A 288,358-nucleotide genomic window follows, 5' to 3' on the forward strand; every position below is an offset into this window, starting at 1 on the left:
CCATCAGATTTCAACTAAAATATCTTCATTTGTGTTCCGAAGATGAACGGAGGTCTTACGGGTGTCGAACGACATGAGGGTAAGTAATTAATGACAGAATTTTCATTTTTGGGTGAACAAACCCTTTAAACTACTGAAATTATTCTCGAACTGGTATGATTTTTACGATCTGATCATGTCCCTCCTGAGACTTGCAGTATTTTTAGGGGTGGACCTTAAAGGGGTCATATAATGCCCTTTTCACAAGAGATAATATAACCACAGATAATTTATTATAGGATGTTTTGAAAGCACCTATTCGGGTGGCAGCAAAAATATGCTATTTTTGTGTGTTTCTTTAAATGCAAATGAGTTGCTGCTCCTCGCCCCCTTTTCAGAATAGGGCGGGGCCTTTACAGTTCACGCTAATTTGGATAAGCAACTGTTTTCCCAACAAATCATACATATTCATACAAAATTCATACCACAGTACTTACAAATTCTCCTGAGATTGGGTTGTGGGGAATGCAGTGCAACAGTCAGTTTCCAGAAATAAAAAGTCAGAGCTTGTGGATCACTGGTTTATGCTCGAATAATCTCAATTTATGTGTTTAGATCTGTAATTGAGTCGTTCTACACTCTATAAATACTTAAATAATTGTCTATGGTTCAACTCATACAAACAATTGACGAAATATCTTTACCTATTGCATGACTTCAGAAGGACTGTTTTGATTGGTGCTTTTATGCAGTTTGTTCATTGTAGTTGCATGAAAAAAAGCGACCAGAAGAATTTTTCACACTTTCTTCTTTTGTGTTTCATGAAAGAAAATAAATAAGTTTGCAGTGAAACATTTTCATTTTTGGATGAATTATTCCTTTATGACTTTATCACCAAAGTATGAACATCACTAATTGTCACACAGCTAACATCCAGAAATAATCCTTATTATTTATAATGTGTCAGAATGATATATATTTTTTAAAAGTTGAGATGCTGAAGACAATGGATCCCTAATTAGATGGTCTAATTAGAAGGACACACTGATGGATAAACAATAAAACTCATGCTAATTAAACGTGAACACACACCCGCACTGACACTCACGGCAGGTTGCTTACACAGCCACTTCTGAATGTGCCGTATAATGTGAGGAAGGTGCAACGGCCTTCACTCATTATCCACCCACGCGAGCGCTCATGCATGAGAGAGCCGAGCCGAGCCGAACCGCCCAGATGTTCTGCTGGAGATCCGTGTGTGTGTGTCTGGCTCTTTGACATGCAGCACAGCACCTTCGCTCAGTCTATCTCTCTTTAATCACACGCTCCATTGTCATTTGGGCCGCAGTACTGCGCTTCTGCACCCGGCCAGCCAGCGTGAATGACGAATGCTTTAAAAGCTGCATGCCACGACTCTGTGAAGATGGAGATCTGCACTTGCACTGGCTGCTCAGTGAGTCCGTTTAAGGGTACTTGAAAACACAGTAGATATGAATAAAGCAGGACTATGGAGGTTTTGCTATCAGCCATGGCAATTATGCAAAATGTAAAAGGGATAATGATGCGACCAAAGCTCTAACATTAAGCGCCCTATCATACACCCGCTGCAATGTGACGCCAGGCGCGGCTGAAGGGTTTTTTGCTCGTTTCAGCCCGACACAGTTCTCATTTTCACGTCCAGCGTCACATTGTTTAAATATCAAATGTACTGGCGCATCTGTTCACCCATGGGCTATTTTGCTATTTTGAGGAACTGAAAACGACTGCGCCATTGACCAACACAAACCTGCTCTGCGCTGTATTTTTGTGTTATTTAAAGGGTGTGTTAGTAATATGGGCCTATAGGCAGTGCACAACGCTCATACATTCTGATTATTACACACACACGGACGTGCAGCAGCATACACATGTTTAAATATTACAAATAAAAGGATTCCTCTCTGTAGAAGCGTTCAGTCTTTCCTCCATGTAAATAGTAAACCCACCATGGTGCAAGCGCAACTGGCTTTTAAAGGGAATGGGAGATGAGACTCTACTTGGTTTATTGCACGTTACGCCCAAAACACTAAACACATTAAGAGATGAGCCACAACCCTTTTGGACCATGCTCCTGGTGCGCCGACTGTTTTTCCCGTTGTTAAACTAGCAAAAGTGGATTCGGACACGCCCTAAGTGCACCTGCGCCATGAGCTTCAGACCATGAGCTCAGATCGGTAAAATAGGGCCCTTAAAGGGTTAGTTCACCCAAAAATGAAAATTCTGTCATTAATTACTCACCCTTATGTCGTTCGACACCCGTAAGACCTCCGTTCATCTTCGGAACACAAATGAAGATATTTTTGTTGAAAGCTGATGGCTGAGAAAGGCTTCATATAGGCCTCCATTGGCATTAAGTATATATACACTCCCAAGACCCATAAAAGGCACTTAAAACGTTGTTACAAAGTCCATCTCACCACAGTGGCTCTACAATAATTTTACGATGCGACGACAATAGTTTTTGTGCGAAAAAAAAAATCAAAATAACGACTTTATTCAACCTCTTCTTGTCTTCCGTGTGTGCCTCCACGGCGCATGCGCGAGAATATGACGTAGCGCCGGGGTTCGGGAATCCATGAAATGCACACTTTAACCCCATTTTGAGAACTACGCCGAGACCTAAAGCACGATCAATGTAGAATTCAACAGCTTAGATACATGCGTCTTCCTCTGCTTGTAATCAAATCGCTTCTGGGTCATGTGTCCGAACGCCGGATCTCTCGCATGCGTCGTGGAGGCACACACGGAAGACAAGAACAAGTTGGATAAAGGTGTTATTTTGATTTTTTTTTGTGCACAAAAACTATTTTCGTCGCATCGTAAAATTATTGTAGAGTCACTGTGGTGAGATGGACTTTGTAACGACGTTTTAAGTGCCTTTTATGGGTCTTGGGAGTGTAAATGTACTGAATGCCAATGGAGGCCTATCTGAAGCCTTTCTCAGCCATCAGCTTTCAACAAAAATATCTTCATTTGTGTTCCGAAGATGAACGGAGGTCTTAAGGTGCGTTCACACCGGACGCGATTTGCGCGAGTGATTTACATGTTAAGTCAATGCAGAGACGCGAAATGGCATTCTGCGGCGCGATTGAGGCGACGCAAATTGAGCGTTTTGAACGCGCGATTCGCGCAAATCGCTCAAGTTGAAAAATCTGAACTTTGGCGGATATTTCGCGCCGCGTTAACCAATCAGGAGCTTGCTCTAGTAGTGACAACAACGAGGAGAAAATCTGTATATTAATATCTGGTTCAGACAATATGATTATCACTGTGATAACATTAATGCATAAACATTAAAGTTTATGTATGATCAATAATACAAAAGTATAAGTAATGTAGAACAAGCTATACATTAAATAAAACAAACTATGCAGTCAAACATTCAAAGTCAGTGCTAGTAGGCTAACATTACAACTGCAACGTACAGTTATAGCCTAAAAATATAAAGTAATGAAACTTATCTTTGCCCTCAGCCTAAATGATTTGCCAGGGAACAAATTATAGATCCATGCGACCAAAGATCGGCCGTTACAAGACGAATTATAGCTCGAGACACACCACAGAGACATCAGAGCCAGCGGCAGACGGCAGAAGGACTAGCCGAGGAAAGGTTGCCCTCGTCGGCTTTGACGAGCGCTGACCGCTGCTGTCCGCTGGAGCTCACAACTCCGAAAACGGCAGATAAAATGTTCAAATAGGCACTCTTTATATAAATAAACCACAGATTTGAGCTTTAAACAACTACATTATCGACTGAAAAAGTCTTAAAACTACGTTTTGCCACACATTAACAGTAGATTTTAACAAAAAAAAAGACATGTAAACACAGCCCATGTCAGCCATTTCTCAACGAGACGAGCTGCTGGCGGAAGCCCCGCCCATGACGCGAATTCGCGTCTGTTGTGCAGTGAATGTCAATCGCGCAAATTTCACGCGCGATTCGTGCGAGTAAACTCAAAATGCACACGCGTCCACCTTCGCGCGAATCACGTCCGGTGTGAACGTCACATTACGGGTGTCGAACGACATGAGGGTGAGTAATTAATGACAGAATTTTCATTTTTGGGTGAACCCTTTTATTGAGTGTGTACTGCATTGAGTGTGTAACGATTCTTCAAATCATGTGTGTTGATATTGTTAAGAAGTGATCATCAGACGCACCACTTTCACCTGCCGGACCACAAAACCTAAAGATGCACTGAACTAATAACAGGCTTTCGTATAACAAGCTCGGCCGAACAGCAGATCATAGCTGAACACTTGGGCAGATTTGTATTTCTCATCTCGCAAGCTTGTGGAAAGGAGACAGCAGTGTGGCCGCGCTTTCCACATGTTTCACGCAAACGCCCCTAATATAGTCCCAATATAAACACTACTTATAGGTGTACCACAGTGATTCAGGATAAGACAAAAGGTAAGGGACCTGGATAATAGATAGGGGGCCCAAAAAAGGTTGACAACCACTGATTTAGACATTTACCTACTGGAAATTGTATTTTCTTATTTAGAGTATAATTTCATTAAAAAAATAATTACATATGTACAGATTAATAAAAACAAAACGAAGGTAGAAATCAATTCTTGATATCAACAACAGCATTTGAATGGCAGCCTATGGTGACCTTTAACTAGTGAAAATACAATTACAGAGATCAAGAATTCATATTTTCGTCATTGTTGATATCAAGAATGAACATTATTAGTAGAAATGTAATTCCTGATATCCAAAACTAGCATTTTAAAAAGTAAAAATGTAATTGTATAAAGAATTCATATCCTGTGAATGAATAATAGTCAAAACGGCTTCCCATATTCTTCAAATCATGTGTTCAGACGCACCACTTTCACCTGCTTTCACCATATTTCAAACAGCTTGAAATATTAACTTAAAATCTAGTTTGTGAAGTAGATCTAGTGGCATCATGTGAACTGAGGTGAACAGCTGTTATTACATCATTACTGGAACACTAGACTGACCTATCAGAGCGCAGGAACACTGGACTGACCAATCAGAGCGCAGGAACACTGCTTTAAACAGCTCCTTATAGACAGTCTCAGTTTACTCAGTCAAGCAAATGTCCTTGAAAAGAATTTCCCTTAAAGATGATCTGTTCTTGCTCAAAGAGGCAGTTTCATATTGCTAAATGCATGGATAGATCCAGATTTCAGACCAGGTAACACACATAAAGCAGCTTGACAGCGATGCACTGCAGTATCAGAAGTGATGTACAGTATATGCATCCAAACAAACATGTGATGATCAGATCCATGTTGTGCGGCTGTAAAGAGTCCCGGTCGAGCTGTGCCACGGCGCCGGGCTGGATGGTTGCTTAGCAACTGGATTTAGTTTTTTCATGCTCTGAACCTTTTCACCAGTGGAATGTGTCAAAGCCATGAATATAAGCTGGTGAAAATCCCTGTGAGGACATTAGCTGTACGTCTGTTAAATGCTACATTAGTGTATCTCATTGTCTTAAAGGAACACTCCTCTTTTTTGGGACTTTAGCTTATTCACTGTATCCCCTAGAGTTAGATAAGTCCATACATACCATTCTCATCTCCATTCTCGCACCCACCTCAGGTATTTTACTCAGGTATATGGCTCCAGCTAGCCTACTGCTCAATAAGTGACAAAATAACACCAAGATTTTCCTATTTACATGTTGTGATGTGTATAGTCACAGCGTGTTCAAATAACAAGGTTACATGAGACACAGCCATATTATAAACGTATACACACTGGGGACTATATTCTCAGAAGGCGCAGCACTGCTCTACTTCTGCGGAGGGCGGAGTGATTTGCTCGCAGGACCGGAGAAGCCCCGCTGTTACGTCTGTCAACAAAACCAACGTGACTAGGAAGATAGTAGCGAACGTGACTGTTGCATGGCTGACTTTGAGGAATTGTCAGAGGATTTTTACTTTGTATCAAACCAAAATCCAGAACCATATCGTTTTGAGCCAGAATGCACAGACAGGGAGTTACAAACTTTGGAAGCTGATAGACAAGACGCCGAATTACCTCTGGCACCGCTCATTTGTTACTGTGACAGTTAGAGCGCGTTCGTGACAACACAATACTAACATTACAGGGGATACATGGAGCACGGGAACAACTGCAATACAGTAGTGATCACCCTATTCATAGTGTCACTAACTTTACATAATGTGTAGCTAATGACACTGTTACAGTAGGCTAGTCATCTAAAAACATAAAGGAAGTACTTACCGCATATGTTTATAATATGGCTGTGTCTCATGTAACCTTGTTATTTGTACACACTGTGACTATACACATCACAACATGTAAATAGGAAAATGTTGGTGTTATTTTGTCACTTATTGAGCAGTAGGCTAGCTGGAGCCATATACCTCCAGTCTTTGTGCTAAGCTAGGCTAACGGTGGGTGTGTCAGACAGAGTTATGGAATGTACAGAGATGAGAATGGTATGTATGGACTTATCTAACTCTGGGGGATACAGTGAATAAGCTAAAGGCCCAAAAAAGTGGAGTGTTCCTTTAAAGAGGACCTATTATGCAAAGTCTTGATGTTGTTTTTGTCTCTACTAGAGCAGGTTTTCCTGCTTGAATGTTGATTATTTCCCCATTTTCTCCATTGTTGCAGCTCCTCTCTTCCCAGTCTGTCAGTAACACTCTAGTTCCTGTCTCTATGAAGCCCCTCCTTCTGAAAAGCACACTGTGCTCTGATTGGTCGGCTGGTCCATTTTATTCATGCATGCACTTGTTGTTGCAAACTGTGCAGATTGGGGATTGATCCATTTCATCCAGAGGAAACTCAACTCTTGTCAGCATCATTTATTTGTACTGGTGGAGGTCAAAAGTGCTGGTACTAAAATCTGCAGTGTCGTTAAAGGGGACATAACACGCACAGTTTCTGCCCGTCTCATGTTAATCTTGAGGATTGCATCCTTCATATCTCCCAAGAGTCTAGTTTTATCATATTTATAAAAGACACAGCACCGATTCTTTCTGAAAACAGCCGATCTCATGGAGGCGTACAGTGGGCGGAGCTACACACACACACACACACACACACACACACACACACACACACACACACACACACACACACACACACACACACACACACACACACACACACACACACACACACACATACACACACACACACACGCACAATACATCATGGCATTATCCCTGGATAACTCTCAATTCACTACACGTTGGTGTTGTTCACATGCACTTATGGGCCGAATGCTAACAAAACACACACATTTGCTGCAATTTCACTCACAGCCTGTGGTTTCCACTCATGACCGGGAACAAACACACACACTTGTAGAACTCCGTAAACACAAACTGCATCCACTGTTCCCTTAACGCTGGGTTATTTGGGAAACTGAAGTCCCGCGCTCCCTGCTCCTCCTCGTCATGACGAAAGCCAGCAACTTCTCCACTCCCTCTCGGACGGCAGCCACCCCAACTCGACCCAGGTGCACGGCAGCGAGCTCTCCGTCCCACCTGTCTTCACTCGCTCCAGCACCACCGCCTCGGGCAGCCACTCAGGGTCTTCTCTCTTCCGCACTGTCCGACCTCCTCAGCACCGCGATCCTTCCTCCTGGGTCTCGGCACTGATGTAATGAAGTTTGTAGATATGGGAAGAAGGAGGCGGGAACCGCCGAACGTTTAAAGACTTTAATCAAAAAAACAAACAAACTGAAAGTAAAAGCGGCAGCTCTTCACAGACAACTGCCACACACACATACCAAAACATAAACAAAACACAACGTGAACTCCAGGCCTGGTCCTCTCTTGTTCTTCACTGTCATCGCTCCTCGTTTTATGCTCCCGTCACCCCTCCGTGAGATCCGAGACCGGTGTGACGCGCAGCTGGCACTCATCATCATCAAATCACTCTCACGGCTCTCGCTCGCCACAGAGATGTTCAGTGTGATTTTTAACCCTTTCCCCGTCATTGATGGAAATGTCCAGCTTTCCGTGTTTTCACTGTTATACGATAGGGGACGCTTTAACACATCTTCGGAAAAAGTACAGAAACTCCTGATCAAAACACAGGCGAAGAAGAAGCAGAAACAACCTATATCATAATCATGTGCATACGTAAAATAACGCGATCATTAACATTAAACAGCATATAAATCAGAACTGCCTAATGTTACTGAATGAAATGTCGACCCAGGACGAGTTCTAGGACTGTGGAGCTTTAAGGTGTTGTTGGACTCCACCTGTGTTTGATCTGAATCCAGTCTTTGACGACAACACAAGTTTTTCAGTTTTGTGTTTTAATGAAACTTACCCACATTCAAGTGTTGATAAAAATTAACCCGTGAAGCCAGAATAAAATGTATTTTTTATGTTTAAAGGCAGAGGCTCTGTTCTTTCATTTGATATATTGCATGCTCAGATATTCATACAACAACATTTTCTGGGGGCCATAAAACGTTTGTGAAAATGATAAAAAATGCTGGAGGTGGCTGGAAACTGGCACAGGAAAGAGTTAAAAAGAGTTTAAACGTTTTCTGTGCAGTTTATGATGAGCTTGTAGAATCTGCTTGCGTAAAAAAGACTTAAAATTTACCAGGACATGCCAAACGATTTACAATTATATTTAGATTGGTGTTGAAAATATAGTGATGTTCCACTGGTATTGTTATGGATTTGTCTTGTGTTTATTTGATTGCTGATGATAACATATTAGCAGTGAAATGCTTTCTGGTTATTATCAGCACTGTGACTGATATAAAGTATTACAGTAATTTCAGAGGAGGTTCTTGAAATGAGTTAGCTGATTAAAACTCTCATACTGTCACTCGTCAGACTGATCAACCAGTTCCTTTAGTTTCTTACCTGCTATTGAACTTGAGTGTCATCTTGTGCCTCCTGCCTCTTACATGCACACGATACTGTCACGTGTCGTCTGTGTAGTTCTGTGTGTCATGTGCTGATTGGTTTCCATGGTGTCTAATTATTTAATTCCTCAGCCAGCTGTTCCCGTTTAGTTCCCTCATTTACCCTGTGTATATATTCTCCCTGTTTAGTTCTGTCGTAGTCGGTTATTGTTCGTGCATACTCGTTCCTGTGTCTACACGCTGTTACGTTCTGAGCACCTGCTTGTTGAATTAAAACTTGTACACAGTTTGGAATCGACTTTCGTCTGTCTCCTTCATCTCCGGGTTTGTGACAAATACACTGATAACTCACAAAAATTAGCGTATGGAATTAATCTGTTGTCTCAGTTTACATGTAAACCAATAACCCGGCAATGCAAGGAAACCACGTTTACGAGACTCTTTGGATAAATCGGGTTATTCCCTGGTAAAGAAGTCAAAACATAATCATTGGTGTCTGACTGCGAGAGTTGCATTTATGTCTGTTGTGATGTTAAATAAAGTATTAAAAATCCAGGAGTTTTCCAGCATCTCAGCGGTAAACTTACAGACTCATATTTTCTCCTCTCATGCTGTTACAGATGCAGATTTTGACTGAACCGCCTCTACTTCTTTATCATTTCTTGGGTCCAGAAATAGTCAGAGTTTCTGTCTTTCTTTTTTTATTTTTCTGGATTACGTTTTTTGTACGTTTTACTTTTTTGGGATTTTTTTGGGAAAAGCATAGTAATCAAAAATGTAACAACAATTTATTCAAAGTTTTACAAACAATACATGTTTAGGGCCTATGAAATGTTTTTTTTTTTTATCTTTTTTTCCCTTTTTTACCAAATTATGTCATTTTAATGGTTTAACTAAATGTTAATAATTAAAGATCATGTCTAAAAAACATAAAAAACATAAATTTTCTTTTTCAATTCTATTAAAGGTCCCGTTTTTCGTGTTTTTTTGAAGCTTTAATTGTGTTTACAGTGTGCAATATAACATGTGTTCATGTTTCGCGTGTAAAAAAACACAGTATTTTTCACACAATTTACTTATCTGTATACTGCTGTTTTCACTGTCCTCAAAACGGCTTGAAAGATTTCCCTGTTCTATGAAGTCCCTCCTTCAGAAACACGTAACGAGTTCTGATTGTCCCAGCGCTTCCCGTGTTGTGATTCGACAGAAGCATAGCGTACGCAGAGCGCACGTTACCGGAAAGGTCACGCCTCTCACCATAACGGGGATGCATGCGCTCAATGATCTCTAAGTACAGCGTCCCTGGGAAAGCCAAACAAAGGTGACTTGACTCCGGGATGAAAATAACAGCGTCTCGACGACATGGCAACAAACAAACTATACGAACGCAACCGAACGCAACACTTCCTATTCTCCACGCGGGAGCAACAAGACCACGCCCCCTTTTTCGTGTGTTCTTGTGGGCGGAGGTTAGTCGACATACTGCTCTACTGACGTAATTAAAGCAGGAAATACCAGGATGTAGTCCTAACCGGCCGTTCGCTGTAGGCTTTGAAAGGGAACTTCTGTTAAATAAAATATCTCGCTTGGCATTAAACTTTGAGCTTTATAATTTTACAGGTATTATAAATGCTCTAACAGCAACATTACACACTAACTAAAGTTTGAAAAATGGGATCACGAAGAACAGGACCTTTAAAAGATTTAATTATATAATTATTTTCAGAAATTATGTTTGTATTTACATTTTTTTGGCAATAAAACGAAGGCATAAAATGTAAATTTAATTTATCCATTAATCATATGAAATTAAACTTTAGTAAACAAAGCGCTGCACAACAGAGCTTTACTGTTGACAAATTTTAATTATTCCTTAAAGGGTAACTAAACCCCAGCTCAGAGCTTAACTCCACCCACTGGCAATTTTTTAAAAATGCTGAAAAAGTGGGCAGAGCCCAGCGGACAGAGGGGACGAACCGAGGGCGCGACTGAGCGGAGGGCGTGAGTGCCTGAGACCCGCAGTGACGGATTGATTGACAGGACCAATAAGTTCAGACCTAATAGCCTATTATAAACAGATTTCCTCAAATAAAAGACTTTATACGCCAGCACGTTACGGTATTGTTGTTCGTTACCGCGGCAACCACTTGCATGTCAGGGTTTGAAAGTGCGTCTCATGTATGAAACTTATCTGTACACATGACGGGCGGCAATAATATCGCAAGAAAATCCTGATGTGTACTGACAGCTGCATTATTTAACCACATTTTCTTCATTACAATGTTAAAGCATGTGTCAAGTAAGTTTCATTCATAATATTTCTACTTCATGTAACATGACAGTTCATACTGGAGTGAAGCCGTTCTCCTCATGTGATTGGGGGAAACATTTCTGAGGGCGTGGTGAGCTCGTGCCAGGGGCGCGGGTAGTGAGCCGTTGGAAGTACCATCTTACGATGGTCTCACGATGTACCACAACGTCCAATAGGAAAATTCAACTGTAGCCACCGTTCAACCTTAAGAGGGCAGCACTTTGGCAGTTTTACACCATATTTTATAGACTTTTATAGACCAACACTTTATACCCAAATGTCTAAACATTTACTCGAATCAATGAACAGCATTAATAAAGCCCCAGTATTACAGATCATTAAGTAAAAAAAGTTGGTTAGGGTTTAGTTACCCTTTAAAAAAGTTTAAAAAAATAAAAAATGATTCCTTAAAAATTATTATAATTATTAGTGTTAGTATCACTATTATATTGAGACATAGCTAATAAGTAGGTAGTAATATATTTGTCACAATTTATTCAAATTAAACTGAACTTTGGACGGATTTCTGTGTGTTTATGATAGGACAATAGTTTTTAATAAAATGCTCATGAAGTGACTCTCAGAGCACCATCCGTCCACACCGAGACACGCAGGATTCATATTTAAATAGTCTTTTCTGGTTTAATATTCACCGATGCTATCGTGATTTGATTTGTGCAATAACCTGCTTTTTATTTTACAATCATCAAATATTTTGGTAACACTTTACATTAAGTTTCCCTTTGTAAAAGGTTTATAAAGACTAATATGTCATTTACAAATGCATTATAAATCATTGATAAGAAGTTATAACTGCATGAATAAAAAGAGCGATTGAACGCAATACCTGCCAAATAGTGAGCCATCTTTAACTCCCATGTTATAAATGCTTAATAAATGTATTTATTCACACTTATTTAACTCAAAACCGGATTCCTGATTTATTTCTTGATGTAGCAAAAATTGACGATCATAGTGAGATTGAAGGGTATTGTATTTGGGGTTTTCATTAATATCTCATGACTTTTCTTACTATGTTGTAGGGCTGGGCGATATGGCTGAAAACTGTATCACGATATAAGTGTTTCATATCGCTTGATATTGATAATTATTGATAATTGAGATTATATTTTTTATGACCTATTTAAAATAAGGACCAGGAGAAAAATATAAAAATATATTGGCAGGTATTGCGTTCAAGTCGCCCTTTTTATTCATGCAGTTATAATTTATTATCAGTGATTTATAATGCATTTGTAAAGGGAACCTTAATGTAATGTGTTACCAAAATGGGACAACTTCTGTGCTAAATTGAGTTTCCCTTTCGAAAGGGAACTCTCGCTGCGTCTAGCTGACGCTATGGGGAACGCCCTCGGCGTGACTGGTGTCTGAAGCTACTATCGAATCACGGCAAAGTCTTTGACCGACGTCAGCCCATGACGTCATCAACGTGCGACCCGGAAGTATAAAAGGGCGCCGTGCCAACACATACACATCTTTCTCGTCTTCAGGGACTGTCTGTTTGAACTGCTATACGAGTTAAGGTAAAACAAATTCAATTATTAATACACACGAGTGTGTATTTACTGCCTGGGATCAAGAGCATGCACAGTCAAGTTCATTTGAAGTTGTTTGTGTGTGAGTGTGAGCGGTTTTCAATCTGAGATCGCTCCACTCTAGTCTGGCTTTTTTCCTGAGGGAAGAAAGTTTGGCATCTGGGACTGGATGATGCTGTCCCGTTCAAGCTGAGGCTGAGCGTTGGCATACATCATGGGTTCTCAGATGCAGCTCGCCGATCGTCGCGACGATCTGGCGGTTAACGAGACTAAACAGCAAGTGCTCTTAGGGATGGCTGGTGAGAGTGGTATGAATCCTCTCAGCCACCCTGACCGTGTATGCTGAGCTGATGAATGTTATGGAACGTACTGCAGGCAGGCTGCGGCTGCCATGTTGGCGCGTTAGAGGAGAGATCGCTCGTGGTAGATTGCACAATCGTTTTCTCCTTGGCCATAAACCATCAGCTCAGATGAGCCTTCCATTCCTTCTTGATCTTCTTACAGAGATCGAGAGGGCATGGAAGAATCCATATTCGACCCAATATTCATCAGCATCAGCGTTTAACTTCGCTGATGTCGAGGGGATAGGGGAATATGGATATGTGTTGAGGCTACCGACTGGCGAGGAAAGTTTGCAGACTTTTCTCGCATTTCGTGGGCATCAACACTGAGAGCTCAAACTGTGCTTTAATGGCAGGGGCATACACGGCAGCGGGTCAGGCTGGTGCTGCTTTTCACACCATGGCGGTGTTTCAGGCGTACCAGGCGGACCTGCTGGAGGATCTCGTCCAGGGGGCCGGGCTGTCCCCTGAGGCGGTTGCTGAGCTGCGCCGCACCACAGATCTTGCTCTCCGGGCCACCAAGCAGACTGCTGCTGCCATCGGCCGCTCTATGGCGGCTATGGTGGTCACGGAGAGGCATCTGTGGCTGAGCCTGGCTGATATCGGGGAGAAAGAGAAAGGCTTTCTCCTCGATTCGCCGGTTTCGCCGACTGAACTTTTCGGCACCTCCGTTGAGGCGGGGTTGGAAAGTTCAGGGAGGCGAAGGCGCGTTCAGCGGCATTTAAGACATGCATACCGCTGAGATCCGCGCCCCCACCCAGGCAGGCGGGACCTGGTCCTTCACGGTCTGAGGACCGTAGGCAGGACCAGAGAGCTAGCGTCTCCTCTCGTGCCCCCCCCCTCCGTGGAGGAGCAGGGCACAGAGGAGATGGGATTCCCGGGGGGAAAAAGGATCTGAGGGAGGTGATCCAGGACCAACGCTCTCGGCGTTGGTGATGGATCACTTCCCTTGAGGGCGGTTACATCCTAGCCCTCTCCTTTTTCCTTTTTAATGTCTTTTAATGATTTTTTTACCCAGGCACTTCTTACATCAGGCCTGAGGCGGGCCCATGATGAGTAGAACTATGTTCTGACGGCCCGCCCGGACCTGCTCAGTGAGAACGCCCCTTTCAGGCATTCAAGGGCGGTAGAACATGGTGGTGAGAACCGCACAATGAGTCTTCGCTCAGCATGCCGCAGGTGAGAGTGGTCATTTTTGTGTATTACACTAAAAATATGTATTTCTTACAGACCCCAGGTTTCCTGTATAGAGTTGGGTATTCATCAACGACTGAACGCTGAGGCGTCAGTTGGGATGTGGATGAAGGAGGCGCGTTGCTGAGGCACCGCCACCGTTGGTAATATGTACCACTTAGAACGGAGGCTCTAGTAAGGCAGGTGCCAATGCTGAGGCATCAAGGTACTGCTAGCCTAGCTGGCTATCAGGTTAAAGAGGGGCAAAAACGCTCTCCTGAAGGTCGGCTGTCAATTGTAGGCCTCAGTAGGCCTCTTGAACAAGGCGCGTTTTCAGTTGGAAGGCCTCAACCAGGCCTCACTGGAGGTATGTACCGATGTGCGCATCGGGACAGCTAGCCTGGCGGCTATCAGGTTGTAGGCCTCATCAGGCCTCCCTGAAGGCCCGCTGTTAGTTGTAAGACCTTACTAGGCCTTTCTGAGGGTGAGCTCCCAGATTGTGGTCACTCCCAGAGGCAGGTTGTAGGCCTCATCAGGCCTCCCTGAAGACCTGCTGTTAAATTCTAAGGTAGTAGGCCCCATCAGGCCTCCCTAAGGTGTTCCTGGGATCCACTCATCTAAAACAGTTAAGCACGAATTGCAAACAGGTAGCAGGCCTCTCCAGGCCTCCCTAAAGGCTGATTATCTGGTAGTAGGCCTCAATAGGCCTCCCTTGAGAGCGAGTTCCTTAATCAGGATGCTCGGATAGCCTGCGTAGCTTGACTGTCGACTAGTAGGCCTCAATAGGCCTCCCTGAGGGTGAGCTCCCAGGTTGTGGTCACTCGAACGAGGTAGTAGGCCCCATCAGGCCTCCCTAAGGCGTTCCTGGGATCCAGTCATTTGATACAGTTAGCACGCATTGCAAACAGGTAGCAGGCCTCTCCAGGCCTCCCTGAAGGCTGGTTATCAGGTAGTAGGCCTTAATAGGCCTCCCTTGAGGGCGAGTTCCTTAATCAGGATGCTCGAAAAGCCTGCGTAGCTTGACTGTCGGGTAGTAGGCCTCAATAGGCCTCCCGGAGGGTGAGCTCCCAGATTGTGGTCACTCGAACAAGGTAGTAGGCCCCATCAGGCCTCCCTAATGTGTTCCTGGGACCCAGTCATTTGAAACAGTTAGCACGTATTGCAAACAGGTAGTAGGCCTCTCCAGGCCTCCCTGAAGGCTGCTTATCAGGTAGTAGGCCTTAATAGGCCTCCCTTGAGGGCGAGTTCCTTAATCAGGATGCTCAAAAAGCCTGCGTAGCTTGACTGTCGAGTCCCAGATGGTGGTCACTCGAACGAGGTAGTAGGCCCCATCAGGCCTCCCTGAGGTGTTCCTGGGACCCAGTCATTTAGCACGTATTGCAATCAGGTAGTAGGCCTCTCCAGGCCTCCCTAAAGGCTGGTTATCAGGTAGTAGGCCTTAAATAGGCCTCCCTTGAGGACGGGTTCCTTAAACAGGATGCCCGACTAGCCTGCGTAGCTTGACTGTCAAGTAGTAGGCCTCCATAGGCCTCCTTGAGAAAACAAGGGTAACCTCAGCAGGCGGTATTGCTGTCAGGTAGTAGGCCTCACTAAGGCCTCCCTGAGGACGGAGTCCCGAGCCTGGATGCTTGGGTTTCCAGCATGGCTTGCGGTTAGGTAGTAGGCCTCTATAGGCCTCCCTGGAATACCCGCTATCAAGTAGTAGGCCCACAGGGCCTCCTTGAAGTTGAAGTTCCTGAGCTAGGCACTTTGATTACCAGTTCTCTGTGAGAAATTGTGGTAGTTGGGCTTACAGCTGGAGGTTACTCGCCAGGCAGGCTCAGCTGCTCCCCTCTATGAGGGTCGTCTATGAGTGCTCAGCCGCCTGAGCCTGGTCAGACGGTCGTAGGACTCTCATGAGGCCTCCCTGTTAGATCAGTCATTAAGGCCCTTTCGGCCTCCCTACTGCTTTGAAACACAAGCACCTGGTAGATCCTTGATTTGAGCAGGCAGACTCCCCTCGATAGCAAGGGTTGAAAAGCACTACGCTGAGTGTTGCTCTCTTGGATAACCCGTCTCTGAGTTCCGGGCTAAGTAAGACTGCCTGTGTTTCAGTCCCTTAGCTTGGACGCCCCTTGGGCACCATCCAGAGGCTCTGTTTGAACAGACAGGGTTGGCTAAACCGAAGTGTCCATAACACTTAGGGCACCAGGTCAGGCCTCCCTGGTGGCACTCGGGAGAACATTTCCCGAGTAGTGACTGGCTGGGGTTCCTTCGGGTCCCCTAGCCACATTCCCTTGAAGGGACCCCTTCTTTGGAAGTAGTGGTCCCGGGCCTTCAAGCTGTCTAGATGGAACTCCACGCAGTGCGTTAGGGTTCCGTTTAGTTGTATAGCTTGGGCTATGACCGTAGGGAGTGCTGTCACTGTCAGCCCAGGACCTGAGGGGGAATCGCTCAGGTTTTTCTATGAATTACTTGAGTTGACAGTTGTCACTGCCAATGGGCAGACACTCCCCTCAGCATGGCGGCGTTGGTATATCGTTCCCCATAGCGTCAGCTAGACGCAGCGAGAGTTCCCTTTCGAAAGGGAACGTCTAAGGTTACGTATGTAACCTCTGTTCCCTGAGAACAGGGAACGAGCGCTGCGTCGCGTTGCCATGCTTCAGGGCCTATCTGCCATACAGTCCCTTCAGACGAGAAGATGTGTATGTGTTGGCACGGCGCCCTTTTATACTTCCGGGTCGCACGTTGATGACGTCATGGGCTGACGTCGGTCAAAGACTTTGCCGTGATTCGATAGTAGCTTCAGACACCAGTCACGCCGAGGGCGTTCCCCATAGCGTCAGCTAGACGCAGCGCTCGTTCCCTGTTCTCAGGGAACAGAGGTTACATACGTAACCTTAGACGTTTTTTTAACTGGATTTTGCGATTCCGTATGCGTTTTCCACATTGTGGGAATCATAGGGCCCTAGAATTTGTGACACTCGCTCTGTATGGATGCGCTTCAATCCGCTGTAAAGTCGCTTTCCTGTCACTTATCACGCAATTGTGCACTTTAATAATCCACAGAACGCAGGTTAACGTCTTTACATGCCGGGAGAAATCTAGCTGTTGATCGGTTTACGTTGAAGCCGTTTATGACTTTACTCTGATAAAGGAAAACGCATTTACATTAACAAATGCATCATCAGCTTATTTAGCACAATCATGTTAAGAACGCGCTCATTGATTCTAGCAATGATGTGACTCTTTGAAAGCTTTTGCAATTGACACATGGCAGATTTAAATCCATAAGGATCGTGATGAATCGTGGATTGACCCTGCGACCTTTACAACCTTTACAACCTTTACTGCGACATGAATATATGGGTCCCATAGTTATCTATGGGTCAAAGTCTGTGAATAAATGCACTGAGTTTGAGCGGAATCATTTAGGACATTTTTAAGCTATTTCTTTTTTTTTTTTTTGACATAGTGGCAGCTGTGTGAGATTAGAGAGACTATAATAACAGAATAAAACAGAAAACAATTGTACATTCTAAGGAAATGCTGTAAAAATAGATCTTAATGTACATTTTAGATTTTTATTGTATTTTTTACACGTCTTTATTTTAAATTACGCATTGCATTGAGTTTTAGGGTTGAATCAGTTGTGCGTTAACTCATTTTTTTCCCAGGATATTATTCGTTTTTCTTTTGATTTTTTCTTAGAGTGTAGGAAACATTGAATCCAGCTGTCATTAGTAATGTCTCATTCCCATGGATCAATGCAGTCCCTAAATGTTTCTTAATCAACAGAAAGGATCAGTAGTTTTTGGTTGTGCCCTCTGTGTGGAGCACATGTTCCCGACAGTCAATCCCAGGAAAAACAGCTGCTGCTCGCAGAATTCATGGAGTGTGTGTGGCACAAACCAAACACTGTCCCTCGCCGGAGACGCTTTGAATGCCTCTTTGTGTACAGTGATTCATTTCATGTAGCAAAACACATTTTTGATTGTGTACACTGAAAAAAAAAGGGTGCAAAATTATTTTCACGAAATTTCTAATAAATTTTACAATGAATTGCAAACACATTTTGACGTACATTGCAAAAAAATATATTTTCTGATTCAATATTTTTGTCTCATTTTCCACCACAAATATCTAAACATTCTTAAATCAAGATACATTCACCGGAGAAGCAAAATTACTTAAGATATTAAGTTTTGTTTTCTGAAAAATCAAGTGATTCAGCCAGTGAGGTAAGAAAAAATTAATAGTTTTTCCCTTTGAATCAAGTTGATTTTTCGTAATAACATAAACTTAAGATATGAAATATGTTGTTTATTGTAAAGTATGTATATATATTTATATACACTACCGTTCAAAAGTTTGGGGTCAGTCATTTTTTTTCTTTATTTAAAAAAAATTATTAATACTTTTATTCATCAAGGATGTGTTAAATTGATAAAAAGCGATTTGTATTGTTATAAAAGATTTCTGTTTTGAACAAATGCTTTTCTTTTTAACTTTTTATTCATAATATAATCCTAAAAAAAATATCACAGTTCAAAAAAAGTTCAGGTTTCAACATGAATAAATCATCATATTAGAATTTCTGAAGGATCATGTGACACTGAAGACTGGAGAAATGATGCTGAAAATTCAGCTATGATCACAGGAATAAATTGCATTTTAAAGTATATCAAAATATAGAAAACCATTATTTTAAATTGCAATAATATTTCACAATATTACAGTTTTTTTTTCCACTGTATTTTTGTTAAAATAAATGCAGGATTGATAAGAAAAACATTAAAAATAGTAATGTTTCCAAACTTACTGTTTATACATATATTAGGGCTGTCAAATGATGAATCACGATTATTTGCATCCAAAATAAAAGTTTGCGTTTATAAAATATATATGTGTGTACTGTGTATAATTATTATGTATATTTGAATACACACACGTAAACACCTGGACCACAAAACCAATCATAAGGGTCATTTTCAATTTTTTATTTGAGATTTATACATAACATGAAAGCTGAATAAATAAGTGTTCAGATAGGATAGGATAGGACAATATTTGGCAGAGACAACTATTTGAAAATCTGGAATCTGAGGGTGCAAAAAAATCTAAATATTGAGAAAATCACCTTAAAAGTCCTTAGCAATGCATATTACCACTGATAATAAATTTTTTATATATTTACGGTAGGAAATTTACAAAATATCTTCATGGAACATGATCTCTACTTAATATCCTAATGATTTTTGACATAAAAAAAAATATATACTTTTGACCCATACAATGTTTTGTTGGCTATTGCCACAAATATACCCGCGAGACGCATGACTGGTTTTGTGCTCCAGGGTCAGATATGAACGAAAAATGTGCATGTATATAGTGTGTATATATAGCCTACATATACATTTACACACTTTTCAATAAACAAGACTTAATATCTTTAGCAAGACAGTCTTTTTTGTGTGTGCAGTGTATAAAGACTGAAATAGCATTTTCTTATTGTTCCTGTTTAAAACATTTGACTGATATTCCTGATTGAGCTTTGTTTAGCAAGCACCTGCTAATAAATTAAACTCAAAACTTTTCTAAATGTTACTTTTCCAAATAACCCACAGCTCTGTGTCAGTGCAGATACGCTCAGATGTCACGGCTGACAGACTCTCTATGTTTGTTTTTTTCTGACATACGGCCGTCAGTAAACACTTCCTGTCTGACATGCCAAGAGCTCGGATCTAGTGACGGGAGAATCCGCAGGCCAGCGCGGGTGGGCTGACAGCAGTGTCTCTCTCCAACATGGCATGCGGTAGTATTAAGCGCATTATTTTTAGCATATTGTTTACCATCTCGATTTAAATCCACCCAAAGTCTGCCTCGCACCGGACACCTCTATATTCCGCCGCTGTCCTCCACGTAAAGCGCTTGTCAGCGGGTAGGCGTGCGAACATGTTATAGTTTCACTGTGTGATTAAGTGCAGTTCCTGTGTGTTTCAGCGCGAGCGGGAGGCTGTTCTGGTCATTCGTCAGATACTGAATGTGACACAATTAGCGTCACAAATGCAGTAGAATGTAATGCCTGTACTTTGGCTGCCAAGATGTGCCCGGCCGTCTGCATTTTGATCATTACAAATAATAGGCTCTCCTCAGGGTGAAATTAGCCCACTGACAGGTTTGCAGAGAGGATCTTGGGAAATGAGGCGTACTAAAAGACTAATAGGTAGACGTCCATGGAGCTAAAACTCAATGTTCTTTGTCTCTTAAGCTGTAGTTTTGCTACTAAGAACATCTGTGCCGTGCTTTGTTACAGGTTTGGGGTAATGTCTTTTGTATTTAAAGGAGAGTTCAGAACTTATGAGTTGAGAGGGAAATCATTCAGTCATTGGGTGTGGAGAAGGACTTTGGGAATCTTGTCATGATCAAATGACCAGTGAGTACAGTCAAGGCTTAAAGTGCGAATATAGAGCATTTCTCAATACCAAGTAATCAAAGTTTGGACCTATGTTCTTGGTAGTTCGGACTTGCCAAGAATGCAAGTCCGGTGATTCTGCAAGTGGAACAGCAGCCAAAACGATTTGCAAGGAACAAATGATAGATCCATGAGACCAAAGATCATCCATTAGATCTACACAAGACAATCTCATGTTTAACCAGAGACATACAGAGACATCAGAGCCAGTTGAAGCGTGCTGGTTGGTTCTGGGATACCTATCTCTCTGGGATACCTGCCTATCTGAAGTCCACACAAGTCACCTCTCGATGCATCCTCGATAAAAGGGGCGGATCAAGAACTAGTGTTGTAGTCAAGACTGCACTGCAGTGGTGGTACAGAAGATGCATCTGAACTGCAAATGCATAAATAATGTTGAGATTAACGTTTTAAAAATAAATGATTGAATGTTTGTATAAAAGCAATATCATGTTTGCAGTCATGCTCAAATTTGTGAAAACAGCTTTCTTGCTCTTGTGATGTTGCTTGATTATAGCAAAATCCAGATCTCGTACAAGCACTTTTTTTGCAACAATATCTTGAATTTTGTGAGCATTTGTATACATTTTTGGTGACCTTTGACACAATCCCTCATTCATTTCTGAACCGGCACAATAAATCAAATTAGAAATAAGTTATTGATTGCATCTGAAGCAGTGAGTTTTACATCCAATCACAGTAATGATGTTAATAAATAAATCATACAATGCACATGCAATTTAGTAATATCCCAGCAGTTGTGGTCTTGAAACAAAATTCCGAGTCCTCTAAAGCCGGGTGCACACTGTGCGATTTCTTTATGTTTGTTGCTTGTCAGACTGTACGAACATGATCCCCGCTGTAAGCCATATCACACTGTAAGATCTAAGTAGTCATTAATGTCAGACTGTACGATAGTCAAGGCGCGCTAAAAACAGACGCATGCAAGAAAATCACGACCGGAGTGTTAAATCATCAATCAGTGACAGTGAGCTGCATTACACACGGGATTGAAGCGCTCATTTTGGTCATGGTTTGTCTTGAAAAACGATTGGTCGTCGTAGGAGAAGTCACACTGCAGGATTGTGCGCCAAATCTTCTGACACTGCCAGAATTTCGTCTGGGGTAAAATTTGATCGCAGCGGTCATTAATCGGCTGCCGGTGAACATGTCAAACTAACGGTCAAATACTTCAGATTTTAGCCTAGGATCAGAGGAATCTTTTAGGATTTGCAAAATTTGTCTCAGATGGCCAAATCGTGGCGAAAATCGCACAGTGTGTACCCGGCTTAAGTCTGAGATCGAGACAAGAGCGGTCTCAAGGACACATCCGGGGATCTGAACTGTAATTGGCTAGACGTGAACTTTGACACTGGAACAGGGCAGCGACTGATGACATTTCACAAGAACAGACAAGAACGCATTTTGAGAAATGGCTATACACTCACCAGCCACTTTATACAGCTGTTCAACTACCTGTTAACGCAAATATCTAACCAACCAATCACATGGCAGCAACTCAATGCATTTAGGGATGTAGACTGCAGACGAAATGCTGAAGTTCAAACTGAGCATCAGAATTTAAGCATTTAAGCAAGAATTTAATTCAGCTTTGATAGTGAAATGTTATTGGCTCTGGTGTGTCTCGTGACTGATTGCATCATTACGTTAGCTTTGATAGTGAAATGTCATTGGCTCTCGTATATCTCCTGACTGATTGTGTCAGCTTTGATAGTGAAATGTCATTGGCTCTCGTGTATCTCATGACCGATTGTGTCATTATGTCAGCTTTGATAGTGAAATGTCATTGGCTCTTGTGTGTCTTGTGACTGATTGTGTCATTGTGTCAGCTTTGATAGTGAAATGTCATTGGCTCTTGTGTGTCTTGTGACCGATTGTGTCATTATGTCAGCTTTGATAGTGAAATGTCATTGGCTCTTGTGTGTCTTGTGACTGATTGTGTCATTATGTCAGCTTTGATAGTGAAATGTCATTGGCTCTCGTGTGTCTCGTGACCGATCGCGTCATTACGTCAGCTTTGATAGTGAAATGTCATTGGCTCTCGTGTGTCTCGTGACCGATCGCGTCATTACGTCAGCTTTGATAGTGAAATGTTATTGGCTCTCGTGTGTCTCGTGACCGATCGCGTCATTACGTCAGCTTTGATAGTGAAATGTCATTGGCTCTCGTGTGTATCGTGATCGATTGCGTCATTACGTCAGCTTTGATAGTGAAATGTCTTTGGCTCTCATGTGTCTCCTGACCGATTGCATCATTACGTCAGCTTTGATAGTGAAATATCATTGGCTCTTGTGTGTCTTGTGACCAATTGTGTTATTGCGTCAGATTTGATAGTGAAATGTCATTGTGACCAATTGATTCATGCTAAAGAGTCGGGTGTATCCAAGGCCGGACTGGGACAAAATTTCAGTCCATCCCAAGCAGTACACCCACAACAAATTTTGGAACCATGGAGAACCATGTTTTTTGTATGGTCATCACATAAAAAAGGTTTAAATCCTTAGGCTCAGGCTGTGCAAAATAATTAAAGGTTCTCTCTTGAACTGCCCCTTCACTTCACTTCACTTCCCTTTTCATTTTCATTATCTAAATTTTCCCTGATATCTCTCTGTCTCGACTCTCTCCCTTGTGTGTGTTTACTTTTTTGCTACTTTGCTACCGATCACTTCTTCTTCAGCAGGTCTACCGTTAGGAACAAAACTGTCTCAACGTTGTTGTTGCAAAAAAACAAAAAAACAAAAACATTGTAATTTGTTTGCACAGAACCTAAATTTATATTATAAATTCAAAGTATCACATTAGGACAATGTGTTGTTGTTTTTTCTTAAAATGTCTTAAAGCAGCACTAGGTAGTTTTTGCTCTCTGGGTCCCCCTACAGTTGTGAAACAGTATTGTCCTCTACTACTGTCGTAAACTCATTCTACATCAGTGCATGCATTGCACGTGCATTTGTTGACATGACAGCTATGATAGCCCTGAACACAGCAGGAGTTCACATGCAGGTGTTCTGCTTGCGTCGCGTGTGAAATGTCTTCATCCCAGGTACAGTGGCATATGTTTCAGCATGTCATATGAATATAATTTCATGGGTTTTATTTTTTTCAAACGCCAAATGATCGCGATGCTCACGTTTACAAGCCAGCGTCATTATAGTAGCCTAGTCTATTGGTTCCCGTTTTACAGAATCTATATGATACTTCAATTCAATGTTTGAGTGGTAGGTAATAACCATACATCGTCAATATTATAATATCAAGCTACCATAGATGAATCTGCAAATTTGAAAAATCGATTTGCATTATAGCTTGAGGAAAGACAAATAAACAAATATCACAGACATGTTAGGTATCCTAAAACATGATTTTGTACATCTTACATATTTACTTGCAAGAATGTAGCCCCTCCTCCTTCAGCTCACGCCAACGAGCAAACGCTGGCCCAATGTTGATCTTCGTCCTGCCTTTAATCCGATCACTTTCTCGTTTCCTCTTTTTGCTTTCCTCCGACAAAGCCTTTGCTTTCTTATTTTTCTGTGCTGCTTCGGCCATGACTATAACATTCGGCAAACAAATTATAGTTTGGCTCGCACGTCCGAATTTAAGGAAGTGGTGGTGGTGGTGGAAGTGACGTATATGCCGTAAAGCAGTCGAATTTTGTAGTTCTTTCTTTTCTCGGGTTACTACCCGAAACCCGAAGTTTAAAAGTACGATTAAAAACGATACAGACCCCGTCAGGCTATGGCAGACGTGTCATTCAACCTATTGTAAGTCGATGTATCATCACAAGAGGTTTGAAAATATATTATAAAGGTTGAAAAGTTACCTAGTGCTGCTTTAAATATCCAATATTTAACAACTATTTCATGCAAATATATTAAAACACATTTTCTAAGTTGCTTAAATGTCAAAATGTGTATAATAATAAATACATCATGACAATATCTTTATAGAAAAATCATAATACGAAACAAGTTATTGCAGTATTACAATTTTTTTTGTGTGTTTTCTGCCCTAGCTCCCTCCAAACGTATAAACAGATGTGAATATCTGTCTGCTAAATTATTACTGTAATTTTACTGTAGATAATGATGTCATTTAGCATACAGTTTTTGAATGATAATAGTAATTGAGTGCTACTGCTAACATTTGGTTGCAGTTTAACTGTGGTAACAAACCAAGCACACGCAGTTCTATCGAACAGTATTTTTGTTATGTTTCCTGAGTTTGGTCTCTTAATAACACTGTCTTAGTACATTAAGCCACGTTAAGCGTTTTCTTATAGCCTAATGGTTTTCTATGGGAGAAAAACGCTAAACATGGAATTAAACGTGCTGCGTTCATATTCTGGGCTCATCTTTTTTTTTGTACATAGTATACATTATTAGTATTATGATTACTGAGTTTGGTCTCTTAATAACAGTGTCTTAGTACATTAAGCCACGTTAAGCGTTTTAGAACGACCCGGCTGAAGTTGTCCTTGTGTTAATGGTCGTGTAATAACTTCTGTATGCTGGCAATACACATTTTTGAAAGTGTTTCTGTAATGTGATATGCTAAACTGATTTTATTGCGGGTGCGGGTGTTGTTGTTTTTTTGTTTTGTTTTTTGTCCAGGTGGGGGGGGGGGTGTTTTGGGGCGCTCGTAGATATTCGAATACATTGCTTGATATTTGATATCCGTTCGAATTTGATTTTTCAAAAAAAAATGGCAGCCCTAAAAAAGACAAAACCACAGTAGCTATTTACAGGTGAAACTGACCTGCATTTGAAGCCCTGAGGTCCGTAATTTTGCTTTATTTCACTCCTTCTTCTTTGAGAGCTTTTCCTCAATGCTCCACCTGGCCGCTTCCTCGAGTTTGTCACACTGATTATTACTTGAAGCGGTTTGGAGGACGCGCGGAGCTCATGCGATCTGAATCATAGCGCTTCCAGTCAAGACTAACCCTTTCATGATTCATTGTCGAATGGCGAATTCAGGAATGGTCACTTTAGTGCTATTATATATAATTAAAAAGGCAGTAATATATAATTAAAATAATTTATTAAGAAAGAGGGCTGCTGGCCAAATCAGTTGCCATGCCATCGGGATCATTCCCCCAGTGCTCCCGATGGCCAGTCCAGGCCTGTGTGTATCTTTTGAACGAGATATGGCTGAGTGCTTGCGTTCACGGAGCTGCGGGATCATCATTTCAGCGATTAAACATTAAGATCAACTCTGTTCTTCACATAAAGATACCGTATGACTTCAAAAGACATGGAATGCAACAAGAGTTAATAATTGTATACTGTTTTTGGTCAGTTTTTGCAATAAATACCTGTGACTGTACTTTTATTTGCCTGCTACGTGTTTTAAATATTAATTTAGTTGCTCCAAAATATAAAAGTAGCCTATAATATATTTATAAAATCATAATTTTACAAATGCAAAGAATTAAATGCGTCTTGATCTGACAGATTAGGCAAACAACTGAAATCAATGGAGTACCCTGTGCATCGTAAAATTACGCTAAAGGGGTACCATGTGCATTAAAAAGTGACGCTGAGGGGTCCTGACCAAGCGTCAATATATGACAAGTTGGGAGTGAGAACGTGTTGTCAAAGCTTGAAGCAGATGAGCTATAGCAGAAGAAGACACAGATTTTTTGACATTGTCAGCGGAGAACAGAAACTGAGGCTGCAATTCACACGGGCTCACCAAAACTGGACAATAGAAGATTGGAAAAACTGATGAGTCTTTTTGCTGCAACATTCAGATGGTAGAGTCAGAATTTGGCATAAACAACATGAAAGCATGGATCGTCCTGTCGTGTATCAGCGGTTCAAGCTGCTGGTGGTGGTGTAATGGTGTTTTATTGGCATAATTTTGGGCATCTTAGTACCAACTTACCTATCGGTAAGCCCCACCCCCCATAGTTACTGTTGCTAACTCGGACGAACAAACAGTTGCAAACTGTTTTACAATGACAGCTATCGGTGTGAAAACCTTCTCCCAAGATGTTTTTAGACACAGAAGGACCACCTCTCGTCGAGGAGCATTCAATTGGGACTGAAATATGCCATGGAGGGATGTATAAAAGATTTTAAGATAAATATGGTGTGATGCTATCATGTCAATATGGACCAGGATCTCTGAGGAATGATTCCAGCAACTTGTTTTTACTGCATTTTTGACCAAGAAGAGACTTCTTTCAAAAATATTAAAAAGTCAGATGAACTACCAACTAATGTTTTATCATTGGAGAATTAAAATTATATAGATATCCTTCAGATATTTTTGGGGTCAGTGTAAGTGGGTTCTTGGACGGATCAAGCTATAATATGCACAGAATGTTTTTTGCCAGTAGCCAAAACTGTGACAGGACAGACTGTTTTGTACAGCAAGAATAATTCCCAGTGTTACACACAGATTACTAATGCAATAACCAGAGCAGAGCAAACAGAGCCACACTATGTGACGATAGAGGACGAATCAGCACAGACCCTCTGTTAAAGGCTCTGTTAATAATGATTTGGCTCTTCTGCAATTATTTCAGTTGAACACATCTTGCAAAGCATGTGTTGCTGCTCAATGCCTCATTTGGTCTGATGTGGAGCATGAGTTGAGCGCACCGGGTGGCCTCGCAGCGTCGAGAAAGGCACGGGTCATTATTGCCTCGCAAGCCAATCGTATGTTAAGCAATAACTATTAGCTTGATGCCGGCCTTAAAGCAAATATACTCTTCAGGATGGCAGTATTAAGAATAAATCAAGTGATTAACATATTTCCCTGTATTCCCAGTGTCCATAACTGGGACAATAAGCATGTCAGATGTTCCAGAGGGATAGTTAGGAATGTACAGAAAGAATATAATGAGTCTAGTAAGTCCTCAGTCCAGTCGAGGGAAAGTGTCTATATTCTTTGCTTCACTGTCACACACTCCAAAGTGCTGCGCTGGTCTTTAGTGAGTTTGGTGGCTTTTTCAGCAAAAACAGCTTGTTCAGTGATTTTGCACAATTCCATGTCCAGAAAGAGACTGTCAGAGATGAACGGCACATGTGTAAATGTCCAGATAGCATCCAGTCACAATATTTCAATCTGTTGATTTCTTCTGTCAAATGATTGGCTATTCCACATCTTACCCATCGACAAGTGCAACATTTAATCGCTCGTTAGCTGTTTTGGAAATGGTTGCGTTATAAAACTATGTATGCTTAGTTTGGCCCAGGATCTGTGTAACACAACAACTACCCAAACACTGGGTTGTTACATCTGACCCAGGAGCTGGGTAACACAAAAACTACCCCAAAACTGGTTTGTTAAATCTGACCCAGGAGCTGGGTTACACAAAAAGTACCCAAACACTGGGTTGTTACATCTGACCCAGGAGCCGGGTTACACAAAAACTACCCAAACACTGGGTTGTTACGTCTGACCCAGGAGCTGGGTAACACAAAAACTACCCAAACACTTGGTTGTTACATCTGACCCAGGAGCTGGGTAACACAAAAACTACCCCAAAACTGGGTTGTTACATCTGACCCAGGAGCTGGGTAACACAAAAACTACCCAAACACTGGGTTGTTACATCTGACCCAGGAGCTGGGTAACACAAAAACTACCCAAACACTGGGTTGTTACATCTCACCCAGGAGCTGGGTAACACAAAAACTACCCAAACACTGGGTTGTTACATCTGACCCAGGAACTGGGTTACACAAAAATTACCCAAACACTGGGTTGTTACATCTAACCCAGGATCTGGGTAACACAAAAATTACCCAAACACTGGGTTGTTACATCTGACCCAGGAGCTGGGTAACACAAAAACTACCCCAAAACTGGTTTGTTAAATCTGACCCAGGAGCTGGGCTACACAAAAAGTACCCAAACACTGGGTTGTTACATCTGACCCAGGAGCCGGGTTACACAAAAACTACCCAAACACTGGGTTGTTACGTCTGACCCAGGAGCTGGGTAACACAAAAACTACCCAAACACTTGGTTGTTACATCTGACCCAGGAGCAGGGTAACACAAAAACTACCCAAACACTGGGTTGTTACATCTGACCCAGGAGCAGGGTAACACAAAAACTACCTAAACACTGGGTTGTTACATCTGACCCAGGAACTGGGTTACACAAAAATTACCCAAACACTGGGTTGTTACATCTAACCCAGGATCTGGGTAACACAAAAATTACCCAAACACTGGATTGTTACATCTGACCCAGGAGCTGGGTAACACAAAAACTACCCAAACACTGGGTTGTTACATCTGACCCAGGAGCAGGTTAACACAAAAACTACCCACATTTTTGAAAAAATAACCCCCAAATAATGACCCCCAATATTTTTTAGAGTGTGTGGTTCAAAGAAGTCAGCAGTTCAGTGCCAGTAACTGTAATTATGGAGCTGATCAATATAAAGTTTAGACATCTTTATCTAGTTCACGGATGGGCAGCTTCGATCCTGGAGGGCTCCTGTTCTGCAGAGTATAGCTCCAGCCCTGATAAAACTCCCTTAGCTTTCTAGTCATCCTGAAGACATTGATTAGCTTGTTCAGGTGTGTGTGATTAGGTTTGGAGCTAAACTCTGCAGGACAGTGGCCCTCGAGGACAGAAGCTGCCCATCCCTGATCTAGTTCCTCTGAATAATAGTCCAGAGACATGCTGCAGTTCTTTAACAAGGTCCCACATGTCACTCAAAGACCCCGTCTCTGTCTTACTGTTTGAAAGGATGATCATTAGACTAGTGTGTGAAGTTCACAGATGTCTGTGTGGCTGTCGAGATGAGGTTTCTGTCGTTCTCCAGTGGAGATTTCTTTATCATTCGACTGACAGCTTCCCTTGAGACCACATATAAAGTGGGCAGTAGTGGTGGCACTCATTTCCTACAGTATCACCGTCTTCAGCTGCAAGGTCAGAGGAAGTGCTGCAGAGCGAGAGAGAGAGAGAGAGAGAGAGAGAGAGAGAGAGAGAGAGAGAGAGAGAGAGAGAGGTGGGAGGTGGTGGGTGGGGGTCATTATAGATTGATCACTGTGCTGTTTTGCATAAGCAATGCACCTGCACCAAAAACCTCCTGATTTTCCACACATGCTTCTTAATAATGCAGTACATGTACATGAACTTCAGAACAGACTGTTTATTTGCCACAAGAACAGGGCCGGGGGAAATTGTTTCCACGACTTACAGTTTCCGAACGCTGTACCGTAAACAACGTTACCATAGCACATCACCATCTTAAATTACCGGCACGGTCGTCCCTGTGGTGTAATCTGAGGTTAAGTGTCTTACTCAAGGGCATGACAGTGATAGCTGTCATAACATCTCCATTTCACTAGTCAATAACAATAGCTGTGAAAATGCTCACAGATTCACAAACTCAACTCTGGTTATTTAACGAGGACCTAGTATGCTTTTTTCCATGTTCATCTTTCTTTAGTGTGAAAATTCTGTCATTTTTTACTCAGTGTCATTTCGTTCCAAACCTTTAAGACTTTTGTTCATCTTCGAAACACAAATTAAGATTTTTTTAATGAAATCTGAGAGCTTTCTGTCCCTCCATTGACAGTCTGCGCAACTACCACTATGATGCTTCAAAATGTTCATAAAGAGATCATAAAACAAATCCAAATTAATCGAGCGCTTCAGTCCTAATTTTCTGAGGAGTGTTGATCGCTTTAAATGATGAACAGATTGAATTTAGGCTTTTATTTACATATTAACATTCATCAACACACACATCAGGTATGGTAAACAGAAGCTCAAGCATGAAAACCATTGAGGTTCATTCTCGTGTTACACAGCACATTGGAGCTTCAGCGAGAACCAATGAGGTTCATTCTAGTGTTATGCAGAACGTTTGAGCTTCAGCAGAACCAATGAGGTTCATTCTAGTGTTATGCATAACGTTTGAGCTTTAGCAAGAACCATTGAGGTCCATTCTCGTGTTACGCAGCACATTTGAGCTTCAGCAGAACCAATGAGGTTCATTCTAGCGTTATGCAGAACGTTTGAGCTTCAGCAGAACCAATGAGGTTCATTCTAGTGTTATGCAGTACATTTGAGCTTCAGCAAGAACCAATGAGGTTAATTCTCGTGTTACGCAGCACATTTGAGCTTCAGCAGAACCAATGAGGTTCATTCTCGTGTTACGCAGCACATTTGAGCTTCAGCAGAACCAATGAGGTTCATTCTAGTGTTATGCAGAACGTTTGAGCTTCAGCAGAACCAATGAGGTTCATTCTCGTGTTACGCAGCACATTTGAGCTTCAGCAGAACCAATGAGGTTCATTCTAGTGTTATGCAGAACGTTTGAGCTTCAGCAGAACCAATGAGGTTCATTCTCGTGTTACGCAGCAGGTTTGAGCTTCAGCAGAACCAATGAGGTTCATTCTCGTGTTACGCAGCACATTTGAGCTTCAGCAGAACCAATGAGGTTCATTCTCGTGTTACGCAGCACATTTGAGCTTCAGCAGAACCAATGAGGTTCATTCTCGTGTTATGCAGAACGTTTGAGCTTCAGCAAGAACCAATGAGGTTCATTCTCGTGTTACGCAGCAGGTTTGAGCTTCAGCAGAACCAATGAGGTTCATTCTCGTGTTACGCAGCAGGTTTGAGCTTCAGCAGAACCAATGAGGTTCATTCTCGTGTTACGCAGCAGGTTTGAGCTTCAGCAGAACCAATGAGGTTCATTCTCGTGTTACGCAGCAGGTTTGAGCTTCAGCAGAACCAATGAGGTTCATTCTCGTGTTACGCAGCAGGTTTGAGCTTCAGCAGAACCAATGAGGTTCATTCTCGTGTTACGCAGCACATTTGAGCTTCAGCAGAACCAATGAGGTTCATTCTCGTGTTATGCAGAACGTTTGAGCTTCAGCAGAACCAATGAGGTTCATTCTCGTGTTACGCAGCACATTTGAACTTCCTCAAGAACCAATGAGGTTCATTCTCGTGCATCAAACAGGTTCAGTTAAAGCTTCTGTTTATGTTCGTTGATCAATGTTTATATGTGAATAAAAGCCTAAATTCAGTTGGTTAATCATATAAGGCGATCAAGTCTCTTCAGACAATTTGGACTAAACCACTCGATTAGTTTTACGATCTCTTTTTGTGGTTTCAAAGTGGTAGTTGTGTGGACTGTCAATGGAGGAACAGAAATCTGTCAGATTTCATTAAAATATCTTAATTTGTTTTCTGAAGATGAATGAAAGTCTTACAGGTTTGTAACAGCATGAGGGTGTTTTTTTTTTTTTTTCATTTTTGGGTGAACTAACCCTTTAAGTTTGAAATGTTTGGTTCCTCCGAGCTGAAAAGCATGACGATTGGTGTTGATCAGTGTGTCATTTTAGCCCTGAGTTCTGATTTTAAAAGTGTTACTTGACCCGAAAGGTTTGAGAAGTGCTGCTCTGAATGACACTGAATGCAACTGAATCTATTCCGGTGTGTGTGTGTGTGTGTGTGTGTGTGTGTGTGTGTGTGTGTGTTTTCCTCTCACTATGCTAAAGGTTAAATCATACTCATAATCTCTCTGGACACCCGCCATGCTTTACCCAACACATTGTGTTACAGGAGCTGACGTAACTTCACTCTTCCGTTCTAAGATTTCTAAAGTTGACCTTGCTCATTGATTGAAATAAGATTTGGAATTAATAAGAGACTTTCTGATATTAGTTGTATTAAGTGTTTTTCAGTGCTCAATCAATTGAAAGCCCAATGAAATTGAAGTACAGCATGTCCACCTAGCTCTAATGCAGCGCACTAATCCAGAGCCCAGGGGGACGGAGAGATTAGCCCGGATTTACCGTTTTCATGAAGGCAAAAATTACATTATGAATAGAAACTCATTGGCTAGATCAGCATTGCAGAGGGAGGATGGTGCAACCGTGCTGTATGTCTATAGTGCTCGCTTTTAATATTGCGCACTTTGATGAACCTTGAGACAAGTTTTCAGCTGTTTGCTGAAGTGACGTCCATGAAACTAAAAGGTACACGCGGTCCTGTAAGCTCTTTAAAAATGCCGGAATTAGGAAAGGTATTAGAGAGAATTTGACAAAACAATGAAATGACATCTGCGCTGCACTTCGTTAGATGAAGACAACGATCGCACGTTCACTGAACACAGTATCGTCTGAAACGCAAGCATTTTTTACCAAAGGCTATAATTTGAGTGTTTAAATGGTGCTGGTTCATGCTTTGTTATGTAATTGCAGTGGCATTTATAACCTGTCCATCTGTAACAACTGGCCAGCTTTCAGGTGGACGCAGAACAAGCCCTACAGGGGATCTGGGGGTCAAAGCTTTGTTTAATAGAGGAAGTGCTGAGAGCCCGTGACCCTGTCACATGATGCCTATTACTTTAGACGAACTGTTAAGCAAAAGTGTTCAGTAAATCTGCCTTATGCCTTTTCCAGGAATCCCCAAAGGAGCAGACGCACTGAAAGTAGCTTTTTGTACCTGCTAGCAGTGTGATTAGAGGCATTTTTTCAGAGGTCCAGTGCAAAAATTCTTCAGTTATGTCATTGACGGGGTGGAATCTGTGACTAATACACACATACAGAAGCTCTTTAGCTCCTATTATATGAATAATCCTCTGAAGTTATGAGTTTGCACTTTCAAGCCATAGCAAAAACACGTGATTAAAGCAGCAATAGACTTCATAAAGTGCCATGCTTGCTAATACTTCACAATAAAATGTAGTTTATGTGTACTCTGCATACAAGGATTTTTTTGTTGGTTGATTACATAATTGCATTAATAACTAATAATTTCTTAACTGCATTTTATGTTTACTGTACATAGGATATATAAGTCATTAGGGATGTGACATGCATATCATATATTTAATTATTGATATATAAGAATATATAAGGATTGGATATGTATAGGATATATAGAATATTTAGTAAATATAAAAATAGGATATATAAGGATAGCGTATATAAGGATATATAAGAAATAGAAGGATAGGATATATGAGCCGAGGATATATACGGATAGGATATATAGGATATATAAGGATGGGATATATAGGATGTATAATGACATGTATAAGAATAGGATATGTAAGGATATATGAGGATATATAGGATATATAAGGAAAGCAGATATAATGACATATAAGGATATAAAAGGATTAAATATATATGGATAGGATTTATAAGGATATATATTAATATAATAAGGGTATATAAGGATAATGATATACAAGGATATATAAGGAAAGCATAAATAATGATATATAAGGATATAAAAGGATTGAATATATAAGGATAGGATTTACAAGGATATATAGGATATATGGTATATACAGATATGATATATACGGATATATAAGGATAAAATATATAAGGTTATAAGGATATGATATATAAGGATTTGATATATAAGGATATATAAGATATATAAGTATAGGATATATAATGAAATATAAGGATAAGATATATAAGGATTTATAGGATATACAAGGATAGAAGTCATTTTTGACTTGATGAACCAAGTTTGAATGTTCACAATCATAATTAAAGCTGCAAGCAGCATTTATCGGGGTTCAAGCAGTTAAGGCCTTTAAGCACACAAGCATCAAAAGACATTAAGTTTTATTTAGCAAGCATTTAACAACTGCCATCATAGATGAAAAAGTCAATTTACAGCCTATACAGGCAGTTTACCATAGGAAATATATGGTTTTAAAGCGTTTTTACAGTTATAGCACCTTTTGCCTGAGTCTTCTTATAGTCTTGCCTGATCTCCACCACTTTTATTAGTAGTACTCAAAGTGTGCCCATACTGTATATATGTGGAGGGAGTTTGATTGACAGGCGATCTGACTAATCATAATCCGCCATTTTGTCCAACAAAGCAGTCAGGAAAGTTAGTAGATTAACATAGGAGGAATTAAATTTGAAAAACAAAATGTACTGACGTCTTAGCACTTTAAAACAACATTCCTTTTATGTTCATTCATGTTTATTTTAATGATATAAATTAACTAGAAGGAAGAGATGATCGGTTCACAAGCAGCTTTAACTGAGCCTCGAGTCTACAGCAATCTATCAGACACATTAAAGAGTCACAAAATGGTATTTATTGTTTAAATGTCTCTAAAAATTGACTACATTTGAAAGGTGAGACTTTGTTTCATATCAAAAGTACTTGTCTGTCAGCACGCAGTCTTTTCTCTGATCCGCAATGTAATTTTCAATGCGTGAGAACTTGGTGTGGTGTGAGAGTGGCGTCGCTTGTCAGACATAGCAACAGTAACTAAAGTGGGCGGGTCTTTGCGAACGGTCATTGACAGTATGGACGGGGATTCGCCAGTCCCAATTCAGAACAAATTTCATCACAATCCATCATTGTTCGTTTCAAACATGTGAGAGCATCAAAATGATCTATGGGTGAAATTGATTGGATTTAATAATTTTTTTTGTCAGTTCCTATCATAATTTTAACATTTTGGCGTTATTGTTTAGCTATTTACCTATGTTTACAAATTTCCTTTGTTTTTTTGTTGTTGTCTCGATCAGACTAACAGCTTTGAAGATAACCACAATTTTTTAAAGCTCTAAATGACACTTACAAAAACCATAGGGCAAAACCTGGCATGTTTGGTATTGTTGGACTCGGCAAGGATTCTTAGGAGGTCACTCCTGTGAAAAAAAACACGGGCTTGAAACTTCTAAGGCTCCTTCAAGGCATTGTGCCAATGACGTATACTGAGTTTTTTGAGATACACCAATGTTCTCATAGACTATCATGGCACCCTGGACAAAGACACTGCATGCCAATTTTCAGTAGACTAACGGTTGGGTGCGCTTATAGCTATTTTCATGATTTCTTTCACTGTTATAGCGCCACCAAGTGGCCAATTGTCACGATTCTTTTCATGTCAACTCAGATTGAGCTTATGAACATGTGTCCCAAGTTTAGCAAAAATATCTCTTTCCGTTCACAAGTTATAAACATTTTATAGCGCCACCAAGTGTACAATTGTCATGATTTTTTTTCACATGACCTCAGAATGAGCTCATGAACATGTGTCCCAAGTTTTGTGAAAATATCCCTTTCCTTTCAAAAGTTATAACCGTTTTATAGTGCCACCTAGTGGCCAATCGTTGCAATTTTTTTCAAGTGATCTCAGAATGAGCTCACGAAGATGTATCCCAAGTTTAGCAAAAAAATCTCTTTCCGTTCACAATTTATAACCATTTTAGTAAAAATGGCCCTGGTGCAATCAAAGATTTTGGTTCCCCTTATCGACCGTTAATTGAAATTTTGAATTTTTTGGATGATTATTGATTGTCCGACTCCAGAGAATAGTCTTGCAGTGGTTTGGTTCCAATCGGGCCAAAAACCTAGGAGAAGTCAGCAAAAATATGTTTTTAAAAAAAATGCAATTTACTCGAAATTGGCAATTGAAGGGCGAGAAAATCGGAGATAGCCATTTTGTCCGACTTGAGCCACGAATTCCAACGATATAAGACACTTGATCCTGGGACAATCGGTCTAAGAGTTATGAGCAATTTTGAACTTTTGGTTGCTGTAGCGCCACCTATGGGCCATTCGGGGTCATACTCTGATAGGTTGTACCCAAGTTGAGGCCTACCATCTGGCCAGGTTTCAAGTCTCTAGGCCTTACGGTTTGGCCTGCACGATGCGTTTTACGAATCCTTACAATTACAATAGGGTTTCAGCATTTCATGCTTGAACCCGTAATAAGAAGGAAGGCTTTTTGCCAGTTATAGCGCCAACTATGGTCCGATCTCCATGAAACTCTGCATGCTTCCTCACCATGTTCTGACACATATGGTCATCAATTTTGGTGAAGTTCTGAGTTTTCATTTGGGATGTATAGGCTTTTTAGTGTATTTTGCCACGCCTCTTTTCTAAATGACCCTGTTACAGCCACCCAAATGCCAAAGTTCAACTTTTTTTTGATAATTATTGATCTAGACAGTCCAGAGAATTGTCCTAGACTGGTTCGGTTCCGATCGGGCGAAAAACCAGGGACTAGTTTGCAAAAGTAGGTTTTGGACAAAATTCGACATAGCAGAAAATTTTCCCTGCCTACATCAAAATCGGAGATAGCCATTTTGTCTGCCTTGAGCCAAGGATTCCAACGATATAAGACACTTGATCCTGAGACAAACAGTCTAAGAGTTATGAGCAATTTTGAACTTTTGGTTGCTGTAGCGCCACCAATGGGCCATTCAAAGTCATACTCTGATAGGTTGTCCCCAAACTGAGGCCTACCATCTGGCCAGGTTTCATGTCTCTAGGCCTTACGGTTTGGCCTGCACGATGCGTTTTACGAATCCTTACAATTACAATAGGGTTTCAGCATTTCATGCTTGAACCCCTAATAAGAAGGAAGGCTTTTTGCCAGTTATAGCGCCACCTATGGTCCGATCTCCATGAAACTCTGCATGATTCCTCACCATGTTCTGACACATATGGTCACAATTTTGGTGAAGTTCTGAGTTTTAATTTGGGATGTATAGGCTTTTTAGTGTATTTTGCCACGCCTCTTTTCTAAATGACCCTGTTACAGCCACCCAAATGCCAAAGTTCAACTTTTTTTTGATAATTATTGATCGAGAGAGTCCAGAGAATTCTCCTAGACTGGTTCGGTTCCGATCGGGCGAAAAACCAGGGACTAGTTCGCAAAAGTAGGTTTTGGACAAAATTCGACATAGCAGAAAATTTTCCCTGCCTACATCCAAATCGGAGATAGCCATTTTGTTTGCCCTGAGCCAAGGATTCCAACGATATAAGACACTTGATCCTGGGGCAAACAGTCTAAGAGTTATGAGCAATTTTGAACTTTTGGTTGCTGTAGCGCCACCTATGGGCCATTCGGGGTCATACACTGATAGGTTGTCCCCAAACTGAGGCCTACCATCTGGCCAGGTTTCATGTCTCTAGGCCTTACGGTTTGGCCTGCACGATGCGTTTTACGAATCCTTACAATTACAATAGGGTTTCAGCATTTCATGCTTGAACCCCTAATAAGAATGAAGGCTTTTTGCCATTTATAGCGCCACCTATGGTCCGATCTCCATGAAACTCTGCATGCTTCCTCGCCATGTTCTGACACATATGCTCATCAATTTTGGTGAAGTTCTGAGTTTTCATTTGGGATGTATAGGCTTTTTAGTGTATTTTGCCACGCCCCTTTTCTAAATGACCCTGTTACAGCCAGCCAAATGCCAAAGTTCAACTTTTTTTTGATAATTATTGATCGAGAGAGTCCAGAGAATTCTCCTAGACTGGTTCGGTTCCGATCGGGCGAAAAACCAGGGACTAGTTCGCAAAAGTAGGTTTTGGACAAAATTCGACATAGCAGAAAATTTTCCCTGCCTACATCCAAATCGGAGATAGCCATTTTGTTTGCCCTGAGCCAAGGATTCCAACGATATAAGACACTTGATCCTGGGGCAAACAGTCTAAGAGTTATGAGCAATTTTGAACTTTTGGTTGCTGTAGCGCCACCTATGGGCCATTCGGGGTCATACACTGATAGGTTGTCCCCAAACTGAGGCCTACCATCTGGCCAGGTTTCATGTCTCTAGGCCTTACGGTTTGGCCTGCACGATGCGTTTTACGAATCCTTACAATTACAATAGGGTTTCAGCATTTCATGCTTGAACCCCTAATAAGAATGAAGGCTTTTTGCCAGTTATAGCGCCACCTATGGTCCGATCTCCATGAAACTCTGCATGCTTCCTCGCCATGTTCTGACACATATGCTCATCAATTTTGGTGAAGTTCTGAGTTTTCATTTGGGATGTATAGGCTTTTTAGTGTATTTTGCCACGCCCCTTTTCTAAATGACCCTGTTACAGCCAGCCAAATGCCAAAGTTCAACTTTTTTTTGATAATTATTGATCGAGAGAGTCCAGAGAATTCTCCTAGACTGGTTCGGTTCCGATCGGGCGAAAAACCAGGGACTAGTTCGCAAAAGTAGGTTTTGGACAAAATTCGACATAGCAGAAAATTTTCCCTGCCTACATCCAAATCGGAGATAGCCATTTTGTTTGCCCTGAGCCAAGGATTCCAACGATATAAGACACTTGATCCTGGGGCAAACAGTCTAAGAGTTATGAGCAATTTTGAACTTTTGGTTGCTGTAGCGCCACCTATGGGCCATTCGGGGTCATACACTGATAGGTTGTCCCCAAACTGAGGCCTACCATCTGGCCAGGTTTCATGTCTCTAGGCCTTACGGTTTGGCCTGCACGATGCGTTTTACGAATCCTTACAATTACAATAGGGTTTCAGCATTTCATGCTTGAACCCCTAATAAGAATGAAGGCTTTTTGCCAGTTATAGCGCCACCTATGGTCCGATCTCCATGAAACTCTGCATGCTTCCTCGCCATGTTCTGACACATATGCTCATCAATTTTGGTGAAGTTCGGAGTTTTCATTTGGGATGTATAGGCTTTTTAGTGTATTTTGCCACGCCCCTTTTCTAAATGACCCTGTTACAGCCAGCCAAATGCCAAAGTTCAACTTTTTTTTGATAATTATTGATCGAGAGAGTCCAGAGAATTCTCCTAGACTGGTTCGGTTCCGATCGGGCGAAAAACCAGGGACTAGTTCGCAAAAGTAGGTTTTGGACAAAATTCGACATAGCAGAAAATTTTCCCTGCCTACATCCAAATCGGAGATAGCCATTTTGTTTGCCCTGAGCCAAGGATTCCAACGATATAAGACACTTGATCCTGGGGCAAACAGTCTAAGAGTTATGAGCAATTTTGAACTTTTGGTTGCTGTAGCGCCACCTATGGGCCATTCGGGGTCATACACTGATAGGTTGTCCCCAAACTGAGGCCTACCATCTGGCCAGGTTTCATGTCTCTAGGCCTTACGGTTTGGCCTGCACGATGCGTTTTACGAATCCTTACAATTACAATAGGGTTTCAGCATTTCATGCTTGAACCCCTAATAAGAATGAAGGCTTTTTGCCAGTTATAGCGCCACCTATGGTCCGATCTCCATGAAACTCTGCATGCTTCCTCGCCATGTTCTGACACATATGCTCATCAATTTTGGTGAAGTTCTGAGTTTTCATTTGGGATGTATAGGCTTTTTAGTGTATTTTGCCACGCCCCTTTTCTAAATGACCCTGTTACAGCCAGCCAAATGCCAAAGTTCAACTTTTTTTTGATAATTATTGATCGAGAGAGTCCAGAGAATTCTCCTAGACTGGTTCGGTTCCGATCGGGCGAAAAACCAGGGACTAGTTCGCAAAAGTAGGTTTTGGACAAAATTCGACATAGCAGAAAATTTTCCCTGCCTACATCCAAATCGGAGATAGCCATTTTGTTTGCCCTGAGCCAAGGATTCCAACGATATAAGACACTTGATCCTGGGGCAAACAGTCTAAGAGTTATGAGCAATTTTGAACTTTTGGTTGCTGTAGCGCCACCTATGGGCCATTCGGGGTCATACACTGATAGGTTGTCCCCAAACTGAGGCCTACCATCTGGCCAGGTTTCATGTCTCTAGGCCTTACGGTTTGGCCTGCACGATGCGTTTTACGAATCCTTACAATTACAATAGGGTTTCAGCATTTCATGCTTGAACCCCTAATAAGAATGAAGGCTTTTTGCCAGTTATAGCGCCACCTATGGTCCGATCTCCATGAAACTCTGCATGCTTCCTCGCCATGTTCTGACACATATGCTCATCAATTTTGGTGAAGTTCTGAGTTTTCATTTGGGATGTATAGGCTTTTTAGTGTATTTTGCCACGCCCCTTTTCTAAATGACCCTGTTACAGCCAGCCAAATGCCAAAGTTCAACTTTTTTTTGATAATTATTGATCGAGAGAGTCCAGAGAATTCTCCTAGACTGGTTCGGTTCCGATCGGGCGAAAAACCAGGGACTAGTTCGCAAAAGTAGGTTTTGGACAAAATTCGACATAGCAGAAAATTTTCCCTGCCTACATCCAAATCGGAGATAGCCATTTTGTTTGCCCTGAGCCAAGGATTCCAACGATATAAGACACTTGATCCTGGGGCAAACAGTCTAAGAGTTATGAGCAATTTTGAACTTTTGGTTGCTGTAGCGCCACCTATGGGCCATTCGGGGTCATACACTGATAGGTTGTCCCCAAACTGAGGCCTACCATCTGGCCAGGTTTCATGTCTCTAGGCCTTACGGTTTGGCCTGCACGATGCGTTTTACGAATCCTTACAATTACAATAGGGTTTCAGCATTTCATGCTTGAACCCCTAATTAGGATAATTAAGAGCTACAGCAGCGGGGCGATTTTCAGCATATGGCGATATTTTTTGTCATTTTTCATGCATTTAAATATATTTGTAGTGATATATTATCTTTAAATGTAATATCGAATAACTAACTATAGTTCAAATTACAGTGAAGTACTTCTTCTTCAATGTCACTACTTGGAAAAGAGTCATATGAATGTTTCTATCATCGTATCCTGTGGTTTTGGGCGAGGCTTTTATTGATTAATTATTCCTAACACATATTGAACCTTCAAGCGATCCGAGACACTCGTTAATTCACAAATGCTTTTACATACTACATAGATAATTATGCTTTTGAGAAATGGATAATAGAGAATTTAAAAGTACTAACATAAGCTCAGAAACCCAGCGATTGTGTGGAAATGTCTCCAGAAAGGGTCAAGGCAAGAATGTATGAAGTAACATTGCATTTTAAAACTGCCCTTGTGAGCGAAATGAACCCATCCATCTTTCTGTCCTGCCTCTGGAGTCCTTGAAGGAAGTATAGTGTCCCTTCAGTCAGAGTTACTCTGGTCAGAGGTCAAGTGCTACCAGAGTAAATGCTGTTGATTGTTTGAGGTATTTTTTGTGTTTACAACCCTGAGCCTCATCGATGCAATTCATCAGAGCAATAAAACTGTCTTCACAGCGCAGTAGCATGAATCTTAATGACTTTTTCACATCAGAGAGGGATAGAAAATCATACAGATGTTGATGTTTTGTCAACAGCAGATACATTGAAAGTGTTATTAATAAGGATTAAATTATTTAGACGTGTGTGCTAATGAATATGTGCCATATATTCATATATCCTCTTTTCAGGTACATTTGGAAAAATAACAGACTGGATAAAAAAGACATGGCTAATGCTCATGGCTAATGTGCGTCTAGCATGATTTATCATTTTGCTAACATGTTTTTTAACATGTTTCTAGCATGACTCAGCACAGTGCTAGTGTGACTTGTTTGTAGCATTATTTAGCACATTGCTAGCATGTTGCTTGCCAGTTTCTAACATGTAAAGCACGTTCCTTGCATTTTTTCTTGCATGATTTAACACGTTTTTACCATGTTTTAGCATTTTGGTAAAAATTTTTTACATGTTGTTAGAAAGTTTCTACCATGAATTAGCACATTGCTAGCATGTTTTATCATCTTTCAAGCATTATTTAACACATTGCTAGTAGGGATGCACCGATCCACATTTTTTCACTTCCGATCCGATCCCGATACCTGAATTTGGATATCGGCCAATACCGATACTATTCCGATACCAGAGCTGTGTTCGCTTTAATATTATTATTATCATTATTGTTGATTTTATATGATGCTGACATAAACTCCACTCAACAGGCAAGTATGATATGAACATAATAGTGACCCAAATTATCACGTTTATCAATTTATATTTGAAAATCAACAAACAAAAAATAAATCAAGCAGCTCTAAGCACTTTTTAAAGCTAGATTCTGTGGGATTTCCTTCCCTATAATGGCCGTCGTCAATGGCAACGCATAATGCATAAATCTCTAATATTATCTCTGTAAATATATTCTCAAGCAATATTCTCATCAGTGTTCTATCAGCTATGACACATTTAAATCTAGCATATTTTGTGTAAGAGCCCATACAGTATTCTAGTGAAATAAAGCATATATTTTCATATGATTTGACAGTTTATTTGATTAAATATCAAAAATCCAAAAGGTGTGCATCATACCTAACACCTAAATGAACACTTTACAGTCATTTTTATGACTAAGTCATTCTCTTCAAATGCCATTTAAGTTAGAAACGTGTATAGCCTACCAATGTTGTATGTAACTTTAGAGACGGTCCCTAGATTTGCGAACGTCAAGCCAACCTAATGCCAGTCATATAAGATGCGCTGTGGTTCTGCTGTGTTTTGTTTGAAACTATTTTCGGTGCTGAAATATAACAAAAACGGTCAATCACTGTATGATGAATTAATCTCCTGCGTGCATAGCAAGTTTATTTCCGCTTTGAGTGTAGATTTCAGCGAGAGTGAGAGCCGTGCGCGCTCTGAACAAAACTCCGCTAATCTGAACGCCTCTTATTATATTCATAAACTCAATATAAACACGTGTGATTGGTTATAATGCGCAACGCGATTACAACAGATGGCTTTTGAGAAGACTATAATAAGTTCAAAGTGGCTAGTGTGAGTGTTGCGCCACAGCCGAAATACACGCAGATGGCGATTGTTAATGTCAAGCCCTGATTATTATCTCTTAACTGTCACCCTAGTCTTGTCTGCTTTTTTAAATGTTTGATTGCGTTCGTTGTGTTGTACGACGCGAGGGAGCTTCCACCTCTCTGAATTATGGTTTTGGAAACATTGTCTTGCTCTGCGGTGTTTCCAGTGTGAAGTATTTCCACACAGCTGACATTGGCTAGCCACAATGCTGCTCAATGCTATCCTGCTGCAAACTGCGGAACGTATTTCCTAAGTGGGGCGTGTCTCATAACTCTGTGTCTCATTGAGTCGCGTCTCCGTTCAGGAAATCCATTCCATAGTTTGCAGCCAGCTAGCAGACAAGCCGGCGGGAATCACTTTTGGAGTCATTTCAGCAGACAACGTTAAAGCGCAGACCTGGCTCATGTGTATCGGATTTCTCCGCAGGTTGGATCGGGGAAATCCTATACGTGAATTAAGCTGGTATCGGTCCCGATACCGATACTGGATCGGATCGGCCCCATCCCTAATTGCTAGCATTATAGCTTGATTTAATACATTGTTGTGGACATAATATAACATTGTTTGCGTGTTTCTAGCATGAATTAGCAAATGGCTAACATGTTTTAACATGCTGTAGCATGGAGTTAGGGTTGCTAGCTTTTGTTAGCATAGGGTTGCTAGTTAGAGTTATCACATTGCTAGCATGTTTTATCATCTTTTATGCATTATTTGACACTAGCATTTTCTAGCTTGATTTAATACATTGTTGTGAACATAATATAACACATTGTTAACAGGTTTTAACATTTTGCTAATATGATTTAACGTTACTTGCATTTTTCTAACATGAATTAGGCATTGCTAGCATGTTTTAGCATTTTTCTTGTATGACTTGACAATGCTAACATGTTTTGCATGTTTATAGCATCAATTAGCACATTGCTAGCATGTTTTAACATGTGAACATAATATGGACTGTTTTTATGGTAACATGCGCTTCATGGCTATCCTACAACGGAGCGGGTTTTAATCTAGGTTAGAGATCACAAACCACAAACCAGAAATGTCGTGAACGCGCTGAAGTTTTTGTTCGAATATATGAATGCACATGTAAACGAAAATGTGAATCACATTGCAAAGTTCAGAATCTGAAAACGGATCAGATTCATTCATTTGTGCACGTATCCAGTGTAAACTGAAAATGTATTGAGACTCCATTACAATTGAAGTGAAGAAGAACAGGGACAGTGTAAACTGATTCACAACTGAAGTGAAGTAGAGCAGGGACAGTGTGAACTGAATCACAACTGAAGTGAAGCAGAGCAGGGACAGTGTGAACTGAATCACAACTGAAGTGAAGCAGAACAGGGACAGTGTGAAGTGAATCACAACTGAAGTAAAGCAGACCAGGGACAGTGTGAACTGAATCATAACTGAAGTGAAGCAGACCAGGGACAGAGTGAACTGAATCATAACTAAAGTGAAGCAGAACAGGGACAGTGTGAATTGAATCATAACTGAAGTGAAGCAGAACAAGGACAGAGTGAACTGAATCATAACTAAAGTGAAGCAGAACAGGGACAGTGTGAATTGAATCATAACTGAAGTGAAGCAGAACAAGGACAGAGTGAACTGAATCATAACTAAAGTGAAGCAGAACAGGGACAGTGTGAATTGAATCACAACTGAAGTGAAGCAGAACAAGGACAGAGTGAACTGAATCATAACTAAAGTGAAGCAGAACAGGGACAGTGTGAATTGAATCACAACTGAAGTGAAGCAGAACAAGGACAGAGTGAACTGAATCATAACTAAAGGGAAGCAGAACAGGGACAGTATGAATTGAATCACAACTGAAGTGAAGCAGAACAGGGACATCTTGAACTGAATCACAACTGAAGTAAAGCAGAACAGGTACAGTGTGAACTGAATCACAACTGAATTGAAACAGAACAGGGACAGAGTGAACTGAATCATAACTGAAGTGAATCAGACCAGGGACAGAGTGAACTGAATCATAACTGAAGTGAAGCAGAACAGGGACAGTGTGTATGCAAATGTAAGTAGAAAACCCTTGATTCGAATTAATCATGCACATCACACAGAATGTCTGGATCACTACGTTATATGATACTTTATATCAGAAGATGCCTCATTTAGTTAATGTATCTGTAAAAGCGTAATATCAAGCCCCGTCTCAATGGGTAGTCTTAAATGTGCCATGGTTAGCGTAACATGCATGTACAGTACAGGGTTCAGGGAGGGGTAACAGTCTTTAGGACTCTCTCCAATTAACACTAATGCACTCTGGAGAAGCTGTTGAGTTTGCTGTGTGTAAAAGGTTAATAGCTACTGGTCATGACCTCATGTAGTGACTCTCTGCAATGGTTAGCGTTGATGTCTCTGTGCATTAGTGTAAGTATGAGCTACTTCTGTGGAACTCACATGGAGTTTAGGAAACAGAATGTCAATGATCACTGATGATTCATATTTCACCTTCAATCTTATGAGCAATGCTTCTCAATGTTTCATTACATAGATTCTTACTAAAATATGCATTTTTAAAAACTTTTTTTTAGCACTGTGCATGCTTGAATATTGATGCTAAGGAACTGAAGTGCTTGTATGTTCTATGCTTTTTATGCTTGTATGATTATTATGAATAGCATTGAAGTCAAATGTGAGTCATCTTTCATGTTAAAATAAACAAGACTAAGAATAAATAATACAGTAAATGAAATAATTTTAACTGAAAAGATGAACCGTGTTCTCTGGAGAAACAATTTATTTACTTTTGTTTTTTATTCATTTATTTGTATATAAGTGACCAATACGTTTTTTTTATTATTATTAATTTATGTAATATTAATTACTGACTCCAACTTTTGAACAGAAATCCTTTTACATTTCTACTTTTCTTTGAATTGTTTAGGTATGTAACGTTAGCTGAAAAGCATATATATATATTTTTTTTTATTCATTATTAATGTCGTTTAATAGTGGATTCCATTGTGACAACTAACCCCATTGAGGTATAACTTGACAACATGCCCCACTATTGGTAAAGTCACAGAAGGTCAATGTGTGCTATAAAGTGTCTTATCTTTGAGCGTTGTCTCGATGGTGTTGTTAGAGTTTCACATATGCACAGATGCACAAACAGCACAGAGGATTCGATGTGCATCGACAGGGATCGTACTTGTGCACATCTGTCTTGTCTTGGATTGAGCGTTCCTTGCGTTCCCCACACAGCACACGTCTCTGATGCCTTCACATGTGGGTGTGTTGAACAGAAAGATGTGAAGCTGAGCTTCCCAATTTAGCCCAGCGCTGTATGATTCAGCTGAAATGCGTCGAGGTGCAGCTGAAATCAGGCTCACGATGAATAAAATACACTGCACTCTCTAATAATAGCCTGTGACAGGAGGAATATGTGCCATTGTTAAAGCCAGAGGCCATGGAAAAAATAATTTGGATTAGGGGGTTTATAATTATTTTCCTATTGTTCTGTGAGAGAGCTAAATGATTTAATGATAATGACAGTGCATTAATGTAAGATAATTACCTGACTGACCTCTGCTAGCGCGGCTGAGTCTGCCGGCGGGTGAGGAGGTCAAACAGGTGAGGATGTGATTCAGAGATTGTGGGATGGAGAGGACAGGGCGGGTGAAGTAACGGACTCGTGGGCTCCATGACGTCACTGTACTTATGACATACGTGTATATGTGTGTGTGTGTGTGTGTGTGTGTGTGTGTGTGTGTGTGTGTGAGTGAGTATGTCATTCCAAACTCGTGTTCATAAAATGGCAAGAACACAAACATTAAAGTCCCACTGAAGTGGCTTAAAACACGCAGCAATATTCAATTTGTTGACATAATTTCCACTGAAACAGGAAGACAGGGTGGGACATATCGAACAGCCCGTCCCTCTTTTTAAAATAGCCAATAGCGTTTAATTTATATCCCCTATATAGTGCACTGTCTGATTGTTCCCTATCCCCTATATAGTGCACTGTCTGATCGTTCCCTATCCCCTATATAGTGCACTGTCTGATTGTTCCCTATCCCCTATATAGTGCACTGTCTGATTGTTCTCTATCCCCTATATAGTGCACTGTCTGAATTGTTCTCTATCCCCTATATAGTCCACTGTCTGATCGTTCTCTATCCCCTATATAGTGCACTGTCTGATTGTTCCCTATCCCCTATATAGTGCACTGTCTGATCGTTCCCTATCCCCTATATAGTGCACTGTCTGATCGTTCCCTATCCCCTGTATAGTGCACTGTCTGATTGTTCTATATCCCCTATATAGTGCACTGTCTGAATTGTTCTCTATCCCCTATATAGTGCACTGTCTGATCGTTCCCTATCCCCTATATAGTGCACTGTCTGATTGTTTTCTATCCCCTATATAGTGCACTGTCTGAATTGTTCTCTATCCCCTATATAGTGCATTGTCTGAATCGCTCCCTGTCCCCTATATAGTGCTCTTTGTGAATTGTTCCCTATCCCCTATATAGTGCCGTGTCTGATCGTTCCCTATCCCCTATACAGTGCATTGTCTGAATCGTTCCCTATCCCCTATATAGTGCACTGTCTGATCGTTCCCTATCCCCTAAATAGTGCACTGTCTGATTGTTCTCTATCCCCTATATAGTTCACTGCCTGATTGTTCTCTATCCCCTATATAGTGCACTGTCTGAATTATTCCCTATCCCCGATATAGTGCATTGTCTCGATCGCTCCCTATCCCCTATATAGTGCTCTTTCTGAATTGTTCCCTATCCCCTATACAGTGCATTGTCTGATCATTCCCTATCCCCTATATAGTGCTCTTTCTGAATTGTTCCCTATCCCCTATACAGTGCATTGTCTGAATCGCTCCCTATCCCCTGTATAGTGCACTGTCTGAATCGTTGCCTATCCCTATATAGTGCACTGTCTGATCATTCCCTATCCCCTATATAGGGCACTGTCTGATCATTCCCAATCCCGTTCCCTATCCCCTATATAGTGGATTGTCTGAATCGCTCCCTATCCCCTATATAGTGCACTGTCTGAATCGTTTCCTATCCCCATAAAGTGCACTGTGTGATCATTCCCAATCCCCTCTATAGTGCACTGTCAGATAATTCCCTATCCCCTATATAGTGCACTGTCTGATCGTTCTCTATCCCCTGTATAGTGCACTGTCTGATAGTTCTCTATCCCCTTTATAGTGCACTGTCTGATCGTTCTCTATCCCCTATATAGTGCACTGTCTGAATCGTTCCCTATCCCCTATATAGTGCATTGTCTGATCGTTCCCTAACCCCTATATAGTGCACATAGATCATTCCCAATCCCCTATATAGTCCACTGTCTGATCGTTCCCTATCCCCTATATAGTGCACTGTCTGATTGTTCCCTATCCCCTATATAGTGGACTGTCAGATCATTCCCTATCCCCTATATAGTGCACTGTCTGATCATTCCCTATCCCCTTTATAGAGCACTGTCTGAATCGTTCCCTATCTTCTATATAGTGCACTGTCTGAATCGTTCCTTATCACCTATATAGTGAACTGTTTGAATTGTTCCTTTTCCCCATATATATAACTGTTAGCGTTATAACAAGATAATTTACTTTATAAAGTTTTAAATATGGATATTTTCCTTACACAAACACATCACTTTGCCTCAGAATAGGGCTGCACGATATAAGGATGTGCGATAACATTGTTTAATATGTGATGACGATTTAAATTGCGATAAATATTCAAATGTGAATGTTAGCTATACTGTTCCCATGTCTTAGTGCTTTATTAGGTCGTGTTCAGTGTTGGGCAGTAACGGAACACATGTACTGGCATTACGTATTCAGAATACACATCATGAGTAACTGTATTCCGTTACAGTTACAATTTGAATAGTTGATATCTAGAATACAGTTACATTGTTGAAATCAATGGATAACATTAACTTCTCTGTTTCATGAGTTTATTTACTCTCTAAATAAATTAAGGCAACTCAATGAATTTCTCAGAACGCACCAATATGAAAACGAAAAAATGCACGGTTTGCGTGATCAGTCACAATGGAGTCGGAAGAGGAGCAGCGGGAGCTAGAGGTAGAGATGGAACAGAGCCAGGGCAATAAAGCGTTTCTATCTTGGCAATTCAAACAGCATTTCATGTTAAAGAAAGAGAAGGGAGAACAAAATATATGGCAGTGCAACTGTGCAGTGGCGCGGTGGTTGGGGGTGGCAGTATATATTTTTTATATAGCCTATATTATATATATAAATTTGTTATATATTCATTAAATATATTATTCGTTTATATTTTTATTTTCAAAATGTAGGCTATTTAATTTAGATTGAGGTGTATATATATATATATATATATATATATACCTCAATTAAATAGCCTACATTTTGAAAATAAAAAATATAAACAAGGCTCAAACATGCGTGTTTAATTTAGTAGGCCTACTTCCGTCAGTGAAACAACATAGCCTACTACAGCCTGTAAAACATTTAAAATAAATATCTGTAAATAATCGAAATATAAATAATAAAAGTTAAATATTAGTTAAAGCTACACTGTGTGATATTTTTTCCCATCTAGCGGTTAAAAGGTATATGACCATCCAGTGAATATTAGTTTCTGTTCCTCTCAATTCCGATTTCATTTTATCTCCTACGGTGGGCGATTTAGTCCAAGATTAACATGGCTTCCAGTTCGACCTCGTCCACATTTGACACGGTGCCATCGAGTGTTAAAACGCGAAAGACGAAGCTTGAATTTACGGGTATGCCCCTCTTTGGCTAATGTACTTTCAAGATGGAGGGGCAACATGGCGACCCACATTCGAACCCCTTTCCCGTATGTATTTTCAATGGCATTTTATAAACTTAAGAGAATACTTTATTACTTGAAAGAAGTAAATATACATTAATGAGCACATATATTTTTGAGTGTAAGTGTTTTTAGCTAAGAATAAACTAAAAAAGTTACACAGTGTAGCTTTAAAGAAGAAATTTGTTTATATTTCCCCACAGACGTGCGTCTTATGCCTCTTTGCGCTGAAAGGGAAGACACGAGCAGGAAAGAAGCATCGTTTTCTAATATCTTAATGTTTTCTCCTGATGTTCCAAAACTGATAGGCTACTTATAGTAAAATGTGAAGAACGAAATTATCTTCCGCAGGGTCAAGAACTGAGGCTTTGTTTGATTATGTGCCGTGAGAGAAAGCGAAACTAAAAACCTCCGGCGTGTATGAAATACGCTACAAAAACTTGACCAAGTCTACTGTGTTAAATAAAGTAAAGTTTGAAGTAAAATGTATCTGTCCTACTCCGTTTTCTACTTTACCACAGTAAATGCGAATATAGCCTACTCCTAAATAAATCAAACAAGGAAGAAACGTTTATTCCCCTGTGAGAGACGTAAATGAGGATTTGGGAAAAATAAATAAGAGATTCCATGTCCATTAGAATAATATGGAGTAAGCCTTTCTTAAATTCGTGGAAAATCGTGTGACCAGATCACAAAATGCAAGCAAACTTAAATTTGGCTCACCACACACAGCTTCCTCTCTCGTTCGGCATGAATCCTTATGTTTCCATGGCTGTGATGTAACATTTAATTGCGAACCTATTATTTATTTTGTAAATAAAGCTTTGTGCTTCACTCGTGTCATAATATTCACGTAAAACTGCATTCACATACAAAAAAGAGTGTTTTGGCCGACCACCGCCGGTGCTCCCTGCTTAGTTGACCTGCAACTTTACATTCTCCTATGCGCTGATTTACTAGCCCAAGAGCTGTTGGCCTCGTTTGACGTTAGCTAAATATTTTATAATGTATGTTTAGTAGGCCAAGCGGGATTTGATGGCCGCATTCCTACACTTATAAAATGCAATTCAATGTGGAAGTAATCCAAGTATTCAGAATACGTTACTCAGATTGGCGCATGTAATAAACTGTTTTCCCTTATTCATCGTGTCAGGCTGTCTGTTGCGATGTGTTCATCGCGCGAGTTCATATCGCGATGACGATGAAAATTCGATGTATCGTTCAGCCCTACTTCAGAAGGCCTCTGTTAGCCCCCCCCAGAGCCGTGTGGAGCAGTTATGATGGATATGGATGCACTTTTATGGACTTATGAACAGAGAAACATTCACTGGCATTATAAAGCTGGGATGAGCCAGGACATTTTAATTTGATTGTGTTAGTCTGAAAGAAGAATGTCATATACACCCAGGATGACTTGAGGGTGAGTAAATCATGGGCTACTCTGGTACCATTTCCGCATGGATTTGGCCTACCATTTTACAGGAAACCCTTTGAAGTTACATAAACCACTTCTAAAAGTGATAAACATGTAAGTATATGTTGTCTGAGCTGTAATAACCCCCCCCCCCCCCCCCCCAAAAAAAAGAGACGCTTTTTTATTTTTTTGGTTATAAATTCATTTTTTAAAGTGTATAACTCAGGCCCTGTGTGCTCTAGCACACTGCAGACAGTTTTGGTTGTTTCCGCTAAATTCCAGAAAATACTGGAAAAAAAGATATTTGTCTGGAACATGTATGCAAGATTTATTCAAATGAATCTAAATTGAGGAATATGACCTTTTTTATGTGTAATATGTAATTTCCGCCTGCCCCCCAAATGTCCCCCAAAAAGGTCATATTCCAGAGAAGGGGGGGGGGGGGGGGTCAATTTGTGTACAAATCTTGCATTCAACATGATACAGACAAAATTCTTTTTTCCAGTATTTTCTGGAATCTAGTGGAAACAGCCCAAACTGTCTGCAGGGTGCTAGAGCACACAGGGCCTGATTTACATACTTTCAAAACTGAATTTATAACCAAAAAATCAAAAAGCGTTTCAATTTGGGTTGGCCAAATCCAGGCGGAAATCCCAAACATGGTCCCAGAGCTTAAAGGTCCCATGGCATGAAAATTTCACTTTATGAGGTATTTCAACATTAATATGAGTTCCCCTAGCCTGAATATTGTCCCCAAGTGGATAGAAATGTTGATCGGTGTAAAACCGAGTTCTGGCTGTCTTTCTCTGCCTTTGAGAAAATGACAGGCCCGACTAGCCAATCCTGAAGTCTCCTGGTTTGACGTCCAAGCAGGAACGGTTTCCTCCCTTTCCTCCGCCCAGAGAATCTGGCACGCCCATGCAAACGCTCGAGATCATTAACGTTACTTGTGAACGAGTGAACGCTGGCAGTTTCTCAGTGTTTGGATGTACAAATGAAAACAGAAGTCTTTCTTCAGTTCCTTCTGATCTGTGATCATTGATTTCTTATGTGAAGCTTATTATTTATTATTTGTGGACACGCTGCGGCTTCTCTCTCTCCCGACAGAACGGTGTTTTCGTGTTTTCTATCTTGTGAGTCAGTGTTTTTGTACGTCCTTGTCGCGTCTATCTGTTCTAAAATGTGCATACAGTCTTTTCTGTTTAACATCAGCAGTCACATCTTTAGAGTTAAACTTCACACACATGCCGAAGCTCGGCCTCCAACATCCCCGACCCCCAGTACTGCATCTGGCCTACAGCGGAGGCACCAAACGCGGCGTGAGATTAAGCAGAAGGAGGGTAAGCGTGAGCATATCTGGGCTAGGCTAGCCAGCTTTCCCCACAATAAACTGGATTACATTCGATTACAGCTGTTGTGTCTTTGTTTGCGCTGTGTAACGTTACTCAATGCGCGTCAATGACGCTATTCATATGATTGGAACATATCTAGAAATAATGCTATACTCAACACTTACTAACTCGTTCATCTCGCTGTAATGGTCCATTGCATGTTACAAAGTTGGTAGAATAATGATGAAGAGGACTCGGTGTGACTGGGACTCGTGTTTATTCAGAACTCTCAGATACAAACACAATAAACTCGCGCTGACTGACAGCGCTCTCATAACTCAGTAGTTACTATAAATAACTTTGTTAGCAATCGCTCCGTCTCCGTGATGTCCGGTTCGCGAACGAATCATTCTTTTGAATCGGTTCTTTTTAGTGAACCGAACCAGTTCACCAAATCGGACTGAATCGTTCTAAACGGTGCGCGTCTCGAGTCAGCGCTGATCCATAATTTACTAAAGTTACTAACTTTCTGACATGAGTGACAGCCCCTCCGACTAGAAATAAACTAATAACCTGAAGTATATGCTGTAACAGTTCACCCTGAACTGAGACATGCTGAGAGAACTGATGAGAAGTGAACACAGGTCCATCCGTCTCTGGCAGACTCGTGCCTGCTCGTGCCTCGTTAAACCACGCCCCCTCCGCTCATTTAAAATGCAAAGATGTCAGCCAATCACAACAGTGGGCGTTTTTACTGAAGTCTCACAGCAGACACGCCTCTTGTAACAGGGCCTTCAGCCACAGGGCAAACAGCAGTATAGAAAAAATGCCTTTTATTTCTAAATTATGACATTTTATGATGTAAAAATCATACTAATAATATAAGTACACCTCAAGAAACACTATAAAATAATAGAAAAATGCCATGCCATGGGACCTTTAAGAGGTTAAAATGCTCATTTTATGTTGGTGCAGGATGATGTTTTCTCAGACTCAGTGTTGCGATAGGAACGTCTCGCACAAATCTTATCACACTTTTGGAGCACGCTGGTGAACGCGCGCTGAGTTTACGGTGATTCGCGCGGCATGGATGCACAATTAAATAAACCAGGCTTCAGTCATGTTGCGCAGATAATTGGTCCGTTCCATTCGTACGGGAACTTATAAAAGGTCAGAACACACAATGTATATAATTAATTAATAACCTGATTCATGTTTCCTTTAACCAAATATTGTGGGTTTGTACTTGCTTGAAATTTGCTAAATTTGTCTGTGACTTCCCATTTTTGATACCATTGTTCACTGCAGCAACTGTAGCAAAAATGTGAGCGTATGAGTTTCTTGATGTGTGACTGTGGGATAGGATTTGTGCACCTGCACTGAAGAATGTGTGAAGGTGTAACTGTTGTGTTGTGTTTGTAGGTGAGAAAAAAAAGTTTACAACTCCTAAAAGATTTTTCTCTGTGACTTCAAATTTATTGATACACATGTGTGGAAAAGCTCTACAGCTACAAATTCCACTCTCAAACGTGTCCAGTTGTTTTGCACCAAAAATACCTTCATACGCCTGCCTTTACATGCACATGAACTTTAATGACATCCCATTCTTAATCCGTAGTGTTTAATATGGAGTTGGCCCACCCTTTGCTTCAACTCTTCTGGGAAGGCTTTCCACAAGGTTAAGGAGTGTGTTTATGGGAATTTTTGACCATTCTTGTATTTATGAGATCAGGCACTGATGCAGTCTCCGCTCTAATTTATCCCAAAGGTGTTCTATCGAATTGAGGTCAGGACTCTGATCAGGCCAGTCAAGTTCCTCCACACCAAACTCGCTCATCCATGTCTTTATGGACCTTGCTTTGTGCACTGGTGCACAGTCATGTTGGAACAGGAAGGGGCCATCCCCAAACTGTTCCCACAAAGTTGGGAGCATGAAATTGTCCAAAATGTCTCGGTATGCTGAAGCTTTAAGAGTTCCTTTCACTGGAACTAAGGGGCCAAGCCCCATCCCTGAAAAACAAACCCACACCATAATCCCCCCCTCCACCAAACTTTACACCTAGCACAATGTTGTCAGGCAAGTACCGTTCTCCTGGCAACCGCCAAAAACAGACTTGTCCATGGGATTGCCAGACAGAGAAGCGTGATTTGAGTCTGCATGCCTAGTGCTTGATTTTATACACTTGTGGCCATGGAAGTAATTGGAACACCTGAATTCAATGATTTGGAGGGGTTTCCCAATACTTTTGGCAATATAGTGTATGCGCTGAATTAAAGACGGCAAATGTGAATGGGTCCAATTCATTGGTCTTAAAAAGTCGGTGGGTCCGACGACCATGAACGAAAAACTGCCGTTGTTATGAACAAACAGTCTTTCCGTAACGTTAATAGAATGTCCATTCAAAGTTAACTGGGCTGCATTTCCCGAAACCTTCTTAACACTACGTCGTTCTTAAGTTATACCTTAAGGTGTACCTTAACGTTAATACGTGTTTCCCGAAACTATCTTAGTTAAGAATACCTTCTGTAAGTATTACTTTCGTAAGGTTGGTCTGGACCACTCTTAACTATACCTTATCACTATTGACAGTTCATTCCACTAGTGGCCACCACTGTGCAAAAAGCTTCTTTACATGTCAGTCTATACGAATATAATTCTGAAGTTGTAATATACACCTAATGTTCAATCAGGCTAATTTTTTTTAATGAAAGGATTACAATTGTCATTACACTAATGTTTGTTAGATTTTTAATTATATTATCCAAAGGTACATCAGCTGGCAAACCATTAGACAGGAAAAGCTTAGGAGCCTATTTAAAGGGAATGATTGTGGAGGGGAGTTTGGTCAAACTATGGCAGCGAGACAGCGAATAGTTGTGCTAAATCAAAGACGGCGCCGTCCGCGGAGCCATTTAGTGTATATGCACTATTTCATTCGTGAAAACTTTAGTCCCCTGGCTACCATGTCAGAAGCCGCTATTCAAAATAAATTTCGCCTGCCACGACAGCAAATTGAGCAGCTTTTAGATCTTGTTGGTCCAACTTTGTCGAGACAAACTGGACGGAGCTACCCTCTCAGCCCTGAAATCCAGCTGCTGGCGGCTCTCCGTTTTTATGCCGTGGGGAGTTTTCTGGAGGTGGTTGGGGATGGATATGGGCTGAGTAACACCTCGGGGTGGCGGTGCGTTCATTCAGTAACAGAAATTAGTTATTTACACAATAATGTAATGCAGCTGCTGGGCAATCATCCCTGATTGTGGAGTAAATTAACACACTATGGAAAATATATTGTAATAATATAAACGACTCTTTCAAATGCCAGTGAAGGCATACTGCCAGTTAGTGTAGCGGGTTGACGCATGATGCGGTTGAGCATGAAATTGCTGGTTCGCGTACTCATGTCAGAATTATATAAAATTTAGTTTGCAAGTTCAACTATTTCTGAAGTGCTTCTTTTATAAAAAAAAATAAAATATAAAAAATTCGCATAAAGCAGTGAAACAACCCCTGCATAGAGTAAATAATCGATTCTTGAGCTATCGATATAAGCCACTTCAGCACCGCCGCCACGGACAGCACCTGCTAACGTCGCACTTAAGAAGGTTTACCTTAAGTAACCTCCTAAGGTATAGTTCGAGGAACACACCTAGAAATGGTATACCTTTAGTTAAGTTATACCTTTAGAGTCTTCGTAGCGCGCTAAGAGACAACGTTATCGGGAAATGCAGCCCTGGTCTTTAATAACGTTCTCAAAACGTAGTGCAAAAACATTGCTTATACATCGTTCATGGGGCATTTTTTTCTGAAATGTTTTAGTTGAATGTTTGTCTAATCATTTTTTAAATCTTAGTACTTACTTTCAGATAACATTCAAAAGTAACGTTCTCATAATGTTTGATAAAATGGAATGTTCCCCTTAACGTTCGCATTACGTTTTTAAAACCTGGATGTTTTGAACGTTCAGAGAACATTCCAAGATAACGCTTTCATAACTTAATGAAAATGTTAGAAAACGTTACCTTTTTGCTACCTCTAAACCTCTGCTTGAGTCTTGGCCTAATTGAGCACTTCTTTTTAAGTATTGTTATGGCCTCTGAATAAAGACATTGGTCGATTTTGAGATCTGAGTATTGTGTGTGGGCTTTCATGCTCTTTAACTGTTTGAAATGTGGATGCGTAGCTTAGAGGTCAGTGTTTTGCGCAGCTGTTGACATTGCTTTTAACACATGCACGGACACGCTGAGCCGTGGTGCTGACGCCACACACACGGGTTTGAGTCTGTCCTCTCTGTATCGGTGAGCCGTGGGCTTTGCTGCACTGCAGCATTGATATGCGGGGGCGTCCCAATTCACAGGCACATACTCCATCTGTCCTGCAGCAGAGCTCACACTCATCCTGTATGTGGTGAGGGTCATGAGGACATGATCAGTGTGTTCTGATGCTCAGACAGAAGGCTCTCTGAATGTTTCAAGATAAACTATAGGACTGTCAGTTACACACAGAATGAATCAGTTACACAATTGCCAAAGAATTGTTCAGTTAATCACATACTGTATATTGGCATGTGCTGGAGCAGCATACAGGTCTGAGATCATTGTTAAATGGGTTATTTTTGCCAAAAATATAATTTACAACAGTTCTTCGACATCCAGCGCATATTCTGCATCCTCACGACTCTTACCGGCTGGTGAATCAGTGGTAAATTCGACAAATGTGACGTAAACACCTGTAAGTGGTTGTGTGGGATTGGCTCATGCAGGACTTGCGTCCCGTGAGGAAGTGTGTATCAAAACATCTGTGAGCGTGACTGAAGTGAAGCTCTGTTTGTGTTCCAGCTTTACCTCCCATCCATCCATCCATCCATCCACCCACCCGTCCGTCCGTCCGTCCGTCCGTCCGTCCGTCCGTCCGTCCGTCCGTCCGTCCGTCCGTCCGTCCGTCCGTCCATCCATCTATCTATCTATCTATCTATCTATCTATCTATCTATCTATCTATCTATCTATCTATCTATCTATCTATCTATCTATCTATCTATCTATCTATCTATTCATCTATCTATCTATCTATCTATTCATCCATTTATCCATCCCTCCATCCATATATCCATCCATCCATCCCTCCCTCTATCTATCTATCTATCTATCTATTTATCTGTCTGTCCGTCCGTCCGTCCGTCCGTCCGTCTGTCTGTCTATCTATCTATCTATCTATCTATCTATCTATCTATCTATCTATCTATCTATCTATCTATCTATCTATCTATCTATCTATCTATCTATCTATCTATCTATCTATCTATCTATCTATCTATCTATCTATCTATCTATCTGTCTATCTATCTGTCTGTCTGTCTGTCTGTCTGTCTGTCTATTCATCCATTTATCCATCCCTCCATCCATCTATCATGTGTCTGTCTATTTATCCATCCATCACTCTATCTATCTGTCTGTCTGTCTGTCTGTCTGTCTGTCTGTCTGTCTGTCTGTCTGTCTGTCTGTCTGTCTGTCCGTCCGTCCGTCCGTCCGTCCGTCCGTCCGTCCGTCCGTCCGTCCGTCCGTCCGTCCGTCCGTCCGTCCGTCCGTCCATTTATCCATCCATTTATCCATCCATTTATCCATCCCTCCGTCTATCTATCTGTCTGTCTGTCTGTCCGTCCGTCCGTCCGTCCGTCCATTTATCCATCCCTCCATCTATCTATCTATCTATCTGTCTGTCTGTCTGTCTGTCTGTCCGTCCGTCCGTCCGTCCCTCCATCCATCCCTCCATCCATCCATCCGTCCGTCCGTCCATCCGTCCATCATCCATCCATCCATCCATCCATCCATCCATCCATCCATCCATCCATCCATCCATCCATCCATCCATCCATCCATCCATCCATCCATCCATCTATCTATCTATCTATCTATCTATCTATCTATCTATCTATCTATCTATCTATCTATCTATCTATCTATCTATCTATCTATCTATCTATCTATCTATCTATCTATCTATCTATCTATCTATCTATCTATCTATGTCTTTATGCTTCTCTCTCTCTTTCTGTGTGTTCTGCAGGGTTCACCCCTCCCTTCACCTCTCTCTCTCTCTCTCTCTCTCTCTCTCTCTCTCTCTCTCTCTCTCTCTCTCTCTCTCTCTCTCTCTCTCTCTCTCTCTCCGACAGTGTGTTGTGTACTGTGTAGTATGGTTGAGGCTGTGTGCGTGTCTCTCAGTACAGATGCTGAAGGGTGATTACTCTTCTCTGTGACTCGTGGCATTGTGGATTTGACATGATCTTCTAGTTCAGTAAGTAAAACTCACCTATACTACTAGAGCCGCTTCATTTTATAGTTAATGCACGTTTGCGTTGGCAATCTTTGGTGTGGTGTGCAGGGACATGGAGCAGCTGTGCTGAAGCGCATGTGTCCTTCACATGCAGAAGGTTGGAACGCTGGCAGGTGGGGACGCATTAGGTTTCACGCGGTGTCTTAAATGAGCCCACAGAGCTCCTGACCGGTGTCACGGCTGTTTTTTCTCCATTGGAAGCTCCAGTTACAGTTGAATGGGATTATGTCAAAGCTCTCTTGCATGGGTGCCCTCACGGACAGATTTAGCTGCTGAGTGGCGGCGGGGACGGTTTCCGACACGGTGTCAGGCTGTTGAGTCCGACCGGAATGAGTCAGCCAGTGTAAAGTTTGTTGCGTGGATGTAGCTTTCTCAGATCGTCTTGTGGCGGTGACCTCCAGAGTAGTAGCTTCACTGCGACAAAAAGAGTGTTTTTGGATGCGTTAGGTAAGAACACGAGGGGGATCTCTAGTGACATTGACAGCAGATCCTCATTTATATGTCAGCGTTTCATAGCTGTACTATTACAGAGTATACTTGTTTTATATTTTATATTTTTTTATTTAGTAATCATTATATATTTGAAATCAAATCAGCTAACCCGATTTATGTATTTACAAAGGTTCTATAAGTTACGGACGGCTACATGCTCAACGTTTTAGGTGGCATGTGCACAGTGCCTCAGCTGGAACTGTGTGTCTGCTGTAATTACTGCAGAAGTTGACTGTTGCTGCTGTGGATCGTCCTTCATCATGCCGGCAGCGAGAGGCTCGCTCATTACCGCCGCGTGTGGGGGTGTATGATTGTATCTGTAGGGGATCGGGTCAGTGCATGTTGCATTCTGATGCGTCATCCCCGCGCACATGTGCCGGACGTTCACGAGCCCACAGCTGGGTTATGACAGACATAAGTGCAGCCCTGCGGTGTTGGATCGTCTGTCACACGGAGTGAGCGCGCCACGCATGAGGTCAAATGCTTTGCGTTGTCCTGGAGGGATCTTTTTCTCTTTTATTCACAGCTTGTCTTTGTGTGTGTGCATAGAGTACAGTATTAATCATTAGCTCCGGGACTGCAGGGTTTTGGGTGGAGGGGCGGGGGGGTTGTGAACTACTGCCTTTCAATGCTAATAAACCTGCTATTCACTAAGACGTGCTTCACTACTGCAGGCACAAGTTACTGTTGTAATGTTATTTTGTAAAATAAAATCTATAACACTTTACAATTAGGTTCCATTTGCTTGCAACTCTTTTCCTGCCAGCATTTTTGATCATTTTCACAATATTTTCAATTTGTTGTATGAATATCTGAACATGCAATATATCAAAAGAAAGATATATGCTTAAAAAAAAAAGAGTTTTATTTTAGCTTCATGCATTCTTTTTTTTATCAACACTTGAATGTGCGTAAGCAACATGTTGAGCAAAAAGCTGAGAAAATCATGTTTTTGCAAAAAGACTGGATTTAGAGCGATGATGAAAGACAGCAGATGGATAGGTGGAGTCCATCAACACCCCAAAGCTTCACAGTCCTATATCTCGTCCTGGTGCGACATTTTAAGCAGTTTTGATTTATATGCTGTTTAATGTTGATGATCGCGTTATTTTGCGTATGCATATGATAATGATATTGCTTGTTTCTACTTCTTCTTCGCCTGTGTTTTAATCTGGAGATTCTGTACTCTTTCAGAAGATGCGTAATAGCGCCCCTAACAGTATAACAGTGAAAACACGGAAAGCCAGACATTTCCGTCAATGGCGGGGAGAGAGTTAAAGATAAGAACGTTTGTTCATAACTTTGAGAGAACCTTGCCAGTAGTGTTTTTCTAACACTAGAATTTGGAATTTCTAACTTCGATACGGTACCTAGAAAAGTATTGATATTCGATACCATTTTCGATACCATGGGGAAAAAACGCTGCATATACTATCAAATAGATATTTTTTATATTATTTCTTTTTTTGTCTATCTACTGAAACTCTAGGCAATCAAACATTTCTTCTAAAGAGATCACTTTATATGATCAAGCTTTTAAGCTTTTTTCAGTGTTGATCAATTACAGCTCTTTTTGGCACTTGTATGTCAGAGGCAGCTTTATTACTGAATGTGTGTGCTCTTCAGATGTGAGCGCAAAATCTGCGGGAATGAGTAGAATTATGCGCAATCCCGCATGAAATTCAGACCCGTCACACCAACACTATTTAACCAGAGTGAATGAGAGGAGGCGGGTGCGGCCCCAATTTTTATATGGTGGCCTTAACTACTATGTACTTACATCAAAAAATAAGTACAATGTACTTACTGTGTTCATATTGTATTGAAAAACACTTTTGCTAATATTGAGGTGGGATACGGGTAGGGTTAGGGACAGGTGTGGTGGTATGGGTAAGTTTAAGGGTAGGGTTAGGTGTAAGGGAAGTGTCAACTGTGTAATTACAAATGTAACTACAGAAATTAATTACAGATGTAATTACATGCAGGTATTTTTTTAAATGTAAGTACAATGTAAAAACATGTATGTACACAATAAGTGCATTGTATCAAATTTTTAATTAAAATGTTAGTACATAGTAAAGGCCACCTAATATAAAGTGGGTCTAAAAGGAGTATATGTCAGATATTTCAGTATCGATACATATCGAAATATCAATATTTTTGACAACAGTACTTGCCAGAACGTTCTGAAGTTGTAAAGTTCTGAGAACGTTCCCTAGTGCTCATTTGTGTTAAAATTAAGTGTGTATTGTCATCTAGAAACATCACAGACATTCAGACTAGACTGGAAGAAACCTCACCTAAAAACCAGCCTAACAACTAAAAACCCCTCAGAACAACATAGAAACTGCATACAAAAGTTCTTTATTGACATTGATGTTTCCATGAAGGCTCCTTAACTCAATCTGCTTGCAATCTCATCATTCTCTATAGGGCACAGCTGATTGGTCCCTGCTTTATCAGTAGCCAATGAGCTCGCTACTCATCCTTCAAATACTTGGTCAGTGTTTTCTGTAGCAGCTTTCAGAAACCCTCCACCTTCCCCAGCTCCACCTGTATAGATCTGCTACGGGTCATTCATGTATGCTATATTGTGCAGCAGCAGCATATCTTACTCGCTCACAGCGTGTTGTGTGTCTATTGGCAGTAGAGTACGGATTGGGCCGCATTTTTCTGTCCGAGCCCAGCCAGCGTCTGACAGAGCAGTAACCGAACCCGTCCCGAGCCCGACAGGCATTAAGATATTTATGTCCGAGCCCGAATCTATTTTTTTTTCTCATACTAATGACACATGTATGTTTGTTCGTGTGGAAAGCCCGCTTTTATTAAGCAACTGTAGGAAGGCATTCTGAAATTATTAAAGATGAGTACATCAGCGCGCAGACGGGGAAACAAATAGGCTACACATGTTAACGGGGCCCAATCAAATAGCCAATCGAAATTAAATGAACAAAGGTCTACCAAAAATGGCCCAAGCTAACAGAATAAAACATTAACGTAACACAAATGCAGCTTATTGAAATGAAAATCACTCTTACCATTTTTCTCGAAAACTGTATGGCTACTAAACTGCAACATGGGATCTATTTACATAATCCATCCATCAAAGTTTAGGCTAATCCAGGTTTTTATGCAGAAAAAAGATTGCATCAACTGTGGATGGCTTCAAGGCTGTCCTCTTCTCGATGCTCCTGCCAGCAGCGCTGAAGTTGCGGCCACATGTAACCTAATATGCAATATGCATGCATGTGTTGCGCGCTGGTTGCGCATTGTCACAGCTACATAAACAAATTAATATTTTTAATTTATTTTAATCACAAAAACATACCTTTGCATCAAGTTAAACAGGCCCATTGGCTACCTACATAATAAGCTGTTTTAAATTTCAGATGTTCATTGCCTTATCGTGCTGACATGACCGAGCCTGACCTGAACCCGAACATTATTTCGAAATATCTGTCCGAACCCGGCCCGTCGGTTACCGACGGGTCCCATCGGGCTCGGGTCGGGTATCCATCCTCTAATTGGCAGTAGCAAGTCCTGTACTTGCAGCAGCAGTGTAGCAGATCTATTTCGCCAAGAACAAACATACCAACATTGTCATATCCATTACCATGCCAAACGCTCTGAGAGCATCCGAGGTCAAAACCACTTTAATTTTCTCATAATATCCACTGCAGCATCAGCTCTTTTCTCTGTGTCTGAGGCTCCGTCCACGCGAAGCCAGAGCTTTCCCTGTCCAATCTTTTTTTTTTCTCGTTTCAAGAAATATCTGCGTACACACGAGAGAAATGAAAACGACTCAAAACGATGTAGTATACATGCCAGACCAGGGTGTGGTGCTGTAATTATGTCACAGAAATGAACTAAAAACGGAGAAGAAGAGTTGTGGCTAGAAGGGGTACAGCAATGGTAGGAAGTGAGGCAAAATCTCACACTAATATAACAATAAATAAATACTTACCAGATGTGTTGTATTAATGCCTACAACCTAAACCTACCCTTGCAATAATGCAAATACAGTAATTAAATGACGCAATATTGATGTGCGCATGCCCAGTGCACATAGTTGTATCCCTTCTAGTCTTTCCCGCGCGGGACGTGGTGTGATGACATCACCATTTCACAAAATATACGGATTAGCTTCACACACGAAAACGCAAAGATGTCGTTTTCAGATTTATCCACTCTGGAATTTTATGCTCCCAAAACGCTGGATCGGTGTGGAAAAACGCTGATACGGTACAAATTTTTTACGTATACAGCTAAACGCGTCTCCGTGTGGATGGAGCCTGAAACGCTTCTATCAAGGATTCAGTCTCTCTAAACCCTACCTCTCTGAGAGCTGCTCTGCTCTGATTGGTCAGAAAGCAAATGCTCATTATTAGCATATCTGAATCTCAGCTCGTGACAAAAAGTGATACGAACAGTTATGGCATGGGTTTTAACTAGTGCTGGGCAAATTTACGCGTTAACGTGGGCGATAATTTTTTTCAGTTTAACAAATTAAATTATTTAAAGCAGCGACCGTTTTTATATCCATTTTTGCCCAGGGTTACATTATATGATCACGCTCTTATTCATATAAATGCTTTTAAACCATCTGAGTGCGACAAGACACAAGAGAATGCGCTGTATGTCAATGTCCTGTCTGTGTGGGTGCGTCTCTATCAGATCCCTAGTTCAGTAGTCAGGGCGCTGATCAGGTGTCGGCCAGATTCATGTACACGATATACTGATTTACCACCTAGGGAGCTAATCGAGGGACATAACCCTCTTTACCCTGACACACACACAGCGCGGGCGCCAGTCTCGTGCACACATCGCTCTTGAACAAACAATAACAAAAACACAGAGAATGTTGCCAAAATGCCAGTTTTGTCGAGTATTCTCATAATAGGATTCTTAATTTAGTTAAATAACGTTAAATAACGAGAAAATTAGATGCGCGGGACAGCACGTGAGATCCGCGTCATGTTCGGCAGCGGCTAATCTTAAAGTGTCAGCAGCACTGATGATGCCTGTCATTAATGTTCATCAAAGAATAACGGGAACAGAGAAAATTGTAGCTTTAAAGATGATTAATCTAGATTTCATTTATAATTTATGCAGTTAAAAAAGGTGTTTGATAACTTTATTCAATTTCTGTGTAGACTATGTCTAACAGGGAAGACTATGGGTAAATATAACATTTATTATAATGGGTTTATGTAAAGATTGTTTAAAGTTCAATTAAATTAAAAGTTGTTATTTTTTAAAGCCTAATAAATGTTGACATTGGTAGCTTTCAGTTATACTGTAATGTAACGCCATTAATGTTTCGAGACATCAGTGATACTGGCCTCCTTCATAAAAAGATGCCATTACAACAAATATTTAAAATTTGCTGTCTTTAAATTGTTTCTACATTAATTTCGAAAATAACTGAAATTATTATCAAAATATAATCATAGATTATTTAATATATGAATTGCTTTTAATTAAATGTGTCATTGTGTTTTAATTCCCTAATAACATGTTAAATTAACTAATAATGTAAATTCATATATTAATTACCAAAATGGTCAAAGCTATGTACTTCAACTTCCAGTTGTCTGCTTTAATTAATCATTAGCTAATGATTTGCAAAGGCATCATTATGTTATGACTTTACTTGTTGAGGCACATGACTATTAACAATTCATATATTAATTAATCTATTAATCATATAGAATCTTCACTAGTTGATGATGCAGTAATCATGAATAAATGGTTTAGTTCTTCATGAGTCATACATTAACACATAATTATCTTTACATTAGTTAAGCATGAATTAATGCATGTTAGTGCACCCGTTTTGTAAAGAGTTACCACTCCGTTTATCTGCACTTTGATCTGCGAAACTTTGACATTCGCAAACAGCTCTATTACACACTACATGAAAGGGAATAATAGGGGCACTTTAAAATGTTCATCACATTAAGAAAAAAATTATTCTTTTAGGTACTGATCTCTGAAAGGTCTGCATTGTTACGAAAACCCCATTGAAACTTTATTTTTAAGAGTACAGTAATATCCTAGCATTGTGGTGGTGAGATCTGCTTTTTCAGGTGTGCTATTCTTCACTTATCATCAACCTCACATTCATCTGCAAACCTTTCATACACGTTTTCTCTGGTGATTCAGTTCAGAAGTCAGAACATTTGCGTTCAGCTCTAGTTTGGCACATTAAAGTCATGTAGATGTTTGGACATCATGTTTGGTTGTGTGTGTGTAGTTTAGCTGTTTTTAGTGTTTACAGTAACAGGCTACTTTTTATAATGGTGAAACATGACAAAACTCCACATTGTTGTTTTTGTCACATTGAGTTCTTCCCGCAGCTTTTCAGCCAAACAACCCGAGGCAATAAAAAACAAGCTCTCTTTTACTGTCCTCTCTCACTCGTTGGGAAAGTCTCATTCAGTTTGTACAGACCATTCATTTTAGCAAACAATACAAAATATTTAAAAACAAATGCACTTCTAAGTAAACCACTCATGACTGCCCTAGTGGGAAAAAATTATACCAAAATGTATTTAAAATAGGTTTATTTCATACAAAGTATACTAAAAATCCATTAATATGTTTACTGACATATCGCTTGAGATTTACTGAAAATGTAACTTTATTTGGAATACTTCATTATTGCACAATGCACATTTGATCATATTTATTAAAGACAGATACGCTATACCGATTCTTTCCGAAAATAGCCAAACTCGTGGAGGTGTGCAGTGGGCGGAGCTAAAGAGTCACAAGCACACACACACACACACACACACACACACATACAAAATACATCATGACATTATCCCTTGATAACTCTCAAACTATACGTTGGTGTTGTTCACATTATATGCACTTATGCGCCGATTGCCAACAAAACACACATTTGACTCGCAGTTTCACTCACAGCCTGCGGTTTCCACTCATGACCGGGAACAAACACACACACTTGCAGAACTCCGGAAACACAAACTGCATCCACTGTTCCCTAAACGCGGAGTTATTTAGGAAGCTGAACAAGGTGATCTTTCCCTTACACCAGAAACACACTTCTTTAGTGACAATGTTGATTTTGTGGAAAACACAATGCCAGCGGCGCGACGGCTCTCGTAACCCGAACGAAGCTCGTTGATGGGCCCTTGCTCTCGCTCTGGTTGATGTGTGTGTGTGTGTGTGTGTGCTCATCAGTGATGCCAGTAATGCATTTCTTAGTAATGCGTTACTCTAATCTGACTACTTTTTTCCAGTAACGAGTAATCTAACGCGTTACTATTTCCAAACCAGTAATCAGATTAAAGTAATTTATCCAAGTCACTGTGAGTTACTATTTTAGTCATTTTCCTTAGTAAAAATATATATTTTTGCTTTCTTCTTGCGTCTCGGGGAGAGTATTTATATTAAGTGAAGTCAAGAAAGACTTTTTTCAGGAAATATTTTTTAATTTCAACTTAAATTGTTAGGAGATACATTGTTGACGTTACTGTTAAAAATGCACTTAAAGTGAGTGTTGGCAAAAACGGTTGTCGTTTCTATGTTGAGGCGGCAGGGGTGTTGTCGGAAACTGCTGAATGTAACTAATAAAGTAACTTGTAATCTAACTTAGTTCCTTTTAAAATCAAGTAATCTGTAAAATAACTAAGTTACTTTTTAAAGGAGTAATCAGATTGTTATGTTAAGTTATGAGATAACTTAAGAACTGTGGCAACACTGGTGCTCATCCTGGAGAGGTGCCCATACAAGGAATTCCGCCCTTTATCATGTCATATTGGGCCATACTCGAAAAAAACTTTCCGAAACTTGTTTGAATCCTGAAGAAGTGTATTTGGCACAGAAATACTCCGGCATACGTCCAACTCGTTTTTGGACATTTTTGTTCATGTTTAGCATGAGAATCAACTCTTTAACAGTGTAAATACAGTAAGTCAGAATGCATGAAATAGCATTAGACATCCCCTTTAAATACAAGATTTTTAAAGTGTACCTAAAGTATACTTGCAATAGTTCTACTTTAGCACAATCAAATATAATATAAAATAAATGTATTTCAAATACATTTTGGTATATTTCTTTTTCACTTGGGTGGAGTTGAACTACTTTAAATTATAAGTAACTTTGTGGTTTCAAAGCAGCTTACCAAACATTGATTAAAAGGGCCATTAACTGCATTTTTTTTAAAACATTTATAATGTTCTCATTTATAATGTCCACTTATAATGATAGCAAGATTTTTACATCCTAATTTAGAAGTAATAAGATATTTTCTATCCTCTTTTTTAAACACGTTTTGATAGACGTGCCACATTCAAGACTTGGAAGTAAATGGCCACTGTTATTCAGCCATTGAGTCTGACCCTGAATCAGAAGAAAACGAACCTACACCTCAGTTACCAAGGATAATCATCTTTATTCATATTTATTAAACTGTTGGATCCAATGTAGTCGTTACTGCACCATCTTTTATTTTCTGTCTCTCTGCATCAAACTGTGTCTTGTTTAAAAAAGAATCTGCAGTAAAATGAAGTGAACACATGAACAGTGTCCTACTGACACGATCTGGAACTGTAAAAGTAATTCATTTAAATGTTAGGATCACAAGAATGGCAACGCAAAGACTGTGAACTTTCCACTTCAAAACGTCCTGTAATCCTTAGAGGCGTCTCTATCGGAATCCTGTGCTTGAGTCTCTCTCATATTTACCTCTACATGGCATGCTCCGATCAGTGGGTGGGGCTAAAGAGACAGTGATGTAGAAGTGGGCGTCGAAAATTCGAAACGAGTCATTTTGGCAGCTTGCTTTCAATAAAAGAGTTCTGAAATGTACAGGATGTTTTTATAGTACAATAACCTCTTACATGTCAAAGATCAATGGGACTTTGATGAATCAATTCATGACCCCTTTAAAGTGAAGGAGGAGGAGAATGAAGGAATTTTCTGTATGGGTTTTTCACAGCTGTTTACCTGTACTTTGTGTCGTTTTTTATTTTTTATTTTAGGGTTTATTTTGTTTGTACAGTAAGTACAGTACAGTACAGTACAGTAGTTGTCCTGTTAGTCTGTAATTAATCTGCATTACTGCTCTGAAAATGGGCTAATCTGCCTTAAACTGCCATAAATCATTTATCTTTTATAACACATGACTCACATAATGAAATATGATTCACGCAGCTGTTGTATAATACTTTCTTAATGGCGTCTGAACAGCTGTCCTTATTGTGGAGCCACACGGCAGTGAGAAGAAATTAAATGAACCGAGCCACATTGAAAACTTTGCATTGCAAGAACTGTGCACATAAAGATTTATATTTATGCATTTGGCAGATGTTTTTATTGATAGTGATTTACAGTTTAATCACTGGCATTTGATTTACTTTTCCCACAAGCAAATGGCTTCTCATCCAATCATGGCTCTGTACAACATCTTGTTCATATACACTCACCTAAAGGATTATTAGGAACACCATACTAATACTGTGTTTGACCCCCTTTTGCCTTCAGAACTGCCTTAATTCAACGTGGCATTGATTCAACAAGGTGCTGAAAGCATTCTTTAGAAATGTTGGCCCATATTGATAGGATAGCATCTTGCAGTTGATGGAGATTTGTGGGATGCACATCCAGGGCACGAAGCTCCCGTTCCACCACATCCCAAAGATGCTCTATTGGGTTGAGATCTGGTGACTGTGGGGGCCATTTTAGTACAGTGAACTCATTGTCATGTTCAAGAAACCAATTTGAAATTATTCGAGCTTTGTGACATGGTGCAATATCCTGCTGGAAGAAGCCATCAGAGGATGGGTACATGGTGGTCATAAAGGGATGGACATGGTCAGAAACAATGCTTAGGTAGGCCATGGCATTTAAACGATGCCTAATTGGCACTAAGGGGCCTTAAATGTGCCAAGAAAACATCCCCCACACCATTACACCACCACCACCAGCCTGCACAGTGGTAACAAGGCATGATGGATCCATGTTCTCATTCTGTTTACGCCAAATTCTGACTCTACCATCTGAATGTCTCAACAGAAATCGAGACTCATCAGACCAGGCAACATTTTTCCAGTCTTCAACTGTCCAATTTTGGTGAGCTTGTGCAAATTGTAGCCTCTTTTTCCTATTTGTAGTGGAGATGAGTGGTACCCGGTGGGGTCTTCTGCTGTTGTAGCCCATCCGCCTCAAGGTTGTGCGTGTTGTGGCTTCACAAATGCTTTGCTGCATACCTCGGTTGTAACGAGTGTTTATTTCAGTCAAAGTTGCTCTTCTATCAGCTTGATTCAGTCGGCCCATTCTCCTCTGACCTCTAGCATCAACAAGGCATTTTCGCCCACAGGACTGCCGCATACTGGATGTTTTTCCCTTTTCACACCATTCTTTGTAAACCCTAGAAATGGTTGTGAAATACTCAGACCGGCCCGTCTGGCACCAACAACCATGCTACGCTCAAAATTGCTTAAATCACCTTTCTTTCCCATTCTGACATTCAGTTTGGAGTTCAGGAGATTGTCTTGACCAGGACCACACCCCTAAATGCATTGAAGCAACTGCCATGTGATTGGTTGATTAGATAATTGCATTAATGAGAAATTGAACAGGTGTTCCTAATAATCCTTTAGGTGAGTGTACACTATATTGCCAAAAGTATTGGGACGCCCCTCCAAATCATTGAATTCAGGTGTTCAAATCTCTTCCATGGCCACAGGTGTATAAAATCAAGCACTAGGCATGCAGACGCTTCTACAAACATTTGTGAAAGAATGGGTCGCTCTCAGGAGCTCAGTGAATTCAAACGTGGTACCGTGATAGGCTGCCCCCTGTGCAATAAGACCATTTGTGAAATTTCCTCACTACTAAATATTCCACAGTCAACTGTTAGTGGTATTATAACAATGTTTTATAACTGAGGCGCACAGTGCGGAGAAGTCGCCAACTTTCTTCAGAGTCAATAGCTACAGACCTCCAAACTTCGTGTGGTCTTCAGATTAGTTCAAGAACAGTGCGTAGAGAGCTTCATGGAATGGGTTTCCATGGCCGAGCAGCTCATCCAAGCCTTACATCACCAAGTGCAATGCAAAGCGTGGGATGCAGGGGTGTAAAGCACGCCACCACTGGACTCTAGGGCAGTGGAGACGTGTTCTCTGGAGTGACCAATCACGCTTCTCTGTCTGGGAATCCCATGGACGAGTCTGGGTTTGGTGGTTGCCAGGAGAACGGTACTTGCCTGACTGCATTGTGCTAAGTGTAAAGTTTGGTGGAGGGGATTATAGTGTAGGGTTGTTTTTCAGAGGTTGGGCTTGGCCCCTTAGTTTCAGTGAATGGAACTCTTAATACTTCAGCATACCAAGACATTTTGGACAACTTTGTGGGAACAGTTTGGGGATGGCCCCTTCCTGTTCCAACATGACTGCACACCAGTGCACAAAGCAAAGTCCATAAAGACATGGATGAGCGAGTTTGGTGTGGAGGAACTGGACTGGCTGCACACTGAGTCCTGACCTCAACTCGATAGAACACCTTTGGGATGAATTAGAGCGGAGACTGCAAGCCAGGCCTTCTCATCCAACATCAGTGCCTGACCTCATAAATTACCTTCTAGAAGAATGGTCAAAGATTCCCATATACACACTCCTAAATCTTGTGGAAAGCCTTCCCAGAAGATTTGAAGCTGTTATAGCTGCAAAGGGTGGGCCAACTCCATATTAAACCCTACGGATTAAGAATGGGATGTCATTAAAGTTCATGTGCATGTAGAGGCAGACGTCCCAAAACTTTTGGCAATATAGTGTATTTAAGGCAAAAAAGGTTGAATGTAAATAGTGCATAGATTCTGTTCACACAAAGTGTAAATCAAAGCAATACGCTGTTTATGCTGAAGGTAAAATATCTGAGCCATGCTGGGCTGAGTAAATGTAGTAATCAAATCTCTAGTGGTGCGGCTTCTGAACTACATGTGCAGATTCATGGAGTTAAATAGAGTCAGGAGAACCAGATATAGCTCGGACACCCTCTTTAATATTTCATGTGTTATGGCTGATGTGTGTGCGTGCTTTGACACAAGCACAGATGAGACTGAGCGCAGCTCTGGGTCATGTTTGCATAGTCAGACTCTGGATCAATACGTCAGGATGGACAGACGCCCCGTCATGCTTTTTGACCAATGCCAATCTTTAAGTGCGGAGAATGACTGACAGATGATTAGAGACAAGCCCCGCCCACTCATTAAAACACCACCTCATTAACCAAAGAGACTCTACATTTGACTGATTTCACTGGCACTGCATTACCGGTATCAGTTTACTGTCATTCACTGCATAGAATACTTCATCCCACAATGCAATTCATGTCGACTGAGTCAAATGAGTCAAAATTTATGGAAGCAGAAGGTAAATAAATCATGTGCTCTTCCCATTGACTTTACTGATGAAAATCAGTCCAGTTGAGTCGTGCTTTAGATGCAGTTCGCTTGTCAAATTGAATTGATTTTCCTGGCAAACCCAAGAGACATTTCACGCCCCGCCCGACACCGTAAGCGTCCTCCCATGTGGCCCGTATCTGCAAAGCAAAGGTGACATCCTCTGCGGTAGATCAATATGCAGCGTCAGCACATCACGGAGCCCCGGGGCGGCGCAGCGGTGGACGGCACACGCTGGACATCTGAGAGGGCTTTGACTGCGCGCAGCCGGCGGAGGTCCCCGTACAGAGAGGAGTCGTGTGTGTGTGGCCAGGAAGTGACATGTCATCTGCTCTCTCTGAAACGGAACCCAGCCATCGCATTAAAGGGCAGCGCGCCGCTGCTCGGCTCACGATGAGGAGGAGGATGATGCTGTCTTTCAGCATTTGCATTAATTTCTTCTCTATGCTTTTTTAAAATAATTGTCACAAAAGACATTTTTAGCTACTGTATTTACAATAATCCCTTAAAAGTAATCTATTTAAGAGCTTCCCAGCTCATATTTCACCCTAAAATCTAAAGATATTGACACTAAATACAATGAAGCCTATTTTTAGGACTATTAACTCCTCGCCAGCGAGACGGCAGTATTTTTGATCATTTTCACAAAAATGTAATGGCCCCCAAAATGGTGAACATACTATATATCAAAATAAAGAACAGAGCCTCTGCTTTTAAACAACAACTAATTGTTTTTATTTTTATTTTATTGTTTTTTCTTTATTGCAATTTCATGCATTCTTTTTTATAAATGTTCTTTAATGCTGATCTAACCAGCAGAAGACACGAGCCGGGTTTAAATCCCTGTTGCGTAGCTGGGGCATGTTGTAACACTGCGTTACAATGTGCCCCTATTAGAAATATGCTATTATATTCCATACTTTTATGATTTCTATTGAGATAAATGTGAATAAAGACTGTGAGTCAATGTTCAGAAATGCTTAATTATTATAATTTTATTATAATTAAACTATGTTGTGTAGCTGTGTTTTGAGGTGTGTTTGTTGTCAAACTCAAAAATGTGTTAACCCCTTATCTTGCGCCCCTATTTTTGAGAATTTTCTGAAAACGACATACCCAAATAAAATTGATGATACTTTAATGTTAAGGCCCTGAAAATAACCTAAATATAAAACTGAATGTCTGATCATGTTATGATTCAAATCTGAGGATGATTCTCTCTAAAATGTAGCTTCTGTAAGCTTTTATGTCAAGACAAGTCTAGGCGTCCTTTCAAAAAGGACATTTATTTCAGAAAATGTGTAATTGTAAAGAGTAATTTTTCATTCAAATAAAGCTGCAATAAACTGCTAATTATAATGGATATACAGTTACTGAAAACCTAAACCAACTATTTACAGAATTTACAAAGTGTAAAAAACTTAGTTGATAAGAAGTGTCAGTCATAGAGTCTGCGCGCTCCATTGCGGTGTGTGCGTAAACTGGCAGGCGCTTCGGTGTCATGGAGACGGTAAGCACGAGTTGTATTCCCCAATAATGCTTACGTACACTGCGCAAGATGATGCCTTTTGATTGGTTACTACGTCCATCAATCAAACCTTTGTTGGCAAGGCATTGACTAGGCATTGACTGCCTTTATCCAACGAAAACCATGGGTGCTTTGACTGACACCTTGCAGAGCCTGTAATGCGCTTCCTGTATATAATAAGTCACCAGAAAGCCTGGGATTGAAAGAGAAAGACCTGGGAGGGCTCAACTTAAGCGGAAGAGTCCAAAGTACAGGGGAGATCGTCAGAATACTGATTAGAATTAGCCTAGAAATCTAGACGCACCCTAGCGGCAGCAAATGTAATTTGCAGCCAGGGTCGTCTAGCCAACAAGCAAGTTGGCTTGCGAGCTGGAAAAACCAAACTCTAGTCGGGCCAATCACATCATGTATAAGGTCAGTGGGCGGGCTTAACATAATGACGGTTGCTGCGTTTTCGCGTGCTACTTGTAAACAAAGAAGCTGGCGAACAACGGTCTTTCGAATTGGCTTTGGCCACGACTCTGGAAGACTTGGAGTTAAGCTTTTCTTTGAGGAAAGAACAAAGAACGGCACTGAAGTCATTCTTAAGAAAGGAAGATGTGTTCTGAGTTTTGCCGACCGGATACCGGATCAGCTAGCTCCGCTTCACCTTCTTCGTTGCTCTGGTTGGTTGTAGCGCTATGCTATTGCGTGCAGAGGGAATTTGAAAGACAGCTTTTTATCAATGGTGCCAATGGTGAGTTCCCAGACCCAACATCTTGATGTGGGTCTGGCTTGTCAGGCTAGATTTGAATCTGTATTTCATTGAAAATGGACATGATTGATTACTCTAACTCAAAACGCTCATGCAAACAAAGGAGGATTTTTTTGTTTTTTTTCCTATTTTTTCGTTGTTTTGAAGAGTGGACCTTTACACTGACATGTATGCTGGTGTGTCTTGGATTCGTCCAATCTGATCTGAACAATAGGAGATGAAAGATGAGTAGTACTGTGTTTATTATGTTGAAGTTGAAATGGCCGGTTCTTTATCGGTGTATTTATTGCAAAAACAAGTTCAGAACATGAATCTTGAGTGTTAGCTTTCAATTATGGCAAAAAAGGGCAGTATATTTATTCGAAAAAGTTAATAATTGTATTTTATCAACAACATTTTTTAGTTTGTCATGGATATTTTTTTGATTATATCAGATAAAATTTTAAGCCTTTATTTAACAATGTGCCCCTCCCGTTACAATGTACCCCATCACATTTGACTTCCATTCTTTCGGGGTAAATCATGAAAAAAGTATACACTGTATTAATGAAACAAAACCACATAATTGTACTAGACACGTGTATACTGTAATTCTCTGAACGCCAAGTGGATTTACACAAACTGAGAAAGCCAAAAAGCGTTATTTGCAAACAATTTGTTTGCTTTGGTCATGATGGCATCCAATTCGCTGTTTAGTGGGTTCAGGTTTGGGCTTCATGCAGTCAGTAAATCATTTCTTTATGGATTGGAAATGCTGGAACAGAAGGAGGATCTGGAGGCACATTATTCTCTAGATGGCGTTTGTCTTCACTGGAATTAGGCCTACTGCTATTCCAGATATGGTGAATGCAAACGCATCGCTGCCATCATTTGATCAAATTCACGTGTGTAAGCATGTCATTTATGAACATAAGCTCGGGTGTGAATCCTCAGCGAGGTAAAGGATCAGTGATGCAGTGGTGCTGGAGTCTCTTTCACCAGGCTGGCATTGAGAGACAGGCTGCATTAACGTCTTGGCGGCAACAAAGGGCGATCACTCAAGCCACGGTTTGCGTGCGGTCATGTGAGAGACATCGCGTGTAATATCCAGCACTCTCCGCAAAGGCCTGACAACCCCGGAGCGATCCGTGCTCCGTGCTTCAAAAGACCCTCTCTCGCCATGGACAAAGGAGGACTCTCGGGAAGAAAAGGCAGCGCGGCTCGCAATCTCTTTACCCTTTACACTGAAATGACTTCCAGTGGCACCCTTTCATCCGCAGCTATTTGTTTCAGAAATAGCGCCGTCTCTGTAGGGAGATCTTCACATTCACTTCCCCTGATGTGAGATCACGCCACAATTAAAACTTGCCACGCGGACAAAGAAAACCTGTTTTGCAATCTGATGTTGAATTGTGTTTATGGAAATACCCGAGCGTTCACCCTAAAATTTCATCTTCATGTGGTTCCAAACACGCGTATTTCCTTCCTTCTGTCAAACACAAAAGAAAAAGATGCTCTTTTTTTATGTAATGCAGTTATGCAACCTATAGGCTCATTGGAAATATGCCCCATTTCTGCAAAGTATGTGACCCTGGAGCACAAAACCAGCCATAAGTCTCGCGGGTATATTTGTGGCAACAGCCACACAATTTTGTCCCATTGTATGGGTCAAAATTATAAATTTTTCTTGTATGCCAAAAATCATGTTCCATTAAGATATGTTGTAAATGTCCTACTGTAAATATATCAAAAATCTATTTCTTAGTAGTACTATGCTATAAGGACTTAATTTGGACAACTTTAAAGATGATTTTCTCAATATTTAGATTTTTTTGCCCCCTCAGATTCCAGATTTTCAAATAGTTGTATCTCGGCCAAATATTTATTTTATTTATTCAGCTTTAAGATAATGTATAAATGTCAATTAAAAAATTGTTTTGTGGTCCAGGGTCACATATTAAGATGCTTCTTTCATGCTTTGTGGTACTTTTAAAGTGAGATGTTCGATGAGTGGCACTAAAAGCACATTGAGTTTGATTTGAAACAGATGAATGTGGATCTGGCAACTTTTGTTGTACTTATCGTGGTGGTTCGGAATGCATGTGAAAATAAACACTAAACCTAAACCTAACCCATAGTGTTAAAGGGTTAGCTCACCCAAAAACTCACCCTCATGCCGTTCCACACCCGTAAGACTTTCGTTCATCTTTAGAACACAAATTAAGATATTTGTGTTGAAATCCGATGGCTCAGTGAGGCCTGCGTAGCCAGCAATGACATTCTCTCTCAAGATCCATTAATGTACTAAAAACATATTTAAATCAGTTCATGTGAGTACAGTGGTTCAATATTAATATTATAAAGAATACGAGAATATTTTTGGTGCGCCAAAAAAACTAAATAATGACTTATTTAGTGATGGCCGAATTCAAAACACTGCTTCATGAAGATTCGAACCGTTATGAATTGTGTGTCAAACCGGCAAACTGCTGAAATCACGTGACTCTGGCGCTCCGAACCGCTGATTCGATAAGCTGATTCATAACGGTTCGAACTGATTTAAATATGTTTTTAGTACATTAATGGATCTTGACAGAGGAAATGTCATTGCTGGCTATGCAGGCCTCACTGAGCCATCGGATTTCAACACAAATATCTTAATTTGTGTTTCGAAGATGAACAGAGGTCTTACGGGTGTGGAACAGCATGAGGGTGAGTAATAAATTACATTATTTAAATTTTTGGGTGAACTAACCCTTTAACTAAGATGATAACACATTTACTGAAACTGAAAAAGAGCTATGATGATGACTATGTGATGCAAACGTGAAAATGCATTCGCACTATGCTAAAAGTGTTTTGAGGAACCATTTGACAAGTCTTTATTAATCGATAATCTGCCCCTGTAATCATAATTTGTGTGAAAAGGAATACATCTGTTGGTGTTTTACTGCTTCTAGTGTTCATTTCACCATACAAGTAGCACAAATGAGCTTCACATGACTTGTGCAGTTTACTCCAGGTATTCTAACGCTGCCGTATGTCGACATTCATTGCAGTTGATCAGTACGATTCAAATGTTGATGAGGAAATTATTTTAGCTAATTTGTTTTTCTGTACAGAATGTGAATGGGGTTTGCCCTGGCAATGCTTGGCACCATGTGGTTGCTAGGCTGTTGCTAGGTTGATATGGGTGGTTTCTAGAGTGTTATGGGTGGCTGCTAGGGTGTTGCTAGGCAGTTGCTAGGGCATTGCTATGTGGTTGCTACAGTGTTATTGGTGATTTCTAGAATTTTATGGATGGTTACTAGGGTGTTATAGGTGTTTTTTTAGAGTGTTGTGGGTGGCTTCTAGGGTGTAGCCAGGCAGTTGCTAGGGTGTTATGGGTGGTTTCTAGAGGTCTATGAGTGGTTTGGGTCTTCTGGATGTGATTGGTTTCTAGGGTGTTCTGGGTGGTTGCTAGGGTGTTATGGGTGGTTAGGCTGTTCTGGATGGTTACTAGGGTGTTGCTAGGCAGTTACTAGGGCATTGCTATGTGGTTGCAACGGTGTTATAGGTGGTTTCTATAATGTTGCTAGGCAGTTGCTAAGGTGTTATGGGTAGTTTCTAGAGTTATATGGGTGGTTACGGTCTTTTGGATGTGAATGTTAGGTGGTTTCTAGGGTGTTCTGGGTGGTTTCTGGGCAGTTGCAAGGGTGTTATGGGCAGTTCCTTATAGGTAGATTCTAGAATTTTATGGGTGGTTACTAGGGTGTTATAGGTGGTTTTTAGAGTGTTTTGGGTGGTTTCTAGTGTGTAGCTAGGCAGTTGCTAGGGTGTTATGGGTGGTTTCTAGAGTTCCATGGGTGGTTAGGGTCTTCTGGATGTGATTGTTAGGTGGTTTCTATGGTGTTCTGGGTGGTTGCTTGGGTATTATGGACATTTCTAGAGTGTTAAGGGTGGTTAGGGTGTTCTGGATGGTTACTAGGCTGTTGTTAGGCAGTTGCTAGGACATTTCTATGTGGTTGCTAGGGTGTTATAGGTGGTTTCTATAGTGTTGCTAGGCAGTTGCTAAGGTGTTATGGGTAGTTTCTAGAGCTATATGGGTGGTTACGGTCTTCTGGATGTGATTGTTAGGTGGTTTCTAGGGTGTTCTGGGTGGTTTCTAGGCATTTGCAAGGGTGTTATGGGCAGTTCCTTATAGGTAGATTCTTGAATTTTATGGGTGGTTACTAGGGTGTTATAGGTGGTTTTTAGAGTGTTTTGGGTGGTTTCTAGGGTGTAGCAAGGCAGTTGCTAGGGTTTTATGGGTGGTTTCTAGAGTTCTATTGGTGGTTAGGGTCTTCTGGATGTGATTGTTAGGTGGTTTCTAAGGTGTTCTGGGTGGTTGCTAGGCAGTTGCAAGGGTGTTATGGGCAGTTTCTAGAGTGTGATGGGTGGTCACGGTGTTCTGGATGGTTACTAGGGTGTTGCTATGCAGTTGCTAGAGCATTGCAATGTGGTTGCTAGGGTGTTATAGGTGGTTTATTGGGTGTTGCTAGGAAGTTGATAGGGTGTTATGGGTGGTTTCTAGAGTGTTATGGGTGGTTAGGGTGTTTTGGATAGTTACTAGGGTGTTGCTAGGCAGTTTCTAGGGCATTGCTGTGTGGTTGCTAGGGTGTTGATAGGCAGTATCTTCCAGTGCTCTGGGTGATGGAGCTATTCCTTCTTTGTTCAGGCAGGCAGGCTGTGAATCGGATGAAATGTTCCTATAGTTTTCAGTGACGGATGCACTCTGGTCTGATCCCAGACTCCCCTCTCCACTCTTCATTACCGGCATCATTAATGTCTTTCCTCATTTCACATGGTGCAGGGCGCGTCCTCACCGCATCAGATCAGCAGGGAAGGATCATGCTCCGGCTTTCTTGAGTAGTTTATACTGTGCAGTTACAGTAGGGGGCAGAGCTTTAAAAAGAGCCTCTGAAGTTACTATCCAAAACTAGACCTCCAACTCAATATATCAGCAACCCTACACTAAATACTAGTACTTTTGACAGTTTGCTCGTGTCAACTACACATCCATATGATGCTTGCCTTACAAAGGAATAGTCTCACTAGCTGATGAATATATACGCCTGCCATCAACAAAGCTCTTCATGTAACTCTAAAAAAATTACTGTATAAATGCCTTAAAGGGAATCTTTCCTATTTCTATTTAAATGCCTGAAAGAACCAAGTGACTGTGAATCGTGGACATTTTAATTAAGTGCACTTGATATTGCCTCATTTTGCTTGGCTATAAAACTCTTTGAGCAATAAAATGTGACAAAACTAGCATTTTGTAATGTTACACCACTACTAACTCACTGGAAACTGCTTGTTCCTTTGAGCTTGCGTCAAATGCAGTTAAAATAGTGGCGTTGGCCAACACCGCACAGGTAACCATCAAAATGCAATGTATATACATGCAACATTTGAACAAAAAATGACATGTTCCTGTTAATTTACAACAATTATATGCGTCTCATTAAATAATTACAGGCCTGCATTAATAATGAAAATGCCTGCACTTCCTCGGATTGCTCTAGCATGCCAACTATTATATTACACATTTGAGGGTGGCTTAGGAAAGAGGAGATACAGAGAAAGAGATACTGGTCAAAGAGAGCAACCGAAAAGCACAGTGTGCTCCTATAGACCTTAGTCAGGGTAGCGCCACATTTCATTTTTGAAAGCAATGAAAACAGTCTGTGAGGGAAAGAAGCACAGTGCGTTCAGCACTTCAGCCGGCGAAACGGCTTTCGGAAAACTCTGTAAACTTCATGAAACATTTTTGAAAGTCTATGTTCCCTTTCGTTCAGTCATTACGACGTACGTTAGTGACTAACGAATGGGGGTTTCGCCTAGAAGCCAATTACCTTCGAGGTGTTTAACAGCGCCCAATGGCGTGCCAATGCCAAGGGCATGCAGAATTTGCATGCGTAACTCCGCCCCACCGCGTGGGTATATAAGGAAGTACGCTGGCAACATCGCATTATGTTTCTGCTTTGGAGCCAAGAGTATCTCTTCACTCCTTCAAGCCTACAACTGAGTCTTTGTCAAGCCTTCGAGACGAGCAGCTTTCCAGAGGCGTTGGATCTACGGCGCGTTCCAGTGATCGCATACTGCCTGCCTGCTGATCTGCGCAGTGGTCCGTCTGACAGCTGGTGTGTGGTCCCTGGGCGCTTCGCCGTCTCTGCGAAGCTTTCCTCTCATAAAAGAGCTTACACGTGGCACGTCCTTTTCAGGATGTCTCGCCCGTGTACTTCTGGGTGTGGCCGGTCGTTGACTTCTTCTGATGGGCACGATCTCTGCTTGGTATGCTTGGGCGTTCAGCATGCTCAAGCAGCGTTCGTGGATGAGTCATGTTCCCACTGCGGGAACATGACCATCGCGGTCCTGCGGTCAAGACTCAAGGATCTTCGTAATGAAGTGAGAGTCCCCTCAACCACACCCCGATCTACCGTGCCCCCCGTGGCCGGTACTTCGGCTGGTGGTCAGGGTGACCTGAGGGTACAAAGCCCCGACGCTCATGCCTCGGGCCACACCCCCCTCTAGCGTTCCGCAACCCGTGAGCGTTCAGGCTGAAATCGCGGGGCCAGCTCCGGCTCCCCCGCGCATTTCGTTTGGCGCTCCAGAAGATGATGCGATGTCGGTCACCGCATCACAAGGTGGGCTCGAGTCCTCTGAGGATGATGACTCGGCTGTGCTGCCGCCTTCGGGCGCGCCAGCATTGCCCGAGTCGGACCCAGAGCTGACAGCCACGCTCGCGGCTCGATGATTGGTTTTTGGGGGCCCGCGCTGACTCACGTCAGTCCCCGCCCTCAATACCTTTCTTTCCCGAGCTGCATGAGGAGATTGCCCAGTCCTGGAAGTCCCCGTTGTCTTCCCGTGACCGGTCTGCAGTCTCCTCCGCCTTCTCCATCCTTGATGGGGCCACGGCCAAAGGGTACACTGGGGTCCCCCAGGTTGAACGTTCTGTTGCGATGCAACTGTGTCCTCAGAGCGCTTCGACTTGGCGAGGCGACCCTAAGCACCCCTCCAAAGCCTGTCGATTCACATCAACCTTGATGGCGAAATCGCACAGAGCTGCGGGGCAGGCTGCCGCCTCTTTGCATGCCATGGCGATCCTCCAGGTCTACCAGGCCAGGATCCTCAGGGACATGCACGAGGGTGGAGTTGATCCGGGGCTCTTAAATGAGCTGCGTGCCGCCACCGACCTCGCTCTCCGGGCGACGAAGGTGACCGCACGCTCCCTGGGTCAAGTGATGTCCACAAATGTGGTCCAGGAGCGACATTTGTGGCTAAACCTGGCCGATATGCGGGACACCGAGCGAACACGCTTCCTCGATGCCCCCATATCCCAGGCTGGCCTCTTCGGCGGAGCGGTTGAAAACTTGGCCCAACAGTTTTCAACCGCCCAGAAGCAGACTGAGGCTCTAAAACATGTACTGCCCCGGCGGCCAGCTGCTTCTTCCACCCAGCCGCCGGCACAGTTGCCTCAGCCTGCTCGCCGCCGAGGACGCCCTCCAAAGGCTCCCGCCCCTCCCACCCGGTCCAAGCAGCAGCCTTCACCCGGGCCGGGTCGCGATATTCTCCTCAGGTGAGCTCCCCGAGAGCCCTGAGCTCCTCCAGCACTGTCGACGCCGACATCAGTTCAGTCTGCCCTTTCGAGCCCAGACCCTCATGTCCGGCCAGGTGCCCCGTGTGCATGGTTCCCTCCGGCGACCCCCACACGAGTATTTCCACCGTAAGCCTCCTCAGTGAGCAGGTGTCTTTCCCTTGGCAAGCCCCTGCCACCCCTAGGGTTAAAAATCCACCTTCGGCTGGTACCCTAGAGTTTCCCATATGCAGCCCACAGCGGGTCATATGTGTACTCTCTAAGTCCTCCCCACGGGTAGGCATTTTTGGCATTCCCTCACTGGGATATGCTTCCCAGTGTACCTTGGTAATCCTGTGATAAGTGGGAGTCCTACGGCCTTAAGTGGCGGGATCTCACACTTACGCAGGGCACTGGACGACAGCTGAGTGGCGCGGTTATATTGGAACCCCCATTCGTTAGTCACTAACGTACGTCGTAGTGACTGAACGAAAGGGAACGTCTCGGTTACGTATGTAACCCTCGTTCCCTGAGGAGGGAACGGAGATGTACGTTCCTCAGCCACGTCAGCTGTGCTGCTGGAACGCGGAGTTCAGATCTTGGCTCCGCAGCAGATACATAATGCGATGTTGCCAGCGTACTTCCTTATATACCCACGCGGTGGGGCGGAGTTACGCATGCAAATTCCGCATGCCCTTGGCATTTGCACGCCATTGGGCGCTGTTAAACACCTCGAAGGTAATTGGCTTCTAGGCGAAACCCCCATTCGTTAGTCACTAACGTACGTCTCCGTTCCCTCCTCAGGGAACGAGGGTTACATACGTAACCGAGACGTTTTCATCCATGTACAATTTAATATCTCATCTAGATATCTTAATATTTAATTTTAAGCTCATTTTAAGGTCATTCCTAGTATTCGATTTGGTCAAGCTCAGGTAAATAAATTTAACCATTTATTAAACAAAATAAATGAAATGGAAGATCAAAAATGTCCATCCTGTTAGGGGTGTAAATATCATAAATAATGATTCTAATTTATGGGCACTGTGTAAATTATCTTTGACAACCCCTTTAAAAGCATATCAGATAATAAATGGTCAGAAAATATAAATGTTGTGTATTAATTGTACTTACTTTCTCACAAATGCATAATTTTACATTTTTCGTTTTCAGATTTAGTTTTTTGCTGATTTTATGAAATTATTGGGAAAAAAAAACTTAACAGGGTGGACAAAATGATAACAAAGTGGACAAAATAATAGAGTGGACAAACTGTTGAAAAATAATAAAGTGAAAGAGAGGACCAACTGATAACAGAGTCGAAAAATAATAACGGGCGAACAAAGTGATAACACGATGGACAAAATAATAACAGGGTTGGCAAACTGATATCAAGGCGTACAAAGGGATAACAGGGTGGAAAAATAATAACGGTGGACAAACTGATAACAGAGTGGACAAAATAATAATAGAGGGATAACAGTGGGAAAATGATAACAGAGTGGGAAAATAATAACAGGGTGGACAAATGAATAACATGGTGGGCAAACTGATAACAGGGCAAACAAAGTGATAACAGAGTTGAAAAATAATAACAAAGGGATAACAGAGTGGACAAAGTGATAACTGAGTGGAAAATAATAACAGGGTGGACAAAATAATAACAAGGTGGAGAAACTGATAACAGAGTGGACAAAATAAAACAGGATGGACAAACTGATAACAGAGTGGGAAAAATTATAACGGTGGACAAAATAATAACAGGGTGGACAAACTGATAACAGAGTGGAAAAAAATTATAACAGGGTGGATAAACTGATAACAGAGTGGGAAAAATAATAACAGGGTGGACAAACTGATAACAGAATGGGCAAAATAATAACAGGGTGAACAAACTGATAACAGTGGAAAGAAATTATAACGGGTGGACAAAATAAAACAGGTTGGACAAACTGAGTGGAAAAAATAATAACAGGGTGGACAAACTGATAACAGAGTGGGAAAAATTATAACGGTGGACAAACTGAGTGGGAAAAAGAATAACAGGGTGGACAAACTGATAACAGTGGAAAGAAATTATAACGGGTGGACAAAATAAAACAGGGTGGACAAACTGAGTGGAAAAAATAATAACAGGGTGGAAAAACTGATAACAGAGTGGGAAAAATTATAACGGTGGACAAACTGAGTGGGAAAAATAATAACAGGGTGGAAAAACTGATAACAGTCGAAAGAAATTATAACGGGTGGACAAAATAAAACAGGGTGGACAAACTGAGTGGAAAAAATAATAACGGTGGACAAACTGATAACAGAGTGGGAAAAATTATAATGGTGGACAAAATAATAACAGGGTGGACAAACTGATAACAGAGTGGAAAAAATAATAACAGGGTGGACAAACTGATAACAGAGTGGGCAAAATAATAACAGGGTGGACAAACTGATAACAGTGGAAAGAAATTATAACGGGTGGACAAAATATAACGGGTGGACAAACTGATAACAGAGTGGAAAAAAATAATAACAGGGTGGACAAACTGATAACAGAGTGGGAAAAATTATAACGGTGGACAAAATAATAACAGGGTGGACGAACTGATAACAGAGTGGAAAAAAATTATAACAGGGAGAACAGAGTCATAACAGGGTGGACAAACTGATAACAGAGTGGAAAAAAATAACAGGGAGGACAAACTGATAACAGAGTGGGAAAAATTATAACGGTGGACAAAATAATAACAGGGTGGACAAACATATAACAGAGTGGAAAAAAATAATAACAGGGTGGACAAGCTGATAACAGAGTGAGAAAAATAATAATAGGGTGGACAAACTGATAACAGAGTGGAAAAAAATAATAACAGGGTGGACAAAATAATAACAGAGTGGACAAATTGATAACAGAGTGGACAAAATAATAACGGTGGACAAATTGATAACAGAGTGGACAAAATAATAACAGGGTGGACAAACTGATAAGAGAGTGGACACAATAATAACAGGGTGGACAAACTGATAAGAGAGTGGACAAAATAATAACAGAGTGGACAAAATAATAACGGTGGACAAACTGATAAGAGAGTGGACAAAATAATAACAAGGTGGACAAACTGATAACAGAGTGGAAAAAAATAATAACAGGGTGGACAAACTGATAACAGAATGGAAAAAATAATAACAGGGTGAACAAAATAATAACGGTGGACAAACTGATAACGGTGGACAAACTGATAACAGAGTGGACAAAATAATAACAAGGTGGACAAACTGATAACAGAGTGGACAAAATAATAAGGTGGACAAACTGATAACAGAGTGGACAAAATAATAACCGGGCGGACAAACTGATAACAGAATGGAAAAAATAATAACAGGGTGAACAAAATAATAACGGTGGACAAACTGATAACAGGGTGGACAAACTGATAACAGAGTGGAAAAAATAATAACAGGGTGGACAAAATAATAACAAGGTGGACAAACTGATAAGAGAGTGGAAAAAATAATAACAGGGTGGACAAAATAATAACAGTGGAAACAAATTATAACGGGTGGACAAAATAAAACAGGGTGGACAAACTGATAACAGAGTGGAAAAAAATAATAACAGGGTGGACAAACTGATAACAGAATGGAAAAAATAATAACAGGGTGAACAAAATAATAACGGTGGACAAACTGATAACGGTGGACAAACTGATAACAGAGTGGACAAAATAATAACAAGGTGGACAAACTGATAACAGAGTGGACAAAATAATAACAAGGTGGACAAACTGATAACAGAGTGGACAAAATAATAACCGGGCGGACAAACTGATAACAGAATGGAAAAAATAATAACAGGGTGAACAAAATAATAACGGTGGACAAACTGATAACAGGGTGGACAAACTGATAACAGAGTGGAAAAAATAATAACAGGGTGGACAAAATAATAACAAGGTGGACAAACTGATAAGAGAGTGGACAAAATAATAACAGGGTGGACAAAATAATAACAGTGGAAACAAATTATAACGGGTGGACAAAATAAAACAGGGTGGACAAACTGATAACAGAGTGGAAAAAAATAATAACAGGGTGGACAAACTGATAACAGAATGGAAAAAATAATAACAAGGCGGACAAAATAATAACGGTGGACAAACTGATAACAGGGTGGACAAACTGATAACAGAGTGGACAAAATAATAACAAGGTGGACAAACTGATAACAGAGTGGACAAAATAATAACAAGGTGGACAAACTGATAACAGAGTGGAAAAAATAATAACAGGGTGGACAAACTGATAACAGGGCGAACAAAGACATAACAGGGTGGACAAAATAATAACAGGGTGGACAAAATAATAACAGGGTGAACAAAGTGATAACAGGGTGGAAAAATAATGACGGTGGACAAAATAACAGGGTGGACAAATGGTATAAAGAATGGAAGAATGGATGATTTTCTATCTCTTACATACAACCAGTTACATTATTACTTTTGGTATAACTGGATTTAAAATATTGCCAAAGAACTTTAAATCAATACATAAATTACTTTGACAATCACTATGTTCACTCTCAGTGTCCACTCTGTTAGGTCATCTGATATAACAGAGTGGACATTCATAAAAAAATTCAGCCTTTTAAATGCATTTTGTGTGTGTGTTGAACTCAGGAACTGCTGGTTTATGTTCAGTCATAGATTAGAAGGATCCATTCAAGCACAGGAAGAATCTCTCTGTACTGTATAATGAAGGAAATAAAACAGACAACAAGGCATTTTGCCCGTCTCCAGTGACTCTCCTCACGTTGTTTTGAAATTTCTCGCATAAGTTTAAAGGACTTCCTGAAGGTCTGAAGTTGCGTGTGCCTGTTTACGTTTTGAACACATCATTTGTCTTTGTCACTCTTTTTCTTTACATTCATAAATCAAAGCTTAATTAGACTCCGAGCGCAGGTGCTTTTCTGGGTGATTTCGTTACCTCCTTTACAGGGATAGCATCTTGTGGTGATAGTAATATCTTCCTGAATGCATTGTTGAGATATTGCACATGTAGTCCTGTTGGATAGTCTGTTCAGATTTTGCCGAATTTAGTTTCACAGCGATGATGTGAGAGGATCTGTCACAGCATCCAGATCGCAGCAGCTGCACATGTATTATTACCTGTACTATTACCTTCTGGAGGACTTCATTATACCTCCCTGAGAGCCGTTACGCTAACGATCACTGGCACAGCTGCTGGAGCCGGTGTTGGGACTGGAGAGGGCTGGATATTGATTAGTCCTGAAGGCCCATGGGAAGCAGGACCATGCCTTACAGGAGCCACCCGTTCAGACACATACCTTGTCCTCGTAGAGGATTGATTCGGACAGATTCATTTGACATTTTTCAGCATGGCAAGGCTCCACGAATAAATGTGTGGACAAAAACTATGGTGACTGATGCAATGAGCCATTCAAACTTGAACACGAGTGTTTCGACAAATACAAATGTAAATTTGTTCCTAAGAAAGACATTCTCAGAGAAAATATCCAAATGTTTCTCTTTAGAAATAGTATCGATTATCCGTCCCAGCTGTTGAGTCTTTCAGATGCAGTCAATAATCGTATGTCTCCTGATGAATTAAGGTTGGGTAGGGTGGGATAAAGTGTATAAACAGGGCTTGACAAATGCGTGTGTATTTCGGCAGTGGCGTGTAACGCAGTCGCTCCTACTAGCCACTTTGGCAGGTTGAATTTAAATATCTGAAACGCTTCCAATACTCATTTTCTGCAGAATAGAAACAGATACCAGCTGCACTTTCTCTCTCTCTCATTTTGTTACACACAAACCTGCCTCGTTTCATTTGCTCCGGATGAATATTGTAGCTGTTACAGGGCTTGAATTTCGGAGTGGGATTGCACGCATTCCCCATCATTTTAATCATTCCTTAATCATTAATCATTTAATCATTGCGCACACATAAAGCCGTTCTCTGTACTAAATTTCGCTGCTTATTGCACTTAAACAGTCAAATACGCACAAAATTATTTCAAAATGCCGGTCTTGGCGAGTGTTCACGTAAACACAGTCAGTTCTGTTTTAAGTGAATGTAAACAAATGAGAAAGAAAATGCATGTGTAACAGTATAATGGATCCGTGCGTCAGGTGACAGTAGCCTAATTAACCTGCTGACTAATTATGAGATAATATTACAAATATCGGTAACACTTTACAATAAGGTTCATTAGTAGTGCTGGGCAAATTAACGCGTTAACGGAGTGTTCGTTTTTATATCCATTTTTGCCCAGCGTTACTTTATATGATCACACTCTTATTCATGTAAATCCTTTTAAACCATCGAAGCGCGACAAGACACAAGAGAACACGCTGTATGTCAGTGTCCTGTTGTGTGTGTGTGTGTGTCTGTGTGGCTGCGTCTCAATCCCTAGTTGCGTCAGTCTCGTGCACACATCGAGTTCTCATTCGCTCTTGAACAAACAATAACAACAACACAGAGAATTTTTTGTCGAGTATTCTCATATTAGGAGTCTTAAATGAGTTAAATAATGTCTAAAATGAACTTGTGAGAAAATGAGATGCGCAGGACAGCGCTTCAGATCCGCGTCATGTTCGGCAGCGGCCGATCTTAAAGTGACAGTAGCACTGTCATTAATGTTCATCAAAGGACAAAGGTAACAGAGAAAAGATGATTAATCTATATTTAATTCATTATTTATGTAGTTAAGAAAGGTGTTTGATAACATTACATTTATGTATATGTCTAACAGGGAAGGCACAGGTAAATATAACATTTATTATAATGGGTTTATTTAAAGATTGTTTTAAGTTCACTTAAATTAAAGGTTGTTTTTTTAAAGCCTAATAAATGTTGAAATTTGTAGCTTTCATTTATACTGTAATGTAATGTCATTAATGTTTCATAGAGACATTAGTATCAGTGATGCTGGCCTTAATTCATAAAAAGCAACAAATATTTAAAATATGCTGTCTTTAAATTGTTTCTACGTTAATTTGGAGAGTAACATATAAAAAATATTAAAAACTTGCGATTAATCGCAATTAATTACAGAAAACAATGCGATTAATTCGTTTTTTGTAATCGATTCCCAGCACTATTCATTAGTTAAAGCTACACTGTGTGATATTTTCCCCCATCTAGTGGTGAACATGTATATGACCATCCAGTGAATTTTAGTTTCTGTTCTGTTCAATTCCGATTTCGTTTTAACTCCTACGGTGGCCGATTTAGTCCAAGTTCGACCTCGTCCACATTCGACACGGTGCCTGTGGGATATTCTGTGCACAGTGGGATGGTTGGAACTCAACTGGCCTAATTATTCGGCTAGAAAGAACTGCAGCTAATCCAGAGTGAACTTTGATGATAGTAATGTTTATTCAGTCATCCAATTGCAAGGCATAAACAGGTTTGCATGGATATGTACATAAATGTGGTTTCTGTGAGAGAACAAATTAGGATGGTAAATATACATGATAATGACATGACAGAATATACAAAGTTAAGAACTGTATAACTATACTTATAAGTTACATTTGTATAATGTAACCGTAAACCAGAGCTTATTGTACCACATATAGGCGCTAAATGCAGCTGCATTAAAAGGAGCGGAGCTGCCGCTGCCGCTGCTAACAAGCGGTGTCCGGTTACAAAAGTGTGTGCGCAGGTTTAGCACTGCAGTGCGCTCTGTATAACACGTGTTAATATGCCGATCAGACCTGATACATATTTCCATCAACATACATTACAAGCAAATATTTTCTATAAACGAATAAACATTGTTAATAACTGAATGACTATTCAAATATAGGTGAGCATTACGCTATTGTATGTTGACACAAAAATACTTCTGAGGTAACATCAACTGAATTACATGATGACACACTCTGAAACACATCCACAATGACAATAACTATTATTACTTACAGAGTTATTAACGCACAGAAATACCACACAAGGAAAAACAGACTTTTGAGGAATAAACAAGCCAGGAAAACTCCGTATAACTCTGTTACTGGAGCTGCTGAGATGAAAACTCTCTGCGCATGCACCAGACAAGTCTGAACAAGTTGACGCGCACAGTGTTAAAACCGGTTAAAACGCCAAAGGCGAAGCTTGAATTTACGGTTATGTCCCTCTTTGGCTAATGTACTTTCAAGATGGAGGGGCAACATGGCGACCACCGTTAGATCCCATTACCTTATGTATTTTCAATGGCATATTATAAACTTACGAGAATACTTTATTACTTGAAAGAAGTAAATATACATTAATGAGCACATATATTTTTGAAAGAACTAAGTGTTTTTAGCTAAGAATAGACTAAAAAAGTTACACAGTGTAGCTTTAACTACTAACATGAACTAATAATGAACTGCACTTATAAACCATTTATTTATCTTTGTTAATGTAAATTTCAACATTTACTAATGCATTATTAAAATCTTGCTAACATTAGTTAATGCACTGTGAACTAACATGAACAAACCATGAACAGCTGTATTTTTTATTAACTAACGTTAACAAAGAGGAACTAATGCTGAACAGAACTGTTGTTCATGGTTAGTTCAAGTTAACTAATACAACCTTATTGCAAAGTGTTAGCCAAATACAGTGGTGGAAAGAAAAAGCATACTCAAGTAAAAGTACTGTTACTTGTCAAAAAATGTAGTGCTAGTAGAGTAAAAGTACCTGTCCTAAATACTACTCAAAGTAGGAGTAAAAAGTAGCCCATTTAAAAGTACTCAAGAGTAGTGAGTATTATGCTATGAATGTTATTTCACCTTATACCCTGCAAATTAAAAATGTAGCTTACTCTTTCATGGATGATTCTCAGTAAGAACAAAAAAACAGGAGATCACCAACAGTATTTCAGTATTTCAATATTTAACTTTTTTTAAAAACTTTTTTGACTGCTAGTACTAAAAATACAGCCATGTAATATTTGTGAAAGCAACCAATAATCTGGTAACATTTATGACAACCATTCTAGGTTGAGAGGTTTTCTTGCGGTTAATTAAAAAAGCGTTGTACATTAACAATTTTACGTTAAAAAATCAGAGTTCTTTCTTTTCAAGACGCATTCGTGGTACTGTTTTAATTTCAATGGATGTTTTCTCTGTAAAAAGAATACACTTAAGAAATCAGAATTGAGTATCTCACAGTTTTCACGCTTGCAATTAAAAAAATAAACCTGATTTAAATATAAATCTGATGTTTTATGAAAGTTATTTGCTAAATACATATACAAAAACTCCTCAATTACAGTAACGAGAGTATTTGTAATTCGTTACTTTACACCACTGCCCAAATGTCTAAATGTTTTTTCCCCATGGTCTTAATGTCAAAATTGTGGCCAGTGAATGTGAGTGGCTAGTAACTTTGGAAAACCACTAGACACAGTGACTGGTGAGAAAAGAAGTTCACGTCAAGCCCTGTAAAAACTATATGTGACCCGGAAGCATACAGGTATATATAGCCAACAAAATCATTGTATGGGTCAAAAGGATTGATTTCTCTTTTATGCCAAAAATCATTAGGATATTAAGTAAAGATCATGTTCCATGAATATATTTTGTAAATTAAATGTCCTACTGTAAATATATCAAACAAATATTATTAGCAGTAATACGCATTTCTAAGGATTTCATTTGGACAACTTTAAAGGAGATTTTCCTCAATATTTAGATTTTTTTGCACCCTCAGATTCCAGATTTTCTAATAGTTGTATCTCAAGCAAATATTGTCCAATCCTAACAAACCATGCTTCAATTGAAAGCTTATTTAAAATCTCAATTTAATAAAAAATGACCCTTATGACTCGTTTTGTGGTCCAGGGTCACATATTTCTAAAACTGTACCAAAAGATGATTTGAAAAAGCAAAGCGTTACTAACCAAAAGAAGCTCGCTATATTGAAGCAACTAAAGGGGATAATAAGCTTATCTCCATGTATCAAATGATACTATTTAGAGCAGTGGTCACCAACCTTTTCAAGCCAAAGATCCCTGACCTCAGCCTTGATGAAAGGCAAGATCTACCTATAGATTTTTCATGGTCGATTTAGAGTTTTTTTTTATTTCTGACACCATCTGTCATTTTTTTCATAACAGGCCAAACTAGCCATTTGAAATTTTGAGGCAACCACGCATTTTAGTCACGATCCAAACAAAGATACACACATGAAGCATGAGCAGTTTTTTTTTATTTAAATTAGATAATTAAATACATAATTTCAAGACTTAGAGCAAATACAGAATGATCTTTAGCTGTGTGAAATTGTTACATAAGACGCACCTGCACAAAACAAAAACAGATGGACTGAATAAAAATGCTAATTCACTCTCTGATAGTAGGTGGTGCTTATGGAAAAGAAGCTTTTCTTTGGGTACCGCTGTAAAAATGCCAGTCAGTCAGTTTTGTTCAGAGATTCATGTAACCCCCCTCCCCAATTCAATATTTATATTTTTCTTTTGTGCAAAGTTCCAGTGCAAAAAGCAACAGAAATGTTAAACGCATACATACGATGTTCACAGCTCGTGCTCCATCCACGGACTGCTCACTCATCAGCGAGTGAGTGAGTGAGAGAGTGCGTGCGTTCTGCCTTAAAGGAGCAGTACCTAATTTTACTTGTTACATGTTGTTACTTATTTTTCGGTTATGTATCTGGAGCTACCGGGACAGTGATAAAGATCTACCAGTCGATCGCGATCGACGGGTTGGCGACCACTGATTTAGAGCATTTATATAGCACAAAATATGTCCGTTATGGGTGACAGGAAACTGAACAGGGTTAAAGGGGTGGTAAAACATGTTCTTTCGAAGGCTTGATTGTGTTTGTGGGGTGCATACAATAATTGTATTATTTTTCATATATTTGACCTTTATTCTACACTGCTCTGTGCCTCCTTGTAAAAACGGTCTGATGGTTTCCGGATTGTATGAAGCCAGTCCCTCAAAAATTCGCAATGGGCTCAGATTGGTTAGCTGGCCCAGTGTGTTGTGATTCGCTAACCGCCTAGTGCACGTTTGTCGGAAACGTCACGCCCCTTACCTTTACCGGTAGACTGTGCTTTGGGTAGTATTAGAAACAATGGCGTCAATAAAACCATACCAATTTGAGCCCGAATCGGACCCAGAACATTTTAGTGAAGATCATCGAGCAGAACCTTTTCAACCTGTTCAGTCCTCAAGAGTAAAGACTGCGGATCTATAGTGATTGCTACTGAATGGCACTGTTACTTTTGTATTTTTAGAACGATTATAGCCAAATATCTGTCGTAAGAACTATTAACCCAAAATGAACACTAAACATTGGCTTTACTTGTAGCCAAATCAAACACAGAACCATGTTTAGCATGCCTGTAGATAAACAATACATAAAAGCTCTAATCAAAGAGTAATTTACTCTAATATCAAGTTCGCTGTTGAGATTTAAAAAAAGTTTGTAACGTTAGGTGTTTGTCGGATAACGTTAAGTATGAATGAGCATTAACAGACTGGTTTGCAGAACAGCGTTGTCATTTGTTTACTTCCTTGCTACAACGTACAATTAACAATACGAACTATTACAGGAAAACACATCGACGAAAAATAAATCATACTTACAGGTTGTGGCCCGTAATCTTTCAGGACAAGCTGTTGTGTGAATCCTGCATTGAACTCGCGAAGATTGTGGAAGCTTTCCTCCGTGAAATGTGCAGAGGGAGCCGCGCGCGTGTTGTGGATTCACACTGGCAGCGCTCGTCTCGCGCAGCTGAACCGCGGCTCATGTATTGCAAATACAGACGAATATTGTCCATTATGTCACATTTTCCGGTCTTCTCCTCCGACCCCTGTCTGTCTCGTGCTTTGATTTATGATGGGCAGCATATCTGCTGCAAATGCGACCTGTTCCCCTCTGTCTCATACACACACATGCATATAACATGTTGTATGTTAAGCGCACTGCAACGCACCCCTGTCCCTAGGAAGGCTGAACAAAGTGGACCTGCAATCCGGATGAAAATAACAGCGTTTCGTTGGCATTGCGGCAACAACACTCCAGCTTAACTATACCGCAACAAAGCTTCCCCGCGGCGAAACAAAATGGCCTCGCCCCCCCCCCCCCTTATTTATATTCTCGGAGGAGGGGTTTATGTAAATATTGGGGCTGGTGATGTCAGCAACCCTGGAGGAATGTCTGTAGTCGCCTACTGGGCGTTTGCTGTAGTCCTTAGAAATTGATTTCTTTAAAAGCAAATATCTCCCTTTGCTTTAAACTTTAAACGTTGTAACTTTGCAGATGTTGTTTATGCTCAAACAGCAACATTACAAACTAGCTAAAGTTAGAAAGTGAAATCGTGCCCCTTTAAAATAATTGATTTAAAAGAGCAAATATGATCATTGCCTCAGCTTGCTCTACAGTAAAGCCAATGCAATCTGATGCACAATTGAGTGATGAAGTGTTTTGTCTATTTTTAGTTGGAAACAGTAGCTTGCTAGTGGAAAAGTGAAACTATTTGGAAAACCAGAGAGCTACTGTTACGCTACTGAAAAATGTAGACCGTCAGATCGTTACTCCCCAACAATGCTTATGATGCAAATGCTGCAGAACTGTTCGTGGCTTTGTGTGATATCAAATATCCAATGTGGTAAATGTGAGAATTGCCCTCCAGGACGTAGCAGTCCATCAGCGTTAGTTAGCTGGTATTCAAATTGTGCTCTATGCAGCACAAATGCATTAGCATGGATGAATTATATAATCCTTTAACATCGCTAACCCCCCTCCAGTGAACCTTGCTGCAGTGTGGGATGCATTGCCCGCATTTCTTGATAGCGTCGAGCGCTTTGATGTGCATCGCAGTCTCGTTCAGATCACACGAGCGGTGTAAAGACTCACATGTCCCTTTAGTATTTACACGGCTCTGTATTTAGCAGCCCGAGAGCGATCAAAGCGCTGCAGCTATGCATGTGACAGCGCTGCCATATGACGAGGAGAATCACAGGAATAGATGGACACCCCCCACCTCTGTGTGTCAGATGCATTGACGACACAATGCCGTGTGCTGTGCTTTCCAAGCGCCTCTCTCACTTTTGTGCTGCTCACACCTCTGAGAAACACTCATGCTTATCTCTCCCTTTCTCTCTCTCTCTCTCTCCCTCCCTCCCCTTCTCTCCTCCGCTCTCTCTGTCTCTGAAGGAGTAATGGAGCGGATCACCATGTAGACAGCAGCCGACGGGAAGCAGGTAGAATGGGAAACCACATATGGAGTGCCGCCGGTCTGCAGCCGTGGTGAGCGCAGACGTCCTCAGGACCTCAGCCGGGATCTCACGGATGGCTGTCGCGTCCCAGTTGGCGTAACGTCGAGGAGCCTCTCTTCGATCACAGACAGCGGACCGGATCTGTTTTTTCCTCATCCTCCTCTCGTACCTTCTCTTCTCTCCTGCATTGCTCTCATTTTTTTTCCAGACACCTGTTCTCTCCAGCCACAGCAGGGACTCCTCTGACCGTGTGTCAATTTTTCTCTCATTTCAATTTCAATCGGCTTTTAAGAAAAGCTACCGAGCAATACTCAGCCACCATGGGGGACATGACGAATAGCGATTTTTACACCAAGAACCAAAGAAGCGACAGCAACCATGCGTCAGGATTTGGCTGCTCGCTCCTGGAGCTGCGTTCCCTCATGGAGCTCAGAGGAACGGAGGCAGTGGTCAAATTTCAGGAGGACTATGGAGGTGTCGAGGGACTGTGCCAGAGGCTGAAAACCTCGCCGACAGAGGGTGAGTGTACGCCGTCTCACGCTAAACACAATCATCCTGCATAAACTCACTCGCATACACTGATGCTCTTTCAAATGATAATCATTTCCATTCCCGTATGCTGTGAGATCTCTCAGACAGGTTCTTCCCCCCTCAGTCCCTGGTTGGCTGTCTTGCAGAGTTATTAACTAGGATGTGTCTCCCAGGCAACAGCGCAGGGGTCAAACTAAATTTGCTACTTTCTACAATGATAGTGTTGCTGGGTAGAAGAAGCCATGTATGATTCGCTATACGATCTCTGCAATGACTACGGAGCATTGGAAATCAGTTGCATCACCTTTAGAGCGGAAATGCACTCACTTGTATCTATTTGGAAAATGATTGGCGTCTTCATTGTGTTACGATTGGTTATGGTCTGACAGTGATGCGTCTGTGCTATCTATTGCATGCACCATTTGATCTCCTGTTAGATGCGTTGACACATAGCTGTGTGCGATATAGGAGAGTAGATGGTTTGTTATAAATTATGTATTTCGAATATGCAACCATATTGTGAATGCAACGGGCCCTAAAGCTTGACTGCATTGGGTTTTTTAGATTAAAACAACATGGCAATTCACATAAACTGGCCTTCAGTAGATACCCATGACAGCACAAGAGCACTAGATTGATAGATCCGTCAGCCTGGAAGACAACGCAATCTTGCCTTCTCTGCAAACTATGTGTTTGTGTGAGTGTTAGGAACATGTTTAGGAGCGGGCTGTTGCTCTGCTCTGCTGGAGTGACTTGTGCTGACACCCCAAGTGTGACATGATAATGAAGACAAATGGTCACATCTAGTCTTGTTAATAAGCTGAGCAGTTAGGACACAGTCACCACTACCCAGCAATGACCATTTAGCACTATCCTGCACCGTCACCTGCGATTCTTCCATTTTTCAGCAGTTCAGTTTCAGCCCATTTTAAGTCGACCTATGACCCAGCAAGTAATTTTGCGTTTAAAAGACGTCTAATAGCCGTCCAAACACAGCGTCTAGGCTAAAACAAGGCTAATCAGTTAAAATGTAATATACGTCTAACCATAGCCCAAGAATAGACTAGAACAACTAGTCAACTAGAACATGAACATCTCACATGATGGAATATCATACATCTCGCAAGTTATTTTGGTGAAAACGACATGTAGTCAAATTCAAGGTTACTTTGGCTAGAAGTGGGTTACATAGACTATAGAGGGACATTGACGTGACTTTCCTGCCAGAACACGCCCCCTCAGTCGGACAGAGTGGCAGAAGAGCTAGTTAATAGGGGAAAAAAAGATTATCAGTTTAAACTAAAGGTTGGACTCGATAAAGTGTTCCTTAAATCTTACCAAAGATTTCAGATCTTGACATGCAGCCAGGAATCATGTTTCCTTACATTTATATGAGCCTGATTTCAACGCTGGGGAAATACATAAAGCAAATTTGCCTGTGAACGCTTTATATAAATACAATATAGGTAGGTCTAAAACTGGGAAATCACTTATTTCAATGTTATAAACTTTCATATAGTCCATCCTTATAGTTTTTGTCTGTTTATTTTATTTTTTTATATTTCAATGATGAGTTGCCAATACAATATTTAACAATAAAATATATAGTGTATGATTTTACCCCAAAATTCGACATACTGACACAAAATAACTGCAAATCCACGATTCATTGCGGCGATCCATTTGCGTCTCTTTTCTGTAGCTTTTGCCAGTCTGTAAAAATACACTTCAGATTTCTTGTCAAATCTATTTGTACAGCTCTTTCCCGCTTTAGGTTTGTTTTGTGTGTTTTTCGTGACATTCACGCTGAAAACAATGCTGCCACTCAGTCTTTTTGCCACTCAGTGGGCACACCCTCTATATTGTTTGCTGGGAAGGCACTATCGTAAGAAAGAAGCCGTAGAAAGGCTCAAACGATGTTTAGCTGCTCTCCGCAGAACTAAACATGGCACCCTTATATCTATATTTTTAGATTAAACCAGAGGAAGGCAAGAATGTATTGACTTTGTATCCCTATTTTATGACCTCCAACTCCAAGTTCACCTCAAGAAGTGCAAATTACTCATGCATTACCTAAAGAAACCAATTCAAACTGTTCATAGAACAAGAAAGGCGTTATGCTGCATTCACACACTGCGTCAGCATCAATGCTTCTCATTTACTTTGAATGGGTACCATTGCGTCGCGTCACTGGTGTTGCTCGCGGCAAAAGTTTAAAAGTTTTCAACTTTTCAAGCGTCAACGCAGGTGTCAGCCAATCAGGCCGCCTATGCAAATACCCTAGCGCAGAGGCTAGCCAATTGCGTTCATGCAACATCTGAAAAGTAGTATGATTGGCTGTTGTCACTATGACGGTCGCGTCAGCACCAGCTTCAGACACGCCCTCCGTCAAGCGTTGACGGCAATGCCCCGTGTGAATTCAGCGTTAAAGGCATAGTTCACCCAAAAATTAAAATTGTCATTAATTCCTCACCCACATGTCGTTCCAAACCCATGAGACCTTCATTCATCTTCAGAACACAAATGCAGATATTTTTGATTAAATCCGAGAGCTCTCTGACTAGGGCTGCACGATATGAGGAAAAGCTGCGATGTGCGATAACATTGTTTAATATTGCGATGACGATATGACTTGCGATAAATACTCAAATGTGAATGTTAGCTATACTGTTCCCATGTCTAAGTGCTTTAATAGGTCGTGTTCAGTGTTGGGCAGTAACGGAACACATGTACTGGCATTACGTATTCAGAATACACATTATGAGTAACTGTATTCCGTTACAGTTACAATTTAAATAGTTGATATTTAGAATACAGTTACATTGTTGAAATCAATGGATGACATTAACCATACTTCTCTGTTTCATGAGTTTATTTACTTTCAAAATAAATTAAGGCAACTCAATGCATTTCTCAGAACGCCCCAATATGAAAACGAAAAAATGCACAGTTTGCGTGATCAGTCACAATGGAGTCGGAGAGGAGCAGCGGGAGCTAGAGGTAGAGAAGGAGCCAGAACAACAGAGCCAGGGCATTTCAATTCAGAGGCTACCTCAATTAAATAGCCTAAATTAAAAAAAAAGAAAAAAAGAAATATATATATATAATTTTTATTTTTTTCACATTTAATTGAGGTAGCCTCATATATATATATATATATATATATATATATATATATATATATATATATATATATATATATATATATATATATATATATATATATATATATATATATATATATATATATATATATATATATATATATATATATATATATATATATATATATATATATATATATATATATGGCTCAAACATTCATGTTTATTTTAGTAGGCCTACTTCCGTCAGTGAAACGACAAACTACAGTCTGTAAAATAAAAAGTCTTTAAATAAATATCTGTAAATAATTGAAATATAAATAGTATAAGTTAAATATTAGTTAAAGAAAAAATTTGTTTATATTTCCTCACAGACGTGCGTCATGCCTCTTTGCGCTGAAAGGGAAGACACGAGCAGGAAAGAAGCATCGTTTTCTAATATCTTAATGTTTTCTCCTGATGTTCCAAAACTGATAGGCTACTTATAGTAAAATGTGAAGAACGAAATTATCTTCCGCAGGGTCAAGAACTGAGGCTTTGTTTGATTATGCGCTTTGAGAGAAAGCGAAACTAAAAATCTCCGGCGTGTATGAAATACGCTATAGGCCTACACATAAACTTGACCAAGTCTAATAATAGCAAGCACAAACTGTGTTAAATAAAGTAAAGTTTGAAGTAAAATGTACCTGTCCTACTCCGTTTTCTACTTTAACACAGTAAATGATGCGAATATAGCCTAGGCTACTCCTAAATTAATCAAACAAGGAAGACACATTTAATCCCCTGTGAGAGACGTAAATGAGGATTTGGGGAAACAAATAAGAGATTCCATGTCCAGTAGAATAAAATGGAGTAAGCCTAAGCCTATTTTTAAATTCGAGGAAAATCGTGTGACCAGATAGCAAAACGCAAGCAATCTTAAATTTGGCTCACCACACACAGCTTCCTCTCTCGTTCGGCATGAATCCATATGTTTCCATGGCTGCGATGTAACATTTAATTGCAAACCTATTATTTATTTTGTAAATGAAGCTTTGTGCTTCACTCGTGTCATTAATATTCACGTAAAACAGCATTCACAAACAAAAAAAGGTGTTTTGGCCGACCACCGCCGGTGCTCCCTGCTTAGTTGACGTGCAACTTTACTAGCCCAAACACCGTTGGCCCCGTTGACGGCAGCTAAATATTTTATAATGTATGTTTAGTAAGCAGGATTTGATGGCCGCATTCCTAGACTTATAAAATGCAATTCAATGTGGAAGTAATCCAAGTATTCAGAATACGTTACTCAGATTGGCGCATGTAATAAACTGTTTTCCCTTATTCATTGTGTCAGGCTGTCGGTTGCGATGTGTTCATCGCGCGAGTTCATATCGCGATGACGATTAAAATTCGATGTATCGTTCAGCCCTATCTCTTACCCATCCATAGACAGCAATGTAAACACTTTCAAAGCTTAATGTTCAACCTTAATGTTATGAAGTGACGAGAATACTTTTTGTGCACAAAAACCAAGCCTGCCGCACTCGTGTTGAAAACTGAAGCCAAAGCGTCTTGATCGCCCCCAGGTGGTTGGTCCCAGTATAGCTCATAACCCCCGCCCCTCCATGTATTCGAATGGACGTGAGGCAAACTAAACAATCAAATTATACTTCAAATAATTTTTTTCGAAAGATGGCTTCTGACATTTTATGCACTTCAAGGGTTCGCTTTTTTAAATAAGTTTGGTTTTAGCAGAGCCCGTCTACGGAGAGCCTGCCCACTCCCTATTAAGCCCTGTTGTACAGAATTTTGGTTGTAGTACCACCAGAGTTCCACTGGGGGCGATCGCCATGAGTGCAAAATGAATGGAAGTCAATGGGGCTTGACGGCTAAATTTGTCTCTTTCACCCGATTGCCGTTGAGAAATCTCAGAAATGATTGTAGATTTTGCAAGTTCAACATGGGTTTTAGGTCGAAAGTTGAATGAACGAGTACTTATGTCCTTTTGATTTCTTACAGGTTGAGTTGTTGTTGTCCATAACACGCTAGCATTCTGCTAATGAACGCTGATTGGTCAGTGAAGGACTGATTACGACCAGAGATCCCGCTTGATGGCATCGTGTCATCTGAAGCGGGACCAGAAACAAACAAAACAAAAACTCTTCTAGCACGTGTATTTACCTGTGTCAGCTGTGTTGTCGATGCCTCGAGAGAAAAGAAAGTGCAGAGCGCGAAAGCACCAGAGCGACTGAAGGATTGCCGTTAAGCAGTATCTCTGGTCGTACATGTGTATGACGTCATTGACACTTTAAAAGACTTTTTAAAGCAAATAAGTGACTCTAAAAAATCTAACACCCAGCAATGTGTAATTTATTTGCATTTCCTTTCGAATACAACATTCAAATTACTAGATAAAAAATTATATCCTGAGAAAAGTGGATTTTTATTGGTATAGCGCCATAGACCTCCATTCATTCTGCACTCGTCCTGTGAGCGCCCTCATATGGAATCAGAGAGGAACTGCAACCAGTTCAGAAGCCGGAAGTTCAGTGAGAGTGAAACTTCTCGCCATATTAGACATTCTCTGGTTTTAGTTAGTTATTTGATGCTATAAAAACAGGGGGTGTCATGATTGACAGCTGAGATTGACGGCTTCTCTGAGTGAAGTTGTCACTGAGGCACTAACAGACTTTTTTCAGGATTTTTGGGAGGAGATTGGAGATTTAGCTTTAATTTCTACATTTCCATAACTGTTTATTTTACACCAACATAATGAATTGTTCTTCATCTGCGAGAGTGTGGGCGGGCTTTTGATATTACGCCTCTACTTCCTGCTCTCTACTGCGCAGACTCCGGTCCCGAGGTCACTACTAAGATGTCAGCGGCATATTCAGATGTTGGCGGCTTCATTTTTCTTCAGTGGAAGGTAGTGAAGACGTGTCGTCCATATTTTTTACTGTCTATGACAAAAAATAAATAAAAATAATGACTTTATTCAACAACCTCTTCTTGTCTGTGTCAGACTCTTATGCTGTTGACGTAGTAAATACAGTCTAGCGCTTACGAGTTACGTCAGATCTACTCCAGAACGCCGGCTCACCATTGGCCGATGCTGATGTGATGATGACGCAGGAGCTGGCCAATGTCAACAGTATAGTAGTCTGACACAGACGAGAAGAAATTATTGAATAAAGTCATTGTTTTTGTTAGTTTTTTGCGCACAAAACGTATTCTCATGGCTTCATAATATTAAGGTTGAACCATTGGAGTCACATGGACTATTTTAACGATGTCCTTCCTTACTTCCTTTCTGGACCTTGAAAGTGTTAATTACCTTGCTGTCTTTGGAGGAGTCTGAGAGCTTTCGGATTTCATCAAGAATATCTTAATTTGTGACCCTGGACCACAAAACCAGTCACAAGGGTACATTTTTGGAAATTTCAAAAAAAATTGCAGAAAAATATTAAATATTGAGAAAACCCAAGTCCAAATTTATTTTCCAAATGAAGTCCTTTGCAATGCATATTGCTACTAATAATACATTTTTGATATATTTATGGTAGGAAATGTACAAAATATCTTCATGGAACATGATCTTTACTTAATATCCTAACGATTTTTGGCATAAAAGGAAAATCGAAAATTTTGACCCATACAATGTATTGTTGACTATTGACACAAATATACCCGTGCTTACTTTTTTGACGAATGAATGACAAAATTTACATTTTTGGGCAAACTAACCCTTTAAGCGTATCCCTACCAACTAGCCAAGGCGATCTACTCGCCCTAACAGGGTTGACATCAGTCCCTTCGGCTGTTAATCCAACTGATCAACCCATCAGACCAGCTTGAACCATGTTATGTCCAGCTTTGACAATAGCAGATGTAGCTGGATTTTCCAGCAGGGTGGGGAGGCATCCGAACAATGAACACGCACCAAGCACTAATGTGTAACTTTATCCCTCTTCGATTTCTCTGAGCTCCTCAGTCAATACCTCTGCCTTTAATCTACGCTTACCTTTGCATAACCATCATGCTTCAGTCGATCTTAAAACTGGGCTGATGGAAGGAACCCTACAGAATAAAGAAATCACTCTGTAAGGATGACACGCGTCTGCTGGATGCTACGGCACATTACGTGGGTATTATTGAGCTGCTAGAGCGCCCACTTTTCTCAAAGTTGTGGGTGTTGGCCTCTCTCACACAGAGAGAGTTCCTGGCAGATGGGAGCTGAGCGAGATACGGAGGAGCCTGGCGACCTCCCAAAAAAAGAGAAAGCATCTCCTTTAAGTCAGCTTGCCTCAGATAATGGTGCCGCTAGCGCTTGTAGTCAGGATGGATGCCACATCCAAAGCCTTCAGTTCGAGGTACAGGTAGTGAGAATTAATAAGAACCAGGCAAATCTATGAAGGACCGAGGAAGGGATCCTATTTTTACACAGCGCAATGAGCGGATGACTAAGTCCGTGTGTTCAGACAGTGGGAAAGACATTTTTGTCACAGTAAACAATTTGCCGTAGAGGTATGACAATGCGAAGCAGCTATTTTATGCTAATGGTCTCAGTGTGCGAGCCGGCCAGAAGTGTCTGTTCGCTCGCCGTGACTGTCCTCCCCCATGCCTTCCTCTGTTCTCATTTCTATTTCAGTCTGATGGCCCATCTCACTTCGACGCAGTGCACATCCTTACCCGAATTAGCCAGTTTAAAAGTAACCAACACTGTTTCGCTAATCTCTCCGCTCACGTTTCATCCTGATGTGTCTCCTGACTAATTCATAATGAATTGAGAGATAAAATATCTCCTGAGGCACATATGTGAGACTTTTAACCTTGATAGTGCTCTCACGTTTAGTGAGATGAGTAAATGCTAAATGCAGCCAATTTTTACAGCAACTGAAATAGAAAGAAACTGTGCATATTGGGAGCGAGGCACTCCATGTAATCCGATATCGCATTTAAACCATGAGAGGCGCTGAAGGTCAAAGCGAGCTGGCAAAACATCCCAGAACCAAGCAGCAAACACAACACGACCACAGCTCACACAATCAGCATCAGTGGGCCAGCTCCACTTCTCGAAGCCGCCGGTTCACCCGCGCAATGACATTGTGCTGAAGGACCCGGTTCTGCAGCAATTACAATGGCTGTCTGCTACCGGATCACAAACGCTGTCCCATCTTAGCTAAAGCTGTGCCCTTGATCAGCACGCTAATCTAGTCCGCCGGTCCGTGTTCTCATTCCCCTCTGACATATCATATTTAGTCGTGGGTCCCATCAGGAATTGCTCAGAACGAGTACAATCTCCTCTAATAAGGACAGTAGTGCTGCCCTGATTCCAGCAGACATTCTTAAAAGGAGAAAGCATTTCCCTCTGAGGACATATTATAAAAAAGAGACCAGGCCACTTTTCTCCTCTTCCAAGAGACAGACGCTCCTGAATGGATGACCTTGAAGGATAGTTTGAGTTGGTAATGTTGGCACAGAAAAGTACTTATAACCAGGGCTTGACATTAACTTTTTTGCTCAGCAGTCACTGTGGCTAGTGGTTTTCCAAAGTTACTAGTCACTCAGCACTGGCTGGCACTGGCTGACTTTTCACTGGCCACAATTTTGTTGTTGGTAAAATTTGTTGTTGGCTATATGTAAATGACCACTGTACACACTCAAATCAACATGAAATATATAACATGACAGGTCATCAAATAGGCCTATTTAGCTCTGAAAAGGTTGTAGTATATTTTGTGTATGAGCCCATACAGTAACCTAGTGAAATACATAGACATATTTTCATGTGATTTGACAGGTTATTTGATTAAATATCAAAAATCTAAAGGTGTGCATCATACCTGACACCTAGATGAACACGTTACAGTTGGTTTCATGACTGCAAGTCGTTCCCTTCAAATGCTATTGGAGTTAGAAACGTGTATACCAATGTCTGTATGTAACTTTAGAGACGGTCCCTAAATTAGCGAATATCGAACGTCCAACGTCAAGCCAACTTTATGCCTGTCACATCAGATGTGCTGTGGTTCTGCTGTGATCTTTGTTTGAAACTATTTTCGCAGCTGAAATAGAACAAAAACAGTCAATCACTGTATGAAGAATGAATCTCTTACGTACATCGCATCTCTGCCCTGTTGTTTATGATGAGAGGGCAGATTTCAGTGGGTCTGAACAAAACTCTGGCTAATCTGAACGCCTCTGATTATTAGACATTGCATTCATAAAATCAAGAGAATCGCGTGTGATTGGTTATAATGCGTAACACGATTTGAACAGAGTTAATAAATATTACAAGATATCCAAACTGAACCAAAAATTAACACTCCAAAATTAAAAATGTATACATCCAAAATGAATAAAAATGAAGAAACTTTGCAGTGTGTATGTGTTAGTTGGTCCTCTTAGCAGCATGAAAAATTCTGAATGTATTCAAAGCACAAAAAGCGCTCTTTTTAATCACTAAAAAGCTGTCAGTCATCTCACTTCATCTCGATCTCACAAAGTTCTCTTGCGCTCTACACTTCACAATGAATCTCTTATTTACAACGTGTCTATGAGAGGATTTACGAACGTGCAGATCTCAGCGCTGAATAAATACTCAGTGAGTGGATTCAGACTAACTTAAACACCTCTGATTGGCCACTGTGTTCTAGAGATCAACAGACATGTCTGTGATTGATCACCGCTGCAAAAACACATTGTACATGGAAACAATTGTTTTTGCCAAAATCATATTATTACAGTAACTAAGGGTGTTCTTGCTTTCGAAGAACCGGTCCTGACTAGGACCATAGCGTTGAAATTGTATTTATATATACAGATTTTCTTGCTCTCTTTTAGACCACACTATAATTATCTAGTTACAATAACAAATATGTATTACAATAAGGATAAAACTATATAATTTTCAGATGCGTTTAAGATCAGATGCGCTCTAATGCGTTTTTCTCAACTGCATGGACATGTTTGCATTCTGAGATCACTAGCTTTAAATATATAACTTAGCTGGCTAACAAATGCATAAATGTGCCCAGCTGGATATAAACTTAGGCAAATAAGCCATAACAATTATGACATTTAAACATTTGTTTCGGATTTACATGTAATTTTGTCACAATCGCCTGAGGTAGCCTATGTTAACGTCCTCTCAGCCTGTTCTCCACTAATGCAGCATCTAGTCAGCAAATGTATAATTTTACAACATGAAAACGTGTTCTGTAGTGCACTGTATACATACATTTTCATTGTTTTGCATACACATTATTGTATTTTGCTCTGAGTGTAGCGCTGCATAACAAAATAAACACCATGAGACGTCAGTTATAGACCCTTCTCAGGTGCTCTTGCAATGGACGCAACTGGGAATAAGTATTGATTATATCGGTTATCGGTGCCGATAAATTGTCAAAAACAATATATTGGTTGACATCTAATGTCTGTAAGCAATGCTTTTAGTCGCTTGTTTCTGCTTCTTCTTCGGTTGATTTTGAATACGGAGATTATTTTTAGCAGATGTGTAATAGCGCCCCCTGCTGTAAAACTGTAAAAACATGGATTGCCTGGAATTTCTGTCAATGGTGGAGAAGCGTGTCCTAAATGACGGATTATCAGTTCAGTTGTAAAGTAAATCAGTAATTGTAACTCATTTGAGGAAAAGCAGTAGTATGTAGAGCAGTGAAATAGTTTTTTATTAAACATGGATGTTTATTTTCAATAAAAGGGCCTTTGTAGGCTCATTTTGTAAATAAAAGCAACTAATTTGTACGTGCAAACTGGGTGCCCGTGTGATGAGACGTCATGCTCAGCTAGATTCGTCTAGAACTCGCGCATCTTCGGATGCAGAGCCACACAAAAAGTTACCAAAAATGCCCTGCACACCGGCACACGAAATGGGGTCTTGTGCACTCAACGTGCACTACCGCCCACTCCGCAATGACGTCATTTTTGCCGTGCGCATCCTCGCGCTTGTGCGGATGCGTCAAGTATAAACAAGGCTTTAGGCTGCTGTCACTTTAAGACCTAATGCACGGATCCATTATACTGTTACACATGCCTTTTCTTTCTCAACTCTTTACGTTAACTTAAAACAGAACTGACTGTGTTTACGTGAATACTCGCTAAGACCAGCATTTTGACGTTATTTTATTGACTGTTTAAGTGCAATAAGCAGTGAAAAATAACACAAATTTAGCACTGAGAGGTGGTTTCATGTGCTGTAGTTTAGGTTTGAGCACAAAATCATGATGTGCAAAAAATTCTGCACACTACACGCAATCCCATGGTGAAATTCAAGCCCTGTAACAGCAACAATATTCATCTGGAGCAAATGAAAGGAGTGAGTGAGGGGAGGAGGGTTTGTGTATAACTCACAGTCGGAGAGATGACAGAGCGAGAAAGAGAAGCTGATATCTGTGTCTATTTTGAGGAAAATGAGTATTGAAGGCATTTCAGATATTTCAGTATCAATATGTATCGTAAAATCGATATTTATGACAACATTACATTGCACTTAGTTTATTTCAGATACATTTTTAAAAGACTACTATTGAAAAATGTATATATTTGTATAAAATTCAACCTGCCAAAGTGGCTAGTTGGAGTGAATGTGTTACACACCACTGGTGAAATACACACACACAAGCCCTGATTACAATGCAGGTAGTGTAGGTGGTGTAACAATGTGCTCTCTTTCTCTGTGTTATCTGCACTATAGATAACTATAGTGCAGCTTCAGTTAGTGCTCTAAAGTCAGGCAGAATGATGCAACACGAATCAATTTGTATCATCCAGCAGACTTTAGTCCACTTAAGAATCACGAATGGACGAATCTATGTCAGGAGGTCGGGCCACTCTCAATGACACATGGACAGGTGTGCTTCCGCTCATGAAATATGACAGCTGATGTGTTCTGAACGGTCAGTGAATTGCACATTGGAGCACCCCATCAGTCATGTCTGATGTCTGCCTAACGCCATTAACCTGAGCCAAGTCACTTGCTGATGTGTAGCATTTTCATTTTGTCACTGTCTTGCTCGCCCTCTTGACCTCTATGTCTATTTTTGCACCTGTGTGTGCGTCCTGTGGCATTGATGCTGCGTCAGCCCTGTCTCAACATTGAGCTTAGGTGTTGGCACATTTCAGAAGAAGAGAGATGTAGATGAGCGCGTTCTGGGTTGTTTTCAGGCTGACCGCAACAACGGCTCCTGCAGTGACATGCAGAAAAAACCTGAAACTCACTTACTGTATACTGTCATAAGCCTTTTTACACAGAAACAACCAAATCAAGGTAAAATGTCTTTTTCTTTTACACATGCCAAAATATATATTTTTCTATTTTCCAGGGAAAAGTATCTAAATAAAAAGTGATTTATAATTTATTATACCATGTTGCAAATTTTGCATGCCGGTTTCGTGCATGTATCTTTAAATGAGCTGCTGCTCAGCCCCCTATCCAGAAGAGGGCAGAGCCTGTACAGCTTGTACCCAAGGGGTTAATCCAGCCCCTGGAAAGCTTACCTTCCATAGGGGCAGTCATTGCTAACCAAGCCATCACCTGCTGTTAGCATTCCATTGACTCCCATTCATTTTGGCGTCACTTTGACAGCAAATAACTTTACATCTGAGGCTTTTAAAGACTCCATTTGTCCATTGTTTATTTCTAAAGAAACACGACAATATATAAAATGCTCCATTACCTCAGGGCTCTAGAGTGCGACTAAAATTTTTCCCAGGTCGCACCGGTGCACCTAACATCCTGGCATCCGCTGCCTTTCCACGAAAGAAGTGTTTGTTCTCCTTTGACGGAACTTTCCATAGATATATATACGTAGATGCCTCATTAGTGTCTGTTTCTATGGGTCGCTATACGTGGAGCGGTCGAATGAGGCTATTTCTATGGAACTCTCATGGTTGGATCATATCGTGGTCTAAACCAGCAATCAGAGTAAGAGATGGGGCGAGTCTTTGCCTCTGATTGGCTGTGGTCCAGATATTCCTGTCAGTTTACACTGCTTCGTCAAGCTAACCACAAAAATAACAGTCATCGTGTGTAATCATTTGGCGTTCGCCGTTTGTAATCTTCCTTTGAAGAGACTGGCAGATCGCGCTGCCTGCAACATTTCCCTCAGATACAGTACATGCTTAACCCAGTCGGTGTCACTACTGTGATTGTGCATTGTTATATTATATTCCAAAAATAATCTCTGAGAACGATATTTTCGGATATATCTACGGTCCTACCTGAAACGCTAACGTTAGTATCATTGTTAATTTGTTTTGTCTGCTGCAAAGTGACTTTCTGGCTCTTTGAAAAAAACGTTCGACCACTTTTAATCCTGCAGTGATCTACGCGTAATAATTCATAATTTCATTATAGCATTTGTTTCAGCTGGCACAATTTTATTAAAAAATATAAACAACTATAGGCTACCATAGCCTACAATAGCCTATTAGTAGCGTTACCACATAATTATGACAATCATCAAAGCGTGATATATATAGCAGGCAGAGGAAATTAAAAATTCCTTATTTTTTATTTATTATGAGTTGTATTTCATTGTTTATTATTTCATTTTTAAAAAAAAATAAATTCAACACTTTGTTAAAACCTTTTACATCAAGTGGATAAAACACTTTGTTTTAAAATAGTATTGTTCAAAGCATTGTTTCCTGTGATTTTAATCCCTGTGTAAATGCATATATTATGGTGTCCTTTACGTAATATGTATGAATGTATATGGAGCGTGATAAAAAGGTGACCTTGAAATTGTGGAGTTAAAGGGGACATGTGACAGGGAAAAATTTGGGTGCACCTAAATTCTATGCTGGTGCACCTAAATAAAAAAGTTAGGCGCACCAGTGCAACCAAGGCAAAAAGTTAGTCTGGAGCCCTGTACTTTGTAGCTTACACTATCGCCCCGTAGAAGCCGTTTTTGTAAAATAAAGGCTAACGATTGCATCATAACCACGCAACTCTCGGTGCATATTAGAGAAATTACCGTATATACCCGAGGAGACGCTCACAGGCAATCTTTTACTGTCTATGAGGCAATCGGGGGGACATGGAGGCATAAAGTCAGATAAAGTCAAGGGAGAAGCATGGGGAGAAGCCTCAGTTGCTCCTGCTCACGCTCTCCGTCTCTGCAAGATTCGGTGATTCAGATTTCACTTTGCACAACTACTAGAAGACTTACAACTGTCAGACAGGTTGCTCAGCCATCAGGAAGTGAGTGCTTCTAACTGACTTTCTCCGTTGAAGTCTATGGGGTCGCTGTGTCCATTTCTTTTACTGTCAATGCTTGAACCCAAGTCTGTAGCACTCTCAGAAACTGAAGCCTCCGCGCCTCGTTCGCCCCCAGGTGGCTGGTCCCAGTATAGCTCATCCTCGTCCCTCCGTGTTTTCTAATGGACGTGAGACAAACTAAACAATCAAATTACACTTAAAATATTTTTTTCTCAAAGTTGGTTTCTGTCATTGTAGGCAGTTTTTATCTCTATGATTTCATTTCAAGTGTTCGTTTTTTAAATAAGTTTAGTTTTAGTTAGTTATTTGATGCTATAAAAACGGGGGGTGTGACGTCATGATTGACAGCTGAGATTGACGGCTTCTCTGAGTGAAGTTGTCACTGAGGCACAAACAGACTTTTTTCTGGATTTTTGGCATCTGTGAAAGTGTGGACGGGCTTTTGATATCGCGCCTCTACTTCCTGCTCTCTACTGCGCAGACTCCGGTCCCGAGATCACTACTGCGCAGACTCTGCCCCAAATCTGCACAAGATGTCAGCGCCATATTCGGACCTCCGGAGGCTTCAGTTACTTCAGCGGAAGCCAATGAAGTCGCGTCGTCCATATTTTTTACGGTCTATGCTCGTGCCTTGGATACTCAGCCAAAAACTAAAACATCTGTTTGGTTTTGACAATCATCTCTATCACACTCACGTGACATTGCAGTACTTCATCATCATGAAAGTTTATGATCTGCATGCGTGTTAAAGTGTGCATATGCGTTTATATGGTTTTCTGAGCGCACACACACACCCGAAGCACGCGCACAGAAAGCTGGACGTCAGACGGAGTGTCCTGTGAGTATTAAACTAAGTTCTCTTTCACGTCTTATTACACTTAAACTGTCAAACACACACAAGGTTATGTCAAAAACCCGCACAATTCACATAAACACAGTCTGTTATGTCTGTGAATGTAAAGAAATGGCATGTGTGTATTAGATCTGTGTATTAAAGTGACAGCAGCGTAATATACAGTACCTACTGCTATAGATGCTGTTACTATGAATCAAACAACAGAAGAACAGCAGAAAGTCACTCACTGCTCTCGACTGAATAACTTTAGTAGCTTTAATAAGAACACATTTCTTACTTGAATGCTCTGGCGAGGAGATAAACATGGCGGACTGTGTACAGCTCACTGAGGGGCGGAGCTATGCTAATAGGGTGGATTCTGTCAGCAGTCATGGGCGGGGTCTAAGCATATGTGACATTACATTTCAGCACATTCTTGAACGGCTCATTTTGAGACACTGTGTCAGATTTATGGGAAAAATAACAAACAGGGTGGAATTTTACCACAATAGTGTGCTTATGTACACACACTGCGAATACAGAAATGTGACCCTGGACCACAAAACCAGTCATAAGGCTCAATTTTTTTAAAATTGAGATTTATACATCAGCTGGATAAATAATCTTTTCATTGATGTATGGTTTGTTTGGATAGGACAATATTTGGCAGAGATGCAACTATTTGAAAATCTGGAATCTGAGGGTGCAAAAAAATCGAAATATTGAGAAAATCACCTTTAAAGTTGTCCAAATGAAGTCCTTAGCAACGCATATTACTACTAATAATAAATGTTTGATATATTTAAGGTAGGAAATGTAAAACATATCTTCATGGAACATGATCTTTACTTAATATCCTAATGATTTTTGGCATAAAAGAAAAATACCTGAGACTTATGACTGGTTTTGTGCTCCAGGGTCACAAATATTTTCAAAAACTATATAAAAGTGAATTTTGCATAATAGTTCCCCTTTAAGTAAAAAACTGCTTGCCAAAGGATACAATAAAATAATAATTTTCAATCTACAGTATAAACTGTTAATATCTCACAGTTTTGCGTGTAAGTTAAATTCATTTGTTTTAGGGTTGTTTAATTGTAATGTAAAACAAGACAAATACTGCCGATACTGATGAAGAAAGTGATTTTTTTCTTTGAATTCACACAAATATCACAGTGTTTAATATGCACATCACTGAATGTGTCATCATCAACACAACGTTTTGAGTCACCTTGGTGTGAATGTGCTTGTGCTGGTCTTGTTAGATATTTTGCTCTGTCTAATCATCTGATTTCAGACCAGTGATACAAGAAATGTTACTGTAGGGTAGGGGTGTAACGGTACACAAAAATGACGGTTCGGTACGTACCTCGGTTTTGAAGTCACGGTTCGGTACGGATTCTGTACAGCAGTTTTACAAAATTGCTTTTTATTCATTTTTATTCAACAGTGAATTAATTTAAGGACAGACAAAATTTTTTTCATTAAACCAGTTATAACTAAAAGTTTCTTAAAGATAATGCTGTAAACTATAGGGAGCCCTTACTTACATATTGCTATTAAAGATTAACAACAGAGCCCAAACTATTAGCCTAAATTCATTTGCTATTTATTTTTAGATATAATAATCAACACTCATAAGCTTCACATAAGGCAGTTTTTGCATTAACATCTAAATCTAATTATTATTTTTTCTTCTCCAATTCGTTGTTGAAATATAATCATTTAGAGGCTGTAATTTTCATGACAGATTTATTTAAACATACATTAAATAAACAAGACATCACTAACAGGCTAAGTAGTATATAATGAATATATATAGGCTAATATAACGAATATATAGGTTAATAAAGTGCATGTATTCAGTGAAAGAGTTAATCTCTCTAGTGAACTCACAGCTGTGGACAATGAATGACTTCTGAGGTAAGCGTGATTCTACATGACATTGGTTACAAGCTGTTTTATTGTCTTTCCGCGGTTGAAACACTGATGGAGCGATTACACAACATATGATACGTTTCAGTAAGTTGTAATGTATCCTCAACATACCTTAAGATATTAATTTCTTTAGGAAGAGATGATCGCGTTCACTCACGCGCCGCGCGCTGCTGCTTGAAGTTGAACTGATATGCGTCTATCAGTCACGTCACATTATAGAGCGTTAAAACGGCATTTATCGTTTGAATTTCGTGATAAAATGGACTGAATACTCAATATGTTCGTGTGGGAACTCGGATTGAAGTGTGTTCCGCGCTTTAAACAAGCCGACTGTTAACTGTTAAAGATTGCATTCATAACCATTCGGTACACACGCGCACCGTACCGAAAGCCCTGTTCCAAAATGGTTCAATACGAATACGTGTACCGTTACACCCCTACTGTAGGGTGAAAATAGACAATATCCATTTATTTAATTACAAATCTTTTTACCTCATGACCTTCCCATGACCTTATAACATTATATTATCTTGCATGGCCTCAAAATTATTCTACACTGATATTTCTAGGTTTTCTGGGACGGTGTTCATCACAATGTAATGTCCAAACCATAGACTATAAAAAAATATGGACGTAGTGTCCGTGACGTCTTTAAATGGTCTCTCAGTCTAGTTCTATAGGCTACACAATCATGGGGAAGACTGTTGACTTGACAGTTGTCCAAAAGACGACCATTGACACCTTGCACAAGGAGGGCAAGACACAAAAGGTCATTGCAAAAGAGGCTGGCTGTTCAAAGAGCTCTGTGTCCCAGCACATTAATAGAGAGGCGAAGGGAAGGATAAGATGTAGTAGAAAAAAAGTGTACAAGCAATAGGGATAACCACACCCTGGAGAGGATTGTGAAACAAAACCCATTCAAAAATGTGGGGGAGATTCACAAAGAGTGGACTGCAGCTGGAGTCAGTGCTTCAAGAACCACTACACACAGACGTATGCAAGACATGGGTTTCAGCTGTCGCACTCCTTGTGTCAAGCCACTCTTGAACAACAGACAGCGTCAGAAGCGTCTCGCCTGGGCTAAAGACAAAAAGGACTGGACTGCTGCTGAGTGGTCCAAAGTTATGTTCTCTGATGAAAGTAAATTTTGCATTTCCTTTGGAAATCAGGGTCCCAGAGTCTGGAGGAAGAGAGGAGAGGCACACAATCCACGTTGCTTGAGGTCCAGTGTAAAGTTTCCACAGTCAGTGATGGTTTGGGGTGCCATGTCATCTGCTGGTGTTGGTCCACTGTGTTTTCTGAGGTCCAATGTCAACGCAGCTGTATACCAGGAAGTTTTAGAGCACTTCATGCTTCCTGCTGCTGACCAACTTTATGGAGATGCAGATTTCATTTTCCAACAGGACTTGGCACCTGCACACAGTGCCAAAGCAACCAGTACCTGGTTTAAGGACCATGGTATCACTGTTCTTAATTGGCCAGCAAACTAGCCTGACCTTAACCCCATAGAAAATCTGTGGGGTATTGTGAGGAGGAAGATGTGATATGCCAGACCCAACAATGCAGAGAGCTGAAAAAGAGCTGAAAGCCACTATCAGAGCAACCTGGGCTCTGATAGTGGATAAATAAATCAACTTTTTGATATTCTAATTATATGAACAGCACCTGTATAGACCAAAACCACAATTTGTACCAGGCTGTAAACATATTTTTTTCTGCTGTAAAGTTGGGCATTTTAACATGGGGCTCAATGAGATTCTGCTCCCTTCTGGAGCCTAGTGGCCTGTCGATTAATTGCAGTTTAAGTCACTTCCGTATTGGCTTCAAGAGAAACTGCGGGAGGTTGCCACTTGGTCCAAACAAGCACACTTAAAGAGACACGTTTTTTTCCCTCCTCATTGAATATCCCGTTTCACTTGATCTGCCACGTTCAGAAAGTAAATTCTGTGAATGCAGTTTGATGTTGACTTTTGTGCATTTTATATGAGTCACTGAATTGCTTTTTCTCGCAGTCAGAGCTGTGGATAAACTACTAATTCAGCTGTATGTGCAATACACCAAATACATAACATAAATAGGAAAATTGCACATAATGCAGTGGATTCAGTATGATTTAGTACTGGGTAAATTTAGCCATGTTAATGTCACTGGGAGGATCTTTAAATTGGGTTTTATAGATAATGAACACGAGACGTTACTCAGCCATTAACAAGATTACAGTGTGTACAGTAGGTGTCTTTTCTCTCACGTACTAAAGACAGTGACCCAGCTAATAGGGAACGTTCTGAGAAGTTGTGAACAAACATAGTCTGTAATAAATAATTATTTATACTTATTTTTTTAAATGTTACAACTTCAGAGAACATTCAATATTAACATTCCCATTATGTTTGCAAAATTTCCTTAAAATTCGTATAACCAAGATAAAATGTTTTAAAACATTTAAAAACCTGGACGTTTTGAATTTTCAGAGAACATTCAGAAAAGAAAAAAAAAGTTTTCATAACTTAATACAAACATATTTTGTTGTATTGACCGCAATGGATGCTTTAGCTGACAGCAGTAACATTACATAGCTTGGGGAAAGTTTTGGAAAGTGCTATTCTATATGCTGATTTCTCATATGTTTTTCATGAGTTCGGGGCTCCTGTGCATGCTAATTGGCAGCTTTGTGTTGGAGATTCATCTGAGCCCGGCATCAGAAACCTGACACTGATATCCCAGCTGAGAGAGAGAGAGGATGGTCAGTGCCACGCTCCCCACACACACACACACACACACACACACACGCACGCACGCACGCACGCACACACACACACACACGCACACACACACACACACACACACAAACACACACGATCCCTCTGCCCACGTCAGCTGTGCTGTCATTACTCCACACAGGAACTATGAGAGCGTGGGTTTGAAGATCAGTAGGCCTGTTCTTCAGGACCGCTGGTGGATCGGAGGCGTTCACATACAGTATAAAGAATAGATATTTCCTTACATTCACAGGCTTCCAGTCTCAACAGGAAAAGCCCTTGTCAAAAAACACGGCTCATCCGGCACAGTGTCCAATTAAGTTGCCCTCAAACAGCCAGCATCCATGTCAACCACAACATCATGACAGATGTTCAAGATTTATAATGAAGTCCCGTGCTGAAATCTCACGGTCTGTGTCCACCTTCCTCCACTGAACTAAATGTGTAAATCACCATGTCAATGCAAACCTTTTTCGTTTGTAAGTCACCTTGAAATAACCAAAGCAGGATCGCATAAGGACAGAGGCATAACTCTAGTGCTGCTCATGAATTACATACCTTATTATACAAATAACCTAAAGTAAATATTACACTGTAAAAAGAAAAGGAGCTGGTTATTTTCTGCCAGAACATTATCCATTAAGTTACAGACATTTCCTTCAACCCTAAAACGCAATGCAATGTGTAATTAAAATCAATACAGAAAATTCCTTCATATTATCACTGCACTTTGGGCCCTATTTTACAGACTTTCTTAGGGTGTATAAGATACACCATATTGGCAAAAGTTTTGGGATGCCTGCCTTTACATGCACATGAACTTTAATACCATCCCACTCTTAATCCGTAGGGTTTAATATGGAGTTGGCCCACCCTTTGCCGCTATAACAGCTTCAGCTCTTCTGGGAAGGCTTTCCACAAGGTTTATGAGTGTGTTTATGGGAATTTTTGACCATTCTTCTAGAAGAGCATTTGTGAGGTCAGGCACTGATGTTGGACAAGATGGCCTGGCTCACAGTCTCCGCTCTAATTCATCCCAAAGGTGTTCTATCGGGTTTAGGTCAGGACTCTGTGCAGGCCAGTCAAGTTCCTCCAAACTAAACTCGCTCATCCATGTCTTTATGGACCTTGCTTTGTGCATTGGGGCGCAGTCATGTTGGAACAGGAAGGGGCCATCCCCAAACTGTTCCCAGAAAGTTGGGAGCATGAAATTGTCCAAAATGTCTTGGTATGCTGAAGCGTTAAGAGTTCCTTTCACTGAAACTAAGGTGCCAAGCTCAACCCCTGAAAAACAACCACAATCCCCCCTCCACCAAACTTTACACTTGGCACAATGCAGTCAGGTGAGTACCGTTCTCCTGGCAATCGCCAAACCCAGACTCACCCATCAGATTGCCAGACATAGAAGCGTGGTTGGTCACTCCAGAGAAAACGTCTCCACTGCTCTAGAGTCCAGTGGCGGCGTGCTTTACACCACTGCATCCCACGCTTTGCATTGCATTTGGCGATGTAAGGTTTGGATGAGCTGCTTGGCCATGGAAACCCATTCCATGAAGCTCTCTACGCACTGTTCTTAAGCTAATCTGAAGGCCACACGAAGTTTGGAGGTCTGTAACTATTGACCCTGTAGAAAGTTGGCAACTTCTGCACTGTTCGCCTCAACATGCGCTGACCCCGCTCTGTGATTTTACGCAGCCTACCACTTTGTGGCTGAGTTGCTGTTGTTCCCAATTGTTTCCACTTTGTTATAATACCACTAACAGTTGAGCGTGGAATATTTAGTAGTGAGGAAATTTCATGAGTAGACTTATTGCACAGGTGGCAATATATAGGTAGTGAATATATATTTCCCCTCTTCTCTTTCTTCTCTTCTCTTCTCTTCTCTTCTCTTCTCTTCTCTTCTCTTCTCTTCTCTTCTCTTCTCTTCTCTTCTCTTCTCTTCTCTTCTCTTCTCTTCTCTTCTCTTCTCTTCTCTTCTCTTCTTTTCTCTTCACTGATGACAAGGGCAAGGCAACCTGTCACTCACATGAGATCCACCAATAGCAAACCACAACCATTTAACCATCCAATCAATTCCCCACAGACAAAATCAAGCCCTAAATTTGTTCTTGTTCCAGAAGCATTTCAATCGGATATACGGCAGAATAGAGAAGTAAAGATTAGCACAACTTCCCTTTCATGCCGACTTTAATAGAGCTCATACTCATTTTATATCTGTGCTCCTGCCCTTGCCTCAGTGTTTGTTATGATATGGTTTTATATGTAATAGTCTTTCAAAACCGTGGAGAAAAATGTATAACATTTATACAGTTACTGTAAAGTAACAACATTTTGACCATTCAAACGCTCAATACTCGCTCAATCAGTGATAAGGATGTGTGATACAGTATATTTGGGCTCTAAATCAATTTAAAACAGGAAAGACTGTTCGATTGAGAAAAATGTTGGTCGTGGTTAAAACTTAGTGGTTGTTCTTTAAGGTCAACAGGTCTACTTGTCTTGTCACAGCACTTTCTATATATTAACTTTTTTGTGAAGAATCCAGAGTTGCAGAGAACTCGACACACACCTCCGTAACCGAGAGATATCGATTCAGCAAAATGCCATTGAAACTAGTTTTGGACAAAACACTGCAAGCAAAGAACGATTTTATCTCTGATATCTTGCAAAGGCCAAGGAAACCTTGGGAATTATTAAGTGTGTGTGATGTGTTATGAAAACACTCTTGCACAATTGACACGGCAGGATGTGATTACTATAAAGTTGTTTATAGTAATTGCTTATTGTTTATAGTACTGCCACAAAGCAAAAATGGTTCAGGAAGGGTTTGAGGAGCACAACAATGAGTTTGAGGTGTTGACTCGGCCTCCAAATTCCCCAGATCTCAATCCAATCGAGCATCTGTGGGATGTGCTGAACAAACATGGAGGTCCCACCTCGCAACTTACAGGACTTAAAGGATCTGCTGCTAACATCTTGGTGCCAGTGCCAGATACCACAGCACACCTTCAGGGGTCTAGTGGAGTCCATGCCTCGACGGGTCAGCAAAAGGGGGACCAACACAATATTAGGATCAGTGTCATATAAGGCATTTGAAGCACAATTTTTACTAACAACTTTTCATGTGTAATATAATGATGTCTTTGTCTCATTTTGGTTGCTAAATTGAAATCAGTTTCTGTTCATTTGTCACTAAGAACATTCATGCATACTTTATGCATACTGCGTTCTTGTAACAAATCCAGAACAACAACAACACATTTATATTTATTAATATAGCATATGTATTTTTGTTCAGCTGACTGCTTGTCTATTCCTCAAAGCTTCACATACAATCAAATGAGGCATTTACCCTTTCAGTTGCTGTATTGATTGAGCATTTACCGTAGTCCCAAACAGAGCGCATTGACATACAGATGTGCATTAATGCAGGTGTTCTCATCTCATTCTCGTCTCCATGTGCTGCAGTGGCCAGCCAATACCCAGAGTGCTTTATGTGTAGGGTTTCCATGGTGATCTATTTTTAACCTCTGTGAAAAAGCTAGGCATTAAAATATGCAATATTGTTGGCCCTCTCTCTCTCGCTCTCGCGCATGCACTTTTAAAAGGGTAATTTTTGAATATCATATCAACCGCATAAGCATATCCAAATATGTCTAGTGGAAGTGAAAATGTGTAAAAATCCCACCACGGTTTCAGCTGCGTGCTGTATAAATAGCAAAGATAAGATTGCCGTTGAGTGAGCTGACGTTCACTGAAAGTGCAAAAATCTATTTTTCATCACACTTATTCCCTGCTCTCGCTCAATATTTGTCCCAAATGTGCGGCGCTTCGTGATGAGTGTGTGCGTGTCCTGGTTTTAGACCCTATAATTAATATGATATTCAGTGGTCTCATAAGTCCCGAGAGCATGTCGATTCACACTCGTTCAGTGAGTAATGAGGTCAACTTCTGTAGCGCTCGCTTCATTCCGTCATCCTTCCTTCCGCAGTTTCCCTTTATCTTAAAGCTCATTTCAGAAAACACTGTAAGCACATCATGGCCGACAAACTCATCTGTGTGCTTTAAAACACACACTCTTTAGATTTAGAGGCGATTGATCATCCGTTTGTACAAAAACCACCCCCAGGTTGTATGACATGTACTAGGCCTACATTCAGTCTATTATTGTATTGATATTGACAGTCTAGTCAGACGGTGCTTTGTGAGAGAAACTGTGAGCTTCTTCCTCTCCCTTGTGAAATAACAACACTTTAGCATGAAGAGTACTTATTACAGAAATAAAAAGTATATACTTAAGTGCAAACTGAATGTAATGTTTTTGGACATTTAATTGCATGCTATTTACAATGAAATATACACAATGAAATGTAGGCTACACTAAATATACAAAATGCTGGGTTAAAAACAACCCTAGTTGGGTTGAAAATGGACAAACCCTGCAGTTGGGTTAAATGTTTGCCTAACCTTCTGGGTATAGTTTTGTTTAATTCAACTATTGTTTAAAAATTACTTTATTGCTTGCTTAAAATGAACCCAAAGTATGTTGGAAATGAGCATTTATTAATATGTTTAATAAATTTACATTATTCATATGTTTAATGAATACTAATTTATGTTAAACAATAAACATTTATTAAATTGCTTATTAATAAATGCTCACTTTTTGATTATTATTGTTGCCTGTAGTAATTATGTGTCTGATTTTTTTTTATTTCCAACCTATTTTGGGTTAAAGCAACCCAATCGCTGGGTTTGTCCATTTTCAACCAAACTTGGGTTGTTTTTAACCCAGCATTTTCTAGAGTGGACAAAAAAAACCCTGCAATTTAATAAGTCACACAATTTGGAAATCATTTAAATGAAAATGCATTTATGTATTATATTATATATTTATATTAAATAGAATTTGTTGAATTGTGCTCTTCTGTCATTTTTGACAGATTTATTATTTATTATTTTTAGGCATTTTCAGGTCAAAATGCTCAAAAAGTGAGTAGATAGATTATAACTACTGCATAAATATAATTTAGCACTGTAAATACTAAATATTCAATTAAAACATTACCAAACAAAAATTTACTTGAAATTAAATGAAAAAATAACAAATAAAATAAAATAAAAAGTAAGTTTTGAGCATTAGAGGGTTAAGTACATCTTTATATGTAATTTATTTTTTAATTTATTTTTTAATTTTTTATTTTTATTATCTTTGAAATATGGTTAAAGTATAATTACTGAATGCACTGACCAATAAATTTTTATACTTTATTGTAAAGTGCACTTACATGTACTTATTTTATTAATAACAGTAAATTATTCATAATTACACACAACTAACCCCTAACCAAATCCTAACCCTCTACTAACATGTAATTAATTAATATTACTAAATATTTACATGTATAAATACACAATGACACCTTAAAATAAAGTGTAACCCTTTATTTTAAAGGGCTCTTGTTACAGTGTAATTATACATTTAAAATGGTTTGGTTTAGGGTTATTTACTTGTAGTTATGCAAGTATATGTAACATATGTAACAGAAACTAGAATAAAGTGTTACAAAAGTGTACTCTGTAACACTTTTTTTTACAGTGTCATTGTTACACACATGTACTTATTATAGTAATAACAGTAAATTATGCATAATTACATGCAACAAACCCTAAACCAAATATATATATATATAATTACACTGTAACAATGACACCTTAAAATAAAGTGTAACCGTGTTCTCTTAAGTGGCCTTTGATTCTGTTAATATCATACTATCTGCAAGTTTAAAAAAAAACATTTTAAACATTGTGAGTATACACTACAAGCGCACTTTCAGTACAATTAAATGATTAGTTCACTTCAAAATGAGAATTTCCTGATATTTTACTTACCCCCATCTCATCCAAGATGTTCATGTCTTTCTTTCTTCAGTCAAAAAGAAATTACGTTTTTTTTGAGGAAAACATTCCAGGATTTTTCTCCACATAATGGACTTCAATGGCAACCAACGGCCAAATCATCTGTCATTTTATTTATTTATTTTTTTTTGTATTTATTTGATTTTTTTATTGATGCTCAAAACAATACATCAAAAAACAAAATCATCTGTCATTTTCAACAAAAATAAACATTTTTATATTTTTAAATTGCTTATCTTACTTTGCGACACACCACAGATTACATAATCACGTCGGAAAGGTCACCGACCCAGTGTTTACAAAGCACATGTGCAAAGACTAATACAAATGCCCTTTAGCAAAAAAACCCTCTCATTTTCTCCTCCAACTTCAAAATCATCTGACATTGTTGTTTTACCTTTTTTTTTTGCTAAAGGATGTTTGTATTAGTCTTCGCACTGGGTCGGTACTTCCGCCTACGTCTAGCGTGACCTTTCCAACGTGATTATGCAATCCTTGGCGCGCTGCAGAGCAAGATGAACAATTTAGGTTAAAAAGGTTTAGTTTTAGTTTTAATGAGCGATGCTTTGGCTGGGATAGTGCAGAGCCTCTGAAGCCCTGCCTTTGAAACTGCATTGATTTAGACCTTCAACCGTTGGTTGCCATTGAAGTCCATTATGTGGAGAAAAATCCTGGAATGTTTTCTTCAAAAAAACGTAATTTCTTTTCGACTGAAGTAAGAAAGACATGAACATCTTGGATGAGATGGGGGTGAGTAAATTATCAGGAAATTTTCATTTTGAAGTGAATCCTTTAAGGGCACTTCTTTTTCACGAGAGCTCTTTAAACGTTCTGGTATGTGGAACATGCAGAAGCACAAATGAGAATTTCTCGCATGAGCTGCTATGAAACCTGCTGATAGAGTCTGTACACCCCGTTTCTACTGTACACCAGAACACCATATTTTTTGCCACTGCTTAAATTTCAAGACAAGCTATAAATAGAGCCATAAATGCTGAATGTTTTATGTTCACAGGCTTCCTCAGAGTCTAATAACAGAATGCTCTGAATGCACAAGACACCTTTATGAATCCATATTTGCGTCGCACATGCAAGACTGCAATGATTTATTTTCTTTTCACTGTCGCTTTTATCGCTGCAACATGTTTGAGCCGTTTGCTGACACCTGCTAATGACTGTGTTTATGATTCGCAGTCTAAACCACATGAAACATTAACATATTTATATATCCCCATGCCGTCTTCCTGTTGCCTTTAATAAACCTTTAAACCACGTGATTACGAGTGTGATGGTGTGCTCTGAACTGCGGTCCGCGTCGATCACAGGAACCGGGCTTGCACTCGCGGCCAGCGTCTAAAGATGAAGGCGACTGAGACCCACGTTTGATTGTGCGCGGGTGGGATCGATGCTGAGAGATCCCCTCTACACACTAACACACACACACACACTTAAGATGGAATAGTTAATGAGTTTATTTTTAGCACACTGTGCTATTTGCAAACTGTGCGTTCTTTCCCAGCGCGAGGAATTTTTTTGTGGCCTTTCCTTCCCCACGTGAAGCTCGGTCTCTGGTTTCGTGTTCCCATGGAAGCAGCCACCATCTTATTTCTCGCTGCTTTTTAGCTCGTGTCGACTTTGATGGTGTAAGCTGAAGAGTGTGTTTCCTCCGGTCGTATGAATGAGGAGTGGCTGCTGGCATCATCGTCTGAAACCTATGCAGAAAATCTCAAGGTCAAATATACATATTTATGAATAATTGAGTATGTATTATTGCAGAACTGGCCGTTCACACAGAACACAATCTTTAAAAATACAAGAGCTTTTATTTTTATATTTTTTGTTATCATGTTCATTTTATGTCATTTCGTTATTAGTCAATTCGTTTTTTAATTTAGGTTTAGGTTATTTTATTTCATGTTTATTTCAGTTAACAGAAAAGCTTTTAATAGTTTAAAGGGATAGTTCACCCAAAAATGAAAAATTACCCCATGATTTACTCACTCTGAAGTCATCCGATCCTAGGTGTATATGACATTCTTCCTTTAGACGAACACAATCAGAGTTATATAAAAAAAATTCCTGGCTAATCCAAGCATTATAATGTCAGTGAATGGCAGCCCCAAAAATTGAAGCTCATAAAAGTGCATCCATCCATTATAAAAGTGCTCCACATGGCTCTGGGGGGGTTAATAAAGGCCTTCTGAAGTGAACCAATGGGTTTGTGTAAGAAAAATATCCATATTTAACACATTATAAAGTAAAATATCTAGCCTCCGGTGGACCACCTTCCGTATTCAACTCACGAAGAAAGTGTAACACTTCTCGCAGTTCAAAACACTTAGCTACGCTACGTCCAACGTCATCGTCGCAGCAGTTACGCTTTTTCCGTAAATTGAAGACGGAAAGTTGGACTGTCCATGCCTCGACGGGTCAGGGCTGTTTTGGCAGCAAAAGGGGGACCAATACAATATTAGGAAGGTGGTCATAATTTTATACCTGATCAGTGTATATCCTATGTAAATAAGTTATTGTTACTTTATTGCAGTTATGTTATCAACCAACTTTGCATGTGGATGAGACCACTAAAGACCATTTTGCAAGAATACAAACATACAAGCAAGCTAATAAATCTCGTGAGGGATCATGCTCTGGGACCCCGCTAAACGGCTCACACTTCAAAACTACGCCCTTGTGTCCGCACAATTCGTCATGTTTGCGTTATCACAAAGGAAACAATTGGAACACAGAGCGCGTACATTCGTTTTTCAATCCAAGCACAATTATGCATTATGATAACAAACTGTTTAATACATATGCGATAATATATTTGAATAATTACATTTTCGGAGGTAATTTGAATTTTGGCCACAGCTTTACTTAGTGGTTGACAATAATAATATGTTTAATTTATATAGCGCCTTTCCATAACTTTACAACAAGGAAAGAGGAACAACAATTAAATAATGCAAATACCAATATGGATTTTTCAGTGGCTGTTTTTTTTTTTATTGACACATAGCCCTGTTTACACTGGTGCGTTTTAGTTTTAAAACTATACTACTCCAGCATTTTCGATACTTTTAGAAAACGCCTGTGTTGCGTTTCAATGTAAACGGACCAAAGCAGACATCTTGAAAACGATGCCCATATTACGCTACCAGAACACAACAATATGAGACCGAGGGTGCATTTCCCAAAAGCATTGTACGCATAAGTTGATCGTAGAGACAGTTGGTGGCTGTTGTTACAATGCTTTTGGTTCAACGGCTCTTTAACATACCAGCCTCGACAACCGTGTAAACAATAACACGGAGACGGAACTGCATGCTTTGCTGACTTTGTGGTCCTTTTTAGCAGCCGGTGTGGAGTTGAACGCTGTATCGTATAAGGCCCTGATCAGACAGAACGTGTTTTTTGCAGCGAGAGGCGCCTTTTAAAAATTGTTTATGGGAGAAGGGCGCCTCAAGTTTTTGTAGGAGCACTCTAAGCGACTGAAGTTTAAAAAAAATAAACTCTGAGCTAGGCCTGTCACTATTGATCGATACACTCGACTGTGTCGACGCAGTTTATTAGTCGATGTGTGAAAGCAGGAGTGAGGACGTGTGTGTGAGCCCTGCTTCCACCATTCACTAAACAATGGAAGCAGAACAATCAAATATATACGCGCAGCAACAGAAAAGTGCGACACGGCCGGGACGTGCTCGCGTGCGCTGCCGGACTCTGAGCTGAAGCCGCGCACAAGCCACAAGTTTCGTGGATTATTTGGTTTGAATGGTAAAAAATATGTAAAAATGCACGTCCTGGCGAGTATTCGGGTAAACGCAGTCAGATATGTCTTTAGTGAACATATACAGAGTTGAATGAGAAATCGGATGTGTTACAATGAATTTGGTCCGTGCAGCTCTTAAAGGGCCGGACCTAATATTCTGTGTGAAGCAGGGCAGGGCAGGGCAGGGCAGGTTAGGAACATGCCGGCCAAGTGAGTTTTTAGGGTTTTTTTTAACCCTAAAACAATGATAAAAGAATGAATAGTAAGTTCTGTCATATTATTCAATTACTATTACTGTTTTTTGCCATGGTATCGATTCAGTATCGGTATTGAGGTATTTTAGTCTGGTATCTGTCATAATTTAGTCATAATTTTGGTATCGGGACACTATTCTATATAAAAAAAGTATTTGCTGATATTCTCTTTTTTTGTGATGTTGGTTTACATATTTGTACCTTTGTAAATTTTTTCTCCTTTAGTTTTACATTTGGTCAAGGGCTTGTTTACATGTACAGTAAACTTACTTACTCTACTGAAGGCCAACGTTGCAAGTTAAATTAAATGTTTTTAAGTAAAATTGTTGAACATTTTTCGATCAATTAGCCGATAGATTAATAGATTAATCGATAAATTAGTCGATAGATTTATCGATATGAAAATAGTCGTTTGTGGCAGCCCTACTCTGAGCAGAAAAGCGCCCGACCCAGCGCCATTGCGTTCTTTTCCCATTGTCCAATGAAATGAATGGAGGTGAGCGTTCCGTTGCGGCGACGGTTACCTATATTAGACTGACAGCACAGCTGATTCGGGGGTTGCCTGGCAACATAAAAAAACCTGCAGCGCACTGCTCTTTTCTAAATTAAAAAAATTTCCGTTCTGTCTGATCGGGCCTAATACTGCAGCTACCTACATGCGCAAGAGGCGACTGTTTACACTTGTACACGCATGCCCAGTGTGCATAAACGGTCATGTGACATGCGTTTTCAGTTGTGCAGTGTAGACAGATCGTTTCTGAAACACAATGGAAACGCCAGTGTAGACACGGATCATTTTCATTTTAAAACACTGCTTTAAAACAGAAACACAATAGTGTAAACTGGGCCATAGTTATTGGCACATTGGTAGCTAATGTTTGTACTGTATCTAACTATTTTTTTTTTTGTATTGCTGTTTCGCTATTTGCATGTGGCTTGGCAAACTTTAGTTTCAGAGCATTGGTCACCATTGCGTTTTTGCTCTGATGAGCCGGACAAATACACATGTCGCTTGCACGGTAATGGCTGGCTGAAAAGTGCTAATGGTGACACAAGCGGTTGCAAAGAGCTGGTGACAACAGCTGGTGAATCTGAATCTGGGCATCACAGCTGGATCCACAAACTGTCTAAACAAACACACGCTGCAAAACCTTGAAAACAAGGCTTGTGCTGATCACGTTTGCCCAGCTGCCGCTGCCAGCTCTCTACTCGCTCCAAGAGTGTGTAGTCATGGCATGTGTTGATAAACCGGAGCGAGTATAGAGCGATCTCTCTGTCCAGCGCTGGATCACTGACATCTGTAGCAGATTAATGAAGCTTTTCTGGAACTCCTGTCTCCACAACTTCAGATGTCCCACGTCGATGTTTATGACTAGATTGCATGCCGTAAACGGCCCTTGCCCTTAGATTAGTTCTCTCACCAAATTATATTACTTTCAAATTCTTAGCAGATGCATTTTGTTTTTATCAGTGTTTAATAAAGTACATCTTTTGGTAGCACTTTAGAATACTGTTCCGTCATTAAAGGATTAGTTCACAAATTTTTCCTGATCATTTTCTCACCATCATCTCATCCAAGATGTTCATGTCTTTCTTTCTTCAGTCGAATAGAAAACGTTTAAAAAAACGAATACGTTTTTTGAGGAAAACATTCCAGGATTTTTCTTCACATAATGGTTTTCAATTGCAATGAAAATGTTGAAGGTCCAAATCAATGCAGTTTCAAAGCGTTTTGAAGGGCTTCAGAGACTCTGCACGATCACAGACAAGGAATATGGTCTTATCTAGCGAAACGATCGGTCATTAAAAAAATAAAAAATAATTACAAATTAATATACTTTTTAACCTATATTGCTCATCTTGCGCTGCACTAGTACCGTAGGCGAAAGTAACGGCCCAACCAAACGTGCAAGGATTAATACAAACACCCTTTACCAAAAAACACTCTATCCTCAACTTCAAAATCGTCCGTTGTTTTACCTTTTTTTTTTTGTTAAAGGGCGTTTGTATTAGTCTTCGCATGTGTGCTTTGTAAATACGTGGGCGGTACTTCCACATGTGTCCAGTGTGACATTTTTGTCTGGTGGCCGCAGCGCAGAGCAGTGCAAAATGAGCAAATTAGGTTAAAAAGTATATTCATTTTTATTACATTTTTGAAAATGACTGAGCGTATTCCTCATCTGGGATTGTGCAGAGTCTCTAAAGCCCTTCCTTTGAAACTGCATTGATTTGGACCTTCAACATTTTGGTTGCAATTGAAAACCATTATGTGAAGAAAAATCCTGGAATGTTTTCCTCAAAAAATGTAATTTCTTTTCGACTGAAGAAAGAAAGACAACTACATCTTGGATGGGGGTGAGTATCCATACATCCATCCATCCATCATCTTCCACTTATCCGGGGCCGGGTCGCGGGGGCAACAGTCTAAGCAGAGACGCCCCGACTTCCCTCTCCCTAGCCACTTCCTCCAGCTCTTCCGGGGAACCTTGAGGCGTTCCCTGGCCAGCCGGGAGACATAGTCCCTGCAGCGTGTCCTAGGTCTTCCCCGGGGCCTCCTCCCGGTGGGACGTGCCTGGAACACCTCCCTGTGAAGGGGTCCTGGAGGCATCCGAAATAGATGCCCGAGCCACCTCAGCTGGCTCCTCTCGATGTGGAGGAGCATCGGCTCTACTCTGAGCTCCTCCCGAGTGACCGAGCTTCTCAACCTATCTCTAAGGGAGCGCCCAGTCACCCTACGGAGAAAGCTCATTTCGGCCACCTGTATCCGGGATCTTGTCCTCAGCTCATGACCATAGGTGAGAGTAGGAATGTAGACTGACCGGTAAATCGAGAGCTTCGCCTTACAGCTCAGGGTACATCGACTGCATTACTGCAGAAGCTGCACCGATCCGTCTGTCAATCTCCGTTTCTATCCTTCCCTCACTCGTGAACAAGACCCCAAGATACCTGAACTCCTCCACCTGAGGCAGGAACTCTTCACCAACCTGAAGTGGGCAATCCACCCTTTTCCGACTGAGAACCATGGCCTCGGATTTGGAGGTGCTGTTTCTCATCCCTGCCGATTCACACTCAGCTGCAAACCGCCCCAGTGCAGGCTGAAGGTCCTGGTCTGAGGAGGCCAACACGACAACATCATCCGCAAAAAGCAGCGACAAAATCGTATGGCCCCCAAACTGGACACTCTCCGGCCCTTGGCTCACAGAGGACTACTTGGAACTACTGTATTCAGGTTTATAATTAATGCGAGGGATGCATAATATATAATTCATTCTAAAGTGAAGATCATGGTAACCCACTAGTAATGACTCAAGTGTTACCAAATCCTTCAAAAGGAACTACTAATTACCGGTATTTGTATCAGTATTCTGAAGTGAAAAGCATAATAACTCTCTAGTAATTACTGAAGTCATGAGGTTTTTGTAAGGTTTTGGATAGTAATGACTCAAGTGTTACTAAATTCTTCTATAGGAATTACTAGTTATTTGGATCGGTATTCTAAAGTGAATATCATGGTAACCCACTAGTAATTACTCAAGTGTTACAATCCAAAGCCTTACAAAAACCTCAAAAGCTTGCAATGATTTCAGTAATTACTACAGTTATTATGTTTTTCACTTTAGAATACTGATCCAATTCATTAGTATTCCTTTAGAAGGATGTAGTAGCACTTGAGTCAGACTCATTACTAGTGGGTTACCATTACCTTCACTTTAGAATTAAGTATACATTCTGCATTATTCACATTAATTATGAACCTGTATGTAGTAGTAGTAGTTATTGATTAGCTAATATTTGTGAACTACCTCATTCAAATGAGCACCATTACGTACTGCTTCATTAATCAGAGTTTCTCGATAGTCAATAGTAGTTACTAGAATGTTAATATTGCATTTCTTCCTGTGTAAGTTATTCATTAATGATGGAACATTATTCTACAGTCTTTCCCATCTTTCTAATATCATAGTTTCTTAAACATGTGAGGAAAGTGGATTCCCATGTCTAGTATACAATACCATTTAAATTTCTCTCAACAAAGCTGCATTTATTTGATCAAAAACACAGTAAAACAGTGAAATATTACTAAAACAGCTGCTTTCTATGTGAATATATAGTAAAGTGTAATTTATTCCTGTGATCAAAGCTGAATTTTCAGCATCATTACTCCAGTCTTCAGTGTCCCAAGATTCTTCAGAAATCATTCAAATATGATGATCTGATGCTCAACAAACATTTATGATTATTATCAATGTTGGATCTTTGTGGAAACCATCATACAAGAAAAGGTCTTATGTAAACACCTTAGAAATGCATCTGGTTGGGTTTAGATGAACCGATTCCACCCTGAGGGTCCAGGGCTTCAGCGATCATTTGTTGAGTGTGTTTTGCAGGCATGCAGTAGTGCAGATCTGTAGCTCTGAATGTAGATGTGGTGTGAGTGCAGAAAGGCTTTATGTAAGTGTGTCGAACAGCCTGCGCTGTGAGTCAGCAGGGTAATTGGAGACTGTGGGTGACATGAGGGCCCAATCTTACTCGGAGAGATGGATTGCTCATTTTCCATTCGTGGGCACGGGATGTAAAGCCTTTTTTCTGCTGGAGCGAAGAGAACTGAAACCGGTGACTGAGACGCTCCAGGAGCGATGCGTTAATATTCACACTCATCTCAAAGGCCGCTGGTTGGGAGGCGCAGGACTGATGAGGCCGTCATCGCCAATCGGGTCCACACTGAAAAAAATGACACCTTTTAAAAATGTATGGCCAAGTATGATAACCCATACTCAGAATTTGTCATCTGCATTTAACCCATCCAAGTTATGCCGCAGTTATGCACAATTTTCAAATTCGTCAGATCACAGTTCTTTTCACACTGCATGAGTTTCTGGGCCAGCATTCAGTCGCTGCTGTGTTCACATTGCACGATGGATTGGTGACAGGAGGTTTCACATTGCATAGTCTCAGCCCACGGACTGTTGGCTGAATGTCTGATGCATATGGCACACTTTTCTGGAAACACTTCAGGAGTTTCAAATTCGTCATCTGAATGGATGAATTCTATAGGATGTCCTCGAGATGTGTTGTGTTCTTTAAAGTTCCACCTGGAAACAAATGCTGTGAAGGCAGAGGTGTAAAGAGTACCTGAAAACCATAATTGAGGAAAAATACAGATTCCTTACAGCGAAAATGACTGCATTACAAGTTACAAGTCGCCAATTCCAATACAACTTGAGTATACATAAAGTAACAGAACTTAAGAATTTTACTCATACTAAATATAGGCTCAATTATGCACTAGTCCTCGACACCTGAGAGACCAGTGAAAATAAGAAAAAATTGATTTGTAAGATGAGAAATCGTGTTTATTTTCTAAAATCAGAATAAAACTGAACACCTCAATTGCAATAAATCAAGGTTGACACATCTTAAACGTTGTCAAACTCTCAAGTCTCAGTTAAGCTCCAGTGCACAAAAAGGCCAGAAGTAAACCAATATGCTTCAAAAAGGTCTTGTCAATATAGCGGATAAATAAAATAATGTTAAGTAAAATTAAATAGTCAAAGGCAAAACGCACAAGATATAGTACCTTCAAAGCCCTTACATGGCGATATCGCTTCTTTATAGCAGAAACAAACTACTGCGGGAAAAGTTAGGTGCCATGCAAAATGTAATGTGTAATTGCATTACTCAACACAAATGGAGTAAAAAGTTGCTCAAAAATGTACTCAAGTAGAGAGTAAAAGTTGCTAATATCTTTGATTCTCAGTATAACTACAAAGTAGCCAAAAAGATACTTAAGTACAGTAACTAATTGCATTTACTCAAATACTTTACACCACTGCGTGACACCAAACTCCCTCGTGGAAGAAGAACTCAGACGTGTTTACAACTGTGACAATGAGCGCTTACCAGGATCAACTAAACGCTGGAATTTCAAAAGTATCTGAAGTTCGCGGCTCCGTTGTAGCAGTAAACTTGCACAACGTTCTTGAATTAATCATTTATAGATGCACTCTGGTTTGTTATTGCAGGGACATCGACTTTACATTTTCACATTAAACATGACGCGGAACAAACCTGACTGTGATTGGTTGCGTTACATGTCAGTCAAATGTCCTCTTGGGAGGTCCTTGACCAATGAAAGCTGCAATAGAGTCTTCCGTCAGTCTGAAGCTTGGGCTATGCGAGACTACAGATTGCATGACATTACAATAGGAAGAATCACTGACAACTCTGTCTCGTCCGCAAACTACGCTTCACAAGCAAACACATGCGAGAAGTGATAACGCTAGATTATGTGTGTGTGAGACCGGAGTTCTCGTGCGAGACTGGAATTGTTATTAAAAAGGATAGCCCGCAAGAAGGTTGCGATCCAAATTTTATGTGCGCCGATTTGCAGCGAAAAGGAGAAAAATAAAAAATATTATGGAGGATGAAATGGTTGGGGAGACACGGGGAGCAAGGATTGCGTTCTGCAAAGAGAGTTGGATGTAAATAAATCATTTTGCGATGTGCTGCTGTTGCAGCTGGTCAAGCAAATGTTTGTGCTTTGTTTCTGTTTGATATAACTGTAAAGCTTATGTGTAATACTGATATTCTGGTCTATAACTCCTCCCCGAACCTCCCGCTGCCCTGTATCTTGCTCTCTTTCATTGGCTGTAGGTCATCGCTGATGTCATTTCCAGTCAGAACACATTTCACACAGCAGGATTTAGCATGCCAAATACCTTACGGGCGTCTGCGAACCCACGACCTGAAAGGTTCAGGGCTTTTGACTCAAAGAATAGTATTGGATTAGTTCAAACTAGTGTCCTGCACTCTCGCGGGGCCTTGATGCAACAGAGTGCGGTGCGGGACAAGATCTGATGGGCGAGTAAGCTGCCCGTAACTGCTGGAATAGAATCAGTTTTCTCCGTAATGAAAGCAGAGATCTGACCAGTAATCCAGTGCGTATCTGTGTTTGTGCTCTGGAGAGCCTCAGAGGTTTCTATTTACAACTTGTTTTTTCGGAGTTGAGCAGTGTATCCAATCACAGACATATCTCTTGAACGCAGCAGCCAATCAGAGATGTTTAAATTAGAAACTCAATGTTCTGCACATTCGCAAATCCTCTCATTATAACAAATAAAGTGCAGACAAGATGTAAATAAATGATTCATTGTGCAGTGTAGAAGGCTTCATTGTTTATAACAGAACTTTGTGAGATCACGATGAACTAAAATGACTGACAGCTTTTATTTTGTCAGGGGAGCGCTCTTTGTGCACTTTCTGTCATGCCAAATTACTTATGCAGTAGCATATGCTTAATTTTCTTTTGAAATTAACAGTGGTTTGTGAATGTAGATGCTTAAAAACAAATAATTTATCGGGAGCATTCATGCTGGGCTATTCGGCACATAGAGCTCTATCATACACCTGGTGCAATCTGACGGCAGGCGCGACACGAGTGTTTTTTTGCTAGTTTCAGACGCAGTTCTCATTTTCACGTCTAGCTCCACGTTGTTTAAATACCAAATGCACTGGTGCATCTGTTCACTCATGGGCGTCTGGTCTGAAAACCAGGTGTGTTCAGGAGCATTGTTAGAGTGTTGCTATTTTGAGGAACTGAAAACGACTGCGCCATTGACCAAAACGAACCTGCTCTAAAGTCAATAGCGCAGTATTTTTTGTGTTGTTTAAAGGGTGTGTTAGTAATATGAGCCGATAGGCGGTGCACAATGCACATACACTCTGCTTGTTACACACACAGGGACGCAGCAACACACACACGTTTAAATATTACAAATAAAAGGATTCCTCTCTGGAGAAGTGTTCATTCTTTCTGCTCGCATGTAAATTGCGAATCCGTCATGGTGTGAGCACAACTGGCTTTTAAAGGGAATGGGAGATGAGACTCTGATTTGTTTATTGCACGTCCCGCCCAAAACACATCCATGACTCATTAAGAGATGAGGGGCAACCCTTTTGGACCATGTGCCCAGCGCGCAGACGTTTTTTTCCAATGTTAAACCAGCAAAAGTGGATTCGGACACACCCTAAGTGCACCTGCGCCATGAGCTTCAGACCATGAGCTCAGATTGCTAAAATAGGGCCCATAACTTGAAACTATTTAATTTAATTTCAATTTCATAGACATACTGAAAAAAATGTATGTATACTATTACACTATTTTGCAGGGGGAGTGGGACAAAACATGAATATTGGTAACATTTTTTTGCGGGAACAGGCAGGAGCAGGACTGAATATCCTGATGGAGTTTTGGTTCCTTGCCACTGTCGCCCTTGGCTTTTGGCTTGCTTAGTTGGGGACACTAAATATTCAACTATATTATTGATCTGCTTGCATTACTGAATTTACTTAAGTTGGACTATGACACTGTTTCCTTCTAGATCTGCTGTACAGTCGAAACAAACCTTGTTGCATTATTTTCCTGTTATCACTGTAAAGCTGCTTTACAACATGTTGATTATGAGAACTGATTGTTTGCTGACCATAATCTACCCAGACCTTAATATGTGGCCTTGGTAAGAGATGATCAACGATATTCGTTTCACCTGTGACTGCTCATAATGTTTTGGCTCACACTGATATGGCTTTTTATAACTTCACCTTGAACAAAAGCTAAATTAGCTATAATATGAAAATTTCTTGTTAGTCAATGTTTAATTTACCGACATGTTTCCTGGAAACGGTGTGCATGGGGTTTGAGATGCGTTTTCTCTTGTTTGGTGGGTGTGTCAAAAATGTCAGCCCAATCAGCAGCAACCACGCGGTACTAAAGAGACACTGATTAATGTAACACAAAAAATAATATACATATTTATATATTTTGCTATTGTATTGTGGAGTGAAACTTTCATAAACTTTTCTATACTCCTCTGATTATATAATGGTAAATATTACAATATCATAGCACAACAACAGTGATCAGACAGCAATAATGATGAGCCTAATACTCACAATAAAAATAATAAGATCTTGTAGATCATAACAGTCTCGGAGGTAAGAAGTGGATTATCCTTCACCTGATGTGTTTGTCTTTTCATCCTGAAATGCGAGGCAAATGTTGAATCACAATAATTAGGAACCACAGTTTCCACAAATCCCTTGACTTGATTGGGATGTTCTCTTTTATTCTGGACGGCAAGGGCAGTGACTGTAACATTGAGCATATTTTGCAGAAGTAAACACGTATTTATACAGATTTCATAAGGCTTTGAAAATTCTTCAAAAAGAACAGAAGGAATGGCCTTCTCAGCTGCCATAGTAGCAACTCTTGTGTCATCAGAACAGGGTGTTCAACGCACCACTGTTTCCGTTTAAAAAACGGTTTGCAACGCTTTGACCAGAAGCATTGGTCAAAAATGCACAGGTACATGACCAAAACGTTTGCAGAACATACTAAGAACTCTATAAAAACTCCATAGCAACCATCTGTGACAACTACCAACTGCCTAGCAACACCATAGCAACCACCCAGAATACCTTAGCAACCGCCTAGCAACCACCAGAACCCCCTAGCACCTGACTAGCAACCACCCAGAATACCTCCAGAAGGTTCTAAGGGGTCCCCAGAAATTTTCAGAGAATAAAAAGACAAAGTAAAAATGGTTAAAGTCTATCGAACATTCTAACTCTTTCATTTCTAAATGTCTCTCTCCTTTCTTGCCATATACACTTTCCAGAATAGTATATGTTTGCTTTCTATCTTTCTCACAATAGTCCCCTTTATCTTGCTCACTGGGGTTCTTAACGCAGTACATAAGCTGCTTACATACATTTATTGTGAAAGTTGCTTTTTCAAATCATTTTTATTTGAAAATGTTCTTCTTCAGGTTTAAACATCCAACATTAAGTATATCCAATTTAAGTTTGGAAACAATATGTTGTAAGTATAATGTCACACTTACTATTTAACAGTTTAAGTGTTTTTCATAAATAAAAATACATGGATTTTAGGAAGGGGGTCCCTCATAAAAGGTTCATCATATTTGGGAGTCCTTGGCATCATAAAGTTTGAAAAGGCCAGCCCTAGTAAACGGTTGGTTGCCCTCTGACAGTACAGTCATGGTCAGAATTATTGGCACCTCACTTTCAATTCTTTTACTGCAATGAAAGGTTAGATTTTTGTGATAAAAAAAAAAAAAAAAATCTAAAAGATAAACAATGCAGATTTATTTTTACAGCCATATTTGATCATATTTACCAGAGGTACCAATAATTCTGACCACAACTGTATGTTTTTCAAGAACATATTATTTCAGTTTTTCTACATAAAAAGTTCACATTTAGTTGATTGCGTTATACTTGCCATTTCTTTGTACTTATTTGTGAAAATGATAAATCCTACACATTATTTGTTCAGTGCACACTGTGTTTTCTGAGTGGAGTTCTAACATTTGTCTTTGTGTTGTGGTTTTTTTCACAGGTCTGGCTGGAGATGCCACAGATCTAGATAAAAGAAAAGAAGTCTTCGGGCAAAATATTATACCTCCAAAGAAGCCAAAAACTTTTTTACAGTTAGTGTGGGAAGCGTTACAAGATGTGACCCTCATTATCCTCGAAATTGCAGCCCTGATCTCTCTGGGTCTGTCCTTTTATCAGCCGCCTGGAGAGGGCAGCGAGTGTGAGTATCTGCCCGTCATTACAACTTTTAGCTCTATATGCCTCACTTCCCTTTGAAGTGAGCTGTTGTTTCCTGTTGCTGTCTCATATTCCTCGTATATTACTGGAAAACCATCTGCTGATGTAATAAATGTAACCAAGATGCTCAGGTTGTTGTTAAAGGCAGTTCCGCCTTTATTGCCGGCTCTGGTTAAAGTTCTGGTTAAAGATCTGGTCATCCATCCTGTCCCAAACCTCTATGACTGTCTTTGTTCTGTTGAACACAGAAGAAGATATTCAAAAAAATGTCCCATTGTTTTTCTTCCATACTGTGGAAGATTTCGACCTTTTAAGTATGTAGAAACCTTCTTGAAAGTTTTATTTTTGATATTCAAATTTGGTTTGGAATGACCTGAGAGTGTGCAAATTATGACATCATTTTTATTTTGACTAAACTGTCACCTTGATGTAAAGATTAGTTAATATTAACAAATATCAGTACAGAAAAGTAACGAGTAACGATTTGAAGGTAATATCACGCACAATTTGAATTTTATATCTCACAATTCTGACTTTATATCTCACAATTTTGACTTTATATCTCACAATTCTGAGTTTATATCTCTCAATTCTGACTTTAAATCTCTCAATTCTGAGTTTATATCTCTCAATTCTGACTTTATATCTCACAATTCTGAGTTTATATCTCTCAATTCTGACTTTAAATCTCTCAATTCTGACTTTATATCTTTCAATTCTGACTTTATATCTCTCAATTCTGACTTTATATCTCTCAATTCTGACTTTATATCTTTCAATTCTGACTTTATATCTCTCAATTCTGACTTTATATCTCTCAATTCTGACTTTATATCTTTCAATTCTGACTTTATATCACACAATTCTGACTTTATATCTCTCAATTCTGACTTTATATCTTTCAATTCTGACTTTATATCTCTCAATTCTGACTTTATATCTCTCAATTCTGACTTTATATCTTTCAATTCTGACTTTATATCTCTCAATTCTGACTTTATATCTCACAATTCTGACTTTATATCTCTCAATTCTGACTTTATATCTCACAATTCTGACTTTATATAAATCAATTCTGACTTTATATCTCTCAATTCTTTCTTTATATCTCTCAATTCTGACTTTATATCTCACAATTCTGACTTTATATCTCTCAATTCTGACTGTATATCTCTCAATTTGGATTTTTTATCTCTCAATTCTGACTTTATATATCACAATTCTGACTTTATATCTCTCAATTCTGACTTTATATCTCACAATTCTGACTTTATATATCACAATTCTGACTTTATATCTCTCAATTCGTACTTTATATCTCTCAATTCGGACTTTATATATCACAATTCTGACTTTATATCTCTCAATTCTGACTTTATATCTCACAATTCTGACTTTATATCACGCAATTCTGACTTTATATCTCACAATTCTGACTTTATATCTCTCAATTCTGACTTTATATCTCACAATTCTGACTTTATATCTCTCAATTCTGACTTTATATCTCTCAATTCTGACTTTATATCTCACAATTCTGACTTTATATCTCTCAATTCTGACTTTATATCTCTCAATTCTGACTGTATATCTCTCAATTTGGATTTTTTATCTCTCAATTCTGACTTTATATATCACAATTCTGACTTTATATCTCTCAATTCTGACTTTATATCTCACAATTCTGACTTTATATATCACAATTCTGACTTTATATCTCTCAATTCTGACTTTTTATCTCTCAATTCTGACTTTATATCACACAATTCTGACTTTATATCTCTCAATTCTGACTTTAAATCTCTCAATTCGGACTTTATATCTCTCAATTCCTACTTTATATCTCACAATTATATCTCTCAATTCTGACTTTATATCTCTCAATTCTGACTTTTATATCACACAATATTGACTTTATATCTCTCAATTCTGACTTTATATCTCACAATTCTGACTTTATATCTCTCAATTCGTACTTTATATCTCTCAATTCGGACTTTATATATCACAATTCTGACTTTATATCTCACAATTCTGACTTTATATCTCACAATTCTGACTTTATATCACGCAATTCTGACTTTATATCTCACAATTCTGACTTTATATCTCTCAATTCTGACTTTATATCTCTCAATTCTGACTGTATATCTCTCAATTTGGATTTTTTATCTCTCAATTCTGACTTTATATATCACAATTCTGACTTTATATCTCTCAATTCTGACTTTATATCTCACAATTCTGACTTTATATATCACAATTCTGACTTTATATCTCTCAATTCGTACTTTATATCTCTCAATTCGGACTTTATATATCACAATTCTGACTTTATATCTCTCAATTCTTACTTTATATCTCACAATTCTGACTTTATATCACGCAATTCTGACTTTATATCTCACAATTCTGACTTTATATCTCTCAATTCTGACTTTATATCTCACAATTCTGACTTTATATCTCTCAATTCTGACTTTATATCTCTCAATTCTGACTTTATATCTCACAATTCTGACTTTATATCTCACAATTCTGACTTTATATCTCTCAATTCTGACTGTATATCTCTCAATTTGGATTTTTTATCTCTCAATTCTGACTTTATATATCACAATTCTGACTTTATATCTCTCAATTCTGACTTTATATCTCACAATTCTGACTTTATATATCACAATTCTGACTTTATATCTCTCAATTCTGACTTTTTATCTCTCAATTCTGACTTTATATCACACAATTCTGACTTTATATCTCTCAATTCTGGCTTTATATATCTCAATTCTGACTTTAAATCTCTCAATTCGGACTTTATATCTCTCAATTCCTACTTTATATCTCACAATTATATCTCTCAATTCTGACTTTATATCTCTCAATTCTGACTTTTATATCACACAATATTGACTTTATATCTCTCAATTCTGACTTTATATCTCACAATTCTGACTTTATATCTCTCAATTCGTACTTTATATCTCTCAATTCGGACTTTATATATCACAATTCTGACTTTATATCTCTCAATTCTGACTTTATATCTCACAATTCTGACTTTATATCTCACAATTCTGACTTTAAATCTCTCAATTCTGACTTTATATCTCTCAATTTGGACTTTATATCTCTCAATTCCGACTTTATCTCTCAATTCTGACTTTATATCTCTCAATTCTGACTCTATATCTCTCAATTCTGACTTTATATCTCTCAATTCTGACTTTATATCTCTCAATTTGGATTTTTTATCTCTCAATTTGGACTTCATATCTCTAATTTCTGACTTTATATCTCACAATTCTTACTTTATATCTCTCAATTCTGACTTTATATCTCTCAATTCTGACTTTATATCTCTCAATTTGGATTTTTTATCTCTCAATTCGGACTTTATATCTCACAATTCTGACTTTATATCTCACAATTCTGACTTTATATCTCTCAATTCTAACTTTATATCTCACAATTCTGACTTTATATCTCTCAATTCTGACTTTAAATCTCTCAATTCGGACTTTATATCTCTCAATTTGGACTTTATATCTCTCATTTCTGACTTTAAATCTCTCAATTCTGACTTTAAATCTCTCAATTCTGACTTTATATCTCTCAATTTGGACTTTATATCTCTCAATTCCGACTTTATCTCTCAATTCTGACTTTATATCTCTCAATTCTGACTCTATATATCTCAATTCTGACTCTATATCTCTCAATTCTGACTTTATATCTCTCAATTCTGACTTTATATCTCTCAATTTGGATTTTTTATCTCTCAATTTGGACTTCATATCTCTAATTTCTGACTTTATATCTCACAATTCTTACTTTATATCTCTCAATTCTGACTTTATATCTCTCAATTTGGATTTTTTATCTCTCAATTTGGACTTTTTAGATTTCACAATTCTGACTTTATATCTCACAATTTTTACTTTATATCTCACAATTCTCCCTTTATATCACGCAATTCTGACTTTATATCTCACAATTCTGACTTTATATCTCACAATTCTGACTTTATATCTCACAATTCTGACTTTATATCACTCAATTCTGACTTTATATCTCACAATTCTGACTTTATATATCACACAATTCTGACTTTATATCTCTCAATTCTGACTTATATCTCTCAATTCTGACTTTATATCTCTCAATTCGGACTTTATATCTCTCAATGCTGACCTTATATCTCTCAATTGCTACTTTATATCTCACAATTATATCTCTCAATTCTGACTTTATATCTCTCAATTCTGACTTTATATCACACAATTCTGACTTTATATCTCTCAATTCTGACTTTATATATCACACAATTCTGACTTTATATCACACAATTCGGACTTTATATCTCTCAATTCGGACTTTTAATTCTGACTTTATGTTTCACAATTCTGACTTTATATTTCTCAATTCGGACTATATATATATTACACAATTCTGACTTTATATCACACAATTTTGACTTTATATCTCTCAATTCTGACTTTATATCTCTCAATTCTGACTTTATATATCACACAATTCTGACTTTATATCACACAATTCGGACTTTATATCTCTCAATTCTGACTTTATATCTCACAATTCTGACTTTATATCTCTCAATTCGGGCTATATATATTACACAATTCTGACTTTATATCTCTCAATTCTGATGTAAACTCACTACTGTGAGATAAAAAGTTGCAATTATCTTTTAAAATGTTTTATTCTGTGGCGGGAACAAGCTTGCATAGCTTCTCATATGCCTTGATGTGGAAATATAAAACAGATTATTTCAGAAGGATTTTCAGTCTGAGGTTGAACGCTGCAGAAGTTTGATGTAACAAGACTGTTATATATTCACAGACACATCTTTGATTGTGGTACACACAAACCAAACCTAGTGGTTTGCACTCAAATACTGCACAAAATGACTTTTAAACTGATGTCAAGGAGGATTTTAATGGATGTCCTTCTGGGCACAAAGTCTGGTGCTCATTGCGTCTTATTCTCTCTAATAACCAGGAAAGAGGCATTTGACTGACATGTAAAGTGACCGTCTGAAGTTAGTTTAGTTCTGGCATGCTGTTTAGTAGGACTTTGTTGTAATGTTTGTTCGTGTGGGAAGAAGGAGGCGGGAACCGGCGAACGTTTAACAACTTCAATAAAATAAATCAACAAAATAAAATAATCAGCGGCAGCCCCTCACGGACGACTGCCACCTACGTGCAATACAAACATGAACAAAATACAACATAGAACTCCAGGCCTGGCCCTCTCTCGTCCTCCACTGATGTCGCTCCTCCTTATATGTCTCCGGGCTCCCTCATGAGAGGACTCGAGACCGGTGTGACTCGCAGGTGGTGCTCATTCTCAATCACCTTTAAATACTCTCCTCTCATTAATTTTGCGTCTGAAAGGGAAACTCCTAGCCTGACATTGTCATACTCAATTCCAGTCAGAATATGAGTCTGATACTGCTCCGTTGGGCTGTGATTATGGGGCGTGTTTCAACCAAACCAAGACCTCAATTGGATAGACCTACAACCAATCAGAGCAATGGAGCGACGCATAACAGTCAAATGTCAACAGAGCTCAATGCACACAGTGTTGCCAAGTCCGTGATTTTCCCGCTGGCTGTTTTTCCATGTCCGCGGTTGAAGGGTTGAAGCGACCCCAATTATGTGATATTTAGACCCAGGAACGTGAATTTTAGCAGGCAGCCCTGCCAAAAAAACACATATTTTACCCCCCAAACGTCATTTTTTTCCAGAGAAGCTATTGGGCTTGTTTTGTTGTGAAAACTTAAAAATAGTAGAAATAGTGAAGGTGAATGCATATACGAACAAGTTCTCTGTTTAGGGTAAGAACGAATTCAACCCAAGCACTCTTTGGTGACGTGGATGCTTATGTTACTGTTGATCATCTTTCCATCATCGTATAAAGCCCGTTCCTGACAATTTAATTGGTCCAAACAGCTCCTGTTCGGCATTGTTGCTCCACAACGGATCAATTCCAGACCGAACTGCCCAACCTCAAATGTTGTGGGCGGGGCTAAGTTCGGCTGGCATCCAGGCTAGGAAACTCCTGCAAATACATACGCAATAAGATCAGCCACAAAAATAACCCTGTCCTCGCTTTTTCAGTGCTAATTTGTCGTTAGTAAAAAAATAATTTAAAGAAAAAGGGTAAAATTAGGTTTTGTGCTGACACATACTGTTAATAAATCCAGCCCTATGTGTATAAATTCTTTACTGTGGTCTGTCTGAATACTCGATTCTGATTGGTTGGAAGGTGTGTGTGTAATACACAGGTAGTTCCGGTCAGTTTAATCACCGTTCTATTTATAAAACAGCTTGGCTACTGATTTGTTACATTATTCCTCAGCAATGAGGTGGTAACGTCGCTGTTTTTGAAGTAATTAAACTCACAGCTTATCTATTAGTGGAGAGACGCTGAACAGACACAGGTAATTCACACACGCATCTCTCTCTCTAGATAAGTCATTCAAATAAATGCTGTAATTCATTCATGCAAATAAATGTACTGCACAACTTTATCTTGGTCAGATTTAAAGGTGCAGTGTTTAGTATTAATGAGGATCTATTGACAGAAATGCAATATAATATACATAACTATGTTTTCAGTGGTGTACACTCTAAAAAATGCTGGGTTAAAAATAACCCAAGTTGGGTTGAATATGAGTTGCAATTGGGTTGTTTTAACCCAGCGATTGGGTTGTTTTAAGCAAACATTTAACCCAACCGCTTGGTTAAAACAACCCAATTGCTGGGTTAGTCCATTTTCAACCCAACTTGGGTTATTTTTAACCCAGCATTTTTTTGAGTGTGTAAAGACCTTACATAATGTACCGTTATGTTTTATAACCTTAGAATGAGGCATTTCTATCTACATAAAGTGCATAAAGTCGGGCAGTTCTTTGCCTCCACATCGAGCATTAAAATCAGCGAAATCACAGCTAGCTGTGGATTATCTCTTGCATACTGATCACAGAATTACATATCCAAACATGTTTTCCTCGCTGGACCTCTCAAACTCCATCAGAGCTCGTCTTCAGCTCAGCATTTGTCTCAAAGTAAAGCGAGCATGACTCTGCATTCAGAGTGAGGGAATCCAGCGAACGAACGGTTTCCACGTCTCTCGAGTTAATGAAGTGTGCACTGGAAGAATAACCTTTAGGTGAAGGCCATACATCAAACCAGTGGGCCATAAAATGTGCAATGAAGACAAAGCCATTAAAGCAGCATAAAGAAGCTAAAAGAATGCTGAGCAAGTATTATCAATCACGATAATGCTCAAGGATTCAATTACTCCAGGAATGGAAAATGATCTTTTATCCCAGTAGAGATCTGAGCGAAGAATTAACTCTTGCAATGTACGATACTTATCATGTTCATGTAGTTCATGGACAGTCAAGCTGCTCTTCTAAAATCATAGCTTTATTACAAAAGCTTGTATTATGATTAGATTCTATGAGGATATGAATCTATCTGGCATAATATAATGAAACATAATAAATTAATATGCAGGAAGGATCTGCTTTGTCCAACATGTATCACAGCAGAATGCTCTTTTGTCATATTTTAAGTCATATTGAATCTTGCATACAGGGTCAAGTGAGCTGAGTCTCATTTTAGTGAATCGATTGGTTCATTCAAATGAACTTATTAAAAAAAGTAGTTGACATATACCCTGTGTTGACATTTTAGGTCTTCTTTATGTACATGTACCAGGAAAGTTCTACGTAAATAATAAATAATATTATGGTGTTTTATACACCGAATTATAACATTATGACCACCTTCCTAATATTGTGTTGGTCCCCCTTTTGCTGCCAAAACAGCTCTGACCCGTTGAGGCATGGACTCCACTAGACCCCTGAAGGTGTGCTGTGGTATCTGGCACCAAGATGTTAGCAACAGATCCTTTTAAGTCCTGTAAGTTGTGAGGTTGGGTCTCCATGGATCAGACTTGTTTGTTCAGCACATCCCACAGATGCTCGATTGGATTGAGACCGGCCATCCACATGATATAAAAGAAAACATGATTCATCAGACCAGGCCACCTTATTCCATTGCGGTGGACAGGGGTCAGCATGGGCACCCTGACTGGTCTGCGGCTATGCAGCCCAAAACGCAACAAACTGCGATGCACTGTGTATTCTGACACCTTTCTATCAGAACCAGCATTAACTTTTTGAGCAATTTGAGCTACAGTAGCTCGTCTGTTTGATCGGACCACACGGGCCAGCCTTCGCTCCCCACGTGCATCAATGAGCCTTGGCCGTCCATGACCCTGTCGCCGGTTCACCACTGTTCCTTCCTTGGAGCACTTTTGATAGACACTGACCACTGCAGACCGGGAACACCCCACAAGAGCTGCAGTTTTGGAGATGCTCTGACCCAGTCGTCTAGCCATCACAATCTGACCCTTGTCAAACTCTCTCAAATCTTTACGCTTGCCCATTTTTCCTGCTTCTAACACATCAACTTTGAGGACAAAATGTTCTCTTGCTGCCTAATATATCCCACCCACTAACAGGTGATGTGATGAAGAGATAATCAGTGTTTTCACTTTACCTGTCATAATGTTATGCCTGATCGGTGTATATTTATAATGAAATTGTTCCCTTAAAAAAACGTAATGTAGTTAACTAAAGGTCTGAAGCTTAATTACTTTTTAAGTAGCTTCCCCCATTCATTAATATGCAAATTGCACGTTAATATGCATATTACACCTGCAGTGGACTTTCTAACAGTGCAGAGGTAGAGAAAAGCATCTGCAGACGATGCATCCACACACCGGCGTCCACCCTGCCATTACATCTGAGATTTGTGACACTTCTTCTTGTTTTAATGGAGAATGGTGCTGTCGGTGTCTCTTACGGGAGATAAATTGCGCCGCTGCTCCGCATGTCCAGACATCCCTGCCGTTCAGACTGAATTATGCCCTCACAGATTTTCTGCCACATGCAAGATAAGCACAGGCTCCATACAGATCAATACAGGGAAAATCTCACTTTTCAGCCCAACCACCCGAAGCAGGAGATCTGGGCAGCTGAACATTTGAAGGATTTGTTGCTTGAAATACATCATGAAGGTCATTTATTCACATACTGCATTATTCACTCGCCCTCAGGCTGTTTTCCTTGCAACAAGTATAGGGAAACAAGTATGAAAAAAAACACACCCCTTGCAGAATCTGTGAAAACGTGAATAATTGTAAAAATAACAGAGATCATACAAAATGCATGTCATTTTTTTTGTATTTAATACTGTCCTGAATAAGATATTTCACATAAAAGATGTTTAAATTTAGTGCACAAGACCAAAAAATAGCTTTTGAGTTGAGTTCTTCAGAAAAATCCTCTAGATCCTGCTAATTCTTCGGTTTTCCAGCATCTTTTGAAGATTTGAACCCTTTCCAGCAGTGACTGTATGATTTTGAGATCTGAGGACGATTGAGGGTCTCAAACACAACTATTAAAAAGGTTCAACCATTCACTGACGCTCCAGAAGGAAATACACCACTTTTTTGAAGATCAGGTTAAATTGAACTTAATTTGTCTTCCGGGAAACATGTAACAAATGAAAAAAAAAAAATTATATATAAATATCAGATCTCAATATCATACAGTCACTGCTGGAAAGGGTTCAAATATGCAAAAGATGCTGGACATTTTTTATGTCAAATATCTTATTCAGGGCAGTACTAAATAAAAAATAACATGCATTTAGTATGAGCTCTCCTATATATATATCACTAATATATATATATTAGTGCTGTCAACGCTAACGTGTTAACGCATGCAATTAATTTAAAGTCCTTAACAGGTTAAAATAATTTAACACAATTAACGCAAATATATTACAGAAGTACGTGAAACTGCTTCATTAACGTAATTTCCGTCACACAGTTAGATGATGTTAGAAGTCGGGAGTTTATCACAATCACACTGAGCATCTACAGCACCTGTAACCCTGGGAGGAGGACATTTCCATTCTAACTCTTTAACCCGATTCTGCTTCTCTGTTTGTGATCAGGCCATTTAAAGCCGTTAAAATCTGGGAAACAGTGATCCAGTAATCTAATTCCTTCAAACAGTCCAAAACCGCTCATGTAAAGAAGGCCAGGCTGATCACATCAGAGAGAATAGAGACTCACATTACGTTTTTACGGAATTATTCGTTCCAGTGTTCGCTTTGCTTTAAAACACGAGCTCTGTCGTATTCTGCGATTGTTTCTGAAGAGCGCGATTTTGGTGATGTACCGGAGTCGTACAGTAAGCGTGTGAGTGTCTGATGCACAAACAACAATACACGTGTGCGCGGTCTCGATCACTGATCGCACGCTGCATTCATGTACAGACACATTTCAGTAATCGTAGGTTTTATGCAGTCAAAGCGGTTGATTTTGGAGTTTTTGGCTTCTCCGTGTGGTCCTGTTCGGTATCGCAGCTTGACTCGTCTAAAATCTTGTTGTTGTTGCTCTGTACTCATACTATACACTGTGAATTCTGTAACGTTTTTTATGTAATGTTTTTTTTCATGGGTGCTTAGGCGTGTATAGATTTATTATATAATATAATTATATGGACTCCTTATATTTGGTTATTTGGTGTCATTTTGGAGTCTCCAATTATCCTTGAGGCTTGCAGAAAATACAGTTTTGTGAGAATCACCCTTCAATCTGATTGTTTACTTTGGATATAGCAAATTATGACAACATTAATGTGTTAATTTCATGATAAGTGTGCGATTAATCGCATTGAACGCGACAAAGGTGTTACGACAATCTAGTAACGACAAGACTAGTTATTTGGAGTATTAAAATACACAGTTTTGTTAGTACTGCATTAGAAACGTTAACATGACATTAGTGCAATAGAATTGCTTAATAAACTTGTCTGTGCAACACAATTGTTACATCCAATCCATAACTCTAATGTTAAATAGAGTCACGACTAGAATTTCATCTGTGCAGAGCAGTAGACCACACGCAAACACTGGTCTTGTTTTCCAGCACAAATATCTAAACATTCTTAAATTAAGATACATTGGATAATGGAGAAGCAAAGTGACTTAATAAAGTCTTGTTTTTATTAAAAATGTGTCAAAATGAAGTTAGTTTGTGCTTAAAACAAGAACAAATATCTGGTTAAAATGCGCATTTGTCCAAATCGACACAATTTGCATAAAACAAAGTGTCTCCTGGGCAGTTTTGGTGGAGTGTCAGGAGTGTTGCGGCACTAGCTCTGGTGTCACGAGCTGTTATCTAACGCCGGCTGTCTGCACTTCAGCACCGCGGACAGCTCTCGACACACTCCGAATCAAGAGGTTTACTGCAGAGGAGCTCAATCACATGAAGGCATCTAGAGCCGCCGTACGGTCCATACTGCAGAGCCGAAAATAGAGCTGATCTGAGAACCACCAACACTGGAGTTCTTTCTGGAATATTCATTAGTGGGTGGGAGCGCATTTAAAGGGACGGTTCACCATCAATTCCACACCATTATGTTGTTCCAAGATCAACTCTATGCAAGACAAAAGGAGATGTTTAGCAGAATATCAGAAAATAACAAATGTTGTTCTGTTGCATGGAAAAGAGCTGCTTGGACATTTTGCTGAACATTTCTTCTTGTGTTGTAGGGTTAATATAAAACTATTAATAACATTTCTGTTAATTGAAATACAGCTGGAATAAAATAAAATATAAATACTAGTTGAAAATGTTAAACTAAATGCAAATTAGAAATGTTGCCTTGGTAATAAACTGCAATAGGCTGAAGCCAAAGCACTACAATTATTAACTGGAACTAAATAAAAATTAAAATCAACTAAAACTAAAAGAAAAAACTAATATAAATTAAGCTAATAAAATGACAAAAGCACATAACAAAATCACTAAAATTAACATGAAAACAAAAAATATAAAACTAAAAGCTAATTCAAAATATGAATAAAACTATAATAGAACTAAAATAACAACAAATTTGTTACATAGAAGAAACAAAAATTCATACTGGTACAAATCTTAAGGGGTTTAGCATAACAGAATTATTCATTCGTTTATGTTGATATTCATGTGCATTTTACATACAAATTACACACTCTAAATACTATGGCGGACCAAACAAATTAAGAAACAAATAAACAAACTAATTATGTACATATTTTTACATTTTCACAAAAAATGTAAAGGGTTAGTTCACCCAAAAATGAAAATTCTGTCATGAATTACTTACCCTCATGTCGTTCGACAATCGTAAAACCTTTGTTCATCTTCGGAAATCAAATTAAGATATTTTTGTTGAAATCCGATGGCTCAGAAAGGCCTCCATTGGCAGCAACGAAATTTACACTCACAAGACCCATAAAAGGTACTTAAAAAGATATTTATGGATTGACATGATTAAATGTATTAGTGCTGCAACTGGTCACCTTCTCAGCTTTTCACTTTTTGTCTTCTCTAGTTCATTTGAAATGTTTCTGTGGTTAAAAAAAGAATCACTCACTCAATTAATATGAGCTCATAATGAATAAGAATATAAAATGGAAAGGCTGTTTAAAAAAAATAAAAAATAAAGTCTGAACATTGCCAGTCTCTGTCAGTCAGGGAACAGAGACCAGTTTTAGGATTTTTGGGCAAACCATTCAGAAGTTATAAGCAACAAATGCCATTTTTTTCATATCTTCTGACCAGTATGTGGCACTGTGCTGAAATGATGTATGTCGCCTCAGGTCATGCTTGAGATAACATGTACCAAGATTCATCTCAATGCCCTAAAGTGTTTTGGAGATGTAGCATCACGTCCAATTTGGCGTGCTTTTCCTCCAATTCTTTGCGCTTTATTCGATAATGGTTGGGTTTATCAAAAAACTTTTATTAACTTTTTGCCAGCATGGTCTGAAGATGATCTGATCCAATTTTGGTGAAAATTGGATGAACCGTCTAGCACGAGTTTGAAAAAGTATGGATGGAAAATGGAATGCAATCAAATGGTCTTGAGCCAAAGAATTTGGTGTGTCCTGGTGCATTCAGCAGTGGCTGTGTCAGCTACTGCTCACCAGAAAGCATGTCCCTGTGCTTATTTTACCCTGCACAGCTGGAGCGGGACTGGCCCGTTACTGTAGACGAGCCCCAGTGGATTTACAGACGACAGCCGTCGCCCCTGAGGAAACCCTCATGCTAGATCAAAAATCACTGACAATAATAACGCATGACTGGATGTGTGGACATGATAACACAGATTGATTTTCAACACTACATGCATTTCTGGCAGTGTGTGCGCTAAAGCTATTTACAGTTCAGATATAGAATTTGTCCAATTTATTTATTATAAAAATAACTATCAAGTATATTTACCTAGGATGTTACTATTGCTACTGTATTCCGATGATTTGTTATGGCATTGCTGTGTGTGTGTGTGTGTGTGTGTGTGTGTGTGTGTGTGTGTGTGTGTGTGTGTGTGTGTGTGTGTGTGTGTGTGTGAGAGAGAGAGAGAGAGAATGTGCGTGTGTGTGTGTGAGAGAAAGTGTGTGAGTGTGTGTGTGTGTGTGTGTGTGTGTGTTTGTGAGTGTGTGTGTATGTGTGTGAGAGTGAGTATGTGTATCTGAGTGTGTGTGAGAGAAAGTGTGTGTGTGTGTGTGTGTGTGTGTGTGTGTGTGTGTGTGTGTGTGTGTGTGTGTGTGTGTGTGTGTGTGTGTGTGTGTGTGTGTGTGTGTGTGTGTGTGTGTGTGTGTGTGTGTGTGTGTGTGTGTGTGTGTGTGTGTGTGTGTGTGTGTGTGTGTGTGTGTGTGTGTGCGTGGTAAACCCTACATTGTGGGGATAAAATGTCCCCACAAAGATGATAATATCTGAATTCCTTATCCTTGTAGAGACATTTTTGGACATTTTGAAAATGTTTTTGAATATTTTATTGTGGTGAATAGGTTTAGGGGAGTGAATATACAGTTTGTACACTATAAAAATCATTATGTCTATGGAATGTCCCCATTAAACATGAAAACCCAACATATATAAATGTGTGTGTGTGTGCTCATAAATGTGTACAATGACATTACTATTACAACGTAAACATTCTTGTGTCCTCATAAACCAAATGGCTTAAACATCATAACGTTTTTTTTCATTCAAAAATGTGCGTTTTTATGTTTCTGTCCCTGTTTGTAAAGAATATTCTGTCCCTGTTATGGCTCCAGTATTATTTAGATCTCACATTACACAACGAGATGCTAAGAAGTGACGTGAGAAGTGTCACTTTCCATGAATAGGGTACCAAAAAAGCAATTGTGTTTGTGCAGTGTGTGTTTTGACCAGTGTGTTTAACTGTTGATCTGCTCTTTCTGCAGCCTGCGGGACAGCGAATGCAGGTGCGGAGGACGAGGGGGAATCGGAGGCCGGTTGGATTGAGGGCGCTGCTATCTTACTCTCAGTGGTGTGTGTTGTTCTGGTCACGGCCTTCAACGACTGGAGCAAAGAGAAACAGTTCAGGGGTTTACAGAGCCGCATCGAACAGGAGCAGAAGTTCCAGGTGGTGCGCGGAGGGCAGGTCATCCAACTCCCTGTGTCAGATATTGTCGTTGGCGATATTGCACAAATCAAGTATGGTATGTGTCCGCATGTTTTTCTTTTTATACTTATCCCCCTTGTATTTTTATAATTGACCTATCGGTAAGCCCCGCCCCCCTTAGTTACTGTTGCTAACTCGGACAAACAAACGGAGATGCTATATCTTACAATGACAGCTGTCAGTGTGAAAACCTTATCCCAAGATGTTTTTGGACACAGAATGTAACGTATACCCCGTCCGAATGATGGCCAAACTTTACTGATGGTTTATGAAGTTTATTGCATCGTTTTTCACTCCAAAAAATCATTGTAAGAGCAGAACAAAAAAGCATAAGAAGTGCGCATTAACGTCTCATTCACAAATACTCTCTCTCTCCGTTGCATTACCATTAACATACGCAGCAAATTACACAAAAACACTCATACAACTAACAGTAAACAAACATATACACAGACCGTATGCCTTTTCGAGGGTGCAGTTAATAACTGGTAAACTTTGTATCTGCAAAACAACTGCGAGCTCTTCCTTTCACTACCCGTTGATTATAATACCCATCAAAATAGGAGTCCTCCTTAGTAGGACAGATAATGTAGACCTTAAACATATCTAAAATGAAATTAATTTACATATAACCAGTTTAATATGGAGAGGCACTGAAATGTAGACCTTCGTGTTTTTGACCTAACAGTTATAGTGTTACATGACGTGAGAACAGTTAGTTATTTCGGTTTGTATGTTAGCAGGGACTTTAATTGTAACTTAACGAGAGTATGACAAACAGAAAATCCTCCCAGGAGCCCTGGAATCAGTGTTACAGTACCTCAGGCACAACATTTTAGCATTTTTGTAGCATAAACACAATCAAACCGATGAGAGCTTCAGATTTTCCAATGTTTCTCTATGGCGCTGACACCTAAAGATGTCCGAGTTCCTGTCCCAGCGCAACTGATACTCAACTGCTATTGGCTCATCTGCGTTCGAGGGGAGGGGCTTACCGATAGGTCATTTGGATGCCACAGGCTAATAGATCCGTTACATGCTGTCATTTACTACATGACACAAGCTATTTTGCCTCTGCTGATTCTGCAGCCAATGACGCTTGCTCAACATTTAGATAGTCAGATTCAGTATTTGTTGTAAGATGGTCCTCTGCCACCTCTCCAGCTCCACCTGCCCAGATCTGCGACAGGGTTTATGTTTATGCCTATTCACGCAGCAGCAGCAGATGTTACACACTCACAGCAGTGTGTCTGTGTATCTGTTGGCAGTAGTAAGTCTACATACATGCTCCAAAGCATCAGCATCAGTAGCAATATAGCAGATCTAGTCCACCAAGACCAAATACAATGCATCCGGAAAGTATTCACAGCGCTTCACTTTTGCCTCATTTTGTTATGTTACAGCCTTATTCCAAAATGGATTCAATTAATACTTTTTTCCTCAATTCTACGAACAAAACCACATAATGACAACATGAAAGAAGTTTGTTTGAAATCTTTGCAAATGTATTAAAAATAAATAAACAAACAAAATTTCATGTACATAAGTATTCACAGCCTTTGCCATGACACTCAAAATTGAACTCAGGTGCTCCTGTTTCCTCTGATCATCCTTGAGATGTTTCATGACTTGATTGGAGTCCACCTGTGGTAAATTCAGTTCACTGGACATGATTTGGAAAGGCACACACCTGTCCCACAGGTCCCACAGTTACTCATATTACCAGCCTGGTCTCATTGCGAAAATGTACCTCTGGCAACGTTGTTGCAAACCCCAAAATACGTACCAATATGTACATATCACTGCAGTTTCAAAGTGATATGTCCACTGGGTGCCGCCAAAAGCGTTTTTTTCCCGGAACAGATGAGCGTCAATCTGACGTTTTGTGACATTGTTTTTTTAACGTACACCTACACTAAACCCTAAACCTAACCGATAGTGTTAACAAAAGCAAATGTGACAAAAATACAATAGTAACCATGTATTTTTAGCTTGTGTGAACTCATCTTTGAGCTCTTTTATCATGACTTGTCTTTCACGGGGTTCGTACCTCAGCTTTCATTATTACAAGTACAAATCTGTACCAGCTGAGCTACTGAGCAAACTTATTATATAAAAAAAGCCGAGCATATGGAGCAGATTAAGTGACGCAAACTCCAAAATTTATTCATTTACATGAAAAAAAAAACGATTAAAAAGTGCTTGCTGTTTTACTGCCTCTAGTGTTCATTTCACTTTGAAACTGCAGAGATATGTACTTATTGGTACGTATTTTGGCGGTTTGCAAAAACGTTGCCAGAGGTACATTTTCACAATGAGACCAGGTTGCATATTACTCATATTAATAAAGAGACAATAGTACATGGAATACATGCACTACGGTTAATATTATATAGAACCATTTAAAATTAACTATTGAAGACATAAAGGTAAAGAGAAATAGCACAAAAAAAAACATGATGGCCAGTTACATAATCTATGTTATCCTTAAATCTTGATTAAAAAAGAAATCCATGGACATGTGTCAAATGTATAAATCTATAATATGTATTACCATAGATGCAATTCAAGATTTGTAATTGAAGGTTCATCCATGTATAATCTGAAATCTATTCATTAAGTGGAGCGTTATCAAGAGAGCTTTAAAGCATGACCAGACATCACTGCTGTGCGATGAAGCGAGACTGCTCTGTGCCATTAATTTACAGTTTGATTATGAGAGTTGGTCAAGCTTATCATTTGATCATCAGACTGAAGGGCTGTGCTGGTTCTGCAGTGTTGGAGAGGTTCCGGTTGGTATTCCGGATCTCCTGAACAAGTGGGAGGCAGATAATGTATCCGTTGACAGTGATGGAGCGATCCTGTGGGTGAGAGCATTTGGCAGGCTGGAAGAGGACGTCCATCTCCTTGACTAGTACAGTGGTGGTTAGCAGTCCCTGGCTTACCGTTATTTTTGAATATGTGTGGGAGTTGATATGATGCATTTCAAAGATGGAAAATGAAAGCAGAATTATCTCTGAACGAAAATACATTTTTTTGATAAAAAAAACAACAGAAGGTCCAAATACCGAACCCTGGGGAACACCTACAATATAGTGTTGCTTATTGTTGCACAGCATACTGCCAGCCTTGTCATTTTGATATCGACTCAGTTAGGACTGTAAACTCAGAAAAATTGGAGAGAGATTCTGTTGTGGAATGCTTGACAAGTGCTGTCTTAGAGGATCAACTTTGGAATTCTTTGGAGACAGCAATATTGATCCAGACTTGTTGTTTGGAGAAACTGAAGGGATTGTTGGAAGGAACACACATGGACTAAAAAGAGCTTTTGAGATTAGATTCTGAAATATGCTCCATTGCTAAGTGGCTGCCTGTGTTCAGAAACAGTTCTGTCCCTGTTGTGCTCTTGACCGTTGGATTTAAGACGTTAAGCTGAAGACCCAGTTGTGCTTGCTGTAAGTCACTTTCAATATTATGTTCTTTTTTTTTTTTAAACATATCGCACCATGAGTGCTGAGCTTTTAAAGGGGTTGTATAAAGTCAAGTCTCTGATGTCCCAAGAGTGTGTATGTGAAGTTTTAGCTCATCAAGTTGCATCAAGTTTCAATACGTGTTTCTTTGTGGATAGCTCCTCTTTTTTTTTTTTTTAAGTGTGATTTGGTGAGGCATGTTTCTTGCTTATTAATTCTACTATATTTACATGTTAAATTGACAGCCCTTACTGTTTTCAGGTGACCTGCTCCCAGCTGACGGGGTCTTGATACAAGGCAACGATCTGAAGATCGATGAGAGTTCTCTGACGGGAGAATCCGACCATGTGCGCAAAAATGCGGACAAAGACCCGATGCTTCTCTCTGGTGAATCCCTCTTTACTACTATATTCTACTTTTTCAGCCTTCATTCTGTTGTGCTTTTCTACACATAATACATATTGAAGTTCTTCATCCAATTGTTTTTTTTTTTACTGGTCAGACAAGTCATCAGAAAAAGTAAAATCCATCAACACTGGCAAAATATATAAGTGGCACTTCATACAAATAGGCTTAAAAATTCTAACTTTTTTAATGAACGGTCATTTAAAGAAGGTGCTTAACCTTGAGAAAGTGTTAAATGTTATATTTTTTACTTATTTTACTCATTTTTACTCTCATGTTGTAGAAAGAACCCAAAAATGTCACTTCTTTGGTGTCATATTTTGAGTTAGTTAATGCATTTTAGTTAACATTAGTTAATTTATTAGTTAACATGAACTAACCATGAACAATGCCTGTAGCTTTACAGTTGTTGTAAGGTTATCTTACTGTACATATTTACATTAGTTTATGTAGCAGTTGACAACTTGACACACACTAAGGATGAACACTTCTAACTCACCATCTTACTCTAAAGGTAAAAATGCTGTTGTGTACCTTATCAACATTATTTAATATGCCATTGATTTTGGGCTGTTGGTAAACATAATTCTAAAGAGGAAACCATCTGAACATCAACTGATAGGTTGTTCATGTTTATACACACTTTACCATCATTACTTACATTCAACAAAGCATATATTAATGGATTTTGTGACCCTTATTGTAAAGTGTACACTGTTTCAACATTAACTGATGTGTTAACATTTGTAGGTTCATTACAAAGTAGTAAATAATAATAAATGCTTTGTTAACGGCAAGTCATGTTAAAGGGGTCATGAATTGAGAAATCAACTTTTCATTCAGCCTTTGATATATAAAAGTTTATCGTGATATAAGAATACATCTTGTTAGTCAAAGAAAAGCTTTTATAGAAACCAGGCCCAGCATACGCTCAATCTCAGAATGTGCCAGGCTGTGACGTCTGGAGTGTGGTGAAGCACCGCCTCTGCAGAAGAAGATCAATACCTACTTCATCACTGCCTGTTTAGTCCGGCCCACCGATTCACGCATGTAACATAGGCCTAGTGTTAAACCAGATTGAGCTACCAAGCAATAAACATGCCGTTGAGGATTACAAAATATTGTGCAGTGCCTGGGCTCGACAGTAATGCAACATGTAAGTAATTGTGTTCATTCTAATGCCTGATCTGAAATGTTCTTCTCTGGGTCTGTGTGTCAGTAAATCAAGCCAGTGACTAAACGTCAACTTGCGTTGTTTCTCTTAGTATGATGAAAATAATCCGTTATTTAACGGTGATTAAATTCTATAAAGAAAGCGATCAAAGAAAGCTCCCTTTGCAGTCGTTTGAGCAGTACGCGCTGGAGCTGTCTATTAAACAGGAGAATTTTTTTATTCGATCAAAATGTGTGATCGGCTACAATGATCATCACTGCAACCTTTTATGCCACAATCTTAATATAATGCCTTAGATCTAAATTTAATGCCATTGATCTAAATGTAATGCAACACTTTTCACGCTTAGTTAACCATGAGAGCTGTAATAGTAAAAACACGCTAAAAGAGAGAGCAGTACTATTTCAAATGGAAAGACGTTAGCCAATCACAGCAATGGGTGTTTACACTCTAATCTCACAGCAGACACGCCCCTTAAAACAGAGCGTTCAGAGCAGAGGGCTAAAATAAGGGTAGGAAAAAATGCCTTTTTATTTATAAATTATGATTTTTTTTTTTTATAAAAAGCTGTAAAAAGCATTCTAACATTATAAGTGCACCCCAGGAAACATCATAAAACAATAAAACAATCAGGTAATGTTGAAATAGTGTACACTTTACAATAAGGGTCACAAAAACCATTGATACATGTTTTGTTTTAATAATGTTGATAAGGTACACAACAGCATTTTTACCTTTAGAGTAAGATGGGGAGTTTTTGTAAAGATAACCTTACAAAAACAGTAAAGCTACAGGCATTGTTCATGGTTAGTTCATGTTAACTAATGCATGAACTAATGTTAACTAATGTTAACTACAACCTTATTGTAAAGTGTTGCCAATATTTCAATCACGTGGTAACAATATTGTGTGCAAAATGTGGGCCACAGTTGTTACTTGATGTTTATGTTAATTTCAACATTTAATAATTTTTCAAATCAAAAGTGGCATGTGTTAACATTAGTCAATGCACTGTGAACTAACATGAACAAACAATGAATACTTTTTTTTAAAACTATGCTTAGCTTGTGTACAGTTTACAATTAACTATGCTTAGTTAATTACATTAACCAATGTTAACAAATGGGTCCTTTTTTTAAAAACACATTAAAACACTGTTAATGTACTCTGATTCTACAATTTTATATTGACAAGCCAGTGCAGGTTTCAGGTTTGAGACTGATGGTACATTTGAGAACATAACCTCTATTAATTAGCTTTCATGAATGAGCCAGTTATCACTTCTACAGTCAGGTGTGTGTGAGGGATTGGTGTCGTCAGACAGCAGACATCTATGAGATCACGCATTGTGTCATTTGTGCTGAGGTCAGAGCGTCAGGCCTGCTATTACTTACAGTTTCTCCATGACTTACTGCGCCGTTAACTGAATCACCAGGCACCCATGTGATGGAGGGCTCGGGTCGGATGGTGGTCATGGCTGTTGGGGTGAACTCTCAGACCGGGATCATCATGACTTTGCTCGGTGCTGGCGGAGAGGAGGAGGAGAAAAAAGAGAAGAAAGGTGCGTAACTAATTAGATTAGATTAGATTCAACTTTATTGTCATTACACAAGTACAAGTACAAGGCAACGAAATGCAGTGGTTCTAACTAATGCTCAGCCTGGCAAAACTTCAGCAGAGCTGCATTACACCTGCCTAGAACACTTCTGTATGGGGATCAACATTCATATTGTTATAGCAATTATTATCGCATAAACCTTTTTCTAATATCAGCAGATCTTTGTTATCCTCAGAAACACTGGGGACATTGGGGGAAAGAACATTATAAAGCATACTAAAAGTCATTTATAATTGATAAAACTCTCCCTGTTTTAGCAAAACATTTAATTTACATGACCGATTTTTTTTAAACTTCTGCCCAGTTGTGTATTTACTATTGCTTATATTTCATGGTTTGAACAAACTTCTAACCCAAAGTATTAAAGGGTTAGTTCACCCAAAAATGAAAATTCTGTCATTAATTACTCGCCCTCATGTCATTCCAAACCCATATGACCTTCGTTCATCTTCAGAACACAAAAAGACGATATTTGTAATTTTTTTATTATTTAATTTGAGAGATTTCTGTCCCTGCATTGACAGTCTACGCAACTACTACTTTGACGCTTCAAAAAGTTCAGAAAGAGATCGTAAAAAATATAGACATTCATCAACTTACACATCAGTTGTGGTAAACGAAAGCTCAAGCATGTTCGCTTGACGTGCGAGAACCAATGAGGTTCATTCTTATGTTACGCAGCACGTTTGAGCTTCAGCAGAACCAATGAGGTTCATTCTTATGTTACGCAGCACGTTTGAGCTTCAGCAAGAACCAATGAGGGTCATTCTCGTGTTATGCAGCACGTTTGAGCTTCCTCAAGAACCAATGAGGTTCATTCTCATGTTACGCAGCACGTTTGAGCTTCAGCGAGAACCAATGAGGTTCATTCTCGTGTTACGCAGCACGTTTGAGCTTCAGCAAGAACCAATGAGGTTCATTCTCGTGTTACGCAGAACGTTTGAGCTTCAGCAAGAACCAATGAGGTTCATTCTTGTGTTACGCAGAACGTTTGAGCTTCAGCGAGAACCAATGAGGGTCATTCTTGTGCTACGCAGCACGTTTGAGCTTCAGCGAGAACCAATGAGGTTCATTCTTGTGTTACGCAGAACGTTTGAGCTTCAGCAAGAACCAATGAGGTTCATTCTCGTGTTACGCAGCAGTTTTGAGCTTCAGCAAGAACCAGTGAGGTTCATTCTCGTGTTACACAGCACGTTTGAGCTTCAGCGAGAACCAATGAGGTTCATTCTCGTGTTATGCAGAACGTTTGAGCTTCAGCAAGAACCAATGAGGTTCATTCTTGTGTTACATAGAACGTTTGAGCTTCAGCAAGAATGAATGAGGGTCATTCTTGTGTTTCGCAGCACGTTTGAGCTTTAGCGAGAACCAGTGAGGGTCATTCTCGTGTAACGCAGAACGTTTGAGCTTCAGCAAGAACCAATGAGGTTCATTCTTGTGTTACACAGCATGTTTGAGCTTTAGCAAGATCCAATGAAGTTCATTCTCGTGTTACGCAGCACATTTGAGCTTCAGCGAGAACCAATGAGGTTCATTCTTGTGTTACGCAGAACATTTTAGCTTCAGCGAGAACCAATGAGGTTCATTCTTGTGTTACGCAGCACGTTTGAGCTTCAGCGAGAACCAATGAGGTTCATTCTCGTGTTACGCAGCACGTTTGAGCTTCAGCGAGAACCAATGAGGTTAATTCTCGTGTTACGCAGCACGTTTGAGCTTCAGCGAGAACCAATGAGGTTCATTCTCGTGTTACGCAGAACATTTTAGCTTCAGCAAGAACCAATGAGGTTCATTCTTGTGTTACGCAGCACGTTTGAGCTTCAGCGAGAACCAATGAGGTTAATTCTCGTGTTACGCAGCACGCTTGAGCTTCAGCGAGAACCAATGAGGTTCATTCTCGTGTTACGGAGAACATTTTAGCTTCAGCGAGAACCAATAAGGTTCATTCTCGTGTTACGCAGAACATTTGAGCTTCAGCTAGAACCAATGAGGGTCATTCTTGTGTTCCTCAGAACATTTGAGCTTCAGCGAGAACCAATGGGGTTCATTCTTGTGTTACGCAGCACGTTTGAGCTTCAGCGAGAACCAATGAGGTTCATTCTCGTGTTACGCAGCACGTTTGAGCTTCAGCGAGAACCAATGAGGTTAATTCTCGTGTTACGCAGCACGTTTGAGCTTCAGCGAGAACCAATGAGGTTCATTCTCGTGTTACGCAGAACATTTTAGCTTCAGCAAGAACCAATGAGGTTCATTCTTGTGTTACGCAGCACGTTTGAGCTTCAGCGAGAACCAATGAGGTTAATTCTCGTGTTACGCAGCACGCTTGAGCTTCAGCGAGAACCAATGAGGTTCATTCTCGTGTTACGGAGAACATTTTAGCTTCAGCGAGAACCAATAAGGTTCATTCTCGTGTTACGCAGAACGTTTGAGCTTCAGCTAGAACCAATGAGGGTCATTCTTGTGTTCCTCAGAACGTTTGAGCTTCAGCGAGAACCAATGAGGGTCATTCTTGTGTTACGCAGAACATTTGAGCTTCAGCAAGAACCAATGAGGTTCATTCTCGTGTTACGCAGCACGTTTGAGCTTCAGCAAGAACCAATGAGGTTCGTTCTCGTGTTACGCAGAACGTTTGAGCTTCAGCAAGAACCAATGAGGTTCATTCTCGTGTTACGCAGAACGTTTGAGCTTCAGCAAGAACCAATGAGGTTCATTCTTGTGTTACACAGCACGTTTGAGCTTTAGCAAGAACCAATGAAGTTCATTCTCGTGTTACGCAGCACATTTGAGCTTCAGCGAGAACCAATGAGGTTCATTCTTGTGTTACGCAGCACGTTTGAGCTTCAGCGAGAACCAATGAGGTTCATTCTCGTGTTACGCACAACGTTTGAGCTTCAGCAAGAACCAATGAGGTTCATTCTTGTGTTACGCAGCACGTTTGAGCTTCAGCGAGAACCAATGAGGTTCATTCTCGTGTTACGCAGCACGTTTGAGCTTCAGCGAGAACCAATGAGGGTCATTCTCGTGTTACGCAGAACATTTGAGCTTCAGCGAGAACCAATGAGGGTCATTCTCGTGTTACGCAGAACGTTTGAGCTTCAGCAAGAACCAATGAGGGTCATTCTTGTGTTCCGCAGAACGTTTGAGCTTCAGCAAGAACCAATGAGGTTCATTCTCGTGTTACGCAGCAAGTTTGAGCTTCAGCGAGAACCAATGAGGTTCATTCTCGTGTTACGCAGAACGTTTGAGCTTCAGCAAGAACCAATGAGGTTCATTCTCGTGTTACGTAGAACGTTTGAGCTCCAGCAAGAACGAATGAGGGTCATTCTCGTGTTACGCAGCACGTTTGAGCTTCAGCGAGAACCAATGAGGGTCATTCTCGTGTTACGCAGCACGTTTGAGCTTCAGCGAAAACCAATGAGGTTCATTCTCGTGTTACGCAGCACGTTTGAGCTTCAGCAAGAACCGATGAGGTTCATTCTCGTGTTACGCAGCACGTTTGAGCTTCAGCGAGAACCAATGAGGTTCATTCTCGTGTTACGCAGAACGTTGGAGCTTCAGCGAGAACCAATGAGGCTCATTCTTGTGTTCCGCAGAACGTTTGAGCTTCAGCGAGAACCAATGAGGGTCATTCTTGTGTTACGCAGAACGTTTGAGCTTCAGCAAGAACCAATGAGGTTCATTCTCGTGTTTCGCAGCACATTTGAGCTTCAGCGAGAACCAATGAGGTTCATTCTCGTGTTACGCAGAACGTTTGAGCTTCAGCGAGAACAAATGAGGTTCATTCTTGTGTTAGGCAGCACGTTTGAGCTTCAGCGCGGACCAATGAGGTTCATTCTCGTGTTACGCAGCACGTTTGAGCTTCAGCGAGAACAAATGAGGTTTAGCTTTAGCGAGAACCAATGAGGTTCATTCTCGTGTTTCGCAGCATGTTTGAGCTTCAGCAAGAACCAATGAGGTTCATTCTCGTGTTACGCAGCACATTTGAGCTTCAGCAAGAAAAAAATGAGGTTCATTCACGTGTTAGGCAGCACGTTTGAGCTTCAGCGCGGACCAATGAGGTTCATTCTCGTGTTACACAGAACGTTTGAGCTTCAGCGAGAACCAATGAGGGTCATTCTCGTGTTACGCAGCACGTTTGAGCTTCAGCAAGAACCAATGAGTTTCATTCTCGTGTTACGCAGCACGTTTGAGATTCAGCGAGAACCAATGAGGTTCATTTTCGTGTTACGCAGCACGTTTGAGCTTCAGCAAGAACCAATGAGGTTAATTCTCGTGTACGCAGAACTTTTGAGCTTCAGCGAGAACCAATGAGGTTCATTCTTGTGTTACGCAGCACGTTTGAGCTTCAGCAATGAACCAATGAGGTTCATTCTCGTGTTACGCAGCACGTTTGAGCTTCAGCGAGAACCAATGAGGTTCATTCTCGTGTTACGCAACACGTTTGAGCTTCAGCGAGAACCAATGAGGTTCATTCTCCTGTTACGCAGCACGTTTGAGCTTCAGCGAGAACCAATGAGGTTCATTCTCGTGTTACGCAGCACGTTTGAGCTTCAGCAAGAACCAATGAGGTTAATTATTGTGTTACGCAGCACGTTTGAGCTTCAGCGAGAACCAATGAGGTTCATTCTCGTGTTACGCAGCACGTTTGAGCTTCAGCAAGAACCAATGAGGGTCATTCTCGTGTTACGCAGCACGTTAGAACTTCAGCAAGAACCAATGAGGTTCATTCTCGTGTTATGCAGCACGTTTGAGCTTCAGCAAGAGGTTTGTTCTCGCGTGTCAAGCAAGTTCGGTTGAGCTTCTGTTTATGTTAGCTGATCATGTTTAAATGTGAATTCACGAGTTCACACGTACATCAAATTAAATGGAGTAAAGATTATGCGTATTTGGCGCGCTGTCCGGGGGAGGGCTCCGGGCTCGGAATTTGGCCCGAACCCAGAGTATCCCCCCCATGATGAAGATAGTCAAGAACTAGACTGTATTTTATTATGGACTGTGTTGACGTCTAATGAGTTTATTAAATCAAAGTGAGGAGATGGGGTGGTGGAGGGATGCTAAAAATAAAAACGGTCAACGAAAGAAGGTAAATATGCTGTATATATACACAGTACACACACCTCTTATCGTTGATTAAATCGATTGGCTTGATATGCTCCACATGTGTTTAATTAGGTTTAATTATCTGAGGGTGCTCCACTTGGGTTTGATTAGGTTACATTATCTGGCGTGCTCCATTGTTTAGATAGGTTTAATTATCTGGACGTGCTCCTCCCGAAATTAGTTACTAAAACTTCACCAAAAGCCTAAATTCAGAAAACTCTTCAGAACATTTGGACTAAACCACTCGATTCATATGGATTCGTTTTATGATCTCTTAATGAACTTTTTGAAGCATCAAAGTGGTAGTTGTGTTGACTGTCAATGGAGGGACAATACAATTCTTAAATAAAAATATCTTAATTTGTGTTCCGAAGATGAACTAAAACCTTACGGGTTTGGAACAACATGAGGGTGAGGAATTTATGACAGAATTAAAAATTTTGGGTGAACTAACCCTTTAAAGTACGGTGCGTAACTCATCCCACAGGTTTGATATCTCGAATCACATGTGTTGTTGAGGAGCGGTGTGCTGTTACTATTGGACTCCAGCAGCACCTTCCAATCACTCACATGCTGATGAGTTTTGCACAGCAAATAAAGTATCATCATAACAAAAAAATGTGCAGCTCACTTTCCCTCGGAACAGAGACTGCTTTTGGGTAGAACGTGCACTGTGTTTTTTTTTTGCGTGTTTTATCCCTTGTTTTGTGTGCGCACAGCGGCTACTTCAAGTGCTTTTTCTGGTTGGGTAGTATGTGCTGCCCAAAGCGTTTGTCAGCATAAGGCCTTATGTGTTTGTTATTCTGCAAACTGCCACACAGGTCAGGCTCTGGAGGATGGCCATCAGCTGGCAGGTAGAGTATTCATCTCTGTACCCAAGGATATCCGCAGTAACGGTCATTTATTACCCTACTAAACCTGCTCTATCCCTCCCAAACCCTGCTTTAGCAACCGTGATCTTTCACTTAAAAAGAAGCTCTTTTTAAGTATTCAAAGAAATGCATTTCATCCATGATCCCACATAGATGACGATCGGGAGGTTGTGATGCACGGGTGATTCCCTCAAGGCCAGATAGATTGATACTAGATTGATCACGGTTTCGTAGCCTCGTAGTCTGACACCCTACTGTTGTGATTGAAGCACTTGGATTTGATTTCGAAGCATGCTTTTGAATTTGGTTGTTTTATTTTTTTCAATCACCTGTTCTTACCGTATTTGGTAGTGTAAATAGCAATTGGAACTCTAGCTATTTGTGCCGTTGATCATTGTGTCGTTTTGTGCCTCGACTTTTTGTCTGCCATATTATGTGTAACCTGTCTTATGTTGCAGTGTTTTTCCCATCGATGTCATTCTTTTAAAGTCCCCTTTCTGTTGACAGCAGTGTATTGAGAGAGTACTAATCGTGATAACTATGCTACTTTTGTTCATTATTACCGGCTAGACTGCTCCCATCCCTCGTCACACCCCATCGCGACTATAGCTACCGATGGTGCAGCAAGCGCAAATGCCACTGGTAATGCCAGCCTAGTCAATGGTAGGTTGAGAAGACCTCCGCTGTCCGTCACTCACTGGCTCCGCCTCTCCTTCTCCAGTTGTCTTGATCTTCCTTTCCTGTCCTCTTAGTGCATGACACCTCTGATCGCTAACTCCTTTTTTTGTTCTCTTCCCTCTTCTACACTTTCCGTTCTTTTATTTTTACGTATGGCAACAGCAGTTACACAATGTGGATCGTCCCATTGGTTGAAACTATAACCGGAGCTCAAGCATAAACTAAATAAGAATTACATTGGAACTGATTTAAGTTTTAATGGCTAAATTTCCCATTTCGAAAAGAAAATCATGACATATCGTGTGGTGTCTTTGGTATGTTGGGATACAATTTATGATATGAGCGTAAATTTTAATGATTTGATGTGAAATATAACTTAAATTTGTAATCCCATTCGTATTTGATTGTTAAATTGTATGTACTACTGTTCATTGTTTCTTTTTTCTAAAGAAATTATTACTTTCATTCAGCAAGGATGCATTAAATTGATCAAAAGTGACAGTAAAGATATTTTTAAAGTTACAAAAGATTCTGTTTCAAATAAGAAATGCTGTTCTTCTGAACTTTCTATAATTGAAGAACAGTGGCGGACAGTAGTGAAGTATTTTTTTACTTTCTCCTCAAGTACATATACTTCATTGTACATATACTTTATCATTCATTGTACACAAGTATATGCTTTTCACTGGAAAACTTTTGCTTCAAAACTGCACTACATTTCATCAATAAACGTTTATTTTTTACCTTTAATACTAATTACATAAAAATATAGTACTTTCTTACTTGTACTCATGTAAAACTTTGAATTACTTAAATAAAAGTAAGAAAGTACTACACTTTTAATGTAATTAAGTATTTCAAATGATATTCAAAATGAAACGTAGTGCAGTAAAAAGTACAATATTATGCTTTGGAATGTTGTGAAGTAAAAGTTTTCCAAAGAAAAACACTGATAAATTACATAAACTTGAAAAATGCTTTACTATGTCCGCCTCTGTTGAAGAATAAAATGTATAAAATGTAAAAAAATAAACAGTTTTCAACACTGATAATAATCATAAATGTTAGTTGAGCATCAAATCATCATAATAGAATGATTTCTGAAGGATCCTGTGACACTGAAGACTGGAGTAATGATGCTGAAAATTTAGCTTTGATCACAGGAATAAATTACACTTTACTATATATTCACATAGAAAACAGCTTTGTACACTGGAGTAATATTTCACTGTTTTTGCTGTATTTTAGATCAAATAAATACAGCATTGGTGAGCAGAAGAGACTTCTTTCAAAAACATTAAAGAATCTTCCCGCCCCCAAACTTTCGATTCGTAGTGTGCAAAAATACTACAGTATTAAAGATAATGTATAACAGATACATACAATATCCATGTTTGTAGATATTCAAACACACTTGAAAAAAAGTAAACGTTACTCCTTCATTTGTAGGTTATATTTTGAACTTGTTGAGTTAAATTAAAGTCCGCCATACAATGAATGCAAATGACTTTCCTTCAAAGTGGAACGATAGAAAATGTATTTGCTTCCGATTTTATTTTATTATTTTGTTTTATTTTAATATTTAATTTTATTATAAATACACTGCCGTTCAAAAGTTTTTGATCTGTAAGATTTTTGTATGTTATTAGAAGAAGTCTCTTATGCTCACCAAGGCTGCATTTTTAAATAAAAAATACATAATAAAAAACAGTAATATTTTGAAATATAATTTAAATTACATTTGTTTTCTATTATAGTAAAGTGTAATTTATTCCTGTGATCAAAGCTAATTTTTCAGTCTTTAGTATCACATGATCCTTCAGAAATCTTTCTAATATGATGATTTGATGCTCAACAAACATTTATGATTATTATCAGTGTTGAAAACAGATTCTTTGATACATATAAAGTTCAAAAGAACAGTATTTATCTCAAAAGTTTTGGGTCAGTAAGACATTAAAAAAACTTGATGAAATTAATACATTTATTCAGCAAGGATGCATTAAATTGATCAAAAGTGACTGTAAAGACATTTATAATGTTACAAAAGATACATTCATTCAGAGAAATGCTGTTCTTTTGAACTTTCTATTCATCAAAGAACCGGTTTTCAACGCTGATAATAATCATAAATGTTTCTTGAGCAGCAAATCATCAAATTAGAATTATTTTGTTTTAATTTATTTGTATTTTTATGAAGCCAGTTCTGAAATGGTTAAACCCTCGATTGATAGATGATTTTCTAAAAATATCTCACCCGTGTTTAAGACAAAAGTGCCCTATATTTCCCACACTCAGTGCCCATGTAGTTGCATGGGTATTCATGTGCTGGGATAAACTCGATGCTGAGGTTTTGAATGTTTTGTCTTCCTCCGTTCCTCCTGTGCTGTTGCATGGCAGTTCTGTAGCAGTTCTTCCTCCCGCATGTCCAGTAGAGTCGTGCTGTTTCTCTTGTCCTCATTGTGTTGAGTGTTTCTCTTCCATTTATCCTCCATGGAATATCTTCTGAACAACTACTTCCCAATTCTTCCTCTATGACAAATTATAGTGCCAAACCAAGATATGACTAGAAAGAGTGTAAAATGATGTAGATATTCCATGGCACTCCTGTTAAAATGACATGAAAACACACAACAGAACCTCCATATTGGTTGGAACAAACACACATACATGCATACAGAGCGCATCTAAACATATCTATACAACATTTATATCTACATGTGGATGGTAGCTTCTGCTGCATCCAGCCATAACACACCTCAAAACTTCATTATGAAACAACTCTATGTTATGTATGTGACTCACAATGATGTTGATAAATTACTCATTCTCTGTCTTCCTTTTTGATTTGATTTCACTGTAATGTCCATGTGATGAATGTTTTATCGTCTGCTTTCTGTTATTTTTGTCCTGTGTCTGTGGATGCCTTCATCTTAGGTAAAATGCAGGATGGAAATATGGAGAACAACCAGACCAAAGGTAACCCGCTTTCACTTTACCGCTGGTTTGAGCGCTCACCATTATTTTATTCCTCCGTTCGTTCCGTTCGAGGCGGTTCAGATGTCAGCTCATCTGTTTGTGCCGCTTCTCATGTGTGCATCAGGGTCACTTCCTGTTCTTGTCATGTTCTCGAATCATTTTATAATGATGAAGTGTATTTCAATGAGTTTTTAGCAAGCTGTAGTCTTAATGGTTTTTGCTCTGTGCTTTTGCAGACATCGGCAGAAACACCCAGAGGGTTCAAATAATAGTGAAAGTTAAATAAGTGTATTCAGAAATTGACAACAGAGGTGTATTCATGTATTTAGCTAGCAGCTGCTTCATATTTTGCAAATGACTTTACTTGTATGAATAAATACTTTGCGATTAAGTTTTGTTCACATGATAGTCTGTGTTCAGTTGTGGTGAACCCATCAAGTTTCTGATCATTTGCAGGTCTTAAAGTTGAATATATGCAAAAGGTTTAATGTTTTTTTTGTTCAATTCTATAAGCCCATATGTTGATAATGCACATATCTACGGAGCATGAAAAACAGTATGCATAAACTCTATTTATGAGTAACTACTGTGACTATGAACTCTGGGCACAATTTGAATGGATTTAGACAGTAGATGCTACATATCTTTTGTTTCGTGTAGCAAAGATATAATTGGCGGTGGAGGCATTACTGGTTTGTATAGGTGTGCCGCTGCATCGGATGGCTTTAAAATGTGGCAAAAACTGCACAAGAAACATTAAACTGCGTCTTTTGTCTTAACCCTTTGGTGGTCTTCTTAGACTGTACAGAAATTGAAATCTACAGGTAACGCTAATACACACTAAATACACGTAGTCACGCAATGCTAATGCTGTTAACATTAACAATTTTAGAACAAAGTATAACAATAATAATCATTTGTTTGATGTTATATGAGCGATCGTTAAATTGAATCACCGTTGGTAGCGCAATTTATTGTAAAGTTTTGTTCCCAAAGGTGGCAGACATGTTACTTACTTGTTCAGATTACATTTTCCAGGGTGAAAATTCTTATTTAGGTTATACTCAAAAAAATGAACTTAAAAAAAGTTTGAATTTTATGTTTATTGTTATGAAAAATGCACAAAAAAAATTTAAAAAACAGTTTTACCCTAAAACTGCAAGAAAATCAAAGCTATAAATCAAATTGAGACAAGTTGTGTTCCAAATGTGCGGTTGATATCTCAAAAAATTAGCTTTCAGTCAAAGTGTGTTTGGGCGCAGTACCAAACGCTTCCAGTAGATGAGATTCCTCTCCCATTAATTTCCAATGCGCTAATTTTTGACAGTGAGGAGCAAAAGTGTGACTATTTTTTCAGAACTATTTAAAGTTTTTGCGTGTTCTCATAGTAAGTTCCAAAACCTTTACTAAGTTTTGTACCATTCCGATAAAGTAAAATATCTATATAAATAAATAATTTTTTTACGGTCAAAAATGACTGAAGGGCACCAGAGGGTCACTCAAAAGTAAAAACAAGTAAAAATGACTTCCCCTTGTGTCATTTCAAACCTGTATGACTTTATTTCTTCTGCTGAACACAAAAGATGATATTTCGAATAATGTGCCTGTCGCTCTTTTCCATTCATTTACAATGAATGAAGACTGAAGCGTTCAAGCCTCAAAAAGCACTATAAAAGTATACGAATTTTACTTAATTTTCAAAAGTCATACAATAGTGTGAGGAACAGCCTGAGAATTAAGGTAGTCACCATGAAACCAATGTTGATTTGATTATGTATTATGAATTATTCATCTGTGCACAATATTATTGTCACAAGATATTGGGCAAGAAGTTTGTCCATTAGCCAAATGAGTTTCAATCCCTCCTCGTTTATTTGGTTTACAATTGATTTTTTTTTTTTACATTCAATAGCTACATTCAAAAGGAAGTAAAGACATCATTAAAATAGTCCATGTGACTCCAGTGGTTCAACCTTAATGTTATGAAGTGACGAGAATACTTTTTGTGCGCAAAAACAAACAAAAATAACGACTTTATTCAACAATCTCTTCTCGTCTGTCAGTCTCCTACGCAGTTTCCGTTGTTACCGCAAGTGCATCTCTTCCAAGTTCTATGTCAACAATGTTTTTACTTTCTTTCTGGATCTTGAAAGTGTTAATTACATTGCTGTCTATGCAGGGGTCAGATAGCTCTCGGATTTTATCTTCATTTGTGTTCTGAAGATGAATGAAGGTCTTACGGGTTTGGTACGACATAAGGGTGAGGAATTAATGACAGAATTTACATTTTAGATTGAACTAAGCCTTTAAAGACCAGATAACATTGAATGAATGTTCTGTGAACGTTACTGAAAGAATGTTTGTTCGTAACTGAGAGAACCTTGAAAGAACGTTCTGAGAACATTTCCTTTTTTACTTGTAGTTGAATGGTAACAAGTAACCAGCAAGCTCTTTATGATTTGTCCTTTTGTGTTCGACAGAAGAGAGAAAGTCATTCAGGTTTAAAGCAAGTAATGACTGAACCTTAATGAACTGTCCCTTTAAATAAGCAAACCTCAAGATGTTTGTCCCATATAACTTGATACCCAGCTTCTGTCATCAGATCCCATGAAGAGGTTTTTCAGTCGTCTCTCAACCATGTAATGTCACCAGGATTGGGGTTTAATCGAGTTCCTGGATAAACATCAAATTCATTCACCGCCTCATGTGTCCTTTGATATCGATCAATGTAGATATTCAATATAACATATTCATTTGGTGGTTTGCTGATTTGGTTGCCTAAAGTAATTAAAGATTAATAGTCCTCTTGAAACGTTGACTTCTATTGGGATTTTAAGTGCACTTCGTGGCTAGTAGCACAAACTCTGGTTTATTCTTATTTTGTGATTCCCTCACTACAAGGTCCTACATTAGTGAGCAAAGGTCAGACGGCCCATAACCAACATGTGTTTCCTGTGGTCGTTACAGTGAAAAAGCAGGATGGCGCTGCGGCGATGGAGATGCAGCCTTTGAAGAGCGCGGAGGGTGGAGAAACTGATGACAAAGAGAAGAAGAAAGCCAATGTCTCCAAGAAAGAGAAATCCGTTCTGCAAGGAAAACTGACAAAGCTGGCTGTGCAAATCGGCAAAGCAGGTGCGACGTGTTTTTAGGTTGTTTGGAGGTATTTTGTAGTGTTTTATTATCGCAGTGGAACACTAATGCAGCGTTTGATGCGATCTGGTCCTCAGGTTTGGTGATGTCTGCCATTACAGTCATCATCCTGGTGCTTTACTTTGCGATCGATAACTTTGTGCTTCAAAAGAGGCCGTGGTTGCCCGAGTGCACCCCAGTCTACATTCAGTATTTTGTCAAATTCTTCATCATCGGTGTCACAGTCCTGGTGGTGGCTGTTCCTGAAGGCCTTCCACTTGCTGTTACCATCTCTCTGGCCTACTCTGTGAAGGTACACCTCTTCAACATGAAGAATGCATTAATACTTTGACATTAAATGAACCCAATGAGCTGATTTTGGGCATTATAGGAACACTTTTAATGTCAACACTGTTTATCCTGAGTATATCCTGTTGACACTCTTGTATCCATGTGCACTGTGTTTAGTCTTAAGTATTTGTATTTTATTGTTTTTAGGGATGCACCGATATATCGGCCAATAATCGCAGCAATTATTTGTACAGGCCATCAGGCAATTGTTTAAAGGGTCATGAAACCCCCTGTTTCAGCAGCAGTTCTCACCACAGTTTTGAAAAAGGCTACAAAAGTGGGCGTGGTTAATCTGTGGAGTAGAGTGGGACAAAGTAAGACAATAGACTGTAAAAAATATGGACGTAGTGTTCGTGACGTCACCCGTTGGTTTCTGAAAAGCATTTTTGAAGCCTACAGTCGACCGTTGCAATCTTGACCGCGCGTCACCCCCTGGTTACTGAAAATGGGCAAAGAGGTGGGACGTGGTTGGAGCTGAGGTGCCTGGTTGCTGAAACCACACCCACCTAGCTCGACCGTAGTGGCAATCCACCTGTCACTACTAGGGTTGGGTACCGAACTCGGTACTTTTAAGGACACCGACCGAATTACGTCAGTACTACCGAGTACCGATTCACATTAAATCAATCGGTACCAAATTTCGGTACCTGGGAACGCGTATTGTGATATAGACTAGTGTCTGTGAATATTAAACCGCGAAAAGACCATTTAAATACGAATCATGCGTGTCTCTGTGCGAATGAATGTGTAGATGCACGGTTTACAGTCTATGGGTTTACCTCACACACTCTCTCACTCAGAATCGCACGTGTCTGTCGCATGTTTCTATCTCTGCCGTCTCATATGAGGACATGAACGCACGAACGTCATCTCCAGAGCCACTGAGTCACTTCATGAGCGTTTTACCGTTTCATTTGAGAAAAACTACTGTCATATCATAAACACACAGAAACTCAAATTCATGGCAACCCTTCAAAATAAAAGTTCGGCTAACTTGACAAATAAATTACTATTGTACAGCAGAATTTAGATACGTCTCAATGTAATAATAATACTAACACTAATGTAATAATAATACATTATCAAAACTTTATTTTTTAAAGGTTTTTTTATATATAAATTACAATTTTTCTTCATGTTTTAATTTTAACCATATAAATCTCAGTTGTGCAGCACTTTGTTTGACAAAAAAAGTTTAATTAAATTAAAAGATACATTAAAATAATGTCTTAGGTCTTCATTTGAATACCAGAAAATACTTTTTCCCTTTCAGTCGGTCACGTTCGACGTACGTCGGAACTGACCGAAGAATTGGGATCTGTTTCCAGAGACCGACCTACTTCGAGTGATTAAAACGAGCCAATGGACATTGGCATGCGGTTCACACATTCCACGCACCGCCCCGCAGCGCGGGTATAAATACGGAAGTGGAATACCGCATCATTGCTTTTTAACTTCGGAGCCGAATGGTTTGCTGTATCAAGCTGTTTCTACGAAGAGTGTTTAGACGAGTCTCGAGGAGGATCGCTCTCTTACCTGGGTGCTGGTGTGACGGCGCGAGTCAGCGAGTGGCCGCTGCAACATACACTTGTTCCTGTGTTGGTTGGCTGGGCGTTTCCGTTCTTTGAGTGCTCACACGCAGGCTTGCAATCGGACTGCTGTGAGCCGCGGCCATCTCCCTGAGTGCTTCAGCACTTCTAAAAGAGCATTTCCTTCTAAAAGAGCAACACTGTTTGACCTGCGTCTTTTTCAAGATGTCACTCAAACCGTGTGTTTCTGGATGCAGTTGTTTCCTGTCCTCATTTGACGACCACGATCTCTCTCGCATATAAACATGTGAGATTGCTTTCGTGGGTGATCCATGCTCTCTCTGGAGAGCATGGTCACGTCGGCGCGTTGTTCGTCTCACCTTTCTCGTAAGGGCTGAGCGTTCAGCGCGCCGTGTGCCGTCTCGTGCTGATAGCGGGGGTTGTCACGGCAACCCAGCGCGTCACTCGCCGCTCTGATGCGCGGTCGAGACTATGAAACCTCAAACGGGGTTGAGTCCCTTCACTTATTCCCCGATCTAGTTTCTTTTCTGGGGCTCCAGAAAAGGATTACTTTGGCTAATAAGCGCTGGTGACCTGAGGATTACAGTGGGGCTTCCCCGCCGAGTACATCTCTTCGGGCCCCCACTCCTCTATCGCATCACGAGCGTGCTGAGACTTTGTTTGTGGGTGGTTCATGTTCTCTCACGAGAACATGACCACGTCGGCGCGTTGTTCACCTTGCTCTTTCATAGGGGCTGGATTGTTCAGCGCGCCGTGTGCCGTCAAGTCTGACGGCCACGCTCATTGTCTCACATGCCTGCTGGTAGCTTACAGATGGGATTGCTGGTCCTTTTTAAAAAAAAAAGAAAAAAAGGGATCTAGCGTTTCATTTGGCGCTCTGGCGGAGGACAGATGTCAATTGCTGCATCGGAGAGAGGGCTGTTATGCGCTGGAAATGATAATGCTGAGTTTCCCACTATAATGGTGTGTGCTCATGCTGAATCAGATTCAGGGTTGACAGCAATGCTTTCCGGGGTGGCTGCGCGGATGTGCATTGAAAAAATTTAACAGCATGGAACTATTTGGTGTCAAAATATGGAACACCAAAAGGGCCATAACCTGTATAAGTTTTTCCCTCTCTCACTGCCCTCTGTCCTGCATGCATGAGGGTAGTCCCGACCCAGGGGTTATGCAGGAACTGCGTGCGGTGATGGACCTCGCTCTCCGGAGTGACGAAAGTCACTGCACGCTCCCTGGGTCAGGCGATGTCCACACCAGTGGTCCAGGAAGCTGGGGCTAAACCTGGCAGATATGCGTGAGCCCGACGAAGTTCGGTTCCTCATCGCCCCTGTCTGTCAGACTGGCCTCTTCGGCGACGCCAACGAGAACTTCGCCCAGCAGTTCTTGGTGGCCCAGAAGCAGACGGAGGTGGCTAAAAAAAAAAAAAAAAAAAAAAAAAAAAAACCTGCCCCGACGACCAGCTGCTGCCTACACCCAGTCGTCGGCCGCAGCACCTCCATCTGCTTGTCGCCGAGGGCGCCACCCTGCGTCCGCCTCCACCCAGGCAGCAGATGGCCGGGCGCAAGGGAGGTGCCCAACCCGTCCAGGGTCCCGCGAGCCTGCTAGCAAGCACAAGGGCAAGCGACCCTGAAACGGGCAGCCCAGCGAGAGAGGAATTGCTCGGGGAGACGGTGTCCGCACCCCTCCCTCCCCCGGAGGAGGACCGGGGGGAGAATATTTTTTTGGTTTCGGTCCTGCCGCTGGCTCCCCGGAGTCCAGCGGTACCCACATTCTCAGAGCAGTTCTTCCCTCCCTGAGCCCAGAGAGGGACAGGTTGGCAGTGTGCGACGCCCCCGGGCCTTGCCACTCCTTTCCTCCCCTCTCACCACTCGCCAGGGGGCAGCAGAGTGGGCACCGAGGACGCCCCCGGGCCTTCTCACCCACTCTCTGCCCCACCTGGAGTATTCAGGCAACACTCCGGGCCGCCTCCGGGCCTCCCGAGTCGGGTCTGAATACTCCACCTCGCTGCCTCACCCCGGGTACGTCTGTGGTGCCGTTGATCCTGCTAGTTCGGTCTCTGGGGGCCTGGCTAGGTCTCCCCAGGCCGTCTCGCTGGCTCATCCGTACCATCAGACTCGGCTATGCGATTCAATTCGCACGCCGGCCTCCCAAGTACAGGGGCATCCTCTTCACCTCCGTGCGGAGCAGCGATGCCCATGTCTTGCGGTCCGAGATCGATGTCCTGCTGGCGAAGGGCGCGGTCGAGCCGGTTCCTCCTGCCGATATGAGGTCGGGGTTCTACAGCCCCTACTTCATTGTACCCAAGAAAGGGGGTGGGTTAAGGCCAATCTTGGACCTGCGCATTCTGAATCGGGCCCTGCACAAGCTTCCGTTCAAAATGTTAACGCAGAAACGCATTTTCCAATGCATCCATCCCCAAGATTGGTTCGCAGCGATCGACCTGAAGGACGCGTACTTTCATGTCTCTATCCTTCCTCGACACAGACCGTTCCTGCGCTTTGCGTTCGAGGGGAGGGCATATCAGTAAGTCTTGCCCTTCGGGCTGTCCCTGTCGCCTCGCGTCTTCACGAAGGTCGTCGAGGCAGCCATTGTTCCACTCAGAGAACGCGGCGTTCGCTTACTCAACTATCTCGACGACTGGCTCATACTCGCCCAGTCTCGGGAGCAGTTGTGCGAACACAGGGACATGGTGCTCAGTCACCTCAGCCTGTTGGAACTTTGGGTCAACCGGGAGAAGAGCAAACTCTGCCCCGCGCAGAGGATCTCTTATCTCGGTATGGAGCTGGATTCGGTCAGCCGGACAGCGCGCCTCACTCCAGAGCACGTCCGGTCAGTGTTGAACTGCTTGAATACGTTCAAAGGCAGGACAGCGGTCCCACTGAAATTATTTCAGAGGCTCCTGGGGCATATGGCATCTGCAGCCGCGGTAACGCCGCTCGGATTGCTTCATATGAGACCGCTTCAACGCTGGTTGCACGACCGAGTCCCGAGATGGGCGTGGCAGAGCGGTCAGTACCGGGTCCTAGTTACTCCTTACTGTCGCCAAACCTGGGCTGGGCGACATGATACATGATACACGTATAAAATAATTAAAAGAGTAAAAAGATTCAAATATTTCCCGGTAATAATTATGTAATATATAAAATATAACCATATCGTATTATATTGTTAAATCACAGTTGTATAATAACAATGATAACATCAATAACAGTAATGACAATAATAGTAATAACAATCTCCACTGAATCACAATAACAATACATCATTACCAGTGCTTAGACTAAATTAATAGTGCAATTTTGTTGTAAATTACAATATAGTGGTCATGTATATCATATAATATAATTATTATTATTTACTCTCTATGATTTACTATCTATCTAATCATATCCCCCTGGAACCAGGTTGGGTCCACCCCAGAGACTGCCATTTGTTGCACTACCCTGTTAGGTTAGTCCTTATGTGTATTCCACCTCTCCTTCCATTGAAGGATGTGGTCCGCAGCGTACCATCTCCCGAGACGGGCACGCTTTCCCAGCGTTATCCAATAGTCACGCTGAGTGGGTCTTGCAGGAACAGCAGTGACTGTCCTTCCCTGCCCGGAGCCCTGACTCCCACTCTAACATAGTTAGTGAGTGGTCCAGCGAGCTCAGCCAATTCGTCGGTCAGTTCCGACGTACGTTGAACGTGACCGACTGAAAGGGAACATCTCGGTTACGGATGTAACCCTCGTTCCCTGAAGGAGGGAACGGAGACGTACGTCCCGTCGCCAGGTGCTGTGCTTCAGCTGAAGGCCGAGTCACTTATCCACTTCCGTATTTATACCCGCGCTGCGGGGCGGTGCGTGGAATGTGTGAACCGCATGCCAATGTCCATTGGCTCGTTTTAATCACTCGAAGTAGGTCGGTCTCTGGAAACAGATCCCAATTCGTCGGTCAGTTCCGACGTACGTCTCCGTTCCCTCCTTCAGGGAACGAGGGTTACATACGTAACCGAGACGTTTTTTATATATATATAAATTACAATTTTTCTTCATGTTTTAATTTTAAACAAACAAATTTTAGTTGTGCAGCTCTTTGTTTGACAAAAAAAGTTTACTTAAATTAAAAGATAAATTAAATGAATGTCTTATGTCTTCATTTGATTACCAGAAAATACATAACACATCATTTTTGGGAAATCTTTTCATAGAAATGAAATTAAAAAGAAAAAATAATAATATGGTTGTTTTTATGAATTAAATTAAGTACCTAGTAGCCTACTATTTACTAGTAAATATTACAGTAATCAAACATCACAGAAAATGGCAGACAGCGACCAGGGCAGCTCTGGCATAATGTCAATAACACTTCTATAAATGACTTACAGGTTCTTTACAGTTATTTATGTAAACATCCCAAAACTACCGAAAAAAGGTACCGTTGGGTACCGGTACCGAACTTAAAGGCTTAAAGGAAATTCAACCCCTGATCAGAGCCTAACTCCACCCACTTGCAATATTTGAAAAATGCTGGAAAAGTGGGCAGAGCCCAGCGGAGACAGAGGGGACGAACCGAGTGCAGGGCTGAGCGGGGGGCATGCACCTGAGACCCGCAGTGACGGATTGATTGACAGCTGGAGTGAAGCCGTTCTCATGTGATCAATACGGGAAAACATTTCTTAGGGCGTGTTGAACTCGTGCCAGAGGCGTGGGTAGTGAGCCGTTGGAAGAGCCAACATACCATGACCAACAACGTCCAATAGGAAAATTCAACTGCAGTAGCCACCGTTCAACCTTAAGACGTTAAACCTTGGTTTTTACACCATATATTTTAGAATTAAAACACTTCATACCCAAATGTCAAAACATTTACTCGAATCACGACACCACTAATAAAGCCCCAGTCTTGCATATCAACTAAAAAAAGTTCTTTAAGGTTTTAGTTAACTTTAATATAATTTTAACCTTTAATATAATAGGTTAATACCTATTTATATTTGTCAGGTAACTGTGCGTTTAAAAAGTACCCTTGCAGACCTTCTTGGAACCACCAGGGCTATACATATCTATCCGTCAGAGCAGATCTAAACGGATCGTCCTCGCACCGGAGGGATTTCGTTTTAAAAATATTTGTCAGGTAACTCTGTGTTTATACAGTACCCTTGCTGACAAAACTTCCTGGCCTAACTCCAGGGCTAACAAGATCGCTCTTCCATCTCTCAACCTCTTCCACCCAGACAGCCTTAACAAAACAGAAAACAAAAAAAAGGATATTTAAAACAGTTAAAATAAGAATTAAAAGAAATAAAAACATGATACACGTATAAAATAATTAAAAGAGTAAAAAGATTCACATATTTCCCGGTAATAATTATGTAATATATAAAATATAACCATATCGTATTATATTGTTAAATCACAGTTGTATAATAACAATGATAACATCAATAACAGTAATGACAATAATAGTAATAACAATCTCCACTGAATCACAATAACAATACATCATTACCAGTGCTTAGACTAAATTAATAGTGCAATTTTGTTGTAAATTACAATATAGTGGTCATGTATATCATATAATATAATTATTATTATTTACTCTCTATGATTTACTATCTATCTAATCATATTCCTCTCTGTTATAATTATATCACCATTTATAATATCAATATAAATAATAAGAACAATTATGATCATCACTACTACCGTTTATATACATTGACAATCACCCCATAATAACAACACCAAAATCCCTCCTTCAGCCTTACTATTTCTTTGTTTCTTGATTTAAATCTAAATATTAAATATAAATAAATATTTGGTAAATACTTGGCCATTACAATAGTCCACCCTGCTGATGATGAAAGCATGAATGAGTCTCTCGAAGTCTTATCTGGAAACAAAGCATCTAATTATTGATATATTTTTGAGATGATACTAAGATGAATTAGTTATTGCTTTTACATGACTACTGAAACTAAGGTCAGAGTCCAGAATCACACCAAGATTCCTGACTTGATTTTTATTTGTTTGACCCCTAGCGTCAAGTATTCACCTTGAGAATTTGATCTTTGTTTCCAAATGCAATGGCTTCAGTTTTTTCTTTGTTTAACTGAAGACATGTTTGGCACATCCACCTGTTAACTTCATCAATGCATTTGCACATGGAGTAAATGGGGCTGTAGTCTTTAGGTGATAGGGCTATATAAGGTACAATACATGGCAAATTTTCTCAAGGAAAACAATACAACTATGGGAGTCAGTTGGTAGTACATAAGCCTACTATAATGTCAAAGACTGATTTCTATACAAAAACTTAAATTACACTCAATAATGTTTTTTTTAAATAATAATAAAGTTATAATATTAACTTTACAATTACATAATCATATTTCTACTCCAATTCGTTTTTTTTAAATATAAATAACATTTAAATGGTGGCTGTCATAAAAACTTGCCAGATTTATTCAAGCAAGCATTAAATATCGAAAAACACAACAAATATTATGAATATGTAATATGGTGCATATATTTGCTCCTCTCTAGAGTTTAGGAAAAATGCTCCTCTCTTTCTAGCTCACTAACGAGTTTATGGACACTGGATATGGTTTTTCGGAGGTAAATGTGACGTTACATGACATTGTTTACAAGCTGATTGAGCGATTCCATGTGACATGATACGGATTTCGGTAAGATGTACTCTATTTTTTAACACACTTTCAGATGCTCATTGAGGTTTATTTCGCGCTGTAACTGGTATTAAGGCGGAAGAAAGAATCAGTTCATGTGCGCTCCGTGCCGCTTATCTTGAACTGCGTGCTACAATGTCCCATTCATTCATCAACTGAAAACAGGATGACTAATCGATTCTTGAGATTTAAGAATCGATATTGGTTCATAAAAATGAGAATCGTATAAAATCTAGAAATCAATATTTTTTACCCAGCCCTACTTTTTATGTCCCATTTCAACTAGAAGGTTATTTATGTAGACAGCTACATATATGTGTATCACAGTTTTTAGACATATCCAGAATGTACTCTACCACGACATGTTATTAGCTAGTCATCTGTATCAGTCTTGTGGTTTCACAAATATGACTAATGCTTTTTTTTGTCTGTGCTGATAGAAAATGATGAAGGATAACAATTTGGTACGCCATCTGGACGCTTGCGAGACCATGGGCAACGCCACAGCTATCTGTTCAGACAAGACTGGGACACTGACCACCAACCGCATGACAGCAGTGCAATGCTTTGTGGCGGATGTCCATTACAAGGAGATACCAGAGCCCAGCTCCATCCCAGCCAAAACTATGGAAACACTGGTCAACGCTATATCCCTCAACAGCGCCTATACCACTAAAATACTGGTAAGAAATAAAAACCCCTTTAGCTATTTAGCCAGTGTTATTTCAGCTACAACTGCTTTGCAACAACAGAATTTCTTTAAAGTTTCTTTATTGGCTACTTTTGTTCCAAGGAAGAACCTTTAACATCCAAGGAACCTTTCCATTGCACAACATGTTCAAGATTGGTTCAGATTTTTCTAATGTTTCTCACAATAAAACATTTTTTTTAAATAACTAATCGCTGAAAGGTTCTTTGGGGAACCAAAAATAGTTCTTCCATGGCTAAAACCCCCTTTTTGGAACCTTTATTTTTAAGAGTATGTATTCAAAATGAGGAATATGCTCAGTTTTATAATAGTTCAAGAGAGAAAGTTTGCTTCAAATAAACAGAAAACAGTAACACACAGATGACTTCCTAGGTTATTAGAATTAGGAATGTGTTTGCATTAGGCCTTTTCATGTGTACGTTTTCATATGTGCTGTGTGTTCTTTGACAATCAAGAACGCTGTGTATTTTGGAACACCAGATTGGGTTGGTTTCCAAAAAAGAACAGTCTGCAAGGAAACAGTTGAGACAATGAGTTATGAAAAAAAGAATCAACAATAGTCACATCATGCGAGTTTGTCTTGGTTCTGAGAGCTGGAATCAGATCTGTTCTGTATCTTGCTTTAAGATGCCTAGGAGCTGAAAACAGGCCTTGTGAACGCCCCCTCTCAGCAGACTAGCACAACGTACAGAACCCGTCCCTGGAGACCAGTACTGAGAGCTTTCATAACCATACAAAGCAAGACTTGGATAAGCATATCATTCCAGACATCTTGTTTTAACATCGACTGAAATGAGCAGAACTCTTTATCCCTGGAGAGATCCACCAAGCTACCCTGCTTTACTGCTACATTATGTAATTAATGCATGACCTCCTCCTCACCCAAGACTCAAGAGCTGCTTCAGCAAACTTTCCAAAGTCCCCTTCCCAAAAAAATCCAGCATTTCTGGTCACCAGCATAAGGTATGTTTTGCATGCTGGGACCAGCATGGGGATGCTGGTGGACCAGCTAAACCCGCTCAGTTTTGCTTGAGAACAGCATGATTGTGCTGGTCCACCAGATAGACCAGCTCAGGCTGGGTTTTTCAGTAGAGCAGTCCTTCTAGATTTATGTTTAACCCTTGTGCTGTGTTGAAAATTATTTACCTAATTTGGTGTTCCCAATCAAAAATGACCAGCTGGTAAATCTCTCGTTATGCTATATTATCATCAAATATTGGATTATTTTTGTCAACTTGTTTTCTTTCAATAAGCACAGGTTCAGTCGGGTCAGGGCCGTAACCACCATAGACACTGAGGGTCCCCCCAAATAATTAGAAATGGCCAAATTGCCCCCCAATATATGAAATTCTTGCACTGCTCTACTGCACTTCATTACACAGCACTCTGTATGTTAGGATGACAAAAAAATGTAGTCTGGTCCGCCTCAGTGGTCTAAAAGCGCTCGTCAATGTCAAAATGATTGAGATGGCCAATCAAATCAAAGCAGACTGAGTTTATGTTCTCTTTTGCCTCGTGCACAGTCTTCACACAGACGAGTGTGTCAATCTATCGCTTAATGCCATTGTGGAGACTCTATTCTTTCCGGTGAAATCACAAATCAAACTGCACACAAATGTGACGCAAATTCATGCAAATATTATGCAAATAGTCCCAAAATAATTATTTCCCATTTCGAATTAGATCCCCAATGTTCAAAACATGGTTACGGCCTTGATTCAGGTCCACTGAAGTCAAAAATACCATAGACAAACTTTTAGTCAACTTTTTATTGCCATATTTTATAAAAAGTTATATTTGCCGGCATGGCTCTGTTCTAAGTTCCCCATCCTTTTCATGAGATCCATGAAAAGCCAAGACAGGGAACAGCAACAGCTCCTTAGGACAACCTCCCATTTTTAAACTATGATCAATCAGTTCCAAAAAGAAATACAAAACCTGTGCTTATTGAAAGAAAACAACATAGCATAATGAGTGATTTATAAGCAGTTTTTGTTGGCCAGATATTTTTTGGACCAGGAACAGAAAACAAGATGGGGAACCCCCTGTTGAAAAAAAGTTGTTATGCCCTGTGTGAGTAAAGTCAGTATGTTTTAGTCCAATGCGATAACATTAACCTGCATTTTTGGGGAAAAGAAAATCCTTGGCTGGAACACAACCAGAGGGTTAAGGGAATTTCATGCTCTCAGACACAACGGCTGCCCATCTAATTTGAAGCAGCTGTGCACTGTTAAATGAAACTTTTACCTGTACTTGATACAGATTTGCCATTCATTATTTATGTCTCACCGGTATGACCGGTCGGTATGCAGCCACGAAAGAGTTAGTGGAATCCTGAAATCGGAGTAGGACACATGGTACAGCTGATGCTGCTGGCATGTACACTGATACTTCAGCCGGTAGTCTGAGCTCTGCGGAGACTTCCTGTCGCACTGATCTCAGGTTGCTTCAACCACCTGTTCCGTCAGACCTTCTGGCCCTCTGATTGGAGAGGTCAGGTCTGACACTGATGTCATGTTCCCGGGCTCCCATCAATTCTTGATTGGAGGTTACATCTCCGTATGTGGCGGTGTGTGTGTTTCAGCACTGTTCTGTAGGTCACCGGCTGTGACGTGTTTTGTAAACTCTGGATTCTTAGTTACACCAAAGTCAGATGCAGTTGGCCCTTCTTGCATCCTTTTCAAAGGTGTGTTTTGAACACAAAGTATCAGTTAGGGGTTTGCATGTTGTTGCATGTGTTTTATTTATGCTTTTATTTTAATTGGCTTCTGCCTGGGAATCTGGGAACAGGTCCATTACCTTTAACCAAGTGGTGAATGTTCATTCAGTGACTCCACACAGATACTCATCTAGGTTTCTGTCATCTAGAAGATGAACGACTCTATGAATAACATTCAAATGCCTGATACCTGCTATAAAAAGGTACACATGAAAATGGTCATCATTCAGTACTGTGGTAAGACATGTTCCTGGATCAACATTGTAACAATGTTCAGGAAAGAAGGAGGTGAGAACTATCAACGCAACTTTAATGACAAAATAAACATAATGACAAAACCGAAGTAAGTGGACAACTGCTGCATATAAATATAGTATGTGACCTGTGCTGGCAAAATGAGTCGCAAATTTCTTGCCCTATCAGGCAATGACTTTACATTGTTTGCGCATTAATGTTCCTCCCTAAATGGATTTCAACCAGGCTTCTGAGGCAGCTTAAAGGCCCACTGAAATCAAAATAAAGTTTTTTTAGCTTTTAGTATGATTATCTTAGCCTTAAGGTTATGAATAAGCTGGTGTGTTCCAAAACAATGACAAAATTTGTATTTGTTGTTCACGCATATTTTCTACATGGTGAACGGCACATAGCGCACTATATATGCGATAGGAAACGATTCAGACAGTGTAAATATGCTTTCAGTTGAGGCGAATGAAGTCTGGGTTCACGATAGTTTCACGCGCACCGCAGCAGCGCACACACATAGTCTAGAGCAGAGCCGTTGACTACAGACACTAGAACGCAGCACAGATCATATGCACGAGTCGGCGCAGACAACAAAACATATCGGACCCATTTGAATGCTGCACAGAATGTTGTATTTCAAAGAGATATGGAAGAGATTATGATGATAAACGGTTAGATTCGGAGGAAACTGGCTTTAAAAAAACAGAAAGGCCAGTCAAACTGTGGTAATAACCAAACGCTATTGGCTGTTTCAAAAAAGGGGAGGAGCTGCTAACAGCTGGAGCCGTTTTAGGGGAAATTACGTCAACACATTGAATAATGCTGCGCGTTCCAAGGCACTTCAGTGGGCCTTTAATGGTTTCATGATTATCTACAAAATACAGAGCTTTGGTGATAATTTGCTAATATTTATTTACTACATTACGAAGTTCTCCAAAATGGAATAAGTCGGTCAAAAAGGTAATTTACACATAGACGCCAACATATTTCACATGGCGTCACATATACGCCAACATATTTATTGTTCAGCTAATGACATTTAATGACAGCTCAGCTGTCATAGTATGGAGTGCACAGGATGGTGGGTTATCATAGGCGGCGAAGGAAACATCTATGCTGCTTCTAACATTGATCAGATGACGGTATCTCAGTAGAAAGCATGTGACATGATCATTGAATCTGAATGCCTTGTTGCTTTCCTACCTCTGTATGCTGTCTGCCAAGGGAAGCATTTTTCAGCTTTCGGACACAACTTTAGGATAGATTTTTCAGGTGTGTTTCAGGTGTATTTTTCAGAGTTGCCCATCCCTGGTTTATATTATCATGATATTTCCAATCTGATACCCTAAGAAGGGTTATTCTTAGACAAAATGTCTGCTACTAGTCATATGATGGAAAAAAAATACCGCCCTTTACCAGCTTCTTTGTAAAACTAAACGCTATTTTTATATCGCGCCCATGACAAGGTGAAATATCTTGCTGTCTCGTGTTTGATAAGTTGTGACTCATTTTGGGCAAAGTCGTTTGCCCGGCTGCAGCCTCTCCATGTGGCTCAGGGACTCTGCCAAAGTCTCTCTGCGAAGCCTCGGCCTGCCACTCATTCATTCAAGCCAATCAGCTTTGGCAAAGCATCCCCCTCACGGCCTGGGGCAGGGGCTGCCACTGTCAGTGCAGGTAACGCTGTGAAATCAAAGAGGTGCTATGAAAATGACCTTCTAGGGGACACCAGAGGGCCTCTGCGGCCCCTGCAGTGAGAAGGAGAATAGAGCGAGGGCCCGTGTGGAGCACAGGAGCCGAATAGGACCGTAAAGAGGAAGTAGTGCTGCCAGTGCATGTTTTGCCATATGCCGTGGTTCGTAGGAGTGCGTGCTGACCAGGGAGAAGACAGCTGTTCAGGAGAGCATTGCGTGCCAGCGCCTCTCTGAAGGGTGCTATGAAATCCATATCAAACGCATGAGCAGTTTTGAATGACCCAGGTGAGCAAATATGAGATACTTAAAGGGGTCATAGCTTACATTCTTAATGTAATTTCCCCCCTGATTTACACTTAGTAAAGTTAGTAAAGTACTTGTGGCAAAAACATAATTTATCTTAATCTCTATCTTAACAAACATTTCCCACTGTTTACCTTGGGAATGAAACAGTCCAGTTTTGACAAGCCAGTCACGTAAAAACGCATTCATCTGTCTTATGCCAGAAAGTTGTAATACCTAAATCAAAACTTTTCTTCTTTGTTGAAATTGCTGAATTTCTCAGTAATCATTTAAGACATTTCTCCTTATATAGAACATTTTGTGGCATAAAGAGTCCAGAACCCTAGAGTTCTATATAGAACCCGACCGAACGTTTTTGTTTTAAGAGCGTGCAGTGATCCATGCCTAGATATGAGAAATACTGGAAAAGTAAATCTGTTAATTCATAATCAAGGTCTCTATTGGCATTTCAGCATTTCTTCTCATAAATAAATAAACAAACAGCTAATACAATTAAATTAACTGAAGTAATTCAAGCAGGATATTGTTTGCAGAAATAATTCAGACATGTTTGATCAAACGGCAGATAATGAGATTTGAATAGGTTTTGTCATCTGAAATTATTATGTTTATTTGTTTTTGAAGCTTTTTCAGGCATTCATATAATTGTATCAGTTTTATTTTTAATATGTTTAAAGAAGACACATTTCCTTTGAAAGACAGTTTGGATCACAATGGATTGAAGGACAGTAAAGTCACTTGCCGATATCCAGTTATTTAATCTTTGTCAGTGCAAAGGCCCTTTAACTTCCAGTCACTTCAGGGAGGATGTCCTTGTAATAAGTGTACTGTAGGTAACTTTGGACACAATGCTTCTTTGCTGTGTAAAGGAGGTTATAAATATAGGAAGAAAAAAAAAACACAATTCTGCATGTTAATGCATGAAAAAATGAAGCTGTTTTCAGTATGAATATACTCCATATTGCCAAAAGTTGGGACACCTGCCTTTACATGCACATGAACTTTAATGCCATCCCATTCTTAATCCGTAGGGTTTAATATGGAGTTGGCCCACCCTTTACAGCTATAACAGCTTCAAACCTCTCTGGGAAGGCTTTCCACAAGGTTTAGGAGTGTGTATATGGGAATTTTTGACCATTCTTCTAGAAGTACATTTTTGAGGTCAGGCTCTGATATCGGCTCACAGTCTCCGCTCTAATTCATCCCAAAGGTGTTCTATCTGGTTGAGGTCAGGACTCTGTGCAGGCCAAACTCACTCCTCCATGTCTTTATGGACCTTGCTTTGTGCACTGGTGTGCAGTCATGTTGGAAAAGGGGGGGGGGGGGCATCCCTAAACTGTTCCCACAAATTTGGGAGCATGAAATTGTCCAAAATGTCTTGGCATGCTGAAGTATTAAGAGTTCCTTTCACTGGAACTAACCCCTGAAAAACAACCCCACACCATTACCCATTTTCCACCAAACTTTACACTTGGCACAATGCAGTCAGGGAAGTACGGTTCTCTGGCCAAACCCAGACTCGTCCATCTGATTGCCAGACAGATAAGTGTGATTGGTCACTCCAGAGAACACATCTCCACTGTTCTAGAGTCCAGTGGCGGCGCGCTTTACACTCCTGCATCCCACGCTTTGTATTGCACTTGGTGATGTAAGGCTTGGATGAGCTGCTCGGCCATGGAAACCCATTCCACGAAGCTCTCTACGCACTGTTCTTGAGCTGAAGGCCACACAAAGTTTGGAGGTCTGTGGCTATTTACTCTGCAGAAAGTTGGTGACTTCTGCGCACTGTGCGCCTCAGCATGCGCTGACCCCGATCTGTGATTTTACGTGGAGTTTCTGTGGTTCCCAATTGCTTCCACTTTGTTATAATACCACTAACAGTTGACTGTGGAATAATTTAGTAGTGAGGAAATTTCACTAATGGACTTATTACACAGTTGGCAACCTATCACAGTACCACGCTTGAATTCACTGAGCTCCTGAGAGCGACCCATTCTTTCACAAATGTTTGTAGAAGTGTCTGCATGCCTAATGCTTGATTTTATACACCTGTGGCCATGGAAGTGATTGGAAGACCTGAGTTCAATGATTTGGAGGGGTGTCCCAATACTTAATATAACAATATTATATTAAGTATGTCACACATATGACTATATATTGTATTACAGTTTCCATACAATGTCAATGAGAGATTGTGTAAAGTTCATGCACACCTAAAAATGAATTCAACAAATCAGGTTTAAATGCACTCTGTATGTAAAGCAGTTTCTGTTGAAGTTTAATACTTGGTGTTTGAGATTTATATCAAAAACAAACCAGAGTGACTGGGGAAAATGAATTTCAGAGCTGCTGGGCAAATCTCTGTAAAAAAAAATCACCTGTTCTCCTTCTGTTAAGCATCCAAGCTGTTGATACGGCTGTGATGAATTGCAAAGAAACTTCATAAACTACCTCAGCAAACTTGATAACTATGCATGATTCCTCTCTGGCTTTATACCGTTCCAGCCTGCAGATAAGGAAGGAGGTCTTCCCAAACAAGTGGGCAACAAAACCGAGTGTGGCCTGCTGGGACTGGTCCTTGACCTGAAACGAGACTACCAGACCGTTCGGAACCAGATCCCGGAGGAGAAACTCTACAAGGTGTACACGTTCAACTCTGTGAGGAAGTCAATGAGCACCGTCATCAAGCTTCCAGATGGCAACTTCAGAATGTACAGCAAAGGAGCGTCTGAAATCATCCTTAAAAAGTGAGCGCCTTTCATCTGATGTCTATCTACACATTTTCATAAAAGCATGTCAATGTCAGGGACATTTTGTTGAATTACTAGAGCTTCATGTGTCTGGAATCATTTAGATGTGCTCTTTGCGGAATTACATAATGAGGAAATGTCCTCAAAAATGGCTGTAATGAAAGGAATAAGAATGATACGACCTTGCTTCATGTGAACGCATGACTTTGCTGTGTTCGGTTCAGGTGTTCTCTCATTCTGAATGAGGTAGGCGAAGCTCGCGTTTTCAGGCCGAGGGACAGGGATGAGATGGTGAAGAAGGTAATCGAACCCATGGCCTGCGATGGACTCCGAACCATCTGCGTGGCCTACCGAGACTTTCCCGGAGACCCTGAGCCCAACTGGGATGACGAAAACAACATTTTGACTGACCTGACCGCAATATGTGTTGTTGGAATTGAGGATCCTGTCAGACCTGAGGTAAGAACGTTCTTCACCTTTGATCATGTCACATCAAATTATAATATTTTTGAAATATTATATGCATGAGAACACATCTGTAATGTGACCTCGGCCTCATCATTTACTGATTTTGTTAGGAATGTGCAAAGCCATATATTTTTCAAAATTGACTCAGTAGATTACTTGTTGACATAATGAAGCATGTACAGTACAATTAGTCTGGTTTCAGCTTCTTCTAATCCATCTATCCATCACTCCATGTTAATTTTGGTTTCATTTTTAGACATTTCATTATTTCATTATTTACAGTTAATATTTTAGTGCTTCAACTTCTTATTCTCATCTTATTTGATGAAGATGAAGTCGAACCATGGCGGATTCACTATGTACATGCGAGAGGAAGGACTGAACGCTTCTGCAGAGAGGAATCCTTTTATTCTTAATATTTAAATGTGTGTGCTGCAGCTGCGCGCCCCTGTGTGTGTAATAATCAGAGTGTACGCGCATTGTGCACCTGCGGCTCATATTACTAACACACCCTTTATATAACTCCAAAAATACTGCACTATTGACTTTAGAGCAGGTTTGTGTTGGTCAATGGCGCAGTCGTTTTCAGTTCCTGAAAATAGCAACACGCCAACAATGTGCCTGAACACACCTGGTTTTCAGACCAGACGCCCATGAGCGAACATATGCGCCAGTGCATTTGATGTTTAAACAACGTGGAGCTGGACGTGAAAATGAGAACTGCATCGCAACACTGGCGTCACATTGCGATGGGTGTTTGATAGGGCACATATTGCATCATATTTGATACATCGGGTTATTATTGCTCATATAGTATGATATAGTGAGAATATGAAGGAACAGCTGAGTTTTATTCAGAAGTCTAAAAATATGCAATCTGGTGCAGATACTGATATTTATATGGCCAAAAATAAGATGAAATTCTTGTAGTTTGTAATGTAAATCAATGAGATCTGACTACTTACACAAAATGCATATCAGTCATCACTCAATATCTGGCAATAATATGTCTTAGTAAGATGAAATGCTTAGTTTTATGATCAAAAGCAATGCAAGACAATGATGATTGAGAGATGAACAAATAAACTTTCATCAAAAGCCTGATGATATTTTTTGATAGTCCAGTAAGTTTTTATCTTGAAATATTGAAATATCAAAGTTATTTGTACATTTACCTTTTTAAAATCAGTAAATATTTCACAGCAAATAGACATGTGAACCGTTATACTAAATGTCTTGCAGTTATACTAAAAATGCTTGGTTGTTTCAAACCCATGGTTGGGTCAAATATGGAGAAGCCCAACCCTTGGTGAAAAATTTTTCATTATAATTTTTGCTAATTCAAATATTGGGAATCGGTGGAGATGTTGCATCAGATGCAATATTGTGAAAGAGCTTTGAGATCGTGGGGACTGAAGAAGCGTCTATACTGCTGCATTATTTAACCTCCTCTTTTTATCCCGCGGTTTCTTTGCTCTCGTTCTCCGTCTCTAGAGCCACACTCAGTAATTGTCAGTTTGTTGAAGGCTTCTCACAGAAAGCATTATCTGCGGTAAAACAGAATAAAAGCGTGAATGAAGGAACATTCTAACTGCAAAGTGAATCCTGCTTTGGATTTTGCAAATGGAGTCGGTTTGTGTAATAAGCCCTTTGATAACTCAGTGATGATGGTGATACAGATTTGGTGTTTCATCTTAGCGTTCTGTTACCTGACGGGACACGTGAGCCATTCCTTTCCCTAATAAACAGCCGAAACTTAAGAATGCGTAAACAAATCCATGAGTCTTAAATTTTTTATGTTACCACGTCACCTTCCTCTGCCATCGTTTTTTATTGATGAGGCTCTTCCTCTTCTCTTGATGAGTTAAGCAGGACCGGGTTGTCTTTACGTTTCTCAGAAATGCTTGGATGTCTAGTCAAACAGATATCATCTCTCGCTTTAGTGTCTAGACCGGCCTATTCCCATAACCGCTGTGATCGTTCTGTGTCGGATCCACCATTGTGTATAACAACTATACGTCATTATTATATCTATCTATCTATCTATCCATCCATCCATCCATCCATCCATCCATCCATCCATCCATCCATCCATCCATCCATCCATCCATCCATCCATCATAACAATCATCTGTTTTTCCATCCATACATACTGTACATACATACATACATACATGTTAATTTAGTTTAGTTAGTTTAGTTTAATTCCAATGTCTTAATAACTCACATCATTTGATTAAACATAAATCTGAATCAAGATGACCACAAAGCTAACTAAAACAGCCTAAAGAGTTTGCTGGTCTGAGCTGGTCTGAACTGTTGGCTGGTTTTAGGGGGGATTTGGCACTTTTCAGCTCGTCAGGCTGAACCTGGTCAGATTTTTCAGCAAGGAAATAAAACCTGCAGATGAATAATTTTTTTTGTTTGTTGCATGAGAAATCACCTCCAGCACTGCATCATTAACGCAGGAGCCCTTTGAATTCCTCCTAATGAGCACTCACTTGTTTCACTGGCGCATCTGAAATGCCATTAGAGGAATCAGGAGAGCTGAATGAATTCTGTGTGCTTTGCGGTGGTGTTCTCATTGCTCTATGAGTGGGCTTGTGGTTTGCAGAGGCCTCCGCACTAACCTTTCCTCTGGAGCGATGCGTCTGGAATTAATGTCCGCTGCTCACACTTGTGCCCGCAGGTGCCCGAGGCCATCCGGAAATGCCAGCGCGCTGGAATCACTGTGCGTATGGTGACAGGAGACAACATCAACACGGCACGAGCTATCGCTATCAAATGTGGCATCATCCACCCCGGAGAAGACTTCCTGTGCATCGACGGGAAAGAGTTCAACAGGAGGATCAGGAACGAGAAGGGAGAGGTACTGCAAATCAGGACACTACACGTCTACATCGGACATAACCAATCAAGCTCTGTGGACAGCATTTGTGGCATACTATCAAATATCACAGAAAATGTGCTTGACTGGTCCCTTATTAAAGTAAGGCTCTTACACTGTAGAATCCAACAGTGATTCTAACTAACTCTTTTTAGTTAACTTTACTTAATCTAGTAATCTGTCCTATTCACATACTATGCCTCTTTTACTTAGAAAACCCAAGTTAAGATGAATTGATTGGTTTGAGTGCCATTTTGTCAAGCAAAAAAAAAAAGTTTGCAGTTCTCAAACAAGTCCGTGTTGTGTTCAATTGTGGAAAGTTTTAAAAAAAAATATTATGTTTATGAATAATACAGAATATTAGAATGATTTACGGATTTATAGGATCACATGACACTGAAGACTGGAGTAATGATGCTGAAAATTCAGCTTTGATCACAAGAATAGATTACACTTTACTATATATTCACATAAAAAACAGCTGATTTACATTCTAATATTATTTTACAGTTTTACTGTTTTGATCAAATAAATCCAGCCTTCTTCTTTCATAAACATTAAAAAAATCTCTTAATTATTTAAGACTTTTGATCGCCAGTGTGTATATAAAATGTATCTGTATCACTTTACTAACACTTGAATATGAAAATTGACAGGTTTACCATGTTTTAGTATACGTTTGAGAATGATATTTTGAGTTTAATTAATCGATAGCGGTGTGAATGGACACTTATCTCACGAGACGAAACGAGACACGAGATTGGGTTCATGAGAACGAGACGAGACAAGATTTTTACATAGTATTTTTTAGAAATCCTCAGTGATGAAATTCATGACTAGAAAAATAGTTTGCAGGTGCATTTGAAATGTTTTAACTCATCATCTTGTAATGAATGTCATTTTAGTTCTACTTGAGTATGAATTATCATATGCAGTAAAAGACAACAATACTCAAGCACTGTAAAGGTTTTCCCAAAAACTCAACTGACTGGCTTCTCTCCTGTATGACTGTCTCTTCAGACCTTACTGTAGGCCTAAGCTTCTTTTGACCTCCTAACTGAACTCCTTCCCAAAAACTGATCATAGATATTAAGTGCAAACAATAACCATAATACCATAATCAAAGTAGCCTACTCAATATTGAAAGTGCAAATAGAGACCACATTTTGGCATGATAGCATGATACAGAGCTAAGAGATGGTTACAACTAGATAGCTTTCATATTGGGAGATATTTGCATGCCTCCGGGAGCCACTTTCAAACAGAGGTAACACATATTGAAATTGCGTTTGAATGCGCGACCCCATTTATTTTTCACTTTAAATTTCACGATCATGTGTACTGAATATGGAGCGGTGGAGCTGACCGAACATTTTAAAATATAAATCTGACACTTCTGCTGCGCAACAAATCCTCCGCCACGGTCCAGTTCACTAACATGTAACACACACTCGTAACAAATGCTCAATGCAAGCGCTTCACTAACATGTAACACACGCTCAATGTCTTCTCGTCGCGTGATCAGTGGCAGTGCTGCGCACTATGTACGACTCGGAACAGCTCGCGTTGGGTGAGCTGATGGAATTGAAGCGACTGTTATCCACCTGAATTAAATTGTTCTTCTGAAAAGGCAAAACTAGAGTGGAGGCATAATGTAAACGTAGCGTTGGCATATTCAATCCTAACTTCACCCTCACACTCGAGACACGAGACAGCTTTTCCCCTCAACGAGAAATCTTGTCACAGTTTACTCTCGCGAGATCTCGTAGCACGAGATCTCGTCACACCCCTATTAATCGTATTCAAATGATTGTGAAATTACTGAAGAAAGCCTGGAAACAGGCACACAATCATTCACTCTTATGTGATATGCTTAAAACTGGCACGTTAATGCTTCTTTGTGCATTGTGTGACAAATAACGTAAATGCCATTCAAATTCGAAAAGGTTAGTAGTAGTTTGCATCCCTGGAAATTAATGTCCGTCTTTAAGCAAATTTTGCTGTATTGTCTCGCCATGTTCAGCGACTAAAAAGCACCGCACTGCTCAGTTTCCTCCATAGTGTGTGCCCTGCATGCCTGTCTAATACGCCACTGCGTTTCTGCCATCACTGGATATGTGATTATAACTAGGAAAATTTAAATTCACTCCATGACAAAAAGTCGGCAAAGCCCAAGAGACTGAAAGATCAAACAAAAGCAGTGTCTTCTATGCTGATTTAAAATCTTCTGCATATAGACAAAACCTTAATAAAATTTGTTTGATAACATCCCTTACGGAAAAGAAGTTCATTTTATGAAATATACTTAAGTAATGTTCAAGTATATTTTAAGTATACTTTATGTAAGTATACTAATATCAATGTGTACTAGTAGTAAACTTGTAAGTATAGTATTTCAATATCACTTGGGACTAAAGTGTCGCTTTATACTATAAGTGTAACAGTAAACTTTAAGTGCATAACTAGGTTTCTCATTTGTACTGCATCTGTACTTCAAGTGAACTTATAAGTATACTAGTAGTTTACTATTTTAATACAAGTAGTACATTTTTTAGTTTATGAATGTACACTTTGAACTGCAAGTATACTAGGTGAACATAACATTTTACTTATAGTTTACCATTTATATATTATTTTTGCACTTTCAGTATACTACTATGTTCAAATATAGATTTTTTATACTTGATATAAATATACCTTTAACTGTACTTAAGTCATTAAAAAAACATTCTATTATAGCTTAAAGAGTAAAGTAGATTTTAAGTAAATTCCTATGTACATCAGTGGAATAGCCTACACAAAAATTCAGATACGCAGAATTAGGAACATATCTGTTTTACATCAATATTCTAATCCATATTTTCAAACAATGTAAGTTTAATAAAACTATGTAAATAAAGTTGAATCAAAAGATAATATTTTGTTTTAAGTATATTTATGAGAAGTATATAAAAAAGTAGACTGGAAGTATAATTTCTTATTTTTATTTTTAAAGAAGTATACTAATAGAACACTTGAATAAGCTTCTTTATCATAAGGGATGTCTTTCATGCGTTTGTAAATCAGATCAAATCAAATCAAATCACATCACATTTCTGCTTTTAAAGCCTTAGGAACTCTGGACTTTCATTGTAAGTGCATTACATGCACTTTTTTGCAAAAAAGCTCCTTCAGCAAAGCAGTTATGGCATCAATCTGTATCAGTCTACTGCCTAAGCAAATGGTCCACTCTTCTCCACAATGGAAACCCACTGTAATTTAAATTGTTCTAATAATTCCAAGATAATTGAATATTAAACACTATCAAGTCTCCCTCTTTCTCATCTCATAAAATAGCACATTTACATATAAAATAACAACAATTACTCTCTTGATTTAGCCATATGCAAAGCATGCTGGGAACTAACAATTCAGTTAATGCAACACAAATCATTCATGTAATCTCAACACAAACAGATTAAGTAAACTTCAATTTGATATATATTTAAGTGGATTGAACACAATCAAATTAAGTTAGGACAAAATGACCCACTTTATATTAGGTGGCCTCAACTATGTACTAACATTTTAATTATTCATTCTATCCAATGCACTTATTGTATACATACATGTTTTTCATTTTTCTTACATTTTAAAAAACACCTGCATGTAATTACATCTGCAATTAATTTCTGTAGTTACATTTATAATTACACAGTTGACAATTCCCTTACACCTAACCCTACCCTTAAACTAACCCATACCACCACACCTGTCCCTAACTCTACCCTTAAACTGACCCATACCACCACACCTGTCCCTAACCCTACCTTTAAACTGACCCATACCACCACACCTGTCCCTAACTCTACCCTTAAACTGACCCATACCACCACACCTGTCCCTAACCCTACCTTTAAACTGACCCATACCACCACACCTGTCCCTAACTCTACCCTTAAACTGACCCATACCACCACACTGTCCCTAACCCTACCCTTAAACTGACCCATACCACCACACCTGTCCCTAACTCTACCCTTAAACTGACCCATACCACCACACTTGTCCCTAACTCTACCCTTAAACTGACCCATACCACCACTCCTGTCCCTAACCCTACCTTTAAACTGACCCATACCACCACACCTGTCCCTAACCCTACCCTTAAACTGACCCATACCACCACACCTGTCCCTAACCCTACCCTTAAACTGACCCATACCATCACACCTGTCCCTAACTTTACCCTTAAACCTACCCATACCGCCACACCTGTCCCTAACTCTACCCTTAAACTTACCCATACCACCACACCTGTCTCTAACTCTACCCTTAAACTACCATACCACCACATCTGTCCCTAACTTTACCCTTAAACCTACCCATACCACCACACCTGTCCCTAACCTACCCTTAAACTGACCCATACCACCACACCTGTCCCTAACTCTACCCTTAAACTGACCCATACCACCACACCTGTCCCTAACTCTACCCTTAAAGTGACCCATACCACCACACCTGTCCCTAACCCTACCCTTAAACTGACCCATACCACCACACCTGTCCCTAACCCTACCCTTAAACTTACCCATACCACCACACTGTCCCTAACTTTACCCTTAAACCTACCCTTAAACTGACCCATACCACCACACCTGTCCCTAACCCTACCCTTAAACTGACCCATACCACCACACCTGTCCCTAACCCTACCCTTAAACTTACCCATACCACCACACTGTCCCTAACTTTACCCTTAAACCTACCCTTAAACTGACCCTTACCACCACACCTGTCCCTAACTCTACCCTTAAACTGACCCATACCACCACACCTGTCCCTAACCCTACCTTTAAACTGACCCATACCACCACACCTGTCCCTAACCCTACCTTTAAACTGACCCATACCACCACACCTGTCAAGTCAAGTTTATTTATATAGCGCTTTTTACAATGCAGATTGTTTCAAAGCAGCTTCACAGTGTTAAACAGGAAAATAATGCAACAGAATTTTATTCGGCCGTACAGCCGCCCCGGAGAAAACGGTGATGTCATCAGCTCATTTCAATTATCATACAGTGACAATGTGGGCAGATCAGTAATTTAGTTTATAAAGTTAATTTAGTTTACTAATTAGATTCATTTGGATATTAAATTGAAAATTTTGTGACCCGTATCCCACCTCAATATCAGCAAAAGTGTTTTGCAATACAATATGAATACAATAAGGACATTGTCATTATTTTTTTTATGTAAGTACATAGTAGTTAGGCCACCTAATATAAAGTGGGACCAGACAAAAAATATATAGGAATTGTGTTGCTTTAGCTCATTTTAATAAAGCAATTTGAATAAGCAGCAAAAATATATTTTTTCAGTGATCGGTGCACAAATGCTGTCGAGAGAGCTTAATGTATATTGAACCGTCTGTGGCCCTGATGCTGTTGCGTTCCAGTACTCTGATAATTTATGGGGCCTTTTTATTATGTTGTGATTACATTAGTCGCATTTGTACTCTCTGCAAGTAATGCACTGCTGTTATTGATGTAGACAGTTATTGAACACATTTGATTGGTGGCCATTCCAACAAACAACCCACACGTGAATGATAGACGCCATATGATTTAATACACAATACAATTATTTATATTTAAATGCAGTTACTTCTCTGATGAATGTGTATGCTATTACAACAAGAAATGTCATGTTTCATGGTATATACCACTGGCTGTTTTATGTATCCCATTAGACGGGGTGTATAGACACTTTCTCATGATGGATCTCGGTTTCCCTCTCTCGCAGGTTGAGCAGGAGCGCATTGATAAAGTCTGGCCGAAACTGCGTGTGCTTGCCAGATCCTCACCGACAGACAAACACACACTGGTCAAAGGTGAGTGATTGAGCACCAAACACAAGACTTATTGTTCCCATTCTGAGCCTGTTTTTGTGCCTTTCTTCTAATTTCTTCTATGTTGCTCTCATAAAATATCTAACCACTTTGTAATAAAGCTTATGCAATTATGCTCATATTGTTACAAAATGGTGAACAAGAACTGACATTTTTAGATTAATAATCTACTTGAATTCATGAACATTGGCATTTACAGCCAAAGTGTGTTAGTAAAGCGGTCTGGAATCAGATCTGTGAGATGTGATGGTTACATAAGACTGAACGTCACGGCTGAAGTTACAGGATAATTAACATACTGTAAGTAAATGTTGTGCTGTAATTACATCACTGGTGTATTTAATTTCTAGGCCTAATCGCTTGATTGTCCCTGATGTTTTCACATCACATAGCTTTAATGCGGGCAACATATGGCTGTGCATTATGCGTGTTAAATGTAATTTTAATCCAGTAAATGAGTAGCATTTGTGTTGACAACATCTGATGTTGAATTTTTTTAAATAAATTATTTTATATACATTTTGTGAAGTGCACTAGACACAAGTAATTTACATGCTTCTATATATACAGTATATACACACACCAATCGGGCATATCATTATGGCCTAATATTGTGTTGGTCCCCCTTTTGCTGCCAAAACAACTCTGACCCATCGAGGCATGGACTCCACTAGACCCCTGAAGATGTGCTGTGGTATCTGGCACCAAGAGGTTAGCAGCAGATCCTTTAAGTCCTGTAAGTTGCGAGGTGGGGCCTCCATGAATCGGACTTGTTTGTTCAGCATATCCCACAGATGCTCGATTGGATTGAGATTTGGGGAATTTGGAGGCCAAGTCAACACCTCAAACTCGTTGTTGTGCTCCTCAAACCATTCCTGAACCATTTTTGCTTTGTGGCGGCACATTATCCTGCTGAAAGAGCCACAGCCACCAGGGAATACCATTTCCATGAAAGGGTGTACATGGTCTGCAACAATGCTTTGGTAGGTGGTACATGTCAAAGTAACATCCACATGGATCGCCGCACCCAAGGTTTCCCAGCAGAACATTACCCAAAGCATCACACTGCCTCCGCCGGCTTGCCTTCTTCCCATAGTGCATCCTGGTGCCATGTGTTCCCCAGGTAAGCCACGTACCCACGTGATGTAAAAGAAAACGTGATTCATCAGACCAGGACACCTTCTTCCATTGCTCCGTGGTCCAGTTCTGATGCTCACATGCCCAGTGTTGGCGCTTTCGGTGGTGGACAGGGGTCAGCATGGGCACCCTGACTGGTCTGTGGCTATGCAGCCCCATACGCAACAAACTGAGATGCACTGTGTAATCTGACACCTTTCTATTAACTTCTTGAGCAATTTGAGCTACAGTAGCTCGTCTGTTTGATCGGACCACATGGGCCAGCCTTCGCTCCCCAGTTGCATCAATGAGCCTTGGCCGCCCATGACCCACCGATTCACCACTGTTCCTTCCTTGACACTTTTGATAGATACTGATCACTGCAGGCTCTGCTGGAACACTCCACAAGAGCTGTAGTTTTGGAGATGCTCTGACCCTTGTCAAACTCGCTCAAATCCTTACGCTTGCCCATTTTTCCAAGGACAAAATGTTCACTTGCTGCCTAATATATCCCACCCTCTAACAGGTGCCGTGATGAAGAGATAATCAGTGTTATTCACCTCACCTGTCACTTCACAGGTCATAATGTTATGCCTGATTGGTATATATATATATAATTTATTTTTTTACTTAATTATATTTTATATATATATACTTTATATATTATGCTTGACTCCTTGATGTTAACGATACACTGTAAAAACCTGCAATTATTACCTTTAAGTGCTATTTTTACCTGATTTAACCCATAAAAAAAATTATTTGTTGGTATACATTGATGTATATAAGTTGGTTCAGTGATTTTCATCTTGAATAAAAGCAGTTTAGATGTTACCATTTGTTTTTTCAGTTTGAGTAACAGCCATTTTGGTTCCGTTCCATGTCATTTGTTGACAAAACTGTATTAATTTAGCTTGATATTGAACAATGCAATAGACATTTAAGCAATGCTTTGTGTGATCAAATGTTTCAGATCGTGCAGAAAGACTGACTGAAGTAATCTCTGATCTTATTGTCTGGCAGGTATTATCGACAGCACTCTGGTGGAGCAGCGGCAGGTGGTTGCTGTAACCGGCGATGGAACCAATGACGGACCGGCCCTGAAGAAGGCAGATGTCGGTTTTGCCATGGTGAGAACCGATCAAACCACACAAGTCGTGTTCTTCCCAAGCTGCTCAAACACAGGCTGTCCTCATTTTCACAGTGCACAATCACGCCACCTCAGCAGCTTAGAAAAAAACAAGTCCAGAGCGCCCCCTAGTGTGAGCCAGTGCTTTTACTCCTGTTTTTTGACATATGTCAATTGACTTGCATCAGGTTTAAAAACAGCCTGTGTTAGCACCGCCCCAACATTTCTCTTTCCATGAGTTTAGAGGAGAGCATATTCTTGTGTTCCTGCTCATCAAACTGACACCAGCTGCCTGCGGGCGGCTTCCTCTCTGTGGTATTTACCATGATTTTGCTGTCAGCCGTGTCTTAAGAGAGAGCAGTCCCTCAGGCTAGACTTAACAAAACTCACTGTGTGGAGAAACATCTCGTCTCTTTACCTAGATATCAGTCAGATTTGACCAATTATCACCATGCACTGTCCACATCAGGGTTTGATCTGACTTCAGTATCTTTTCATACACTTTTAGATTTGTTGGTGTTCTGTTTAGAACTCTAAGATTTTTGACTCAATTTTAAAGAACCAAAAATTGGTTCTATAAAAGGAGAATGTCTCAAATGATTGCATGAAACTGTCATGCTTAACGGGTTATTTCCAAAACTTAATATCTTGTTGTTTTATTTTGATGTTGGGCTAAAAATTTGACCTGGGGCCATTTGCCTAAACTTAGCTACTATATTCAGGCTGTGTCTAAAGCAGAGTTTTGATAAGTAAAAAATCCCATGGCACACCACTATTTAAAATATAACAAGATTGCACAAACATGCATTGCTGCAAATGTCATATTAAAAATAGATATTATATTAAAAGTAGTACTCTCATAAGGGGCCCTATTTTATCAATCTGAGCTCATGGTCTGAAGTTCACGACGCAGGTGCACTTAGGGCGTGTCCGAATCCACTTTTGCTAGTTTAACGATGGAAAAAAATGGTCTGCGCGTCCGGCAAATGGTCCAAAAGGGTTGCCCCTGGTCTCGTAATGAGTCATGGGTGTGTTTTGGGCGTAATGTGCAATAAACCAATCAGAGTCTCATCTCCCTTTCCCTTTAAAAGCCAGTTGTGCTCGCACCATGACGGATTCGCTATTTACATGCAAGTGGAAAGACTGAACGCTTCTTCTCTTTATTTTTAATATTTGGCATCTGTGTGTGCTGCTGCGCGTCCCTGTGTGTGTAATAATCAGAGTGTACACACGTTGTGCACCGCCTATAGGCTCATATTACTAACACACCCTTTAAATAACACAAAAATACTGCGCTATTGACTTTAGAGCAGGTTTGTGTTGGTCAATGGCGCAGTCGTTTTCAGTTCCTCAAAATAGCAACGCTCCAACAATGCTCCTGAACACTCCTGGTTTCAGACCTGAAGCCCATGAGCGAACAGATGCGCCAGTGCATTTGATATTTAAACAACATCGAGCTGGATGTGAAAATGAGAACTGTGTCGGGCTGAAACTAGCAGAAAACACTTGCCTGGCGTCACATTGCGCCGGGTGTATGATAGTGTTAAACTTGAGCTTAAGTCTGGTAAGAACACAATAAGGTGATAGTATGATCTTTTTTCTAACTGCTAGTTTAAGAACTAGTTTGGCCAATTAGCAGTTAGACAAGAGGTAATCAGTCTTAAAGTATTTATTAGATTATTTATTATTGGTCTATTTAAACTAGACCAATCTACTTTTTTTATGTAACTGACTTTAAAAAGTTATGACCAATCTTGAAGAAATAAGAAACAGATGACTAACTTTTAAGACTAGTCTAAGCGGTTAAACGGCCACTGGACATGTTCTTGACAGGCTTCATGAAATGCAATGTTAGTAATGCATATTGTTTATAGCTGGGCAGAGCCTGTTCATGGTAACTTTAACGAATGAATAAATGATTTTTGGCACTTTGAAGCACAAGAACGATGTGAAATGACAGGGCTTCTGTCTTGGCAGGGAATCGCAGGGACAGATGTGGCCAAAGAGGCATCTGACATCATCCTGACAGACGATAACTTCTCCAGCATTGTGAAGGCTGTGATGTGGGGACGCAACGTCTACGACAGCATCTCCAAGTTCCTGCAGTTCCAGCTGACCGTTAACGTGGTGGCCGTGATCGTTGCCTTCACCGGAGCCTGTATCACACAGGTTTGTGCCTCTGGATGCACACAATTGTTTATGGGATAGGTACTTACCCCAAGTATTAAACTTCAACACATATATTACTCTTCAAAAATTTGGGGTCAGCACGATTTATTTTTTTAAATAAACTATTTTCATTTCAAATAAATACTGTTCTTTTTCTTTCTATTCGTCAAAGAATCCTGAAATGCATGACAGTTTCCACAAACATCTAAAGTAGCACAACTGTTTTCAACATTGATAATAATCATAAATGTTTCTTGAGCAGCAAATCATCATATTAGAATGATTTCTGAAGGATCATGTGACACTGAAGACTGGAGTAATGATGCTGAAAATTCAGCTTTGATCATAGGAATAAATTAAACTTTACTATATATTCACATAGAAAACAGCTGATTTAAAATTGGAATAATATTTCACTGTTACACTGTTTCAACTAAATGCTGCCTTGGTGAGACTTTTGAACGGTGGTATAACCAGAGGTGGGTAGAGTAGCTAAAATCTGTACTCAAGTAAAAGTACAAGTACTTATGGAAATATTTACTCAAGTAAAAGTAAAAGTAACAATCGTAATAGTTACTTGAGTAAGAGTAAGAAAGTATTCAATGAAAAAACTACTCAAGTAGTTACTTTCGATCTGATTGATAAGAAGCAAAAACACTAAATTTCCAACTAAGCTTTCACACACCTCTCCTTGAAAGGTTGACCTCTCCAAATGTGTGTGTGTGTGTGTGTGTGTGTGTGTGTGTGTGTGTGTGTGTGTGTGTGTGTGTGTGTGTGTGTGTGTGTGTGTGTGTGTGTGTGTGTGTGTGTGTGTGTGTGTGTGTGTGTGTGTGTGTGTGTGTGTGTGTGTGTGTGTGTGTGTGTGTGTGTGTGTGTGTGTGTGTGTGTGTGTGTGTGTGTGTGTGTGTGTGTGTGCATGTTTTTCTAGCCTGGTGGGGACTTCAACCTGACTGTAGACAGACTCATGGGGACTCGTGTTACCGTGGGGTCCTAAATTGAGGTTCCCATGGGCACAAAAGCTTATAAATCATTCAGAATGAGTTTTTATTAAAATATAAAAATGCAGAATGTCTCCTGTGATGGGTAGGTTTAGGGGCAGGGGCAGTGTAAGGGGACAGAAAATACGGTTTGTACAGTATAAAAACCATTACGCCTATGGCGAGTCCCCAGAAGGATAGCGCACCAGACTGTGTGTGTGTGTGTGTGTGTGTGTGTGTGTGTGTGTGTGTGTGTGTGTGTGTGTGTGTGTGTGTGTGTGTGTGTGTGTGTGTGTGTGTGTGTGTGTGTGTGTGTGTGTGTGTGTGTGTGTGTGTGTGTGTGTGTGTGTGTGTGTGTGTGATTAATGGTTAAACAGTGAAAATGAATGGTGTGCTGGGCTAACCAGAGCTCTTTTTAAAACATACTTTGTTCTTATATTTTTATAAGTGTATGCATTCTTTTGGTAGGAATAAAATACAATTCCGTTTTTATTTGTATGTATTTTCTACACATTAGACAGGTGTCTGTCCGGATTTGTGCATAAATGCAAGACATTAGGCTATTCAATTTGTTTCGATTTGTGAAAAAAAGGATATGTAAATGTGCAGATGTGAATGTTTGTTCGTGGACGTGTGTTGTTTGGAGGATTCAAACGATTTGTCATTGCTTGTACAATATGCATATGAGGAAAACACTCGGACAGTGTGTGAAATAGTATTACAATAAGGGAAAAGTGCCCATAGTTACCAAATTACCATTGATAGTGTTCAAATATAGGCATCATTGTGACACTTACCGCTACAGGTTTTTTCCAGGTTGGAGCTTCTTGTATGTTGAGATGTCAGTTCGTTTTGGTGCACACAGCATGCATCGCATTATGAAACTATTCTTTTTGACATCTTGGAGTGAAAACATAGACTGAACTTGAGGCCACGGGTGATCTGCCTCCTGTAACTCACACACATCTTCCTCTGCTTCGGCCTTCATCTTCCGACTAATTATAAGCGGGTGATGGTTAGCCACCTCTCGCGAAGCAGCCTCTCCAACGTTTCACGAGACTTGCGAACAAGTCATATTAACTTATTTAAAAAAATATATATATTTTAAATTAATTATATTTGACAGGAGCGGAGGAACGCCACCGAATGTAACGAAGTAAAAGTACAGTTTTTTCACAAGAAATGTACTTGAGTAAGAGTAAAAGTACCCATCTTTAAATATACTCTAAAAGTACAAGTTACCCAAAAAATTTACTCAAGTAAATGTAACGAAGTAAATGTAATTCGTTACTACCCACCTCTGGGTATAACTTATCCTGCACCATTTGTGTTACGGACATGAATAATCCATCAAAGCGTCTTACATGCAACCTCAGAGTAACGCCCTGGCAACCATCCAACACACTAGCAGACTCACATTTTCTTCATACTTTAAAACCACCTCTACCACAACCACACATGAGATGCCTTTGACAAGACGATAGATCCGACCTACTATGAAATCTCGAATTAGACTATGCAGAGACAAAGGGCACTGGCAAAGAAACCATATTAGATTACTAGGCCAAGGCCAAAGACTTCATCCCTATGATCTAAAATAGCATTGTTTAATTTCCTAGAGGATCGCTTGCCTAATAAATGATGCAGCACTTCTAAGAGAAAGAGGCTAGACTGTGTGAAGTTACCCTGAAGATAAATTAATGTCTTTAGATTAACAAGGACACTCAATCGTGCACTGAGATAATGAGGAAGATCTCAGTTTTCGGAGTCTTTTTTTTACCAATATTATGATACACATTGATAATATATCTTGTGCTAGTATCAATAATCAGCTGGTCTGGGGGGAAAAAGTTCAGCATGTCTCATTGCTACAAAACAATATTGCCAAAAGTTTTGGGACGCCTGCCTTTACATGCACATGAACTTTAAAGACATCCCATTCTTAATCCTTAGGGTTTAATATGGAGTTGGCCCACCCTTTGCAGCTATAACAGCTTAAACTGGGAAGGCTTGCCACAAGGTTTAGGAGTGTGTTTATGGGAATTTTTTATGGGATGATTTTAGACTCAAAATGATTAATACATTCACACACGCTTATCCATGAACTTGAAATGTGGCAGACATGTTTTACTATCCACAAACAAATGCCTTTTAACTTGTATGTGCAAAATACAGAATTACATGAATGTGCAGCGATTTGTACAAATAGAGACATAGTTGGGTATACAAAACTTCGATTTTGTATTAATGTACGTCAGAATTTGTGCGTGCAACGAGTAAGATGTACATTTGTGGATCCGGTGATGCGCATTCATTCATTAATTCGTTCGTGAGTCGATCCTATTTGATTTATTTGGATTTTGAGACTTTCATTTCGCCGGTTTGGCCTTGCACGATCCACACACACAGCTGTTTAAGAAAACCTTCTGTGCGTGCACATCTTACTTGTTGCACGCACAAATTCTGAAGTTTTGTATTCACAACTATGTCTTTATTTGTACAAATCGCTGCACATTCATGTAATTCTGTATTTTGCACACACAAGTTAAAAGGCATTTGTTTGTGGATAGTAAAACATGTCTGCAACATTTATCAAGTTCATGGATAAGTGTGTGTGAATTTATTAATCATTTTGAGTCTAAAATCATCCCATAATTTTGTGCCATTCTTTCTTGAAGCGTATTTGTGAGGTCAGAAGAATGTTTTTGAAATGTTTGAAGACGAAGAGTTAATCAAACGGTATCGTTTGGACAGCAGGCATCATCTTTGTCAGCACTGCTTAATGTTGGGCAAACTTGCCTTTTATAACATGTTTCCGTTGTTCGACTAATTCAGCAAGCAGAAGCGCTTCTTCCGACCAGTTCAGTTTTCTTTTGGAATCCATGGTGGCTGATTATATCATAAAATCTAGGCTATATATTGGCAGGTCAGTTAACAGCACACCGGTTTAAAAAAATGTAATTAAGACATGGTGGAAAACATGTTTATCTTTCATTTCCAATGTGTATATCATAATGTATTCTCTTAAAAAAATATTTATTGTCAAATGTGTTCAATGTAAACTCCTAGGAATTTCACCATTCAATGTGAATTTATCTCAGAATATTCTTAAATAATGAAATCTATTCAGTGATTGGTCCATGCCTTTGTCGTCATCCAAAATCCTCATCTCTAGACTGACACTTAAGATTTAGTCCTACACTTCACTTAAAGTATGACTGAGATGTTTGATAACTAACTTTTAATCACAGCTTTGAGCCAAGAATTTTTTTTATTCTTAAGTCAATTTTTAGTAGTGTTTTTGTGAGTAATTCTAAGAGGCTTGATAAATAAGGGCCCAGGACTATGTGTAGGCCAGTGAAGTTCCTCCACACCAAACTCGCTCATGCATGTCTTCATGAACCTTGCTTTGTGCACTGGTGTGCAGTCATGTTGAAACAGGAAGGGGCAATCCCCAAACTGTTCCCACAAAGTTGGGATCATGAAATTGTCCAAAATGTCTTGGTATGCTGAAGCATTAAGAGTTCCTTTCACTGGAACTAAGGGGCCAAGCACAAACGCTAAAAAAACAACCCCATACTTGAATTCACTGAGCTCCTGAGAACGACCCATTCTTTCACAAATGTTTGTGGAAGCGTCTGCATGCCTAGTGCTTGATTGTATACACTTGTGGCCTTGGAAGTGATTTGAACACCTGAATTCAATGATTTGGAGGGGTGTCCCAATACTTTTGGCAATATAGTGTATAAATATTGTGTTTTTAGCAGATTGTGTATGTTCTTCCAGGATTCTCCTCTGAAAGCAGTGCAGATGTTGTGGGTAAACCTAATCATGGACACGTTTGCATCTCTGGCTTTGGCCACCGAACCGCCCACTGAGTCTCTGTTGATGAGGAAACCCTACGGCCGAAACAAACCCCTTATCTCCAGTACCATGACCAAGAACATCCTGGGCCATGGTGTGTACCAGCTCATCATCATCTTCACGCTGCTGTTTGCGGGTAAGTCACCTTATAGATCTGCAGAGCATGTGAAGTAGAGCTGCGCAGACAAGAGACTGTTAGAAATGTGTTTGTCATTGAATCACTCATTAATTTGTTCAAAAACTCTGATTCATCCAGTAATGAAACAAGTGAAGTCTTTGAGTGAGTCATTGAATCATTCATTCAAGAGATTAATTCAAAAACACTTATTCATCAAGTAATCATCAAGTAATGAAACAAGTGAAGTCTTTATGAGTGACTCATTGAATCATTCATTCAAGAGATTAGATCAAAAACGCTGATTCATCCAGTAATGAAACAAGCGAAGTTTTTATGAGTGAGTCATTAAATCATTCATTCAAGAGATTCATTCAAAAACGCTGATTCATCCAGTAATGAAACAAGTGCAGTCTTTGAGTGGGTCATTGAATCATTCATTCAAGAGATTGATTCAAAATGCTGATTCATCCAGTAATGACATAAATTAAGTCTTTATGAGTGAGTCATTGAATCATTCATTCAAGAGATTTGTTCAAAAATGCTGATTCATCCAGCAATGAAACAAGTGAAATCTTTATGAGTCATTGAATCATTCGCTCAAAAAAAACAATTCATTAACATTTTTATATAGACTGCAACAATTAACATATTCTCAGAACTTTAGTTGTTTGCAACCATTTAGTTGTTTGAATCGTGCAGCTCTAATGTGAAGGAAATACATTTATGCTTATATGCCTGGAAAATGCCTAATAAATCAATTGCTTGAAGATATACCAAAGTAGTTAAAGAAACACTTTTCAAAAACAACAACAAGGTCTTTACGGATGTCATGTTGGAACTGGAAGGGTCCATCCCCAAACTGTTCCCACAAAGTTCTGAAATTGTCCAAAATGTCTTGGTATGCTGAAGCATTAAGAGTTTCATTTACTGAAACTAAGGGGCCAAGCCCAACCCCTGAAAAACAGCCCCACACCATAATCCCCCTCCACCAAACTTTACACTTGGCACAATGCAGTCAGCCAAGTACCGTTCTCCTGGCAACCGCCAAACCCAGACTCGTCCATGGGATTGCCAGACAGAGAAGCGTGATTGGTCACTCCAGAGAACACGTTAGCTCTCAAAATTAGCTCTCTAATTTTACGTGGCCTACCACTTTGTGGCTGAGTTGCTTTTGTTCCGAATTGCTTCCACTTTGTTATAATCAGGGCTTAAAAACGGAAAAAAATATCAATCGGTTCACTCCGAGCAGAATCGATATTATAGCGTTTCCGTTTTTGCGTTCCTCAATAAACATTACTGTTCCGAAAACGGTTTGATTTGAAAAAATACAGGTTAATAACGTTATTTTAATTTAGCCTATACTTTAAACAAATATGTATAAATAGACTTATTTTCACTCAATAATAATATAACGCATGGTAATTAAACTTGAATATTTATTTCATAACATTTTTAAAACCACAACAGAAATACATGCATTAATTACAAAGCATAAACAGCTGACCTGTTTTGGAGCGTTAGACAATCGAAAGTGGCCCTCTTATGCCTAATTCTTTTCAGAAGAGTGATAACATTCTTTGTAACGTTACATAACTTTTTTTCAACACGACTTGTTTTAAAAAATGTATGAATAAAGAATAAATAAACTGGATAACCATTAATGCACCGTCAACTGCTAATTTCAAAGCAAACACTGCGCAACACGTCCTTGCATCACATAATCAAATTCAGTCAGCTAATAAAGCTTGATCATTTAATGCAATATAACATACCATTTAATACGAAGCATCAACCGTCTATAGAAAACATTGACCTGTCCTGTATTGGCAATCTGAAAGACTATAGGAAAAATGTTTGATAGATGCTATAGCCTACTTGGATAGGCTTAAACGGAATCCATAAACTAGCCTAAATCAGTCTATTTGAGCTTAAAGTCCGTACTGCTTATTTAAACGTACGAAAATAATGTCCTCCAATACCTGCGCATTCATTGTAGACCTCAGCGGGGAAAGAAATGTACTTGAGGCATGAAAATGCTCTATACTGACTTGCGTACCGGTAGATTCAGATGACTGGTGCGCGGGCATTTCACTCACGCTTGATCCGTCAACGTCACATGCTGTACTACTCTATTCATGATTGGTCACTGCCAAATAAAAATATTAAAGAGAATGATAAAATAACGTTATTAACCGGTTAATAGTCATTTCAAATGAACGTTTCTGTTCAGAACGATTCAAATTGATTTTGATTTCGTTTTCGTTTTTGTTCCTCTTAAAATTTAGTTCGTTTCCGGTTTTCGTTTTCGTTCCTTGAACCGGTTCGGAGCCCTGGTAATAATACCACTAACAGTTGACCGAGGAATATTTAGTAGTGAGGAAATTTCACTAATGGACTTATTGCACAAGCTTCAATTCACTGAGCTCCTGAGAGCGATCCATTCTTTCACAAATGTTTGTAGAAGTGTCTGCATGCCTAGTGCTTGATTTTATACACCTGTGGCCATGGAAGTTATTGGAACACCTGAATTCAGTGATTTGGAGGGGTGTCCCAATACTTTTGGAAATACAGTGTGTGCAGGATGTGCACTAGTCTCTGATGTTGTGTCCAGGTGAGCAGATATTTGACATCGACAGTGGCAGGAACGCGCCGCTGCATTCTCCCCCATCTGAGCACTACACCATCATCTTCAACACCTTCGTCATGATGCAGCTCTTCAATGAGATCAACGCCCGCAAGATCCACGGAGAGAGAAACGTGTTCGAAGGCATTTTTAGAAATCCCATCTTCTGCTCCATTGTCCTGGGCACTTTCGCCATCCAGGTACCAAAACCTTTCAAATTTAAATTTTTTTTTTTTTACTTTTGGTTGGTTGGTCAGACAAATCGCCATTGATTGTACCAGTGTTTCCAACTAATGCAAATATGTTCTAAGAACGTTTGTTAACATTCCCATTAAGTTACAAGAATGTTTTTAGTTCGCTGGACTTTCAAAACATCCAGTTTTTAAATGTTCTAAAAACTTTTCTTGGTTATGTGAACGTTACGGAAGAAGTACATTTGATCATTCTTCAAATATTATTGGAATGTTACTTTTGAATGTTCTCTGAATGTTCTGAAACAAGTAGCAAGATAAAAAAAATGCCCAACTAAAATGTTTCTTAAACACTCTATAAATGATGTATAAATAATAAAATTTGTGCGAAAGTTTTGAGAACCTTATTAAAGACCAGATAACCTTGAACAAACGTTCTATTAACGTTTGCTCATAACATTGAGAGAACCTTGCCAGAATGAATGATTCTGTTTCCTGAAACCATTGTTCAACAAACATTCACAAACAGCATGACAAAGGTGTGTGGTTGAACTACAGCTTTGTTAAGAGCACAGCTCTTAAGCTAACATGCAGTACAATCTATATCTGTCATTATATACACCGATCAGGCATAACATTATGACATTATGTGTTGGTCCCCCTTTTGCTGACAAAACAGCCCTGACCCGTCGAGGCATGGACTCCACTAGACCCCTGAAGATGTGCTGTGGTATCTGTTGGCACTTTCGGTGGTGGACAGGGGTCAGCATGGGCACCCTGACTGGTCTGCGGCTATGCAGCCCCATACGTGTATTCTGACCTCTTTCTATCAGAACCAGCATTAACTTTTTGAGCAATTTGAGCTACAGTAGCTCGTCTGTTTGATCGGACCACACCGGGCCAGCCTTCGCTCCCCACGTGCATCAATGAGCCTTGGCCGCCCATGACCCTGTCGCCGGTTCACCACTGTTCCTTCCTTGGAGCACTTTTGATAGATACTGACCACTGCAGACCGGGAACACCCCACAAGAGCTGCAGTTTTGGAGATGCTCTGACCCAGTCGTCTAGCCATCACAATTTGGCCCTTGTCAAACTCTCTCAAATCCTTACGCTTGCCCATTTTTCCTGCTTCTAGCACATCATCTCTGAGGATTTTTTTTTTTTTTACTTGCTGCCTAATATATCCCACCCACTAACAGGTGCAGTGATGAAGAGATAATTAGTGTTATTCACTTTACCTGTCAGTGCTCATAATGTTATGCCTGATCGTTTATACTTCTTCTATTTCATTCTACTTCTTTTAAATTGTCAAGAGAATGTGGGAACCATATGACATAAGAGGGAACCCACAACTCAAACATAAAGTAAAACCCTCAGAGTCCTCATGATTATTATTTACAGCAGCATCATGGAAAAATTGCCTTGTGGAGAAACCATTTAGTGACCAAATTGCATGTATATTTGACTGAAATGTACACTACATATAATTATATGCATACAATCTGACATTAATTCTATTTGGAATCGTTTAGCAGAAATTATTACTCCACCACATGTGTGACGTCATTGACAACAGTTTTTTGTATTGATGGAATGACGGAAGTTACTACAGTTTCAAAAAAAAGTCATGACTCATGACTAGCTTGTTAATTTTTCCAATGATGCACCATATTACAGTGATTGAGCAGCAAGTTATGAGTTTGTATATGTATTTATTAATCCATATACTGTATATATATATTGTATTACAGTGTAAGGATAGCTAGTTTATAAACTGTAAATGTTACAAAACTAATGGCAGATGAAATATCTACACAATCACTGGTATGTATTTCTCAGTAGATTAAGTTACAGTGTATCAAATTTAATTTGGTCATTTGATCCAGTAATCATTTAGTCTTCATTAAAAGGGTCTGCATGATTTGAGAGAAGTACATTTATGAATATACTTCACCGCACCGATTTATCAGCTCCTCACAGTTCCATGTTGACGTTTGGTTTTAGATTGTGATTGTCCAGTTTGGAGGGAAGCCGTTCAGTTGTTCTCCTCTGGACCTGGATAAGTGGATGTGGTGTGTGTTCCTGGGGCTGGGAGAGCTGGTCTGGGGACAGGTAATATCCATCTGATATTCTTTCAAAACAGCTAATTCAACAATAATACACCTGCTGTGCTGTATTCCTTCATTTATCGTCTTTCTCATTTCATACAAGGTCCTCAGGGATACTTCACCCTTCTTTTACTTACTCTCATGTCATTCCAAACCTGTAGGACTGACTTTCTTCCATTAAACACAGAAGAAGAAGGGTTTCTTTTGTCCATACAGTGAGAGTCAATGGCGTCTGGTGTTGATTTGGACCCTTTTCATTGTATGGATAAAAAATATAAAATAATAAAAAATATCTCACGTGTTCCATTGGAGAACGAAAGTCGTACAAGTTTGGAAAGACATGAGGCTGATTAAATGATGGCAGAATTGACATTTTTAGATGAATTATCCATTTAATAACTGTAGGATTTTTAAAATAAATGTAATTTGCCGTGTCAGTACTGAGGCTGACAGATTCACAACAGAAAGGTATTGCAAATTGCCTTGCCTTGCCTTGCAAATCAAAAGGTTTACATATTTTTCATGGATAAAAAAGTTACATGGAAAACTTACGGTTTAGTCAGTGTCAATTTCAAAGAATTCTACCCAGAGAAAGCTGCTGTATCTCATTAGCAGTTTTCTTGATTATGGCATGCAACCCTGGAAGTTCCCATCCTAGTGGATGCCATCTTTGCTCACGAGCACGTAGTTATGAACTCCCTGAACCGCCTCCATTGTAGTCTTTGTTTTCTTCCGGGAACCAGCGCGTCACAACATTCCTCATTATAATAATGTATACGCAGAATAAAGGGGCGGGCCTGGTTGAGTTAGTTAGTAGTGTGTTGAAACTGGCAGTTATTGTAAGGGGCGGGACATTTCCCAAACACCAATCACAACACACTGCTCCAGCCGACCAATCAGAGCACATTGTGCTTTTCAGAAGGAGGGGCTTCATAGAGACAGGAACTAAACAGAGCGTTACTGACAGACTGGGAAGAGAGGAGCCGCAACAATGGAGAATATGGGGAAATAATCAACATTCAAGCAGGAAAACCTGCTCTAGTGTTCTTTTTGCTATCAAAGTTATTAACAGTATACCACCACGGCTGTACGATTACCCAGGTGTTCCCACAAACTTTGAGCTTTGAAGATGGAGCTCTGAAATGACTCTTTTTTTCGTGCTATGTTCTAAAATATGTCATGCACATCCTCACTCTGGGTCAGGTTATTTCAACAATCCCAAACAGCAAACTGAGGTTCCTCAAAGGGGCTGGTCGGCTGACGCAAAAGGATGAGATGACGGCCGAGGAGGAGATGAACGAGGACCAGGAGGAGATTGATTACGCGGAGAGAGAGTTGAGGCGAGGGCAGATCCTGTGGTTCAGAGGCCTCAACAGAATCCAGACTCAGGTTAGAACCGCTTTGGATAGTTACGACTGCCTGAAATATTCAGCATGAATTCTGCACTGAAATGGCATCTGTAGGAAGTAGCCATACTTATGCTTGTACATCAATTGTGTTTGTAATTATGTACTTGAGATTCAACCATCTGCACGGCTGTTTTACAGCCAGATTTAGAACAGTGCGGAGGTTGAACCGCAGCTCAGCTCTGCCAAACGCCATTACTGGCACAAACATCAGAGCGGATTGCTAGACTTTTGTACTGTTGCATTAATCATGTGCTGTCGGGACACCTTTTATGAACAACACCTTCATATTCCAACTGAATAGTCACAAAATTCACAAAAGTAGCAGTGGAAATCTGACGATAAACTTGAGTACAGTTCTAATCGAAAGCAGAAATTATGTTTTCAAAGACAGAAGCTAAACACCATTAAAGGTGCAGTGTGTAGTATTTGTGAGGATCTATTGATAGAAATGCAATAGAATATACATGATATACTGACAAAACCTGTCAGTCATGAATGAGCACGTCTGCCTGCTGATTGGCTAAAAGTGTGTGCTCGCCGGCGACGTCAACACCAATGCCAGCTGACTCTGAGTGGGATCCTGTGTGGACTCCTGTGTTTAGTAACGACATGATGACTGATTTTATGAAGTACGTGTTCACTTGAGTTTTGTTTATTAACCAAATAGACTATAAAATGTAGATGTTTCAAAACTGCCGAACTGACCCCAAACCAGCCCAAATTTTGTCCACCCGCCCAAACCCATTTTTACCTGCACAATCTAATTAAAAAACGCCCAATCTGGCAACACGGTCTGGAATACTTTGGACAAGCAGCGAACCCGTGAACAGAACAACTTCTTGTAAATATTCTTGTAAATTTGCACTACTGGAACGCCGTTTTGTCCAATCGGATTAGAGGACCAACTGTCGTATAATGCACCTGCATGCTGGAGTTTAGTAGTGGCATGCAAATCATTTACACTGAATTGTATTGCCTGCTGATTGTATGTGATATGATAACAGTGCTCTCCTAGGCGTAGTGATGCAGTCCTGCGGTAAGGCTCGTGAAGGTGTCTGGGCGTTCATCAAAGCTGCAGCGGCAAGGAGGACTTTTCTAAAGCCATCAAAACCTCAGTGCTAATTTAAGATGAAGTGTTTAATGTGTCATAGTCTTCTAAACCATGTCCATGTGATGAAGCATTGGTCTCCGTGTATTTCTCTCCCCCTTCCTGCAGATCGATGTAGTGAACACGTTCAAGAGCGGGACTTCCTTTCAGGGGGCTCTGAGACGCCAGTCCTCCACCACCAGTCAAAATCAGGATGTAACCAATGTTTCTAGTCCTAGTCACGTGTCCTTGTGCAATGCTCTTTCCTCTCCTACCAGCACTGCTGCTCCCTCTGGGCGTGAGTGACACTCTTCTTTGGGTGTTTGTCAGGGATGCCCTTGGACCCCAGACCTGCAGTGGGCCAATCACAACAACGAGCACAGAACTGTCAATCAAAACCAGAAAAGCAGGTCTATGAATAAAAAATGCCAAGATATTTGAAACCGTGGCAATGCCGCAAAATACGAGACGTGGCCCCTACATACACACAGTCAAACCAAAAATTAGATTATTAATTAATATTATCAGACACTAGATATCATTTTTACCAGTGTGTGCAGGGCACTATAGTTCATTTCTGTAAGTGAGGATAGCAAAATAAAGTAAACTGTGACATATTGTACCCAAATATTCTTCATCCAGTGACTACCAGTAAAGATTTGGGAGCAAAATGATTCAGACACTTTGACCTTTGACCACTTTGAAGTGTTTTTTCTTTAATTGCTTATGTGACCTTTGACACCACAGACTGAACAAAATGAAGCATTCATTGGTCATTGGTTGACCAAAATTGGTGATCTAAATGTGTTTCTTACATTTTTTAACAGCTGATAGGTTGATTGTAATCCATTACATCCCTTTCTATCAAAGTTATCTGACATTATCAAGATGAATTTGTTCTGACACAGTTTAACTCTGAGTTCTTGTCATATATATATATATATATATATATATATATATATATATATATATATATATATATATATATATATATATATATATATATATATATATATATATATATATATATATATATATATATATATATATATATAATTTTTACCATTTTATAAACTATAGCGAATAAACTGTGATAATGTGAGAAAATGTTGAAGGTGTCTGAATACATTTTGGTTTGACTGTATCTTAACATAGGTCAGTAAAAACCAAAAAGCAAACCTTTTAAACCAGTGGTGCCCAATCCTGTTCTTGGAGATCTACAATCCTGCAGGGCTCGAATCCAACCTTCATCTAACACACATGTCTGTAATTGCCAAGTGCTCCTGACAATCTTAATTAGCCGTGTGTTTGATCAGGGTGGGAGCTGAACATTGCAAGATGATAGGGCTGTGTCCGAAATCACCCCCCTTAGCCTCATTTACTATTCCCTACCAAGGCCGTAACCATGTCTTATCTTATCATTTTTCTTATCTTTATAAAGCATGAAGAAACAGAGCAGTGAATTAAATTCTAGATCTAATTCGAAATGAGAAATAATCATTTTGGGACTATTTGCAAATAATATTTGCATGAATTTGCATCAAATATATTGTTAGTTCTGAGAGTCTTCACGTTAGTGAATAAAAACATATATACGATATTCACATTTGGATTCCCTAATGGTCTCATGGTAGAATTTTTGTAAACAGTGTCAAAGGTTCCTGGTTCTAATCCGCCCTCATATAGGCTATTTTTCAAAGATGTTCATCAATGATTGTATATTAAAAGTAGGAACACATTTGTGTGCATTTTGTTTTGTGTCTCCGCAATGGCATTAAGCGATAGATTTATGCTTGTGTGTGTGGAGACTGCACGAGCCAAAAGAGAACACAAGCTAAACCCAGCCTGCTTTGATTTGATTGGCCATTTCAATCATTTTGACATTGACGAGCGCTTTTAGACCACTGAGGCAGACCAAACTAAAATTTTTACTTTTAAACCTTTTTGTCATCCTAACATACAGAGTTCTGTGTAATGAAGTGCAGTAGGGCAGTGCAAGAATTGCAATTTGGCCATTTCTAATTATTTTGGGGGACTTGTTCTCCTGAATGTCTATGGTGGTGTTGTGAACTTTTATCTTCTAAAGTGTAGGAAACTCAGAAGATGAAGACCAGGAGACTTCGGGATCAAACAGAAGTTATTCTTTTAATGAGAACTCTCTGTGCTGCAGGTCGTCCGAAAACAGTCTGACTCAGACAGCATACCTGATAGGTTATATACATTCCAAAGGGGGAGGGATTTACATTGAGATTGAACAAAGCATGTAAATTAAATATACAGGTTTTGGGAAACCCGCCCAGAAAGAGTATCACCAATCCTACTCCTAATCAGCATAACTATTCAAACGCATAGAGGCAACGACGGTGAGAGTCTGAAAACAGGTCCGGCAGGAATCTTCTGCTGGAAACTCAACAATCTTCCTTTATACCTCAAATGCTCACTGTAAAACAGGCCCAGCAGGAATCTCCTGCTGGAAACCCCAGAATCGTTATCTATACCTTAAATGCTAAATACAATGTACTTTCTTAAATTTATAATCTTACATTGGTTACGGCCCTTTTCCCTACATTAGTCCACTAAAATAGTAATGAAAACGAGTGAGTGAACTCTTACAGTGCATTATGAGTATTCTCCACCCGTTGAGTGTATACAGGTGTACACTCGTTGTTGCTGTGCATTGTGGAATTGAATGAGTGCACTCAATAACGTCTACTATGGTTTCGGACACAACCTAGATCTCCAGGAACAAGATTGGGCACCCCTGTTTTAGACTTGTATCACAGGAAAGCAACTCTGCAGCACAGATTCTAGAAAGAAGATCTGTTCTACAAGCTGTTGCAAATATTATGCTGCATTAATGTTGTGTCAGGTTACCATAATTATGAGAAAACAGCTACTCAGAGCTGTTCACATTCCCCGACTCAGAAATTATTTGTTTCTATGGCAACACCAAAATGAATCCATGTATGGCTTTGTTATTGACAACAAAATCCTTCATCACTACATTAGTTCACCACTATCCTCTCACAAAATAAATTAAATGAAAAACATAGAAAGCACACCACATTATAAGCTGTAATGTAACAGCATACAATTCCCAGTTTCCAATATTTCCAACGTACAAGACATGATTTGGCATGAATGCAGCATTACTTGCACCTTTATCCCATAGGACAGTATAGGGAAAGAAAGGAGGCAATGTGGGGGTTACAGGACCAGGAGAGGGCCTTGAAATCTGGTCACCCAAGGTGTAGCTGTCCAGTCTGGCTCTGACAGCTACAGCAGAATTTCTGATCAGGCATTACAAACAGATACCCTTGAGGTCCAGAAGGGATTGGGCATGACACCGGAGCTCTCGAACAGTTTCTTATTAGACATAGACGATTAGCGTAATTTGTCAAAGGGCATCCCTGAAAATCTGCTTTGCTTCTGATTTCCTCTTGCTTTTCATGTCACAGTTTATCAGATCATCTTTAACCCACTTCTCAGAAGAACATGTGTTTCAATGTACCATGTGTTTGTTTTCCCCAGAGTGCTAAGAGCCCTGGACTAAGGGTGCAGCCTACGAAGTGAATTTCAGGTTGTGAGTCCCTCCATTGTCCGTCGCAAAATTGATGTGAACTAATATTCCACCAACAAACTCACCAGGCTGGGTAAACATTCAAGTATAGCCAATGGTACCATTCCCCACTCCGCTGTAGCCTGACATGTTCTCTAAAATGCTCTAGGTTGCATTGTTGAAGTTACGCTATTGATCACGGGAGGCTGTTTTGTTGTCCATTTTTACTTTTTTCTCTCCACACAGATACGGAGACGTGTGAAGAGAGTGGCGCTTCCTCCCCATAGTCTTGTCTTATTTGTCGTCTGTGTGATGTAGATCCGAGGCTCACAGCGACCCATTATGTCTCATGGCTTTACTCTGTTGGTCATGTAGTCTGCTGTGTGATGCTGACAGTTGCAGAATCTCACTAAACGTTAGGCCAGTCTTCATCTATGTGATTCCTTCCGACATTTGTTTTCATCTGTCATTCAGACCAGTTTGTGTTGGCTTTGTAAGTTTGCTCTTAGTTAGGTTGAAAGTGTGCTATTTCTATACAGGAAAAAAGTTAGAATCAAGTATGTTGGTTGTTGTAGGATTTCGATAACTTTATTCTCCAATCATTTCATGGTGGTGCCAATGTAGGCATGATATGGGGCTAATTCATATAGGGCCAACATGGAACCCATGGACAAACCCATGTATGGTCCCAAATGGGGCTAATTCAGTTAGGGCCAACATGGAACCCATGGACAAACCCATGTATGGTCCCTAATTCAGATAGGGCCAACATGGAACCCATGGACAAACCCATGTATGGTCCCTAATTCAGATAGGGCCAACATGGAACCCATGGACAAACCCATGTAGGGCCCTTAGGGCTGCCATGGAACCCATGGACAAACCCATTTATGCCCCCTAATGGGGCTAATTCAGATAGAGCCAACATGGAACCCATTGACAAACCCATGTAGGGCCCCTAGGGATGACATGGAACCCATGGACAAACCCATGTATGGCCCCTAATGGGGCTAATTCAGATAGGGCCAACATGGAACCCATGGACAAACCCATGTAGGGCCCCCAGGGCCAAAATGGAACCCATAGACAAACCCATATAGGGCCCATACTAGAGCTAATTCAGACAGGGCTGACATGAAACCCATAGACAAACCAATGTAGGGCCCGTAGAGCCGACATGGAACCCATGGACAAATACATGTATGGCCCCTAATGGGTCTAATTCAGATAGGGCCAATATGGAACCCATGGACAAACCCATTTAGGGCCCATAGGGCCAAAATGGAACCCATGGACAAACCCATGTAGGGCCCCTAGAACTGACATGGAACCCATGGACAAACCCATGTAGGGCCAAAATGGAACCCATGGACAAACCCATTTAGGGCCCATAGGGCCAAAATGGAACCCATGGACAAACCCATGTAGGGCCCCCCGGGCCAAAATGGAACCCATGGACAAACCCATATAGGGCCCATACTAGAGCTAATTCAGACAGGGCTGACATGAAACCCATAGACAAACCAATGTAGGGCCCGTAGAGCCGACATGGAACCCATGGACAAATACATGTATGGCCCCTAATGGGTCTAATTCAGATAGGGCCAATATGGAACCCATGGACAAACCCATTTAGGGCCCATAGGGCCAAAATGGAACCCATGGACAAACCCATGTAGGGCCCCTAGAACTGACATGGAACCCATGGACAAACCCATGTAGGGCCAAAATGGAACCCATGGACAAACCCATTTAGGGCCCATAGGGCCAAAATGGAACCCATGGACAAACCCATGTAGGGCCCCCCGGGCCAAAATGGAACCCATGGACAAACCCATATAGGGCCCATACAAGAGCTAATTCAGATAAGGCTGACTTGGAACACATGGGCAAATCCATGTAGGGCCCCTAGAGCTGACATGAAACCCATGGACAAACCCATGTAGGACCCCTAGGGCCAACATAGAACCCATAGACAAACCCATGTAGGACCCCTAGAGCTGACATGAAACCCATGGACAAACCCATGTAGGACCCCTAGGGCCAACATAGAACCCATAGACAAACCCATGTAGGACCCCTAGGGCCGACATGGAACCCATAGACAAACCCATGTAGGACCCCTAGGGCCAACATAGAACCCATAGACAAACCCATGTAGGACCCCTAGGGCCGACATGGAACCCATAGACAAACCCATGTAGGACCCCTAGAGCTGACATGAAACCCATGGACAAACCCATGTAGGACCCCTAGGGCCAACATAGAACCCATAGACAAACCCATGTAGGACCCCTAGGGCCGACATGGAACCCATAGACAAACCCATGTAGGACCCCTAGAGCTGACATGAAACCCATAGACAAACCCATGTAGGACCCCTAGGGCCGACATGGAACCCATGTACAAACCCATGTAGGGCCCTTACCTTAAGCCTATATAAGCCCTACCATGAAATGTTGCCTGGTATGCCTAGCATGTCAGTAGTTGGTGGGATCATAGTCTCTCTGTTCCAAACCCTAGCGAGCCCCTCTCCATTCCTGTGCTTGGGCAGCTCCCTTCTAAAGGAAGGTTCACATGGACAGTGAATAAAAGGCAATTTTTAATTTTTTGAGGTGATGAGAGGTGTCAAGAGCACAGCGACTGCTATCAGTTCATAGATGCAGGGATATAGTTTGAGTAGGAACGTCTAGTACTAACCAACAGTACATAGAATTAGAGACCTACATTGCTTTACTGTCCATAGGGGCTTTCACACTGGGTAGTAAGGCAGCATCCTAAGCCAAACAGAACCTCATAAGTGACGGATATGAAACACTCTACAGCGAATGCTGATTCCTTACTTGAAGCAAAGAATAGATAACAACTAATACTCTAATGAGTAGTCCAGATAGATATTGTCTATTTTAATTAGACTGAACTTTTTTATCGATGTAGAATGGACTAACATATAAAAAATCTCAACCCAGTCCACTGAGATTGTTGCAGTGCATTCGGGGCTTGCTTTATCAGTGAAGGAATTTGAGAACGAGTTAGAACAAGTTATCTTTGAACATCTAGCTGTCTAGGCAGGGCTGCTCACTAGGTTGTGGAACAAGACCATAGACTGTATTTAGTTTACTGTGAGAATTATGTCTAGATTATTGTACCGAAAGCTTAATTGTAAACCTTTGAAGTGGAATATTAGCTACTCCCGACGAATAAAGTTTCAATTCCACAGTAATACATTTTTTCAGTGTAGTTCTGTGAACCTCAACAAAACTTTTCGGCCTATACTTGAGTGTTTACACAGAGACGCATGGAGTTGTTAAAAGAACAGACTTTTGTTTGTTCTCGTCTTTTCTTATTCCACAGTCTGTGTGCCTGTGTTCATCTCCACATGGTGTTGTCCCGAGTTGCATGTTGTGTGTAGTTGTTGAGTTGGCTTGTCAAGCTTTTGGTTTGCTTCCATCATCGTGTCGTGACCCTATGCTCTCGAAGCATAGGATCTCCTGTCCCCGTCATCCTCAAGTCTTTGTAGACTTCTACTCTTTCTTTTTTTTTTTTTTTGGCTTTGACTTTGCGTTTACCTTGAAACTCATCTTGAACCTATCTAATCTGTTTCTCTTACCGACTTCCCACGAGATGTGCATGACATTTTGTTTTCCCTTTGTTTTGTTGATTTTTTTGTTGAATTAACAATGCTTGTCTCTAGGTATACAACACATTGGATCTTACACTGTATACTGTATTGTGTACTGAACGGGACATAAGAGCATTGCCTATGTTTTCTTTATCATGAGTTTGAGTTGCGTTCTTTTCAATGCAAACGTTTTCTAAATGTTTCGGTGGCTCCACTTGCTGTCCCTCCTCCGTTGTCCCTTTACAACCCTTTGACGCTGATCTCTTTCCTCACGCAGATACGTGTCGTGAACGCATTTCGTAGCTCACTCTACGAAGGCTTGGAAAAACCCGACTCCAGAACCTCCATCCACAATTTCATGACTCATCCAGAGTTTAGAATAGAGGACTCCACACCTCACATTCCTCTTATAGATGACACCGACATTGACGACGAGGCGGCCAGGAAGAACTCCAGCCAGCCCACGTCTCCCAACAAGAACAACAACGCCATCGACAGCGGCATAAACCTGACAACCGACACGAGTAAATCTGCTGCTTCCTCCAGTCCCGGGAGCCCGCTTCATAGTCTGGAGACATCGCTTTAGCCATCTCACGTGGGAGATCACTCCATAATCATCTTAAACTCTACGTTTAAAAGCACTCCGGAGTGCATGCAAACTGTTGACGGAAGAACGCGCGGTCGCGCCACTTTCTTTTATCGAACGAAACTGACCGACTCGGATGATGGCGGAGTGACTCGAGAAGCGCAAGCACAGCGCTCCCATTTCCTGAGGAAACGACAGACTATTACGAGTAATTTAAATCAAATTCAGCTATTATCGTTGCTCCTGCATGAATGTACATTACCCAGGTTTTTATTTGGAAACCTTACTTTTATTTAAACGGTTTGATTTGATTTGGTGGGACGTGCGGTGGACTGCTATTTTACGACAGCTTATCTGATTCACTGATCTGTGAGTATTGTGTGTGGCATGTATCTAATTGTATAGATTTATTTGGTTATCGATTAAGGTGTATCCAGGTCGCAGGGCTCAACTTGCACAGTAGATTTGCACCTGTCGGAAAAGAGAAACCCATGGAAATTAGAATTTATTAAGCGTACATATATATTTATAGACATATTATAAATATATATTTACAGAGTTTATCTTTATTTGTTGGCATGTTGCCTTGTTCTGCTTCAATAACTACTTTAACTTATTTATGTCCTAAAGAGAATGTAATTTGTTTACAAAACCTGTAGATACGTCCTGGTTTCTTTGTAGGGTTCAAAACCACGCAGCAGACGTAGTTGGAACAGCTCCCGTTGTTCAGTACTCCTGTAATATCGGACTCTAGGTGTTTTATTACCAATTGTGCGCTGGACTTGCCTGCTATTTTGTCAAATAATGTAGATATTTTTAGAAGATAACAAAAGAAACCAAAATATAGTGGGATATATCATTAATGTGGCATCGTAGTATTAAAAGTCGGGAATCGACGGCTCTGAACGGCCCCCGAGAAAATCAATCCAATCAGTTTTGCTGGATTTGAAGGTTTTGTCGAAGTCAACGCTTGCAATGAACTTGTGGTCGGCCTCAAATGTGAGCATATAATATATATATATATTAATATATATAATATATATATAATATATATATATCAGGTTGGGTTTAAATATCTTCCTTAGAAGTACATAATATTTAACATAAAATAGTTTCAGTTCCGTGTGACCATCGAAAGCTGCGATGGGTTTTATGTTGAAAACGTGTAAACTAAGTTATATTTGGCATCTCTGTATGGAAATCAAAATTGTGTTCAAATATTGTTATCTATTGTGTTGATTCTTCTTTTTTGACATTTAATTTGTAGATTTCTTTTGGTTGAAGGAAATGAACCCAGCTCCTGAGCGAGCTGACGACACTGAACAACTGAATTATGTAATGTAACGAAACAAAACCAAGAAGGAATGTTGCTTTTGACTTCTTAAGAGAAAAACCCAAACCAACAACAATAATACACACACACACACACACACACACACACACACACACACACATTTATGATCCTTTTCTGCACTATCCGGATATGAATGAATTTCTGTGGTGTAAATTTAGATGTGCTTCTGTGTTCAAATCAAGCTTGTCTTCCTGCAGTCAGTAAATATACTCTAGCATCTCAACAGTATTCACTAGTCGTTAACTATTTATTGTACTCTAGAAGTTAAAGGACAAATGGGAGTCTCTCAGAAGGCACACTTATAAAGTCACCCATGTATTTGTTAATATTCTTTTGGCAATTGGAAAGGCATGATGTCATACACTTGATATGCAACTCATCTTTCGCCAAATTTTGACTTGTTTTTTGACAATTTTCCTCATCAAGATAAGGTGCACAAGCTTTAACTGTTAGCTCAGGCATACTCAATGAGAGAAATATACAAAAAAACAAAAAAAATTCCCAGAAATTTTTTACCCGTGTTAAAGGGATAGCTCACCTAAAAATTGCAACCCTGTCATCATTTACTCAACACACGACTTCTGCACTATATTCCTCGTCTTCTGAAGTCAAACGATACAGAAGATTGAAACAAAGTCATTATTTACTGAAAATCTTCACACATCCTCCATAGCTCTCCTTCATTGTAAAAAGTGAGTTGACTTAACTTGTAAACCTGTAATAAATAAACTTCAATTGTTCACATAACTTAATTTTTTCAATCACGCGTGAAGTTTATTACTTAATAATTTCCTGGTGTTAAGTCAACTGATCACTTTTTACAGTTCATGTAATGATGAACACATAACTGAGACAGCAACATAGTGTCGGCCCAGATCCGGGCCACATGTGGATTCCACGATACCAGATGTGGGCCAGAATCTGGGCCGACGCTATTTGCCATCTGGCAATATATCAGAAATTTAGAGCTGTTCGTTTTTGGGTGAACTGTCCCTATAACAAGTTTCAAATCCTCATCCACAATCATTCTCACAACTCACACTGACCAAAAGAGTCGCCTCTGACACTGAATCGCCGCTGTCTGAAATGTGTGTGGACTGCCATGACTCCAGACGAGATCTTTTACGGTATGACTGGCCACTTCAGTTCAATTGAGTTTCGTTTAGTTCAGCGCCCCGTGTCGACGGGACAAATAACGGATGCAGTTTAACATGTTTAACCAATAAATCGGAAGGATGAAAGCATTCTAATAATAATCACGAATAATAATATTTCTTGCAATACATCAGCTTCTATGTACTGTACTTAGCAGCATGCGTTTTGTGGAACAAAGAGCATACGACGCCACAGGTACTTTTGGCGCACTAGCAATTTATGGGTTAATGAAAAGTGTTCATTCATCTTGTTTTTATGAATTTTATAATCTATACAATAATTGTAAATAAAAAACTCAATGTCTTTGTTCATTTAATACTATGCAAAAAGTCAAGCTTTCTGATTGTTTCTCATCTACCCTAGAGTGTGTTGCTGGAATGTTTGTGGTCTCAAAGTCAGTAAAACAACAAAAAAAAATTGTGATGTAAATGATTTTCTAGCCTGAGAACATGAACTGACTCTTGTTGCTTCCCTGTCCATACCACGATTCCAGACGGGAGCGCAAGTGATACAAATGAAATGGAAGAAAAAATGAAAAAACAAGCACTTAATAAATTCCCCCAGGAGCATGAACCAGTGTGTCCCATGAGCAGTGTGTGTGATATTTCATCTGTGGCACGAGTAGATGTGCTGGGTTTGAGCACTACACTTAAAGCTGTATTATGTGCTTTAGTCTGTCTGTCCAACACGTTCTCACTCCCAACTTGTCGCTTGGTCAATACCCTTCTGCGTCAGTTTTTAACACACTGGGTACTCCATTGATTTCAGTTGTTTGCCCAATGCGTGAGATTAAGACACTTTTAATTCTTTGCTTTTGTAAAATATTATAAATATTTATAGGCTACTTTTATATTTTAGAGCAACTAACCCCACTCCTGCCCGAAACCGACCCACTTCTCAACAATATAAAACACACAGGCAAAAAAAAGTACAGTCACAGGTATTTATAGCAAAAACTGACCAAAAACAATATAACATTATTAACTCATGTTGCATTCCAAGTCTTCTGAAGTCATACGATATCTTTATGTAAAGAACAGAGTTGATCTTGAAGTTTTAATCGCTGAAAAGATGATCCCGCCGCTCCGTGAACGCACACACTCATATCTCATTCAAAAGATACACCGACTCTAGCATTGACGCAATCGGTCATGAGACATACGACAGCCAATGCAAAATCACAATCAAAGCTGACATAATGATGCGATCGGTCACGAGACACACGAGAGCCAATGCAATTTCACAATCAAAGCTGACATAATGACACAATCGTTCACGAGACACACGAGAGCCAATGACATTTCACACTCAAAGCTGACGTGATGACACAATCGGTCACGAGACACACGAGAACCAATGCCATTTCACTATCAAAGATGACGTAATGACGCGATCGGTCACGAGACACACGAGAGCCAATGACATTTCACTATCAAAGCTGACGTAATGACACAATCAGTCACGAGACACACGAGAGCCAATGACATTTCACTATTAAAGCTGACATAATGGCTCGATCAGTCACGAGACACACAAGAGCCAATGACATTTCACTATCAAAGCTGACGTAATGACACAATCAGTCACGAGACACACGAGAGCCAATGCAAAATCACAATCAAAGCTGACATAATGATGCAATCGGTCACGAGACACACGAGAGCCAATGACATTTCACTATCAAAGCTGACGTAATGAAGCGATCGGCCACGAGACACACGAGAGCCAATGACATTTCACAATCAAAGCTGACGTGATCAGTCACGAGAGCCAATGACATTTCACTATCAAAGCTGAAGTAATGACGCGATCGGTCACGAGACACACATGAAATGAGCGAAATCTGCGCAGAACCGATCACCGGTGATCAGCGCGAGATGCATGCCGGTTTGAAATGTGTCCGAGGGCGGTCCGCCTTGCTCTGATGTCATGCTGACGTGTGTCAAAAAACTCTCGCGAGCGAAAGGCGGATGTGTCGGATTCTGCAGTCGAGCGCAGTTGCTCTCCACCGACTGCGCTGAGCAAAAGCATGATGGGAAACGACTACTGACGACACAGCTTAATGCTTATTGGTTTAAACAACCGTGATGTATGGTTCTTTTTTTTAATGTTTGATTTTAAAACTCTGATATTATGTTTTTATGTGTGAATATTCCCAAACTCTCTAACAAAGGAGATCTCTCTGTGGGTTATGTGATTGTTGTCATATTTATAAAAAGAATATATATAAAGACATGTATGTAGGCCTAATTAAAGTAAAAATGATTGTTAAACACGTCTTTCGAATGGAAATAAATAACAAAAACTTTGGGTGTCTTGTTCAAAATATTTATTTTCATATAAAAGTAACAGAACTTAAATTACGTCCAGTTTATCAGCAACAAAGCGCACAAGTGTGAATCCCGCGATATCCGCCTTTGATCTAGCAGCCTCTGATCCACTACGAGAAGAGAGAACTGTCCGTCTTGCCTGCACTTTTTTCACTCCTCCCCTCACTGCAGCCGCCTATATTTCAGACGAGGCAAGGCGCATCTCAAACAAGCCTAATGACGCGATCGGTCACGAGACACAGGAGAGCCAATGACATTTCTCTCTCAAAGCTGACGTAATGACATAATCAGTCACGAGACACACGAGAGCCAATGCAATTTCACAATCAAAGCTGACGTGATCAGTCACGAGAGCCAATGCCATTTCACTATCAAAGCTGACGTAATGATGCAATCGGTCAGGAGACACACGAGAGCCAAAGACATTTCACTATCAAGGCTGACGTAATGACGCGATCGGTCACGAGACACACGAGAGCCAATGACATTTCACTATCAAAGCTGACGTAATGACGCGATCGGTCACGAGACACACGAGAGCCAATGACATTTCACAATCAAAGCTGACGTAATGACGCGATCGGTCACGAGACACACAACAGCCAATGACATTTCACTGTCAAAGCTGACGTAATGATGCGATCGGTCACGAGACACACGAGAGCCAATGCAATTTCACAATCAAAGCTGACGTGATCAGTCACGAGAGCAAATGACATTTCACTATCAAAGCTGACGTAATGACGCGATCGGTCACCACACACACGAGAGCCAATTACATTTCAATATCAAAGCTGACGTAATGACGCGATCGGTCACGAGACACACGAGAGCCAATGACATTTCACTATCAAAGCTGACGTAATGACGCGATCGGTCACGAGACACACGACAGCCAATGACATTTCACTATCAAAGCTGACGTGATCAGTCACGAGAGCCAATGACATTTCACTATCAAAGCTGACGTAATGACACGATTGGTCACGAGACACACAAGAGCCAATGCAATTCCACAATCAAAGCTGACGTGATCAGTCACAAGAGCCAATGACATTTCATTATCAAAGCGGATGTAAAGATGCGATCGGTCATGAGACACACGAGAGCCAATGACATTTCACTATCAAAGCTGACGTAATGACGTGATCGGTCACGAGACACACGAGAGCCAATGACATTTCACCATCAAAGCTGACGTAATGACGCGATCGGTCACAAGACACACGAGAGCCAATGACATTTCATTATCAAAGCTGACGTAATGACGTGATCGGTCACGAGACACACGAGAGCCAATGACATTTCACCATCAAAGCTGACGTAATGACGCGATCGGTCACAAGACACACGAGAGCCAAAGACATTTCACTATCAAAGCTGACATAAGGCTTGTTCGACTTCACCCAGCGATGCGCAGACAGATCGGCGGCTGACTAGAAGCAGTGCATGCCGGTTAGAAATTTTGTCCGACTTGAGGCAGCGCGACGCCACGTGACAGTGACGTATGTCAACAAAGTGCCGCGAGAGCGTTTCGAGAGCACAGCCGGTGCAGTTTCTCCAGAGCAGCTGCTCGAGGCTGCAGGGGCTCTGATGACGACACAGCCGTTCCACGATTGGCCAGATTCACCACATGACAGCGATCACGTGTGTTTCGTGTTTATTCTAAAACCTTCAGCTCCACTAATGCACACAAATCTGTTTTTTATAACAGTAAAACCTGCTTTCATGTAGTCGCGATGTTATATTGTCATGTTTATCAAAATATAACTGATTAAAAACATAGACCCCACTTCATTGATAGTGTAGGCATATATGTTGAACTTTATTCTTGTACAAACACCTTAAGCAGTACATGAAGTATTACATAACAATAATGTCTCTGAAACATCTGTGTATTGCCAAATATTGCATTTATTTCACTTCAGCTGATAAAGTATGCAAACACAGCGCGAGCGTCACTGCGGGAAGCAGAAAGTGTCCGACTTCCCGTCTCCGTTTGCAGCTCCTCCCCGCCTGCACGCAGCTACTCTCGCCGATCAGTTGCATCCAGCCGCAGCCGATGTCGAACACACCTATAATGACGCGATCGGTCACCAGACACACGAGAGCCAATGACATTTCACTTTCAAATCTGACGTAATGACGCGATCGGTCACCAGACACACGAGAGCCAATGACATTTCACTATCAAGGCTGACGTAATGATGCGAATGGTCACGAGACACAAGAGAGCCAATTACATTTCACTATCAAAGCTTGCGTAATGATACAATCAGTCACGAGACACACGAGAGCCAATGACATTTCACTATCAAAGCTGACGTAATGACGCGATCGGTCACCAGACACACAAGAGCCAATTACATTTCACTATCAAAGCTGACGTAATGACACAATCAGTCACGAGACACACGAGAGCCAAAGACATTTCACTATCAAAGCAGACGTAATGCCACAATCAGTCACCAGATACACGAGAGCCAATGACATTTTACTATCAATGCTGACGTAATGACGCGATCGGTCACGAGACACACGAGAGCCAAAGACATTTCACTATCAAAGCAGACGTAATGCCACAATCAGTCACCAGATACACGAGAGCCAATGACATTTTACTATCAATGCTGACGTAATGACGCGATCGGTCACGAGACACAGGAGAGCCAAAGACATTTCACTATCAAAGCTGACGTAATGACGCGATCAGTCACGAGACACACGAGAGCCAAAGACATTTCACTATCAAAGCTGACGTAATGACACGATCGGTCATGAGACAAACGAGAGCCAATGACATTTCACTATCAAAGCTGACGTAATGACGCGATCGGTAACAAGTCACACGAGAGCCAATGACATTCCGCAATCAAAGCTGACGTAATGACGCGATCAGTCACGAGACACACCAGAGCCAATGACATTTCACTATCAAAGCTGACGTAATGACACAATCAGTCACGAGACCCACCAGAGCCAATGACATTTCACTATCAAAGCTGACGTAATGACACAATCAGTCACGAGACACACCAGAGCCAATGACATTTCACTATCAAAGCTGACGTAATGACGAGATCGGTCACGAGACACATAAGAGCCAATGACATTTCACTATCAAAGCTGACGTAATGACGCGATCTGTCATGAGACACACGAGAGCCAATGACATTTCACTATCAAAGCTGACGTAATGACGCGATCGGTCACCAGACACACGAGAGCCAATGCAATTTCACAATCAAAGCTGACGTAATGACACGATCAGTCGCAAGACACACGAGAGCCAATGACATTTCACTGTCAAAGCTGACGTGATCAGTCACGAGAGCCAATGACATTTCACTATCAAAGCTGACGTAATGACGCGATTGGTCACGAGACACACGAGAGCCAATGCAATTTCACAATCAAAGCTGACGTGATCAGTCACGAGAGCCAATGCCATTTAACTATCAAAGCTGACGTAATGATGCAATCGGTCACGAGACACACGAGAGCCAATGCAATTTCACAATCAAAGCTGACGTAGACGCGATCGGTCACGAGACACACGAGGGCCAATGACATTTCACAATCAAAGCTGACGAGATCAGTCACGAGAGCAAATGACATTTCACTATCAAAGCTGACGTAATGACGCGATCGGTCACCAGACACACGAGAGCCAATGACATTTCACTATCAAAGCTGACGTAATGACGCGATCGGTCACGAGACACAGGAGATCCAAAGACATTTCACTATCAAAGCTGACGTGATGACATAATCAGTCACAAGACACACGACAGCCAATGACATTTCACTATCAAAGCTGACGTAATGACACAATCAGTCACGAGACACACGACAGCCAATGACATTTCACTATCAAAGCTGACGTGATGACGTGATCGGTCACGAGACACACGAGAGCCAATGACATTTCACTATCAAAGCTGACGTAATGACACAATCAGTCACGAGACACACGACAGCCAATGACATTACACTATCAAAGCTGATGTAATGATGTGATCGGTCACCAGACACACGAGAGCCAATGTCATTTCACTATCAAAGCTGACGTAATGACGCGATCGGTCACGAGACACACGACAGCCAATGACATTTCACTATCAATGCTGACGTAATGACGCGATCGGTCACGAGACACATGAGAGCCAATAACATTTCATTTTCAAAGCTGACGTAATGACGTGATCGGTCACGAGACACACGAGAGCCAATGACATTTCACCATCAAAGCTGACGTAATGACGCGATCGGTCACAAGACACACGAGAGCCAAAGACATTTCACTATCAAAGCTGACATAAGGCTTGTTCGACTTCACCCAGCGATGCGCAGACAGATCGGCGGCTGACTAGAAGCAGTGCATGCCGGTTAGAAATTTTGTCCGACTTGAGGCAGCGCGACGCCACGTGACAGTGACGTATGTCAGCAAAGTGCCGCGAGAGCGTTTCGAGAGCACAGCCGGTGCAGTTTCTCCAGAGCAGCTGCTCGAGGCTGCAGGGGCTCTGATGACGACACAGCCGTTCCACGATTGGCCAGATTCACCACATGACAGCGATCACGTGTGTTTCGTGTTTATTCTAAAACCTTCAGCTCCACTAATGCACACAAATCTGTTTTTTATAACAGTAAAACCTGCTTTCATGTAGTCGCGATGTTATATTGTCATGTTTATCAAAATATAACTGATTAAAAACATAGACCCCACTTCATTGATAGTGTAGGCATATATGTTGAACTTTATTCTTGTACAAACACCTTAAGCAGTACATGAAGTATTACATAACAATAATGTCTCTGAAACATCTGTGTATTGCCAAATATTGCATTTATTTCACTTCAGCTGATAAAGTATGCAAACACAGCGCGAGCGTCACTGCGGGAAGCAGAAAGTGTCCGACTTCCCGTCTCCGTTTGCAGCTCCTCCCCGCCTGCACGCAGCTACTCTCGCCGATCAGTTGCATCCAGCCGCAGCCGATGTCGAACACACCTATAATGACGCGATCGGTCACCAGACACACGAGAGCCAATGACATTTCACTTTCAAATCTGACGTAATGACGCGATCAGTCACCAGACACACGAGAGCCAATGACATTTCACTATCAAGGCTGACGTAATGATGCGAATGGTCACGAGACACAAGAGAGCCAATTACATTTCACTATCAAAGCTTGCGTAATGATACAATCAGTCACGAGACACACGAGAGCCAATGACATTTCACTATCAAAGCTGACGTAATGACGCGATCGGTCACCAGACACACAAGAGCCAATTACATTTCACTATCAAAGCTGACGTAATGACACAATCAGTCACGAGACACACGAGAGCCAATGACATTTCACTATCAAAGCTGACGTAATGACGCGATCGGTCACGAGACACACGAGAGCCAAAGACATTTCACTATCAAAGCTGACGTAATGACGCGATCAGTCACGAGACACACGAGAGCCAAAGACATTTCACTATCAAAGCTGACGTAATGACACGATCGGTCATGAGACAAACGAGAGCCAATGACATTTCACTATCAAAGCTGACGTAATGACACGATCGGTCACGAGACACACGAGAGCCAATGACATTTCACTATCAAAGCTGACGTAATGACGCGATCGGTAACAAGTCACACGAGAGCTAATGACATTTCACAATCAAAGCTGATGTAATGACGCGATCGGTAACAAGTCACACGAGAGCCAATGACATTTCACTATCAAAGCTGACGTAATGACGCGATCAGTCACGAGACACACCAGAGCCAATGACATTTCACTATCAAAGCTGACGTAATGACGCGATCAGTCACGAGACACACGAGAGCCAATGACATTTCACTATCAAAGCTGACGTAATGACACGATCAGTCACGAGACACACCAGAGCCAATGACATTTCACTATCAAAGCTGACGTAATGACACAATCAGTCACGAGACCCACCAGAGCCAATGACATTTCACTATCAAAGCTGACGTAATGACACAATCAGTCACGAGACACACCAGAGCCAATGACATTTCACTATCAAAGCTGACGTAATGACGAGATCGGTCACGGGACACATAAGAGCCAATGACATTTCACTATCAAAGCTGACGTAATGACGCGATCTGTCATGAGACACACGAGAGCCAATGACATTTCACTATCAAAGCTGACGTAATGACGCGATCGGTCGCAAGACACACGAGAGCCAATGACATTTCACTGTCAAAGCTGACGTGATCAGTCACGAGAGCCAATGACATTTCACTATCAAAGCTGACGTAATGACGCGATTGGTCACGAGACACACGAGAGCCAATGCAATTTCACAATCAAAGCTAAAGTGATCAGTCACGAGAGCCAATGCCATTTAACTATCAAAGCTGACGTAATGATGCAATCGGTCACGAGACACACGAGAGCCAATGCAATTTCACAATCAAAGCTGACGTAGACGCGATCGGTCACGAGACACACGAGGGCCAATGACATTTCACAATCAAAGCTGACGTGATCAGTCACGAGAGCAAATGACATTTCACTATCAAAGCTGACGTAATGACGCGATCGGTCACCAGACACACGAGAGCCAATGACATTTCACTATCAAAGCTGACGTAATGACGCGATCGGTCACCAGACACACGAGAGCCAATGACATTTCACTATCAAAGCTGACGTAATGACGCGATCGGTCACGAGACACAGGAGATCCAAAGACATTTCACTATCAAAGCTGACGTGATGACATAATCAGTCACAAGACACACGACAGCCAATGACATTTCACTATCAAAGCTGACGTGATGACGTGATCGGTCACGAGACACACGAGAGCCAATGACATTTCACTATCAAAGCTGACGTAATGACACAATCAGTCACGAGACACACGACAGCCAATGACATTACACTATCAAAGCTGATGTAATGATGCGATCGGTCACCAGACACACGAGAGCCAATGTCATTTCACTATCAAAGCTGACGTAATGACGCGATCGGTCACGAGACACACGACAGCCAATGACATTTCACTATCAATGCTGACGTAATGACGCGATCGGTCACGAGACACATGAGAGCCAATGACATTTCACTATCAAAGCTGACGTAATGACGCGATTGGTCACGAGACACACGAGAGCCAATGACATTTCACTATCAAAGCTGACGTAATGACACAAACAGTCACGAGACACAGGAGAGCCAAAGACATTTCACTATCAAAGCTGACGTAATGACATAATCAGTCACAAGACACACAAGAACCAATGACATTTCACTATCAAAGCTGACGTAATAACGCGATCGGTCATGAGACACACGAGAGCCAATGACATTTCACTATCAAAGCTGACGTAATGACCCGATCGGTCACCAGACACACGACAGCCAATGACATTTAACTATCAAAGCTGACGTTATGACGCGATCGGTCACCAGACACACAACAGCCAATGACATTTCACTATCGAAGCTGACATAATGACACAATCAGTCACGAGACACACGAGAGCCAAAGACATTTCACTATCAAAGCTGACGTAATGACACAATCAGTCACAAGACACACCAGAGCCAATGACATTTCTCTATCAAAGCTGACGTAATGACACAATCAGTCACGAGACACACCAGAGCCAATTACATTTCACTATCAAAGATGAGGTAAAGACGCGATCGGTAATGAGACACGAGAGCCAATGACACTTCACTATCAAAGCAGACGTAATGACGCGATCGGTCACGAGACACACAACAGCCAATGACATTTCACTATCAAAGCTGACATAATGACACAATCAGTCACGAGACACACGAGAGCCAAAGACATTTCACTATCAAAGCTGACGTAATGACACAATCAGTCACAAGACACACCAGAGCCAATGACATTTCTCTATCAAAGCTGACGTAATGACACAATCAGTCACGAGACCCACCAGAGCCAATGACATTTCACTATCAAAGCTGACGTAATGACACAATCAGTCACGAGACACACCAGAGCCAATGACATTTCACTATCAAAGCTGACGTAATGACGAGATCGGTCACGGGACACATAAGAGCCAATGACATTTCACTATCAAAGCTGACGTAATGACGCGATCTGTCATGAGACACACGAGAGCCAATGACATTTCACTATCAAAGCTGACGTAATGACGCGATCGGTCGCAAGACACACGAGAGCCAATGACATTTCACTGTCAAAGCTGACGTGATCAGTCACGAGAGCCAATGACATTTCACTATCAAAGCTGACGTAATGACGCGATTGGTCACGAGACACACGAGAGCCAATGCAATTTCACAATCAAAGCTAAAGTGATCAGTCACGAGAGCCAATGCCATTTAACTATCAAAGCTGACGTAATGATGCAATCGGTCACGAGACACACGAGAGCCAATGCAATTTCACAATCAAAGCTGACGTAGACGCGATCGGTCACGAGACACACGAGGGCCAATGACATTTCACAATCAAAGCTGACGTGATCAGTCACGAGAGCAAATGACATTTCACTATCAAAGCTGACGTAATGACGCGATCGGTCACCAGACACACGAGAGCCAATGACATTTCACTATCAAAGCTGACGTAATGACGCGATCGGTCACCAGACACACGAGAGCCAATGACATTTCACTATCAAAGCTGACGTAATGACGCGATCGGTCACGAGACACAGGAGATCCAAAGACATTTCACTATCAAAGCTGACGTGATGACATAATCAGTCACAAGACACACGACAGCCAATGACATTTCACTATCAAAGCTGACGTGATGACGTGATCGGTCACGAGACACACGAGAGCCAATGACATTTCACTATCAAAGCTGACGTAATGACACAATCAGTCACGAGACACACGACAGCCAATGACATTACACTATCAAAGCTGATGTAATGATGCGATCGGTCACCAGACACACGAGAGCCAATGTCATTTCACTATCAAAGCTGACGTAATGACGCGATCGGTCACGAGACACACGACAGCCAATGACATTTCACTATCAATGCTGACGTAATGACGCGATCGGTCACGAGACACATGAGAGCCAATGACATTTCACTATCAAAGCTGACGTAATGACGCGATTGGTCACGAGACACACGAGAGCCAATGACATTTCACTATCAAAGCTGACGTAATGACACAAACAGTCACGAGACACAGGAGAGCCAAAGACATTTCACTATCAAAGCTGACGTAATGACATAATCAGTCACAAGACACACAAGAACCAATGACATTTCACTATCAAAGCTGACGTAATAACGCGATCGGTCATGAGACACACGAGAGCCAATGACATTTCACTATCAAAGCTGACGTAATGACCCGATCGGTCACCAGACACACGACAGCCAATGACATTTAACTATCAAAGCTGACGTTATGACGCGATCGGTCACCAGACACACAACAGCCAATGACATTTCACTATCGAAGCTGACATAATGACACAATCAGTCACGAGACACACGAGAGCCAAAGACATTTCACTATCAAAGCTGACGTAATGACACAATCAGTCACAAGACACACCAGAGCCAATGACATTTCTCTATCAAAGCTGACGTAATGACACAATCAGTCACGAGACACACCAGAGCCAATTACATTTCACTATCAAAGATGAGGTAAAGACGCGATCGGTAATGAGACACGAGAGCCAATGACACTTCACTATCAAAGCAGACGTAATGACGCGATCGGTCACGAGACACACAACAGCCAATGACATTTCACTATCAAAGCTGACATAATGACACAATCAGTCACGAGACACACGAGAGCCAAAGACATTTCACTATCAAAGCTGACGTAATGACACAATCAGTCACAAGACACACCAGAGCCAATGACATTTCTCTATCAAAGCTGACGTAATGATACAATCAGTCACGAGACACACCAGAGCCAATTACATTTCACTATCAAAGATGAGGTAAAGACGCGATCGGTAATGAGACACGAGAGCCAATGACACTTCACTATCAAAGCTGACATAATGACGCAATCGGTCACCATCTGTTGTGAACTTCAGTTGTTTGTTGAAGAATAGACCAGGAGACTTCGGATCAAGACAGAATGATTATTTTAATGAGAACTCTGTGCTGCAGGTCGTCCGAAAACAGTCTGATCTCAACAGCACAAGATAAATGCAATTTATCTACATTTCATGGGAAGTGGTTATACAGCAGAGGAGGAGACATTCAAACAAAGGAATGCATATGTTGTGTAGGTAAAAGACACACCCTACTATGAAATCCCTACCAGTCCCATTGAATCAGCATACCTATTCGTATGCTGATACTAGCCAGGCCAAAGAGCCATTAAAGACAAAAAGGGGTAACGTCTGGGCTCCCAAAAGGTGGGCTCTGACTCATTTAAAACACAATAGAGAATAACAGTTCTGGCAGGAAAGGAGACTCTTGCTAGATCCTTTGAAATCAGTAAAACAGGTCTGGGAGATTTGCATAGCGAACTAATTCATCTGACATCATCATTTTTACCTAAAATGCTAAATGCAATGTACTTTCTAAAATTTGTAATCCCACAATTCCCCCCTTTGGGAGTTCTAATAACTCCCACATAATACAAATTTAAACCTTCATCAGTTCATTCTATAGCTTATGTTTTTTAGCATAAGCCCCATCGTCTAGTCATGTAACTTGGAAAAAGTTACAGGCACATTTCACTTGCTCTGTGTTGATTGTCTGTAGTGACGAATGGCATGCTGCCACAGAAACAAACATGCCACTAGGGTCCGTGAAGTTCATTACGGGCAATATTCTTTTGTGGTTGGAACAGTCCTTGTGAGTTCTTTGTTGACCTTACAGGTTTCCGAACCATGAAGAATTATCTTCAGTCATCTGATGTAATTTTGCTGAAAGATCAAGAATGTCTTGTTGGATTGACCACCATGTTTGTGCATAAGTGAGTCCTTGAATGCAGCCATCTTCTGTGTTGGTGGTAGGAGAGCAACCAGGGTGCACCTGCCATTGAATTGGCTGAGCAGGATGTTATATACAGGCGTTCCTCCCATCATGTGCCACCCATAGGATTCCTGCTGCTACTGAAGGCAGGTGTGGCATGCAAACGTTCTTTCCAGCAAACAAGGTGTTTCTTGACATATTCATCAGCTCTAAGAATATGTTGTTTCTGGAGTCTACACTTTGTGCGATGTCGCAAGGCAATCTTGTAGCAAGGCAATCTTGTAGTAGCAAGGCTACTAGTCGCAAGTAGTAGCAAGGCAGTCTTGATTATGTTGATGGAAGACCTGTTGCATTCAGTTCTTTCCTGGGCTCCTCACTGATTCGTGTCCTACCTTATCCCTGTTGGTGGGGGAACAACTTTACAGTGTGACACATGAGTCCAGGTTTTCCTTCCCTGACCCAACACTGCAGCTGCTGTAATGTTACCTTCAATCACTTGAGCTGAACCATCAACAAACAACTCTAATTCTGCATTCTCAATGGGAGTTTCTGCTATTTCATTCGTAGTTGCGTATGTAACCGTAACACAATCATGAGTCATTTCATCCTCTAACAAAACTTCAGTCATTGCTGACATCATACATGAGGATGGGTTTGTGACTGGTGCACGCTGTAAAACAATGTTCCGGGCTGTGACGGTAAATTTCACTGAATCAACAGGCACATCAGATACTGATTGAATGGCTACATCTGTTTCAAAGAAAGCTTGCAAGTCAGGATTAGCGTAATCAGTCTGACTAACTTCATTCACATCAGTTTTCTCTTCAGCTTTGTTGAGGTTCAATTTCTTAGTCAAAGAAGCTACTCTAGCACAGAGTTCTTTGTTCCGTTTCTCTAGCTCTGAGATCTGCTGAGACTGTTGCCTAGCTAGCGCTAAACCAAATTCTCTGTGACAACAAATAATGCCTTTCACATTGTTCTTGCGAATACATGCTCCTAAAACTTTTTTACATTCATCAATCGACCAATTCTTGTCTGGATGGATCTCATATTTCTGAATTAGTTTTTGTCTAACTTTCTCAGTGACAATTAAATTCATCTGCACTCCTAACTGTGATATGAAATCACTGTCTGTCCACAAAGGAGCTGCGAGACCACCTTTTTCAGTTGTGGGGGTCAGTCTAGCATTCTTTCTAAACATTTTTTGAATTTCTTTGTTACCACACACACACAAACACTGACTTCTCTGATCATTTCTTGTTAACACAGCTCAACTATTGTTAACTTTCTTTGACAAAACAGAGGACAAACACACATACTAACCAAATGTTAATCTTCCCTGCTTGAAACAGAGGATGACTCATCTCTAAAAACAAAACTTTTTAGAGGGTAACACAAATATTAGCTAAATGCTAATCTTCCCTATTTCAAACAGAACAATTATTAGTTTGTGAGGCTAATAACTTCCCTACTTGAAAACAGAGGATAACTCATCCCTAAAAACAAACTTTTTAGAGGGTAACACAAATATTAGCTAAATGCTAATCTTCCCAATTTAAAACAGAACAATTATTAGTTTGTGAGGCTAATAACTTCCCTGTTTAAACAGAGGATAACTCATCCCTAAAAACAAACTTTTTAGAGGGTAACACAAATATTAGCTAAATGCTAATCTTCCCTATTTCAAACAGAATTAGAGGGTAACACAAAACACAAATATTAGCTAAATGCTAATCGTCCCTATTTCAAACAGAACAATTATTAGTTTGTGAGGCTAATCTCTACTGTTTGACAACAGAGGATAACTTAGTTAACCAAACCCTACAGCCATCCGTTAACTCTTCCCTGGCAGCCAGAGGATAAACAAATTTGTACTGGTCTTTTAAGGTTCTTTTGGATAGAGCAGCACTCACCGCAACCCTTGGTTGAAAGATTCAGTCTGGAAAATCTTCAGCTGGAAGTTTCGCTCTGGATTTCAGTCTGGAACGTAGGCAGATCTTTATCTTTGAGCTTGAAGTTTCAATCTGGATTTTAGGTGAGGAAGCTGGAAACTATATCCGGGTCACAAGGCACCATCTGTTGTGAACTTCAGTTGTTTGTTGAAGAATAGACCAGGAGACTTCGGATCAAGATAGAATGATTCTTTTAATGAGAACTCTGTGCTGCAGGTCGTCCGAAAACAGTCTGATCTTAACAGCACAAGATAAATGCAATTTATCTACATTTCATGGGAAGTGGTTATACAGCAGAGGAGGAGACATTCAAACAAAGGAATGCATATGTTGTGTAGGTAAAAGACACACCCTACTATGAAATCCCTACCAGTCCCATTGAATCAGCATACCTATTCGTATGCTGATACTAGCCAGGCCAAAGAGCCATTAAAGACAAAAAGGGGTAACGTCTGGGCTCCCAAAAGGTGGGCTCTGACTTATTTAAAACACAATAGAGAATAACAGTTCTGGCAGGAAAGGAGACTCTTGCTAGATCCTTTGAAATCAGTAAAACAGGTCTGGGAGATTTGCATAGCAGACTAATTCATCTGACATCATCATTTTTACCTAAAATGCTAAATGCAATGTACTTTCTAAAATTTGTAATCCCACACCAGACACACAAGAGCCAATGACATTTCACTATCAAAGCTTACGTAATGACACGATCGGTCACCAGACACACGAGAGCCAATGACATTTCACTATCAAAGCTGACGTAATGACGCGATCGGTCACGAGACACACAAGAGCCAATGACATTTCACTATCAAAGCTGATGTAATGACGCAATCGGTCACCAGACACACGAGAGCCAAAGACAATTCACTATCAAAGCTGACGTAATGACGCGATCGGTCACCAGACACACGAGAGCCAATTACATTTCACTATCAAAGCTGACGTAATGACACAATCAGTCACGAGACACACGAGAGCCAATGACATTTCACTATCAAAGCTGACGTAATGACACAATCAGTCACGAGACACACGAGAGCCAAAGACATTTCACTATCAAAGCTGACGTAATGACGCTGTAACACTTATGTCAAGTCACATAAATAAATGAGGATGGATCAATCACCACTTAATACCATAATATATTTCCTTTATCAAAAGAATACTCCATTTGAGTATAGTATAAGAGTTGTAATAACATTCCTTGAAGCAGAATCAATCTTTCACCACCTGAAACAAGATCTTATAAATGTCCACCCAAAATTCCCCCCAAGGTCTCTGGTTCATCACACCATTGTTGATGTTAGAAGCATGTAGTCCGAGTTTATCCAATAAAGGTTGATCCAGAGAAAAAGTGTAAAGTGTCCAGCTCATAAGAGTTCAATCATCATCCCAAGTGTACTTGAAGAAAATAAATTACAAGCTTGATCCGGTTGAGATGTCCTCAAAATCAAGCAGATATCAAACCCCTATTGAGAAGTAGAACCCAAAGGTTCCTCAACAAGGGTTTTCCACAAGGCAGCATGGTAAGAGCAAACACTCCCAGCTAACAGGTATACCCTACACATACTCCCTGGCTGTGTTCGAAATCGCCCCCTATACCCTTAAATAGGGCACTATTTGAGTGAACATCCATTTGTAGTGGTGTCCGAAACAATAGTGGACGTTTTTGAGTGCACTCATTCAATCCCACCATGCACCGCAATAACGAGTGTACAGTAGATGTACGCGCTGGAGAATATGCTTGTTCGATGCCCGATCGGCGTATGACAGCAAAGTCCCGCGAGAGCATTTCGAGAGCAAACGAGAAACAACTCCTTATGCTTTTGAATCGTTCTCTCACTCAACCAGACGGTGTACTCTCAACGCACTGTGAGAGCTGCGCCCTGATGAATGAACTTACCGCTGTCCGATTCGCCCTATGTACCCTCATTCTCCATTACTCCACTACTCCAAAAACGAGCCAACAAGCTTAAAGTTAACCCTATAACTCTTTACTTGTGTGGCACTGAACTTACTTGGAAAGGGTAATAATAAAGTAATAAGCATTTAATTAAAAAATAACAATTATATGTATATAGTATAATATATATATATAGTATAGTAGGCCTATATATTTCATACTTTATAGTAGGCTACTATTTATATTATGGGCGTCAGAAGCAAAAAAAATGTCGGTGGGTCCTCTAACAGAAACATTTTACTGGAGTAGATGCAATTTACATAGAAATATATTTAAATATATCGGCTTGTTTAAACGTCTGGTTGACGAACCAGTAGCAATAGTGTAGGGGTAAGACGCATGGTGTTAAAATTTGACGCAATTTGATCAGTGGTTCGAATCCGCCCTTTTGCCAAACTCGCACTGATCCTTTTTTCCATCATATATCAGATCGGAAAGGAATTTATTTTCTATGAATATGAAGAAAATACTAGAAAAGTGAAAATAAAGCTTCTAACGCGTTTAATCAGTGTTTATCAGGGTATGTAAACAGACGTGCTCAATTAGAGACGATACAAGTGAGTGGGCCCAATATCATTGGTCTTAAAAAGTGTGTGAGTCGATGCCATCTCCTGGCGAAACGCGGGAATTCATTCAATGCACGGCGCGACTCTCACAGTGCATTATGGGTATTCTCTAGCCGTCGAGCATACATCGGTTGCAAACTCGTTATTGTGGTGCATTGTGGGATTGAATGAGGGCACTTAATAACGTCCACTATGGTTTCGGGCACCACTAAATGGCTGTTCCCTCAAAAAGTGCCCACAGCTGAATCAATCATCCATTCATCTTCCGAACCGCACTGGTCCAGCCCAATATCATGCATACAGGTATAAATTATCCTTTTTAAGATGATTATTATATTGTTTGATTAAGGTTACATGCTAGTTTCCGTGGCAGAGTTCAGGATAAATATTTTCATTATTACTGGAGCTGCCAAACAGCAAGCACAAACTGCAAAAACGGCAGCCTTTCCGGCGCACTTAGTGTCCGAAATTACTCACTCGTTTTCGAAGTGGACTATATCAGTGGACTAATGTAGGGAATAGTGAATGAGGGTATAGGGGGCGATTTCGGAAACAGCCCCTGATTCCTTTTACCTTCTGGCTCAGAGAAATCTCCCCATAATAACTCATTAGCGCCCTCTAAAAGCCAGGAGTAAAATTACACCTTACATTCAACATGGAACACAGGTAACAGTTTACTGGAACTGTTACACACTCCCCCTTCCAGAAAAAGGCCTGACCTGGCCGTAAAACCTTTTCAGATTTTCTACATGGTAGGTTTCAACTTGCTTAGGATCAGCTAACATCTCAACTCTATAGTTTACTTTATTCAACTGTTTTAAAACTTTGGCAGGCCCACACCATTTGGGAGCTAGTTTGCCCATAAATGCATCCCCTGCACGAGACAACGGGAGAGCACGAACCCATACGAGTTCCCCTTCCTGGAAAGTTTCTTGCTTCCTCTTCAGATTGTGGTATTTCTGTTGTCTGCTCTGGGGTCTCGTGACATTCTCCCGTACTCTATCCAGAAGTGATTGCTGACGTTCAATAACTTCATATGCAGATTGATCAGGATCGGGTGAACGATATTGAAACAGTTCAAGAGGTCCTTTCAACTTGCGTCCTAGAGCGATTTCCGCTAGGGTATATTTGGTACTCTCCTGCCAAGATGAATTGATTGCAAACCTGAACTCATGGATCCACTGGTCCCAATTCCTGTGATTTTCCTTAACATATGAGGCAATCATGGTCTTAAGAATTCGATTTACCCGCTCTGTCAGATTAGTCTGCGGGTGGTATGCAGTGGTGAGTTTTTGAATTGCCCCCCATTGTCTGCAGGTAGCGTTCAGAAGCTGAGAGGTGAATTGGGGTCCTCTATCTGATACCAAATAAGTAGGTTCCCCCCATCGAGTAAAGATCTCTTTGATAAGGATGTTAGAAATCAAAGGTGTCTTAGCTGATCGCAAAGGGAACACCTCAACCCACTTGCTGCAGTAATCAACAGTAACCAGTAAGTACTCATTCAACTTCATGCTCCTCGGAAACGGTACCATAAGATCAATGCCCACCATATATCCAGGTTCTTCCACAGGAGTAGATTGAAGGGTGCCGGAAAGCTTGGATATACGAGGCTTGTATTGCTGACAAACTTGGCACTGTTTGCAATAGTTCCACACATCGCGTCGGATTTCTGGCCAGTAAACCACATTGAGCAGTCTACGCAATGTTTTCATGCGCCCAAGATGACCACTTAAAGGATTATCATGTGAGAACTGGAGAAATTGTTGGTGGAGATCTTTTGGGATGACGACTTGTAGACTATGACCCTCTTGACTTTCAGGGACACTTCTGAACAAGAAGCTGTTCTGTATCACATAATGGATACGTTGGGTGTCAATTGGGTTACACTTTGCTTCATCCCACAAAGGCTGCAACGACTGGTCACTCTTCTGACTTCGACCAAGTTCTTCCCAGTTAATCGTTAAGTCTCTATTCATTCATTCATTCATTCATTCTTTTGCTTGGCATACTGCAACACACACCAGCGAACCTCCCTCAGGCATTGCACAGGATAGTGAATGACGCGATCAGTCATGAGACACACGAGAGCCAATGACATTTCATTATCAAAGCTGACGTAATGACACTATCAGTCACAAGACACACCAGAGCCAATGACATTTCACTATCAAAGCTGACGTAATGACGCGATTGGTCACGAGACACACGAGAGCCAATGACATTTCACTATCAAAGCTGACGTAATGACACAAACAGTCACGAGACACACCAGAGCCAATGACATTTCACTATCAAAGATGACGTAATGACGCGATCGGTCATGAGACACACGAGAGCCAATGACATTTCACTATCAAAGCTGACGTAATGACACGATCAGTCACCAGACACACGACAGCCAATGACATTTCACTATCAAAGCTGACGTAATGATGCAATCGATCACAAGACACACGACAGCCAATGACATTTCACTATCAAAGCTGACATAATGACACAATCAGTCACAAGACACACAAGAGCCAATGACATTTCACTATCAAAGCTGACGTAATGATGCGATTGGTCACGAGACACACGAGAGCCAATGACATTTCACTATCAAAGCTGACGTACTGACGTGATCGGTCACGAGACACACGAGAGCCAGTGACATGTCACTATCAAAGCTGACGTAATGACGCGATCGGTCACAAGACACACGAGAGCCAATGACATTTCAATATCAAAGCTGACGTGATCAGTCACGAGACACACAAGAGTCAATGACATTTCACTCTCAAAGCTGACGTAATGACGCGATCGGTCACAAGACACGAGAGCCAAAGACATTTCACTATCAAAGCTGACGTAATGACGCGATCGGTCATGAGACACATAAGAGCCAAAGATATTTCACTATCAAAGCTGACGTAATGACGCAATCGGTCGTGAGACACATGAGAGCCAATGACATTTCACTATCAAAGCTGACGTGATTACGTGATTGGTCACGAGAAACATAAGAGCCATTGACATTTCACTATCAAAGCTGACGTAATGACGCGATCGGTCACAAGACACACGACAGCCAATGACATTTCACTATCAAAGCTGACGTAATGACGCGATCAGTCACGAGACACTCGAGAGCCAATGACATTTCACTATCAAAGCTGACGTAATGATGCAATCGATCACAAGACACACGACAGCCAATGACATTTCACTATCAAAGCTGACGTAATGACGCGATCAGTAACGAGACACACGAGAGCCAATAACATTTGCCTATCAAATCTGACGTGATCAGTCACGAGACACACGAGAGCCAATGACATTTCACTATCAGAGCTGACGTAATAACGCGATCGGTAACAAGACACACAAGAGCCAATGACATTTCACTATCAAAGCTGACGTGATGACACAATCAGTCACGAGACACACAAGAGCCAATGACATTTCACTATCAAAGCTGACGTAATGACGCGATTGGTCACGAGACACACGAGAGCCAATGACATTTAACTATCAAAGCTGACGTAATGACGTGATCGGTCACGAGACACACGAGAGCCAATGACATCTCACTATCAAAGCTGACGTAATGATGCAATCGATCACAAGACACACGACAGCCAATGACATTTCAATATCAAAGCTGATGTAATGACGCGATCAGTCACGAGACACACGAGAGCCAATAACATTTCCCTATCAAAGCTGACGTGATCAGTCACGAGACAAACGAGAGCCAATGACATTTCACTATCAAAGCTGACGTAATAACGCGATCGGTAACAAGACACACGAGAGCCAATGACATTTCACTATCAAAGCTGACGTAATGACACAATCAGTCACGAGACACACAAGAGCCAATGACATTTCACTATCAAAGCTGACGTAATGACGCGATCGGTCACAAGACACACGAGAGCCAATGACATTTCACTATCAAAGCTGACGTGATCAGTCACGAGACACACAAGAGCCAATGACATTTCACTCTCAAAGCTGACGTAATGACGCGATCGGTCACAAGACACGAGAGCCAAAGACATTTCACTATCAAAGCTGACGTAATGACGCGATCGGTCATGAGACACATAAGAGCCAATGATATTTCACTATCAAAGCTGACGTAATGACGCAATCGGTCACGAGACACACGAGAGCCAATGACATTTCACTATCAAAGCTGACGTGATTACGTGATCGGTCACGAGAAACATAAGAGCCAATTACATTTCACTATCAAAGTTGACGTGATGACGTGATCGGTCACGAGACACACGAGAGCCAATGACATTTCACTATCAAAGCTGACGTAATGACGCGATCGGTCACAAGACACACGAGAGCCAATGACATTTCACTATCAAAGCTGACGTGATCAGTCACGAGACACACAAGAGCCAATGACATTTCACTCTCAAAGCTGACGTAATGACGTGATCGGTCACAAGACACGAGAGCCAAAGACATTTCACTATCAAAGCTGACGTAATGACGCGATCGGTCATGAGACACATAAGAGCCAATGATATTTCACTATCAAAGCTGATGTAATGACGCAATCGGTCACGAGACACACGAGAGCCAATGACATTTCACTATCAAAGCTGACGTGATTACGTGATCGGTCACGAGAAACATAAGAGCGAATTACATTTCACTATCAAAGTTGACGTGATGACGTGATCGGTCACGAGACACATGAAAGTCGATGACATTTCACTATCAAAGCTGACGTAATGACGCGATCGCTCACGAGACACATAAGAGCCAATGACATTTCACTATCAAAGCTGACGTAATGACGCGATCGATCACAAGACACACGACAGCCAATGACATTTCACTATCAAAGCTGACGTAATGACGCAATCAGTCACGAGACACACGAGAGCCAATGACATTTCACTATCAAAGCTGACGTAATGATGCAATCGATCACAAGACACACGACAGCCAATGACATTTCACTATCAAAGCTGACGTAATGACGCGATCAGTCACGAGACACACGAGAGCCAATAACATTTCCCTATCAAAGCTGACGTGATCAGTCACGAGACACACGAGAGCCAATGACATTTCACTATCAAAGCTGACGCGATCGGTAACGAGACACACGAGAGCCAATGACATTTCACTATCAAAGCTGACGGAATGACGCGATCGGTCATGAGAAACACGAGAACCAATGACATTTCACTATCAAAGCTGACGTGATCAGTCACGAGACACACGAGAGCCAATGACATTTCACTATCAAAGCTGACGTAATGACGCGATCGGTCACTAGACACACAAGAGCCAATGACATTTCAGTATCAAAGCTGACGTAATGACGCGATCGGTCACCAGACACACGAGAGCCAATGACATTTCACTATCAAAGCTGACGTAATGACGCGATCGGTCACCAGACACACAAGAGCCAATGACATTTCACTATCAAAGCTGACATTTTGTGAAGCAATGGCAACAAAACTCAAAATAGGCGAACGATAGGGGATGCGCTTTGTGAGATGAGTAAATGCTCACATTTAGTCTAGAACTACAATAACCATCATGTTCACACAGCGCACACAACGCCTCAACAGGAGAACTGCCAGTCAATAAATGGGACAACAAATTAACGTCTCGGTTACGTATGGTAACCCTTTTTCCCTGAAGGAGGGAACGGAGACGTATGTCGGACGTAACCGACGAATTGGGATCACTTCAGGGAGCCCTTATCACGCTCTCTCATGGGAGCAATGGCCGCCTCCGCAACCTTCGTGAAGAGGCGGGGTGACAGGGCAAGCCCGAAGGGTAAGACTTTGTACTGATATGCTCGTCCGTCGAACGCAAAGCTAAGAAACGGTCTGTGTCGAGGGAGAATCGAGACATGAAAGTACGCGTCCTTCAGGTCGATCGCTGCACACCAATCTTGGGGACGGATGCACCTGAAGATGCGTTTCTGCGTGAGCATCTTGAACGGCAGCCTGTGAAGGGACCGGTTTTACCCTTTCTTGGGTACAATGAACTACGGGCTGTAGAATACGGTCTTCATATCGGCTAGAGGGACCGGCTCTATTGCGTCCTCCTGGAGCACAGGAGCGTTCTCCTTCGACACGGAGGTGAAATGAAAGCCCCTGAACTTGGGGGGACGCCGGGTGAACTGAATCGCATAGCCGAGTCTGATGGAATGGATGAGCCAGCGAGACGGCCTGGGAAACGCTAGCCAGGCTCCCAGGGACCGTGCAAGCGGGACCAAGGGCAGCGACTCAGACAGTCTGGATTATATGATCCAATTCCGCACTTTGGCTGCGGAGTGCCACTGGAACGAGGAGGCGCAGTGGGACCGATTCCTGCATGGGCTGGCTGACCGCGTCCAACGAGAGATTTATGCTCTGGATCTGCCCAAGGATTTAAATGGACTTATGGAACTGGTTTTACGGGTCGATTCGAGGCTGGATCAGCGCTCCCGTGTCCGAAGGGAACCTGAGCACCTGGAATTCTTCACGAGAGACACGGTCAGCCCACCCAGCGAACACGAGGTAGGTAGAGCTCGGTTTTCCCGGGAGGAGAGGGAGCGTCGTAGAGCTGGGGGACTTCCTCAATCGCTGCCCGCTAAAAGATCAAGCCCGGCAGTAGAGAGGAGGCTACTGGTGGAGCAGCATTGGGGAAATCCTCTCCTTCCGGGAAGATTTCAGTGGGCAACCGGGTCTCACGACTGTCAAGCCTTGGTGGATTCCGGAGCGGAGGGTAATTTTTTGGATTTATCTTTGGCGTGTCACCTCCGCATCCCCATCACCTCCCTTCACAAACCCATTGCAGTTCACGCACTCAATGGTCAGACACTACCCACCATCACGCACATCACGGATCCTATTTCATTGACAGTATTGGGCAATCACACTGTTACAGTTCGGCTCGTAACTGCAACAAAAAGGGCGATCACAACATAAATAAGGTTGCAAATATATAAATTTATTACATAGTTCTAGGGGAAACTTAATGAAATTAAATAAGAAAGAAGACATTCAAACGCCGACTGGTCCAATCATGGCTACGAGGAAGACGGGACAAACGAGGATCTTATTGTGGTAGAGGTGTTCGAATCCCCAAGGCCCCTGCCACGATCCCATACCTGCGAGATGCAAGACAAGATCAAAATCACGAACAACCCCCACCACCTCTGGTTAGTGAACAGGCATATTAAATACCCACAGCCCATCCAGCCCAGGTGTTCACAATCTCACAAATCACAGACAGACAGTGATGAACAACAATCAAAAAAACAAAACAAAACAAAACACGGTAAGACCGTGACACCTCCCCTAATAAAAAAGGACCTCACCTAAGGGCCTCAGTAAATAACCCGGTTCTCAAAAAGGTCAGACATTTAGAATGACAAAGTGAAATCCCATCACCAACACACTTCAACACCAACTCAGTACTCGGCCAAAGTTCTCTCTCCCGTCTCACACTTGGCATCTCCCTCTCCAGCAATTCTTGGCGCATAAGAAAAGCAATATTTAAGGTGAGAGAAAAAACAAAGTGAAAGAGACCAGTTACTGAGATCCTCAACCTCAGCAAGAGTCACAAGGAGCACGGGACAAGGTATCAGCTAGGATATTATCCACGCCCCGTATATGCCGAATATCCAAGGAGTAAGGCTGTAAAAAGAGAGCCCATCGAACCAGACGTTGATTTGGGGTCTGCAGAGAATGTAAAAAAGTCAGTGGGTTATGGTCAGAAAAAACCACAATAGGAGATGTACCACTTGTCACATAAACATCAAAATGTTGTAATGCCCAAATCAAAGCTAAGGTCTCCTTTTCAATGGTTGAATAATGTACTTGATGCGAATTGAATTTTCTAGAGAAAAAACTGACCGGATGGTCTACTCCATTTTCATCAGTCTGTATTAACACAGCGCCAGCACCAACCTGGCTAGCATCCACCTGGATCTGAAAAGGTGACTCAAAGTGTGGAGCGGCCAGGACAGGTGCAGTGCTGAGCAACCTCTTAACATTTTCAAATGCCTGTTGGCACAGTAAAGACCACTCAAATTTTACTTTGGCTTTCAGCAAATCGGTTAAAGGAGCTACTACGGATGAAAAATTTGGACAAAAACTCCTGTAATATCCTACCATGCCTAAAAAACGCATTAACTCCCGCTTAGTACTTGGTGGAGGGAAGTTATCAATGGCCAGAACCTTAGCCCGCACAGGACGCACCATGCCTTGCCCAACTACTTTTCCCAAATACGTTACAGTTGCCCTGGCGAACTCACACTTCGCCAGGTTAACCGTAAGTCGAGCGTCAGCAAGACGTTCAAACAGAGCTCGGACACGACAGAGATGTTGTTACCAGGTCTGACTGTATACTACAACATCATCTAAGTATACAGCACAGCCCTCTAAGCCAGACGTCACCTGGTTCATCAGGCGCTGGAAAGTGGCAGGAGCATTTCTAAGGCCGAAACTCATCACAGAATAAGAGAATAATCCAAATGAAGTGATAAATGATGCAATCTCTTGAGCACGAGGAGTAAGAGGCACTTGCCAGTAACCCTTCAATAGGTCGAATTTACTGACATAAGTGGCCGACCAATTTGGTCTATACAATCCTCCATGCGTGGCAGAGGGAAAGAATCAGGTTTCGTAACATTGTTTAATTTTCGGTAATCTGTACAGAACCGATACGTTCCATCTGATTTACCCACCAACAAGCACGGGGATGCCCAGCTGGAAGAAGAAGGTTTAGCAATATTATGCTCAGTCATATAGTTGATTTCAGACTGTATATAACGCTGCTTATCCTGAGAGACACGGTAAAAGCGCTGACGTATAGGTTTTGCTTCTCCGACATCTATGTCATGCTCTATTAGGTGGGTCTGAGTCGGAGCATCTGCAAATAAGACTGAAAACTCAAAGATTAACGACATCAACTCAGTTCTTTGTTGATCAGGTAAATGTTGCACTAACTGCTCCAAATTAGTCAAAGTCTCTGAATTCGTTAAACGTGGCTGTAAAAGACAATCATCAGGTGTCACAACATCCTCTGATACAGCCGTCCCTGGGGAAGAAACAGCAGCCATCGCAACAGCCACTGGAGCTGCTCCAGAGACCACTGAACGAACATAGAATGGTTTTAATAAATTAGCATGGCACAACTGAGTACGTCCTTTATGCTCAGGTGTAGAAATTACGTAATTCTGATCAGATACTTTACGAACCACAGTATAGGGACCAGAAAATTTAGCGCAGAAAGGTGACTCAAGCAGTGGTAGCAAAGCTAAAACCTGATCACCAGCACAAAACTCACGGGAATCAGTCTTGCAGTCGAACCAGCACTTCATTTTCTTTTGCTTTTTCAACAAATTCTCTTTAGCCATCTCCCCTGCTAAAAACAACCGTCTTCGGAAACCATTTACATAATGTAACAAACTCACTGGAGGTTCATCCTCCTGTAACCCATCACGAAGAACTGCAAGTGGTCCACGCACTTTATGCCCAAAAACTAAGTCATTTGGACTAAACCCCAAACTGTCCTGCAACACTTCCCGAGCTGCCAACAGCAACCATGGCAAACCCTCCTCCCAATCACGATTGAGCTCCACACAGTACGCCCGCAACAGAGATTTTAAAGTCTGGTGGAAGCGTTCCAAAACCCCTTGACTCTGGGCATGGTACGCAGTAGATCGATTATGCCTCACCCCAAGCTGTTTCAACACCTCCTGAAACATACCAGAGGTAAAATTAGTTCCTTGGTCACTTTGAATGACCTTAGGAATCCCAAAAATGGATATAAATTGAGTCAAGGCCTTTACCACAGAACGAGTCGTAATGGAACGGAGAGGATAAGCAGCTGGATATCTTGTACTTTGACACATGACAGTAAGAAGATAGATGTTACCAGACTTCGATGGTGGTAACGGACCAACACAGTCTATCACCAAATGTTGGAACGGTGGTTCCACGGCTGGGATAGGATACAAGGGGACTGGTTTGAGAGGCTGGTTAGGTTTACCTGTTAATTGACGTCGGACAAGTTTTAATATACTCTCGAACATCTTTCTTCATTCGGGGCCAATAAAAATAATGTAACAACTGATTGTACACCTTATTAACACCGAAATGTCCAGCTACATCTCCATGAGCAGTTTTCAGAACCATACCTCTCAGAGATGTCGGTACAACAACTTGAACAGATGCCTGACCCAACATTACCTCTTTACCAGATAGCCACTTCCTAAGTAGTATACCATCTTCAACAAAGTACCCACTTGCTACTTCACCCATCTTTTTAGAAGGCAAAACAGAAGAAAACACTTCCTTCAGAGGGTCATCCTCCTGTTGAGCCTTAATCAGCTCCTTGGGTGAGGTGAAAGAAGAGAGAACAGAGAGACCAGTCACCGATATCTTTGACGAATCTTCAGGCTTAGACTCCACATCCTGCAAAACATTAGAGTTATTTTTGCTCTTAGCACGAGTGACTGCACAAGAGACAAACACATCAGGAAACTGTGTTACAACAGTTTGTTCCTCTAAAGAGGGAAAAGCGGTTACAATTGGTGGCGGTGGCACACCTCTCCAAACATGCCCCCCAGCCAAGTTATTTCCTAATATAACCGATATCCCCTCAACTGGCAGTGACGGTCGTACACCTACAACCACTGTACCACTAACCAGTTCAGACTGAAGAACTACTGTATGTAACGGAACAGACAAACTCTGCAATCCAATTCCCTTTATCAGCACCTCCTTACCAGTACTTGAATCAGAAGAAAAGGGTAAAGCAGACTCCAAAATGAATGTCTCTGAGACTCCCGTATCCCTCAAAATCTTGACAGGAACTTTATTACTGCTCCCAACAAGAGACACGTAACCATCTGTAATGAATGGAGCATACATTTGATTTTCATTATACAATCCTGACTCTTCTTGTTTGAGGATATGCCCATCACCATTATCAGGAAGGCTAGCCATTTCAGACACCACTGAAGACACCAACAGCGCCGGCTTTGGTTCAGACTTGACACGACTTAATTTTGCTTTTAAAGTAGGACAATCTTTTTTCCAATGACCTCTTTTAAGACAGTAAGCACACTGGTCATCTTTCTCAGTGAACTTTGGTTTTCTCACAGGCTTACCACCACCAATCAGAAATGAAGGGGATTCAGCATTCTCCGAAGAAGTCTCTGCACGACGATAACGATTCCTTCTCCCCTCACCCTTGTGTGTCAAAGCATACTCATCAGCGAGAATTGAAGCCTCCTCTGCGGTTTTAACTTTTCGTTCTGTTATAAAAACAGCCACATCCTCAGATAGAGTATTCTTAAACTGTTCCAGCAACATCAATTCATAAAGAGTCTCATAAGTATCTGCATGAGATGAGGAACACCACCGATCAAATTGAATGCGCAGCTCTCTTGCAAACTCAGAAAAAGATTGTTGCCCTCCTTTACGCAAAACTCTAAACCGCTGTCTATATGCTTCAGGAACTAGTTCATATGCTTTCAATACCACTTCCTTCACGTTTGTATAGACCTGACTATCCGCCACACTAAGTGTAGAATAGGCTTTCTGAGCTTTACCTTGGAACACACACTGCAACAATATTGTTCGTTCATTATCTTTCCATCCCATCACATTTGCCAAACGCTCAAATAAACTAAAGAAAGTGTCCAACTCACCTTCATTAAACTTGGGCATAAGATTAAGACTTCTTGCAACATCAAAACCCTGCAAAAATGAGCTACCCATTTGTGGTCGTGCAATACTAGGACAAGCCTCCAGCTGACCCTCTCTAATTAACTGCAGTCTCTCTGCTTCAATATCTAATTTACGAAATTCAAGTTCCCGATTTCTTTTACTATTTTCCATTTCTAAGAGCATCAAGTCTCTTTGCTGCTCATAAGTTAAGGAAGAACTACTTTTTTGAGGATTAATTTTCTCTTTAGGATCTTTGATTTCAGACACAGCTTGTTTCTCAGGCCTAGATGTAAACACACCCAAATCTGCCAAGGCTGATTTTACAATAAGTCCTATACTCTCTTTTAGACGTTTTTCTTTAGCTGTAATCCCAATGTCAAAATGTGCTGCTACCTCTATTAATTGGTCTTTAGACATTTTGTCCAACTCATCCTCAGTAGGATGTTTTAAAAACTCTTCTAACCCTGAGGCCATTTTAGTTATTTTTTCCACAACTTACACAAACCTTGTTTTAACACAGATTCTAATTTCTCATAAACAGAGTCTTTTCCCACTACCCAAAAAAAAAACTCTAACTCAACCCTAATCTTCGTGCTTCAACCAAGAGCCGAGTTCCTTTAAGCCCTTATACCGACAGCACCGATACCCCTCAGTTAACCAGAGAGATACAGTCCAGCGGCAGTGCCCTCAGCCCAGCATCAGCACAAAAATAACAAACTAAAATAACAAAGGATCAACGCAAAATGCGTTGCTACAACCTACTAGGAAAAAGACACCCTTTATGAGAAACAAACATCTAACCTCGTTACAATAAATAACCACTACATAACGCGATCTCACCTCTCGTTAACGATCTAACAAGATTAACCCAATAACAAATCGCATTCAAACTCAGAGAAGATAGGCTACTTACAGTTCGGCTCGTAACTGAAACAAAAAGGGCGATCACAACATAAATAAGGTTGCAAATATATAAATTTATTACATAGTTCTAGGGGAAACTTAATGAAATTAAATAAGAAAGAAGACATTCAAACGCAGACTGGTCCAATCATGGCTACGAGGCAGACGGGACAAACGAGGATCTTATTGTGGTAGAGGTGTTCGAATCCCCAAGGCCCCTGCCACGAGCCCATACCTGCGAGATGCAAGACAAGATCAAAATCACGAACAACCCCCACCACCTCTGGTTAGTGAACAGGCATATTAAATACCCACAGCCCATCCAGCCCAGGTGTTCACAATCTCACAAATCACAGACAGACACACTGCATGAAAAGTGGGATTTTCGTCAGTATGTGGCACTGTAGATTGCCGTGAAACTTCAGGTTTACGACTGTGCACGGCAATTTGCAGGCAACACCGAAAACTGCCGTAAATGGTCGGAAATTGACGTGGGCCTTGCTTGGCAGTTGTCCCCCCATGACCCCCCCTCCCCTTAATTCTAGGGGAGGCTTTATCATGTAAATGAACATGCTGTGAGCTACACAAATGCAAATCAGAGTAGCAGCAGGGGGAGTTTTATCTAGGTTCTGAATTTTTTTGACTAAAACAAGTTTAAAGTTTAAGTTAAAATGTTAACTTAAATTTAAGTTAAATGTACTCGTTTTAGTTCACATTACTACATTTTTAGGGCAACCAGTTTGCTCCAATTTTTTAAGTAGATTCAACTTGTCCGGGCTCACAGTGTAGATTAATTACTCTGTATGTCATTAGCAATAACCAATGTTATGTAAAAAAAATAAAAAAATACAGGACAGCAGTTCATGTCTTCAACCTTAAGAGAGGTTATGTGATGCAACAAGACAATGAACCAAAGCACACAAATAAATCAAGTAAAGCATACAGTTTACATACCAACATTAATTTTTCCACCCTGAACTGTGAATGATTTTTTAAATGGCTATTAATCATAAATGTGAAAAGTACACGTTTGTTTGTTTATAGTTAAGTCAGATTGTGTTTTTCTGTAATTGTCATTTAAATTGAGCTCACACCACATTTTATGAATTATCAATGCAGATTTTCAAGAGGTGGTTTCCTGGACAGGGTTTAAATTATGCCAAGAGTAGGCCTTAATCTATTTAATCGTGAGTTAAAAAATTGTTGCCTGGAACAAAGATTAAGCACAGATTACTAACACCTGGACTATGAGTCCTGAACTAAAATAAACTGGATTCATTTACAGTTTTATCTAATTGCTTACACACAATTTCTGAAAATATGGCTCCATTTCTTGTAACTCTACACACAAAACATCAGACATCTCTTGCAAAAGCAACACTTTGTGCAAAACTATTTTAACTATTTCCAAAAATGTTGTTTTTGCATATATCTAACTACTCACAATGCACAACTGAGGAATTTACAGTTGAACTGAAATCAACTGAACTGAATCAACACACTGAAGTCACTTGAGCTGAATATTGACACTATATTGGCTTGTTAGAGCCGGTTTACAGCAGAATTTGTTTTGAACTTGTTACTGAAGCTGCTATGAAACAATATATTTTGTTGTATGCATATTCTTTCTTTCTCAAACCTTAGTTTTGATTTCTAAGTGATCAATTAATGTATGTGTTTTCACACATGATCATTGGCTGTATGGGTCCTCAGTAAATGAATGTGGCATTTAAATGGCAAAAGTTATTCTTGTCTCTATAACTTATGGCTTCCTAAAGACACGTTTATGGGTAAATAAAATATTAATAATATAAATAAAATGAATATCAAAACATATTTTAAATATAATGAAGTCATTTTATTATAGCACTCATCAGATGTTCCTGGAAACAAAACAGAGACAGAACAGTATAAACAAACTATACAACAAACTAAACACCAAATTACAAAAACATTATTATGTGAAAGTGAATAAAGTTGTGTGTGTGTGTGTGTTTTCAGTTATAAATATGTGCTGTGTAAATTAGCCTATACTTTTAGAAATTATATATAGCCTAACTTTAAAAAACAAACAATAACCCATATAGATAAATTATAATAATTGTATAATATTAAGCATTTACTTAATATACATTGTAACATTAGGCTACTTTAATCTAGCACAGTAGTCAGTTAAGCAATTAATTAATATCTTATATTAATATGTATGTAGCCTAGGCTACATCTATCTAAAGGTAAGTCTGCTTTAAAAAAAAATATATTACACTTCGACATGTACAGAATGTGCGCGTTAAGAAACACGTTCAAATGTGTCTTCTTAACATGTTAAAACTGTGCGTCGACTGTGTGTGTATGCCTGTTACACGACCAGAATGTGCGTGTCTACACCAAGCCTGTAGTGCTTCAGTCAGAAATTGAAGCTTTCGGGCCTCGATCGCCCCCTGGTGGCCGGTCCCAGTATAGCTCCTAAACCCCGCCTCTCCATGTATTAGAATGGGCACGAGACACACTAAACAATTTAATTACACTTCAAATAATTGTTTCCTAAAGATGGTTTCTGTCATTTTAGGCAGTTTTTATTACAATAATTTCATTTCAAGTGTTCGTTTTTTAAATAAGTTTAGTTTTAGTGAGTTATTTGATGCTATAAAAACGAGGGGTGTGACGTCATGATTGACAGCTGAGATTGACGGCTTCTCTGAATGAACTTGTCACTGAGGCACTAACGGACTTTTTTCTGGATTTTTGGGAGGAGATTGGAGCTTTAGCTTTAATTTATACACTTCCATAACTGTTTATTTCACACCAACATAATGAATTGTTCTGCATCTGCGAGAGTGTGGGCGGGCTTTTGATAATCGCGCCTCTACTTCCTGTTCTCTACTGCGCAACTCCGGTCCCGAGATCGCTACTGCGCAGACTCGGTCCCAAGATGTCAGCGCCGTGAGCGGGCCTATGAAAGCTTCAACTTTGGTCAGCGGAAGTCAATGAAGTCGCGTCGTCCATATTTTTTTACGGTCTATGGTCTACACATACAAAAAAAACACGTAAAAAATTGCTGCGTTGAAGCAGAAAACAGGGCGTGTTGAAACGGTCTTAAGTCACGCGTTTCGTATAAAGAGATTTGGCCCCGGGCGCGTTCCATATTAAAGCCCTAGTCCAGGGGTCGGGAACCTTTTTTGACCAAAGAGCCATTTTTTCATTTTTGGTTAATGCATTTTTCCAAAAGAGCCACAGAAAAAAATAATATTAAATTATTATTAAAAAACATGCTTTTTTCCCCAATAAAATTTCAACAATAGCCTAGTAATTATTAGGTCCATAACTAAAAAAAACACATATGCAGAAAACAATAAATAAATTGCAATATGGAATTAATTGTGCAGGGCTTTGTGAGGTTGAGTTATAAATCCTCTTTGTATGTGTGAACATCTACTGTGTTTACGTGAATACTCGACTTGGCATTTTGATATATTTCTGTAGTCTATTAATCTGACGTGCAGCCGAGGACAAAGCTGTGCTTGTCAGTGTTGCGCTCGGAGCGCGTGCACAACATCCTGTCAGTAATTCAATTGTCTTTCGTGACTTATCACGCTTTTATCATTCATTTTCGTCAACTGAAATCTGCGTGGATTATCATAAATACACATTTATTTATCACAAGGGTCTCTGCGGCAAAAGCGAAAGTACCCGCGGGTGAAATGTTTCGAAATGTCTCTTTCCACAACAGACCACCAGTTTCAATAAAAGGATATATTAAAGTTTGTATAGCCTACTTTTATATTTTCGCTGCTGTTCTAAAAATGGTTTTCGGTTACCTTAAACAAGCCACAGCTGCTTGAATCCCAGAGCAGAAGCTGTTACCACAGAAACGCAAGTGGTTATTGTTTGCTGTCGCGAGACTCGCGACTCGCGACACTCGCTAACAGCACTGAACGTGCGCGGCCGGTACAGAGCCATATAGAGAGAGAGTTGCGACAACTCCATAGACTCCAATGGAACGTTTTTTTTTACAGCAATGGCGGCTCGCGGAGACTCTCAATAGTTCCCGGAAGTAGCAGCCGCGCCATAGAGTTACAGCAGAACAGACCGTTTGTGATGCACTTTTAAAAGGGAAGACGTTTAATCAGTAAGATTTTAAATGATCAGCACATTTTAATCAAAATAACTTGTACATTAAAGCCTGCTTGTGTAGATTATTCATCATTAAAAAAATATATATTTTAAAAACAACATCGCTGTAACTACATACTCATGCTACATACACATGTCGATGTGTAATAAAAATTATTGAAAATCAATGCATTTATTGACTATTAATTACCAAAAAGCGCAGTTCTGTCACTGTGACTATCAATTTGAATTGCCCGTCAAAGCACTTCCTGGAACTATTCGAGGTCTACATGAATCACGTGACTATCAAGCGTTTTGAACTTCCGTTGTCGCAACTCTCTCTCTATATGGCTCTGGGCCGGTACAACTTGAATATTAGTTATTATCATACGTTTCATTAACTTCGGTTGGCTGTACAACAAGGGAATTGTAATTGGCTGCTTTTTTTCTGCAGAGAGCGGATCTCTGTTGATGTGTCTAATTTTTTTTATCGATCATTTACAGGGAGATGAGCCACATTATTTTTGTCAAAGAGCCAGGTGTGGCTCGCGAGCCATAGGTTCCCGACCACTGCCCTAGTCCAATGAGGTGCGAGGTCGAGGTCATGGCCATGACGCGTAGAAGACGAGCTTTAAACTTTTTTTTTATGTTTTTTGCTGCTTTCCTTTTTCGTGATCAAAAATGACAGGACACCGTCTTCAACTCAATCTCTGCATGGGCGCGACAAACTTTTTGGACTCATTTTCAGGAGGCTGTCTTCATCTTCATAACTCTGAGGCAAACTGCAGGCGCTATGAACCACAGCATGGGTAATGTAACGTTACGATCTAAAGAATATGCTTTTATTCAGCTGTATAAGGAAATGGACGCGTTAATAGATCTGAGCTTAAAACTGCACATTTTGTTTTCACAGACTATCCTCGCCTCATAACGAAGCCGTGAGCTCTTACCCAGATAGCAAAAAATATCGGCACGGCTTCTTTTTGCCGCCGGCCCTAAGCTGTCGGCTATAGGTGCGTCCCGCTGGCGGTGATGAAACGTTTGCCGCCGAATACGTCACTCCCATTTCTTGCGAGATGCCGCGGCCGACTAGCCGGCGGGCCGCCGGCTTCATTTTCTCTGGCGGTTGCCTCCGCCTAATGGACCGCGGCCGGCTGGCGGCAAGCCGCTGTGAAATACAAGGATTTCTACTCTCAAATTCGACCAACCACGTTGGCTATGTTTGGCTTGTTGGGAAATAGAGTGGAACTGACAGCATTTTAACTAGTTCTCACATTTGAAGCGATTATAAAATCATAATAGCCTATATGTGAATTATATCAAATATTAGTTTTTTTTGCTCCAAAGCCATTAGGGTTTATAACAGATTCTTGACTCTTGATTCCATGATAAGGTTAGGTTTAGGAAATTACATTTAAATTTTCACTTGATTATTTGCATGTCGAGTGTGTTTAAACAGTGTTGGTCAATTTGACCCATAATGGATGTAATACTTTTTTTTTTTTTTTAGCATAATAGGAGGGTTAAGAAAGTTTGAAAGTTCATTTTAGGATAACACTTATTTTTGTATTGCCCTTTTTTCTATTTCTTTTTGGACTGACTTTAAAATAGACATGACAAAAAATTAGAACTAACTTCATGACATTTTACTTTGTTTTCAAAACCCATATTTTTCTGAAAAACAAAAATATATTATTAATTATTTAGGAAAAATTCTACATTCATAAGACAAGAATAACTCAAAAGAAGCCCTCTAATATTACTACCTCTTATAAAGCTGATTTTTACAATATTTGAAACCCTCTCAAACATGAGGTCGCAAAACAAAAAGCTTACAAAAACAGAAACCTGAAAGCTTTTCAATTTCATGTGACTGCCTTAATATTATAAAGTATTTTCTATCTCAGAATTCTTATTTTTATTATTTATTTTATATACAGTGTTACATTTGTTGTTATTCTTTGTTCTACATATTCGGAACTGTACCACAATGCTTTATTATTTTTATTTTTCTCTCATTGTACTTTTTGTATTGTACTTGTCTATACATGTACTAATTTAAATAAAAATAAAAAATAAAAAAAACAGAGAAGTACCTCCACCGGCCGAGAGGGGCAGTATACCTAAAAAAGACGGAAGACAAACCGGTAAAACATACAGATTTACCATCAGCGGCCGCTCATCACATGGTTTTAGTATTTGAAGAGAGGAGATCAGAAAATATCCTCGACTACGAGCGTTTAAGTAAGTACATGTTTCCTTTTTGTGTCACACAATATTATGTTCATTTTTGATGTATATACCGGTAGGTTGTTTTAATTAGTTTGTTCAGACACGCACGCTGATATAGTGCACAATACACAGTGTTAGCTAACACGTGCTGTTTCGCCTTTTTTACACACTGAGTTCAAGCATGTGCTACATGTTAAAATGTATCTAGCTACTGTAGGTAAGTTAGCCAAAGCTTTACATCTAGAAAGACTTAAGTTTAACTTTTGGTGTTTTCTAACAAAACAGAATGATGTATATAGGTTATTTAAATTATTTTGTTAGTCCGAACAAGCATGCTGCTAGGTCAGTTTTAGCAAGTGTTAGCTAACATGTGCTGTGTTGCTACTGTTCTTCTAGCATTTAAGGTCATTTATGAGTTATTTCTCTGAACTGCTGTACTTATTATGTTTGAGGACAATGCAGTTTACTTGAATCACTACACTGAATGAATACATTTTACTGTTCCACATTTGGCTGACCAGTTTTTCCCCCCACAGCATAGCTACTGTATATTCTGTATTTAACGTTAACAATGCGGTTTTGTTCACATTTTCTTGCAGATACCTTGACCAGAGCACAATCGGTTATCTTCATCCAAGAGACCTATTGTTGGACAATCGTTTCGGCTTTCAAGGTAAATAAATTGTTAGTCACAATGTCTAGTTACTGGGCTATAAGGAGAAGAATATTGAAAGGAGTTGAGATGGACAAACAGGAAATTGCAGATGTTGGAAACTTTAACAGTATGGAAAATTGTGCCTGTAGTTGTTGTTTTATATATTATATATATATAATTAAAATAAAATATTTTTTATGTAGATTTCCAGAATGAGAACCAAGCCCTGAGGGAAAGCAATGCACGAGCAGGTGAGAACATGCACTCTTTCTTAAATTTTACTTTTTTGACTGTGATGTAGGTCCAAAATTACCAAATGCCTTTCATTTTGTAGCTTCGGATGACAGCGGCTCACTTCATGAGCAGGTGAAGCAAGTTGGGACAATGTTGACGACGTTTGCTCGTACTGGGCAATCAGGTACAACTTGCAAACAACACCTGTGGTTGTTGGTTTAATTCCCACTGGGGCCACCTGTACATGTAGTAGACCTAGTTGTAAATGTCATAGTTTAGTAGTTGAGGGACCAGGACTGACTGCTTTATTCTTTTATTCTGTGAACCCCTGTAGGTGCAGATCAGACCCTAATGCTGCGACGTCTTGGAGAGTTTGGCGATGTTGTGCGTAGCATGGACAACAAAATGGACACTATGCTGCAACATTTCAGTGCCAATGTGTCTTTTGGAGAGTTATCCCTGCCAGGGGGTCTGTTACTCCCCCTAGACAACCCATTTGGCGTTGCTTGACAACAGTTTGAGGCAGGATAAAGAGCTCCAGTAAGTGTGCTGATTTTGTTTATAATGCTGTAGGGTAATCTAAAAAGTAAAATTTAAGATTGTACACTGCATATTCTACAGTCTGAATCACAGCCTGTCACATTTTTATATTTATGTATGAGAAGCTTCAGAGATATGTAATTTGTAACACTTTTTTGTATTTTCAGCTTCGGTTTTTGGCAATCAAATGTGGGAGGGACCTAAAGACAACCGTGTGGCGAATGCTTTAGAGTATCTTCTCTAATCACCTTTCCATTAATACAACCTGGACTGGTGTAGGGGATAAAGCATGTTTTAGAGACATGTTCCTGAAGACCATTGTTCAAAGTAATATATATATAAATATATAAATTTGTTATATATTTAAGTAGATGTGTGTGGCCTTATGACATTCACATGGAATGACAGATCTGTATTTTCTACAGGAGCCATCCGGAAGAACCCGGCAACCCAGGATGCCACTGATGAGGCGGTCCAGGTTAGCGCTATGCGTTACCTGAAAGGAGCATCTGATCGTGAAGGTGGAAAAAGACGCCGCACAGCTGAGAGGGACCCACAGCCGACCTCTTACACCTAGGCTGACTACTGACACCTGGAACCCTTTCTTTATCCTGCAGTCAGTAACATCAAGACCCCTAAAGAAGCCAGAAGTTTCAGGCTACACTCACCCAATCCACACTGTTCACTGTGGAAATTACTTTTTTTTTATTCCCTGTGACCCTGCCTTGAAGGCAGCTCCTTGGATAGATATGGGATGGCGAGGTTGTTTGTCCTTTATATAGGCGCACAAGAAATCACTGAAGATAAGCCAATTTGCGCTGCCTCATTCTGGAGGTCGGGGAAAACCGGAGAACCCATAGTCAGGCTTGTTATAATGTTCTGTTCTACTACTGTTCTATTCTTCTCCAGAGCTTTACTCTAAATTATTACCATTTATGCTATTGTTAGAAATGGCTTGTTAAATGTGATGTTATACCTCGATTTATTTGGTATCCTGCACATTCTTTGGTACCAAATATCCTCATTATTTGATATAATATTTAATGGTAATTCTTTTCATCCCAGAGCTGACCTATTTGTTATTAACAAATATTGTAAGTGTTATAATTTGCTTGTAAGGCTGTTTTTTTTTTTTTTTTAAACCAAAATTTAATTGGAAACATGCAGGTTCTTTAGTAAAAATGTTTTTTGTTATTTATAGGCCTATTTAAGCTTATTTATTGTCTGTTATATTTAATTTATATTATCTTGTATCATTGACAGTTAATGTACTTTGAAATGTGGAATAAAAATGCCAAATGGGAATTTATCTGGTTTGTTCAATTATTATCCATCATAAACTGCATGTTACAAATATATGAATAATAAATAAATATATATATTATTTATTACACAATAAGCGGAGGCAGATCGTTCGAAAAAAGCGTTTGCCTCCGCCGGGCCGCCTTCTGGTATAAAGGCGGCGGAACGGCGGTTTGCCTGCGGGCCGGCGGCGGTACGAAGGCGGTAGGAAGCCGGCTGCCGCTTTTAAAAAGCGGCTGCCGCCGGCGGTGCGCCGTCAAACGTGTTTGCGATTACGCAATTCTGACGCTTCTACAGCCGCCGGATCACCGCCGGTGGTCCGCCGACTCATTGCTATCTGGGTATCTGCTTGGAGCGATTTCCGCGAGTCCAGATTTAACCGCTGATCATGACAAAATTGTGTGTAAGTAACTTCTAATGTGTTTCTCATTCCTTGTTTAATTTTAACGTGACTGTTTTTATTAATACCAGTCTCATGTAATTGTTTTCCAGCTGCCTGTAAGACGTATTATGAATCGACACACCGGAGCTTCAGATACAAACAACCTGAACTTACATTGCAGGCGGAAACTGCGAAGTTTAGCTCGGAGTCGATCAAGAAGAAAAAGGGTAAGATTTATTATATTAGATCCGTTTTTTGTCAATGTGAGTATTTTTCAGGTTGCTTATTGTCTTTATGGATTGTATTACAGTTGCTGGAAGCGAGAGTGTGCTGGATGAGGTGGACATTTGGAAGTCCGCGACCATTGAACTCATATCTGACGAGGAAGACGGCTTTGTTGACGGGGTGTCTGGATGGATTGTGCGGCCACCGCCCTCTCGCAGCCTGGAGCTCGACGAACTTTACATTACGAGACATTACTGCTGCACTGTACATAGTTGTGTGTTTAACAATAAAGCTCTTTCTTTGAGTAAACCGCTGTGTTTTTATAAATGAAGCCCTTTCTTTGAATGAACAGCTGTATGCTTATAAATGAAGCCCCTTGTTTGAATAAACGGCACGGTCCGTATAATTTTCCCATATATTCCTTGATGGTATGAATACTTCATAGCACAATAACATTAATATGAAACAAATTATTACAACATAAATTATATATTTATTATTATTATTGGGGTTTACATTTATAATGAGCCAGGGGGACCAATAATGATTGGTTTGCAGTGATCTGCCAACCAATCACGAGGGGTTTTTCTTTTTTAAATGTAGTGGCTTCAGCCAATAGTGAGTGAGTAAATTCAAGCCTGGCCGTTGACTCTCTGGTTTCGCTGCTTTTCATATGCTAATTAGAGGCGTCGCACCTCCGCACTGTCTCTCAGCGGGGGGCTCTCCACCTACGTCATGGTTCGTTTACGACAATTTGTGGCACAGACGAACGCGACGTTCGCTGCCTCTAAATTGTCGAAAACTGCCGAAAATTAGGGAGATTTCCAGGAGTATACAGGCGTTTACGGGGTCGAAAATCCCACTTTTCATGCAGTGACAGTGATGAACAACAATCAAAAAAACAAAACAAAACACGGTAAGACCGTGACAACACAGAGACACTGGAATTTTTTATCACAGACACCCCTCTCAGTACCATCGTTCTCGGCCATCCATGGTTGATCAAACACAACCCCAGGATTGACTGGGGACTGGGTTCCGTTTCCACATGGAGTAATCAGTGCTATGCCTCATGTGTTGTGTCTGCTCATTCGTCTGTGTCTAGTTCTGTGTTGCAGGAGGAGACGGTAGATTTATCTAACGTGCCAGCAGAGTACCAAGACCTGAAGGAAGTGTTCAGTAAGTTCTGGGCTGCTTCTCTACCTCCTCATTGTCCCTATGTCTGTGCGATAGATCTTATGCCAGGTATGTCTCCGCCTAAGGGCAAGTTATATTCACTTTCTAATCCAGAAAGGGAGGCTATGGAGAAATATATTTCTAATTTGTTCGCTTCCGGGTTCATCCGCCCTTCCTCTTCTCCAGCGGGGACGGGGTTATTTTTTGTGGGTAAGAAGGATGGCACTCTGCGACCTTGTATCGATTACCGGGGGTTGAACAACATCACGGTAAAGAATACTTATCCTTTGCCGTTGATGTCTTCAGCCTTCGAGAGGTTGCAGGGAGCATCCATTTTCACAAAATTGGACTTGTGTAATGCTTACCATTTGGTCTGTATAAGGAAGGGGGATGAATGGAAGACGGCATTTAATACCCCCAGGGGCCATTTTGAATATTTGGTCATGCCTTTCGGGCTGTCCAACTCCCCGCTGTCTTCCAAGCACTGGTCAATGACGTGTTGAGAGACATGGTAGATCAGTTTATTTATGTTTACCTGGATGACATACTGATTTTTTCTTCCTCTCTCCAGGAACATGTTCAGCACGTCAGACTAGTGCTCCAGAGGTTGCGAGCGAATGGGCTTTTTGTCAAGGCGGAGAAATGCGCGTTCTATGCACAGTCAGTTCCCTTTCTGGGGTACATCGTCTCGTCCGAGGGAATTTGCATGGATCACGACAAGGTTAAGGCTGTGGTAGATTGGCCAAGTCCAGATTCCCGTAAGGCCCTGCAGAGGTTTCTGTGTTTCGCCAATTTTTACCGACGTTTAATTCGTGATTTCAGCCAACTAGCCGCGCCTCTGACAGCGTTGACCTCTCCCCAAACAACGTTCAGGTGGTCTGGGTTGCCGAGGCTACATTTTCCAAACTGAAAAGCCGCTTTGTTTTGGCTCCCATTCTTGTGGCCCCTGATCCATCACGTCAGTTCGTGGTAGAGTTGGACGCGTCAGAGGAGGGGGTAGGTGCGGTTCATTGGTAACAAGGAATTGTTGGCGGTCAAGCTTGCATTGGAGGAATGGCGTCACTGGTTAGAAGGCTCGGGGGTACCTTTTATCGTATGGACCGACCATAACAATCTGGAATACATCAGACCTGCTAAAAGACTCAACTCTAGGCAGGCTCGGTGGGCTCTTTTTTTCGGACGTTTTGATTTTTCTCTTTCGTACCGGCCAGGTTCTAAAAACATCAAACCTGATGCTTTGTCTCATGTTTTTGACCGTTCCGAGCGCCCGTCTACTCCCGAGTTTATTTTTCCTGAGAAACTCATCATCTCTGCACTCACATGGGAGATCGAATCTAAGGTCGAAATGGCCTTAGAAGGGGTAACGCCTGCGCCCGGTTGCCCACCGAATCGGTTATTTGTGCCTGAGGGGGTTAGGTCCGACGTTATACGATGGGGCCATGGTTCCAATGTAACTTGTCACCCAGGGGTTAATAGGACCAAGTTTTGGGTCAAGCAACGGTTCTGGTGGCCTGGTATGGCTCGCGCCATCCGAGAGTTTGTCTTGGCTTGCTCGGTTTGTGCCGTGGGTAAGACTTCCAATCGCCCTCCAGATGGGATACTCCAACCACTGTCTGTTCCTTCGAGGCCCTGGTCACACATCGCTCTAGATTTCATTACCGCCCTCCCGACCTCCCAGGGCAAAACGGTCGTTTTGACCGTGGTGGACAGGTTCTCAAAAATGGTTCATTTTATTCCCTTGCCCAAATTACCTTCTGCCAAGGAGACAGCGGTGGCTGTCGTAGATCACGTCTTTCGTTTACATGGCCTTCCGATGAACGTGGTTTCCGACAGGGGGCCAATTCATATCCAAATTTTGGCGAGAATTTAGCAAATTACTGGGGGCGACGGTTAGTCTGTCCTCGGGTTTCCGTCCCCAGAGCAATGGTCAAACCGAGCGGGCCAATCAGGATTTCTTGGGTTGAGTACGCACATAACTCGTTACCAGTGTCGTCTAAGGGCCTATCTCAGTTTAAGTGTAGTCTAGGTTACAAGCCACCAATTTTTCCCAGCCTGGAATCCGAAGTCGCGGTTCCCTCCGCTCACGCTTTCGTCCAGAGGTGTCGTCACACATGGAGCAGAGCCCGCGAGACTCTCCTCCATGTGGGAAGACGCACCAAGGCTCAAGCCGATCGCCACCGGTCTAAGCCTCCCGTCTACGTCGTGGGTCAAAAAGTGTGGCTTTCATCCAAGAACATTCCTCCGGTTTCCTGGATTCCATCATATCCGTCTGCCCACTGCATCGCCGCTTGAGTTCGTCCTGGTTTCTGTCACCCTGATCTGCTCCAGTCTGACCCTGAGCTCCTGTTCTCACAACACCGAACTATCTGAACTATTGTGTATCTGAGTATAATAAATCACCCTGTTCAACTCGCTATTGGATCTTCTGTCTCTCCTTGTCTCCGGACATAACAACAACGTCCCCAAAATGACTTGATCATTTAAGAAACCCTTAACCCTCTGGTGCTCTTCAGTCCTGTTTGACTGAAAAATTGTATGTTTTATTTATTTTTTTTTTAAATTTTGTACTTCACCAGAATGGTACGAAACTTGGTAAAGGTTTTGGTACTTACTATGTGAACACACACACACACAAAATAATGAACATCATTGGAAAAGAAAAAAAATGAGCGCATTGGAAATTAATGGGAAAATAATTTCTAGTGGAAGCATTTAGTACTGCACAAAAACAAATTCTTACTGAAAGCTAAATTTTTGGGATATCAACCTCAAATTTAGAACACAACTTGTTTTGATTTATTTTAGAGAAATGTTCTTGCAGTTTTAAAGTAAAACTTTCTGGAAAAGAAATTTCACATAAACAATTGAAAATAGTATTTTTGTATTAATAAGAAAGTAATTTTTTTTTCTTTTTCACTTCAGTAACCTGCCATGTGTCTTCTTTAAAAAGAGTCAGAAACTTCTGTGCTGCAAAGCATCCAAGATTTATGACAGTTTAAGGTGGAAAATTCGTTTTCAGGTCTATTCTCAAAAGTGAATAAATGGATTATAACTACTGCATAAATATAATTTACAACCAAAAAAATCATTATCGGACTAAAACTTAAATAGTCATTAAAAAAAATAAAAATAAATATCAATAATTTTCGACCGCCACATAAGGATCACCAGAGGGTTAAATATATGAACATCTAATTAAATATAATGAATGCATTATTTAACACATTATTAAACCAACAAATACAATATTCATAAATGTACTAAACATCACCAAACATCAGCTGATTCATAGAACAAATAAAGAAAAGTGAAGTTAATGATGAGAAAAGATTCTGTAATTTGAGAGACACACATTCAGAAGATTATTTTAGAACATAGATAGAACATTTTAGTATCATTGAGATACCATTATAGTTATTCACATTTTGAAATAGTTTTTTTATATTTTTTGTTTTAATTTAAATTCTGCCACAAAGTGGTATGCCATGTAAAATCACAGTGTGGGGTCAGCACATGCTGAGGCGCACAGTGTGCAGAAGTCACAAACTTTCTGCAGAGTCAACATCTACAGACCTCCAAACTTCATGTGGCCTTCATATTAGCTCAAGAATAGTGCATAGAGAGCTTCATGGAATGGGTTTCCATGGCCGATCAGATGCATCCAAGCCTTACATCACCAAGTGCAGTATTGATTACCGCAGTGGTGTAAAGCACACCGCCACTGGACTCTAGAGCAGTGGAGAAGTGTTCTCTGAGCGACCAATCATGCTTCTCTGTCTGGCAATCCCATGGACGAGTCTGGGTGTGGCGGTTGCCAGGAGAACAGTACTTGCCTTACTGCATTGTGCCAAGTGTAAAGTTTGGTGGAGGGGAGATTATGGTGTGGGGTCGTTTTTCAGGAGTTGGGCATGGCCCCTTAGTTCCAGTGAAAGGAACTCTTAAAGCTTCAGTATACCAAGAAATTTTGGACAATTTCATGCTCCCAACTTTGTGGGAACAGTTTTGGGATTGCCCCTTCCTGTTCCAACATGACTGCACACCAGTGCAAAAAGCAAGGTCCATAAAGACATGGAAGAGTGGTGTGGAGGAACTTGACCGGCCTGCAAAGAGTCCTGACCTCAACCCGATAGAACACCTTTGGGAATGAATCAGAGCGGCGACTGCGAGCCAGGCCTTCTCGTCCAACATCAGTGCCTGACCTCACAAATTACCTTTTAGAAGAATGGTCAAAAATTCCCATAAACACACTCCTAAACCTTGTGGAAAGACTTACCAGAAGAGCTGAAGCTGTTATAGCTGCAAAGGGTGGGCCAACTCCATATTAAACCCTACGGATTGAGAATGGGATGTCATTAAAGTTCATCTGCATGTAAAGGCTGGCGTCCCAAAACTTTTGGCAATATAGTATATTTCAACCCCACCTCATGCATATAATTTGAATAATGAACAGTAAATTCACTGAGATTCAGTATTCCTCGTCATAAACCATACAATGTAATTGAAAAAGGTCACTGAAAAAATGACTAATAACAGCTTTAAATAGCAAATATTATAACACCATTTACTTTTTAATCTATGAAAAAAAGAAGAGACAAAAGACTAAAAAAGCAGAGACAGAACTTCTTGTCTTCCCAGTCACTTCAACTCAACAATAATCCCAACCTAACACTTTCTCACTCGTCATATATGGACGCTTGGTCAGGACCAGTAGCAGTGTTTGCTATATTCACGTTTCACTAAAAACTGGCCTCCCAACAGAAGAGGCCTCCATCCGCTTGCACTCAAAAAAGATCCCTGTCCCCCGGCATCAGGGTAATTAACAGGGGCTTGGGGCAAAAATGCCACCAAAATTAATCAAAATGCCAAGATTTATGGGGCAAAAATGTCCCTGTACAAGTTCTTGCTTTTAATATAACAGGATATTTTCCTGAACATCAGCACAATTGCAAATGTTGTAGCATTGATTTATTTTATGCAACAAACTCACAGTAGAGCCATTGCGCGTCTCTGAGCAACTGAATGAGTTTGTGCTTTGAAGGGATTGTTTGACTGATTGAAGGATTCATACGCTAAGGCAATGATTTGCAGAGTTTTTTTTTTACTTTTTAATTCACAGGGAAGCATAATTTTTTCGACATGCAGGTCCTCGATAGCTTTCTGTTGTTGGCCTTGTGTTGGGATGGTGGTGTTTGGGAACACAATCGTGTGAGACGCTTCTGGAGGAACATACACACCATAAACGAGTGTCGTCTCAGAGCGTCAGGCGAAACACAATAAATGCTGTCATGTTCTCTTGCGTTGGGATGGTGGTGTTTGGGAACACGATCGTGTGAGACGCTTCTGGAGGATTTAAACCAAATCATTCTGATCACAGACTTTGACTTCGGCATTTTAGAGCCACCAAACCAACATTTGAGACTCTGCAATGCTATTGATTTCCATTGGCTCGTTGATTTCAAATATCAACAGTGTTTCTCAGAAATGACTTACTGTGCACCTTTAATTCTTTTCATGCGTTTGTAAATGTAGAAATGATTTTATAAACGTCCATAGATATTGTGGAGCACCTAACCACTTCTCAACCACAAAACCACACTGCAAAAAAATTCTTCCTCTTTGGGTTTTTTTTTGGTCTTGTTTTCCCGGTACAAATATCAACATTCAAGATACATTTACATCAGAAGCAAATTTACTTTTGATATTAAAGTCATGTTAGTTTCCGTGTCCAGAGATTGGGTCGTCGGGGGCCTCGCCCTCGACTGTCGCCCGATCCACTATGCACCGGCCCCTTACAATCCCTCCTGCAGGTGGTGAGCCCACGGGAGGGCGGCCCCATGTCGCTCATTCGGGCTGAGCCCGACTGGGCCCCATGGGGGGAGGCCCGGCCAACAGGCGCTCGCACGAGTCGGAAAAGTGTGGCTTGCCCACTTCAGGTTGGTGGAGAGTTCCTGCCTCAAGTGGAGGAGTTCAGGTATCTTGGGGTCTTGTTCACGGGTGAGGGAAGGATGGACCATGAGATTTACAGACGGATCGGTGCAGCATCTGTAGTAATGCAGTCGATGTACCGGTCTGTCGTGGTGAAGAAGGAACGGAGCTGAAAGGCAAAGCTCTCGATTTACAGGTCAATCTACGTTCCTACTCTGACCTATGGTCAGGAGCTGTTGGTCATGACCGAAAGGACAAGATCCCGGATACAGGTGGCTGAAATGAGCTTTCTCCGCATGGTGGCTGGGCGCTCCCTTAGAGATAGGTTGAGAAGCTCGGTCACTCGGGAGGACCTCAGAGTAGAGCCGTTGCTCCTCCACATCGAGAGGAGCCAGCTGAGGTGGCTAAGCATCTATTTCGGATGCCTCCTGGACGCCTTCCCAGGGAGGTGTTCTGGGCACGTCCCACCAGGAGGAGGCCCCCGGGGAAGACCTAGAACACTGAGGGATTATGTCTCCCGGTTGGCCTGGGAACGCCTCGGGGTTCCCCCGGAAGAGCTAGAGGAAGTGGCTAGGGAGAGGTTAGTCTGGGCGTCTCTGCTTAGACTGTTGCCCCTGCGACCCGGCCCCGGATAAGCGGAAGATGATGGATGAATGGATGGAAGTCATGTTACTGAAAAAAAAAATCTAAATGAAGTGAGTTTTTGCTTAAATCATGGATGAATACATATATGTCATAATGGCAAAATTATACCCCAATATATCAATATATCATATATTCATCATAATGATAAAATCCCTTATGCACATCACCTCTATGTCTGATGCCAAAGGGTTTTCATTGATAACAATGGAGTACGACGTTGGAACTCTGTTGGAAAACTGATGTTGTTTAAAATAATATGCAGAGGAAAACCAAGTCCTATGTTCGGTGGTCCCGTTGTGTTACAAGCCTTATTAGTATTCCAAAGTATTATAAAGTGTATATATTAAGTTACAAAACTTGTGTAATCTAACTGAATACATTAGAAATTACGTTTTAAATCATGTATTTTGTAATCTGTAGTGAAATACATTTTAAAAGTAACCTTCCTAGAGAGCCGGCATCAATAATGGAACAGAGGCGAACCACCACAAACAATCTCCCACAAACATCAGCAGGACAGGTCAACTTCATAAATTTCGTACCAGCTGGCCAACATCAAGAGAATAGTACAACACCTAAGGATGCAAGCATCCTGCAGTCAGCACGGGATTGGAAATTGGAAGTAGACCTTGATAAGAAGCTTGTGTTTCCCCCAGAAATAGTGGCTACAACACTCCGGCCAGACATTGTCCAGTGATCTCCAACAAAAAAGCTGGCATATGTTATAGAATTAACAGTACCATGGGAAGATGGGGTTGAAGAGGCTTATGAGAGGAAAAAGAACAAATATTCCGACCTGGCAGCTGAAGCATCTCAGAACGGCTGGAAGACCAGCATCTTCCCAGTAGAGGTGGGATGCAGGGGATTTGTTGCCACATCTACTACGAGTTTACTAAAAAAAATAGGGGTGACGGGTCGCTCTCTCCAACAGGCCATCAAGTCCATGTCAAGCGCTGCCGAAAAAAGCAGTAACTGGCTCTGGATCAAGCGTAAAGACCCTAACTGGGCAGCAAGGTAGAGACAGATGGTATGCAGTCAGGCTTAGGCCTGACTCAGGGAGAAGGACGCCCCTGCCATGCAGAGCCCATCAGGAATATGGAGGGTGAGGCATGGAGGGGGGTGTACCTGGGATGCTGGGTACACCGTTGAGCCTTCTGGAGACGTTGTGGGCTTCAATCAACGAAACGTCGATGAAGCAGGGTGCCCACCTGATGACCCCAACGACATACCTTACCCTTCTTTTCACCACTCCACACCGTCTGCTACAGTCAAGAGTTTCCTACTAAAGGGATTGAAACATCTAGTTCTATTAGCTTTACTAATTTACTTCCCAACCCTGCCTACAGAACAGCACCAAACACTCTCTCACGAGTCCACATCTCCTCCAGAAGCCAGCGGTCGGTGAGTGAGCGGCGCCTCGTCTTACCATCTCACAAAATCACTTTCCAGAACATTCTCATTCACTGTTCCTCACTGGTGGGATGATCTTCCAAACCCTGCCCGGACAGCCAAATCTCTTCTGTGAGCACTTAATTTGATCCTGCTGACAAAAAAAAATACACCACCTTTATGCTTTCACTATTTGTTACATTTCTCCCTGTTCTAGCCTGTACTATTCTAGACAATATTTGAAATTGAAACTTCTCGTGTCAGGAGATGTGGGTAAATGCTAACTTTAGCCTAATAGCACTGAAAGCGTACGGTCCCACCCTCCTTGCAAATCGCTGTCCAAAGCCATGCCTCCTGAAAGAATGAACGTGCACAGCCCAGAAGACCAGAGAAAACATAGCCTACTACTGCAATACATCATGTGTCATTCACCGGTGAGAAAAATGTAAAGTACAGTTAGTAACAGTACAACATACCAAACTTTAAAAAAATTAGATGCAGCAAGTATTCGGTCTATTTAGCTAGCATAATAATAATAATAATAATAATAAGTAATAATATTACTTCCATGCCAGGGGTTCCACGTTGAGAGTCTGCTTCGCTCCGATGATGTCTCTATGGAGACAAGCACCATGTCAAACTTGAGCGTACAGGCGGACCCAGGCCGGTGGGGTCGTGCTAGGGGGCAGCTACCCCGAAGGGTCACACATAGGGGCTGCAGAGGACGGGGCGGCCGCGGTCGGAGTACCGTAGAAGGAGTGCACTGGAGGATGCACGTCGTGTTCAAAATCTGCACACTAGATGAATTGTAGATGAGTAGGTAACTGTAGAACGTTTTTTATCAAAACTTGTTAGAAGGTGTAACACGGTATCCACTGGAGGCAAGTTGCTGAACCCATGTGCAGTTCTTTATTTATCCAAACATAAATCTTAACATAAATCAAAACAACAAACAAAACTTGGCTGTGACAAGCTAGACTAAACAAAACAGACTTGACAAGAAACCTCACCACCAACGGGTTACAACGTTAATAACAGACAAAGACACATGGCAAACATGAGGGCTTAAATACACACAGACTAATGACAAGACAAGTGACACCTGTGAACAGTGATGAGACAATTAACCAATGACATGAGACCACATATGAGGGCATGAGAATCACATGACAAGACCAGGAAGTGCATGACAAGACTGTGAACATGACAAACTCAAACATAACCATGAACATGATAAACTAAAAAACAGAACCAAGAACAATGAACATGAACCAACACCAAACACCCTGTGACAGAAGGCCTCTTGTTGCCAGTTCTGAAGGAAGGTCAGGTTGTTGTTGTTGCTTGTCTGCCATCCTCGCTCTGTCTGCACAGCGTATGTGAACGCGCTGATGACGTATAATGTCTGCGTGAACTGGCTGCACAGTGGTATGCAAACACACATTGACCGACAGGGGACACATGCTATTGAGATAGAGCACATTTAGGCCACGCCCACAATTCAACCCTCTCCATTGACTTTGCATTGCGTGAGGCTGCCTCCTTGTCCATTCGGACAAAAAACAGAACAATGTCTAAAAGCTGATATGTGACAGGGTGTACAGCAAACAAGCTCAAAAACACAGAAATACGTTTTTATAAGCTGTCGACCCAAAAAACGAGCGTTTAAGGAGACAAAAGTGGATACAGGCAATAAGCAGTGAAGCATCAGCAGGAAGAATGGGTAAATTTGGGGATCCTGACACTCAGTATGCCTATGTGTGCAGTAAACATTTTGTCACTGTTAAGTCAAATATCTAAATGTCAGTTTTATATATTATATTTCCTGTTGCTGATTACATTCCCCTCTAGTGGGCGTAGTTCTCAGTGTCGCACTCTGTCTCAATTGCCTGTATCCACTTTTTTGTCCTTAAACGTTTGTTTTTTGGGGCAACAGTTTATAAAAACTTCTGGGTTTTTGGTTCTGGGTTTTTTAGCTTGTTTGCTGTACACTTTGTCACATACCAGCTTTTAGACATTGTTCTGTTTTTTGTTAAAAGACAAGGATGCCGCTTCACGCAATACAAAGTCAATGGAGAGGGTTGGATGTGAGATGCTCAGCTCCTCAATGGTTGATTCCTCTTTGATGTTACAAGAACATAAATGTTACAAACCAAGAACAGAGAACAAAGTGTGTGCATGTGTGTGTGAGAGAGATGTTCAGTTCAAAATGTTTATAATGTCTATATGACATGTAACACAACTGTCTAGTTATTTAGCATTATCTATACATTATGATTGTAGGCCTACTATAAAATTACCTCAAGAATGAAATATTTTTTTCTCATTGTGCACATTCAGGTCTTTGAGCATTAGTACATGCTACCATTTCTGTTCACCTAGATAATCTAAATAACAATAATATTATTACACAAATTATTTAGAAAAGGTAAACAATTAAATGCTATAGTGTAAGACATATTCCTAAGATAAAGAAGTGAATCTCACATAAAATCTAAGGAGAAAAAGACAGTTTTTCTTTATACTAACATATTTCATTCTGAGATCATGTGTCTGTTGGTATTCACACAGAGAACACAAGAGAGCAGTGTTGAGTATTAAACATCAATTCAATTAAACTAACGGTGACTCTTCACAGCAAATATGATTAAGATGGAGGCATGTTACAGTGCCAATATGATGGCTGAAAATACAAAAGTTATGATGTATGGAATGATGTGGAGTCAGGTGGTCCACCTCTGGAAGTGTGTATCCTCTGTAAATGTCTCTGTCTGTCAAATATACAGGTCTTACTTTTACTCTGATATGAATGAAAACACAATAAAGTTGTTTTTGTTGCCCTTAACATCATTCCAACAATTGCCTGGGTATGTGTTTTATTAATGAATTGAAAAATATTGTGGTCAAAACCAACTTTCCCCCTATCATATACAGTCAAATAAAAAATTATTCAGACACCAGATATCATTTTTGATACTTTTTTTACTAGCGTGTGCAGGACACTATAGGTCATTTATGTAAGTGAGGATAGCAAAATAAGGTAAACTGACATAATTATACTCAAACATTTTTCATACAGTGGACTACCAGTAAAATTTATTACAATTTGGGAGCAAAATAATTCAGACACTTTGACCTGACCATGTTTTTTCTTTAATTGATAATGTGACCTTTGACACCACAGACTGAACAAAATGAAGCATTGCTTGGTCATTGGTTGACCTAAATTGGTATTATCTAATTGTGTTCTTAAACTTAACAGATAATTGGTTGATTGTAATCCATTACATCCCTTTCTATCAAAGTTATCTGACTTTTCTATCAAAGTCATATTTTATTACCATTTTCTAAACTATAGCGAATTAACTGTGATAATGTGAGAAATGTGAAGGTGTCTGAATACATTTGGTTTTGATTGTATCTGTATGTGATATGTCTGTTTGCTGTGAAATTTGAAGTCCTTATATTATAATATAATATAACTGCATTAGTACTTTGCAATCCTGACACTGAGAAAACTTTTACATCATAATGAATGAATCTCTGTGGGATTTAAGGAGCAATTAAAACATGTTCTTTTGTTTGATTGATTGAACTATATTTTGCTTTTCGGCAGCTTGATTACCTGATCATGTAATTTTCACACTCTGGAATTACTGGGGATCATGGTCATACATTTTTGGTCATTTAAAGGACATATTCAAGGTCTGTTTGTCCTTTCATTTTCCTTGTCATTCATTATTTAAGCATCTGTCATAACATAATATCATTTCTAAATAGAGATGCACCAATGCTAAATTTCTCCATTGATACCGATAGCCGATAATTCAGAGTTATATCTACCAATACCGATGGTCTGATTTTCTTAGAGGGATAGTTCACCTATAAGCGTTAAACTAGCAAAAGTGGATTCGGACACGTCCTACGTGAGCTCAGATCGGTAAATAGGTCCCAATGTGTTACAGTGTTTTTTTTTTTTGTTGTTATTACACATCTTCTGAAAGAGTACAGAATCTCTTGATCAAAACACAGGAAAAGAAGATGCAGAAACAACCGATATCATAATCATATGCATATGTGAAATAACGCGATCATCAAACATTAAACAGCATATCAAAACTGCCTAATGTTACTGAATGAAAACCGCCGCAACTCTGCGTTATGTTATTATGTTATTATGTTAAGTCCGCCCACTGACTCTATACACGATGTGATTGGCCTGACTAGAGTTTGTTTTTTCCAGCTCGCAAGCCAACGAAGAGTAGACGATCCTGGCTGCAAATTATATTTGCTGCCGCTATTGTTCGTCTAGATTTCTAGGCTACAAAATTATTATTTTTTAAAATGCTGGCGTGAAAAGAGTTAATGATATTATTAGATGACAAGATTTAGGAAAATCCTTTTGTAACCCTCAAGACCAGCCTTATGGACTAGCTTGTAAAATCAAAACTAAAAGTTCAAAAGCAAAGCTGAAACTCCTCTGTAAAACATGACTAATTTGCTAGAAATCTCTCCTCACTCAGTCATCGTCCCTTAGTACAATAGTGTGACACTTTAGCACAGGTTTTAAAAGTCTACAGCCACACACAAAAAAAAAGAGAAATTACAATTAAAACTGGACGCAAAATCGCAACAGGATTCTTGAAACTGTGGCTTTGTTTTTCACCCTCTCAGTTTTGGTTGGTGTAGGGTGTGATGGAGAGAGAGGGAGGGAGGGAGGGAAGGAGTTGTTGGGGCGTTCTCTTCTTTTCCCATGTCATTCCTACAAACGGGCTTCCCTAACAGGAACCATAGGTATGCTGATCTCATTAGAACAATTACTAAAGGCCTGCATTTTCCAGCCCAGCCTTTAAAGACCCCAGGGCAATGTAATTTCAAAATCAATCCCTTCCAAAAAAGCACCAGTGTTGGCACTTTCTAAAGGACTGTCAATTACTTCTCCCTCCATTCTGCAAAAGGAAAGCAGCATGATTCAACCAGGCCCAGATAAAGGACCATTCTTTGGGGAAATCAGCCTGCGCATGGACTTGAATTCATTCTGCATTAATCTGCGGCCGCCTGTGGGAGCTCACTAGATATTCATCAGCAGTGCCAGGCACTTCACTGCATGCAAATGGAGCGTTCCTGACGTGGAGATCCTTGAGTTTTCTCCCTCTTCCATGAGTACTCCATCTCCCTCTCTCTGTTGCAGACACTTCTTCAGTTTTTACTGCTTTGGCATTCTGAGAGTTTTACTACCACCACCTTCAGTTCTACAAAAACTAGATGCAGTTTGTAGGTCACCTCGAGATCCACAATAAAAGCTGTTTAACTAAGAGATCAGCTGCACGGCATGATGGGAAAGCTAATAGTCTTCCGGGGCTGAACTTACGTAACTGTGGGCTTGTGTACTTTAGTACAACATTTTCCCAACCACATTGTCCTGATGGAGAGAATGATAGAAAGGAAAATGCTTGTGGAACGATGTGTTCAAGAACATATACCATGCAGTCAACTCTAAGCACAACATTTTTACATAACATATAACATTTTGTGATATCTGAGGACGTTTGACTGACATGTAACACAACCAATCACAGTTAGTTTTTTTCCGCATCATGTTTAGGGGCGTGGAAATATAGTCAATGTCAATGTCTCTGCAATAACAGGACAGAGTGCATCTATAAATTATTCATTCAAGAACGATGTGCAAGTTTACTGCAACAATGGAGCCGCAAACTTCACATACTTTTGAAAATCCAGCGTTTAGTCGATCCTGGTAAGCGCTCATTGTCACAGTTGTAAACACATCGGCGTTCTTCTTCTACAAGGGAGTTTGGCGTCACAGCATTTGTTTCCAAGCGGACCGTTAAAGAACACAACACACACGTTTACATCATTGCATCCTTTGCCCTTCACTGGCACGCATATTTAAAGATGCATTTAGGCGACACCTTTTTACAATTGCTAGGACCCATTTCTGAAAACTTGTGTCACTTTTTCAAAACTCTTCACAGTTCTCCTAACAATGTTCAGCTTGACACACCAGTTAATTTCACATTCAAAATGCGCTAAAACTACCAAAACACTTCATCGACAAATCATCGACAGAACGTCTGATTCCCTCCATTGGGGAATGGAGGTTACAAAAGTAAGCAAGACGTAACTTTGTTTTCCCATGTATTGACTGCCAGCTCTCCTGTCGACATGTTGAGAGGAATCGTAAAGTTCAAGGAATCGTAAAGTGCAGAGGCGTTTTGAACATGATGGTTATTGTAGTTCTAGACTAAATGTGAACATGCATTTATTTATCTCATTTCCACAAAAACATATTCAGTATTCCTCAAAATGAGCAAAAACCGTGAAATGCAAACTCTGAATATCACACACCTCCTATAATTAAATGTTAAATAACACAAATATAATTTATTTATTTAATCTCACTTAACCAAAGTCTTTGCTGCTGACCTTTGATGATCCCATTCAACTATAGTATTAGCAAAAATGACTTTTAAATATCACTTTTTTTTTTTATTGCTAAAGTGTGTTGAACTTTCTTCTCCTGCTCTTCTTCTGCAATCCAGAGTGACATCACAACAGAAAGCTTTCTTTGATCTGCCCCCTCTACTGTACAGATGTGAGTTCGCATTTCCTTCAGCCTGAGGCTTAATCATTTCACTCTAAAGGCCTGTTCACACCGGGACGATTTTCGCGTGCGTTTATCGCTGACGTTTAACGTAGGCGCAAAACGGCAGGCGTAAAAGCGTCATTTTAAAAAAAACGGCTCAGGTTCTTTTTTTTATTTTGACGTGGCGCGTTAAAAACTGGCTGACCAATGAGATCAGCGCTTTTGTTCACGTGCCTGGAGCTGCTGAAGGGACAGTCAAACACGACTTGGTGGCGCTCAAGCACAAAACGGTCTTGCCGAGCACACATTGATACGACGAAGAAGTAGTAAGTAGACAAAGAAGAAGATGAGCTGCTAATGCTGCCTGCCAGTTAGCAAAAAGTGTGTGAATGGTTTTGTCCATAGACATAATATATCTGTGGTTTTGACAAGCACGTAAATGCTGTCTCTCTTCTTCTTCTGTGGGACAAGCGAGTGTCAGAAGCGTAAAGTGCCGCAGCACCACCTTGTGTACCGGGTGCGCTATCTACTGAATGTGCACGTTCACTCGGCGCATCGCCAGTGAAAATCAATTGGGCGCCGAAAAACGCTGGCGATAAACGCGCGCGATATTCGTCCCGGTGTGTACAGGCCTTTAGGGCCCTATCATACACCCGGCCCAATGTGACGCCAGGCGTGGCACAAGTTTTTTTGCTAGTTTCAGCCCGACACAGTTCTCATTTTAATGACCAGCTCCATGTTGTTTAAATATCAAATGCACTGGCACATCTGTTCGCCCATGGGCATCTGGTCTGAAAACCAGGTGTGTTCAGGAGCATTGTTGAAGCGTTGCTATTTTGAGGAACTGAAAACGACTGCGCCACTGACCAACACAAACCTGCTCTAAAGTCAATAGCGCAGTATTTTGTGTTATTTAAAGGGTGTGTTAGTAACATGAGCCTATAGGCAGTGCACAACGCGCATACACTGATTATTACACACACATTTTTAAATATTAAAAATAAAATGATTTCTCTCTGGAGAAGCGTTCAGTCTTTCCGCTCGCATGTAAATAGTGAATCTGCCATGGTGCGAGTGCAACTGGCTTTTAAAGGGAATTGGAGATGAGACACGTTATGCTTAAAACACACCCATGACTCCTTAAAGGTAGGGTAGGTAAGATTTGGTTAAAAAACTTTTTTTCCAAATTTGTTTAAACTTTCTTTATATATCAATACATAATTAAAATGTAAGTACTCTGAAAAAGAAAGTATAAAAATTTAGTGTCTGTAGACCTCTCACGACTGTTTTAAAGACAGCTCATTATTTCCATTCACTCCACCTTCTCCCTTCTGGGCTCTTTCCAAAGCCACGCCCCCAAAACACATGAACACGCTACGCCGACCACGATCAGCTCAGCTGAAAGACGCATTATTTACCTGAGACGAGCGGAGAAGAAGTGCATGTAGTGACATCATGTCAGAATCACATGTAATAAAAAATCTAACTTTATCATTATGAATATAAACAAATAAGATGTCTTTTAGTACTCACTATCAAGCTAGAATAACGATACTGGTAAAGTTTAAAATACACACACACAACACAGTGTCTACGACACACACAGATACAAGATAAAAACATCAGTGAACATAGGTAGAGAATATAAAAACAAACCAAGGGCCGAAATAAACGTGCAGGTAAAGTTCCCGGTGAACATGGTAAAAGAGTTTAGACAGAGGGTAGTAGCTAAAGCTATCTTAGTTCTAAAAAAGTTCCTGGATGCGGTGTACTAGCTTTTACACATGCATTTTGTTATCTAAAGTTACATTTTTTGAAATTCAACACGACAGGGATCAACTTGAGCTAAGCATATTGAGTATTTATTAACTCTACTAATGGCTCGCTAAGTGTATAACATTATAACTTTATGCTAAGTAATGTTATGTTAGCTATATTAGGCAGCTACGTGTGCTAGTGATACATGCTTCATGAAAACATAAACCAAAAAAATGTATAATCAAAATGAAAGATTACCTGTCCAGCAGAAATACAGCCTCTTGAACTCCTCAAATCAAACGGGTGCGCCAGGGTTGCCAGGTTTTCACAACAAAATCCGCCCAATTGCTACTCAAAACTAGCCCAAAACAAGCCCAATCGTGTTTCTCTGGTAAAAATCGCATTTGGGGGGTAAAATATGTGTCTTTTTGGTAGGGCTGCCTGCTAAAATTCGCAAATCCCGGGGCAAAATATCACATAATTGGGGTCGCTTCTGTCACGGAACGCTCAACCACGCCTCCTCCTGGTTTCACCAGATCTCTCTCTCCTGCGTATTAAGACTGCATTTCCCTTCCTTGCTCCTCTGCTAATTATTAGTTCATTATTATCACCTGTGGACCCTCAGCTCACCTTTATCTGGACTGCTCTGCTCATTGTTCATTTGTGAAGTCTTGATTTACCCTTACTCTGCCTCTGGCTTATTCCTTGTGTTTGAACTTTATGACTGCCTATCTCTGTTGGCTTACCTGTGTGAATAAAGTCTTGCAAATGGATCCGAACGCTTCAGCCTCTTCGTCACAGAAGACTTCACCAAAACAGGATCCAGCAGATTTTCATCGACTGGCCTCCGAGGTATCCTCTCAAGCTGAGGTGCTGCTCACTCATCAACAACAGCTGGTGAAATTAACAGCTCTCACCGAGGAGCTTGTGAGATCGGTCCGAGCCCTTACCCCGCCGAGCGCGGCTGAGAATCCATCTGCACCTGCAGCCGTTCCCCCCGCCGTGAGTAACAATTCAAACCATCCAAAATTATCCCTTCCCGAGAAATTTGATGGCTCACCTTCTGCCTGTAAGGGATTTCTGTTGCAGTGCAGCTTGTATTTCAACCAGCAGACACAGTCCTATTCCACTGATGCGAGCCGAGTTTCCTTCATATGTTCCCTACTCACTGGTCGGGCTCTGGAATGGGCTACTGCGCTCTGGTCTGGAGGTCAGCTCTCTTTTCCCTCTTATAATGAGTTTTTGACCCAATTTCGAGAAGTATTTGAACACTCAGCAGGAGGAGAGGATCCAGGAGAACTTTTGCTTACGTTACGGCAGGGAAGGTCTACCGCAGCAGACTACACACTCTCTTTTCGGACCCTGGCAGCCCAAACTGGATGGGAGGAGGAACCTCTAAAGCTCCTGTATCGCAAGGGATTGAACCCGGATCTCCAGGGAGAGCTGGCATGCCGCGACGACGGTAAATCCTTGAATCAAATCATGGAGCTCGCTATCCGCCTCGACAACTTGATTCGCTCCCGACGCACACCTCTCAGGACCAGCTTCTTTGAGTATGCTTCCTCTAACGCGGAGTCGGAGCCCATGCAGATTGGTTACACACGCCTCTCTACGGCGGAGCGGGAGAGGAGACGCCGAGATCATCTCTGCATGTATTGCGGAGAGGCGGGACATCTGAGGGCCACATGTCCGGTTAACCCAGTGCTCAAGAGGTCTACTGCGGTGAGTTCGAATCCCTCTTCTAAGTTATTTCATGTGGATTGTTCTTTGAAGTTTAATGGACAGACTCTAAATGTAAAAACCTTGATTGATTCTGGTGCTGCTGGAAACTTCATCGATCTTGCATTCGCCAAAACTCTTTGTGTTTCTCTCCTCGCATGTGAGCCTGGTGTAACAGTGGAAGCGCTTGATGGGCGCCCCCTGGGGTCAGGAGAGGTGCAATACACCACACAACCTCTAACGCTCAGCATCGGGACACAGCATTCTGAGACCATCCAGTTATTCACGATTCATTCGCCTATGTATCCCATAATTTTGGGGCTTCCGTGGCTGGAGAAACATAACCCCCAAATTTCCTGGTCTGAAGGGAGGATATCCCGGTGGTCCGCATTCTGTCAGAGCAACTGCATGGTCGCTATCCAAGGTACTGAACACCACAGCGCTTCCCTCAAGGGAGTGGATTTTCAGAGAATTCCCCCAGATTATCACGACCTAGCTCTGGCTTTCAGTGAAGCTGAGGCTTCTCATCTTCCCGCTCACCGTGCTGGCGACTGTGCTATTGAGCTTTTGCCTGGAGCTGTACCTCCACGTGGAAGAGTTTACCCGTTGTCACAACCTGAAACAGAGACCATGAGGGCGTACATTGACGAACAACTGGCGAAAGGTTTCATCACTACCTCTACATCTCCGGCTTCCGCCGGATTCTTTTTTGTCAAGAAGAAGGATGGGGGTCTTCGGCCGTGTATTGATTATCGTGGTCTTAATGAAGTGACAGTGAAATATCGCTATCCTCTCCCGTTAGTTCCAGCCGCCCTGGAGATGCTCCGTACCGCCCGCTACTTTACCAAACTGGATTTGAGGAACGCATACAACCTAATTCGCATACGGAGGGGTGACGAGTGGAAAACTGCGTTCTCTACTACATCCGGGCACTACGAATATCGGGTAATGCCATTCGGCCTTTCTAACAGTCCTTCAGTTTTTCAAGCTTTTGTAAATGAGGTGTTCCGAGACATGTTACAGCAGAGAGTTATTGTCTATATTGATGATATTTTGATTTTCTCTGATTCCCTTGAGGAGCATGTCCAAGATGTGCGAGCAGTCCTCACGCGCCTGATTGAGAACCAGCTTTATGCCAAGCTCTCCAAATGTGAGTTTCACCAGACGCGTATCTCCTTTCTGGGCTATGTCATCAGTGCGGACGGAGTCTTGATGGATGACAGCAAGGTCAGAGCAGTGGTGAATTGGCCCCAACCTTCCTCTGTTAAAGAGTTGCAGCGCTTTTTGGGCTTTGCCAATTTTTACCGCAGATTTATCCGCAATTTCAGCGTAATTGTAGCACCGCTCACCTCTCTGCTTCAAGGAGGGGGGAAATTCTTTAAGTGGACAGCGGATTGCACCGCGGCCTTTGCTCAGCTCAAGGAGAGATTCACTTCTGCTCCTATCCTCCGTCACCCGGATCCTGAGAGGGAGTTTATCATAGAGGTGGATGCGTCTAACACAGGAGTGGGGGCTGTCCTGTCACAGCGGTGTGGTAAGCCTGCGAAAATGTTCCCGTGTGCCTTTTATTCTCGCAAACTCAACTCTGCAGAGCGCAACTATGACGTGGGTGATCGTGAACTTCTGGCCATGAAGACCGCCTTTGAGGAGTGGAGACACTGGCTGGAGGGAGCTCGTCAGCCTTTTACGGTACTCACTGATCACAGAAATCTAGAGTATATCAGATCAGCTAAGCGCTTAAACGCTCGCCAGGCTCGTTGGTCTCTGTTTTTCTCTAGATTTGATTTTAAGATCACCTACAGGCCAGGTTCTCAGAATGGCAAAGCTGACGCCCTGTCTCGACAGTTCGACGGTCCTTGTGAGGAATCTAAGCCTGAACCCATTATTCCCACTACTCTAATCGTGGCTCCTGTTCAATGGGACATTATCACTGAGATCACCGCATCCCTAAGTAATCACCCTGCTCCGCCAGAATGTCCCGCGGATCGTCTCTTTGTTCCGCCCGGGTTCCGCCACCGTGTGCTTCAGTGGGTTCACTGCACTCCCAGCGCCGGTCATCCTGGTATCGCTGCTACCATACAGTTAGTTTCCAATCGCTTTTGGTGGGCTTCACTCCAGTCTGATGTCATAAAGTTTATTCATCAATGCTCTGTTTGTAACACTGTGAAATCCTCTCATCTCAAACCAGCTGGACTGTTACAACCTCTGCCAGTACCACAGCGTCCCTGGTCGCACATCGCAGTGGATTTTGTGACTGATCTACCTCCTTCCCAGGGGTTTACAACTATTCTCTCCGTGGTGGATCGTTTCTCTAAGTCCTGTCGTTTCATTCCTCTGACCGGTTTGCCCACGGCTTTACAGACAGCCGAGGCTCTTTTCAACCAGGTGTTCCGTCTCTTTGGTCTGCCCGAGGACATTGTCTCTGACCGCGGTCCTCAGTTTACCTCCCGTGTCTGGAGAGAATTGTGCTGCAAACTAAATATCAATGTCAGTTTAACTTCTGGTTACCATCCTCAGGCCAACGGGCAGGTCGAACGTCTAAACCAGGATTTGATTCGATTTCTGAGAACTTACTGCCACCAGAATCAGCAGGACTGGAGTCGCTTCCTGGCCTGGGCTGAGTATGCCCAGAATTCTTTGTTAAAACCTGCCACTGGTCTAACCCCTTTCAAATGTGTTTTAGGGTTCCAACCTCCCCTCTTCCCGTGGGCTGGGGAGCCATCCGACCTCCCAGCAGTAGATGCGTGGCTTCAGCGCAGTGAGGCCACCTGGGATGCTGCTCACGTCCACTTGCAGCACGCCATACGCCGTTTCCAGCATCATGCAGATCGGAGGAGGCGCGAGGGTCCTCGGTACCGACCCGGTCAGTGGGTGTGGCTCTCTGCACGAGATCTCAGGCTCAAGCTCCCAAGCAAGAAACTTTCTCCTCGTTTCGTCGGACCATTTAAGATCCTTCGTCAGATAACTCCTGTTTCTTTTCGTTTGGAACTTCCTGCTCATTACAAGATCTCACCCACATTTCATGTGTCCCTTTTCAGACCCGCTGTCGCTCCCAGGAGAGAGAGGAGCCGGGAGGAGGTCGCTCCTGTGCAGACTCCTCCCATTGAAGTGGACGGTTCGGAGGCTTTCCGGGTGCGAGAGATCCTGAACTCCAGGCGTCACGGCGGGGTGTTGCAATACCTTATCGACTGGGAGGGGTACGGTCCCGAGGAACGCTCCTGGGTCAGGTCTCATGATATCCTGGATCCTACATTAACTGCTGCTTTTCACCGACACCACCCAGATCGACCGGCTCCAAGACCCCGTGGTAGACCCCGCCGTCGACCAGGTCCTCGCTTCCGGAGCCGCTCGCAGGGGAGGGGCTCTGTCACGGAACGCTCAACCACGCCTCCTCCTGGTTTCACCAGATCTCTCTCTCCTGCGTATTAAGACTGCATTTCCCTTCCTTGCTCCTCTGCTAATTATTAGTTCATTATTATCACCTGTGGACCCTCAGCTCACCTTTATCTGGACTGCTCTGCTCATTGTTCATTTGTGAAGTCTTGATTTACCCTTACTCTGCCTCTGGCTTATTCCTTGTGTTTGAACTTTATGACTGCCTATCTCTGTTGGCTTACCTGTGTGAATAAAGTCTTGCAAATGGATCCGAACGCTTCAGCCTCTTCGTCACAGCTTCAACCCGCGAACATGAAAAACAGCCCGCGGCAACAGTGTTGAAGTAGCCCGACTTGGCAACACTGGGGTGCGCGCATGTGGGCAGATCCAGTAGCAAAAGGGGTGGTAGCCATGGTAGCGAGAGAGAGTGACAGTCGCCCAAGCCAATCACTTGTTTCGTCCCAGACGAAAATAATGAGCGGTGTTTATTGCAGATTAAAAAGTCTAGAGTCACTCGATTTTTATACTCTCTTTTTCAGAGTACTTACATTTTAATTATGTATTGACATATAAAGAAAGTTAAAACAAATTTTGACAAAAGTGTTTTAGATCATTCTTACCTACCCTACCTTTAAGAGACTAGGGACCTTTTTGGACCTTTTGGACGCAGATCGTTTTTCCCGTCGTTAAACTAGCAAAAGTGCATTCGGACACGCCCTAAGTGCACCTGCGCTGTGAGCTTCAGACCATACGCTCAGATCGGTAAAATAGGGCCTTAATATTTGAGAAATCAACTTTCCCCTGATCTTTTGATATATAAAAGTTCTACCAGAAAGACTCATGAGGCCAGATGATATACGGTAAAATAGCAAGTTTAGTAACAGACCAGCAAGTATTATAATTAGAGGTTCTTTGGCGTAGGCCGAGGGCAACAGACTCTGCATTTCCTGCCTGAAGATGAAGACAGGGGCGCAGCCGACCCCCTGGGAGGTATAGACGGGGACCATCCTGGTGGTGGTTAGGGCTGTCAACGAATATTCTAAATTCGAATATATATTCGAATAGTTTTTAAAAAACGAATTTCGAAGGTGAAAATTAATATTCGAATAAATAAAAAAAAGGTGGAAAAAAAAACGCCCGCGGTAGTAGAGGCGTGGCTGTCTGCTTTGCGAGTGGGCGCTAGCGCGCTGAAGCCTTGTGTACTTTGGCCGGTCTCCACAGCGCGAGCCTCCGCTGACTGCGCGCGCTCCTCCCCAAACGGACGAGGTGTTTATTTTTGATGCGCTCGCCGTTGTGCTTTTCTTTGAAACGACAGAGGGCGACTCGGAGTAATTGTTCTACAAACTATCAGGAAAAGCGTCGAGAAGAAGTGTACACAGGTGACGATATTTATTTTAGTACACTTCACCGAAAACCACACTACAAAAGAATCATGTAAAACAGATCAAAATAAACCTTGATATTACTTGTGACATGAGAACAAAATGTATGTAGAAATGTAACGTTAACTTATACAACTCAATTTATGATCTCTAAATGTTTCCTAATTTCACTAAACACTTTAGTGAGTTTTCACTTAGTTTCGTGAACTTTTCTTTATTAAACAGGCTTTTTTATGCTTTTGTAGGCTCGTTTTGTAAATATAAGCAACTAATTTGTATGTGCAAACTGGACCACCCTTACTTTGCAGCGCCCGCCACAACCCAGCCAGCACAGTCATGTGGGGCCCATATGGGCGTCACCTGGGCTGTCTAACTGGGGCCCAGCTAGTTTTGTCCTCAGTTTCCATGTAGGCCCCACATGGGCTAGCCCAGATGAACTGAACACTGCTCAGTGTGCACACTACAGGCTGTTAAATGTAACTGAATCAGTGTTGGAGTTAATGAGATAATTAAGTGATTAATAGAGTAATGACTGAATATTACTGAAGACTCCTGATGATAACAATCAGAATCACTGAAGGACAGAGAAACACAACAGACTTCAGACACAACTTCACAAAAGCATTATCAGCTTCCCTTTTTACCTATTAGATTGACTTTCTGTCATCTTAGTTTTTATTGATAATTCCCACTGAGCAAAGGCGTACGTTGAAAAGACGTCCACTGAGGAGCCAGAATGAAAGTTTTTATGACGTCTGTTTTTGACGTGTTCTGCACATCCGATATAGACGTTCATGGAACCTCAAGGTTAAAAACTAGTTTGAATGTGCTCATTGTGGACATATTTCCCATTTGTAATTGCAAAGCAACTCACACACAGTGTGTGTTTGTCCAGAAATCATGAAAAT

The 288,358-nt window shown here is 40.7% G+C and overlaps 2 protein-coding genes across 2 annotated transcripts; both read left to right on the forward strand.

The window, feature by feature from the left end:
- Positions 1–58,910: 58,910 nt before the first annotated feature.
- On the forward strand, positions 58,911–220,891 carry atp2b2 (ATPase plasma membrane Ca2+ transporting 2; the record flags this gene model as incomplete). The annotated part of the gene is made up of 24 exons (XM_079844967.1): positions 58,911–59,037; positions 95,054–95,634; positions 135,872–136,069; positions 150,456–150,713; positions 154,408–154,533; positions 157,161–157,286; positions 163,259–163,291; positions 163,880–163,972; positions 166,925–166,966; positions 169,934–170,098; positions 170,194–170,408; positions 179,109–179,351; positions 186,839–187,080; positions 187,308–187,542; positions 190,241–190,420; positions 196,228–196,315; positions 198,473–198,579; positions 200,556–200,747; positions 205,511–205,724; positions 208,318–208,529; positions 210,525–210,632; positions 211,832–212,017; positions 213,254–213,340; positions 220,583–220,891. Exons 2-24 carry the CDS (start codon positions 95,436–95,438, stop codon positions 220,889–220,891), a joined length of 3,858 nt encoding a protein of 1,285 aa, XP_079701093.1. The 5' UTR covers positions 58,911–59,037; positions 95,054–95,435.
- Positions 220,892–254,033: 33,142 nt separating this feature from the next.
- Positions 254,034–262,868, forward strand: LOC307143604 (uncharacterized protein; the record flags this gene model as incomplete). The annotated part of the gene is made up of 7 exons (XM_079845331.1): positions 254,034–254,077; positions 260,673–260,809; positions 260,995–261,042; positions 261,126–261,209; positions 261,360–261,565; positions 261,733–261,892; positions 261,991–262,868. 5 exons carry the CDS (start codon positions 254,034–254,036, stop codon positions 261,533–261,535), a joined length of 489 nt encoding a protein of 162 aa, XP_079701457.1. The 3' UTR covers positions 261,536–261,565; positions 261,733–261,892; positions 261,991–262,868.
- Between the last annotated feature and the right edge of the window lie 25,490 nt (positions 262,869–288,358).

This window comes from Gobio gobio (assembly GCF_949357685.1).
Source record: "Gobio gobio genome assembly, chromosome: 19".
Lineage (NCBI taxonomy): Eukaryota > Metazoa > Chordata > Actinopteri > Cypriniformes > Gobionidae > Gobio > Gobio gobio.